At 38.8% G+C, this 233,290-nt stretch overlaps 7 protein-coding genes and 1 long non-coding RNA gene across 15 annotated transcripts; 3 read left to right on the top strand and 5 right to left on the bottom strand.

The window, feature by feature from the left end:
- Positions 1–4,851: 4,851 nt before the first annotated feature.
- On the top strand, positions 4,852–47,431 carry LOC129770974 (uncharacterized). 5 transcript variants are annotated; one of them, XM_055774190.1, is made up of 6 exons: positions 4,852–5,094; positions 5,240–5,301; positions 21,801–22,098; positions 31,655–32,090; positions 32,178–32,505; positions 45,535–47,431. In XM_055774190.1, the coding sequence occupies exons 3-6, from the start codon at positions 21,816–21,818 to the stop codon at positions 46,756–46,758; spliced, it is 2,271 nt and encodes a 756-aa protein (XP_055630165.1). In that variant the 5' UTR covers positions 4,852–5,094; positions 5,240–5,301; positions 21,801–21,815; the 3' UTR covers positions 46,759–47,431. The 5 variants fall into 5 exon arrangements, with proteins under 5 accessions (XP_055630165.1, XP_055630164.1, XP_055630166.1 ...); XM_055774189.1 differs by having other exon boundaries at positions 4,852–5,176; XM_055774191.1 differs by lacking the exon at positions 5,240–5,301.
- LOC129770972 (uncharacterized) lies at positions 46,826–68,543 on the bottom strand. Of its 4 annotated transcripts, none has more exons than XM_055774184.1 (9): positions 68,175–68,543; positions 54,425–54,504; positions 54,150–54,367; positions 53,327–54,088; positions 52,917–53,270; positions 52,464–52,862; positions 48,500–48,626; positions 48,045–48,440; positions 46,826–47,987 (listed from the first exon to the last, which is right to left on the bottom strand). In XM_055774184.1, exons 1-9 carry the CDS (start codon positions 68,382–68,384, stop codon positions 47,507–47,509), a joined length of 3,027 nt encoding a protein of 1,008 aa, XP_055630159.1. In that variant the 5' UTR covers positions 68,385–68,543; the 3' UTR covers positions 46,826–47,506. The 4 variants fall into 4 exon arrangements, with proteins under 4 accessions (XP_055630159.1, XP_055630160.1, XP_055630161.1 ...); XM_055774185.1 differs by having other exon boundaries at positions 52,464–52,847; XM_055774186.1 differs by having other exon boundaries at positions 52,464–52,844.
- A 1,319-nt stretch (positions 68,544–69,862) lies between these two features.
- Positions 69,863–71,604, bottom strand: LOC129770975 (DNA primase small subunit). The gene is made up of 3 exons (XM_055774194.1): positions 71,190–71,604; positions 70,179–71,133; positions 69,863–70,118 (listed from the first exon to the last, which is right to left on the bottom strand). The coding sequence occupies exons 1-3, from the start codon at positions 71,320–71,322 to the stop codon at positions 69,923–69,925; spliced, it is 1,284 nt and encodes a 427-aa protein (XP_055630169.1). The 5' UTR covers positions 71,323–71,604; the 3' UTR covers positions 69,863–69,922.
- Positions 71,605–75,494: 3,890 nt separating this feature from the next.
- Positions 75,495–79,179, bottom strand: LOC129767104 (uncharacterized protein K02A2.6-like). The gene is made up of 3 exons (XM_055767725.1): positions 79,155–79,179; positions 75,628–78,714; positions 75,495–75,556 (listed from the first exon to the last, which is right to left on the bottom strand). Exons 1-3 carry the CDS (start codon positions 79,177–79,179, stop codon positions 75,495–75,497), a joined length of 3,174 nt encoding a protein of 1,057 aa, XP_055623700.1.
- A 1,115-nt stretch (positions 79,180–80,294) lies between these two features.
- LOC129770787 (bladder cancer-associated protein) lies at positions 80,295–82,534 on the top strand. Its single transcript, XM_055773863.1, has 2 exons — positions 80,295–80,889; positions 81,184–82,534. Exon 1 carries the CDS (start codon positions 80,601–80,603, stop codon positions 80,838–80,840), a length of 240 nt encoding a protein of 79 aa, XP_055629838.1. The 5' UTR covers positions 80,295–80,600; the 3' UTR covers positions 80,841–80,889; positions 81,184–82,534.
- A 14,192-nt stretch (positions 82,535–96,726) lies between these two features.
- LOC129767252 (putative uncharacterized protein DDB_G0294196) lies at positions 96,727–164,341 on the bottom strand. The gene is made up of 6 exons (XM_055767950.1): positions 163,904–164,341; positions 124,813–125,004; positions 105,182–105,462; positions 104,961–105,128; positions 97,360–98,222; positions 96,727–97,285 (listed from the first exon to the last, which is right to left on the bottom strand). The coding sequence occupies exons 1-6, from the start codon at positions 163,994–163,996 to the stop codon at positions 97,263–97,265; spliced, it is 1,620 nt and encodes a 539-aa protein (XP_055623925.1). The 5' UTR covers positions 163,997–164,341; the 3' UTR covers positions 96,727–97,262.
- A 46,488-nt stretch (positions 164,342–210,829) lies between these two features.
- Positions 210,830–217,157, bottom strand: LOC129767103 (uncharacterized). Its single transcript, XM_055767724.1, has 2 exons — positions 216,924–217,157; positions 210,830–216,865 (listed from the first exon to the last, which is right to left on the bottom strand). The coding sequence occupies exon 2, from the start codon at positions 216,632–216,634 to the stop codon at positions 210,830–210,832; it is 5,805 nt and encodes a 1,934-aa protein (XP_055623699.1). The 5' UTR covers positions 216,635–216,865; positions 216,924–217,157.
- Positions 217,158–230,924: 13,767 nt separating this feature from the next.
- Positions 230,925–232,520, top strand: LOC129771053 (uncharacterized). Its single transcript, XR_008742268.1, has 3 exons — positions 230,925–231,014; positions 231,100–231,336; positions 231,402–232,520. It is a non-coding gene; the product is annotated as an uncharacterized LOC129771053 (long non-coding RNA).
- The last annotated feature ends 770 nt before the right edge of the window (positions 232,521–233,290 follow it).

The raw sequence follows: 233,290 nt of genomic DNA, 5'->3' as shown, positions 1-233,290 counted from the left end.
AGTGGCAGTCGTGTTGGAAAATGTTTTATCTTTTTTGCTTTTTCAAAAGCTAATGCTATCTTCGTTTTCTGGTCATATCATGTTTTCGGAATTTTATACAACGTTTCTATTTTTGATTTGAACGTGTCATATCAAAATTAAAAAATCGTTTTTTTATTTATTCAAAAATGTTTTTTTAAAAGTCTTTAACTATGTTAATCATCGATCGAGTTTCCATTTGCTGCAATTATGACCTCCACACGCCTGCGGGACGAACGGCAGGTTGCATTTCTCTCCAGGTACGGGTCAATGTTTGTCTGAGACTGTACTCGGATGGCGTAGAACCAGGGTTGCCAACTATAATTTTAAAAAATCAGGAAGGATGGAAATAAAAATCAGAATAAATCAGGATAGCTCATATTGTGTTGTCCGAAAAGTTAATGTTGATTTTTGGGAAAACAAAAACATCATTTTCAATCAAAGCATTATAATTTGATTTTATATCCATAGTTCTGTTTCACAATCTTTCACCATCTTTCACACAGCTTAAATATTCTATCCTCCCAGAACATGTTTGCTTCCTCGTCGAAAACTGCTGCGAGCCATACATGTGAGAAACAGGTTGCTTGGTAGTAGATCATAATGCAGAATCCAATCCAAATCCCACCAGAAACAGAGTATATCTTCCTTCAGGCGAAGACCGGATATGTAAAAGAATTAATAAGCATGGTATAAATCCTCGCATGAGCGGAAATGCTAGTGTTTCACCTGATTTTTGATCGTTTATATTTTTTCCAAAAATCCTATAGCATAAAAGAGAAAACCTAACCTATAGAGAAATCAATATTCAAATTTTCACTGAATTCATAATCCATGCTTTGGAATAAATTTTACTCAACAAATGAGGAAAGCATATCAGCAGTTTGAATATAATGATTTTTTTCTAATTTTTATGATATTTAGTACGGTTATAAATATATTTACCATAGTCCCATCATTGAAGTTTATTCTACTTTGAATTAGACGAACAAATTACATATAAAATCTTTTTATATTGACGGTGGATAGAAAAATTTTCTCTTGAGTAATTTTACACTCTGAAACGTACTCCTACATTAATAACTCTGGGGATACACATACATACACATTATCCTCAATAAGGCAATGTTGTTCCTCAAACTTAATCTCGTTATAATTTCATAAATTCGTCAGACAATGTGGTTTAATGAAATTTTCTAGCACTGTTTTGGGAAGCCACGAAACAATTGAGGGTAGAGATAAAAAAGGTTAAGTACAAAGTTTAACTTAATGTAATATATATACAAGTGCAAACCGGAGAACTATCATTACAGAAAATTTTGGCATGGAAACCAGTATATTTATTACGAATAATGTAAAGAGTACAAAAATCAGGAAAAATCAGGATTATTTCAGAAAAGGATAAATTGAGTGTTCGTCAGGATATCAGGGAGCGTGCTAAAAAGTCTGGGAAATCCTGAAAAATCAGGAAGGTTGGCATCTCTGCGTAGAACAGTCCTCGGATCATTATGTCATCAGCGAATTAAAATCGGAACTCGATGGCGTCCACATAATCTTCGCCCAGAAAGGCAAATGTATTTGCAACTACTTCTGAGTGCGGTTCGAGGTGTGGCACGGAGCCTCACCTTGTTGACATACAACATTTGGCTTCAGGCCGTTCAATTTCTTGATCCACGGAAGAACAAACTTACTTAAAATTCCGATGTAGACCCTCGTGTTTATTTTGTCGCCTTCTAGAACGAACATCGGGTTCATCACCATAACGCTACATGTGTTTATGCTCATCGGCCACGTCTTTTACCGTGAGGGTGATAATATTCTGGAATTTGATACGAGATCGAGGGTAAACATGCTCTCGTCGGTAAACAGGATTACCAGATTTCTTCGCTTAAGGATGTTCAAGATTTTCCGAGCATCCAAATGTCGTTGGTAATCATGTGAGTTTTTTCCGTGCTCTTGACTTCTTCCCGCAATCTTCTTTTACGAGCTTCCGTGCCGTAAAGTCGCTGATCTCATGTTCCTTGGACATTTTCCTCGTTGAACGCACTGGATTCGTCCGAATCTAACTGTTGATGGCAACGAAAACCACGGAATTTGAGTTGAAATCGAACGACCTGTGGCCACATTCGCGGATAGTTGTTCTTTCTTTAATCGATCTAAGATCCTTTTCACGGTCCACCAGTACACTCCCAAGATGTATGAAAAGTATTTTGCGACATTTGCACGCGAGGCAAATTACGAATACGCTGCCACTTCGTCATAGTGCAACTGTCAAATTAAGAAATCGGCTTCTTTTACAGGCAGCCTATTATTAAATGAATTGACGAAATTCATGCCAACTCGACTGGCCGTTGGCAGCATCATCTCAGATAGCAGTGAAACGTTGTGGGTGTAAAGACACGGGTCATTTAAGCAACTTTGCATACTTGAAATCAGAGATCGAAATGCTCGCCGATTTGAGACGAAAAACGTCCGGTTTCACCCACGGGGAAAAACAGCTGAGAATATAGGAGGCGAGAGAATGTTATACGCTCACTTCCATTCTCGCGAGAAATTCAATGCCGTTTTTTAATTTTCGTCGAGTTATGATTGCCGAAAAATGTTTTCATTTTCAGTGACTCCTTGATGCCGATAATGGTTTTTCACTTCTTCAGTACAGCTGAAAACATTGCATGAAAACATGCTGCAATATTGGGTTTCATCGTGAAGTGAACATGAGATGGATTAATATTTGTACAATTCAGACGCTGTCCAAATGTAGATCGTTTGGACGCTGTCCTAACAGACTAACGTTGGTGAAGTTAGCTTTGATTTCCATATTTTCAGTACCAAATGAGAGACGAAAAAGCATTCTCGTTGAACGTCCGAGATAGAGATTTTCCACATCTCTTCCTCTCTGAAAAATAATTTTCGGTGAAAAGAGACGAAAATATCAACAATCCACATTTCATCGAAAACTAGATTGATTGACTGAATATAAATCGCGCAGTCGAGCGTGAATTTCGATCTCTGCTCGAAATATTCGAAAAATAATTAGACTACTTTTTGGAAAAAGCCAAATTTTTTTTCTTATTTTTTACAAATAAATATAAGTTAAAAACTATGTTACCCACAAAATTCATGTCAAAGGATAAAATGTAGGAAATTGTTTACTAAAAAAATATCGCTGAAAAAAAAGTTATTTTAAAAATTAAAATCTATTTTTCTCAAAAACGTATTTCTTTTGGAATTCCCAAAAATATATATATGAATAGCCCTTATAATTTCCAACAAGTCGTCCATACATCAGAAGATGGGCACTTTTACAGGAAAAAAGTTTTTCGAACAACTTTTTCATGTTTTCTTCGAAAAAAATACAACTTATTTTTAATTTTGTTTAAAGTCCAGGTTGCGATATAGTGTATTCGACAAAGTTTTAGATCTTGTTAAAATATAAACTTTTGTCGTAGACATAGACTTTCTATCTTCTATAGTTTTTGGAATATAAGTCATTTTTGTATGAAAACTCCTGAAAAAAGAATGTCTAGCTCGTAACATTTTTGTGTGTAAATTCACACGTTTGACATGTTCTTGACATGTTTTTAAATAGAGAAAAGTTAGAAGAGCTGAATTTTCATAAATTGCGATAATTTATACATAAAAATGTTACAAATGAAACATTAAAATTATGTTTTCAAAGAAAAAAAATTAAAAAGTTGTTGCTCGAAAAACATTTTCCATGTAAATGTGCTCATCGTCCGTATCTATTTTTTTTTCATAATTTTAAAAGCATATATTTTCGAGAAAAATGAATTTTAATCTTCGAAATATATTTTTTTCAATGAAATTTTTTCCAAAAAATTCTTTGATAATTTTTAATGAAAACCTAAGTAATTTCCTACATTTCATTCTCTAACCAACTTTTTGTATGTCTTCGACAAAAGTTTATATTTTAACAAGATCTAAAACATTGTCGAATACACTATATCGCTATCTTGACTTTAAACAAAATTAGGATAAGTTGTATTTTTTTCAAAGAAAACATGAAAAAGTTATATATATATATACATACATATATATATATATAGATATATATATATATATATATACATACACATATATATATATATATATATATATATATATATATATATATATATATATATATATACATATATATATATATATATATATATATATATTTATGTATTTTTTTGTAAAAATGAAGAAAAAAATTTAGCTTTTTCCAAAAAGTAATCTAATCCTTTTTCGAATATTTCAAGTATGCAAAGTCGCTTAAATGATCCATGTCTTCACACCCACAACGTTTCATAACTATCAGAGATGGTGATGCCAACTCCTAAGATGAGTTGGCATGAAATTCATCTATTACAGCTTACGTGCATGCAAAAAAAACCAAAGCATTGTATGCACCGGTGAGTCGGGAACATTATCCGTGCGATGGTGCAAACATTATCATGCATACGGTATGCCGTGACAAATCTTTTGCAAACTTTTTCTCACCATTCTTCTTGTCAGCTGGTTTCGTTTCCTCATAAACAGTAGCTGTGTACACACTATTATTATTATTATTATTATGCTACCCGCCAACAGAATACTCTCGCCGAGCATCTTGATAAATGCTTCGAATGAGTACCCGGACGAGAGCGTAGTCTGGTAGTCTAGGAGTATTTGCGTCGTCTCATCATATTCAACGCCGTCGCTACGCTCGCTCACAACTTACAATTTCAATCGAAGCGGCAAGCTGGGTTCGTGCCAATTCGTGTAACAAAAAAATATATCGCGTGTTTGGCAGCTGTCGGCGGTAAGGAAAACGCCTGTCGGGATTTCACAGCATACAGAACTCCACGCGAGCGAACCGCGATATAGGGTAGCACTGGCTGCAAGCAAGCGAGCAAGCACTGCTCAACCGCTCGAATCGAATCCTGACGCGCTCAGAGTGAGAGTGTCCTTCGTGCGATACGGTTCTGCTGTTCTAGTGCTCGTCTCGCAATTGTCGTGAAAAGCCACCTCCAAGCATAACGTGGACGAAGTGCAGGAAGCAAAATTTTTGCACGCTATCAAGCGAAAAAAAAGGTGAAAAAATGACGCATCGCGAATAGAAGACCAAAATGAACGTGTTCTGTAGTGTGCCTCGAAGTGTCGCTGGCGGGAGAATGTGATTTTCCTCTTAAAATTCAGTGAATTAAGTGAAACGAGCAATTTTTATATTTTTCATCAGATCCAGAAAGGAGAGTATCGGCGATCGATACACGCCGACCTTACGACGCGAGTTGGTTGCCGGTCAGTATTCGATGTTCTGCAGAACAGACCGTCCAAGACTTAACCAGAAGCTAGACAATGAAAATCCCGCATAACGAAATTTCCAATGGTAACTTCCTTGCAAGGGAGAGGTTTGGTTAGAACCGTCCTGCAGTACAGGCCAATTCTTATTCCAAGTTTGTTATAAGTTTTTTATGTTCCACTTGCAGCACAAGTGAAACAGAGTAACTCTGGATTGTAAGTGCAGTGAAAGTTCCAACGTAGTAACTTCCTCACGCCAGAGGAAAACCTTTTTAGGATGATTGAGGACCCGAACGTTTAGATACTTGTTCTCGTTTGATACTTTATTGATACTGATTATTTACAAGGGTTGCTGGTTCTAAAATACTAAGATATTGATTTGTCAGCAATTTTGATGCCCCTTGCTTCCCAGTGTGAAAGGAGTCATAATTTCATTCAATAATATTTTTGCCACCCGGGAAGCAAAGGGCGATCAAATTCGGTATCCCTTTCGAATCGGGAATATGCGTCTATGCTATGCTTTTTATGTATTAAGTTCTCTTCCAGTCGCTGGTTGGGTTGAACCGCGACGAAATCTAATTGCTGATCCTAGCACAACCGACCTATATCTATACTCGCTAACACGATTTCCCGCTAGGTCAGCGACTCATATTGTCGCTTTAAAGCTGGTAGAAGGATAATTGAACGCTAACAGCTGATAGCAGCTAGCGGCGACAGAGAGAATCAGTGCCAAAATAAGAGCTAACTGTGTCTCGGTGCGAAAGGATCATGTAATAAACTAAAAATAGTTGGACAGTGGACTGTAGCGACAATGCGCTACCTCTTAGCATTTCTCGGTTGAATATTCAAGTGGTATTACAGGATCCTTTTTAATATCGAAGTGTTCAGTGAACAATGTCCTGTGTCATGAACATGTAGAAGAGCTGCCTAACGAATTGTGGGGCGCCAGTGCTCCTGAATTGTATCTCCCACGCGTGAAGACGAGAATAGAGAGAAACTGAACCATATTCCAGTGGAAGGTAAGAGCTCCCGCTCTCTCTCGGTTTATAATCATTGAATTGATTACGTTTTTGTTTACAAACGAATCTCTCGCTGAGGTCATACCTCTTCCCCAGCTTCGCTAATTGTTTACAATTGGTTAACATGTATTCGGCAATTTGTCACTATTGTATGCTGCCGACTATCACGGTGACAAGCGTTCAATAGAGCCGTCTGGCGGAGATGCGCTAATGAAATTTATATGCTGTCGACGGCGAAACACGGTTGTGTCATTCGGTTCTGCTAATAGATTTGCGTTCGCGGAAATCATGTTAATTGAAACCAACCGGGTACACTATTTTCAAGAGGCGGTGGAAGAAAAATCATTTGGGTTTTTTTTTGTAACTGATAATGTAGCGTGTGGCGAGTTTGGCTTCCTATATCAAGTTCATTCAATCTATTATCAATATCGATTATTACCATCAGCGACTTGTAGTTTTCAAAAATAACAAGGGTTTTGCGCAAAATGTGGAGAAAAAAAATCGCAAGTCGCTGGTATAATCGATGTAGCTGTTTCGTGATGGATATCGACGCTAATATTAGTTAGAATCCATGTGATCAAAATATTGAATCTAATCAAAATGGATACCGATACGGAGTTCCTTATAATTCGAGAAAGATGTATTACCAAATTCAATCTAATTATTTTTTAAGATTCAAAACCAATCATCAAAATTGATTCAAGTCTCTACGTATGAAATGATCGTCAAAGATTGGAAATTATAATGAATATTTCCTTTTATTAAAACAATATTCAACCAAGTATTACACAATGGATTTTGTTTTCGTAATCATTGATTGTAGTCATTTTTTATTGTTTTCATGGCCTTGGACTAGAGGTCACTATATTTTTAAATATTTTTCCTGGAAAGCTGAGGATTTTTTACACAACATATCTCGATATCAGAGATGCTATTTTTTCGTTTTTGAGATATGATTTTTTAAAGTTAACCGGTGGTTCGAAAACACCCCTCTATCCAAAATTGATTTTTTGATTTAATTGATTTAATAACATTTGAACTACTGAACCGATTTAGATGATCGATATATGAAAATGAATCCAATAAGCAAACCTTCTTTGAAAAAGTATCACACTTGCGGGAAGATTGGATTCTAGTCGCATAAGTCTAGTCTAATCACATAGAAATATTAAACGAAGACTAAAAACATGTTAGATTTGCAAAATAATAACTCAAAAACGAAATAAATAGCATCTCTGACATCGAGATATATTATGTAAAAAACCCTCAGCAAACTAGAAAAAATATTTAAAAAAAGCATTTCGACCTCTATTTTTAACCGAGAAAATTATGAAAAACTAACTCACCCAATAGTTACAGAAACGAAAATTCAATTTTCTCGCAAAAGTATTTTTTTCAGAAAAAAAAACAAACGCCGATCATTTGAATCGGTCCAGTAGTTCAAAAGTTATGATTTTTTGTAGTGGAAAAAATGGGAAAAAATAGTTTTTTCGAACCATCGATCAACTTTGAAAAATCATAACTGAAAAACGAAAAAATAGCATCTCTGATATGTTATGTAAAAAGAGATATGTTATGTAAAAAATCCTCAGCTTTATTAATATAAAAAAATATAGCGCCCTCTAGTCCAAAGCCATGAAAACGATAAAAAAACGACTACAATGAATAATAACAAAAATTAAATTTTATCAATATTTTTTTAATAAAAGGCTAGCTCATCGGCTTCAATTTGATGTGTTGATCATCTCAACAGTGGTTCAGAAGTTATGAATTTTTGAAAAGAGTAATTTTTGGGAAAAAGTGAAAAAAATTATTTTTCGGACCACTCCAAAATGGAAATGGGCACCCTAATGAAAAAATAAAAAATACGGGTCAAATGTTTTGCGATAAAGAACAAAATTTTCACTTTTGACGAAAATCTGAGAACCACTATATCGGTTTGGCATGGAATGGCTGTACAGATAGAGGTAAACGTAGTTCGACAATTTTTATAGCCCCAGTTGTTTAACAAAACTTTTTAGAGGTTTTTTCCTTACTCTTGAAATAACCGATATTGCGCTTTTTTCTATGTTGCGTTAGGGTCACCATGAAAAAATACCGTTTTTTGCTCTAACTTTTATATTTCAAATTTTAAATGCAAACTGTCTTCAGAACACTTTTAGAGCTTACTAAGACAAATATTTTGCGATGCAGAACTCTTCAATATCTCAATTTCACTCAAAGTTATTGATATTTCTTTCCAAAAAATACGCTCTCTTCATTCGCTTGTCATTCTTTCTGGGGCAAACATAAAAAATGTATGTTGACGACATTTGAAAGAACATACTTCATAATGTGGGATTTCCAAAACTATGTTATTTTTTGTGTTTGAGTAAACTAAAATTGAAATCATGAGTTTTTGAGTGAAAACCCATCAATAACTTGGAGTAGGATGAAGATATTGACAAGTTCTGCATCGCAAAATGTTGGTCATAATAAGCTCTAAAAGTCGTCCCAAGACAATTTTTATATAAAGGTTGAAATATAAAAATTACAGCAAAAAACCCGTACTCGCAGAAAATATGTCATAATTTTTAATAAATAAAATAATAATTTTTATTTCGATAGTGCGTTCATTCTACCCGAAAATCCACTACCATTTTTACACAAGCAGGACACGAAGCTCGAAGCCATCAATGTTGAATTGTGTGGCCGTCAATGTCGACTTGATCGAATTTCAGTAAAGCAAAATTGAGATCCGTTCGGGTAATTTTGACTCGATCGGATTCCAGAGTGCGGGGTTAATTCGTTTTCAATAGATCGATAAATTATTCAGATGAGATTGCGACATAGCCGATCCCAAATATTTAGTTTTTTCATAGCTTAAGCTTCGCCCCGAACCGGAAAGGATACAAATTTACGTTTACGTTACGTTACTCTTAGAAAACACTTTCCATGTCTACTTTTAAGATCAAGCTTTATTTTATAATGTGGTGTAATATTCTCACGTATTTGTACAACAGCTCCAGTGTCTATGTGGATAGCGTAGTCGTAGAAAACAGTCTTACGTTTCAGCCGGCTTTGGCTTCGATCCCTGCTTGGCATCGCTTAGACTTCTTTTTCCAAGTAGATGTTCAGTCTGAGAGAAAGAGAGGTCTGCTCTCATACATACAAACATTTTTAAACTCTTTAAAAAGATGCTTTTATTTGTTCTTTTCAACCTTCAGCACACGAAAAAAGCTTTTTTTTTTCTGCCGAAGTTGATATTCTACCAACGCTACCAACGCAACAGGTTAGAAATAGTTTCAGAGACAGCGCTAATGATTGAAATGTTTCTAAGAAATCCCATAACACAATAAAAGCAAGTACTTCATGTTAATTTCAATTGAGAACGTCCTCTACGCGATCACATGTCTTCGAAATCTTGGTATTTCTATCAAATGATCTTGCTCCGAAACGTCGTAGAATGAAGAAAGCTTTCGAGAAAATTGTTACAGCTGTTGACTATCCACCTGAATTTAATTTTTTGATTCAATAGCGGCAAAAAGCATTACGACCACGCACTAAACGAAAACTGCCACTTTTTGACATAGGACTATGTTTAAACTATGATTCCTATATGGGGGAAGGGGGGTCACTCTACGAAAAATATAACGATTCATTAAGAGATTTCAAACGCATTTTACTCAAAATCGTTATTGCGACATATGTTGTGCTATATACCATTAGACAGAAAATTTATCCAGCATTTTTTTTGCGTGAAACACGACCAGAAAATATAGTTAAAAAGTTAAACAATTTGAAATGGGTTTGTTGTTCGATTGCACCAACCACTCGCTTTCCTCTTCAACGCAACTAGCAATCTTTTTGCCTACCATTCGGCGTTAGCTCCCAATGTAAGTTGATGCGTATCACGAGTTATACTCCATTTTTCGGACAAACAGGCATTTTTAGGTTGGCAGAATCATAAAGGGATGATCTTGGAAGATGGTATTGCTCTATTATCCTGAAAGTTCAATCAATTCGAGCACGAATCACGTCTTTTTCGTGTAGGTCTTGCTACTAAAAATTTATGTAATTGTGGTTCAGGATGTCATAATATCGAGCATGTTGTTTGGTTATGTAAAAAATGCAATTAATGAATTTAACTGGCTGCTGATTGAGAAGTAGAAGGGTATACTTACGCATATCACATTATGATAGCTTGAATAGTCGCGATCTTAATATTATGTTACCCATTTATATCTTCCTTTAAAGCCCGTTTCATTTCCTCGAATGCCTTCCCTTTCCTATACATAAGCAGAACTTAGTACCCAATGAGATCAGTTCACTACAGCAGCTACACGGACTTCCCAAGATAACACTCATGGCCATAGGATACTCGATCTACATCACTTATCTCCACTTATTTTTCGTCGGCCTATTTCCGCCATTTCAGTGCCAATCACCGACATCAGGGAGGCGACTCCACCTGTTCCTACCTATCAGACTCAACAACTCATGAGCCGGGCCAACTTCTTTTACTTCCCCTCCGAAGGAAGACGTAACCAGAGATTTTTCGCCTCAGAAAATCCCAACGACGCCAGCTGGGATTGAACCCAGGCCGATCGGATTGTGAGGCTGTTACGCTAGCCACACAACCACTGGCGCCGTCTGTCTACATCACTTGGCTATCCAGTTATTACAACCCCCTACAAACAATCTTTCGGTGAATGTGGCAACGAAGTCATAGATTTATTTGTCTTTGGTTTATATTTATGTAGCTCTTAACTATTTGTTTTAAAAAATGATAAATGATTACTACTTGTCTTCTTCTGCATAATTGAATGAACAGAAGAAAAGGGTAGTAATGGCTTTAATGGTATTTTTGTGTACATTTCTGAACAGTATGTAGTTCCGGATTTGACCACGTTATCTCATCTAACCCGTTTAAAGGATACAAATTCATACAGGAAACGCATCAAAAGACAAAAAAATACCGATTTTGAACGATGAAAAAACTCAATTCAAATGCAATTATTACACACAATCACAGTCCTATGTCAAGATCCCGCTCGTGTTCCTAGGCCCAGACCCATCAACTTTTTGCGCCACTGAAGATAACCAGAAAAAATTGAATATAACAGTAATATTCTTAGATTTGTTGAATTTTTGAAGACTATTTTCGTTATGAAATGTTTTCACCTTGTTAGGATTAATGTTAGGACTTGTGACCAAAACTTGACGAATTGTCTCCCGAAAAAAGGGTTTATCTTCAAAGACTGCTTGATTTGCATCAATTATTTTGAGGTATACGATACAGTTCGTATTATTTACCGCTCATCTTGACCTTCAAGCGTCAAATTACGTGGAGTCCATTTAGCTTTCACGTATCCTTCGGAATTTTTATGACAAATTTATGGGATCGACCAGTTCGAAGATTTCATCATTATGAAGCAATTTTTCCGACAATCCACTGATCGATATTTTATTTATATTCAGGAATTGCCGTTTCTATATCTTCAATGCTTTTTTTATCCCATCTGTTTATTTTATTAGGCTCATCTAGCAATTGAGCTGTAACAGGGTCGAATTTATTCGTGTACATTTTATCTCACGATAATTTCGTCTATACGAATTAGCCATTTAGGCGTAAGAGTATTCCAATCTCATCGATACACGTTTCGCCTTTTTCAGCGTAAGAATATTCCTATTGTTCGAATGTTCACAGTTGGACCATACAATGCGGGACTGTTGATATAAGGCTTCCATTGTTATTTTATTAATAGTACCGATTACCGATGCAGCGAATCGTTATGTGAGCGGTAAGGGACTGGGATTACCACCCGTTTCGATGCTGTCAAAACGGGTGGTAATTTTTGGTAGTTTGAGTTTCAGAAATATAAAAAAGTTACGCACATGTCTCGTCGCCAGTAATTAAGCTTTGGATGGAAGTGGGATCAGCATTTGATCGTTCAAGCATCTCTTGAACGATCAAATGCTGATCCCGCATCTCATTTCAATTTTCGGAACTAGTTTCTCATGCCCAAAACATGAACCTTTTTTTTTATTTAATTTTGTCTGACAAAGCAGACATACTTATACAGTAGAATCCGTTTATTATGAATCCGCTTATATTGACCAACCGTCTATTATGAGGTAATTACACAACAAAGTTTGGTTTTCGTATAAAATTCTTCGTAAAAAAGTCGGATATAATGGCTTTTTTTTTCACAAGACGTTTTGTACGCTTATTATCACGACTCTTCGAGTGTCTATAGATCCATAAGCGACTCAGCCGCATAAGGAAGCTATCTAGTAGAACTTGAAGTATGCCTCCATAAGCATTTCAAGCCCTCACATGTTAGCACCTGTGGTGTGGCGGCGCCATATTCTGGCAACACTTGTGAACTGGGGTTTTTCTGGAAGAATGATGGTTGCTAGCTTTCTGACCGAAAAAACCTTCAAAGCAGTCGAAAGTGCATTCAGATGAAGGAAAATGTTGGATTTTCCGTTGACACCCAAAAGCAGAATCTGACCTGTCTGATTGCAGTCGTATTTATACATTTTTGCAAACGAACGGAGTTTTTAAAGCCTCAAGGCGTTTTGGGCCAGAATCAATATGACAAAACTACTGAAGTTTGATGGTTCAATGCCAAACCGTATTTTTGAAGTAGTCCGAAACGTTGGCAACCATACCGAATTACAGTTATGAATTCTCTTAGAATCAAAACGGCAAAACGAACATCTAAATATTTTTCATAGTTTTCCTTATTTTGTTATCATAATTTCCTTCAATAAAGATTATTTGGCCAATATATACAAAAAACAGATGCATTTAACGGATAGTTTCATCTGGTCTCTGACTGTCGGGTGGCTAGCGGACACCGGAAATTTTCAGAACTTTTGATAGAAGCTTATTATAATCTTTCAAGGCCCGTCGAGTCAGGTATAGACGAATGAAGCCATATAAAATTCCCCGTTAGATACAATCATTTTCATCTAAATAAATATGCTATTTTTGGAAGAGTCCTGACTGTTTGAAAATTGGTATAGTTTTGCAAGTTATTTTTTTCGTCGCTCCTCTGTATATTCAATCCTAAATTATCATGATGAAGAATCCCATTGTAGATATCTTTTAAAATTACGAAGAAACAAAATTTAAATGGTGGACAGTATATCGGGACATTTACTAGAATATGAATGTATGCTTATTTAGTAAGGATAATCACTCTGCTTCGCATAGCATCAAGCAAAAGAAAGGACGATGTATAAAATACCAGTTACCTGCTAATCATGTTTCACAATTCACTCAAACAGCCGACTCGTTTACTTCTGATTGTTTTCAATTTATACTCAACTAATTCACCTTATAGACGAAATACGAGATAAAAAGAATATGAATAGTTTCTTTGTTTCTAAATGAAACATGTTCGATCCAGACCCCATACTAATTTTACATCATTTGAAACGCAATTGGCGTTACAACCAAACACACAAGTGTCTTTCATAATCCGAACAGATTCCTAGAGTGTGTATGCCACATTCGGTAAAATAGTAAACACAAGTGGTTATACACAACGACACATTTTGTATAGAAAGTACAATGAGATCGTTCCATGAAAGTGCTGATGCGATACGCCCACCAATTTTGTCAGACTAGGCCTTTGAAAAGCAATTAAAAATGCGCTGCATAATGAAAATGAGCACCACAGCATAAACAATACAGACGAGCTAGAGTTCTCTTCTCAATGGGCATTTCCGCTGTTTATATCCAGGCGCAAACATCATCTCTTTTTGTTTGAATGTTTTTACGCATTCTTAGCGCAAAAAATGAGCAAATTCATTAGGTGAAGTCGAGATTGACTGTAAGGTTAGACAAGCCATTCTTCGGATTTGAAACAAGCGCCTCGAATAGGATGTTCATATCACGATGTGACCATGACTCGAGGGATTGGGGATTTTTGACAGCGTACCGAGCTTTTCACTGTTCCAATTTATATGGAGATAATGTTTACTGAACCCAACAGGAAATCATTTGAAGGTTACGGGTTTTTGTTCGACTTTACAATACGAATCATGCTGACGTAGAACCAACAAACCTGTTGCATTTTTTCTCACCATCACGAGGCAACAATTGGCTGTATTAGCATCTTCAATATAGGGGCATGATTTGTCGGTGAAACTTACACAATTTTTATTTTTTACGCGATGACTAATTAGAATTAAACAGCTACCAGAGATCGCATGAGAATGTATTGTTCGAAGGCATATGATTATAATCGAGCAAAGCATGATATCTTGATATTTTTCATTCTAATCGCTTTTATAGATTTCATCGAAACTGAAGGTTGTAATTATTATTTAGATATCGTGATTGATAAAGTTGTAGCGCCAATCTCCAGTGAAGAATATATGAATTATGTGTAACAGAGAAAATTATAGACCAACTTGAAGAGAAAAAATACAGAGGAGAGTTTTCTCGTTCGTTTGTCTAGTTAAACACTCTTCGTATTTCATGGAATTGGATTGTAAAACCCTTTCGATTTGGGGCTATATACGAGGGTCGTTCAAAAAATAAGTTTGAGTGCCTCAGGAATCGCGGAAAAATAAAGTTAGGACAAAAAATAAGGTATTTTCGTAATCTACGTTTTATTTTCTATTTTTCTACATAATCGCCGTAACGTTCGAGGCATTTTTCATAGCGTGGCACGAGTTTTTCTATTCCGAGCACGAAGTGCGTAGCGTCCAACTTTTTGAAGTACGATGTAACTGCGTCACGACTTTCTTCAGTGTTATCAAATCGTTGACCGCCGAACGCCTGTTTCATCACCGGGAATAAGTGATAGTCGCTAGGGGCGAGGTCTGGAGAGTAAGGAGGATGCTCGAACATAGTCCATTTGAATTTTTTCAATTGCTCTTGAGTTACGCAAGCAAAATGGGGCCGCGCATTATCGTGGATGAGGAACACTCCTTTCGTCAATCAACCTGGCCTTTTGTTCTTAATCGCGGTTCTTAATCGATCCAAAACTTCACAATAGTACGGTGATGAAACAGGCGTTCGGCGGTCAACGATTCGATTGCACCGTTGAACAATGAACCGTTTCACCGAGACCTACTCGGGAAACAGTTTAGCTTCATAAGACACGCACTTCCTGGGTAGCACTTCATGGGAACAAGCACACTTATATGCAATAAATAAAGTGCTCAACTCATCTTTTTTTTAAATCTTTCATTTGTTTTGTTCCATTTAAAGAAAACACTTTATATCTTTTTTTATATCTTTTTAAGTTTTCAAAAATTACTGAAAAAAGCGCCCCTTTCATTTTTGCTCCGGAAAAGACAAATTTGAGTAAGAGAAAATAATTTTAATAATTATTATTTCCACCCTTGATATTTAGAAACTACGGCACCAGCTTATCTAAATGATGTGAATTCAGCTCCTCCAGGCGCGCTCCAAGGCTTCCAAAATGATATTTTTATTACAAGTTTCATCAAACCTGTCATCGAGTATCGCACATGAATTCCGGGCCTTATGGAGACCATTCTAGCGGTTTGATCCGACAAGACTCTGCTACTCAGCCCCTGTGCTACGAGGCGGCGACTAACGGTTCGACCGGAATCTGGTAGTCGAAAGGTTTTCTGCATCTCGGAGACAGTTATCTTCGGAGACTTGACTTGATTGATGAATATTCCCAATCGCCAACCAAACGAATCCAGCTTTCTGATACTTTTCTACCTACCGATAGCTCAGTGCGATTCACAGTTTTACACATCACAAACTATCGATTTTCCGCATTCACAAGGGAATTGCTTTTGAAATCACTGCGCTCCCCATCTTATTCAACTGAATCAAATGCGATCTCGTGTACGAATATACTAGGTCGAGTTGTTTGCTTCAAAACATGTCACATGTCGAAACATAAACAATTGAGGAGTCTCCGATGGAAACTTATCGAAAACATATCGATTTTTGAGGCAGGTAGTCTTTTGAAACTGTCTTTTTCAATACAAATTGATTTTTTGACATAGGATTATGTCTTTGATTTCTGACATAGACAGACAGCTTAAACCGGACGATCCGTTCTCGATCGGGAACACAAATTGATTTTTATTTATGAAAATTGAATTAAATCGTTCCATATTTTAAGCCATTTTAACGCAACCGCTTCTATATACAATTTTACACCTACACTTGTGCTAAATGTTTCCTAATGCATGATCGGTCATTGATATGGAATTTCTTGAACGTTTGGTTAACGTTCCAAATTTTAATTTTATTTGCTAGAATTAATCGTATCACTCACCTTAATTGCAATATGTAAATGTCCCCAACTTGCATATATTTGCAATGCACCTTGGTTTGGAAATCATATATAGGAACATATGTCGATGGGAATAAAAGCTCCCTCTACTGTCATGTATTTGCAATGCCGATTTGTACAGGCACCTTAGTTTTAAAGTCTGTAGTTTCATAAATATATATATATATAATTGTATTCACTGTAATGAATTGTTATGAAGTGTCCAAAAAGAGGGTTGCAAAACTCTCGTAAATCTATCAGAAAATGACTGAGCAATAATTGTGAGTACATGAGGAAGCTTGTATCTTCCATTTCGACCAATCAGAACGCCGTTTGGTGATTTTTCGACTGTTTGATAGTAAGTTACTTATAATATACTATCTTATTTTTTTTTCTATCCAAAAATATATTTTTATTAAGGCTCATATGGCGTCAACCTGGCGGGGCAGGGGTTCAATATTTCGACAATGTTTGCCTTTACAACTATGTCAATAATATGTAACCGATTACTCGCGGTTGGCTCGAGGTTAGTGTTAAAAGTGTTTTCGTAATTGTGATGTTGCTGTCTCCAATGCTCTGTACGTGTGCCCAACACGGGATACTCCTTATTGGGATGCAGCTGACCATTAATCAGCAACGCCCTCTAGTATGTACCCCATATCTAGCGTGGTGCGTCTTCTTGACTTGAGGAATCCAGGATAGAATGGTCGCTAGCCGGCACAAACATCAGCTCGTGTGGAGTTGTCATGAGCGATACAACCTTTAGCTCTTGTTGAATGATCAGTGAACTGCACAACCTTCGGCCCGTGTATCTGTAAAAAGTGTGTGTGTATGTATTGCCGCGACTAAGTAAAAGTTTATAGATCGGATAGGAGGGATATAAAACGGGGACACAACGAAGGAAACATCATTAAACGTTGACATCGGCGTTTCTGAGGAACAGGTATAGATGAAGCAGAAGATCAGGATCACGGCTACTTAAGATATCCCGGACGGGAATATCCGATTGTCGGCCTTTTGCTCTCAGTGCTCTAGAGAGCTGAGAGCGAGCAACATGGAACCGGATACACGACCAGACAATATGCTCGATGTCGTGGTAGTCATCGCCACAATCACAAAGATTGTTTGCTGCAAGCCCAATGCGATAGAGATGCGCGTTTAGGTTGTAGTGATTGGACATAAGCCGAGATATCACGCTAATGAAATCACGACCTACATTCAATCCCTTAAACCAAGCACTCGTCGAGACCTTAGGGATAATCGTGTGTAACCAACGACCGAACCCATCTTCACTCCACATGCGCTGCCAACTAACGAGTGTGTGCTGACGAAGAATGTGAAATAAATTCGTTATAAGCAATTTGCCTTTCAAAAAGTGTGCCTTCTAAAGCGCCCACCTTAGCTAGCGAGTCCGCTTTCTCATTCCCCGGAATCGAGCAATGAGAGGGAATCCATGCTAAGGTAATCTTGAATAACCAAAACACTCAATGTCAATGTCTTATTCTTGTTAGGAAATAAGATGAGCGTTTATCAACTTTCATTGAGCGGATTGCCTCTGTTGAGCTGAGACTGTCTGAAAAAAAAAAGGTCAATGGGCAATGTTTCAATGATCCCTAGTGCGTAGTATATCGCATCCAGTTCAGCGACATACACGGAACAAGGATCACAATTTTCAAACGTTGCTCAGGTGTTTTAGTCTATTCATGAAGAAATGAAAAATCATATAACTCTTGGGATTTGGGGACAGAGGCTCAATATCGCGGATTCCTATAGACGAATTTCATGCCAACTCGTCTTAGGAGTTGGCAGCATCATCTCAGATAGCAGTGAAACGTTATGGGTGTAAAGACATGGGTCATTTAAGCAACTTTGCATCCTTAAAATATTCGAAAATTCATAAAAATTATGATACCTACAAATTTCTTGTCAAAGGATGAAATGTAGGAAATTGTTTAAATTTTTGCAAAAAATGCCAAAAAATTTTTGGAGAATAATTTCGCTGACAAAAAAGTTATTTAAAAAATTAAAATTAATTTTTCTCAATTTTTTTTAAAATTCCTAAAAATATATACATGAATAGCCCTTATAATTTCCAACAAGTCGTCCATACATCGGAAGATGGGCACAGGAAAATTTTCTTTCGAACAACAACTTTTTCATATTTTCTTTGAAAAAAATATAACTTTTCCTAATTTTGTTTAATTTCAAGATAGCAATATAATGTATTCGACAAAGTTTTAGATCTTGTTAAAATATAAACTTTTGTCGAAGATATCTACTTTCTTTCTTTTATAGTTTTTGGAATATAAGTAATTTTTGTATGAAGACTACTGAAAAAAAATATGTTTTGCTCGCAACATTTTTGTGTGTAAATTCTCACGTTTGATATACATAAAAATGTAACGAATTGAACATTAATAGAGAATTTTTAAAGAAATACCTGAAAAAGTTGTTGTTCGAAAAACTTTTCATGTAAATGTGCCTATCGTCCGATGTATGGAAAACTTGTTGGAAATTTTAAGGGCTAATTATATATATATTTTTTCAGAATTTTAAGAGCTTATATTTTCGAGAAAAATGAATTTTAATTTTCGAAATATTTTTTTTTGAATGAAATTTTTTTTCCAAAAATTTTTCTGGTAATTTCCAATGAAAACCAAAACAATTCCTACACTTCATTCTTTGACTAAAATTTTGTAGGTATGATAGATTTTTTGTAGTTTTTTTTAAATTTTGAGTTCTTTCAACTTTTTTTCGAAAAAATTTAATTTAAAAACTATAAAATCTACAAAAAGTTAATCAGAGAATGAAATGTAGGAAATTTCTTAGGTTTTCATTGAAAATTATCAAAGAATTTTTTGGAAAAAATTTCATTGTAAAAATAAATTCTGAAAATTAAAATTCATTTTTCTCGAAAACATATGCGCTTAAAATTCCGAAAACAATAGATTATTTAGAAACATGTCAAGAACATGTCAAACGTGAGAATTGACACGCAAAAATGCTGCAAGCAAAACAGTATTTTTTCAGGAGTCTTCATACAAAAATGACTTATATTCCAAAAACTATAACAGATGTCGACGTCTTCGACAAAAGTTCATATTTTAAAAAGATCAAAAACTTTGTCGAATACATTATATTGCTATCTTGACTTTAAACAAAATTAGGATTAGTTGTATTTTTCTCAAAGAAAACATGAAAAAGTTGTTTTTCGAAAAACTTTTTCGCTGTAAAAGTGCCCATCTTCCGATGTATGGACGACTTGTTGTAAATTTTAAGGGCTATTTATATATATATATATATATATATATATATATATATATATATATATATATATATATATATATATATATATATATATATATATATTAGGAATTTTTTAAAAATATTTTTAAAATTTTTTAAAAAATTACTTTTTTGTCAGCAAAATTTTTTTCCAAAAAATATTTGGTATTTTTTATAAAAATTCAAACAATTTCGTACATTTCATCCTTTGACATAAATTTTGTAGGTATCAAGTTTTTATGCTATAAAATTTTGTAAAAAATTAAGAAAAAAAAATGGTTTTTTTCCAAAAAGTATTCTAATTTTTTTTCGAATATTTCAAGTACACACCCACAATCTTTCACTGCTATCTGAAATGGTGCTGCCATCGGCCAGTCGAATTGGGATGAAATCCGTCTATAGCCAGATAGCTTCAAATATTTTCTCCCCTCACAAACAGGTGCACTCTCGATTTTTCACCTCCAAAGGACCTTCGCGTATCTGTGGAGTGATTGTCTGCTAAACTTGAAAGCCACTAAAACTCAAGCGATGTGCAATGTCAAATCTTCCAACTTCGGCTAACTAATGACGTCTGACGACTCCTGTTGAGTAAATATTTAAGTGCTGGTAGAGGAACACGCACATGTCTTTTTGTATCTATTCTTACTTCCTTCTGTCCTTTTACTTTTTCCTATCCCTCTTTAATTTATCCTTGTTTACTTGCAGTAACTGTGATATTGGCCTTTCTCCCTTTTTGTCACCGAATTTATTGGACAATTAAATTAAACAAAATTAAACGAAATTCACGCTAATTGGTAGCAAATAATTAAGGCTATCATTTGGTGCAAAAAAAACCATTATTCTCACTTTTATAAGTAGTATTTGGAATAATTTCCCAGTACTGCTCTTCTACCACTTTTTTCAGCTTTTGTGTGGGAAAACAATCGTTTCCATATATTTGTCTAAATGGCAATCTCAGTTGATGATGGCATGTCAACAGGATTGTGAGCCCCGGTGGGCACTGATTACCCCGGGCTTTAACCGCCCGTGAATGGTTGAAGATTGACCAACAATCGATGGTTTAGATCAAATGTCAATTATTCGCAGATTTTTCAGATTCGTTGCCACATTGTTTTCGCTTAAAAGTTTCTTAAAAATGACAAAAGGTTCCTCTGTAGAACCCCGAGTCAATTGTTAAACCAAAAATCATGTAGCCAATGCTAGATACTTTGAAACGAATAAAATTACGATATTCAAAATGAATAATGATTATCAATGCGCACAGTTGCATACGTGAAGAAGTAAATCAGTCGAAATTTACGTATTATACTCATAAGATTGTGATATTGAAATTTCTTCTGTCTCCATCAAGGCCACTTCATCACCCCCTTCACTATTGGTCTTTCTACATACCAACACCACACCTCGATAGAGCCGTAAAATGCACATTCGATATGCATCGCTTATATATGAATGCGCCATCGTCAGGTCTTGTTTGCACGGACTATTATTAATGCAATCGTGAGGCTCTAAATTTAGAACAATTTGCACCTAACAGGAGGGTGCCATGGTGCCTGTTCAACACGTATACACACGCCAAGGAAGCGTATACCCCGAGTGCATCCAGGAGAACGACGCGAACGTGTCTTGTCAGTCTCACCGCGCCGAGCGTCACACAATAGAACTTTGCCAAAGTGAAATGAAGTGAGAAAGCGAGTAATAAAACATCGCGCTCTGCCACACTTCCGGTTCCGCCAACCGGCGCTGGTTCCGTACAAGAGCTGTGACAAAAGTCGTTTACCAGTATGGTTCCCTCTCTCCTCCATCCTGTCAGATGATGATATCAGCTTTAAATTACTTCCACGTCATTACCAGTTTCCTCTTTGCGCTTTCAATATAGTCATTTCGCGTTGCTTCTGAAGATGAAAAACTAAGTCCTGAAATTTCGTTCCAGCAATGTTCCAGCAGCATGCAATCCGCCAACGAATCCGACTGGGAGCCACTGCTCGAAACGGATACGAGAACCACGAAGCGGGTGGCTGGCGGGGCAGCCCCGTGTGCAACCAATAGACGCGAGACAAAGGGTATCATCATCAACCAGGAAAAATGTGGTCGCATCCGTCTCGGCGTGGTCGTGGTGCTGGTGTTTATCTTCTTCTATCTGTCGCTGTCCACTATCAATATGCGCCCACTGGTGCAGCAAATGGTCGTCAACATACCGGACGATGACGAAGACCTTCCTGGACCACGAGGTGAGAATAATTAGAGTCAACGCTGACCACCGTACGATTTTGCACGTTTCCAATCGTTCCTCAACACCATCCTCACGAAACGACGCTTCACACACTAATCTATTTCACATTTCACATTTCACATCGTTCTTATCATATATTATTTATTTTCTGAATTTCATGAAAGTTTCATTATGGCAGATTAAATATCGTATGATTTCTCACTTTACACAGTTTGCTACATTCTGTCTGATCACAGGATAAATACTATTGAATTTAGGTTTGACTCTAAAAGAATCAACTCATTGTTTTTCGGAATCGAACTCAAGGATTATAAATTAGAAAATATTAGGATGAGACACCTTTTTAATAGCACAGATAGTTTGTTTACTAGTAACATTGGACTTAATTGCTCGAATAAAACACAATGATTTTCACACAAGTATTACCGTTAAGTAGCTGGAAAAATAGTCACTTTCCTATTAGTTTATAAATGCTTGCGAATTATTAGTAACTTCTTACGCTCTAAAATTTGAAACAATTGCTTTCAATGCAGTAATTACACGCTGATTCAGAACATTCGAATCATAGAAATCTCATAATTGACATCCATTGCAAACTTGTCATTCCACCGAAACATTTCATTTGTTTTCAATTATTCAACATACAGGCATTACTCAAGAATGTAAAAAGATAGACAAAAGTTTGATAGATTTTGGAGTCTATGAAGTTACGTGAAATATTATTCGATTTGATCACTTTTTGCACTATTCAATTGCAATCGGGTTGCAGAAGTATCCCAGAGAGTGGGATACTTTTACATTTGAAAAAAAAACTCGTGTTCATAATATCTTAGAGGTGAATCAACTACGTTCTCGGTGTTTCACAATAGATGGATCCAACAGTAAAAGCTGGTGGAATTTGACATATCCGAAACGTCATGAACCAAGCTTAGACCTATGGTAGATTAGTGATTTTCGTCCCAAATTTTATACAATTTTAATTCAAAGAAAAAAAAAGTTATGGAGTTATGGAGACTAGTCATGATTTCACGACGAAATATTCACACTGCAAGTGTATTTGATGATACCAGATCATTGTTATTTATTATGAGACTATCACTACCGTGACAAGCACTGTGCAGTACACGGCCACATTACGTTCAGAAGCATGAGCTATTGTACAGCACAACGATGGTCAGATGCATCGGAATTTTCCCTCTTTAGCAAAAAAAAAATTGGTTTGGAAAAAACCGTTGTTTTGTAGAATCAGCTGAAGATGGTTGAGCGATGGTTGATCCTATTACTCACGAGAGTACCACGATGAGCACGAATAAACAAGCATCATAAGCGTTACTTTTCACAACATAACACTCTATCGATCATCCATAGTGATGTTGACCGCTCGCTGGCAGGTGCAAGACTGGTTAATAAAAATTGCAACACTATCCGTTCTAATGTTTTTTTATACATTTAGAGCGATCGATGTATGAGTGATTGATTCGCAGTTACTCCTTATTGACGGTACTAATAGGTAAGCACACAAATGAGCAGAAAAATTAATAGTAAAATGGGAATGCTTCTAATTTTCAACAATTTAAACCATTTACAGACTAGAGGATTGTATTGTATAACATATCAAATAAATCCGTTTACGGCAAAAATAGTTATCAATGTTAACATTATTTCATAAAAACGGTACCTGTGTTCTGATTTGGCATCCTTAGTTAAAGACGTAGTCCTACGCTAGAAAATATTTTCAGGTGGTATTCTGAATTTAAATCTATCTATGACAGACAAGTTGCAAATACTCATCGAAAACCCGAAATGTCTTCAATCAGAGATGTCAACCTTTCTAATTTTTCAGAATTCTCAAGACTTTTTAGCACACTCTCTGATATCCTCACAAACACTCGATTTTGCCTGATTTCACTGAAATTGTCCTCATTTCTCTTAATTTTTGAACTTTTTATTTCATTGAAATAAAAAAAATACAAAATGAACTACATGAAAAAACAATTTGGTTCGCACTTGTACAATGCTTACTTTTTGTTCGATAATTATTATTATCTATCTATTCCGAAACGATTCGCGGTACATTATTGACATTTATGAAAGACATATACTCTATCAAATAGCGTGCCCGGAAGCAGTTTCAAATCGTTATACAAATACAATACAAAGCAATCAGTACAAGGACTTAAAATTACAAATTCACGGTGTATATTTGAAACAATGTATTTTAAACGAAAATAATTACTTGTTGTTTCATGAATGTTTGATATACGTAATCCTGACTCTTACTTAATCATTCGTCTATACATTTCCTGATATTAACACAAAAGCTTTACATTATATTTTAAAAGCATTATCAAAGGCAGTTTTTCGTTCAAAACCCTTCACAATTTTCGAAAAAACGTGTTCCTCTATTACGTAAAATACATAGTCGACACAGAAAAGTATAATTTCATTCATAATTTCTAGGTCAAAAGTGCTATTATTCCACCCGAAGGATTTATTATGATTTTCGGTTCACAATGGCAGAACACAAAGCTCAATGCCCTCAATGCAAATTGCGAATGTAAAATAAACATTGGGGATAGTGTTGCGAGATCTCTTTTTCTCACTTTAAAAAATTACATCAATAATGACAGGTTTACATACTTTTCGCAGATTTTATATGTATGTTACATAAGTATATATGTAAAACCATATGAGAGTATGTAATTCCTGGATTACGACTAACTTTCAGAGTTCTTTGATAACTTTCTTGTCTTCTCGTTGACCTTTGTCTCTTTGACTAAATGACAAATTATTTTGGACTCTGGCAGGAAGGTGCTTTCCCACCAGCTAAACAAACGGATAATGCACCTTCAAATTATCACAGGTTCATGTCCCTACAAAGTTCTCTAAAAAAAAAACTTCGACTTTTTTGGACAACATATAAAAATACCATAAACAGTTGTTGTCGAAAAACCAAACATGCTCTGGGATGTTCAAATTTCTATACTGCGTGAAAGATGACGAATGATTGTGCAACAAAACTGTGTATGTAAAATTGAAAACAAAAACAAAATATTGCTTCTGTTTTCCCAAAAATAAGTACGAACTTTCCGGACAACTCAATATGAACTAGCCGGATTTCTTCCAGTTTTTCATTTTCATTCTTCCTGATTTTTGAGAATTTTAGTTGGCAACCCTGTCTCCAATGCAATGGTAATATTGTAGGGCCAGAAAATTGTATTAACTTGAAAGGTGCAAAAAAAATCAAACCAGATAGTATGAGGTATGGCCAGGTGTTACACGATTATCGTTATCTCACTCTACCTACCGTCATCGCATATCCCACTATCCCTCTACTGTAAAAGTTCATCATCGACATCACGATTTGTCAGATGGCGGTAAATTGGTGATTCGCGATGGTGACGACTTCAAATTAGGGCCATAATTTGTGTCCCAAACTCGTTAGTGTAATCTTTATCAGATTAGAAGACACGAAGCCGATTTATGAATTTTAAAATTTGAATGAATATTTTCACATCATGTTATTTAATTACTTGAAACACGTATTTCTGACTTTCATTCAACCATATGGCTATACAATTCCAAAATTGTTGCTGAATTTTTTCATTATAATAGAAAATTGTCTTCATAAACAATTTTCGCATTTGACTTTTTCACCCCTGCAAACAAAAATGTTTTAAATTCAAATTAGAATACTAATTTGATATGGAAAAGCTAATTTTCATTCATAATTTTAATTTTGAAAACGTTCACTTCGACTGAAATTCAGCTATTCGTTGACGCTCCCCTAAACTAGTAAACGAAGCTCAATGCCGCTAACGCGGATCGCTGTTTTGAAGAAAACAAATACTATTGACGTTTGAGATGTTGGCACCAAAAACATGGCGGGTGACATACAGCTGGGTATGGGAATAAAAATCCAATATTTTACTGATCAAACAATTTCAGATTTATGCTCGATGTGAAATTGCGACTGAAGCGCATCCGATGTTGATAAGTTTTCGATAAAATGAAAACTTAAACACTGAACATGTAGCAAATGATGAAATATTCTGAACACTTATAACTCGACTATTTCTTAGTAGATTGCAAAGATGTATGCACCAATTGATTGGAAATATTTATACGCGTCTAGTGCAATACAGAAAATTATATCTGTTTATAGATAAACAATTGAATAATTGTAATAGAATAAAGGCGCTGAAATCCACGTTTTGATTGGTCCAATTTGTGCTCCTCAAATTGTACCGACCAGTGTTTGCCAAATGATCCACTCATTGAAAAAATCGCTTTCGTTCGTTCAAATATGATCTTTCAGGAAACATTTCCCCCAGCGGTATTCTATTATTGTTATGTGCTGCAAATCACGACACAAAAGAGAACGAGACAACTCTGCATCGGCTCGCACTTCATTGCACACCAGCATGCAAGCAAAGCTATCATATACGCTTTCGGTGCAGAAAGCTTATTTTCTTCTTTGCCTCTAACATATGCATACCGACCTCTCCATGCATCATGAAACAGCAGGATCATACGGACAACGCAAAGCGAAAGATTCATATTCAGCTAATGTAGCAGATCCTGATTTTTAAGTCTCAGAGAGTGCAAACTATATGATTATTTAGCTCGATAGAGGCTAAGGGAAGGGTAGTCAGATTATATTTTCCATTTTTAACGCCGCTATCCCTTGAAATGTGTATATTCATATAGACCGCATAGTTTTACTAGCAACACCGCTCCAGTGAGAAGCAAAAACTCTCGCGTTTTATCTCTTTTCCTATTCGCTGCTCTCCGCAAATGGTGACGTAATGATGACGTAATTTTTCTTGTATCATTTATTGCTTTACACTTGTCCGTGCAGTGGGTTTCGCTATAGTAAAATGAGACGATATATGAGGTTCAAACTTGTATGCAGGCTTCGAAAATAGTGTGCCATGTTTTATACAACTCGAATATGCAAACAACAGTCTTCGTTCCTCTCTTAGTTTAATCACTAAATGTTACAAAAGTGATTGCTGACATTCATACAAGTATCTGAATGATCCTCTCATATTTGGTTATATGTTCGTGAGAGTTTACTTGCATGACACATTGTGTATCATTTGATTTTGATCGAAATCCAAACACTGGTACAACAGAATTCAATTTCAATTCATCAATATGAAAACAATCATACACAGTATTGCCAATCAATAAGGGGACTTTTCATTTATATCATGGAACACGTAAAGGTGGCGTTACGTTGAACGTTGATAACATTAGAAAGGTAAAGGTCTCAGCTTTCAAACGCAGCAAACTTTATGCAAATCGGTTGACGGGTTAAAAAGTTACGCGCTTTTTGATGACAAAATGTTTTGTGCTTGTGTCGTAAAAATACAATGGAACAAAGAAAAAATATTAAATATTGTTTCGTGAGTTTTTGATGAAAAAACAGATTTGTGTCATCGACCACCCTCCGTATTCTCCTGATCTATCATCATGCGACTATTTTCTGTTCCCTGAATTAAAAAAAATCACGAAACAAAATTTCATATTTGCTATTTGTTCCATTCTATTTTTACGACGCAAGCACAAAACATACTGTTATTAAAAAGCGCGTAACTTTTTTAATTTAAATAAAGTTGGCTGCGTTTGAAAACTGAGACATTTAAATTTATAATGTTATCAACGTTCAACAGATGGCGTTTCGTGTTCCATGATTTGAAAAAAAGTCCCCTTATTTATTGAACATACTGTGTAGCTATCCATCGAGCATATCGTGCAAAGGCAATTAAAGAGAAGCGAAACATTGCGTCGCAAACTCCACCCATGTGCATTTCTCAATCTAGTCAATTTGGATAAATTTCGCTATTGCGCTCTGAATCGATCATTTCTTTTTTAACCGGGAAGAAGTTCACATCATAAGAACCGGTAGCAGAGTAGCAGAGAAAGAATGCTGGAGCTTATTTTTTTTCGATACGCACCACCGATTCGGTTCTCCGTTCGTATCGGCAAAATATGTCGTTTAGTATAATTTGTGGGATATTGCTTACTAAAACTCACCTGAATCCAACCAAAATCGAATCCAGCAACACCAGCGACAGCACCAAAACTATGATCCAGCACCACCAACGCCAATGATTCCGGTCTTTCCGGTTATGTCCCCGGCATTACCCACACGACTTATTTTTCATTTGAAGAAAAAGGCGGTCGAAGTACATCATTCTTTGGTGGAAGCTTATGGGGAACATGCTCCTTTAGTAAAATATGGTTTCGTCAATTGAAAAGTGGTGATTTCAATTAAAAGATCATTGTCCATCCTGGTGCAGCGAAAAAGTTTGAAGACGAGAAATTCCAGAAGTTGCTGAAAGTAGACCCAACACAAACACAAACAAATGGCAGAAACACCGAATGTGTCCCGAACATTTGAAAATGGACATCGTTTAAAACCCATGGGATAGATCCAGATGCTCGTAAAATGGGTGTCACACAAATTAAGCGAAAGACAAATGGAACATCGCAAATCATTTTGGGTCTTTTTGTGTCTCCGGTCTTGAATTGAATTGTCACTGGTGATGAAAAATGGATTTATTTCAAATACGAACAGAAAAATTTCACTGAGAAACGTTATTCGTGAAATGTAAACATTATTCTCCAGAATTGACCCGTTGGGTTATCACCTTTTTGCTTCAATGAGACATGCATTTGCAGAACAGCACTTCGACGAATATAAAGATTCCAAAGAATGGGTCGGCGAAAAGTTTTCGCCCGAGAAATATGAGAAATGTGTAGGATCAAACGCGGATCACTTTGAATAAAAATATTTTGAGGTTCTTCTGAAAAATATGTGTTTTCTTCATCGAAAAAATCAATTTCAAGTCACACATCTGGTACAGGTAAATACAGGTGAGAACTTTTTGGTGGTCCTAAAACGAACCGTTGGGTTTGTGTGACTTTGTAAAAGCCACTGAAGATGGTTTATAAATGCTTCATTCTTGATTCTTGTTGTTCTCATGAGAACAACACACGATATTTGTGTCCTTATTGTTAGTGTGTATATTTTCTTTTAAACACTCACTGCCGATTCAATACATGCTCCTATCTTTGACAAGATATAAAATCAACAATACATACGTGCATTTCAATCGTTCACGAACACTCTTCGCCTAACGGTGTAAAACCGACGCTCAACCGTCGAACTATCAAGACTGAATGGATTGTCAAGTTTGTGATATTTGTGATTGTGAATATTACGCTCTCAAAGCAATTTATAAACTATTAGAACAAATGTTTGGGTCAATGATTAACAAATATCATTCGTAGTCCTATCATCTTTCGAATGAAGTTCAGCCAGTGAAGAAGTATTAACGCTCAAAATCTTGTGCATCAAACGTAACGCTCTCATTTTCGAAATGTTGATCCCCAGTATAAAAAAGAAAGAGGAAGCCTCAAGTCAAAAATTTGTGGTGTTATCGCGGAAATCAACAAACATGAACTGTCAAACTGTGATGGTGATGGTCGAACCAACTCGGCGTTGTATATGATGAACAGTTGAAACCATATGAAACCAACTCAAAAGTTCGCTACCGAATGCATCATATGCGCTTGAGTCGAGCATTAAAAGAGAAACAGCCACAAAATGAACATAGACCCGATAAGGTGATTTGGTTGCATTACATTGTTATTGGTCACATACTGCTCAACCTACCTGGGACGATTTCAATGGGTCATCTTGCCTCACCCGCCATATTCTCCAGATATCGCCCCTTTCGATCACCATTTGTTCTGTTCGCTGATCCATGGACTGGATGAGCAGCATCTCTATTCCCATGAAGAGACCAATTGGACTGAAAATTGGATAGATACACGACGCTTCGGAAGACCAACAGTTTTTAAGTTGAATTCGTGTGCTACCAGAAATGGGACAAAAAAATGGCTAGCGAGATGCAATTGAAGATACAAAAAAATTTTGCAATAAAATCTCGAATCTTGACAAAAAGCGGTGAATTTCAATTTACACACCTGATGAATTTCTGGAAGATATAATCGGTAAATGACTTTCTAATTTATTGAGCGAAATGAACATAAAAGTTCCCAAAAAAAGGCTAAATGAAGGTCGGTCAGCAAAGTCTTATTACGAGCTGGAGGGATACATCATATCGATCCAAAATTGTGAAGACTTGACATATAATGTCTTACTTGTGTCTCCAATATAAATGTTATTATTCTTCTTCTTCTTCAATGGCACTAATGTTCCTAGAGGAACTTCGCCGTCTCAACGTAGTATTACTTGCGTCATTTTTATTAGTACTTAGTTGAGATTTCTATACCAAATAACACGCCTTGAATGCATTCTGAGTGGCAAGCTCTAGAATACGCGTGATCACAGTGCAAGTCGGAGGAAATTTCTTTGACGAAAAATTCCCCCGACCAGAACGGGAATCGAACCCGAACACCCAGCATGTTAGTTATGACGCTAACCACTCGACCAAGGGAGCACAAATGTTATTATTAGAAAGTGTTATTTACAGACAGAGAAATTGAAATATAACATTAGATGAGATTAGAGAAATTAATTTAAAAAATCACTATTTTTTAGCGAAATGCTGGCGAGTTTTTTTTTGGAGGTTGGTTTTCTGAAAATAAAAAATGTATCATTAATATGGTAGACACTTTTAAGGGTCTTATTAGGTATTTGAGAAAATCAATTAGCATATAATAATACCTAGTCTAAAAAGAATTTAAAAAGATGATACCTGCCGTCATAGAATACAGTCCGTTACGATCAAATTCAGGTCTTTCCTAATAATATTTCGTTGCTTCCTAGGAACATATATGTATAATGGATAAAGAGATTTTTTTCCGGTAGAAGCCAATGAATAACAATCAAAATACAGAGATCGCCGATAAAATTAAGAAAATGTTGACATTTTGTTTGTCGAACCCTGTCGAATTATTTTGTCATCTTTTGAAGTTTTCCACTTCGTATTGTATTTGTTAGTAATTAATTTCATGCATCGCACAACATCTTCAACGCTATATCCGGACTGGAATTTTTGGAACCAGCGAAGTACAGTGGTTCCTCTGATACTATTCGAACTTCGCACTTTATTAATTTGTTGGCCATGTCTACATCGGGTCTATGAATTTTAATGTGAAAGAAAGATAACATGAACCATAAACAAACAATTGAAACAATGATTATATCGCCATTCAATGAATTTTCATCTGTTTGTCACCTTTTGCATACCCATTTCTTCAACTCATTTTCAAATTGCTACCACACAAAAAAATTACACTAAACACGCAAAACCCATTAGTTTCTATCCGATTGGTTTTAATATATCGATGTATTTTGTTTTGTTTTCACCCTTTTGCCTCCCGTTTTTATCAATGTCGAACGCATAAAAAATAATACCTTTCAACGGCAATCCGAACCTCAATCAACAATCTGTATGTTGCACGCTGGTTTTTTTCTGTGTATATATGGTGTTCCAAATAAACAAAATCCAATAATCACAAAACTGTGCACCGCGCTAATGCTGCAAACCATGCATAACATTGAACCCCTGAAGGCGAAGCCTTGCCGAATCTAGTATATGAATCCACAACCAACCAAGTCATTCCCATTATTCCACACACTTTGACCAACCACGGTACTATACAACCGCACAACCATTCCAACGGCGTCGACTCGCGTCCTGCCACCAACAACCAAACGACTGCAGTGCCAAAAGGGTTCCTAGTTTTTGGGCCGGGATGCAAGATGCTAGATCTGGATCCGCTGGCACATGATGTGATGCGACTGTTCCACAAGGAGCAGTTCATTCCCTGCTCGCCGAAGCGACCGCTTACCTCGATCGAGCAGACCTTCGACAACGATTCGATAGTGCTGCAATTCCATCGGGAATACGTTACCGATCACCTGCCGCACTACATGAAGTACATCGAGTGCTGCTATCACAGCATCGAACGAGCAGGGGTTGGTGAAAAGGCTGATAAGAACTTTAAGTAAGTAGTATTTCCTACTTTGGGGAACTGGTTCACTTTGCACTAATGAAAACCATCCCATTTCACCGGTGTTCTTTTCACGCACAGTTTAGACGAGTGTAAATTTTTCTCCCACGACATACATCTGCCAGCGAGCGTGACCAGCGGGGTGCTGGTGCGTTGCAAGGGCAGCGTTTCGGCCAACAGCAAGACACGCAAGTCTGTCTACACCAACGTGCATGCTTTCATTCGGACCAAAGCATCAGTCCGGGAGCGGTTGGATCGCTTCCGCCAGCAGTCGAATCTACCGCGCCCACTGAGCGTTCTGATGGTGGGGATTGACAGCATTTCGCGGCTGAACCTAATCCGAGCGATGCCACACACTGCCCAGCATCTGTACGATACGGGTTGGTTCGAGCTGAAGGGGTACAATAAGGTGAGTAATGTGCTCCCGCAGCATGGATTTCTTGCCATACATATAATTTACAATTTTCGAATTTAAACGCGTCATTTTGATTCTAACCCGAATCCGTAAGGTGTTTCTTCTATTGGGTTCATTTTTCATCAGATTCAGCAAGATTCAAAATAATATAATATTCTAACCTCTCATTTTGTTTTCAGTACAGTTTTCAGATTTCAGTAATCGGTGCTAGCCGAAATCGATTGCAGGGGTAAAGACTTCTATGGTGTTGCGTTTAATAAGCGACAATCTAGAAACCAACGTTCACAAACGTAGACGTATACTGAATGGCTTCAATGAATTGAGAATAAACTAGAAATCTTATGCAGTATACCTATATTGAATATAAACGTCAACATTGTAGCTCATCATGAATTGTAAATTCATAAGGGTGGGAATGTTACGAACCCAGTTCAGACTACAGTGTCGGTGTTCATAACACAGCAGTTCATATTTAGTTTATGCGTTCATGAAATAAGCTGTCCCTGTCACTTTTCGCCTAAACCATATTAAGCGAGCATATGTTTGAATTAACTTGGGCGATTGATATCGGGTGCCGACTTCTATGGTTGAGATAAGAATACAATCCAATATATTTTTATGAATGGGAGCGCAGTTATTTGATTGAGATTTTTTTTATCTCTGATTTATTTGATAAATAAGCGTGAGCTTGGGCGGCGATTGCCGAAAGTTCAAAGCAAAGTATGATGTGGAGGACGGGAATCTGTCATCTGATTAGGGAAAGATTTTTTTCTATCCTTTATATTTTTACTAACGATAATGTTTTTTTTTATAGTTTTTACTTAATAAATATGTTTTTAATTCAATATCAATAACTTTCCGGTCGAATCAAGAACCACATTTTTTAAATTCAACTTTCGTTACAAACAAATTTTTTTTAAAATATTACATTCATTCCAACGCTTTTCTATGACATAATTAGGTAGGGGAGAGGGAGGCAAGTTGGCGACGTTAAGCTTTGGCGAGTCCTGGATCTTGGAATTATTTTTTTCTAATGTTGATGCTGATTCATATAGCCTGAAGTGTTTTCTATCATATTATCTATTGGATGGGCAAAAAACTAAAAAACTTGTCCACCCAAAAGCTTTGCGCAAAAAGTGTCGAATTCGCCATCTTGCCTCCACGTGGAGGCAAGATGGCGAATGCCTGGAGGCAAGTTGGCGAATATGGTTTGGTCACCTAAAAATCAACAAAATGTAATAACAATTATTTATTTATCCTTGATTGGAACAGTGGAAATGTCATTTTCATCAACACTGTAAATGTCACACGCAGGAAAACAATATTGAGCTCGTATATCTCCCAAAATTCGAAAAAATAAGTCACAAATTTCTTTATTGAACGCCATTAATCGAGCCGCTGAGGTATTTTCTGGCTTTCTCAAAGATAGCTTATGAGCCTTCATAAACATTTCAACCCATGTCCGACCAGCGCATGTTCCTTTGAAAGGGTGCTCTATGCCATTTTTAACCGCAAACGAGTAGGCAATTCCTCGAAGCTGGACCTGAATGTGGTTTTAAAGCAGCCTTTATTGGACGACGTATCCTGAAATTGATACAGATTTAATATTTCTTGCATAAAGAACATGGAAACGCAAATGCTGAATTGAAAATCTAACCTCCAAGTCTGGATATTTTCGTCGATAGCGTCTCAAAGTTGGTTCTGGCACACCGAACTGTTTTGAAGCCCCCAGAACAGACAAACCTTCTTCTATAGCCTTCATAACATTCTCCAAACTGGTGTCCGTCCGAATATTGGTCTCTTTTTCGCTTATATGTTCTAACCATCTGCAATAAAAAACCAAAAATTAACATAATGTTGCAGTTCGCCAACATGCCCCCAAGCGACTTTTTCAATGAAAAAAATTTAGCTAAAAAAAATCATGATTGAAACTCACCGGAAACAAACTGATTATGTACAATAGAGTACCTTTTTTTCATGAATAAAATTATTTTGAAATTTTAACTTTTCTCATAAAGTGGATAATGAAATTTGAAAAAACGGAAAAAATAACAAAATCACGATTTTTCTCAGTTTTATTTTACATTTTTTTTGTGATAACGTTTCCGGCAGAGTTACCGAGTACAAAGTTTGGCCTTGTTATGATGCATCTTCAGTAAAAAGTAGGTGGCGCTACCTTCATTACAACGGGTTAAATTACCGATTCGTCATCTTGCCTCCCTCGCCAACTTGCCTCCCTCTCCCCTATTAAAATAACCAACATCGGGAATTGAAAACTAGTCAACAAAATTATATCTAGACGCGTCGTTAGTGTTGGAACCATCGATGAAAGTTTTGGATTCGGTATAGTAATCTTGTAAAGTATTACATAATATCCATCCCGAATATGGCAAACACTAAAAACAGATTAAAGGGTGTGTCACATCAAATTGCATCACGGAAAAAACGCTGTAGAAATTTAATTTTTAGGAATTATATCTTCAGCTTTCGCTTATAATCAGATAAGAGTGTATAGATCACGTTGGCCATGCTTCACTGTCAATTTTTCGTAAATTTGGAAAAATGTCGTCGAACGAAAAAGAGCGTCGTGAATTAATCCTGTGCACTCATTTCGAGAATCCGGAGTTGTCACATCGGGACATCGGTAAGATGCTGGGAATCGTCCAATCCACGGTCAGCAGAGTACTAAAACGATACTTCGAGAACCTAACCATCGACCGGAAGGTGAAGAACGGCAAAAATGGATGCTCCGTCAGTGAAAAAGATCACAAGCGCGTAGTTAAGCAGTTTAGACGTGATCCGAGAAGTTCGGTCCGGGATGTCGCCAATAAGCTGAATTTGTCAAGTTCATTCGTCCAGCGGACCAAGCAGCGGGAGGGCCTGCGTACATACAAGGTTCAGAAGGCTACTAACCGCGACGAAAGGCAAAACATGGTGGAGAAGACGCGAGCCCGGAAGCTGTACACCGAAATGCTGACGAAGCCGCATTGCCTGGTAATGGACGACGAAACCTACGTCAAAGCGGACTTTCGTCAGCTGCCGGGCCTGTTGTTCTTCTCCGCAGAGGACAAATTCAGCGTTCCGGAGGAGATTCGCAAGCAGAAACTATCCAAGTTTGCCAAAAAGTACATGGTGTGACAAGCGATCTGCTCTTGCGGAAAGCGGAGCGCCCCCTTCGTGATGACCGGCACGGTAAACGGGCAGGTTTACCTTAAGGAGTGCCTACAGAAGCGCTTACTACCACTATTAAAGCAGCACGAGGGCCCGACCATCTTCTGGTTGGATCTCGCTTCGTGCCACTATTCAAAGGACGTGTTGGAGTGGTACGAAGCCAACGGGGTCACCTTCGTGCCAAAGGAAATGAACCCGCCCAACGCGCCGGAGCTTCGCCCAATAGAGAAATATTAGGCGATTATGAAGCAGCCCCTCCGGAAGAACCCAACAGTTGTTAAATCGGAGGCGGACTTCAAGAGAAAATGGATTTCTGTTAAAAAAAAAACTACAACCTGACGTTGTACAGAACCTTATGGACGGGGTAAAGAGGAAGGTGCGAGCATACGGGCTTGGGCTCGAAGTATGAATAAAAAGAAAATGCCAAAAGTTGTTTAATAGTTTTTATTTTACTGTCTAAAATTTTCAAAAGGATCGGTCTACTGGGCGAATTTCTACAGAGTTTTTTCCGTGATGCAATTTGATGTGACACACCCTTTACAAGATTACTTTCAGAGCTGAGTTCATCAAGAGTTCATCACTTCTGTTGATTCCTAAACCGGGACTGCGATAACGTTGATATTAGGCAAATGAAACTCTACTGGAAAAAATGGAAAATACACGGTAGCGGCGTTTTTGGACCTTAAACGAACATTTGTAACGGTAACAAAAACTTCTTCAAGTATTGCTGAAAATATGTTTTTTTTTGTTAGAATTTGCAATAGTTTACCAATTACTTGAACAAAAGAAGTAATGTGACTAGATTTGGCAATTCTACATCGGATCGAATGTCAAATGACTTCGGTGTTCCTCGAAATAGTGTACTGGGCGCCTTGTTGTTCATGTTGTGTGTTAAAAGTATGAATTGTCATACAGGACAGCGTGTGTTGAACTTTTTGTCGATGGCTCCACGATATACTGGATAACTAGCTGATCCGGCAAACTTCGTCCCGCCCAAAATTTGTTTTTTGTTATCACTACATTCAAACATTCACGTTTTCTTACTATGAGCAAGTCCATGGTTCCAATCGCAGAACTGTTTATTGATTGATCTTCTATTCGACCCCGTTGAATTTACCTGTTACTATAAAATTCCCAGTATGTCTAACGAAACTCATCGTTATAATATCAGATTATTTTCAAACACAATTCTCGTTCAAGATTTTTCAACCACTTGCAAATAATATGTTTCTCCGTTACATGGAATAAATGTTTTATTTATTTTTTTCTCTAGTCAAAGTCACTATTCAACACATTTCGGCTGGTTCGTCACTTTTACTTCCATTTTGGAAGAATGTCGGGAGTGAGAATTGAACTCGTGATCTCTGCTTGAGAGGTATGGGTGTTACCACTACGCCAGATCGCCTCCTAAATGTTTTATACAGAAAACATGATGGAATAAAGACAGCCCCAAATCGGATAATTCCTTCATCGAGTTCTGTTTTTATCAACACATCCGGTGATCCTTTTTTTGGTAAAGATAGAAGAAGATATAGGAGTGCGTTTTATCACATTAAAATCCATTTCCAGTTTCGAACAAAGATCAATTTCGCTAGCGCAAACATCAAATGGACTAACAGCACTTGTCACTATGTAATTGTAGAACATATGGGAATTTAATTTTCCGAATTTTCCCTTTTTCCTTCAGAGTTTTCCGAAAATTTCCAATTGTCATGTTTGGTTGGGATATTTTTGGTTGAAATATGTGTAATATTTTTATAGGACCCCTCTCCATTCCAGAGGAGAGAGGGGTGTCATATCATAATAGAAACATTTCTCATACCCAAAAACTCTCACATCCCAAATTGTGCTTGATTAGTTCTAGAGTTATGCAGAAGTTTGTATTTCGTTTGTATGGCAGCCCCCCTTAGAGAGGGGGGAGGAGTGTATTCACCATAGAAACGTGCCGTGCACCATAAAACCTTCACATGCCAAATTTGGCTCCATTTGCATAATTAGTATTCGAGTTATGCAGAAATTTGTCTTTCATTTGTATGAAAGTAGCATAGTAAAATTTATTGCATCCTAAAACCTCCAGATGCCAAATTTGGTTTCGTTCGCTTGATTAATTCTCGAGTAATTCAGAAATTCGTGTTTCATTTGTATGGAAGGCCCCCCTTAAACAGGGGGATGGAGAGTCTAGCCACGATAGAAAAATTTATTGCACCCTAAAACCTTAATATGCCTAATATGGTTTCATTTGTTTGAATAATTCTCGAGTAATGCAGAAATTTGTGTTTAATTTGTATGGCAGCCACAACAAGACCCCCCCCCTAAAGAGGGATATATATATATATATATATATATATATATATATATATATATATATATATATATATATATATATATATATATATATATATATATATATGCATACAGCAATAACGTTTACAAACGAAGACTTGTGCGTAATAACAGAGTATTTAAAAAATAACACGTTGAGTCCCAAATTTTTTTAACTATGCTTTCCATTCAGCCCGCATCAAAAGGAAATAATCAAAAATTCGATCAAAAAGTAGTCATGTGTCATAAAACATCCGAAAACAAGGGATATTTTTATATTTCTTTATTTTATGACTGTCAGTCCCAGAGATCAACGTTTATCTAACTAACATGGGGCTCAATGCGTTGAGAAGCTCTGTCTGAGTGTTTCCGAAACATACTGGATGATAATCGGTCTTCCCTGCTGTCTCCCGTCTAGCTCATAATGAACCCATTTTCCGAGCTTCCCATGACCTTCAATGCTATGGAGATGGCTTCTTGAGTCACATTCAATCGATTCCAAAGTTACGTTTGAGTATTATCGTCGTCCAAAAGTGGTTACAATTTACTGCCCTCGAATGCATTGGGAGGTTTTCCACGCTCTTCGTTCCGCTCTCTGCCAGGATCGCCATTTTTATATTTTTAGAATCACTCAAACTGTGATTTTCAAACAGCAAGTTCACTGTAAGCTTCGACAAGAATTCGATGCGATTCTACAGCAATTTTCTTGAAATAAAGGGTGTGTCACATCAAATTGCATCACGGAAAAAACGCTGTAGAAATTCGCCCAGTAGACCGATCCTTTTGCAAATTTTAGACAGTAAAATAAAAACTATTAAACAACTTTTGGCATTTTCTTTTTATTCATACTTCGAGCCCAAGCCCGTATGCTCGCACCTTCCTCTTTACCCCGTCCATAAGGTTCTGTACAACGTCAGGTTGTAGTTTTTTTGAACAGAAATCCATTTTCTCTTGAAGTCCGCCTCCGATTTGACAACTTTTGGGTTCTTCCGGAGGGCCTGCTTCATAATCGCCCAATATTTCTCTATTGGGCGAAGCTCCGGCGCGTTGGGCGGGTTCATTTCCTTTGGCACGAAGGTGACCCCGTTGGCTTCGTACCACTCCAACACGTCCTTTGAATAGTGGCACGAAGCGAGATCCAACCAGAAGATGGTCGGGCCCTCGTGCTGCTTTAATAGTGGTAGTAAGCGCTTCTGTAGGCACTCCTTAAGGTAAACCTGCCCGTTTACCGTGCCGGTCATCACGAAGGGGGCGCTCCGCTTTCCGCAAGAGCAGATCGCTTGTCACACCATGTACTTTTTGGCAAACTTGGATAGTTTCTGCTTGCGAATCTCCTCCGGAACGCTGAATTTGTCCTCTGCGGGGAAGAACAACAGGCCCGGCAGCTGACGAAAGTCCGCTTTGACGTAGGTTTCGTCGTCCATTACCAGGCAATGCGGCTTCGTCAGCATTTCGGTGTACAGCTTCCGGGCTCGCGTCTTCCCCACCATGTTTTGCCTTTCGTCGCGGTTAGGAGCCTTCTGAACCTTGTATGTACGCAGGCCCTCCCGCTGCTTGGTCCGCTGGACGAATGAACTTGACAAATTCAGCTTATTAGCGACATCCCGGACCGAACTTCTCGGATCACGTCTAAACTGCTTAACTACGCGCTTGTGATCTTTTTCACTGACGGAGCATCCATTTTTGCCGTTCTTCACCTTCCGGTCGATGGTTAGGTTCTCGAAGTATCGTTTTAGTACTCTGCTGACCGTGGATTGGACGATTCCCAGCATCTTACCGATATCCCGATGTGAAAACTCCGGATTCTCGAAATGAGTGCAGGATTAATTCACGACGCTCTTTTTCGTTCGACGACATTTTTCCAGATTTACGAAAAATTGACAGTGAAGCATGGCCAACGTAATCTATACACTCTTATCTGATTATAAGCGAAAGCTGAAGATATAATTCCTAAAAATTAATTTTCTACAGCGTTTTTTCTGTGATGCAATTTGATGTGACACACCCTTTAGTAGCAGAACAGTAGCAAAAGTAGCAGTAGACGTATTTCATGCCAACTCGACTTAGGAGATGGTAGCACCATCTCATATAGCAGTGCAACGTTATGGGTGTAAAGACGTTGGTCAGTTAAGCAACTTTGCATACTTGAAATATTGAAAAAAGAATCAGGCTTTTTTGTGAAAAGGTCCAAATTGAGAAAAAAATTTCTCAATTTTTTACAAAAATTTATAACTCAAACATTATAATACCTGAAATGTACAAAACTGTTAAAATTTAAATTAAAAAAAATACTCTTTTTCAATTACACTAAAAATATTAGTTGAAAAATAAAAATTCATTTTTTCTCAAAAAGGTTTTTTTATTTTGGTTTGTTTTTGCTCAAAAATATTCATTGAGTTGGGGAAAAAGAAATGTCGCATATTGTCAATATATGGCAACACTTAAACATACCTTGTGTTGTACTTATCGCATCGGGTCATACTATACGGCTATTTAAAGACGACAATCTTTGCTACAAGTGTCGTTTTGACAGCGTTGTGATTGTCCTTTTCAGTCTCAACGCGCTTTAGCGCGTCAAAGATGGAGTCCACCAAGCAAGAAATTCGCCATATTTACGTTTTTACTACCTGCGAAGTAAAATTGCAACGAAGGCGGCCGAAAAAAATTCGTGTAGTTTATGGAGCCGATACTGTAACGATTCGCACAGCACAGCGTTGGTTTGATCAATTTCGTTCTGGTGTAGTGGCTGTCGAAGATACACCCCGTACTGGTAGGCCAATCGTCGTGGAAACCGATAAAATCGTTGAAATCATCCAAGTTGACCGGCATGTGAGCACTCGCTCGATTGGCCAGGAACTGAGTGTAGACCATAAAACCGTTTGGAACCATTTGCAGAAGATTGGATTCAAAAAAAGCTGGATGTATGGGTGCCACACGTGTTGACGCAAAAAAATCTTTTAGACCGAATCAACGCCTGCGATGTACTGCTGAAACGGAACGAACTCGACCCATTTTTGAAAAAGATGGTGACTGGTGATGAAAAGTGGATCACATACGACAACCTAAAGCGAAAAAAGTCGTGGTCGAAGCGCGGTGAACCGGCCCAAATCATCGCCAAGCCCGGATTGACGACCAGGAAGGTTTTGCTGTGTGTTTGGTGGGATTGGAAGGGAATCATCCACTATGAGCTGCTCAACTATGGCCAGACCCTCAACTCGGTTCTCTACTGTGAACAGCTTGACCGTTTGAAGCAGGCGATTGATCAGAAGCGGCCAGAAATGATCAATAGGAATGGCGCTCGGCCTCACATCTTTGATGACCTGCCAGAAAATACGGGAGCTCGGATGAGATGTCCTATTGCACCCACCGTGTAGTCCGGACCTGACACCAAATGATTATCATCTCTTCCGGTCCATGCAAAACGCACTTGGTGATATTAAGTTGGTCTCAAAAGAGGCTTGCGAAAACCGGCTGTCTGAGTTTTTTGCAAATAAGGAGGGGGTTTTATAAAGGGGGGATAATGAAGTTACCTTCTAAATGGTAACAAGTTTGCGAACAAAACGGCGCATATTTGACTTTAATTGGATAGTTTTATGTTTGTTAAATAAAGCGTCAAATTTCGATCAGAGATACAACATTTCTTTTTCCCCAACCCTATATATGAGTTTTCCTCACATGTGCCAGTCATACATATATCGGACGACGGGCACATTTACAGGTCAAAATCTTCTCTAACAACAAGTTTAATGTTTTCTTTGAAAATTTGTCAATTATTCATATAATTTTTTGAGAATTTAAAAAAATACATTTTTGAGAAAAACAAAATGTTTTAAAATATTTTTTTCTCTGTGTATGTTTCTTAATTTTTTTATATTTTTTATGAAAATTTATATATTTTTCCACAATTTATACTTGGACCAAAATTTTATAGGTATTATAGTGTAAAATATCAGCTCAATCGGACTTAAGGGAGAGTGGCGCAAAGCGGTCAAAGTTTGAGTTTTTTGAAAATCGAAAAATCACCCAAGGGGAGAGTAAAGAAAATTGGGGTTTTCGAAAAAAAATTTTGATGCCAAATGTCTTAAAATTGCATGAAATGTCGAGATCTAGTGTCATCTCCAAAAATGTTTTTTGTCAAAGATCGGTATTCTGGGACTCAGTTTTTTTTTCGGAGTACGAAACGGAAAGTATGGTTTTGGGTGCCAATAAAAATAGTTATTTCAATTTTTCATTCCGAACTTGCTACGAAATGTTGAAAAAAAAAATGTCATTCGGACTTCATTTACTGCCGTCACAAATGTTGAAATTTGAGTTTTTTTTTATTGAAAAACAAAAAATCACCGAAAAACGAGCTTTCAAAAAAAAATTGATACCAAATGTCTCAAAATTACATTAATCATCGATATTTACAGTTATCTCGAAAATTTTTTTTGTAAAAAAAAATGTTTTTTGGCGCTTGGTCGTTTTTCCGTTTTCCGTATGAAAAATCGATTTTTGACAAATTTTTTTTTTCAGATAACTGTAAATCTTGACGTGTCATGTAATTTTAAGATATTTGTCATCATTCATCCTTTTGTTAAAAACCCCGATTTCCGGCGATTTTTCGGTTCTCAAAAAACTCAAATTTTAACGTTTGTGACACCAGCAAATGAAGTCCGAATGAGCTAATATTTTGCATAGGGTATATTATCGTGCAAAACAACATTTCGTAGCAATTTCCGAATGAAAAATCGAGATAACTATTTATATTGGCACCCAAAGTCATACTTTTCGTTTCGTACTCCGAAAAAAAAACTAAGTCCCAGAATGCCGATTTTTGACAAAAAATTGATTTCGAGATGACACTAGATCTCGACATTTCATGCAAATTTAAGACATTCGACTTCAAAAAAAAAATTATTCAAGCTTTGAAACTTGACTTTGACTTTGCGCCACTCTCCCTTAAGTCCGATTGAGCTGAAATTCGGCATAGGGTGTTATTTCGAGGTGGTGAACATTTTGCATAGGGTAAGTTTTTGAAATTTTAGGGTCGATTTTTTCCCATACATTCATTGTCACCCTAGGGTACGCCTACATCACTACTTATCAAATTCAAAATCATAATCTAATTTGACGACACAACAGTGGAGCTCTATGGACCAGTGCTTTAAGCTTCTGAAACCGTTTGAAGAATTAACAAACATAAAAAAAAGGCTCGGGTTCCTCCTGTTTATCCGAGGTAATTTCGCATGTTGCTGCATAAAAAGTATATGGACAAAAAGGAGACTGCACATAGAACACCGAACTTTCCTCACATGAGAGGATCTCCAAACGCTGGATTGGGTAGTCATTTTCAAATTACCCAATTTTTTTTTGGATCCGAGATTCAAGTCAAACTATATGAAAGTTCTTAAAACGAAGACAGCCCAGCAAAGAATCTTAAAGTAACAACCAGGGCTCGGCAAAGTCCTATTCAACTGAGGATAGTCAGGGGACTATGGAAAATTCGCCTTCGTATTCAATTGGAAATGAATTTTGGGTTCTTCCAGCAGTTTCTTCGTCCACATGACTCAGCAGTCATTCGGGCGTTTAGTTCCTATTGCACTCTACAACTCGACTACAGTAGAACTCCACTTATGCGTGGAATAGTCTGGCTAGCTCACCGCGAATAAAGAAAATCGCGGATAACGCAGTAAAAGACTAAAAATGAGTTTCAAGTACGAAAAAAGGCATTTCAGCGTGAAAACTATGTTTTATCAATACAGAAATCATTCAACTACCCATTCACAGGATCATGTACACCAGTATTCAGATAATGTGAAAGCCATGACCAAAACAAAAGTGCATGAGCCTATCACTAACTGACAAATTCCTATAGCTTTACTATGGAACTTTCAGTCGATGTTGGTGTTCTGCTCGTTGGCAGCTCGCGAAATGCATTACTGAACATTATGACGGGTTGCCGATGTGTACCCTTGTTGGTCATGTTGGATAGCACTTTCGATATATTTCGCTATATCAGAAAAAGGAGTGAATAAGAGATTTACTACAAAATTCTTGATCGCTTGCGGAAGCGTAAATTTTCGCAGTTTCGTTGTTTCGTTTTTGTCAAACGTTTCACCACGTTATGATTACAACTTAACAACTTAAAAATTGTTGCCAACATTGCTTCTTCCCTTCATCATATTTACGCACAACCAGCTTGATGGTAGAATGATACTCGGTGAGAATTCCCTCAACGATTTTGCTAAACCAACTGCAAACGAACCAATCCCAGATTCGCACTTTGAGATTTGGAATTCCAATATGTGGATTAGGGTGGCAGCAAAAATGGTCATGTCAAATTTAAAAAAAAACCACCATTTACATTTTGTTTATTGGCCCAAAACAAAATTACCTTTGCAAAGTTTCAGCTCAATCGGACATGATTTAGGGGTGCCTCAAAGCTAGGCTAACCAAACGTACCGTTTTCAACGGGACAGTACCGTTTTTCCGACCCTTTTTGATTGTCCCGTCTTTTTGTCAACTTGTACCGTATTTTGAGTATAAAGCAAACATATTTCTTTGTCATTATTTTCAATAACACAGTGCTGCGAAAATTCCGTTTTTCTTTTGCCAGGAGATCTACCTATGGTTTTTCATGAGCTTCGACACCAATCTGGATGTCCTTGAGTTTGAGCTCTCTTCATCATAATGAAGAGATTTGATTTCTTTATCTATGGTAGATTTCTTTACCTATGGTAAAAATTTCTTTACCTATGGTAAAAATTTCTTTACCTATGGTAAATCATAATTCTAGGGTTTGGGGATACCTTATCTGATTGCATCCATCTAAAGTTGTAGTCTTGCCTTTCTCATATTCCGATCTGAAGTGTGAGCTGCAGGTCATCCGGAGACCGTACAAGTTATCCTAATGTGGCCAAAACCCTTGAAATGGTCACCAATGAGCTAGTTTTGAAAAACTATGAAATTCGATATGTCGAATGATGAAATTTAGTTCTGGGCATAAAGTAGTCACTTTCCTCGGAAACCTGGTCCGACCTTTTTTTGGGAAAAAATCTAAATTTGGAGTACCTTGAGACACCCTTAAATCATGTCCGATTGAGCTGAAATTTTGCACAGATAATTTTTTTGGGCCAATAAACAAATTGTAGATGATCGGTTTTTTTAAATACGAATATGACATTTTTTCCATACCATTGCCACCCTAATGTGGGTATGCATCGAAACTGTTTGTTAAATTCGCAACGGTTTGTCGCTACCCGTCAAATTCGATCCACAAAATTTCAAAAAAGATTTAATTTTCGAATCAACAAATTCATTTCATCACTTTACACATAAATCACATTATCATTCGAAAACTTTGAACAAATGAAATAAAACAATATTTGTGAATTGACAGCTTCTAGTGTATGTCTTGGTCTCTCCGGTTGTTTTCGATATTACCCACCGGTCTCTTTTACTGTTAATTCGCCAAATGCCTTCATATGCTATACTACAAGAATTAAACCAATTCAAAAATATGATAACACTCCTATTCTCCACCCGCAGATCGACGACAACACGTATCCCAACCTGATGGCGATACTGACCGGATACAACAATACCCTGGCGTACGACGTTTGCAATCCACGAAAGGTTGGTCAGCTGGAAACCTGCCCGTTCCTGTGGAACAACTTTACCCAAAGCGGATACGTTACGGCCTATGCCGAGGATGAAGCGAGTATCAACACGTTCAACTACCACAAGCACGGCTTCGTGCAACAACCAACGGATTACTATCTGAGACCAATTGCTCTGGCGGCGGAAAAATATCTAACGAAGAAGACGAAAAACTCGCTGACATTCTGTTTAGGTTATCAAAACTATGCTGACCTAATCTATCAATACGCACTGGACTTCGCAACGTTCTATAAGGACGAACCGAGTTTTGGTCTATTCTGGACGAACACGTTCAGCCACAACGACATCAGTGATCCTTCGTCGATGGATTTACGAATGAAATACTACATCGAAGAGCTAGATAATCGAGGGATTCTCAACACCAGCATGGTGGTGTTCTTTAGCGATCATGGGCTCCGCTTTGGGGCGGTTCGATCACTGCTGACCGGGTGGCTCGAGGAACGATTACCATTTATTTTCATATGGCTGCCAGAATGGTTCAAGGAGCAGCATCCGCACATCGTACAGGCGCTGAAAGTTAATAGGAATCGTCTGACGAACCCCTACGATCTACACGTGACGCTGAAGCATGTTCTCGAGCTATCCGGACGAAGTGTGGATTCTCCAGCACCGCTCAGTTGTCCCAACTGTCAGAGTCTGTTTCAAGAGATGCCCTGGAACAGATCCTGTGAAGAAACATCGATTGCACCCCATTGGTGTACCTGTTCGGATTTTGAGAAAATCGACAAAGGCTCCAAAATTGTCCAGGAGGCGGTTAGGTTTGTGATCGACGCGATCAATGCGGACCTGGGGGAGAATCAGAAAAACCTAACGAAAAAACTATGTGCCAAGATGCAGCTGAAATCCATTTCGCTAGCTAAGATGGCGAAATACGCGAACGCAGAAGTTCCCCACAACGATTACTTGCTGATATTCGACGGCAAACCAGGCGGTGGTAAGTTCGAATCGACTGTGAGACATTATACCGAACGAAACGCGTTCGAGGTTACCGGATCGATCAGCCGACTGAATGAGTATGCTAGTCAAAGCGAATGTATGCATGTGGACTATCTGAGAAAGTATTGCTATTGCTTGCAACGGAAGGGCAGATAAATCATTTATTACATAAGGAGGTCAATATGACAATAAGGATATCTTCGACTAGATGAAAAGTCTAACATTTCAATGGCGCTAGGTAATTATTTCGTCCTATTGTAATTTACAGTTTCTTTTGTATCCTTGAATTGTTATAGTGAAACGAATGTTTTCTACTTGAGTCAACCGTAGTTAGATATTTAATTACTTAAGAGTAAATACCATTCACTGCAATAAGCATTATAATATTAACAGGAATTCAATATATTCTCGAAATCACATTTCTATACATAAAGTAAATAAACCATCCAATTATGATAGCGATATGATCCAGGAAGATATATATTGGTTTAAGTCTTTCTATAGATAACCTCTTCCCAAAATCTAATCGACCCTTGTAGCCAAAGTTTGTACCTTTCCATTTCTAGGACTAAGATTGATTTCAAAAAAGAATAAAACAAGATAAAAAAACGCTAGTGAATGTATAGTTATAGTTAAATATGTAGTAGAATGGATATTAACAAAAAAAAACAAAACACAAACAACAGTGATTCGCTTATTTTTCAGCAGGAGTTAGCGCATAAGAGAAATATTTTCGTTATTTACTCTGAGATAGAATGAAGGATATAATCATATATTATCGGAAAAAGCAAAGAAAAATCAAATAAATATACATAATGTTTATCTATAATTTCACGCATTTTGCTGGAAACATCCGAATAAATACTTTAATAATTTTGCTAAACTAACTGCAAACGAACTAATCCTAGATTCGCATACTGGGATTTGGAATTCCAATCGGTGGGTTGAGGTATGCCTCAAAACTGTTGGTTAAATGCGCAACGGTTTGTCGCTGTCCGTCAAATTCGATCTGATCGAGGGACCCGGGTCTTGATGACCTAAGACCCGATCGCACCACATTCTTCTGCGAGGGAAACTTCGGGAAACAGTTGCACAATCTAACGGCGGATCCCGGAATGGGCGGCTGACCTTCACCGTTAACGCTCATAATTTTGGGATCTGATGAGCTACCAGGACTTGGACTATCCTGGATTGAAATTTTGCCTCCGCAACTGGAGCACATGTTCATTGGGATTCGGTTTCTTTCCGCGCAGCAAGTGTAGTCTCGGACGATATAATCATTGAATCCAGTTGAGGAATCAAGACATGGTTTTGTTATGGACGTGGATGTTGTTGGCATGCATGATGTTCCGGAATCATAACAATCGCAGAATGCATTACAAGATCTGCAACATTTCCAGCATGTTAATATCACAACGTTATTTAAATAATTGTATAATTACCTCAATTCCTCATTCGAGGTATATCCGGAAGCGAGCAAATGGTCATCCTTTTCTTCAATCTGACGTGAATTGACTGGATCATATGTCCCGGTTGCGCAGATGTTCTGTATGTTAGAAATAGTCGCTGAAGTAGAGCAGGGTGGAGCTACAGCTGTCGGACGGTCATCGTTGTCGAAAGCCAACCAGGGTCGTTGAAAACGCGCATTCTCGTTCCACATATGTCGTAGCCTGTGAGCGGCCTTCGAGCCATTGATGTTACTGTGATTAATATGGAGGGGAGGAGGAGGCAAACGTTCGATCGCCTGTTGAGGCATTTCGTTTGACCCTAGTGTAACGTCAATAACCTCCGAGAGGACATCTGAACTGGAAGCTCTGTTCGATGCGTTCTGGTGGCCGCTGTAAAATAAGGGAAACATTACATTGAGAAACACTTATCCGCAGTCGACTCCGTTCACCTGTTGCCGGCAAACTGCGAGTCATCATAATTCGACGACGAGTTCGTATTTCCGCTGGATGATGCTCTTCCAGGCACCTGGTAGCCATTGTCCTGGCTTTGGTTCGCCGAAGACGTCGTTGGATCTTCTGTAAACGCCATTCTATGTCAGAAACATTTATCACAATCATCCAAATTATAGTGAAGTTATGGGCTGTCCACATACCACTTGTACAAAATAGCACGATTTCGGACACCCCTTCCCCCCTCCCCCTCCGTGGACCTTGTTGTCAACGTGGACATTCCGCCTTTTTTTTGAGAAAATCAGTTGAATAATTGAATTGCGCATGAATTCCATTCTGAATTTGTTTATATTTCCTATTGTATATATTTTATAATTTCCTATTTGTTCTTAATTGTTTGATTTTGTTTTCTCCAACATTGTCCGGGATATCGCTATATCGATATGTGTGCGGCAATATCACCATCAACCCGGGACCAAGTCCATACAATTCTACTTCAATTGACACATCGTCACTCAATAATGAGCCTATCGCCTTTTATTTTGCTGCAAACTCGTGCAGAATGATCATCACTATCACTTCATCATTCATACAGTCTCGTTTCGCATCACGACCATTTCTTTCATTCTTCACACCGAAGCGAAATGATCAAATCGTCAAATGAAAATGAAAGGTTTTAATTTCGAGCGAAAGTATCTTATTTCGAATGAAAATTTCGTTGAAGCTCGAACTGTCTTCGCTGAAACTAATGAAAATGACGATGTGAAAGAATGTACAGTATGCTAGCAGGAGTAATCAGTTGTCGACGCTGGTTGTAAGAAAATCCAGAAAGCTCAAATGGCAATGAATGAATACTTTCAATCGTCAATTGAAAGCGTTTGCTTTCAAATACATAAAAAACGACAACAGAACGAAAACAAAATTGGAGAATCGATGTTTCAGTATGCGTAGTGAATTCACACAATCAAAATTGAAATGGACTGAAGAGAAAGGAAAAAGTGAAAAGATATTTTCATCTTTTAGTTTCGAAATTAATAAGCCCTGTCCGGGACTACGTAAGTATCCGCGATGTCCAGTGCACAATGGTCCAGGAGATGCATTTAAGTGGGAATTACAATTAAGAGCTGGACAGTTATTCTTTGTTAGCTTTGTCGAAGACAGTTTTTGTCTAGAGAATAATTGTCGAGCTCTGAATGCTAATTTCCACTTTAATGCCATTGTGCAATGGTGACATACGAGTTTGGGATCCAAACTATTCTCCATCAGATTAGAAGGCTCAAATGCATTCAAATGCAATTTTAAGTTGGAAAAATTTGAATAAAAAATTACTACTTGGCGTTATTTACTTATTTGAAGCACATAGTCCTAACTTAACCTATTTCTTATATTTTTTTCGATATTCCTTCTAAATCTTATTATTATGATGTGAAACCAAATTCAGACAAAATTTTTGTATAGGATTATTCAACCACCTGTTTTTTTACATGGTATACAAATTTGATTCGGAAAAGGTAATTTTTATTCATAAATTCCACTCGAAAATTCGTTTTCCCTTCTAAAAAACTCATCATCATACTGGCTTCACAAATACTTGCTTCACTCGCTGCTAAAAACATTTCTCCAAAGATACGGCTCGTGTAGTCATGAAAAATATGTTGATCGTCTTCTTTTTTCACAAACGCAATTTATCCAAAAATAGAAACGAGGCGGTTTTTACATCCATAGCAAAAATTAAATCGGAATCCACCCCTAAACAATGGAGTGCATTTATAATATTGCAACAACATTCATGTGCGTTGTTTCTTAAATCCACATTTCAGCGAAGAAGTTTACATAAGAAGTATAATAAGAAAAAATATAATACACTCCCAACCAGCTCAATAAAACGGAGTATGAAGATTGGACATACGGGGTGATTTGGACCACCCTTCTATCTCAAAAAGTACGGCTCACTTGGATTTTTTATCATCACAAATCACCCGACATCAAATTATAATGTCCAAAAATCACCTCTTTTATTTTATTCATACTAGCTGACCCGACGAACTTCGTTCCGCCCAAAATAGATTTTTTGATTTGAACACTTTCAAACATCCACGTTTTCTTACTAAGTGAACGTTAGTGAGTCCAATCACTGAACTCTTCATTGATTGATTACCCTTTGACCCTTTACAATTTTCTTTTAGCATAAATTGTCTAGTATCTTCTTCTTCTTCTTCTTCTTCAATGGCACTAACGTTCCTAGAGGTACTTCGCCGTCTCAACGTAGTATTACTTGCGTCATTTTTATTAGTACTTAGTTGATATTTCTATGCCAAATAACACGCCTTGAATGCATTCTGAGTGGCAAGCTGTAGAATACGCGTGATCACAGTGCAAGTCGGAGGAAATTTCTTTGTCAAAAAATTCCCCCGACCAGAACGGGAATCGAACCCGAACACCCGGCATGTTAGTTATGACGCTAACCACTCGGCCAAGGGAGCACAAAATTGTCTAGTATACCTAAAGTTAATTTTTAGCACATTTTCTGGCATCCCGAGTTGTTACATCGAATGAGCTGAAAGATAACATAAAATGTTCTACTCCTCAATACATGTATATCATTCGTATAATATATATGCTAGAGCCAATATGAAGGAGCGAAACAGGAGACACATTTAAATGAAAGCTTTTCGTATAGTTTGCCAAATACACGGCCCAGACAGAGAAAGATATATTCTCGTTCATGTTCTTCTTTATCGGCTTAGGAAACACTTTCCAACTTCATTTTATGATGAGGTGTAATATTATCACGCTCCTTTATAATAGCGCTGGCAGCTATATGGATAGCGTGGTCGTGTAAAGTAACTTCGCATTCCAGCCGGCTTCGGTTCGATCCCCATTGACGTCGTATGGACTTTTTTTTTGCACAATCCCAAATGAAAAGAGAAAAGAAAACAGAAAGAGATGTCTGCTCGCATACATACAAACCATTTTTAAGCTTCAAAATAGCTCATTATTTGTGCATTTGACTCTCATGACCAGGAAATGGCATCTTTTCTGCACAAGATGGCATGTTTTCTGCCAACGCTAGTTTGGGTGTACTTCTACAAAAAATCGTCCTTATAATATAAAATTATTTTCAGACACAATTCTCGTTTATGATTCTTCAAGCATTTGGAAATAACATGTTCTCCATTGCATGGAATACATGTTTGATACAGAGAATATTACAAAATAAAGACAGCTCAAATCGGGCCATTCCTTCCTCGGGTTAAGGGCACACCAACACATTTGGCCTTCCATTTTTGTTTATATAGATAGAAGATATAGGAATGCGTTATTCCGTCTGAAAATCCTTTTCTACTTACGAACAATGATCAATTTCGATAGCGCAAATATCGAATGGACTAACAACGCTTATTATTATGTAATTTTCGAACATGTGGGAATTCAATTTTCCGAATTTTCCGACTTTGCTTCAGGATTTTCCGAAAAATTTTCTCTCCACTATATCGATCTACAGGAAGAGACGAATACAACAAAATACAGGAGGCTAAATCGGACCATCCCTTTTTCGGGTTTTCCGCTTACCAACAGATTTCGCCTTACATTTTTATTCATATAGATTTGCTAGTTAAAAGCTGGATTGAGTTTGAAGACATGATTAATTGAGAGAAAACAAGTGTAGCTCAGTGTACAATGTGATTTTTTTTTCATTTAGACCATATTGCTAAGATGGTACACATTGCCCCACTTACCCTACTCGCGGTGATTGGAAATTAGAAAATTCCTGAAATTGTAGAGCAGATTTCATTGATATGTGATGTGATGATGACGAACTGAAATGTCATATTTTTTTGTTTATCTATAACTCCCTCCCCCCTCACCATGGACATGCGCGGGCATTTTCGTCCCCCCTATCCTAAAGTTGTCCACGTGGTATGTGACATCCCCTTAGTGGGTTATGGTAAAGATACTCACCGACAATGCGAGTCGAGATGAAAAAATCCGGCTCCGAATGAATCCAGTTCGTTCCATGGGCATCGTCACATTCCTCGTAATAAATCTGTTGATTTTCGTCTCGATTGGTAGGGGGTGGTGTCACACTAGTCGACGGTCCATCGCTCGCCTCCTCCGACGGTAGTCGTACTTCGAGAATTGGATGTTGACTGTTTGAAATTTCGCTTGGCCGGCGGGATCGCCTTGCCCGACTCCGTCGTCCTGAAGCTGATGAAGAATGTCTTTTACGTTTGCGCTTCATATCTTCATCCATTCCCACTTTAATTATTTCATCATAATCAGGCGGAGCTTCATACATTGGGGGATCATCTACTTCCTCGGCGCCGCGTGTGTCGTTGTTCTCTGCTTGAATGACAGTTACTGTAAGCTGTTCAATTTAGCATATCTTACCATGATAAAAAACGGCCAACTTACCCAATAACTCACTGATTGTTTGCAGCTGACTTTGAAGTTCCCGTTGTTGTCTGGCGCGATTTCCACTGCGGGAAAGAAGAACTATGAAAGCAGACACCAGCATGATGAGGCCAAGCGAGGTGGCAATGAAAATGAATGTCGCCGTTCGTAGATCTGGGTAACGATCAATTTTTGGGAAGTAGTAATTCGGAGTGTGCGAATACCACCGCCGATCGATTGGTTCACTTTCCCACTGAGCTTCGCAGGATTCCGGCTCATCGCTTCCATCTCCACAGTGATCGAATCCATCACAATGCAGCTGAATGGGTATACATTTGCGATTTTCGCAGAGGAATTCGGTACCCATGTAACAATCTACAAGAACAGATCAAGTCAGATATATGCAAAGCTATCGAACCAATTGAATTTACCTAAATAGCTGAACGCCGCATACACCAGTGCCATCCTTGACATATACCCAAAGGTTGCTCTAAGATGAACATAAAAGCCCGAAGTCAAAGGCACTACATAACTCTTACCATTGGTTCCTGAGCTTGGCCGAACCACATCCAGAATGGCGTTGTCCGAAATCGTTCCCTGCACCAACGTGAGCATGGAATTCGGTCCCATCTTATCGAACGTATCAATCTTCAGCATCAGGTGAGTCTTAAGATGAGCGTACGTATTCGGAGGTTTCACCAGCCAGATGCAATCATATATTTTCGTGTCTGCCTCGCCGGGAACCATTTTCATCATCGTAATCGCCCCACCAATGTTTTCCACCATTCCACCACAGTTTGTATCCGGTTGCATAACAGGATTCGAGGCGCTTTCGATTGTCAGAAATGAAACCAACGCTCTGTAGCCTAAGGCAGACCCCCCATTTGCATAAAATCGTATAATCATCGAGGGTCCACTACTTTGCACCACAGGTGGACGAAAACTGACCCCCGATGTAGCAACGAGCCTCTGGCCATTCCAATCGTAAAATTCCATCGTAGAGGTTTTCGCTAGATGAAAATCGCTGAAAATAACATTTATCCTACATTCGTCCACGTTACAATTCAACACATATTCCTTGCCGAAGTCCCTGGGATAGTAGGACGGAAAATATGGCGTAGTGATCGATTTGATGTGAGCCCTGGTGAGGTTATGTATACCACCCGGATTAGCTTGCAGTGTTTCACGATTTCCTGTGGAAAACATAACACAACTTGTAATCTACCGTTGCACAACAGACTCAGGGTGTCTTACTTTCTGCAACGTATTCCAAGGTGAACGCGTGGGTATGATTGTTCCAGTAGAGAAAGCGGATCAGCACCGAACGTGTCTGGGTTTGGTAGACAACGTCGCGGCCACAGTTTCGTCGACCGGATTGCTCCACATCGAACGGAGGTTCGGAGAATTCCAGATAATCACAGCGACACGGCAGTGCATTATGATTCGGACATTTGGTAGGAAAGTTAGAATAGCTGTCGGAAAGCAGATGGAATTTTAAATAATGCCAACCATGTGGGGGTATCCGTTACCTTAGAGAGATTTTGAAGTTGCACGATGGGCAGGTTACCAGCTCTAAGCTACAGCTGGAAGGTGTGGTTTGATTCGTATCCTGTGGATATAACATAGCCGTGTAGAGTAAATGATCTTGGTTTGTCCGGTTTGGGGTGTTTTTACGCAACTAGTAAATGCAAATCAATTTTTCTTCATGAAGATCACATATAATCGACACGAGTTTGGGTTTGTTGAAAAGCCCCAAGTTACTAGTTGCTAATACTACCATAAGGCGTTGGAATTATTCAAATTTTTATGTTTTATATCAATTTTCCTCAAAGAGGTATTATAATCATGGTTTGTCCTCCTCTAACCATAGTTTGTCCAAAAAACGATCATGGTTTGTCCAGTTTTAGAAATCACCATTATTGAATAAAAAATTCGAATTTTCAAATAGATGTTGCATTTATCATTGTTTGAGTTTACCATCATCATATTGATTCATTCATAATTTAGGCTTTCTTCATAATATTGCCTTTTCTTGGGCATTTTAAAAGTGTTACCATCAACACACTCAACACAGAGAAATTTTATTTCTGCTATGCGCGAAGGACACAATAAACAAACTGCAGCGCGCCAAGCGGTTGCCATAGGGATCATGTGGACAAAACAACATTATTGAATTGAACAACGCATGATCAGAATTAAGTTCATCAAAATGCGTTAATTTAATGGTTTAGCTATGTAAATCTAATACAAATGGTGTGCAAGAATGATGTTTACAATATTTGTAAGTGTTATAATCCAGAAAAGGTCTGAATACGTGCGAAATAATCATCTGGTGATCGATTAAAAGTTGACTCGAATGAGGGGCGCATTGACACCAATAGATGATGTATTTTATAATCCTTAAAACATGTGATTCCGTAAAAATAACTATAAAATTACTGTAAATCATGACAAAGACAATTTTATTTATATGTTTTGAAACATTCGAATACCTGATTTGACAAAGATGTGCTGAATTAGAGCATTAAAAAAGTGGACAAACCATGATCATATTTTCGACTGGACAAACCAAAATCATTTAGCTTAAATGATTACAACGCATGATGAGTGCAGTGTTGTATCAGAATCACTATATTATATTCTATTAAACATGTTGTTACCACCTTATTCAATACATCAACAGAACGAATCTACAAAATTATAGCCTAAAAATGAACTCTAACAGTGGACAAAAAACTTCAAAATAGACAAATATTCGCTCAAATTGCTTGGAAAAAACAGCGAAGCAATAAACATATTTAAGCTACAGAATAAAACCGTTTAAACAAAATGCGACGTCAATGGCGGTCATAGAAGTAGAAGGCGTAATACAAGTAGAGGCTCAACTTGCGGGAGTTGTCGGACCCAAACGCGCGTGTTATCGACGGTGACAGTTTTCCTTTATTATGACACTCATATCGCAACAGTAGTTCATGAATGGCGTTGTGTAGTGAATGGAAGTCGTGTTCAGTCACGATATCTCGGAACATCCTCGAGTTATCGATCGAGGTCGTTGGTCGTTGACGAGGAGAACAAACAGCATGGGTCTAAGCATACTTCCTTGTGGCACTCCTGGGAATGTTTTGGATATTTACCAAATATCGAAAGTCTCGACATAAAGGTTTAATATGAGGAAATTCACTTAGCTAACCGAAATGAGGGGGAGTTTCTCGACTTTTTGTTTTCGTTTACATAGATTCTACGTCACGAAATTGTGTATGAGTAGATCCTGGACGAACCCATGTTATAACTCCGATATTGAGAGGGGACCCCTGTCTGGAAGATAGAAAAACGTTTAATTTTCGTAATTTTTTTCGAATTTTAGGAATAAAATTAAGTGTTTGGGTAGTTTTTGAAAATTCGAAAAAAAAGCCAAAATGGCGGCCATTTTTGTTAAGATTTAGTTATTTTTCATGAAAAATCGCTGTTTAGAAGCCCAAAAAAAAATCGAAAAAACGGCTATGTAACGCTTTAGATAAATCATTTTTACACGTTGATATAAAAATTTCAAAACAATTTTCGTACAGCAATACTATATCCCTTCTGAGGGCATAACATTCCAGCGATTTTAACTCATTTTTAACTAAAAAGGCCGCCCTTCTTGCAAATTTTCAAATTTTTAAAAAACCCTATGTAACATTTTAAATATTGTCCTCGTGTTTCAAAACATTCATTCGAATTCGTTCTGCGACAACCCGTTGCTTCGGAACCGATAGCACCATCATGGTACCGATTTTCAGACAGCATCCACGCATCCAGCTGTCAACAGTGCAATAATCATTATTCGTGCACTCAAAAAATGTTAAATACATCTTCAAATAAACCTTAAACAATAACCAAAATACCCGTACACTTCACTTTATTCGTAACATTCGAAAAAAAAAAAATACAAAAAATCATTACTTTTTGACTTTCTAGACAGGGGTAATGGATGAAGTGTTGTGGTCGAACTCGATTAGGGGAGGCTCAGTTCAAATGACTCGTGTTCGTATGTAAACTAAAAACAGGAAGCAATGCGGAAGTCAACACCAGATTGCTGAGCAGAATCGAAGAATGATTTCACATTGGAGACGAATTCGAATGAATGCCAACTACTCCTGAACCTCAGGCACGACACGACGATTATAGGCAGTGTCTTCGTCAATAGTAGTACAAACCGATTGGGAGAATGCATTCCCGCTAAGGTCGTGGATGGCAGGTATAAATATCACCAAATCCAGCAACGCCTTGTTGGAACTGGACAAAACGGATAAGCCCTAGAAGCTGAATTTCGTGAAGTTGCGTTCAAAGAAGAGAGACGTGGTCAATTCTTCGTGGTCAAGCAGCTACTCAATCTGCTTGGACTGGACTTAATCGACATGTTTAACCTCGGTTCGGTGCCTATGCATCAGTTCTGCAGTCAAATTAGCAACTATCTAACATCGATCAGCTTTCTCCAAGCAGCTTTTCCAGTGGTATTCAGCGACGATCCGGGGTTGTGCTCGAAGGTGAAGATGAAGTTCACGTTGAAAGAAGGTAAATCCCAAGTATTTCGGCCGAAGAGACCAGTTGCTTATGCCATGTGTGATATCATCGACGCGGAGTTGGATCGACATTAAATGAGCCATCAACATCATCAAACCGGTCGATTTCACGTGGTGGGCAATTTCAATTACAGGCCTCAAGGACGCTCGACAATTACATCAGTACCCATCAGTAGCACCGTGAGATTTTCAGCAGTTCGTAGATACGATGTTAACTGGTTAACGATGTTAACTGCACGTCTGGACGATGTTCCCGTTGGCGGAGTTGGCGTGGCTGATCAGTGCAGCTCGCAGATCAGATTCACCAGTAAAGGTGAATAGTGCCTGTTCGATCAACGTCACATTAATTACCTGGAACATTTAATCGCCTACAAAAGTCGAAGCAATTTGCAACATTCCGTCACCAGAACATGTCGCTGGAGCTTGATCTTGTCTAGTAGCGAGAAACTAAACCGACAAGAAATTCACCTGGTCAGTGGAGTGCGTCAAGGCCTTCTCCACGTTCAAGCAGATTAGATTCGGATCTGATGCATTAGGCATTTGGTCGATGAACGTCGTGCAGCACGCTTCCTGAGCACAAACAGCCGCTGAGCAAACCAACATACAGCCAGGTCCTTAAAGTAGTAAAAAGGTAAAACTTGTAATTATTTTTAAATAGTGCCTTAACCTGTAGTACGGACAGATACTCATGCCTCAATTTATAATACAAACAAGAAATACAAATAGAGCAAGATAGTTTGCAAGTGCCACCAACTTGAATCATCTATATCCTGAATTTAAGACATTGATAAGACACAAGGAGGGACTAAACGTAAATCGAAAAAACCGGAATAAGTTTCATGCAAGCTCATAAAATATAAACTAATCTCTATATATAAAAATCTGGTGTCTCGATGTTCGACTTGATACACAAAAGACTTCATAGACATGAAAAAAGTCGTAAACTATATATGATACTGCTAGAGCGCATATTACCATATTTTAGTGCTATTTAAGGTGGCCATATGCAAAAAAAAAAATTCCGAATAATTAATTTTTGTATTTTTTTTTCTTAAATTTGGCTTCAAAAATACAAATGAGTTTGAATTCACGATCGATTGCTTAGTAAGCTGATGATGATCTTTTATTATGGATAAGTTTTTACGGTTTTTACGGAAATGCAAATAATATTTGTAGAAAAAAAGTTAAGTGAATAACAATGGGTACCGCAATTTTTGGCAGCATCAACATCAAACACACTTCGATTTCGATTTCGAATTTAATCAATTTCATAGATCGTTAAAACATTCAAACACGGTTACAATAAATTAGACATTTTTTGTTTAACAACTCACATATTAACTAGAAACGATTTGTAAGGCAGAACAATGTTTACCGGGTCAGCTAGGGTAACAGTTTTTAGGAAAATAATAATTCCTCGCAGAACATAAATCCTTAGTCTTCGGTTGTTTTATTGCGGTATTATTATTTCTGAACACTCCGATCCGTGGATCTGTTGGCAACACCAAGTTTCACAAGATTTTCATGCTCCACTTCCTCGGATCGGTTCGGAAACGGGATCCCAATCTACACGGCGAGCCGGTTGCAACGTTGGGCACTCCAGCTACTGCTATAGAGTAGTGCGGGACAAAGGTGCGCACGGGGCAAAAGTGCGTATTGGCCTTTTTGAAGCAAACGAGCATAAAAATTCGACAACAATGTATTGATTTGATACATTATTACACCAACAGCTCACACATATAAACAAGATACATTTCATGAAAGTGACAAAAAGTTATGAGGTAAAAAGAGTGTTGCGATGTTTTGATCTATTTTCTTCAGTTTTGGAGATGACGATTTACTTACCTCAAATAACTGGAAAGTTCGAAATTACACTGTCGGTTCCCTTGACATTAGAGGTTTCATTCTACAGTAGACCTTTTTTTAAAAATTCGATTAGTTCAAAAATTGCTTGTGGGGCAAAGGTGCGCAGCGGCTGTGGGGAAAAGTTCGCACTAGCGTTTTGCTGTGAAAAAAATTTATGAAAAGTTTTCAACAACATTTTTAACGGGACCCACAAGAAGAAAACTGATTTGAAGAAATGCACTCCAGAAATGCTCAAATGGCCCGACAGAGGCTTCGGGAGTTCGGGAGTCTCAAAGCGTCGGATTGCGGCAGTCCTCGGAATTTTTGAATCAGCTCTGAGGAAGAGGCTCATATCAGAAAGTTATTTATGATTCGAATCTTTCTTTATTGAGATTTCTACTTCTGCTGGGGTGTGTCAGCGAGCATCTAGGGCGGTTTAGATAGGTATTTACGAGTGAGCAGTCTGAGGATCTGGCGGACCACTGCAAGGCACTGGACAAAGCTTTCTGTGGTATGACGCTCGAAGATTTACGGCGTCTGGCGTTTGATTTTGCGGAAGCCAACAACCTCCAGCACGAATTCAGCCAAGATGCGAAACTGGTAGTAAAAAATTGGAATTCTAGCTTCATCAGCGCAGCGCAACAAAGCAACAGCGCACCAAGGCAAAGCATCGAAATCCTCAGAACCGAAATCCAAGATGAGGAATAAAAATAAACAATTGCATAAAAATAATGCAAAATGAATTTCAAATGAAAAATGTTTTTATTTTCACCATACATTCGCGAGTATAGATTGCGTACATAAAAATAATTTCTGTGGGAACTTGAGTGTTCGAAATGATTTATCTCAATATATCAAATATGGGTGAGACGAAATTCGCCGTGTCAGCTTGTTTGTTAATAAAAACAAATTCTACTTTAAATGTTGGACATTTTCGGATATCTTATATTGTCAGTCTCCTCTCTCCCAAAAAATTCCACGTTGTAAGTTCGACCATAACACCCACTCTTAGCACATAGAACCATAGAACACCCCCCTCCTGCCTACTGAACGGTACCAACACTCTCTAGTAATGATGCTTCTCCCGCTTCTGATGATAAAGCATCTATTTTTGGTATAAATTATCTCAGAAGTTCAATTCAATAAGTGCGCACTTTTGCCCCGCACGGTGCGCACCTTTGCCCCCATTATAATCAATTAACACATCATGCCGGAGAAGGATTATGACGTAAATAACATTGGGAAAGGGATGTAAGATCAACTACTTTAGATACTTTAGATAGAGCAATTTATCACGCAACATTTAGAAAAATTTCTTGGGCAACGCAATAATACCAGCTTCTCGCAAACGAAGATGGAAAATTTGTGAAAGTGGCAAAATCAACTATATCGAACGTAATTAAAGTTTTTCTTTAATCTGTATTATAGCGATTTTCAACTTATTTGGCTGGTTCGTCACTTGTACTTCCATTTTTGGAAGAATGTCGGGAGTGAGAATTGAACTCGTGACCTTCAGCGTGAGAGGCATGGATGTTACCACTACGCCAGATCGCCTCCTCTACGTGATTAAAGTGACTGGGAAACGTATATCGACTACCAGGAAGCCTGCTGCGGAAGTTGTAGCGACGACGAAAAGAGTGGCCTGCATTTTCAAGCGAAACCCCAACCTCTCAACCTGCCCAACCTGTGTCCGAGACATCGGGTACAGGTTGGGCGTTCCCGTACAACAGTGCAGCGAACTAAAAAACGAGTCGTCCTGTGAAAATTCCGAATTGCGATGACAGAGCCCGACGACCAAACAACGATTCCGAGAGTTGTATACGAAGTTGTTCACGAAGATCGTTTGTGTCGTTATGGACGACAAAAGGTACGTGAAATCGAATTTCAAGTACACTGGAGAGAAAGTTTAGTAAACGCAACTACAAAATCTTTAGTAATCAAAACTTTGGTAAAATATACACACTTTTAGTACATATTACCAAAACTTTGTAAAAATGATGTCAAATGCAATGTTCTCCCCTACCAACGATTCGTACATTCTACTTCATAGTGTAAGTAACCTTGTTTACATATCTGGTAAATGTGCAGTGCGTACTTCGCGATCGCTTTGAAACGTTTGTTGAAGCGGAGCGATTCGGAGGTAAATAATAAAAAATATTCTGTTTTGTTTGGATATTGTGATATATTACTCGACCCTGAACCGTAATATGAATATGGGGCTTAAATACCGCGGTTACTATACATCCCGTGGAATCGTATGGCAAGAGGAAAATGAAAAACAGTCGATGGAAGTCAGGGCAAGTAGTGAGACACAAGGTTTTAAGGTTTATACTAAAGATTTTTTTTCAGGTTCTAACGTTGGAAAATAGTGGGCAACTTTATTGAAAAAGCAATTTGTAACTCGGAGGTAAGCATTTAATTTTTATGTCACATTTAAGTATACGTCTATCTAACATATATTTGTTTCATAAATACATATTCATCAGCTATCATTGGTATATTTGTATTTCTATGAGCTGTCCCTGTCCCTAAATGGCGAAAAGCATTGCGGTGCAGTAGGAAAAGGAACATAATTATGACCAAGCCCACAACCCATTGGAAGTTGTAGAATTATTACCATGAAAATTAGTATATAGTTATATACTATTATTGTAGAGTTGTTGCAATTATATATATAATAAGTTATTAGTAATGTATTCTAGATATATAGAATAAATGAAAATGTGAATTAATGATTCAGAAGAATATCTTTACTATCACTGATTGATATTTATCATCAATATTGAACCAATGATGCGAACCATTATTGAACCAACACTGGACCAACTAATCGTAGTTTTGTTGGACATTTACGCTTACCAATTTTTTTTCGTAAGATGTACCAATAATTAGTAGGGTAGAAAATGACTAGTGAATTAGTAATATGTACCAAAGAATTCGTCATATTTACTAAATATTTCTCTCAGTGTAGCTTTAGAACCCCCGCATACTACAGAGTTTCTGTCAACCAACAGTTTGGTCGGGTCGGCCTTCTGGTGCAAAAATCGACCCAACTGAATCGGCGTAATATGCGCACATGCATACCTCTCCGTACTGATTAGGAAGCCGACTCTCTTAAGCTCTTAAGGTGAAGGTGGAAGCTAGCCATTGTAGTAGTATAGGTAAACCCACGTGTAAAAATGGGGTAATAGTGTTTGTGAGAGAAGAGCAAAGCACACTTAAACAGATCAATTCACTTATCAGACTGTGTGGTGCTTCATTGATACGAGTCTTTGAATACATTTGAAAAAAAAAATAACAATTCAATACTGAAGTTAGATGTATGAACAAAATGTTCCGATGAACAATTGCATACATAAATATATATAGAAGGTGCATTTGCATATGAAGTAAAATTCTGATTATACGCGAGCGTAAGATGAGCAAATTCATAAAACATGCGAAATGGGGCTCTTTTGATATTAACTAGTTCTTCCGCATAGTAACTCGATGCTGATAATTCATTAATATTTTCCTTCGTTGGTCGTATTGTTTCCTCATATTCACGTTGGAGAGCCTTAACCCTTCTCTTCGTTGGCCGAGACATTTTGATTGAATGTAATGCTTTTCTGTTTATTGTTTTTGAAAGCATAGGCAGTCGTGGCAGTGTTCCGAGCTCTGCAATACAATTTTCTTACCCAATGTTAAAGTCGCTAAAACTTACATTATAGACCCATTAAACGTAAAAACAATGATTGTATTGATATCAACACAATTTTATTCTATTGATTTTTATGACATGAAACGCTATGACTCACGAATAATATTTTATTGAGTGGTTTTGATAGCTGTTCCGATTATGTTGTCTGGCATCAGTGTCGAAAAAATAACGATGCTTTCACCAATACAAACAAAACCATTGCCGAAGATTGAAAAAATAAAATTTTATATTCAGAGCACTTGCTCGAGTTTTCCGACGTTTTTCTCTATACAGTGCGACAGCAGATGAAAATGTAATATCTTGTGAGTAATCGATTAGAGTTTGGTTGATATTACCTGATGGGAAGTGTGCGAAAACGATCATTTTCTTCACACTGTTTCGCACAATTATTGATTTTCGGGCGAGTGGTGAGGGAGGGAGATGAACGAAATGAGCGCCATTGTGGCAGCCATTTGTGGCTAGCTTCCACCTTCATCTTAAGGACAGAAGTTATATACAGTGATGAAAATGGGAAAGGTGACAGATATCTTTAAGAACATTACGTCATCCAAGGTCCCAAAAAAACTGGCTTGGCAGATAATTTACACATCTTTTAAGAAAAACGATATTTTCACAGCCATCGGGACCAGGACAGACACGTCAAGCTGGATAAATGTCTACTACCTTTCAGCAACAAACACAACAACACTGGTTTTAGTTAGATTTGTAAAGAAGGCGGAGGAATGGTATGCTCAAAATATTATGAGTGCAACGACTGTGCCACCTTACATAGAAACTTTGCTGCTGTAATATGAGGTACTTCGAGATAATGGCAACAGCGCAATTAGCTCAAGTAGAAACGTGTTGTGCGCGCCATTTTTGTGCTCATTCTATTTCGAACTATCGGAGTGTTACAAACGTTGAGTGAATAAAATATTAATTTCTTTTTCTTGTGTGAACTAAACTCGGGCTTTTATTTTCCACTGATAATCTCTGTCCAAGAGGTTATGGGCCCAGGAAATTGCAGAAAGTGTTAAGTTTTGAAGTTCGTTGTCGCGAGAAGAAGTGAATATTGACTTTGAAAATTTTGATAGTGAAAATGGCGGAATCAAATGTTACCATTGAAAAGTTGAGTGATCAGAACTATACGATATGGAAATTTAAAATGCAGCTTTTGCTATCGCGTGAAAAGGTGCTGGCTGTTGTGTCTGAAACGAAACCGGAGGAATCTAGTGCTTTGTGGCTCGCTAATGACGAGAAGGCAAGGGCGTTGATCGGTTTGGCACTGGAAGACAGCCAGTTGATTCATGTTATGCAAACGACTACGTCGAAGGAGATGTGGGATGCTCTGAAAGGCTATCACGAGCGGTCATCTCTTTCTAGCAAAATCCACGTTATGCGGCAGATGTTTGCTACTCGAATGCCGGAGGGTGGTAATATAGGAGAACACCTGAAGCAGCTCACGTCATTACGGCTTCGATTAATTGCACTTGGTGAAGAAATGAAAGATCCCTCATTTGTAGCTTTAATGTTGTCGAGTCTTCCTAAATCGTATGATGGGTTGATCGTAGCATTAGAGAGCCGGCCGGATGCAGATCTTACGGTTGATTTTGTGAAGGGGAAACTGCTGGATGAAGGTCGCCGGGGAGTGCAAGAAATCGGTGAAGAAGAAAAAGTTCTGGTTGTGGAACAAGTGAAAAGTTCAGAAATAACTTTGAAAAGAAAAGTGACAAGAAGAAGGACAAGCAATGTAACTATTGTAAGAAAGTTGGCCATTTCCGGCGAGATTGCCGAAAATGGGCGGCCGATAGAAAAGAGAAGGAAGCTAGTGAAAAAGCTAACGTCGCTGTCGAATCAGAAGTTGGCATGGATCTGTGTTTGTTTTTTGGAAGAGCTGAAGAAGCCGGTTTGTGGTTTGTGACTCCGGTGCTACTTCTCACATGACGAACGATTTATCCATTCTTGAAAAACTAGACAAATCGAAGCAATCAACAATCTCTTTGGCCGACGGTAAATGCATCAAATCAGCTGGTGTTGGAAGTAGTAAACTTGTAGCTTTAAACGGCAATGGTGGTCGCATGAATGTGATGTCGGACAATGTGTGGCATGTGCCTTCTGAAAGACAAAAATGTTGTGCTTGTGGGCCAGCTGACGCTGTGGGTGGTCTGTATAATTTAAAACGTTTTAACGAGCAAGCTATGCTGACGGATTTAAAACACGGCGTTTCCTGTTTGCATTTGTGGCATCGTCGATTTGGTCATCGTGACACGCAAGCTGTAATGAAGATAGTATGTGAAAATTTGGGAGACGACAGCCGTCGGTGATTTGATACATACTGATCTATGTGGGCCAATGGAAGAGTCAACGGCGAGGGGGTTTCGGTTTTTCATGACATTGGGGACGATTACAGCCACTATACCATCGTTTATTTGCTGCAGAGGAAATCTGAGGCAGAGGTGCGCATTCGAGAGTACTGTAGCTTGGTGAAAAACCAGTTTGGGCGCTACCCCACCATCATTAGATCGGATGGAGGTGGTGAGTACTCCAGTGAAAGTTTGCGGAAGTTTTTCGTTGATTGTGGAATAGTGCAGTTGATTGTGGAATAGTGTGAAGCTTTCGTTCATATCCCAAAAGAGAAACGTCAGAAGCTGGATAGAAAGACTCAAAAATTAGTGTTTGTCGGTTACGCTGAGGGGCAGAAAGCCTATCGTTTCGTAAACTTGGAAACGAAAAGAATTACAATCAGCAGGGATGCAAAGTTCGAAGAACATTTTAATGTTGAGAGTATTTTCAAACAGAAGACTGTGACTTCAGAAGTAGTGGTTACATTTCCACTTGCACCTTCTGCAGGGTCGGAAAGTTTGTTAGGCGATGAGGATCTTGATGTAACGCAATACGACAGTGCGTCCGGTGGGGAACCTTCGTTCCACGGTTTTTCACTGGACGAGACCGCGCGCAGATCAAAACGCAACAACAAAGGAATTGCACCAGTTCGGTTGGTTGAGGAGGCCTACGCTACTGTGGAAGCATGTGAACCCAGGAATTTGAGGGAAGCTTTTGACTGTGAAGAAAATGCAGAATGGAAAGAAGCAATGCTGGATGAGTTGGAGTCACACTCGGAAAACGGTACATGGGAGTTAGTCGAGTTACCTGCAGGACGGAAGGTGATTGGTTGTCGCTGGGTTTATAAACTGAAGCGAAACGCAGCTGGAAAAGTCATCAAGCACAAGGCACGTCTGGTAGCTCAGGGCTATTCGCAACGGTTCGGAGAGAATTATGATGAAGTTTTCGCTCCCGTCACGAGTCATACAACTCTTCGTGTATTGCTTGCTCTTGCTTCGAAGAAAAACATGACACTTAAGCATTTCGACGTCAAGACAGTCTACTTGTACGGTGAGCTCGACCAAGAATTATTTATGAGACAGCCACCTGGATACGAAGAAAAAGGCAAAGAGCACTTTGTTTGCAGATTGAGGAAAAGTATATACGGACTCAAACAGTCCGCACGTTGCTGGAACCAAAAGCTACACGATGTACTTCTGAAAAATGATTTCAAACAAAGCAGTGCTGATAAGTGCTCTTACATGAAAGTGGAAAATGAGAAAAGAGTGTTTTTGCTAGTGTATGTGGATGATATAATGGTTAGCTGTGAGGATCAACGAATGATTGAATCAACGTATCAGTCATTGAAGAAACATTTTGAGATCACGGATCTCGGAGATTTGAATTATTTCTTGGGACTAGAGATAAAACGTGAAAATGGTGGTTACAGTGTTAGTCTCGAAGGTTATATACAAAAAGTCATCGATAAATTTGGATTGAGTAATGCGAAAAATGCGAAGACACCAATGGATGAAGGTTTCCTGAAAACAGAAGATGCAAGTCCTACTTTCACTGATGGAACATTGTATAGAAGTCTTGTTGGTGCTCTTCTCTATATTGCGGTATGTGCTAGACCAGATATTGCCGTTAGTGCAGCGATCCTTGGCAGAAAGGTGAGTGCACCTACGGAGGCGTGCTGGATGGCAGCAAAGCGAGTGGTTCGCTATCTGAAAGCGACAAAACTGGTGAGGCTGGCGTACAACAGAAATGGTGATGGTCTGATAGGGTACACTGATGCAGATTGGGCTGGGGACATAAGCTCGAGAAAATCAACAACTGGGTTTGTTTTCTGCTACGCGAATGGAGCTGTTTCATGGACCAGTCGTAAACAGTCTTGTGTTACTTTGTCATCCATGGAATCGGAGTATGTTGCTTTAAGCGAGGCTACTTAGGAATTGGTATGGCTCCGAGGATTGCTGAACGAGATGGGCGAACATGACAATGAACCTACAAAGATGATGGAAGACAATCAAAGCTGTATTAGTTTTGTGAATTCTGAGAGGACCAATCGTCGATCCAAACATATAGAAACCAGAGAGCAATTCGTCAAACAGCTGTGTGAGCAAGGTCTCTTGAAGCTAGAGTACTGTCCCACTGAATATATGGCGGCTGACGTGCTTACTAAGCCTTTAGGGACTACAAAACAGCGAAAATTCTCAAGTATGCTTGGACTATCATCGGATGGTGGCACTATATGTTGAGAAGGAGTATTATGAGTGCAACGACTGTGCCACCTTACATAGAAACTTTGCTGCTGTAATATGAGGTACTTCGAGATAATGGCAACAGCGCAATTAGCTCAAGTAGAAACGTGTTGTGCGCGCCATTTTTGTGCTCATTCTATTTCGAACTATCGGAGTGTTACAAACGTTGAGTGAATAAAATATTAATTTCTTTTTCTTGTGTGAACTAAACTCGGGCTTTTATTTTCTACTGATAATCTCTGTCCAAGACAAAATAACTCGAAAATGATGCCCAAGAATCACAATCCACCGCAAGAGACGAATAAATTCAAAGTGTTTAAAGTCTCTATAATTCAAAACCAAACCAAACCAAACAATCCTTCCAATTGGGACTCGGAAACGTAATTTCTGAAACACCCCATATGAACGTCAGACAATGACGTAGATTTACATTTCACTAGTATTCCTTCACGCATTCTTGCATCGACCAGCAAACAACCGAACAAGGGTTTACTCCTTCCACATCAGCACATAATCTAATTAGAGTCAGACGAAAAATCAAATCGATTCAAACTCACCACCCACATTGTTTTTCGTGACACTAATAGCTAAGTGATGAAAGTCTTACTTTCGATATAGTCACATTGGTGGCCTGCAGCTGCCCACGATCTCCGAGCTCCAGATACACTCGATGACCATTATAAACTCCGCATATATCGTTACTCCGAAAAACCTTCGGTAATCCTTCAGCTTGGCACAGAATTGAAATCAACAAAATCAGCAATCGTACATATTTCCACAGCTTTCCCTGTTCTACACCGTTGAAAATATCCTTCATCCCCGTGCTTTTGGGTGGAAAACTAAGAACTTCAGCAACGAATTAACGATTTATTGTTCCTCACCACGACCGGAAAGTTTTTCGGTAGCGCCCGAGTCTTGCTTTAGCTCATCGCCGTACGACCATCGCAAATATACTGAGCCCAGCAGGAGCATTCGTCCGTGCAAGTTAACTCCTTGGGAATCCCTAGAAGTGCCCCAAAAGCCGCCACCGATTTACGCCACCTTTAGCGGCAGTTGCAAATGTGGTGCACAACAACACCGGAGCTCTCCTAGACGAGAATGCACTAGGACGCAATTGTGAATGAGCGAAGGAAGCGTCAAAACAGCAAACAGCGCCGGACCGAAACGCAATTCCCACAGGAAAAGTAAAGTTCGCAGAGCGATTTGCCTATTATGTCATAGGTGGATAATTTTTCTGTTTGCTTCGAGGCCTTCCCTGGATTCTAGAAAAACACTACGTATCCACATATGGACGAGGACTATTTTATATAATTGAGGATATAACACCTTCCCGTTTCTGTCATGTCAGATTATCCTTCGAGCCTGTGTGGAAAACTCAAAATCGGAACGGAACAAAGAACGACATGGTGTCAACGTTGAAATCAGAAACGACCGAAACAACAGTAGTTCGGAGATATATAGTACGACTAACAGGAAAAGTTATATCTCCGATAGTATATAGTATAAGTATATATGAACATTTTTCCTTAATTCTAATGTTAATAAGGTAGGAAACCGATTACTCGATTGGAGTTTAGAAGGGTGACATATTTTCTTCAGGAAAAAGACATAAGGAGATTGTAACGCGAAGGAAGAAAAAGAGGAAATCTGGATATAAGGACAATCACAAACGAAGTTCGACAGGAAAAATTTAGGAAAACAGATTTGGGACATGTCACCAAAGTCTAACCGGGCCAACACTGCCTTCCTTCCTCGGGCCCGAAGGGAATTTTCTAAATTCGCTCTGGCGACAAGATACACCTCACACGACCATACAACGTGTTCGATGTCGTGGTAACCTTGGCCACAAACATAGAGATTGTTGCCGGCAAGATGAATATGATGGAGCACGCAGATTTTCTACAAGCTGGCGCATTGCCACATAAAAAAAACCCAGCTGTATCAAACGGTTTCCGACATACTGTTCCCCTCAGGCGGTTCTGTGGGAGTTGAAGTCTTCCAAGATCAACCGTGGCTCAGGAAGGAGTAAGCACATGTGAGCAAGCTGCTTGCTGCTAACCATAACTCTCGGAGGCCAATTCAATTCAGAGGTATTTTCATCTGATGTTAGCATGACAAGCAACAACTGCGATCCTTCCTTAAGATGAAAAGTCCATTTGTAAAAAAAAGACTGGCACATATCCCCAATAGCACCCCTCTGTATCTGTCATCACGGTCCAAACGTATAACAGTGAAATTGTTGAGAGATCATCTCGCGAAAAAAGCCAAGTTTCGGACAGAGCAACAGGTGTATTGCAGAACGAACAGAAATTTTATCTTCGATTCTTCTAGGGATATGTAATTGGCCTTTTTTTATTAGAATTCCATTTTCCTATCGCTGGTCACAATTGCTTTCCCTTTGAACGTTTGTTCCAGCCTGCGAAGAAACTCCTCAAAAATCACGGTACCCTTGAACATACTGGTCTTCTTATAATCCTTGATTCGCGATCGTTCTTCCTGGCCGTCCGCGTTGATTTTGTCATCGAAAGCGTTTACCTCATTCAACAAACCACTAAAACAAAATGCTATTAGTCCTCCTCGTTTACACAGTCATCCCTACCAGATTACGCACCTAATAGTTGGCACCTGAGTCGGGTCAAATTTATCGGCAACATTCGGGTTAAACGGAATGCAAACCTTTCCCGTTTTGGGATGTACACAAAACGGAGACTTCAGCAAATGATTGAATCCTTTACTGACGTTTATATCAATCCTTGGGTAAGTGAAGGCTAGCCGAGTCTCTTCGATGATGTACTTGAGCTTTCTATTCTTTCCCTGTCCGGACACTCGCAGTGCTTCAAAAAATGCTTCATATGCTTTCCAAATTGCCTTCGAGTCACCTTCGTACGGTTTTAATTTTTTGTCCAACTCAAGACGTATGCCTTCATCCTGCACCATGCCCAACAGTTTCCTCAGTCCATCTGGAGTAGAAAATACGTTCTGATCAACTAAACACACCTCTTCGAAGTAGGGTTCAATTATTCGATGTGCCCTTTTGATGGCATGATGCATTCTATCGCCCAAACTGACCCTCGTGACCGATCCTTCCCCACCGCTTATTAAAATATGCAAATATTCCGCCACCGATGATCGTCCCTTTGTGTCCAAATGACGTGCGGTTTTATCGCAAACCCAACAATGGATACCTCGACGCCCACTGAACACCCACAGCATGTGCTCAAAACCGAAATCTTCACGAAGGGCAGTATCGATAACTTTACACGCTATGGTCATGAACTTCCAGCACTTGGGACAAACATTGGCCTCATTGCAGCAGGTTCGAATTTCATCATAATCTGTCATGTCGATATCGAATACCAGCTCTCGCTGGACTGGCTTGATCATGGAGCTCGCACGATGGTCCTTCGGGCGCACGTTATACACCGCACCGATGTCGATTTTGAAGGGACACTTGAGGCAAATTTCTTTCTCCAACTCCGACTGGTTATCGAACGATTGATACCGAATGTAGATATCATCTTGAAGCGTGAAAGAAAACTCACGGTTTGTGAAGACAGAAGCTTCAGCTATAAGGGAAATTGTTGCATTACCATTATTTTAAAGCACAATAATATTTACTCACAAAGGCCATAGGACATCCATCGGTAAAACTGCAAATGCGGAAAGAGTCGTTTGTAGTAGATGGGAAGCAAATCCTGCAACGAATCTGGGTTGAATTTGTCTTCTACTTTGCGACATTCGGCTGATTCCGGCATTATAAATAGTAATCAAATAATCTTTTCAAATGGAAGTTCGCGTATTCAATAATATACTTGCGCAACTAATCGAATAATTACAAATTATACGAATATTTTGGCGCCAAACAACATAAACAACCATAAACGATATTTCAGCGAACTTGTTCTGACCAAGACGGGTCTATGGTACTAGGTGAGGCCGTTTCGTCACTAAGTTGGTTAGGGGAGCGGTATATGAAAACAGTACGGAAGAAAGCAGAAGGGGAATTATTTGCTTGTAGCGTGAAAGAGACAGACTAACCACGAGCGAGCTTTTGCACTAGCGTATTGTGTATTGTGTATTGTGTATTGTGTTTACAAACAAAACACAGTAGACTTCCAAGATGGATGAAGAGTGGTTTTAGCAAGTTGGCCCACCTTGGGATATACTTCTAAGCGCCTTGGTTCTGACAGCATGCACAGCAGTGATAACAGATTCACGTAAAATGAGTTTCATTGAGCATGTTACACGAAAATTTCATATTGCACAAACTTTTTGATCTTTTTCCACCAAAGGAAATAATTGGTAAAAATCTGGGTCATGTGGAGTCAATGAAATATTAGTTTAAGTGCATTTTACTTGAAAAAAAATTATCTTGCAACCTTTTTTCCTCTCACACTATCTTTCAAATGTTTCTCCGATCAAAGAAACAAACGTTTTCGTGACTCGGACTTAGTTTACTTACGTTTGTGTCCTAAGCAGAATTTTACTCGAGAAGGTGGTCAGTGCAATTTAAAATGCATGGTTCAGTGGAAGACTGTTCGATTATGGGTGAAAATACTCGCGTAAGTTTCCTTCGTTCTCTTCGGACGCGTTCTTATTTGTATTTCTATTTCTTATTTGTTTAGTTAGTCAACAGGTAGCATTGCACCCCAATGACGATGGAAGGTTAAATAAAATAACATAAATTTACACAGAATACTTCTAAAACTACACTACACGCGTCATATTAAAATAAAAAACGTGGTAACACCTCTTGAAGAGAAGAGACAGAATCCGCATCGGTTCATGCAAACCATAATTCGTTCTAGCAGAAGGACTACTATGGAACGAGTGGGTACGAAGGCTGCGACGACGTATATTAATGCCAAATTGGTTGCGCGTCCGTTTATCGATCGTGAGTTCAAAACTCATTGACCTTCTATGTGTTGTTACAGAATAACTACGTCCACGCAACAATCATCAGCGATGGGGATCGATTCAGTGTCGGAATCCTAGCCTCTCTCTAACCAAACGCAAGCTTTGCTAGCAACAAGAAAAACATTGGGCTGTTGTGCTATAAATAACACAATAATGATCATATCAACTGTCTCCGCTGTCCGGTGGTCGAACTGAATGATGGATGAGCAGAAACAATACTCTTACGCCTAAATGGCAACTGGGTAATGTGCTATTTATAGATATGGTAAACATGTGACATGTACACGACTAAAATTCGGCTCTGTCGCAGCTAAAAAAATGCTAATGAGCCTAAAATAAACACATAGGATGGAAAAAAGTTTCCTTCTACTTTTATTTTTTTACCATTTTAATAAAATTACGTTGTTCCAGTTCAACCGAAAAGGGGACCTGGTGAATCTTCGAAACCCCTTTCCAACAATTAGGCCTATTGTCGAGCCGTCCATCGCCAACACTGCGCAGATTATTTTGCCGCTATATTCATAACTACACGGATTTCATCCGAGAAGATCCTTATCCATGGAGTGACGACAACATCGCAGAATCTGAGTGTGAAATTTCGAAAAATTTTAAAAGCCTTGCGAAACTCTACCTATCGCTTCGAGGAGAAGTCAAAACACCAAAATGTTATGCCAAATATCAAAGGTAGTTTTTCTGTTTGTATGATAGAATCCTGATTGATACATTTAGAATATTCCAATTATAGATTGCACGAAATGTGGCAACAGAAAGCTCAGTATTGGAAATCGAACTTAAATCAGCTGAGCAATCAGTTCGAAGTTCCACAACGCCTCAGTAAAGAGTTCAATGAAGACCAGATTCAGGAGGTACGATAGCCGAAGTATGTTTATTTAGGTATTATTTATTGATTCTGATTTTTTTTGCCTTTTGTATTAACTCGAATGAAATAAATGTTGTAATTTGTGTACTTCGTATTTTTGTATTGATTAGAGAAAAATGTTTTTTAATACGACCAAAAACACATAATAAAAATGAATTTCAGCAGGAAATTGAATCATACTTTGTTTAAATTATCTTAATAATACTCAAATTTCAGTTCCTATCAAAATATCAGCAAGATCTTTCTGATTCAGAACGCTAGCATTAATTGATGCAAAAACGTAGTTCGTTCATTTTTATTAATTTTGTTTTATTTTGCTTTTGATAACAATACTTTATCTGTATAATGGATCATTATAAGAACAGTTACTTTTTTTCCCCCTCCTGATTAGTGGATCTCTTTTGACATTTCTTTTGGATTCTTTTTGACAACCAAATTGCGTTAACTGGGCTGCAGCTCATCTACTTATCAATAATAGGTGTCATATCCAATATGAAGTTTTGCTTTTGCTGTTATTCAGTCCAGTTAGCGAGTGGAATTCGATAGTTGGGTTGAATTTCTAGTTACCGCACCATATTTTCAGAATGCATGGGTCTGTAGCAAACGTGGGTTAGAGCCCCCGCAGACAGCAGACTGATTTGTCGACCGACAGTTTGGTCGGCTTCTTAATCAGTACGGAGAGGTATGCATGTGCGCACATTACGCCGATTCAGTTGGATCGGTTCGACTATATAACCGGACCCAGTTGTAAACAACAGTAATTGACAGAACCAAAATGTCAGTGAACCGCAGTAATATTGGGTAAAGAAAATAGCTCGTGTAACTTTTGAAAAGATCCTATGTAACATTTACGTTAACTCGAGAAAACGAAGCTGAGGATCGGAGCATTACTTTGCGAATTGCTTTAAGGGCCCCGCACACTGCAGACTTTTTTCAGCCGATAGTTTGGTCGGATTGGTTTGCTAGTACGCACACTAGCCAACTGTCGGTCGAATATTCTCGAAAGACTGTATTTAATTTGTGTTTGACAACGGAGAAGAGGACGGCGAATAGACGGCCGATAGCTGGCCGATAGAATAGTTCAAATGCAATCGGGAAGCCTATCTGTTGCGACTGAAAAGAACACGTGTTAAGTAAAAGCGTCTATCTTTATTTCGTGCTCAGCTCAAACTAACTGAAGTAAACAATCACGTTGCTAATGGTAACCATCCTAGTTCATGCCTACTATAGTAAAAGCAACTAGGGATGCTAATATCTCCCCCCTAAGAAAGAACATAGTCTTGAAAACGTTGTGGAGGGTTGATGTTTCGTTTTGGCTTTGATCGTGCCAGCGTAGAACCATGTACTGCAGAAAATGGTCCAGGTTGAATAGGCTCCGGTTCATCGTCCGGCAGTTCAGGATCGTCTGGAAGTTCCGGATCGTCCGGAAGGTCAGGAAATTCTTGTGCTGAAACAAAAGAAGAATTTTCGTCGGGAAACTCCGCATTTGTTGTCATTCTGAAATCGCCCAAAAGAATGCTCAGCGGTAGTTCAATTTCTGTTTTTTTTTGTTTTCCAGTGTCGTTGGTTCGAAGTTGATCGATGTGAGAACGAATTAGCCGCTTCCGTCCGGATGGTGCATCAAGAAGTACATTGTAATGTACATTCCCAATCGCCTCAATGATGACTCCAGATTGCCACTTCTAGGTGGTGTTGTTTTTGTGCACCTTCGCGAATACCAGTGATCCGGCTGCAAGTTTCCGTGCTTGGCAAGGCTTGGCTGCTACCGGTGGTTGTGGAAGTATGTTCGAAGGCTTCAGCAAATCCAATGTTGTCCGCATTTTTCTGCCGTTCAGCACTTCCGAAGGGGATTTGCCCTCGAGCAGATTGGACGGAGTTGCTCGATACACCTGCAGAAAGGTTTGTAGTGCTGCAGATGCTCGTAATCCTTCCCCCTCTTGGATTTTGCGCAGTGACCTCTTAAGCGTGTCGACGAATCTTTCCGCTTGGCCATTCGATTGGGGGTGGAACGGTGCGGTGCGGAAATGGATGATGCCCAGCTTTTCGCAGAAGGAACGAAATTCGAATCCAGTGAACTGGGTTCCATTATCAGAAACAATTACCTTCGGTACGCCAAATCTGGCAAAGCTCTCAGTGAGGAACCCGATCGTCGAAGAAGCTGTCGTTGATTTCGTCTGGAACATCTCTGGCCACTTGGAAAAGGAATCGACGATGACCAGATAGCTGAACCCGTCGATCGGTCCGGCATAGTCCAAATGAATACGTTCCCATGGACCTTCTGCGGTCTGCCACGGATGTGGCTCTTCTTGTGGTGGAGATTTTTTCGCATTCGCACAGCTGGTACAGCTTCGAATGTACTCAGTGATGTCGTCATCGATCTTCGGCCAGTAGATGATGCTCCGAGCGATGGCTTTGACTCGTTCGATTCCGGGATGACCTCGATGTAGCTGCTTCAATAGTTTCTTCCGGAAACACTCCGGAATCACCAACCGTTCCATCATCATCACGCAACCTTGTACAACGTATAATGATTCACGCCGATGGAAAAACGTCTGAAATGCTACATTCTGAATCGATTTTCCGTTCTTGGGCCAGCCGGAGTTGATGTACTGGATGAGTCGCTGCAACATTGGGTCTGCTGACGTAGCTTTCTGCACCATATCGAATGTGACTGGTAGGTGTTCGATGGTGCTGTCCAGAATGCACTGCTGATCGGGCTCGATGTTGACACTTGCCACCACAAATTCTTCCTCTGGTCGCTCGTGGCTGCTGATGAGCCTCGATAGTACATCCGCATAGCCGAAATTGTTGGTAGATACGAACTCGATATCGAAATCGTACCCAAGCAGTGTAAGTGCCCAACGCTTCAACCGATTTGCCGTGTGGATGGGAACTCCTTTCTTCGATCCAAAGGCTTTCACCAGTGGCTGGTGGTCAGTCTGTAGCTTGAACCTTCGTCCCAACAGCATGCGGTGGAACTTGGTGACAGCAAAGACCAGAGCGAGCGCCTCCTTTTCGATTTGTCCGTAGTTTTGTTCAGCCGACGACAGAGTCTTGGACGCATGAGCGACTGCCTTGATACGACCGTCCGGGAAACGATGCATGATGACCGCTCCAATGCCGGTGTTGGATGCATCACCCGCCACGATGATCTCCAACGCTGGGTCATAGTGGGTAAGTAATAGGTCCGACTGAAGAACTTGCTTGATGTCGGTGAAGGCTTGTTGGCATTCGGCACTCCAAACGAATTTTGCATCTTTTTTCAGAAGTTGATCCAGCGGTCTTCGGAGTTGATGCATTTCACGGATGAATTTTCCGTAAAAATTCACTGCGCCCAAGAACGATCGCAGTGTGGAAATATCGGTTGGACGTGGCATCGTGGAAATTGCTGCTGTTTTCTCCGGATCCGGCCGTAGGCCATTTGCGTCGACGATGTGCCCCAGATATTTGATTTCCCGCTGATAGAAATGACACTTTTCCAGCTTCAGATGGAACCCATATTCTTGGAGGCAACTGAACAGGGTGCACAACGTCTGATAGTGTTGCTCCTCGTTTTTGCTGAAGATGATGAAGTCATCCAGGAACACCTCAACACCGGAAATCCCAGCAATCATGGTGTGCATAAGCTGTTGGAAAGCACCGGGTGCTGACTTTACACCAGGAGCCAGCCTGTTGAAGTTGAATAGGCCCCGGTGGGTGTTGATGGTGAGGAGTCGCTTCGATGCATCGTCGACTTCAACCTGTAGGTAAGCGTCCAACAGATCGATTATGCTAAACGCTTTGCTTCCTGTCAACTTCGAGAAGATGTCGTCCGGTGTGGGAAGCGGAAAATTGTGCGCCTCCAGCATCGAGTTCAGCCCAGTTGAGTAGTCGGCACAAATTCGAACCTTGCCACCCGGCTTCCGAACTGCCACGATAGGAGCTGCCCAGTCGGAGTAATCTACTGGTGAGATAATGCCCAACTGCTGCAGACGATTGAGCTCGGTTTCGACCAAGGGAATGGCGTTGTATGGAACCGGGCGTTTGGGTCGAAAAATCGGTCTGGCATCTGGCTTCAGGTGAAGACTGATTTGAGCTTTCTGGCAATGCTCAAGAGTGTCCTGAAAAACTTCGGGAAACCGCATGAGGAAATGCTTTCCAGAAAAGGAATTTGAATTGGATTGATTCACTTGATTAATGAACGATGACAATGGTTTCGTCCACATCTCGAAGAGGTCCATCCATTCCGAGCCGAACAGGTTGAGTCCCTTGACTGACGTTACTCGGCATAGTCCAGGCTTGATGACGTCGTTGACTCCTACGAGACAGGTGAATTCCCCCAGCAGCGGCAGAGGATCTTTGGTTGCAGAAAGTGCTTCACAGGACGATGGCTTGAGTGCAAGTGATCCAACCTTCCTCCAAGTCTCTTCACTGATGATGGTGATTGGTGATCCACTGTCGAGTTGCAGTGTGGCTTGACGTCCGTTCATCATTGTCGTGACGAAACGGGTGAGATTACCGGTGTGGTTTACAGTGTGAACGATGTTGGCATGGTACTTGGTCTTCTTCTTCTGGTTCTTCTTACCCTTTTGGTTGGAATTATCCCCAGCAGGCGCGTTTGAAGTCTTGGTGAAGCATCCGCAGTACCCTTCCTTGTGTCCCACACGGTTGCAAGATTTGCACAGATGGCTGCTGTATGTGCAATCCTTCACGAAGTGCATCTGGCCGCATTGCCAGCACGGCGTCTTTGGAGATTTGGCTTCCGGTTTAAACGAGGGCTTGGGAACTTCTGATGGTCTCTTCTTCTCACAGATGGCGTGTACTGCTGCTTTCGAGCTGGCTGGATGCTCAATCAAGCTGGTGTCTGCTTTCAGATTAACGAGCTGCTGGAACTCGTCGATGAGAGTTTGAAGAGTCACTGGTGCATCCGGTCTCTCGTTTTCCATCCGGGTGAGCAATCTCGTCCGAATATCAGCGTGCTTGGATGCCTTCAGTCCGGTCACGAAAACCAGACATTTGAACTGGTCGATTGTTAGGTTCACAAAATCGAAATCTTCACACGCTCGGTTTACCTTTCCGCCGTAGGTTATGATGTCGTCTCCTTCGCTTTTCGCCAGTTGGAGACACTGGAACCGGCGTCGGAAAAGTGAGGTTTGTTCTCCGAAAATTTTGATTAACGTTTCCACGGTGTCCTTGAACGTAACATCCTTAGGGAGCCTTGGAAGGATGTAATTCAAATACCGACTGTGGGAAGCGGTGTCCAATTTTCGCAGCAACAGCCGGACCTTGGCTGCATCATCCAAATGCTGCGCGTCGCTCTCGAAAAGGTCGGTATAGCGTGCGAACCATTTCTTGAATGTGACGCCATTTTCTGGGTTGAAAGAAAACTCGCTGATGTTGCCATTTGTTTTTTTTTCTATGTCTGCAATAAATCGTATATGAGTATGGCAAAAGTCGTATTTGGTGCTTTGACAATTCATGAACATATTAATATTAGATCGCAATTCAATTTCAACATAATCGCTATTATAGCCGGTCAAAGTTTCATATTCATCCAAACAAATTCGGTGAGCATTTGCCATGTATGTATATGGCCTCCACTTTTGCATGCATATGCCAGTTAGGCGCATTATATGCCAACCAAATTTTAGGGCATATGATGTTATATATACGCTCGTTATGCGATTTATTGTTTGCTGGGGTGTGCGCATATGCATATCGCTCCATACTGATTAAGTCGTCCGACCTATCTATCGGCCAACAAAAGTCTGCAGTGTGCGGGAGCTCGAAAATCGAATTGATGGTACTTACGTATTAGCGTCACCGGAGCCGACATTCAATAGATATCAATTTTATTGTTCGCACAGGTACTCCGTTATCTTTTGTATTGTTGTTACCTTGTTGCTTGCATTGTTTTATTATTTTTTAGTGCTTCGAAAATGCGTATTCCGGATTTACGGTATTTACGTATGAACGCCACCGGAGTTCATTATCATTATGAGTTTATTTTTTCGTAACGAAATTTAATTTAGGATCAATTTAATGGTGACGAAGTCTCCATCCAACGAGGATAAGGATAAGGCACCTTCAAGCCGCCGAGGTGACGCAATCCGAGTCAGTCGCCGACCCGCCGTCGGAAGCGGCTAACCTGTGTTTCAATTTTAATATGATCTATCTATAATGATCGATTCTCTTCATTGACTTTCTCTTTCGATAACCACGGCTTTGCAAAACTATTTTGCGCCATATTTTTGCCGTATGGTTTAATAAACGAAGTTTCCCTCTAAATTAATGATTGGCGAACACATCAGGAAATGCTTTTATCTCTGAATTATTAAGTTAGAGAATGTTAATGAAAAAATCGATTGAGTGTAAATAAGCTAATGTCTTCTAGAGACAATATGTTTTCAGACCACTTGAAGTTCTCCAGAGAAAAAGTTTAAAGACTTTAAAGAAAAAGTCGTTTTGTTGTTAAATTCATTCTATATATTTGTGAATTTTTTGCTAGTAAAAGTTTGAAAAAAGCAAGTGAATGACCCCGAGACAAAAGTCTCTGTTGATTACTAACAATAAAAGTAAACAAATGATACCGATAAAAAGCAAACGAATGACACAGAGACAAAGGTCCTACTTCTTTTGACGATATTTTCGGCCAATAGTTTGAATTTTATGGAAATTATATTTCTCAAAAATTCACATACGCTATCATACTGAAATGTCTTCACATATTTCATAATGTCTTCAAAATGTCTTCACAGAATCAAATGTCTTCACAGTTAGTCAAATGTTTTCAAAATGAAGACATACCTTCAAACCTGGCATATCTGGCCCCGAGTATAACAAAGTTTTTCATTTTTCATAGAAAGTACTTTGACTACCCCCCTAACACAATCAGCTGTTGAATAACATCGTCGATATTTTTGACATTTCACTGTGGGTAATTTTCCAATTGGACAACAGTCATCTGTCATCGAGAAAACAGCTTGTGCCCTCAAATAGAACATATCGCGAGAAGTCAATACATCATCACTAATACCATATTCCACAAAATTTACAAATTGGGAATAAATGGACAAAAACATACTCATCGAATCGCACACCGGAATACGATACGGTTATCAGTGACACAAGGTTGTTTTCCTCGCTGTCGCGGGTGTGAATCAGTTGCCATAAACGAAACTGCAGTATACGTGCAAAACAAACACTGCGAGATTAGCAAATCTTAGCTCGGATCTGTGGAAAACAGCGCAGGAGAATATGTACTGCTTACAATGTTTGATACCGGTGTTGCTGATTCCGAAACCGACAAATCCGGCTCTCATGCAGACACACGTCATGTTCATTGTCCTCTATCTGATAGGATTCTTCCTGGAACGGAAACCGTGCACTATCTGCAGTCTAGTCTTTCTCGCAGCGGTCTTTCTCATATGCAACAGCGGAGTCGGAAACTGTCTATTCTGGGGAAATTGTGAGGGCCATGCATGTGACAATGGCTGAGAGAGGAGCACTCCTGATATTCGCAACGATATGGCGCTCGTTGAGAAAGGTAGGTGTAATCATTTGCTTCCACTAATTGTGTGAATCTGCAATGTCTCTTGATTATGCGTGGCATATGTTTATGTGGCATTAACTTCGACTGAACGTAATCGAAGACGACTTCTGTTCCTCGAAATTAAATTCGGTTCTTCAACCGATTGGAATAGAAGAATTTTTATTCATGAATTTTATCCATTACAAAAGAAATTATAAATTTCATATAACACTCCTTTGAGAGAAGGTCGATATGACCGGAAGTTGACGTTTCCATATAAATAAAACTTTATGTATTCTTTCTTTCCAGGTGCCAAAACAATACCTACTCTCCATAATTAATTTCCTCAAAACGCAAATGTGTTTTTATGTAAAGATAAACAAAAACAAGCTAACAACAACAATTCAACCAAAGTTTGTATTCTAGTTTCGTTTAAATGCAACACAAGCGAAATAAAATAAAACAACGAGAAACAAAAATAAATTGCAACTAATCCTGGTCAGTTTAGGTCTAAATTTTTTAACCTTTTAGAGCAGCAGATATTTGGAACGTAGAACCCCAGGAAGAGTCGATGAATTTCTTGCAGGAAGTGATATCATAAATCTCGTACACTTAGACGAAATGTGGCATGTTTAATTCGTGATTTTAATTTTATACGAATTCTAGATAAGGTCGTAATTTTTTTAAAAGAATGTAAACGAAAATGTGTTTCGTAATTCGTAACTAAACACTAACTAACGCATGAGCGAGGGAACGCAATGAATCAAAAGACCGTGTTAGCCTATTTTCACTAAACATTTTTCCGAAGCGTTGTACATAGTGTATTGAACATATTTTTGTAATATTTATTTTTGTATTAACTTTGCAACATAGGTTAGCGTGTTGAATATTACAAAGAATTAATAGAAACTAGATATCGAAGTGGAACCATCAATAAACACTGTGTACAGAGGTTAGCGAACTAATTCGGAAGAAAGAAACCACCCTAAGCTTTATATGACAACCACAGATAACTGTCCAGTTGAATTTTACATCTTTCTTATAGGTGAAGTGAAGTTATTAGTTTCAAAGAAGACTGCACAGTATATCTTATCACAACAAACGCAGACGAATTGTCGATGACCAATTGCCGTTATTTTTATCTTATCATTTTATCTTCGAATTGACCGCTAATGGATGAATTGCAAAAGCAATACTCCAAGCTGGTAGCAAAATACATTTCAAACGCAATTTTTATATGAGCATGATATGTCTTGTACGAGAATTTGAACAGAATCTAATCTAAGGAATCTAAGCAAGCTTACTTTATAAATTTTAAAGTACAAAAAGCAGAATATTATTTGGTTGTTTGTGAAGCGGATTATTTTTAAATAACACATTCTTGTTTCGCCATCCAAATTGGAAAGAAATATCTTTTTTCCTCATCAGTTAAAGTTCCATCATTCAACCAGTTAAAGTTCAATTGCATTCAACCGAAAATGTGCTTCATCGCTAAAGCCCTAAATCGAGTCGATAAAAATCGACAATCACTATCATATCGAGCAAAATTTCGTATTTTGTAAACCGAGATAATACTATCGATTCTGCTACCCAAATATGCATGGTTGACGCACGTGCCAAATGTGTTAAATCAAGGAAAGAAAGAAAGGAAACGTCTGATTCGAGCTGTCTTTATTTTATTATATTTTCTGTATCAAACATGTATGCTATGTAACGGAGAAATTTGTCATTTGCAAGTGATTAAAGAATTTTGAATATATTATATTACCACACGAAGAAAACAAAGAAACAAACCATTCTCATTGATTACTTATTTGATACAGAGAAGAGTTAATTTTCATTCGAATTTTCTATTTGGAAGTTATTCATTCTGCCTGAAAACCCATTATTGGGTCCTATTATAGAAATCGAGGCGATAAGAATTTTGTTCGTTAGCTCTATTTTACTATTATAGAAATCGAGCAATTCGATAGCACCGAGCGAGTGATAGCTACCCACTCTACATTGTTGTGCCAAATCGGTCCCAACAAGTGATGTCGACAACGGTGCCGATATCGTGCCATTTTGCAATAATTTTGTCGACCTACCCTTCATATTCGACAACCAATTACGTGCCAAACCTGTGCCAATCTGGCACCGCGTCGACCGATTGGAAAACTGCTCGAACCTAATTATGGCGGTATTTGTTTTGAAGAAAGTTTAAAGTTTTCAAGGAATAAAAAAACATAAAATTGCGTTGTTTACAAACATTTATTTTTCATAAAATGCTTTCAAACTTAATACAATGCCACTAAAATTCAAAGCAAACATTTGCAACGTTCATGTTGTCAGCAGCAAATCCCCGACAGGTGCAAATTTTCTTCGGAATATCATCCACTCTCAGCTCAATTGTTTTCGTCGCATCTTGTGCTCTACAGCGACAGCAGGAGAATTCATCATCGACAATTGGGATTTCAGTGGATGGCTGGTTGCAGTTACTGCATAATGTTTCCTCATTGACACAGATCATGTTTTTGTCTCCTTCGAAATCACCTTCGTCCTCACATCACTTCTACACGATGATGTCTGCCGTTTGAAAAATTTGATGAAAACTGCAAATAAAGTTTCCTTCGAGCGTCCGTATCGATTGCAACGGAGTATTGCTGTGCCATTGAGCGTTTAAGTGTTTCTGAAAAATATGAGATAGAGGTAAAATGTTCTGTAGATCGAAAGCAATGAAACAAAGTATTTCTGTTACCTGTCCATACTTCGATTGGAAGTTTTCTCTATGTTGTTTTACTGCTCCGAGAAGTATTCCTTTTGAGAATAGAATCCCTAAAACCAACTGATATTGGCGACTGTTTCTTTAACACTTTCATGTTTCGTGTTTTGACAGTTCAACGAGAAAGAGAAAAGCTATCGCTGCAGTGATGCCTTCTCGCTCAGTATAAATAATCGTATACAATTTGCGTTGACGGCGGAATGGTGTCGACATCTGGATACGACATTAGTTTGTATGAGGCCAACTATTCTCTATCAGATGAGTCGGCACTAAGGCAATTTTAAATTACTAAAATTTGTATGAATTTTTTTTCTTGGTACCAGAAGTACGTTGTCCTGACCCTAATTCGAACTATTTTTTATGAATTTTAAGATATTCTCACGAAAACTTGCCATTATAGTATAAAATTATCTTAAGAAACGTTTTTGTATGATATTTTTTCACTACTTGCAAGCGAAAGTGATTTTCATTTACATAGAGTACTAATTTGATTTGGGACAAACAATTTTCATAATTTTTATTTTAAAAGCGTGTCAATTTCTTCTGCAAATTCATATTGTCATGCCCACTACCCCATTTCGTAATATGAACTCAATGCCGTCAACGCGGATTATAATTGAAAGTGTAGACAGTGCTGCCTGTGGGGAGGCAAGGCGGGGTACGGTTCCAGCACTTTTGTAGCACTTTCCGTCGCTCGGTCCACTTTGTACCTATAACCGCTCGAAAATATAGGAAACTGGGGGGTATCGTTGCAAGTGTCAGAACTTTTCGAGTTGTTTGGCTCACTTGTTGCATATCTTCAGAAAATTATTTTGTTTTGGTTTGCGTCCCTGATATTTTCCTTTAGGAAACATTTCAGAAACGCTTGAATATATGCAATTTTCAACACATGTTCGTTTGTTTTGATCAGTATTTGTTTTACGGTGCTGCCAGAATAGTCTATACAAGGTAAGTGTTCAATCCAACATTATTCATATTAATTATGTTATAATTTACAATGCAGAACTTACTTCCAGCACATATTTCAGTGGCTGAAAACGAGTGGACAGACAAATCACCACCTGTTTGAACGACTCGTTGAACCAATGGAAGCGAATGTAAACATTGCTCGAGGTATTTGTGGAGGAAGTTCAAATAAAATCCCGCTTAAGGAAACGTGGGAGGAATTCAGTGAGGAGCTTAATGCGCTGAGACCATCAATGCGTCTTGGTTCAGAATGCCAGAAAGTAAGTGTTTCTTCTACGATACTTCGATACGATACTTCATAAGTAAATTTTATCATATTATTTGAATTACTATCAAACGAATTTCCTACCTAAAAATGTCTTATTCCTGCTAGCGTATGTTAGTACGTGTTACTTTTGTCAGCAATTTTCTTTTTTATTGTTATACTATACCAAACTAAAGCTAAAGCTGAAATGTCTTGCAAAACAATAATGATTTTTTTAAATTACAGATTTGGATTGACATGAGGTGAACGAAAACACTAGCACACAACAAGCGAGAATTCAGGGTCACAGGTTGTGGCCCAATACATTGAAGCTATTGACGCCGCTGCAACAAGAAATCGACGCTAAAAGAGAATTAAGGCTGATTTAGACGATGCCAGTCAGCGCTCTAGTTGAAGTATCCAGTGAATAGAGAACAGACACTCTGTTCAAGTTAGAGGCCAATTACTTGTTCGATACTGGTACAAGTAACTTTAACAGAGTGTCTGTTCTCTGTTCACTGGATACTTCAACTAGAGCGCTGACTGGCATCGTCTAAATCAGCCTTTGAATGCATTACATGAAATTGTTTTGCTAAAACAAATGGAGTTCATGTGTGACTCCTTACGGAATTCCATAGATTGCAGTTGTGAATATACAAATTTCAAGTGCGGTTTTCAAACCGCACCGCGGATCATCCGCTCGCGGATAAACGGGGTTCTACTGTATACTAAAAACAGACGAGTAGTTCGTCTGACTCGACCGTTCAGCCGCGGTCGCCGATGAATCAATCGAGCCCGTCATCTAATTTGTGTTTGTTTGTCTCGTCGATTGAAAGTTAGAAAGTTGGACCACCCCTTTATCTCAAAAAGAACGGCTCAACTTGGAATTTTCATAATGTCAACTTCTTTTATTGTTGAACCGCATATACCTAACGTAAAAAACTGGTAAAATTCGACAGGTGGAAGGAAACGGTAGCATAAACACAACAAGCACATTGATTGCCAAAAAATCGAGGGGTTGTATCCGAGACACGACCGCTTAGCACGTAGGACTACGCAATCTTTTTGACGTAGGACTACGTCTAACCGGAAGATATAGGGGGTGAAATGGAAATCTAGGCACTGAACAAGTAGGAAAAAATGCAAGATTTGGAACGCTTATAACTCGAGCATTTCTCAATAGATCGCAAAGGTTTTTGCATCAATTGATAGGAAATATATCTACGCATCTATCATAACGAATAACATTTCATTTTTCTTGAGATAAATAATTGAATAATTGTGAAATATCAAGCATTGTCCAAATACACTATGTGCCCATTTTTGATTGGTCCATTTTGTGCTCCTCAAATCGTACCGACCAAAACGGGCAACCAGAGCAGCAGCGAAATAGAATGAAGCACGATTGGAAAGGAAAAAGAAAAAAATGAGGGAAACATTGGTCGCAGTCTCACACATGCGTAATTCTCGAGCCAGCCAGTCAGCTTAAAAATCCCCTCTCCGCTGCCGTAACGATCATTCTCATCCGAACCGTACACCACATCGTTTCGCATCACCTCACATCAACAAACCAACACAAGCAGCCATGGTTGGATATGGCAAAGGAGGAAAAGTGAAGGGAAAGGCAAAATCCCGCTCGAACCTTGATCTGGAGTTCCCGCTCGTGTTGATCTGGAGTTCCCCGCAAGGGTAGCTAGGTAGCTAGGTGCACCAGTCCACCTAGCCGGCGTTATATAGCTTCGGCCGCCGAAGTGATCGAGTTAGCTGGCAAAGCTGCTCGCGACGATAAGAAAACCTGCATTCGGAACAGAACACATTCGGTTCGGCGGACATCAAGACAACAGGCAGTTGCAGCGAGTGGCGAGTGGCAAACGCAATCGCAAAACGGCATCAGGTAGCAGAAGAAAAAAGTTTGTTCTTTATACAAACTGCTTTGGCGGCAAATCCAGAACAAGGCGGCATCGAGGGCGTTCGAAATGGTTTTTTTCAAAACCACGAGTACTAAGTTTTCTAAATTGGAACCATTCCATAAAACAAGGCGCTTTTCAGGGCCATTAAACCTTCCAAAAAAGAGTTTAGGAAATAAAGTTCAATGCTTTCTAAAACATTATCCAAAATAATAATAAAACACAAATTGATGTTTTCATAATTTGTTTGCCAGGATTTGATGAGTATGTGAATTTGGCAGTTGTTCTGAGCTTATTGATAGTTAGGGACTTTCCTGATTATTCAATTTTCACCAATTCTTAAATTGTTTCCAGATTTAAAGTACAGTAATCTATAATTAGTTCGACATTTAGCTAACTGGACGGACATGTAATGCGACTTATTTAGTTGGACATTTTTGTAAACATAGAGATCCAAATTATGACCCCACATTGAAAGTCGACACTGTACCACTGTCATCGCAAATGTTCAATTACAGGTTAAAATTACCTCCAATCCGGCACTGAGTGGTGGTAATGCGACGTGCCATTGAATGTAATTTACTGTAAAATATGTCACAAGCTGGATGGGAAAAAATTTTCCAACTGTGAAAGCTGTGGCGAGTGACAACAAATCGCTAAACAGGAAGGTTTAGCCGAACAAGATTGGGATATCGAGTGATAACAAAACAATAAACTCTTTAGACTTTTTGTGATCCTGAAAAGGACCCTTTTTAGTCTGTATGTTAATCCAACGAGCGAACAAATTGTAATGAATGTATTTTTTTGCCATCGCTCCCTTTTAACGCTCATTCGTTCGTCTCGTTGGACCCGCCCCTTTGGCTGAGTCTGCCGATTTGTCTCTATCCTGTGAGTGTGTACCGCTAGAGTATAAAACACGCGGAACCCAAAAAAATATCTTATTTTCTTTCAAACCGTAAACCCGTGTGGTTGTACGGCATCGGCATCGTGTACTCATCAAAGGAGGAAAAGAGAAGGGAAAGGCAAAATCCCGCTCGAACCGTGGTGGTCTGCAATTTCCCGTAGGTGTATCCGCCAATTGCACCGGAAAAGGTTGCTAGGTCGAGCGCGTTAGTACCTGTGTACCAGTCCACCTAGCCGGCGTTATATAGTTTCGGCCGCCGGAGTGATCGAGTTACCTGGCTTAGGTGCTCGCGACGATAAGAAAACCTGCATTCGGAACAGAACACATTCGGTTCGGCGGACATCAAGACAATAGGCAGTTGCAGCGAATGGCGAGTGGCAAACGCAATCGCAAAACGGCATCAGGTAGCAGAAGAAAAAAGTTTGTTCTTTATACAAACTGCTTTGGCGGCAAATCCAGAACAAGGCGGCATCGAGGGCGTTCGAAATGGTTTTTTTCAAAACCACGAGTACTAAGTTTTCTAAATTGGAACCATTCCATAAAACAAGGCGCTTTTCAGGGCCATTAAACCTTCCAAAAAAGAGTTTAGGAAATAAAGTTCAATGCTTTCTAAAACATTATCCAAAATAATAATAAAACACAAATTGATGTTTTCATAATTTGTTTGCCAGGATTTGATGAGTATGTGAATTTGGCAGTTGTTCTGAGCTTATTGATAGTTAGGGACTTTCCTGATTATTCAATTTTCACCAATTCCTAAATTGTTTCCAGATTTAAAGTACAGTAATCTATAATTAGTTCGACATTTAGCTAATTGGACGGACATGTAATGCGACTTATTTAGTTGGACATTTTTGTAAACATAGAGATCCAAATTATGACCCCACATTGAAAGTCGACACTGTACCACTGTCATCGCAAATGTTCAATTACAGGTTAAAATTACCTCCAATCCGGCACTGAGTGGTGGTAATGCGACGTGCCATTGAATGTAATTTACTGTAAAATATGTCACAAGCTGGATGGGAAGAAATTTTCCAACTGTGAAAGCTGTGGCGAGTGACAACAAATCGCTAAACAGGAAGTTTTAGCCGAACAAGATGGGGATATCGAGTGATAACAAAACAATAAACTCTTTAGACTTTTTGTGATCCTGAAAAGGACCCTTTTTAGTCTGTATGTGAATCCAACGAGCGAACAAATCGTAATGAATGTATTTTTTTGCCATCGCTCCCTTTTAACGCTCATTCGTTCGTCTCGTTGGACCCGCCCCTTTGGCTGAGTCTGCCGATTTGTCTCTATCCTGTGAGTGTGTACCGCTAGAGTATGAAAGCTGTCCCCTTTGTATAGTCCTACGTCACTCCGGTTATGTCCCCGACATTACCCACCCGTCTTTTTTTCAACAAGGTTTATCATTTTTGATGTTATTTGCGAATAAATCGAAATTCCATAAATAACTCTTTAGTAGAAAGTTCCGGGGACCCTGAAAAGTTTTAATGGCTTGCGGGGCTCTCATGTGAAATATTCGCTAGCGTTCACAGCTCGAAGGAAAACATAAAACATAAAACGAGCAGAATAAGCGACCTTTGTTGTTTCGGGCGCAGAAAGATTCTGATAATTTTTCTCAGAGGAGATGCAATACTTATACGCCAGTTTGGAGTTTACTTCCCAAATACTCTCTTTTCGCTATCGCTATTGTGAAAACTGCTCCGATGTTCGAACTTTGGTCGTCTGGATTATCATCCACCAATTTAATTTCACAGCGGTTAAAACTTTCGAGTTCATCAGCATTTCATTGACATTTCAATATGATGTAATATGTTCTTTATTAGAATCTAATATGATTTAATGTTTCATGATTTTCTTCAGCATGCAACAAGATTTACTACAGTACTGAATCGATTTAAATTATACGCTTATAGGACACACAAACTGCATCAGCGTAATATACGCATATGATGCGGATTAAATATATTTTACGACAATGTACATCATAAAATTGATGTTTATTATACCGAATTGAGACTTAATTTGATAATGGTATTTAAAATCGAGTTTTTACATTTTATGCGATTTCAAATATACACGATACATACTTTGATTGATATTATATGCGATTATGATTTATTCGGATTTCTTGTAAGACTTGGCACGTGCAAAATTATTCGATTTAATGTTTGCTGGGAAGTTACCCGCTCTGTTCGGGAAAGCACACGAATGGACAGAACAAATGTATGGGGAAATGGGAATACTTCCAATTTTCATCAATTTAAACCATATACAGACTATGGGATTGTAATGTATAGCATATCAAACAAATCTTAGAAAATTTCCGATTCGATTGGTATGCAAATCGTTCAAATCCGTTTGCAACAAAAATAGTTATTAACGTTAACTTTATTTCATAAAAACGTGACCTGTTTTCTGATTTGGCACCCTTAATGTAAGACGTAGTCCTACGCCAAAAAAAGTGAGTTTTACGATCGTGGTTTTAAGGTTTTCCCCACTGATTAAACAAACTTTTCGTGTATTGTGCAGTAAAGTTCTGTTCGTCTACAGAAGAGGAACAATTTGATGCAGCGAAACAGTAAGTTGGATAACAATAAACGAAATTAATTGAATTTTAATTTTTGCATGTTGTGTGGGGTGAATTGGTCCTACAGGTTTGAGGCTTTTCTTTGGTCTAATTGATTCCAGATGCCGCTGAATTACAAAAAGAGGATGCATAGACAACGTTGGAAGCAGGAGAAGCTTCAAAGAGCAACGCAGCCCATCAATAACGGATTTTCTTTGACCAAGCATCGCAGGTGTTTGAAAATACTCGAACAACAGTGAAAAGATTCATACAGAATTCGAGATCCAATTTTTCTGGTCTGGAATCTGGCCAAGACACCTGGTATCGATTCCAGAACACTGTTACTAATTGTAATATTATCCCAAAATATTTTACATAAACATAAGTATGTTTTTTTTCCCATGAAACACGCACTTCATCCTAAAATCATCTCTTTTATTTTATGATATATTTGGTAATTTGAAGCTTGATATAATGATCAAACATTATTGGCTGATAGAAAACAAGTGTATCTCATTATACAATGTGACATTTTTTATTTAGACCGTATTGGTTTGGAAATATTAGGCGATTTGCTTAGGTGGTCAAATTCCCCCCTTTTCCCCTACGATTGATTTTAGAGGAGTTTCCTCGTTTACCTTCATAGGTTTCCCAAATGTAACTCCATAGTCGCGATTGAAGTTCGAAAAAAAATAAGCGCGATCATTGATAAAGTATATAGCCGGTCCAATTATTTTGCAGGGTGCGTGTTCGACGTAGTATTTATCTCAATAATTACACGTAACAACAACCGGAACAAAAATCGAAACTTTGCTCGATCAAGGTAAAATGCAATCTGCAATCATCGGAATTTACGGAAATTACGGAAAACCGCCTACTTGATCGGTCAAAGCATATTGACGAAGCTCAGTAACAGTGCAAAGCTTGATGAATCCGAAGAAACAGTGCGACTCTGCCGGGTATGCCACAAATCTCTCTTCACCAAAAAAAAAGAGTAGAATAAAAAAGACGAAAAGATCTTTCTTGCATGTGGATTTTGTTTCAGTGTATTTTCCTTCACAGAAAATATTTGAAGCACTTTTGAGATGTATGAGCTAATTGACGACGTTTTACTAACAAAACATCCAGTCAGATTCTGTTCTCTCTACGGTCGTCCCGAGCCCGTATCTGTTTGTGCGGTGGTCTCTATTGACGCTTATCCACTTTTATTCTACAGTTTCATCGTACGGTCGTCCCGATCCGTAGTTATTATGAATGATTTATCTATATTTACCTAGCTATATTTAAAAAAAAAGTGGACCAAGGTTAATAATTTTTCGTTTTCTTTGTGCATCTTTAGAGTAACGCTCATTATTAATATATGCCATGTAGGGCCTGAGCACGAACATCACTGTCACAAACGCGTTCACGTCACTTACAATTCACCTAATCTTTTTGTGTCTATCATCATTGTCACGAACATTTGCGTGTAAAAATGAACTCTGTGAAGTGAAAGAGTTCATTCCCGTTTATAAGAGACATGCCAGTTGCATAATTTCGGGCATTTGAACGTTATGTCGGTTGTATAATTTCGGACGTTTGAACGTTCTGTAGGTAAAATTAATAAGTGTATGAGATAATATTCCATTTAATTGAACGTATGTTCTAGAATGACAAGTTTGCGATTATACCTCGATGATTCGATATTTCAATGCCAACTATTCGGACTCATTCCATGAATCATTTGCTTGGTGCGTTAATTTGCTGAATCAAACACTGGTTCAAAGATGAGGAGGAATACTTGGTTACTCTTGAATGATGTAGTTGTTGAATATATGGGAATGTAATTTTTTTTCCTCTTTCTAGAAATTACTCTAGAGATAAAGCATGACTATCATGAGTTTAATAATCGATGTCTCGCATACTTTTGCACTCAGCTCTGTCTTACTTGTTTGAATAGTGAGAAGTATGCAGTATAGGTCAACGTTAAAATCATTTTTTAAGAACCGTTTCTACAATTTTGATGAATAATAATATCTTCTATCTCTCAGAATAAACCCGAATTTATCCATCTCATGATCAGTATAACCTAAGCTACTCCCATATGGGATTCTAAAGTTTAATCATCTTATCCTTCCCATTCTCGTGTAATTTAATATACAGGACATGAGGTTTGATATAATCGGTCAGAGGCATAATTTTCATTTGAAACACCTGATGAGTTTCAAGGAATTTACCAGAAGCAGAAAATGATTCAGATTTTCTTCAGACGGATTTCAAAATTATGGAAAAAGAACTAGAGAATAATTTTAAAATTATTAATTTAAAAGCTTTGCAATGATAAATTCATTTTTTTCCTTTTTTGAAACTTAAATATTCTTTCATTCAAAGTATGTCTTCAAAACAATATCGTTCAAAATATCTATTACGTAAAAACTAAAGATCAATGGCCTCATTCGATGTACCTATCGTCCTAATTTGGGTCTTGTCCACCAATTGCGAATGTTGGAATAACAAAAACCAGCTCTGCTATGTTGGAAAAACATTACAGTTATTATTTTATATTCAAAATATCAACAAATCAATATTATACATAATCAATCATAATGATCGTTTTGGGCCAGTTGCCACCATTGCCATTTTATGGGGTTGCAACTCTCTAATCCTTAAAATAGAAACAAAAAAAATCTATTCTACGGGAGCTACATTTTTAGTCCTCAATTACATTCCATAGTGCATTTATCGAATCCAAATAAACAAATTTACGTCCACTGGATACGTCAGGATTTCGTTCTAAAAATGCCACCAAGCGGGTAAATTGCTGTTTTTATCTTTTCTTTCTTAAAAAGCAAGACAAGATTCAAAATGTTAGCAAAAAAGCTCAATAAATCCGATATTAAACTTACTCTATTCCGCGTGACTAGCTTTCACCATCTAAAACACAAGTGACAAATATGCCTGTTTTTCTCCGTGACGTGACAGTATCGTGATATTCATAATAACACCGAGTTCATCAAAGTTGTCACGACGGACGAACTCTTCCGGATTCTACGCACACGGTGGCAGCCGTAATAACGTGAAGTGACGTTCGTGATGAAGCCCGTAATCTTGAGTTTTAATGAGTTACTGCGAAGTAATATGTATTAATGCAATGTATTTGTAAGACAGATGTGCTACTGCCCTTTTGCACACATATAAACCTAAATGAAAAAAAAAAACAAATCGATTTTTCTAATTTCTGCTTGGAATATTTCACACACGGTGGAAATCACAAGTTATTGACTATTTAAAGCCCTAATCACCGAAACTTGCACAATGAGAATGGTCATTCAGTGTGTTCCTTGTGAAATTTCGCTGGTATAGTTCAATCAAGGAGAGCAACTAAGAAGTGTACAGTCTACCTAAGCTTTAGCTCAAGCTGAACTAAAATTATATAAACAATGTATGTTTTTAACTGCAACCATCGAATTCAATTCAGTGATTGGAAAATTTTACAGATTTTCAAATGGACATTTCCCAAACAACACAATCAAATGTAAACATTGAACTTCATTTCCAGGGATGCCAGATTATTGTTTCAACTATATTAACACGACACGCAAAGTGTCTTCACAATCATATTGAACAAAAAATAATTCATAAATAAATTTCTTAGCATTTTTTTTTTTGATAAAACGATGTTTTTCCTTCTGATTTATATTTTTATATAATGCGTTTTAATCACCGCATCTACCTAGATGTTTCGAAGTTTATTGCTACGCATGTGTTGGAGAAATCGTTGATTAGGTCAATAAACATGGACCCTGCATGCTGGAAGAATAAATATCAATAAAACAAAAAGATATATGAAACTTATTCCTTTTTGTTATGATTTTAGGATTTTGACACCGAGAAAAGAGTCTCGATCAGTGTCTTAGAATATCAACAAACATTCACGAGTAACGAATATGATTTCATTTCAGTGTAAATGACTTTTTTCAGCTTGAAACACACTGCCCTCATTACATTGATGACAATAACAAACGAGTTCATTTTGTTCATATCGCCGATGCATTAACAAATTTGTTATAATGAATGAATGCGGCATTGAGTGGGGTTCATATCTTCGTTGTTATTTATACTTTAAATATCAAAAGCAACAAATTGATATTCATCACATCCGAAACTATATTCGTTCTGGCATTGATTTTGAGTCAAAATTTTAAAATAAAAAAATTATCAAGCTGGACCATTTAGAGACAATAACGCCCGAGTTCGATGAAACGAATTTTGCAAGGAATCGCGCCGGATTTTGTTTGGCGAGACGTTAACATCGGCATAAATAAAAACCAACCGCACACAGCTGCCTCTGGTTAAAAGTAAATAACAGCTGATATTCATTTGGCTAAAATGAAATTCAGTTTTGGCATCTTGAATAATCAAGATGAAAATGACACTGGCTGGAAAAATGAACTTCAAAACATATTGAAGAACAAAAGTTCATTTGCTCATATTCACTGGTTGTCTGGATCTGTCATTTTGATTTTCGTTTGGAATATATAGGTTTTCAATGCAACCTAGCCCGAAAATCTATGCATTTGAGCTTAGCGAAGATGATTTTTTCTCGATTGATCAACTTTAGAAATATTTGTTGTTTTTCTCAAAATAAAAACCTTTATTCACTATGATATAGTCTATCTTATGAAACATTTCAATGAAACTCGTGTACTGGAATAGGATATTTTGCCCGACTCGTCAGTGACGGAAGCCGAGACGAGACGAGTCGAAACTGTTCGGCTAAGCATTTAACATAAATATTGCCGCCATTTGCTTTTTTTTTTCTTTGTTTGTAATCTATATAAATAAAAATGTAAGGCAACATCTGTTGGTAAGCGGAAAACCCGAAGAAGGGATGGTCCGATTTTAGCCTTCTTTATTTTGTTGTATTCGTCTCTTCTCGTAGATCAATATAGTGGAGAGAAAAATCGGAAAATCCTGAAGGAAGGTCGGAAAATTGAATTCCCACATGTTCGAAAATTACATCATAATAAGCGTTGTTAGTCCATTCGATATTTGCGCTACCAAAATTGATCTTTGTTCGTAAGTGGAAATGGATTTTCAGGCGAAACAAAGGCATTTCCATATCTTATATCTATAAATGAAAATGGAAGGCCAAATGTGTTGGTAAGTGCAAAACCCGAGAAAGGAATGGTTCAATTTGAATCATCTATATTTCGATGTATTCGTCTCTTCTCGTAGATCAATATAGCGGAGAGAAAAATCGGAAAATTGAATTCCCATATGTTTTGTAGAAGTACTAGACAATTTATAGTAAAAGGAAATTGTAAAGGGTCAAAGGGTAATCAATCAATGAAGAGTTCAGTGATTGGACTCACTAACGTTCACTTAGTAAGAAAATGTGGATGTTTGAAAGTATTCAAATCAAAAAATCTATTTTGGGTGGGACGAAGTTCGTCGGGTCAGCTAATAAATCATATATTTGTATGACAATTGTCGTATTAGGATTGTATATCACTTCCAGTTTTTCATGTATAGACCGGTTAGGCGCATCATATACCTCCCAAAATATTGTATATATGATGATGTATATATGTTAGTTTTACTTGTGTGTTTGTAATTGCAGAAAATGTGCAGCTTTGGCAAATATTACATTTTTTAAACAGTATTTTCCCGGAAAATGAAAAATAGGGATAAAATCGTTCTTGAACATTGGAGTTTCTTTAGAGCCAACAATCAAAATTATACAATTGGCTTTCGACCAGAAATATTTTCTCAAGATCGTTTGTTCAGTATGTGCTTCAGACGTCGCTGGAAATAAATCCCCAGAGACTCCTAGAAAATTTAATAAATCACAGCTTACGAAACGTCACCATAGAAGAATCCACGGAAAACTCATGTCATCCATAATAATGTCGAGCCTCCGTTGAAAAAAGCCGTTCATGTCTGCTTAAAAATGAGGAAAAGCCCCAAAAATACGTGCGCCTACAGAAAGTTCATCGAGATTCATGTGATATTCAATGTTTTTGAGTTTGACGAACTAAGTTATAGTCTGCTGGGAATCATTCATTTGCCAATTAACATTGAATTGGATCCAAAAATGTGTGACCGGCAGTAAAGCATGGTAATATGACACGATCTTCGGGAGTGCATTCGGTGCGAACGATTGTCAAATTTTGACGTTAATTGATTTTCCATGAAATTGAGGCATGAATACAATTTTCATTTCCTCAAAACAAATATTCGCACATTTTTCAAAATTGATCGAGAAATGGATGCTCCAAAACGCCAAATCAAAGCTCCCGCATCCATTCCAATCACCGAATTGGTTCAATCCTGTAACGTTGAGCGGAAAATCGGAATAACTTTCTATTGATTGTAATTGAATTTGTAAACATCGTTTTTGAAAGTGTATTCCGATTTATTTCAGCATAAAGGTGAACTGAGTCAACCTTAATTATTATTATTCTTATACAATTGAAATTTCAACAAACAAGTAGTGTAATTAAAACAAAACAGTATTGTAATAAGTAAAACCTCTTTATTTGATTTTTTTTTCTCAAAATCATAAAATTTAGCTGGATTGACATTAACCCAATTGTACGTTGATTTTAAATTAGCTTTAAAAACTTTATAAACAATTTTGCTTGTTGCTTTAAACTACTACTACTACTTAGGAAACCCTTCAATGTATACCAGCGAGAAAACCTTCCGTCGCTGCTGATGCTGATGCTACTGCTGCTATCGCCGGCCATTTTCCCAAACGTGGTGATGTTCCTTGATTTTTTTTTTGGGAGTTTATTATTTACACATGGTGCCTTCGACAGAAATATTCTGAATGAAATATGATTGTTTCCTCTTGTTTGCTGCTTGCCGCCGTATAATACTTATCGAATTGCTTGAAAGTGTGACGCTTTCTTGTATAATTTTTTAATTTTTCATCAGATCTTTTGTGGTTTCTTTTTTTTTTGCTTCACAACATTTACAATCACATGAACAAACGCGCCTTGTGCTTGAGACCACGGGCGCGTTTTGGTTTGTGTGTCTCTACACGCTTAGACTGACCGGGGCTGGACGTCTGGAAATGATAATTTTAGGTCGAAAATTAGAAAAAAAAATTGTTGAATATCGTAATAAGGTCAGAATACTTACAGTGTGGACGTTCCGCTTCTTCATCGGAAACGGAGGATTCGACTACCTTTCCGGGAAGGTTGATTGGGTTTACCAGCGAACGGGCATACTGGGCACGGCTCATCGGCAGAATCTGTGGTCCAGCGGGGATTTGCTGCTGGATTTGGTGTTCCTGGGGTTCCTGCTGTGGACGCGGTGGCTGTTGCTCCTGGAGTTCCCGTTCCTCGGAGTGCTGCGAAGCGGGTTCCTGTGCAGGGGTGGTACGATACGAATCGGTTTCTTCGTCACTTTCCTCCGAATCAGCCATCTCGCCGATCAATTGCTTCAGTTGTTCGGTAAACTTCTGGGCGGCGATTTCGTGGATATCTTTCAGTTCATCAGCCGACAATCCAACCTTCTGGAGAGCCATCTCGAGGGGCACTTCGCGTACATGAACCTCCTGCTGCTCTGGTCCGTTACGCATAACCTGGGGTGGCAGGAAGGGTCGAATCATTTCCGGGATTGGGATACGCTGGAACTGAATTCGCACTTCGGCACGTGGTGGTTGCATCTGCTGAGGGAATGTAGGCTGTGGTGGCTGTGGCTGAGGCTGGGGCTGTTGGGGACGTGGTGGCTGGATCATAATGTGTGTCTGTGGTGGAGCCTGGAAGTTGTGACGGATAATTGGTGCTTCGGCATGTGGGGCTTGCATCATCTGGGCAGGAACTGGCGGAACCTGTTGCGTGTGATGGTGGTTCATGATTGGGATTGGGAAAATTTGACGAGGCATCTGACGAATGATTTGCTGTGGGGCCATCTGCTGGGGTAGGTGAGTGATCGGGCCGAAAGTGCGGACTGGAGGAATTGGGATCAACATCTGGCGGACTGGTTCGGCGTCTTCGTTCCTGTATTGAGTGTAAAGAGACAAATTGTGGTAATGCACTATTGGAAATAAAAAAGTAAACGACTGGCTACCAGTAACAATTAAACGAATATTAACAATAAAGTAGGTGATTTGATCATCCCTACATAATCTAGTCAGGATACCTCGATGCAATAAATACAATTACACTGCTTATTCACGCATATTTACGCGATAGCAAATTTCGTTCGAAACTCTGTCGATTTGCTGTTGGAAAATACACCCGAACTAGCGTTGGCAGAAGACATTTCATCTTTGGCAGAAATGATGCCATTTCGTGTGCTGGAGAGTCAAATGCGCAAATAATCAGGGGTTAGACATCAATTGAATATATGCTACCCAAAATAAAAATCAATATGGCGTCATTTGTTTACCAACATATTATTTGCGAGGATTGAAATCGTTGAAATCACGGATATAGTATGCTTTATTTCTAACTGCATGAGCGATTTTCATATTTCGGTTTCACATGGAGGTGTTCACATTTAACATGAAGTTTAAAGTTAGTCACTATTCAACTATATAACCGGACCGAGTTGTAAACAACAGTAATTGACAGAACCAAAATGTCAGTGAACCGTAGCAATATTGGGTACACTGGCAATATGAGGAATTTGACGTTTTAGTCATACCCCTGCAAATAATGAGCTGTTTTATGGCGGGTTTACATTAGGGAGATCTATAGCTATAGATGGATTTATTCACGTGAAAATAGGTGTAAACGGATGAGAATAAATATGATACACTTATTCGAGGTATATATAACTTTAATAAGTTCAGCATATGCAAACGCTTGAATTTCTCACTGGTGAGAAATCACTAAAGTTAGATGCAGTTCTACTTCAGGTGAATAAATTCACCGAAGATATGAATATATTCATTATAGAAGTTCACGCTAGTGTAAACGGTTGATGCGATTTCTATAAATCTCATCATATTTCTTCACATGAATATATCCCTAGTCTAAACCCACCCTTAAAAGCTTAAAAATGGTTTGTATGTATGCGAGCAAGACATTCTCTTTCTTTTCTCATTTCATTGTGCCAAAAAAAGTCAATACGACGTCTATGGAGATCGAACCAAGACCGGCTAGAATGCAAAGCTATTTCACACGACCACGCTATGCATATAGCTGCCAGCGCTGTTATATTGAAGCGTGTTAATATTACACCTCATCGAAGTTGGAAAGTGTTTTCTAAGAGGATAAAGAAGAACATGAACGAGCATATATCTTTCTCTGTCTAGGCCGTGTATTTGGCAAACTATACGAAAAGCTTTCATATGCTTTCATTCAAATGTGTCTCCTGTTTCGCTCGCTCATATTGGCTCTAGCATATATTATACTAAAGTGACCAGATGGTCAGATGTCTAACGCGGGACACAAAAAACAAAACGTTATGTGAACATAAACCATAGTTTAGCGAGTCTAAACTGATCAGTATCATTTCTTTCTGAGTATCGGCACTCAGTTGTGATTTTTCGGTGGTTTAGATTTTGTTTACGCCCGAAAATCACGAAAAACTTTCCGGCGAAAGAAGTTAAAAACTTCTTTTTGTACTCATAATGAAAGACGAGACATACTTGATGCTAGAATTCAACGAATGGCAGGGGACCGGGTACTTTACGTTTCCCAGATAAGCGATGACGTCGTATATATCATTCACATCAAGTCCTTCTCTGACAGACGTGAAGGGAATGTCCAAGCCGCACTTCTCTCGAGTCATATGGTGAACGGGGAGATATATAGTACGAAGTGCTTGCCGTAGTTGGGAAGGTGATGTGGTCTTTATGCCGAACCTGGGATCAGCCCATTATGCCAAAAGATCACTGGAGGATGGATCGGCTGGAGATAAACATTGTCGCGAAGACCACCAACATTCCCCAGCTTCGCCCGATAGAAAACTTTTGGGCGAATGGCCAAAATAGAGAGACAGACGACCACCAAAGCCACGAAAAGGTAAAATAACACGCCGATATACGTCTTTTCATCGGCCATGGTTCAGGTTCCGACCAACTTCCGTAAGACCGCCCAGCGCTTCATTTACGGTATTTCATCAAACAACCCTGCCTCTTCCTGTCCAGCATACACTAGTTCTTCCGGCTTATTTAAAATGTTGAGCCCTGACCGAGCTAGGGGACCAAACATGAACTTTTCGTCTGTCTCACGTTGGTTCCTGCGGATCAATAGGGGACTTTTATAAAAATCATTTTCCAATTTTGTTGCTGTCGCTTCTAGTTGACACTCTCTAAACAAAAAGCACAATGTCGGTGCAATGAAACCAGCTCAACGTATTAATCTTTGGATGCATTAGAAGCGCTCTTGAACAGTCTGCCAAATAAACGTTTTTTTAGGTTCATCCATTTAAGAAAATCAACATGATCAAATTGTGATATTGAAATATATTGATATCGCGGGACATTTTCGTTTCTTTTGCCAAATGCGGAACGTTTCGCGGGACGGAATATTACGCGGGACATTTTGTTGAAATGCGGGACTGCCCCGCGTAACGCGGGACGTCTGGTCAGTTTATATTATACAAATGATATACATGTATTGGGGAGTAGAACATTTTTTTATTATTTTTCAGTTCATTTGATGTAATAAATCAAGATGCCATAACATGTGGTAAAAATTAACTTTGGGTGTAAGAAGTAAACTAGGCTGGTCCACTCGATCTTGTCGAAATATTTGCCAAACATTGTGTTGTTTGTTTGTCAAACTTTGTTTTCGGTATCGTAAAAAAGGTAGAAAAATAAGATATTTCCGAGCTATGTAAATATTAGATAATATTAAGCATATTTATTTGATACGATGGGCCGGAAGTCGGTGGAAATTCTGAAACAGATCATTCGTTGCATGAAGTCTGAGCGTTTGCTATCCAGATTAACTCAAGCAACAGTTAAACACGGAAGAGAATCACTCCTTGTGTCGGGCTGTTTTTTTTCCTGAAATGGGGTGGGCAATCTTGTCAAGATCGATGGAAAGATGACTGATGAATCCTACGTCAAAGTGTTGGTGGAAAACTTTAAACCGTCATTCAGGAAAATGAATATGAAAGGCTATATTTACCAACAGGACAATGACCCCAAGCACACCCCGAAGGTTGCGAAGCGCTATTTCCAAAAACAGGAAGTGGGTTATACCTGTGGTATAATCGCAAGGTTAACGTAGGACTTGAAGTTGCATCTGGATAAATTCTCAATGAATGGATTAATGAATATTTGCCCTCGAAATAATTTGGAGTTATTTAAAAAACGAAAGCGTTGGAGGTACAAGGTTTTTAATCTCTATACCTTTTTTGTCGACTGAACAAAGTGACATGATTATCACTTCATTCGAAAGATAAGAAAGTGGAGAAGAAATTTCAAAGCAAATAATACGTAGACATTTTATGATTGCCCTATACATGATACAAAATACATTGCTCGTCACTAATTCTCAAACTCAGATATAATTTGTATAATATTTCCAATAGACAAAATATTGGTCGCATCCAAACAGTCTACATAAATGTTGCGTTCACTCATCCATCCTCACAACACCCACCTCCCATTTCAGAAATTGTTGAGTAAACATCATTTACCGGTGAACGTAGAATGGGAATGGTCTTTCTTAAGATTCATTGTACACCCAGTAAATTACCGAAAGACGTGATCTTACGTTGATCGCACTTGCTTGAAAAACTTACAATTTTGATCACAGTAATAAATATATTACTGTGATCAAAATTGTAATTAGAAAACAGAATAAACAGAATAATTAGAAAACAGAATAAACTTTTCGCTTCAAAGCAATTCATAGTTCTAAGAAGATTCGTTGAAAACATAATCCCTCGTGCTGTGCTCAGAATCGCTCTGTTCCTTTCTGTGGCATCGGTGATTTCGGTTTCTGTTCAACGGTTTTCGGTGGTTTAGATGGGTTTTTCCATAGCTACAGCCGTATCGACAGTAGCAGGAGCTTTCCTCTTGTTACCCACCTACTTCACAGTCGTAGTTTTAAGTTTTTCGGCAGCGGTAGCTGTTTTCTTCTCCCGGGTAGCAGCGGCAGATAACTTGTCAGCAACGCTGACATCTTTTCGGTTCCTTCTTTTCGACGCTTGACGCCCACCAGCAATCAATGCTGACTCGATGACCACCAAACGAAAAGAGTTGCGCCCTTGTGTGTGTGTGTGGCGGCTGTCTTCAATGCCTCATGCCTTTTCGATGCTGGTGTGAAGTTAGCTTCTCCACAACAGCGATGCCATGCTTCAATCGCAGTGTACAATTATAACAGAGTGGATTTCCGTGTGAATTTTCCCCAGGGTCATTGGTTTGTGTTAGGGATCCAGTGATCGTACATCAACCGCTGCGCATTCATAACTGAGTGGATTTCCGAGTGGGCATCCGCTTATATATAAATTTGTGAGATCTCAATAGCCTGTTTTGAAAGCAATTTTAAAGCTATTGAAACAAGTTTTTGGATCAATAAGTAACAAACATACAACGGGTAGACATTTTATCTTGCGAATGAAGTGTTTATCGTACCATTTCCTCCAGTTGTTTAGGAGGCATAAACGCTCAAAATCTTGTTTCTCGGGTGTAATGCTCTCGTTGTAGAAACTTTGAATTTACACCTCAGTATAGAAATGAAAGACGTAATCCTACGTTAAAAGATTGAAATGCTTATGTGGCCATTCCGGTCCCTAGACCTCAACTCGTTGAGCATCTATGGACAATACAGGATGAAAAAAATCCTTTGGATTCATGGAGAAATCTTAACGATTTTTGGTCGGGTATGCAAACAGCGTGGGATGCGAATAATTTGTTGTATAATTTGGTGGAAAATAAAACCCAAACGACTCATGGCAGTAATGGAGAACCATTTAGGACATACTAAATATAAGGATATACATGTCGGACTCGATTATCCGGAGTATTGATATTTTTTTCACTCCGGATAATCGAATCTTCCGGATAATCGAGTCAAAAAAAACCAAATTTCTCTCGGAAAACATAATATAATTATGATTTGTACTTATTTATTAAACGGTTTTATCTAGGTTGACCCGTTTGTATGTTTGAGACTTTGTAACTTTGTCAGTAGCGCTGTACCATATTAATAGAAATTTAACCCCCTTCCTGTTGACCGATTGATCTGAAATTGGGAACACATCTCTATCTCTGGTGTCATTATATGACTGCGTATTCCATGATCTGGAAAATCCAAGATGGCGGCCGCTACAAAATGGCAGATTATGTACATATTTTCTCAAAATCCCATCAATATGGGTTTTCCCAAAACTCCATCAATATGGGTATCAAATGAAAGGGCTTGACTAGTAGAACACCATTATTTATGGAAAATGTAAATCAAAGATGGCGACCACTACACAATGGCGGATTATAAATTATCTCAGGACCCCATCAATATGTATATCAAATGAAAGCGATTGACTAGTAGAATACAGTTATTTATGAAAAATGTAAATCAAAGATGGCGGCCGTCGTTAAAAAAAACTTCTCTACATTAAAACCATTCAAAAAATAGTTTTTTTAAATTTTGATTTCTTAACTAACTTTCTTCGGAATATTTTGATTATGTACTGTATTCTATTAGTCAAATCATTTCATTTGATACCAATATTGAGGGGATTGCAAAAAACACATAGTCGACCATTTTTTGGCGGCGACCTTTTTGAATTTATGTTGTTCATAGTGTAGTGTATTCTCTAAATGAAGCCATTAGGCCATTAGGCCAAATTGAATTTTTCAAGATCATGGTATATGCAGTTTTATAATGACAGTAGAATTGAATGTATGTTCCAAATTTCAGATCAATCATTCAACAGGAACGGGGTCAATTTTCTATTAATGTGGGATAACCCCACAAACATTCAAACATACATAGAAACAGGTCAAGCTGAATTAAACCATTTAAAAAGTAATTATTCATTATCTGCTATGTTCTAGTAGTTGAGAACATTATTTTGATACCCATATTGATGAGGTTTTGAAAAAAAAAAATGGCGCTATCTTGTGGTGGCGGCTATTTTGGATTTTCATTTTTTCATAAATAACTGTGTTCTACTGGTCAAGCCTTATCATTTGATACCCATATTGATGGGGTTCTGAGAAAATATGTAATCCGCCATTTTGTAGTGGCCGCCATCTTGGATTTGCATTTTTCATAAATAATTGCATTCTACTAGTCAAGCCCTTTCATTTGATATCCATATTGATGGGGATGTGAAAAAAATATATATGGCGCCATCTTGTGGTGGCGGCCATTTTGGATTTGCATTTTTCACAAATAACTGTGTTCTACTAGTCAGGCCCTTTCATTTGATATCCATATTGATGGGGTTCTGAGAAAATATGTAATCCGCCATTTTGTAATGGCCACCATCTTGGATTTACATTTTTCATAAATAACTGCATTCTACCAGTCAAGCCCTTTCATTTGATACCCATATTAGCTATTCAATATGAAATTATTATACAAATTGTTCAGAATTTCCGAAAATCAAAAATAAAATACTCCGGATAATCGAGTTTAAAATTCCGAGTAATCGAATCCCGGATAATCGAGTTGGAAATGAGTACAAATACTGGCTTGTTTACATCCTTTCTATTGTACGAAATACGAATTTTCCAAAAAAACATGAAAAAGTATTTTGCGTAATGCTATTTACTTTTTTCTTTCCAACACTGTATATCGAACTGATTGGGGATGCGGACTTACTTTGGTTCATTTCCGGTCTCGCAGAAGATGGCGATACGTTCTCCAGTGACCTTATGCTGCTTGGGATCGGTGTTGATCTCCATTCCGAACGGAAGACGCATGGTTTTGGCTGGTGAATCGACTAGTTCCTCCGAACGACGACGTTCAACAACGCAATTCATCTTGGACCTGAAAAAGTGCTTGCTTTCATAACTGTTACCAGATGTTTTGAGCTGTTATACTTCTGGTTCTCTTTAAGCATCGCATGCGCCAACTCGCTCAAGTTGAGATCCAACGGGAGCTTGATTTGTACCCCGTTGCCATTCATGTCAGCGCTCTCGTCTGTCTCGCTATCGTTGGTTGATTCTGCTTCATTCTCAGAATCGGTGTTCTCGGCGGATTCTTTTTTCTCCTTTTCCGGTTGCTTGCTTTCGTCGTGCTTCTCTTCCCGGTCGATGGTCTGGAGGGAGGCTTCATCCGCCGACAGGTGTTCTTGCATCAAGGCTTGTGGTTTTGGGAGTTCCTGGCGATTGAAAGTGAAACGAAAACAAAAACAAAATTAGAAATGCCGTTTATTGAGAGAACTGGTTTGTGCCGTTATGCAACGGCATGCACAGAATTACGCTCCCAAAACAAGTGACCCATGGACATCATGGACTGTATCGAATCGTACGCACACCAAACCCTTGCACGCCGCTCCTCACCAAAACCTTGCCCGGATTGTCGTAAAACCACTTTCACTTTTTATGAACACGTTTACTTTCTTTGTCTGGGTGCTTAATGGGAGCGCTGTCGCCGAGCAGTCGGGCCCAGTTCCGAAGCAAGCTGCTCAGTTGATTCGCTAAGGGGGAGGGAATACGGGAAATGAGCGCTTGGACAGAGGTCAGACTCTGATAAAGTACACCATTTATCGTTTATGATTATTTTTGGAATTGCTCTTCGTTCATGGGGCAACAGAGAAGAGGTCACTTCCCCATTGGGGTTTCATAACCCAATCCCAGCATCTTACGCCAAATGACAATCGGATTGATTGTCATAATGGCGATTGGTGCCCGGGATAATGCAGCCGAAGCTATCATTTGGCTTGACCTGAAAATAGCGAGTGTTACGGCAATTCCGGAGCTTTTAGAGTTTACTTTTCCTTCTTTCTCCGATTGATTGGCAAGAAATGGCATATGCGTTTTCGGTTTTGTTTTCGTCGCCATCTCAACAACAGCAGCAGCCGGAAGATTCATAAACGCTTTCCGCCTGTAATGTGAGCCTTTGTTTGGTCGATCAACGCGATATGAGTTCATTGTTTGTTTTGGCCAGCTTCGGCGCTTCCGTGTGGTTGCCGTTGCAAAGGCAAATTCACACTTTTCAAGCCGAGCCATGGTCATTACGGCGTGCGCCGGTTGAGGCGGTAATTATGAGCACTATAGGGTGCGTTAGGTAACGTTCGATTGAATGTTACTGTGTCAAATTATGCAACGGTCGGGTGAACAACAACAGCTTTGCTTTCGGGCTGTTGAATAACATAAATAAGTTAATTAAGTTGAACCTATATTTTTCCATTGATATTGGAACCCTGAATGAGATAAGGGTAAGTCGCTTTATTAATTGAGAAAATTATTACTTTAGATAAAAGTGGTAGAAAAAATAGTATACATTGCTAGCAACCAGTTTTTCCATCTTCCTGATAGCATTCGATTTCCACGCCAGGATAATGATACGCCATTTAAGCCTCATGAGAATGGAAGCAATCTAGAGCATATGACAGGTAATTTTTTTTTATTGAAACCATTTCAAATGGTTATCTTTCAGCTTTACAATATGTGACCGAACGTTGCCTTGTTGTAAAATCATGTTCTCATCTTTTCTCTTCTATTGTTTCAGTTATTGATCCAGGTGTGCATGTTTTAATAAGAATTTATTATGCACATACTTTTATAGTGTCAATTATTGAAAAATAGCGAGAGTTTCTTCGAGGTCTCAATAAGTTATGATACATTCTACTGCAGTGGGAAAGAACTCTAGATAATGACTGGTTCACTCAGTAATGGAACAAACGTTGTTTTTAGCTCCTATGTTTTAGTCACATCTGTTATTGACAACAATATTTTTTGTCATTCCGTAGATCGAACATGTTTTGGAAACATCTTACTAAAGTTTTGAGTTTACTTAGAAATATCGAGTGGCGGGTGCCTAAAAATTATAAAGAAACATTCAAGAAACCTCAAACCAAACGTCGGAATTGAACTGTGAAACTGAAACTACGTAGGAATATCAAAACTGCCATCAATAGCAAGCCAAACGTTTGGGGTCGTGATTTGGCTAAAAATGTTGGTACTACCTGTAGTACAGTGCAAAGAATTCGTTTCCGGGAAAGTTTTAACTTCTACCGAGTCAGCAAACAATCAAACCGATCCCTCAAATGTGGCCAGACTTCAGCCGAGTTCCAAAAAACATGGAAAGTTCCTTAGAAACCGTGAAAAATCTTTCCTTTTTGTATTTTTCCCGAAAACATATAGAAACACAATCGATTACGGGTTTTCTTTTGTCGTTCTGCGAAAGGTGCTGCATGATATAACTTGTGGATTTTTTCTTTGGGGATGACGTTTTGGGAGCGTTGGAGATGTGAGAGATACAGTAAACCCACTAGGATATTCGATAAGTAATTTGAATTGACAGCCCTTGCTGTAGTCGTACGTGTCTCCTATTATGTCGCCGACATTGCCCTCGTACGTATTTGTTCCCATTTGAAGAAGAAAGCGCTCGAAGCGTTTGCTTGTAGAAGCTCATGGTGAATATTCAAGCAGTGAAAACATGCGAGAGATGGTTTCGACAAATCAAAATGGTGTTTTCGATTTGAAGAACAATGACCATGAAAAAAGCACTTCGCCAAAAACAAATATGTCGAAAAATACGATGCCGATGAACGATTTTCGTCAAAACAACAAAAAAAAGTTTTATTGGAAAGGAATTCACAATTTGCCTGGCAGATGAGCTGATTTATTGCTGATGATTAATTCTAATAAAAACATTTAGAGGTTCTCCTGAAAATAAGGTGTTTTTTATCGAAAAAAAGGGCAATTTCAACTCTCGCACCTGATACCTCGTTCAGATACATGAACATATTTCCCACGAAGAGTATAATTTTATGTCTGGCTGGATTTACGAAAACGCACTTCATGCTCAAAAGAAAAGCGTACCAGTTAACACTTCCAACGTTGTCCTTCATCAATATGGTGGGAAAAAGAGGACGTCTATCTTAATCGATGGAAAAAAGGAATTGTTTTGTATGAACCAAATTCTAGAGGTCTAACTAAAAAGTTTCAAAAAAGCGAAAAGCGTGGATATCGACGAAAGCTCGCCAATGGCTTATCAATGGAGATCGCTTCGAGTACGTTTTGGAGAATACACCCAAACTAGCGTTGACAGAAAAAATACCATCTTCAACGGTTTTCGAAAATGTTTGTATGTTGTAACCAAACGTTGGGTTACAATGCAAAATTTGGTGGGAAGGCCAACCGTCTGTTTGGACCTCAGCAACATTGTAAATACATTTTGTAAAATATTTGTTTGTGCTGTCTTGTCATTTGAGAAATTTACAGTTCATGTCCACATCTTGTGTTTGACTTAATGTTATTTCTCATATGACAATAAAAAAAAGTAGTATTGGGAGTCTGTGATTAACTGTCGTAGAAAAGATGACGTATGAGTCCAATTATTGCAATAAACCAAATAAACAGTTAATCGCAGACCCCCAGGTTGGTGTTTCACAATAGATTATTTTTTTGTTAGTTAGTTTTTTTGTATTTATTTATTTAGTAGTAGGGAAGAAATATATTTATTTATTTATTTACTTATTTATATATTTATTTACTTATTTATTTATTTATACATTCAAAGTTTATTTACAATAGCGTGTTTGATTTATTCAGTTCATTGTTTATTTATTTATTTATATGCGGAAAGCAAGTGCTAGGTTTAATTGTCCAGGTATAGCATGCTACCTTGAATGTTTAGAAGATAGTCGTGACACCAACCGAAACCAATTTATTTAAGTAGTGTGTGTTTGTCGGAGTAACCATCGTGGGCCTCGTCATCGCAGCGGAAGAGGGACAGGGCGCCTGCATTGGAAACAGGACCTAATGGAAAATTACCAGGGTACCTGAATAGGGTCAAGAGCTTCGATTGTTTAAAGGAATAAAAAAAAAGAGGAGAAAAAAGAAGACAGAAAGGATTGAGATGAGTCAAAGCGAAAAGAATGGGGAAGTCTTCGCGAAGATCTGGGAGTGCACGGTCGCAAGTGAGATCACTGCGAATTATTTTAAAAAGTAAAATCCCGCAACCTAAAAGGGATAATTATCCGTGCATGTGAGCTAGCGACGCAAATTTGCTAGGCTCTTGAGAAGTGATTTTGGAACCGGAAAAAAGTGGATTTTCCCGAGTTATTCGGTGCGAACCAATCCTCAGCCGATTCGACCCTCTGATCGATCAGTGTCGCCGGCCACAGCGATATACGGCCGTGCCACGTGAGAAGTTTGTTCCCGTCGTGTGATTGTTATTCTGTCCAGCCGCCTCGTTCCCGCCATCGCCTGTTCCAGCCCTCGATGGTAACCCGAAAGTGCACCAACGCAGCGATCGGCCGCAACGTAACCGGTGAGCTCGAGCCATAAAACCAAAAATTTATAATAAAAAAATACATGTACAGAGAAAGAGATTTATTTATTAAGTGTTCATTGTGTGGCCATCCAAACTGCGGTTTTCTTCGTTTTTCTGTTAGATTTTGTAGTGTAAATCTTGTCTTCCGCCATCCGATAAAAGTGACTCTGTAACGTGCTTTTCCACCAAATAGTCCGTCATTTTGTGTCCACCATTGTTCTGTGTCCGCGTCGCGAGTACTGTTGTGTGAAGTTCCCCCAGAGATTCCGCAGCAAACGACTCAAGCTGCGTCGAAAGAACCAGCTAATTCAAGTACAAAACTATCAATGTATTTGGAAGCCGATCTCTCTTTCTCTAAGACTGAACGTCAGCCTGGAAAAAAAGCCCAAACGATGCGAAGCAGCGGATTGAACCAAGGCCGACTGATATGCAAGTCTATTTTAAACGACTACGTTATCCAAATAGGTACTGGTGTTGTTGCACAGATATGTTGGAATATTACACCACATTATAGACTGAAATTGTTGTTGTAGTAAGGTATGCATGCAAAGTGTTTTCTAAGAACAAAAAGGAAAGCATCAACATTAATTTGAATGTGAAAACTGGATTCTGTAAAACCGTTTTATTTTAGGTAGATCGGGTTTCATTTATCTAAAATGATTTTCCCATTCCAATCCTAAAGAATTTCTTTCCGAGCTTCGTGTAGTATTTATATAAATATGTAATTCATAAAACGCCGAAATAAATAATTGACCTCTTGAACGACAATTTATTTTCAGTCAATACTGCTCTGGTAGACGATTTAATTTTCTTAGTTTTAAGAGTAGGGATGATCATGACTAATTAATGGCGAACATGGTAGCTTGTGTACAAATTGTATTGTATTGTATACAATTGTGCTCAACATTGTATTGTGCTCAACAGTCAATTTAATTGACGATTTGCCGGATAAGTACACTGCCGAAGCAGTTGTAGTCGAAGCGACGCTACAGGGACCCTGATCACTGAGCCGTAGTATGTGGGAACACACAACTGCTCGGCGATAAAAATAACGCGGCGAAACGATTTAAAAGTTAGCTTGTATAGACTTCCTGATTTAGCTTAAGGTGAAGTTGGAAGCTAGCCATTGTAGTAGTATAGGTAAACCCACGTGTAAAAATGGGGTAATAGTGTTTGTGAGAGAAGAGCAAAGCACACGTAAATAGATCAATCCACTTATCAGACTGTATGGCGCATCATTGACACGAGTCTTGACTACATTTGATGAAAAAATAACAATTCAATACTAAAGTAGAATGTATGAACGATATGTTCCGATGAACAATTGCAAACATAAATATATATAGAAGGTGCATTTGCATATGAAGTAAAATTCTGATTATACGGGAGCGTAACATGAGCAAATTTATAACACATACGAATTGGGGCTCTTTTGGTATTGTTTTCACATATTCACTTTGGAGAGCCATGACCCCTCTCTTCGTTGGCCGTGGCATTTTGATTGAATGTAATACTTTTCCGTTTACTGCTTTTGAAAGCATAGGCAGCCGTGGCAGTGTTCCGAGCTCTGCAATACACTTTTCTTACCCAATGTTAAAGTTTCTAAAACTTACATTATGGACCCGTTTCTATAGCAGTTTCGCTGATGTTGTCTGGCATCAGTGTCGAAAAAATAACGATGCTTTCACCAACACAAACAAAACCATTGCCGAAGATTGAAAGATGAAAATTTAACTTTCAGAGCACTTGCTCGAGTTTTCCGACGTTTTTCACTATACAGTGCGACAGCAGATGAAAATTTAATATCTTGTGAGTAATCGATTAGAGTTTGGTTGATATTATTTGATAGGAAGTGTGCGAAAATGATCATTTTCTTCATACTGTTTCGCAAAATTATTGATTTTCTGGCGATGGGTGAGGGAGGGAGATGAAAGAAATGAGCGCCATTGTGGCAGCCATTTGTGGCTAGCTTCCACCTTCACCTTAAGCGAAAACGCGTCTGCTTGGCTCGAAAGATGAGCGCGTTGGTCGAATTTTTCGATTCGCGATGCGGCGAAGAGGGTGGATGTTTACATTGGGTCTGTCCAAAACCATGATCGTGTCAGCCTTTACATCTACAAGATTCGAAAGATGGCCTGAACCCGCACCAGGAAACTGTACCGAGAGTGATTGACGAAACCGAGATGCGTTGAGATGTACGACAAGACTTGTATCAAGGCAGACAGACTCAAAACAGTGGCCGAGGCAAGAATTTTACGTTGTCACATTACGATTGACAGTTCCTGAGGAGGTATGATGAACAAGGAGTACAAGTTCACCAAAACGTTCTGTGCAGTAAACTCGTTCCAGTTGCAACATCAAGGATCCATTAGTGATTGATAACTACTCTAGCTATCTTATTGGACGAGTTTCATATTGGTATACTATTAGTACACTACTCAAGAAGTGCACCCTTCACGGTAATGGCTTTTTTTAAACTCAGAGATCCTTATTCCGTGTATATCGCGAACCGGGATGCGATACATTATGATCTGATGAACGTTTCAATGCCCGTCTATAACTTTTAGATGAATTTGCTTTGTCAACAATTAACTTATTTATCCAATGTACCTGGAAATCATGTTTGAAAGTCTGCTGATCTTTCAGTCTGAAAATATCCTTTATTTCAGCATATCCAACTGCCATCTTAGATGGAACCGACCATCGATTGAGCATATGTGTGCAGGAACTTTGATATCCTCATGAGATTAGTATTCCAGAACAAACAGTACTGAACCTACGTGTGAGCAATGCTTCACCCAATCTAACTATGCAATATAAATGTGGAGTTCAGATTCTTTCTATTGGATCCGCCGATACCCAGCAAGAAATGGGGTTGAGATTCAATTTCTAGGAATCTTTCACCTGCGGTGACAAAGAGGTTATTGATGTATTTTACAAACGAAAGAAATGGGTAAATATTGCCCGAGCGAACACGATAGAGACTCCAGATACAAAGCTCTTGCAGCCTAGAAAAGCAATCCAACCAGCCTTGAAATAAGATAGAATCCAAACATTTGAATCTAAACACAATTGTGCGGCTATGATGTGGTTCCAAAGTTTGGAATGTGAAACAATGAAATCTCGGCCCAGGAGGGCTTACGCTAAAGGAGCCCATTAAATATTGTTCTTGAATAAAACAAAACATACTCCAAATTGATGCATTATTCAAAACAGCTGTTTTTACTTCTCAAATTCTGAACCACACACTGCTGTTTTGAACACAACTTAATATATTCAATCTTCCATAGCAAATTTTTGAGCTGGTGAAACCATAACAATGTCGCGAGCGACAAAAACATGGTACAAGCTGGACAGAAGATTGAGAATTCTTCCTTCAGAATAAACCAATCCAAAGTAACTTTTACTTTCCGGACCGGTTTTTTGCTGTTTTCGGTTCCATCAACAATGAAAAATTGAATGCTATAATTATCACAGATATAAATTTCTGTCACAGCGCCAGTATAATTCAAAAGCCATCAAGAACACATTAGCTCAATAAGCCGGGGTGAATGGTTTCCTGTTTCCCAATATGGGAACCTGATGATACGTTTCTGCATAATTTGAACAGAGCGATACTGAGGATTCCTCCTGCCATCTCAAGAAAACAAAAATATCAGCAAAAGGTGAGTGAGACTAAAACAATTTCTATAATTAGGTAAGTTTACTTAATGTATCCTGGATGACTTGGAGATGTCAAAAAAACGAAAATATCAAATAAAACATTTAGCAGAAACCTGTTTTAAAATAGATTTTTTTTTTCAAAATAGCCTCTTGATCGGTGATTATGTATGTAGGGAAGAGCACCCACCCTATTTTTGATTCGAATGAAAGTTTGTATTCCGTTTGGGTTGGAGGAAATATGAGTTTTCTACAGCAACTGGGTTTTTTTTACACTAAGAAAAAAAATAGTACTCTTGTTTTAATTACAAAAAAAAACTTTAATTTGCAATATCTAAAATACATATTTTTTAATTTTTTTAATTTTTTTTTCATATGAAATAAAAGTCATGTTAAAAATTTAAAAAATGAGTCCAAGATGGTAAAACTATTTTTGACGAACTTTGTGGAACATCGAATTTTTATTGATTTTCGAAACTTCGAATTTTTGCATGGTAACAATCATTTTTAGCCATAAATTATGAATCCTGATGTGATTTGAAATAAAAAAGGTCTTTATGAATCTTTTCAATGCAGACATTTTCGAGATATTTAAAAAAATATTTCTAATTTATTGTCTTTTTTATAGTAAATAGGCTCTTTTAATACTGTTGTCGTGTCATGTTCATAACATTTAATGAACTCGCTTATAATTTCCAACAACTTTTCCAAATGCATCATTATTATAAAAATATATGTTTAGGAGTTACGTTGAAAAACATTTGAAGACATGTGGGTTTTAATAAAATGTTTTTCAATGTTACTCCAATACATATATTTTTACCATTATGATGTATTTGGAAAAGTTGTTGAAAATTATAAGCAAATTCATAAAATTTCATGAACATGACGGTATAACTTGACGAAAATATTAAAAGAGCCTATTTACTATAAAAAAGACAAAAAATTAGAATTTTTTTCAAATATCTCGAGAATGGCTGCATTTAAAAGAAGATTGATAAAGAGCATTTTTATTTTAAATCACATCAGAATTCATAATTTGTGGCTAAAAATTATTGTTACTATACAAAAAATCGAAGTTTCGATAATTCAAAAAAATATGATGTTCCACAAAGTTCGTCAAAAATAGTTTTACCATCCTGGACTCATTTTTTAAATTCTCTACATGACTTCTATTTTATATGAAATAAATAAAAAAAAAAATATAAACATACATTTCCAAAAAATTAAAATTAAAAAAGACAATAAATTTGAATTTTTTCAAATATCTCGAGAATGGCTGCATTTAGAAGGTGGTTGATAAAGAGTTTTTTTTTATTTTAAATCACATCAGGATTCATAATTTATGGCTTAAAATAATTGTTAACATGCAAAAATTCGAAGTTTCGAAAATTCCATAAAATTCGATGCTTCACAAAGTACGTCAAAAAAAGTTTTACCATCCTGGACTAATTTTTAAAAAAATATGTACTTTAGATATTTCAAATTAAAGTTTTTTTTTGTAAATAGAAAAAGAGTACTATTTTTTTTCTAAGTGTATATCTTTTCACATTTTAGAATCAATACTCTATAACTCTTTTTAAGACACCATTTCGATATAACTCATAAGCTACACTCAAAAAAAATCTTAATTGCTTTCATTCGAATAAAAAATACTCATGTTTAATCATTTGTCGATTTCGTTTAGAATTGCTGTATAACATCACTGCCAATAATTTTCGATGAAATTCATATAAAATATTCGAATTGGCGGGGAATGAATAAAAACGGTATAAGATGCCTTTGGTACATTCTGCCCCAATTCTTGTTTTGACAAATTTTGGAAAAAAATATGTAAAAATGAGAGAAGGTTCCTATCTCCAAAGGAAATGTTCTGGAAGTAATACGAAAAGACAGATAAAAAACACTGTAATATTCTTTTGAATTGAATTGTTTTAAAAAAATAACTTCTTGTAGCACTAAATAATGTATAAGAACATTGACTCAAAACTATGGAAGATAGTGAGGGTGATTCTAAAGGAGATGGATTAAGTGTATACGACCTGTTTGAGAAATGGACTGGGAGAACCGATAATATTCACGCGATCCTCTGCAAAACAACGCCTACACAATTCATATGATATGAAGTCAAAAAAATAAACTGAAAATGTTTTGAAATGATCGGTTGCATCTCGACACAATACGTATCCTTCCACTCGATTATTATACATGAGAAACTGATTTCTATTTTATTACCCAAATTTACGCCTCACGCGGTCCGCCTGACGTCAGCTCACGTGCAGGAAAGCGTGAGCGTTCGAGCCTACCGACACGGACAGGGGGGCGTATTGTGTGTGTATGCATCTCAGTGAAAGATATTGATATTCAAATATCCCTCCAGCGCTTAGCAAAACAATGAGCAATTGATTTCTATTTCTATGCATATCCATAACGATGAGTACGCAAACGATCGCCGCCCTCCATATGTGAGAGGGTGGGTGGGGCAGTCAGTCAGTCTGGTCCGACCCTAGTAGGTGTTGATTGCCGCTCTATTGTGCTAATGCGCAACTTTTAAGCTCCTCACGCAGATCAGCGCCACACATGAAGCTATCATTTGAGCTGTCTGTCCGTCCGACAACGTGATGTAATAAAAGGTTTTCCCAGGTTGATCATCATTCTCGGGGTGGAGTCAGAGGCTGGAATAATTTACTTTTGAATGCGTTAACGTAATTACGTTTGACATGGATTGATTTGAGTGTCTTTTTCGCAATTTCGTTGATTTCGCTTTTCGGATTATTTGTCCTTTCGACTGAATGATTCGGAAATTGCTCAACGCCAAACATACCACACAGCAAAACAAGAATGTCACTCCTCGAGAGATTCTTTCAACCTGCCTTATCTGGCGGTCCCACGTCGATGGACCAGCACACGGCAATCACCATTCCTCGTCGATGCCATAAACATCTAAATCTTTCGTAAGAGTTAATAGTTTTCAGCGGTTAGGCAGGGTAACGTAAACCAGTTCGTCAACCGCGCAACATCCTAAACTAATCAACATCCAATTAAGTACACACGCATCGACGTGATTTCCATGTTGGTAACAGACCCCCGTAAAAACTGCGTTACTGTTGGTCCTACCAACCAACCAGTGCGTCTTGATGTATTCGCTCAATTGCGAGCAAACTTTTCCTTTCATTATATTGGAAGCGAACCGATTACAACATCTGTCCATTTTTCTATTATGGATGATAAATTATCGAATAGCTATGCGCGCCATGTTGATACGGTAGTTGGCCATTGGTTCGTCCCTTTCAGAGCCTAATATGATATTGTACATTCGTCTTGTATGATTTATTTTTTTGCAGGAAACCATGGTCGGAAACATGTTGTACAAGTTACTTCATACTTTGTTTTCAAATTATGAAGATAGGTACGTCCTTTCTGCGAATGAACAAGAAATACAACAAAACTATAATCGGCGGCGTGTACGGAATCATGTAAAACTAGCTGTTTTACAATGCTTTATCGAGTGAAAACCTGTGAAAACAAAGTAACAGCAAACACTAATATGATTAACAATAGACTAAACACAAAAACTATCGTAAGAACTGTTCGTCGTCCCTTTAGGCTATTTCGATAATCATGGTTTTCGAAGGTTACATTTCGGACAACACTAATCAGATTGTTTCAAAGGCGTGCGCATCTGAAAGATGACATTATAGAAATTCACTTTTCGAGCCTATTTTTACAACAGAAAAGGCAAGAAGTTGCAAGATAGGTATCCAAGCTGTCAGGAGATGCAATGCACTAATAATCAACCATTGTACAGTTTGGAATTATTAAAAATAGACTGGCTACGCAAATAAACTCGATCTCTGTAGAGCTCTTTTGATGGAAAAATAGATGGATGGCGTCCAATATTTGGTAGCACTGCAGTAGCATAGCCAATTTTAAGAATCTCTTGTTCCAAAAAATATACACGATAATCTACCGTGTGTAAAATATTTTGCCCGTTTGGTAACTGAAAAATAAACATGATTCCTCCATGGCAAGTAAAATGCAAATGATTGAGAAAACATCATTCAGTTTTCTCATATAAAAAATACTTACTGCTTCGCATTCAGAGCCGTAATTCGGACATCAATCGTTTCGTGTAAATCCAGTATCAACTTTGGGCAAATTATTTTACTTTTATTCCGTTTTATGATGGTAGGCGCTACGCTGCTCAGGCCTCTTATTTTTGGATGAATACTTTGATATAAGGGGTTCCTATTCTTCGAAGGTTAACGTGATCCAACGACATGAAAATCGACTTGGTGGTTCCAACAGAGAAAACTGCACTGATGTTTTGCAATATCTTCCATTCTATCTATTCTTTTATCGAGCTGTGTTATATTAGCATGAGGAATGAAAGTTGTCTGTTCGCTAGCTTGATTGAGACTGTGATTTCAAATCACGCATGGCTTATTAACACCAAACAAGTTGGATACAGGCAGAAACAAATGCATTAATTGTTCATTATTGATGGTACGGGCAAGTAAGCACATAAATTGGCAGTACAAGTGTATGGGAGAATGGGAACGCTTCCAATTTCATTAACTTAAAGTATGAAGATTAAGGGAGCGTTTGAATCACAGTATTTCATTCGATTGCGACTCGTTTGTTAACGATAACTTTATTTCAGAAAAACGTTCTCTGATTCGGGACCTTTACTGAAAGATATGCTCTCATGGCCGAGTGGTTAGCCTCACTCATTATCATGCCGGAGGTTCGGGTTCGATTACTGTTCAGACCGGAGGTTTTTTCTCCAAAAAAATCCATAATATTACAATTTGCCGAGAGTAAACAGTGCATTCAAAAGGTTCCGGGACTATTTTTTAAAAGAAAGACCAAACGAGGTACTCAAAAGATTAGATATTAGTTTTCTACATATAGGCCTTCTCCTTCCACACAAATTGACATTCAACAAAAAAGACATTCAACGAAATGTGACGCGTATTATAAACGCGCCTTCCGACACATCTACGAACGTTCAGAAGGCGCGTTTATAATACGCGTCACATTTCGTTGAATGTCTGGAGCATCGTCAAAACGGTACCCTTTCATAGCGTTCTTTAGCTTGGGAAACAAGGAAAAGTCTGCCGGGGCGAGGTCTGGAGAATAGGAGGGATGGGTGATGACAGTCACCTTTCGTTTGGCTAGAAACTGCGTTACCAAAAACACGGTGTGCGCGGGAGCATTGTCATGAAGCAAAAACCATTCTCCAGATCGGTATTGGTCGGGCAGCAGGACACTTTTGTAGACGACCGCATTCACTGTTTGCCCTGGAGGCACAAAATTTGACGGCGGCTCTCTGCGAAAAACGTCGCGACAAAAAATCACTGCATTACTCTTGTCAGCCAAAACTAGCTACTGAATCGAGATAGCGGTTCACGGTTGAAACGGTAGCTGGCCAGAAGTTGGCGGAAAGTAGCTCGCGCGTTGGAGCAGAGATAGCGTCACTTCTCGATTTTAGCGCGCGGTAGTCCGGGAACTTTTGCACTGTGTATGCTCACAGGAAGTTTCCACCAACATTCTATGCGGATCGAATGCGGATTTTTACGTAGGGTTACGTCTTCCGGAAACATATTGCCGTTAGACAGCGAGCAGTGCAATGAGGTACATATAGAGGTGGAGCAGTAGGCGAAGTATATCTGTATTCGCAAGCAAAATATCGTGTCGTAATTATTTGCATTCAATATGGAATGTATATGAAAGAAACAAAACAATGTTGAGAGTACTCACGGTTGCATGATAATTTGAGCCAAAATTCTCATGAAATCATTCAACTGGTTGTTTTTTAACAGATGACAATTATATCGTGGCTTATTTCGATTATTCATGTGGTAAAAAGGTCCAGAGAGCAGTCGTATGCTTAGATCTCGAAAACAATGACATTTTCGGTTAAATTTCGATGAATTGGCGATTATTCTCTCACAACATACACACCGACACTGGGAGCCTTCGAACAATTAACTTCATAACGGTGAAATAATGAAACTTCTTTTGTTTCTATGAACGTGGGGGAGTGAAAATGCCGCATGGAGTTATCACTTTTATCCGTCTTTTTCTGCGTGTTTTCACTAATATTCACTCCACGCTATCACATTAGTCTCATAGTCAGCGGAAGCTCTACAAAAATGAACGTTTTTAATTGATAATTTACTTCCTGAAAATATCATTTTCACATTGATGCGGTGGGCAATCAAAGATAAACACAATGACTGACGTCACTATTTGCGAAATAGTTATGGCAGCGCATGCTATGTCGCTCGAAACTCGACCATCTTCATTACCTTTTTTCCAGGACATTGCGAGCAGTGCATGTTAATACTGAGTGTTAGTTTGACAAGTTACGTAGAGCAGCTAGGTTGTCATGGGAACGAATATTAATTGAAATTACGACGACAATACACTCTGTTCTATTTCTATAAGGCCCGGTGATGATCTTGCTGCTCTCTGTCATTGTAAACAAACAATGATTCAATTTATATTCTAGAGTATTGGTATTGGTGATTACCATATGATTTTCATATATGTGTGTGCAAGCGCTGAGCGTAAACAAACGTTTTTGTATTTTTCAAGTGTTAAGTTTCTATAAGACCAGTTACATTTTCCGTTGTTTTAGTTGTTTTGATCAGTAAATCTTGAAAATTCCGGAGTGAAAAGTGGTCACGGAGAGAGAAGAAAGACAAATCGATGTATTTCACCAAGAAAATGTTGATATCAGAGAAATTGCTCATCGGATTGCATGATGAAGTAGTGCTCAATTATTTGGCAATCATCGAGGATGAGGAAAAAAGGAGAGAGCTCCACGTAAATCGAAGCTCTTTGGCCGGGATAAGCGGAAAATAGTTAGAACAGCTTCGAGTATCTCAAAATCCCTTATTCAAATAAAGCAATCTTCGAATTTAAATGTTTCTCGGGAGACAATCCGTCAAGTTTTGGTAAAAAGTCCTCACATTAAGAGGGCATAAAACGTTAAAGCTCCTAATCTTACACCATCTCACATCGGAAGTCGTCTGAGTTTTGTCAAAATTCACATGAATTGCATGGATATTGGGACATGGTATGTTATGAAAAAGAATTTTTTCAAAAGAATACATTTTGCTATATAACATAACGAAAAGTTCTTCAATGTATAGGTTAACTTCAGTGACGAAAAAAGTTCAATTTGGATGGTCCTGATGGTTTCAACGAGTATTTATTTTAATTCTGGTGTGATTTACGGAAGGAGGAACAGCATTATTCAACCAGGAATTTTCATGGAAACTCGTGCATGATTTGGGCGGGATTCTGTGCAAGCGGAAAGCTCAAGATAGCTTTCACATCATTCAAAATGAATAGCAAGGATTACATACATGTTCTGGAATCCTCTCTCCTACCGATTTTGCGAGATATCGCAAAAAAATCACATTCCAGTAAAACAATACTACTATTCATACCAGCAAGGAAACTAAACAATGGATTAAGGACATTGACAATATTCATGAAACACGCTAAAGACACGTCGCTGGCATGATGCAGTGTGAGTGAATTAAAATATCGTGGCGGGTGGTAAATACGCCCCGCTCAAGCCATGTCGACGCCCCGCTGCAGTGAGAACGAATCCTTAGTCGCCCGTAATTATAAATAATAATAAATAATAAAAAATAAATATTATAATAAAAAATACAAACACAAATTCGTCGTTCGAAGGGCAGTGCATGAGAAAAAAAATTGCAACGTAACGGCCAGTTTGTGTTATGCTCACGCACAGGCGAGAATGAATCATGAATTAAACATTAGCTGCTTCTGAAAAATCACGCAAGTGTGAGGTGTACCTGGCGCGCGCTCGTCACAACCATACTCGAATTAGGATTGGGCGATCTCGAATCGATTCTTAAAAGATCTATCTTTTCCATTCCGATTTCCGATTTTTTGGATCGACCTTTCGTACTCGAGAAAATCGAGAAAATCGATTTTTTTGCTTTCGATCTTTTCGATCTTTTTGTAGATTTGTTTTTCAGTACACATCGATGTTTTATCTCACCGAAGGCCACCTAACATTTTTTTAAACATAATGTCAACATTTGGATCACTTCTTCTACGATTTACTTCTGTAAAAATGCTAATAGTGACAGAACTAGCGGCAGCTACTGAGGGGATGAACTGTAACCGGTTGCGGATAGGATCACTGAACCTGATGTTGACATCAATTACAGGCGAAATGTTGTTTTCTAGAACTGGCGCCAAAAACAAGAATCGGCTTCGACTAAGTGACAGATGTATGCTAACACAAATGTATGTAACACAAATTTCTGCATAACTCGAAAGCTAATCAAGCACAATTTAGGATATGAGGGTTTTTGGGTGTGAGAAATGTTTCTATAATGGTATGACACCCCTCCCTCCTCTGGAATGGAGAGGGGGTCCCATAAAAATATTACACATATTTCAACCAAAAATATTCCAGCCAAACATGACCATCGAAAATTTTCGGAAAACTCTGAAGGAAAAAGGGAAAATTCGGACAATAAAATTCCCATATGTTCTACAATTACATAGTGACAAGTGCTGTTAGTCCGTTTGATGTTTGCGCTAGCGAAATTGATCTTTGATCGAAACTGGAAATGGATTTTAATGTGATGAAACGCAATCCTATATTTTCTTCTATCTATACAAAAAAGGATCGCCAGATGTGTTGATAAGAGCAGAACTCGAGGAAGGAATTATCTGATTTAGGGCTGTCTTTATTCTATCATATTTTCTGTATGAAACATTTATTCCATGTAACGGAGAAACATGTTATTTGCAAGTGGTTGAAAAATCTTGAACGAGAATTGTGTCTGAAAATAATCTAGGTCAGCTAGTTTATTAAATAAAACGACTACCTGACGGCACAAGGTGAATTCCCTGTGGCTGTGGTCTTCATGCAGAGAAACAAAACAAAATGCTTTTGATGTTTGAATAGAAAAATGAATTTTGTATTCCCTGTTTAAAGAAAAGACTGCATCCATATAGAATAAACAGATAAATCGAAAAAAAGTTTTTAATTTTTCAAAAATCGATTCGGCAAAGATCCATTCTTTGGTACCGATTTAATCAGTGGATCGATCCAAACGCCGTTTGGAAAATCGATTCGATAAGATCGATCTTTTCTAAAGATCACCTAATCCTAACTCGAATACCCTCCCGCTGAATTCCTTTTCTTCTCTTTCTCTTCCCAACGAAGTGACGATAGGCAGTGCCAAATCGCGTAACTTCAAGAAAATCACGTAAAAAAGTCGCGTAATTTGCAGAGAATTGCGTAGAAAAAAACCTGTAAAATAAAACCACGGAAAAAATCGCGTAAAAAAAGAATCCAGTGAATATATAATATACGACATATTGGATCATGCATTACAAAACGTTTAGTATAGTTGTAAGTGTAATTCTATCTGATAGTAGTTTTGCTGGAAGTAGCTTCAAAGCTGACACAAATTATTTAAATCTTCATTATAGACATTGTCGATATAGGACCTCGTGATGATTTTGTTCAATGTACAGAAAAGGTAATATGCAATTTTTTGAGAAACATTCAAAAACCAAAACATTGGGAGACATTTCCAAATCTTCGGATGGAAAGCTTTGCCGAATACATTCGATTATTCTGCTGTTTATGTTGATCTCGTAGAAAAAAATATGTTCTCATCCGAGAAAAGCATTTTATAACCCGCATGCCGCTGAAGAAGGCTACGATAACATTGAACACTTGCTACCTTCTGCTTGTAAGTGAGACTGTGAACGCGTTGTTTCCTGTAGTTCTTCTTTAAAATACGTTACATTGATGACTGAGATATTCCTAGCTGCCTGCTCATCTTACGCATCTTATCCGCTGTTTAACTATTTTAACCGTTTGTGGCTCTCTGACGGTCAGTTCAGTTGTTGTTGAATGGAATCGGGGTTTCCAAAAAGAGAACTACCAGCTTGAGATCGGATAATAAATAGACGAATCGTCAAAAATTCACATAAGCGCAAGGTTCGGTCAGATCTAGCTCTGTTTACTGTCAAATAAAGCCGATCGGTAGCTAGTAGATAGTCATGCTCAAAAATGGAAAATTATCATCCGTCGTTCGATCCCAGGCGCATTCGCTTCACGTGGCACCCTCAAATGAAAAGCTATAATTTACGAACATGGTATCGAGCAGTATCATCTTCTATTGAATGATAATTGAAACTACGGCGCTGTTTGCAAACGTTGGGAACTACCGTTGGAAACAATAACTGTGTGTAGAGTCTAGAGCCTTCATCGATCACAATTCGTGTTCGCGTAATGGAAACATGCTGACGTAAGAGTATAATATTAATTCTTCTACACTTTAATCAAGGAAGACGCTACTATCCGATTTATGACTATAGATTGATTATACGATTGTTTATTTAGATGGTTCAACCTGTAGCACTTATCAAGTAATGATTTCTATCATCATAGTAAATCAGCACTGTAAAACATGTTATTGGATTAAATCCAGTTTACATTTATTTATTCTTGATCGTAGGCTCTCGCCGGAAATATACCGTTTCTGTGGGAGCTTCACAATCTTTGACATTATTCCTCCGCAAATGCTAATTGTTCGTCATTCTGTAAGTCACATCCGGATCACACCCGAGACCCCGCATAAAGTAAGATTTTCTGTCACCACAAAAGTCAGTCAGATGGGGCGTTGTGCTACAACACAATCCAGATGTAGTTTTATTGTGCTTTTTTGTTTGGATTCACATGATCACCTTGAACAACGAATGGAATTTTCCAAGCTGATAAGTTTGTTGTTCTGTATTGTTTAGACCCAGGAGGTCCATGATCTGAATCTGAATCTGCCGAAGGCAGGGAAATAAACAAAGTGGAATGAAAATGGTAATCAATTCAACGATTTTGGATATTTTAAACCGGATCCCAATCGAGCAACGTTCTATATGCTTCATTCGTTTAAATTTAGGAGCGCCTTTCCAAAACATTTCATGGTCTTGAGGTTTGACTAAATTTAGCACAAATGCGGGAATTAAATTATCGACCAATTTTTCGAGATGATTCATCGATTTTTACGTGATCAAATTATTACTTTTAACCCAAGACAATTACTTAACATATTTTTTTCAGAAGATTTCGTGATACAAGACTTAGCAAATCACTTCACCGCAAAATGACATTTAAGAGAAGGTGAAACTAGGGCACTCTGGGCTTCCATCGAGTCAAGCGTTGTGGCTGCGAAACCACATGCTATTTTCGACCGCTCGTAAACACTTCATCAAGCTGATTTATGACAAATTGGCTGGAAACGAAAACCACTTTACTCGCTTTCTGCTTAGAAACGGCTGAGATGAAGATGTGTTTTTTTTTCTGCTTTCAACCAAACAAAACTTTCACACTTCGCTGATTGTTGTCATGCCCTGACACACCGCTAACACCCCAATAGTACCTAGTAGCAAAAAAGGTGATGAGGCGAGTAAACGCTTCGCGTTGCGCTCTGGCGGCGGCGTCTCAGTTGAGGTCACAGTCACTATTCAGCGGGTATCACCACTAACTTACCTGTTGCATTGCCTCCAGCATCAGCTCCTTGTTGAGGACAGCGTCTAGGGTTTGCATCTGGTCGCAGGATTGCTTCGCCTGCAGGTAGGTTGAGGCGAGCAAGAACGAACCCAGAATGAACGATGCCAGAATCACCGTCACCGACACAATCTTGGCGATCTTCACCGAGTTGGCCTGGCGGATTTTGTATGCCTGTTTTCAGAGGGAGGGGCGGAGAATAGAAAATGAAGACATATGTTATTAGCTCATCATAGATAAAATGCGAAAGATGCATTATGGTGTTGTTTCTCTTTCTCGTGCTGATTTGGTGTAACAATTTGACGAGTACAGCCGATACCTTCATTTTGCTTAATTCGATTAGTTAGTTGCGCACTGCAACTTATCTTCACTAGATTAGAAGAGATCAGTAGGGACCACTTAAAAATTAATTAGAGGAAAACTGTAGGCAACCATTAACGAGTGCATAAATGGTTTGCAATTATAGCATATGTTTCTCCAACTAGAGTTTGTTTTATTTCACTTGCATCTGAAAAAAAACACATTTAACGCTCTTGACATTATTGTTTTTCAAGCGACACTGAACGGCTTCTCCGTTGACGATCATCAGATGAAATACTGCACACTGCAGTGCGATTTTACGGCAAACGCTCTAACGATTATGGTAATGGGTCTAATTCCATCATTTTTCCGTTTTTAGATGGCTGCAATGAGAGACTCGTTGCGGTGATGCAATTAAAAAACACGCTAACGAACAGTTGCGTTTTCCATTTGCTCGTTTGTCGTCTAGATTGTTTCTAACATAAGGGTTGTTGTAAATTAAAATTATTTCGTGTATCATATGTAGTCAAAGCCATCCCAGTAATTAAAATTTGGAAGAATTCTTTTCATCGTAATGTTGGCACAACTATCTTCTACACAGACGCGAGGTTCGAGAAAGGTCTGTCATTCAGTTTGTTCCTCCTATTGCTCGATTTCGAAAGATTATGCTAGACATGTTTTGTGATTTCTACAGCGATAAGCATAAAAAAGCCCACTTTGCATTTCGGACTATTTTATCAAAAACCAATACCGTAATTTCAAAGAACTGTATATTAACTATAACTCTTTCTAACTATATTAACTATATCAACTATATAGTAGTAACTATATATAATATATATATATATATATATATATATATATATATATATATAACTAAATTAACTATAACTCATTCATATAATTAACAAGTTTTACCTTTTTTGTTAGATTTTGTTTACATCTTTACTTGTCTAATTTAAAGTGTGCAAATATGCGACGACAAAGATAGAAGCCCATTCCCAAAAAAATAATTTTAAAATCTTTCAAAACCTTTGAGTAACCCCTCGTTTCCTGTGCGATATTATTTACTTTCAGTGGTTCAGCTGACGCGATATAAACAAAGTATTGTTTACGTTGGCACACAAAAGTCGATTGTTGTTGTCTACATGTCTATACAAAGAGTTTTCAACAACATCAAAATGGATGAAGAGAAAATCAGCATCAGCATTCAAGTCCGAAATCTTATTTTTCAGGATCATTTTACAGCGAAAGATTGCAGAGAAGTTCGGAATAAGCCGGGGATCATTCCGTGAAAATGTGCACAAGAACAAAGCTCACGGTTCGCTTGCTGACAGATCCGGAAAAGGCCGTCGTTGGGAGGCCGATAGCCGGACGGGTCCACGAATCATCCGGGATGTGAAGAAATCTCCAAAAGAATCAGTCAAAGTCATTCAGAAAAACTTCTCGTTGGCGGTATCGGCCAGAACCGTACGCCGCAGACTAGCTGAACATGGACTCAAGAGCAGATAAACAAAAAACGTTCCTTTTGTTTTTATCCAAAATATATATTTTTATTAAGGCCGGGAGTTCAATATTTCGATAATGTTTGCCTTACAACTATGTTAGTAATATGTAACTGATTACTTGCGGTTGGCTCGAGGTTTGTATTACAAATCCGTCTATCATAACGTCCGTTTATCAGCAAGAAAAATGATATGCAACGGTTGGAATTTGCCCGGAAATATGTTAACAAACCCAAAGACTTTCAGAAAAAAAATACTTTGGACTGACGAATCGAAATTTGAGCTTTTGAACAAGAAGCGACGCAAAAGAGTGTGGCGGAAGGATAATGAAGGATTGCAGGAACGTCATTTGCAGGCTACAGTCAAGTGCCTCCTCCGTGCTTCGTGAATGTAATGTTGTGGGAATGCTTTTCCTGGGCTGGTGTTGGAAATCTGGTGCGAATTCACGGAAATGTGACAACAGATGTCTACATTGACATCCCTAAGGACAACCTGAAGGAATCGCTAAGAACAACCTGAAAACTCGCCTACGAAACAGCTTCGTTTTCCAACAGAACAACTACCCGAAGCATACAGCTACCCGAAGAAGACCAAAGTCTATTTCCGTTCACTCAAAACAAAACCCCATGAATGGCCACCACAAAGTCCTGATCTCAACCCAACTGAAAACATGTGGGCCATTATCGACAATGTCACTATCAAGGACACTTATTTCACGGCTCTCCAGATGGATGCTTCTTTTACTTGACAAAATTGTTTTTTATTCAAACAAAATTGAGAAAATCGTCATCTAATGCAATTTTTAATACAATGAAAAACACTTTGTTTATATCGCTTCAATATCGATTGCCAACAATGCCGCATAGCTCGTAATTTCATAACATGAAGAAACGAGGGGTTACTCAAGGGTTTTGTGTGATTTTAATATTATTTTTTGGGGCGGGCGTTTATTTTTGTGAAAGGATATTTGCACACATTAAAGAAGTCATGTAAGGTGGTAAACAAAATCTAATAAAATGGCAAAATTTGTTAATTATTTGAAAGAGTAATAGTTGTAGTAAATTAGGGTAGTAGTTTTAGATAAAATAGTCCAGAAATTATGAAATGTTTCTAAACTTCCACGGTGGGCTTTTTTATGCCTATTACACTTCACATTTGAAACAAACAAAATTTTGGTTTTTTTTTAAATTTTGAAAAAATAAATTTGCACTCTACCAAACCAAACACTCTTGACTAATTTTGACAGATCCAGTGTAGCCGAAATGATGTATATATAATCGATGCCCAACAATCAAGCTACAAATAGCGGTTTAAAAACGGTGTTTAAGCCATATTCTCAATCCAAATTATCACTCTTTAAAAATAATGGTAAAATGGTTCAAGAAATGGCGTAGCATCCTATGGTCAGACGAGACGAAAGCGAACTTGATCGAATCCGACGAGAATGTTGAGTTCACTGCCTTGTTGGTCAATGCCACTGCTTGCAGGCCACAGAATACAACCAAAATATACGAACATGGAAGAGGGATGTTTTTTTTGGTACGGAGTTGATTCTGGATCAAGAGGATAATGAATCGGTACATTTATGATGTACTCACATTATGAGAAAAAAACTATATGCTGAGTGAACCAGGCTCTATGATCAGTTCAGTTGTCTCAACATTCAATCTACGTCAGGTTGTAAGTTCCGCAGAGAAAACTCACAAAACGTGAGATTCTCTGATGACATGCAATTCATTTTTCGACATTTTACCCGTATGATCTTTTCGCGTTTGTGGCTTTTCTCCGCTTATTTTTGTCATTCGTCGGGTTCCACTTTGTTTCGTGTCCCTATCGTGAGAGTACTCATTAGATCGAGTACACCGGAACCTTCCATTTCGTTTCGCATGTTTGTTGCTAATGTCGTGATCGTGTCGAAGTGGAAAAAAATATAGGAAGCCACTGTGTAGTTGCATGTGGTTCCGCAAATGATTACGCGATGCTGACGCTAACGATCATTACTGACGATAATGATTGGCTATGGAATTGTCGATTGAGTTTTCCGCTTTCGAGGCAACTCACTGAGGTGCGGTGTGAAGATGGATGATCAGAAATTAAATGAAGCACTTTCACGATGGAAATACAAACAGGGTAAACTTACTCGACCTGACCTTTTGATAGAAGTTGGATAAAATGAAACGATTACATGCGAAAACAAAATTGAACCGAAGCGAAGTCTTTGTCCAATTTCCTCGTACGAAATCCCCAAAGTGCAGGATCCAGATAAGATGATCTCACTCCAAGAATACAGAAGCCATTGAATATGATCCCAGCGGCTCAGAACAGAGAACTCACTAGGAGAACACGAACACTTGACGTAAGCTGCAATTTGTGCGAACGAACCGTTTAGCTGAAATGATGCAGTAGAAATTTCGAGTGATCTGTGAACACATCTTTTTTGACGGCAGTTAAGTAGACAGCACGTAATAGCCACGATGCAACGATCCTCTGTGTGGATTCCCTGCAAAATTGGGGAGTAGTTTTTCGGTAATTGTTATCCTGAAATTGCTTCCAGCAGATTTTTTTTTTCGCTCGATTACACAATTCGACTCTATCGGATCCAAATGAATACCGTTTCTCTGAACGTACTTCGTACCGATCGTAAGACGTATTATTTAACGAATTACGTCAAGATCATGATTATGCAGCGTTTGCGCAGAAATACGAACGGTGTGGAGTATCATGTGGTCTGCCCGTCGGTGGGATCGTGAGATCTAAATTTTATAGTTTCCCTCTGCCACTTTGGTGGTGATGGATGGAATAATGTGTTCGTAAATCATTCAAACATTAGAAGCTGACTTGTTTCGATTGAACTCATCACTGTTCTCGCGCGCTGATCGGAGAAATAATACAGGCAGCCCAAGATAAGCAAGTTTATTCATTGTTGTTGAATGATTTGTTGCCCGTTTGGAGGTATACTCGGTTTCATCTCCGCAGATACGGAAATGGTAGATGAGAAACGCCATTGGGAATGACCTTTGTTCTTCACGAGTTCGCTCTCGGGAAACATAGGGTGATTTTCTGTTCGCCGTTTATTATCGCCTATGGTAGGAGGACGTAAAATGAAATACTACCTAACCACTCCTCAAAAGTGCTACCGGTGAGGAATAATCAACCATAATCATCGCCATTTCGAAGAGCCGTTCTGTTTTTCGATACGCTATGGATGGATGATGGATGAGTTATCGAGATGTTGACCTTCCAAGGTGTGCCAATTACGTTATTTCGTTTTGTGTTTAAGATGGCGATTAGGGTCACGTCTTCGCAGTTTACGGGGAAAGAAAAATAAATCGATTATGTTTCAGTGTATAAAATTTCACACGCAAACTTCATACCCTTATTTTAACAATCAATTAACTTCTGAAACTCAATATTTAAACTTCAATATATCACTGCAAGAAAAATCGCACCTCAAACCGATGTGTGTGTAAGATCGTTCAGTTTCTGTCATTTCATTTGTATTCTGAATGGTGAAAATTTGAGGAAAAAGGAAACGAAAAAGTAAACATATCAAAACTCCATAAATGAAAATTCGTGCCATGAAATTTTGAGTTCCTCACCATTTTCGAACCATGATATGATGAGTTAGACAGTTCCACCTCATTTGGTCCAAATTTGGTAACCCCTAAGTCATAATGGGTTGATGTGTCGGATATATATCACTATTCCTTTTCCATTTTTCTTCTAACATTATGACATCGAGTTAATCCTGATCATTCAGTTTTTTAGCACGCGGTCTTGGCTCGGATACGTTTATGATTGTTTAGTTTCTCGATGAGCTACTCAAAGGAAATGTTACCTACCATCTCGTTATGTTTAATGGAAAGATAGGAGTGCCATACACAAGAAAACGTTGATTGTCTATCTCAGAAAACTGAGGTTATTGCACGTTGGGGTTTTAAATAGAATGATAATGGTATTATAATTGTTTAATAAACGACACGCACAGCGTTTGGTGCAGTTGAAACAGGAAATGAACAGTGGAGCTAAACACGTCCATGGTGCCTATTCCTGTGAATGTCTATCAGTTGGAATTATCATTGAAAGAAGACATGATATGTGCTAGTATTAAACAGTACAAGGTTCGGAATATTCCTCATATTTCAAAGATTTATTGAAAAGATTATTTCAACCGTCTACTACAGCTCTTTCAGTTGAATTTTAATGCCTCTGAATCATGGGTTCTCAAGTTTTTCACCTTTTTTTACTTAATTGGAATAAAAATCAGGAATGAATTTCGCTGATGCAAAAATTACCATTGGAATGGATCTGGTTTTCCATTTTATTTAACAATTTCATGTTATATATCATGACAATCTCATATCGTCTTCAACGTCTAATTTGTTCGTTGCCTTGGTATTGAATTGAAAAGTTGCCGAGTCAAAAGTCTGCAGATATGTAGAAGCAAACGGAATAAAGATCTTCGAGCCGAGTAATCATTTCATAGCAACATTGCTAAAATTGATCGTTAGCTACCATCTTTGCCTCTCCACTTGCTCTGGAGATTCAAATTTAGTGAAAATCAAATTAATTCAAAAATATCTGCTGGATAAACTAGCCGCGTATATCAATCTTCTCATAACATCAGCAAGAGAATCGTTTTTCTTGATATCCCACATTTTAATTCTATCGTTAAAAATATAATGAATTAAAAAAGCCACATGGCAGTGCGGAAAAGAGCCACATGAGCCGACATCCGTATGTTCAACGTGTTGGATCACGAGTTTACTCGTCAAATTGGCGAAGCAGTTCCTCATTAGACGAATCGTCAAGTGTTGGTCAGATGAATGAAATGAATTGGCGAGTGTTAAAAGCGAGGATGACTGATGAACTATTCTAGCAAATGATCATTCTAACTGACGTGAATAATGAATACAAATTGGCCTTTTCATTCAACCTGACTTCAATCCACACTACTTCTTTTCCTGATACGAATCTCGTTACCCGCGTACACAATTTTGAAAACTTGATTTCTGATGCAGAAAAGTAGTTACACCATCAATGGACGACTTAATTGTTTATCCACCGTGAACTCAAACCAACGAACTTAGACTGTTATCAGGTATGCTACGAAAGTCCTCGCGATAGTATTAGTAAGTAGCGTGTAGTTTAGGAGGAATTCTAAACAAAATTTTAGTTCACTTTGTCTCCGAGTATATATAAAAAAAAAATCACAAATTTGTCAGTGTTTCTGATCACAACACTGCACGCTAATTTATATGTGTGAGTAGTTTTCGTGTGCGATACAAAAAAAAATCTAGCCCACCTGTAGTATATGTCAAACTACGTTGAACCCAAACATCGATACATGCATACGGGGTACATGAGAGAGAGAAACGAATTTATTTTGGCGGGAGTCACTTCAATATGCAATGAATTCCAATTGACGAGGAAGAATGAAATAAGATAGTCGATTCGTATAGTAAGATAGCAACTAAACGCCCGAATGACTGTTGAGTTATGTTGACGGAGAGACTGCTGGAAGAAGACAAAACTCATTTCCAATTGAATACGAAGGTGATTTTCTTCATAGTCCCCTGTCTATCTTCAGTTGAATATTACTTTACCGAGCCCTGGTCAAAACCGTTTAGTTTCGCAAAATGGCACGAATTGAGCAGGATACTAAAATTGTGATTATTCAAAAGTACTATTCTGTAGAAATATTGCAAAACTTGTGAAAAAATCTAAGTCTGCTATGTATAAACTGACCAGACGTCCCGCAATTCAACAAAATGTCCCGCGTAAGATTCCGTCCCGCAAAACGTCCCGCATTTGGCAAAAGAAACGAAAATGTCCCGCGATATCAATATATTTCAATATCACAATTTGTTCATGTTGATTTTCATAAATGGATTAACCTCAAAAAAACTTTTATTTGGCAAACTGTTCAAGAGCGCTTCTAATGCATCCAATGATTAATACGTAGAGCTGGTTTCATCGCACCGACATTTGGCTTTTTGTTTAGAGAGTGTCAACTGGTAGCGACAGCAACAAAATTGGAAAATGATTTGTATAAAGATCCGCAGTTACCAACGTGAGTCAGACGAAAAGTTCATCTTTGGTTCCCTCGGTCAGCTCGGTCATGGCTTAACGTTTTAAGTAAGCCGGAAGAACTAGTGTATACTCGACAGGAAGAGGCAGAGTTGTTTGATGAAGTATCGCAAATGTAGCGCTAGGCGGTCTTACGGAAGTTGGCCGGGACCTCGGCGTGTTATTTTACCTTTTCATGGCTTTGGTGGTCGTCTATCTCTCTATTTTGGCCATTCGCCCAAAAGTTTTCTATCGGGTGCAGCTGGGGAATGTTGGGAAGGTTGGTGGTCTTCGCCATGTTTATCTCCAGCCGATCCATCCTCCAGTGATCTTTTAGCATAATGGGCTGATCCCAGGTTCGGCATAAAGACCACACCACCTTCCCTACTCCGGCAAGCACGTGTCATATATCTCCCCGTTCACCATAAGACTCGAAAGAAGAGCGGCTTGGACATTCCCTTCACGTCTGTCAGAGAAGGACCTTCTTCGATAACTTGATGTGAATGATATATTCGACGTCATTGCTTACCTGGGGAACGTAAAGTACCCGGTCCCCTGTCATTCGTTGAATTCTAGCATCAAGTACGTCTCGTCTTTCATTATGAGTACGAAAAGAAGTTTTTCACCAGCCCTTCAAGGTGCTCCTTCCTGGTGATTTCCTGCTGCTCAGATATGGCCGGTCTCGTCTGACGCTTCCGCATAAAAATGTCCATTTTGGCCAGATTCTTCTCCACCGATTGGCCGGTTGCTTCGATCTCCCGGCTTAAGGAGCGGCAAAGAGATGATATTGTAAATACCAGATCTGGCGGACACAAAGTGCCTCAGGATGTTCAACTCTTTCGCAATGGGGTGGAGCTTGCAGTATGGAAAAATCATCAAGTTGTTTGACAGTGCTGCTGCAGCGAATCAACAGCCTTGGATCATTTTTGTTGTAGACTTAATAAACGTAAGATTTAAAGAAAATTTGTTCCTATAAATTATCTTTCATCGCCATCCGAAATTAGTTCATTTTTTTGTATGCATACGTTAACATTAAAATCGATGAAAAATGAATTGGAATTTTAGAGCGGTAATTTGAAGAAAATTGTAGAATTTGAATCATGTTTGCCAGACGTAAATGCTCTGATTGAGCGAGTGATTTTCGGGCGTAAACAAAATCTAAACCACCGAAAAATCACAACTGAGTACCGATACTCAGAAAGAAATAAAACTGATCAGTTTAGACTCGATAAACTATTGTTTATGTTCATATAACGTATATACATAACGTTTTGTTTTTTATGTCCCGCGTTAGATTTCTGACCATCTGGTCACTTCAGCTATGTACCAGATTGTCAGGAAATTTGAAGAGCACCAAGATCCAGAAACTGAAGAAGTGCTTCCAATCCACAAATCGGGAAGAAATTTGTGAAGCTTTTGTTGTCTGATAAATCTGGCTATGTACTATGTACGGAAGCTAGAAGTAACAGAAGACACCGAAACGGACCGCGGAACAACATGAACTGGTAAACAAGAGATGTCGGAGGTTGGTTATGATCCTGGAAAGACGAAAAAACTGTTGCATTTTGATGGATGATGAAACTTATTGCAAACCGGCTATTACTTGGAAGCAATGCTATTACTAGGAAGCAAGGAAATACTAGATGCAAAATGGTTGATTATAATGGACAAGTTTGGCAAGAAAGAGCTTGTATTACAAGCTATTTGTTCTTGTTTTTCATATTGTACTTTTTGAAGAGTAAAATACCTTCATTCTGCAAAAAAAAAACGAGTACAAATTGGTTGAACAATAATAAAGATATCACTAAAACAATGTGTTCGTTTTATTAAATGAACAGTCCTTTTGAGAACTATTGCGTTAGCCGAGAATGAAGTTAATTGATCTATAACTATGACAAAGAAAATACACTCTGTCCAACTAATGGGGTGATGATCTTGCTGCTTTGTGTCATTGTAAACAAACCAAGCTTCAATTTATATTCTAGTGTATTGGTCTTAAGGCCCATTTATACGTTGCTAGTAGCTGGCTTCACAATGAGCAGCTACTGACCCGGTGAACTCGCTTGACAAATGGTTGACTCGCCTTGTCCGTTCACACAATGTGAGCTGCTGGCAAGAAACTAGATACTACGGCACAGGTTTTCCAGAGATGCCAGGCGGTTTTTCAAATGTCCATCAAATCGTCAGAAACAGCAATCAGATCCGAATTTGTCAGATGATTGATCCGAAATCGACTTCTTTATTGGCAGTTTTCGTCTTAGATTTTCAGTTGAATTTATCATTACACAATTTTATCGCTAAACACACACTGGCCGTGTTTAAAAATACTTTGTGCTGAATTTCTTTGAACTGAAGGTACTATCCGGAAAAAGCAGAAAGAAAAAAGGATTCGGTCCAGGAATTGGATGCAAAAAAAAGGAGCAACAAATACAATATTGAAGTAACTCTACGATGATGATCCCCGAGAGTACAGAGCAGTGTTGAGAATAACACCTGAAAAAGTGAAAAAACTGTTGGATTTAATTGCTCCACAAATACAACGCAAGATACACTCATGAGGGATGCTATACCTACATAAGTGAAACTAGAAATGTTGTACCTTTCTTCTGGAATATCGTTCAGATTATTGTCGATATTTTTTTAGAATCTCGAAAGCATCCATAGCTAAAATAATTCCGAAAGTATGTAGTGCTACAAATGGCAGTCTAAAAGATTTTTCAAATTTTGAATTATTTCGCCTTGACAGCAGCTTCGTGTACCAATTTGTGAAATGAAAATGATAGTAGATTTGCAGGAGGAATAAATACGCCTCAAAAACTAAAATAATGAATGAAAATCTACTTTTTTAAATGGAATATGTATTCTGTTTTTTAGAACAATACTTTTTTTGGAAGTTGTGAGTGAATTTCGAATGAAAATTGTGCCCGATAATGATTTTATATTTAGAATCCCAAGAAAACTATCTCAAAAAGAAAACGTGCCCCACCAGCGTGCAAAACAAAATAAAATGAGTAAAAAAACTTTTTAAGTTAAACGGTTTATTTGTGATTAAACATAATAATGTACTAAAAGCTAGAGAAAATAATTAGGCAAGTTGCAGTTAGTAGTTATCACACCTCTCCTTCATTAGTCTAGGGCATTGATAAGACTAAAATAAAATAGTGGGACATATGATGAAATCACTAATTGTGGATAATGAAAATGAATGGATTTTATAATTTAAAAAGTTTTTGTTTACTCATTTTATTTTCTAGTTTTTAGTACATTATCTGTTTCATTAGAATATTTCTCTACAATAAAGGCATTGTACTGTATTCTATCAGTCAAAAAATTTCATTTGATACCGATATTGAGTAGATTGCAGAAAATACATAGTGTGTTCTCCAAGTCAAGTTCGTTGGTTTGATACACATATCTCAATCAACCTTTTTTTTGAGATGATATGGAATCAGCGATTTTGAGCGGAGGCCAAATTGGATTTTTCAAGATAAGCAGTTTTAAAATGACAGCAGTTCCTATCCGGTCAGTTCCTATTGGTCAAATTTCTATTACTGTGGGACAATCCTACAGACATACATACATACATACGAACAGTTCAAGCTAAATAAAACCGTTTAATAAAGTATATTGCTATTTTGTGATTGCGGCCATCTTGGATTTTAATTTTTCATGATCTACTGTGATCTACTATTCAAGCCCTTTCATTTGATACCCATATTAATGGTGTTTTGACATAATATGTAGTCCGCCATTTGGTAGAATTTTGATGGATTTGCATTTTTCACAAATAACCGTGTTCTGCTAGTCAATCCCTTTCATTTGATACCCATTGTTACGGGGGTTTCGGAGGTTCTATTCAGCACGCGTTTTTATCAATGTATAGCGAGCTCAAAGCTGTATTTATTAAGAGAAACAATAATTAAACAAGAACTTTACATTATTAGGTTTTACCTACATTTGATCTCCTCGTTTTAAATTCAAAGCACGACAGGATGATTCAATTATTTAACAATTTGGGAATTCAACTTTATTTTGGGTTCTATCTCTACTCCTTTTTTTGTGATTAGCAAAGAATGTGTGGTACGAGAGAAGTTTTCAGAATGACAGTGATGACAGCTAGCTGTCAATGATTGTCTGGGTGCGTCATGGAGTGGCACCGTCCGGATGCGCAGGTTCAGATCAAGTCATCAGTGGCGTAGTTTGCTTCCCCCCAACACCCATATTAATGAAGTTTTGGGAAACTATGTAGTCCGCCATTTAGTAGTGGCAGCCATCTTGGATTTGCATTTTTCTTAAATAACTGTATTCTGCTAGTCAAGCCCTTTCATTTGATACCCATATTGATGGGGTTTTGGAAAACCCACATTGATGAGGTTTTGAGGAAGAAAGGGATCCGCCATTTTGTAGCGGCCTCTATCTTGGATTTACAAGATAATGAAATACGCAGTTTTGTAATGACTACAGAGATAAAGGTGTGTTCCAAATTTCAGATCAATCGGTCAACAAGAAGGGGGTCAAATTTCTACTAATGTGGGACATGTTACAAACATACAAACAGATTACAGGGCAAGCTAAATAAAACCGTTTAATAACAACGATTCCGCTTAGAAACTATGAGGGTTTTATTTGTTTTTTCAATAATTTTCAAGTCTATAATAATCTTCGCATATTTTCAAATATCTTAAAAATAGAGACATGTAAAGACAATGTAAAGATTTGGCATCCCTGATTCGAGCGCTAAATTCTGTTTTTGACGTTTTGAGGGATGCGAGTGCGAGTAAATTCAAAAAAATTTGAAGTAGCTCGCACGCCGAATCACACATGACACTAACTGGCATGATGTGTTCACACGGTGTGAGTAGCTGTACTGCAGTAACTGACTAGACCGACTCGTATGCTTACTCGCACCGTCTGAACCCGGCTTTAGTCACTACTATACATTGCATTATTCTTATATGCGTGTGTGCAAGCGCTGAACGTAAACAAATGTTGTTGTACTTTTCAAGTGTCAAGTTTGTATAAGACCAGTTACATTTTGCATTATTTTAGTTGTTTTGATCAATAAATCTGGAAAATGCCAGAGGGAAAAGTGCTCACAAAGAGAGAAAAGGACAAATCGATGCATTTCAATAAGAAAATGTTGGTATCAGAACAATTGTTCGTCGGATTAGACGATCCATCAAGTAGTGCTTATTTTTATGCGAATCCTCAATGTAAGAAGAAGAGAACTCCACGTAAGTCTTAGCTTTCTGACCGGGAGAAGTACGAAAGAGTTAGAACAGGGCTAAAGAGAGGGTAGACCTTAATCCTGTTGAAAATCTCTGGGGGATCCTAGTACGCAGAATCTATACTGAGGGAAAGCAGTACAGCACGTTTGATAAATTCGAGGCCGCAATCCGTTCCGCAGAATTTGGTGAATAGTATACTAACAAGAGTTTTCCAGGTTATTAACCTAAATGGCAAAGTTACCAATGATTGAAATGTTAATCTGCCGATTTTTTAAATTTTTCATTGATAATACTTATGAATTTTGAAATGATCTTATAAAAACTGGACAGCTGCAATTATCATATTTAAGCTTAATAAATAAACAAAAGACTCTTTTGAACGAAATTGACGTTAAATATACTTTATTCTAAGCATTCAACACTGTATGAAAATATCTTTGTTATATTTTGAAGGTGGTCCTATAGAAGAGTGTAGGCCCCAAATGACTACCATGCGGAACCCCGTAATAGACACCAAAGAACCAAAATGCATTGTTGTGCACTTTTACATATTGTAAGCTTACTGAACTTCTATGTGTTTGATGATCAAGCAGAATGTTAACCATTTGCTTTGATACCGCCGATTGTTCCAACCGTATGAGTTTGAAGGGTATGTCAAAATTAAGCCTTAGTGCCTTAAGCTCATTAAATTCAACCAACCAAATTGGTGGTTCGGGGAATGCGCACATTTGATAGATGCCTCAATCTGTGAGCAAAAAGTGAAAAAGTATGGGCCGATTGAAAATTTTTTTCGTTGGTATACGTCGAATATATGACTGATTAGGAACATGTTTAACGTTAGCTCATCTCAAACCATAAGTTAGTTTTTATATATTTTAATAAAAAAAATTGTACCACAGGTTGATTGATGCCATATGCGAATTGTAATATTTAAATGAGACGTACATTCGATACGGATCATCGTCGGCACTGCTGTCACCATAAATCGCTCTACCATCAATGAATACCACCCATTATAAATTATAATTAAAAGAATCATCCATTCAGTAAATGACATTTTTGCTCAATCCGATGCCGACGTTACGCATCACGTCCACTGTTTGATGATGGCCGCACCAGGCGTTACGTTATTTGTTTTGTTTTCTCTATTCTCATGCGGTCAGCGTGTTTTTAGAGCACGCGCGATCGTGGTGCGTCGTGAATGTTTTGAAAATGATGATACTCCTTTTCATTCTGTTTGTTTTGACGTGTCGGTGTTGTGCTGACTTTCTGAAGCACGATCGCGCTCGCTGCTTTTGGCATTTGCATACTTCGTGTCGACGTGTTCTTGTGACAGCGACCGACGTTGCGTAATTGTTGTGGTTTTTCAGTGGTTGGTTTTTAACCGCAACTCATTATTTTCATAATGAGTGTTTTCAAACCGTAATTGGCTGTAATTCCCCCGAAATTTAGCCCGAATGTCTTTGTAATCGTTGTTTTGGGATTCTAGCGCTCTGTTATTTGTTTGCTAATGGAAGTAATACGTTCATCCAGCGGAAGATGGTGCTTCGATTGCGACTTTATGGTTGTTCTTTGGACAATCAAAACTTTGGGCGCTGCACAACTCTTGTTTGATGTTAAACATTTTCACTTAATATTTGTCAACATTGCATGTGCTATCCATAAGACAAACATCAGAGGCTGTCTTGTATCCAGTTTACGATCTCATAATGATGTTTTGCAGCAAATGGTAGGAAATGTCCACTGACATCAGCCATTACCGCTCCTATGCTAATGAGACAAGTATCCATCTGAGGTAATCTCTGCAAATAAAGTCAAACTATGATGCTTCGATGTTTTTTTTTCTCGCCAAAAAAAAAATGTTTTGATGATTACCAGGTCGGAATTGTGTTTGTTAAATCATTCATGAGACGAAGAAGTCGTGAAATCATTTCGGTCACATCCATACGACCGTTTCTGTAAGAATCCGTTTTTGTCCATTCGCAGATTATCTAGCCTCCACTCATCCATTCATCATGAACATCGGAGGCATACATAAGTCCCAGCTGCAGTTACAAATCGTGTCCATTTTTCAAACGGAGGAGAATGGCGACACGGTGCATCTGACACACGATGTTTCTCCGTTGCTGCAACTCGTTGCAGGCATGCAACAGAGCGAGCAAGTACAATTTCCCTTTGAGCTAGCACATAGATAGTACTGCATTACCGCTGGTGTTCCGAGCCATGGGCCCCACGGTGTCTAGTATGACCCAGATTCCACTGCGACTGGAGGGAGCTAATGAAGCGCTCCGTCAAGCTTTCATATTACGATCGCATTCGAATAGAACGAATGTATTTAATTTCGCTCTTTCTATCTAACTCTTTTTCTGTTTCAATGATTGTCGTGAAGATCGCCGCGGTAAGAATCAACATTCAGAACCATCGGTTTTATGGGAAGATCTAGACTATGCACGAAGCCGCTACTAATGAGACAACCCATCGAAGATGGATGGGTATATCCATAGTGGAGCGAGGCGACGGCGAATGGGTTCTCAGATCGAACGCACCAGTGTTTCGGACTTGTGACACAACCGTAAATGGCTGGCTGGAACGACCGTCGTGTTACGCAAGACGATCCGATGCTTTGAAGAAATACGGTTCGAATCGTTTTACGGTCGACTGCCGAAGGGACCTTGAGAGGCTTCGATCACAAATTTTATCCATTCTTGAATATAATTTAGAATGATTGGAAGCGGAGCATTCGACAAGTGGATCGAGCGTTTATTTTATCGATGTTTATTTCTATCGTTGAGTAATTTAGCAATTACTAGACTTGGTCGTAGTTAATCTTAATGGGACTGTTTATACACGCTTTTGTAATCACTTATTGTAGATCATCTATTGATATGGTCATTATTCTTTATATATTCTGTTCGGAGATACATGTTGGTTGTTATGTCGTTGCGAGTGGCGTTTTCGTGATGTTACACAATTTTACGAATGATCAGAATCTGATTGTTCAAGCATGTCTTTAGCTACTTGATTGCAATGAAGTTTTTGGAACTTTTTTTGGCCCTAGTCGAGTTGCGACTTCTCTCATGTCTAAAACATCAACCAAAATATAACGAACGGTTAGCCCTCTCAAACTTAAATGACGATTTCCGAGCACCATTTCTTTTATTTTGTTGTTGTTTTCATTAGTTGAAGAGATGGATGGTCATCCTTGACGTGGCAAATCGTTCGTCTCTTCTAGACCGTCTTTGGATACCTTATAACATTCATACACCCGAGTTTTCAGCACAGTTGAAACACCAAATGTATTCTGCAACATTTTCAACGTTTCGGTTGAAGAAATTTTGTTGAAATTTTGTGTTTCAAACTTTCACACATATCTGTGACCAATGAAATTATCACTAGCAAAAAAAAAAATTACCTTGTTTTTAATGATGCTGAAATCAAACTAAATGACAGACCGCGCTCAAAATTGACATTAAGGGGGTATTCTAGTCTAGAAATCTGAAAAAATCGAAATTTTTTTTACCATATTTCTGTAGTTTAGGCATTCAAGAATATACTCTAGAAAGGACTTATCGAAAATCCTATTATTTACCTAGTTAGAGCCATCTTAGTGATGTGGTATCTAACCTGTTACGGCCATCACAATGAACTTCAAACGCGTTTCTCTCGGAACTAGTTTTTTTCTAACTGGCGTACACGATATCTCAAGTTCTACTGAACCGATTTATGTCAAATTTATATGAAAATAATCTGCATACATCTCTCTATCGCATGAACCAATAAAAAATTATAACTTTTTAATTTTACTATTTTTAAAAAATCGGTAAACGCAAAAAAAACGTTTTAAACAGCATTTTTGTTTTCAAACGGCCGCCATTTTGTTAAAACCCATGTTTTTGACTTGTCCGAGGTTCATGCCATAGCGACATCTTTACTGATTCAGAATCTGTTCGATTTTTTTGTTTCAGATAACCAGAAGGACTGGAATCGTGTACGCCATGGCACAACTTTTTTTTGAACACCCTCACTTCACCAGCATGTAACTATTCTAATTATGAATATTTTTTTTCCGTCCTATTTTTGTTTTATTGTTGAAAGATAGATAAACGAATAATGATATAATGGATAGTAAAAATATTCTTTGTTTTATTTTTACGGAGTTCGAAAAAACGTCCGAAATTCGTGTCTCTACACTAGAATACCCCCTTAAGACCACTGACAGTAGTACCAACTTGCAAATTGAAAAATTTTCAGCGGGAAGCGGGAAATTATAAATTTCCGGTATATATTTGAAAGAGTGTATATATTATATCTTCGCTACGCCAAATCTCTATTTGCAACTGCTCCCGTGCGCATCGGCCTTGTAGTAATGCAACAATCTCCTAACTTTGTTGATGCTTTTAACAGAGAATTCGAGGAACGAGAATTTATAAGCGGCCTTTTCGTGATGTTTAATTTTATGCATCAGTGTATGGCTCTGTGTGCGAGCTATTTAGGATGCTTGTTTGGTGGAGCAACTTATGCAACCGTGATAATACAAGGGAGGGAGATAACGAGAAAAAGGGAGGAATGGGCTTCGGGTTAAAATCAGGGCCCTGATAACGCTTATTTCTTCCTAAGGGCTCCGATGATGCCAAAAACTGTACAAGTGGCTACATCTTATCTGACGCAGCTGTCAGTAGAGTTCAAAATGGGCTCGAAACCAATCAAACCGCCTACAACTCAGCTGTTTTGTGCTTGAGAAGTTTGCATCACACACGTGGTAGCCCATGAAAGGGCTAGTTGAAGTCCCTTGTAAAGCTACAATGAAACAGAATGAGAAGGAAAAAATTACGTTGGAGTATAAATAGTTTATCTAAGCTGAGGCAAATGTTCAGTCTTTTTCTACACTCAAAGCAGCAAACGTCGCTTGTATCGTGTCATCATAAGGATTTTATTTCTCCTCGAGTTGTGGACGCGACCAAATTTGTCATTCGCTGATGTTTCTGGTGTTGCAATCATTGCATCGAACTGACGACATGACAAAGCAAGCAGGTTATGGTTCCGCTCCACACATTTATGTGGGGATTCATCGAGCTAGGCAATCGTCGGCTCGTCGGTATGTGATTTGATTTCACTTCCCATTAGTAAAACTTCTCCACTAAGGATAACAGATATGATAATCTCGAGCATGAGAAAATAATACAACACTTTTCGAGGCTAATAATATTAACTGAAATATTTTTCTTTTGTGAATTTTTTTTTTTATCTGTATTATAGTGACTTTCAACTCATTTGGCTGGTTCGTCACTTTTACTTCCATTTTTGGAAGAATGTCGGGAGTGAGTATTGAACTCGTGACCTTTAGCGTGAGAGGCATGGATGTTACCACTACGCCAGATCGCCTCCACACTTCTTTTGTGAATAGCGCAAAATAGTGAGAAGTGTTTATATATTTAGTCACTTAAAGCCACCAGTATATGGTTCTGTCTGCATGCTATGTTGAACGCTTGTTTGGTGCTGGTTGGTTTGCATTGTACGAACGATGTCTAGAGGCGCGATTCCACTGAGGAAATACCAAATAACACGTAGCACGATATTTGAAACTTGCAAGCCTTGTCACTGTTGTTGTGTCTATGTGGTGCCAAAGATAGATTGATGTAGTTATGAGATGTGGAGAAATGGTGGTGGTGCAACAAGTATATAATCGTCTGTAACGGGTGTATATCAGATTCGAAAAAGGCCACCGTAATAGCGAAATACGTTGTCAATGCATTAACATTAAACAACATATTGCGACACATGATAAGCTTGTGTATTGTTCTTGTAAGGCTAAAATGAATCATCAATCAATTATCGTCAACTAAGTCTACAGAAGATCAAACCATTCTACTAAACAGTTATTTGAAATTTTTGATTTGATAATAATTGAGCTATGATATTCGCATTTGTTTAGGCATGCCATTCACCAAATCCAAAGAAGTTGAGTTGTATTACGATTTCTCACACACAAAAATAGGAGTATGAGCTCCTTATTTCATGATATATTTGGAGGGAGGAAGTTTTAACCAATAATCACAGTACAGATAAAAATTTAGAACCAAAAATTCTTCTCATAAACCAACATAAGGGCAAATATATGATGCAAATAAACATCAACACATCGATGATTAGATTAAACCCTATAGCCTACAATATCGAACCACACTCGTGATGAATTGATTGAAACTATAACATCGAATCTGACCCGTATTGTATTTGAACCAGGGTTTGTGATTTACGAATCTAAGAAACAGTAGCGTGCGTAGCGTGACCAGGTGACACCCGGGGCGGATGTCTTGGGTGTCACTTCTCCTATCAAATCCTTTACCGAACCGAGTATTTTTATTATAATACTAGCTGACCCGACGAACTTCGTCCCGCCCAAAATAGATTTTTTGATGTGAATATTTTCAAACATCCACGTTTTCTTACTAAGTGAACGTTAGTGAGTCCAATCACTGAACTCTTCATTGATTGATTACCCTTTGACCCTTTACAATTTCCTTTTACTATAAATTGTCTAGTATTTCTACAAAAATTCGTCCTTATAATATAACATTATTTTCAGACACAATTCTCGTTCAAGATTCTTTAAGCATTTGGAAATAACATGTTTCTCCGTTGCATGGAATACATGTTTGAAACAGAGAATGTTACAAAATTAAGACAGCACAAATCGGACCATTCCTTCCTCGGGTTTAGGGCACACCAACACATTTGGCCTTCCATTTTTCTTTATATATATATAGATGATATAGGAATGCGTTATAACGTCAGAAAATCCTTCCTACTTTTGAACAAAAATCAATTTCGTTAGCGCCAACATCAAATGGACTAACAACGCTTAGCTAATTGTAGAACATATGAGAATTAAATTTTCCGAATTTTCCGATTTTTCTCTCCGCTATATTGATCTACGGGAAGAGACGAATACGACGAAATAGAGATGACTCAAATTGAACCATTCCTTCCTCGGATTTTGCGCTTACCAACACATTTGGCCTTCCATTTTATAGATATGAGATATAGAAATGCGTTATTTCGCTTGAAAATCCATTTCCACTTACGAACAAAGATCAATTTCGATAGTGCAAATATCGAATGGACTAAAAACGCTTATTACGATGTAATTTTCGATCATGTGGGAATTCAATTTTCCGAATATTCCGATCTTTCTTCAGGATTTTTCGAAAATTTTCCAATTTTTCTCTCCACTATATTGATCTACGGGAAGAGACGAATACAACAAAATACAGGAGGCTAAAATCGGACCATCCCTTTTTCGGGTTTTTCCGCTTACCGACCGATTTTGCCTCACATTTTTATTTATATAGATTAGACAAAACAAACATTATCAATGTCAATAGAGTTAGTACATTTACTTTCAATTGACAACATGCTAATCCATTTAAGAATGCCTGAACTCATACTTGGCTTTTTAAAATTAGTTTCAAGTTTGATAAATTTATTTCACAAGATATCACAGTTTGTGTTTAACTGTTAGTAAAAGCTTCAAACTCACTGTTAGATTTGGAAGCGTTTCTTGGAAGTCCCACTTCACGATGAACTGTGACCCATCGAATGTAGTCTAATGAATGACATTTTTTTGTAGTCTTTTTTTTTGTAGTCTTTTTTTTTGTAGTCTAATGAGTGACATGACAATTTAGCGGTCATAAAACGTAATCTTGGCATCTTCAACAAATTCTCGCCTTCAGAAACATCGTCGTAGAAATATGTCAGTTTAGGAACGTTTCCAGTTCGCAGTCAGATGACAACAAGCTGGAGTTGTTGCACAAAATTCGGCTACTTCTTTACCTCTTTAGAAGATTTTGACTACTCTTGTCTTTCCCGATGAAAACGATCAATTCACCCCAATATTCCTACTCTATTTTCCATCATCAGTATTAGCCCGGATCCAGAAGGCCTTTCGCATAGCCTATTTAACTTATGACTTATTCTTCTGCCAGTAGCAAATTCGTAAAAGTTGAAAGCCTATTGAGACTTTTGGAGTAGACTGTGCCTTTCAGCAACAAGAAAAATTACCAGCGCATTGAGTCTGGTCTAAACGTTACCCAGTAATACTCTTTTGATTTGCTGCTTGAGTACCATGGGGTGCTCCGCTTACTCTTCGGTTATGTGCCAGATCTACTTCAGATAGAACATCCTACCAGAAGTACAAATAACGCAGAATATGTAATCACAAAATGCTGCTAGAAGTGATCGTGCACTTGATCTAGTATTCGAGTTCTGTGCAGGATCGCACAAAACTTCAATAGCTGCGATCAGCCCATCGTAGTTCGCATAAATTGATTTCACAATATTATAATGAGCACTCCATCGAGGTTTCAACAAGCTCTTCTTAGTGACTAACTGAAACTGCGATAAAGGAGTAAACAGATTCGACAGTTCTAAAATATGACACAAACTGTTGATTCTCAGCAAGCGCATGTTGCCCTCAAATGATCAAAAAGTTGTCTACAAACTCTATGAATACGGCTTCTATGTATTGTTTCCTCAATAAAATCTGAGCTCCTCCATTTGATCCTGACGTTGTTGAAGCGTTGTCGAAAAATTGTGAACTTCACTACACGAAATCTAAACCGTCAGTCCCCATTTTATGAAGGATGTCGTTACTCAAATCAGCAACATTTTTACCATCTCAAACGAAAAACTGGCGGATGACGTTCACTCAAAATCATGAATGAGTTTTTCATTCAAGATAATAGGCGGACCGCCCCCTCCGCCCTCCCGTGTACTACGCCGCTGCTTCTGCCAGAATCGTTTTCGATAGGTTTATTTGGGTCTATCGGGGTAAAGTGATATCGATTTATTATCTAGGTATACTGGAACATCATTACCATCGTCAATGATTTTCATTTCGAATGCGAAAAGAGACTCGCAGATATTCAGTTCACAGTTTCATCCATTTCATTCATCCTTTTCATTTGTGTGACTTTGTGAGGTTCTAACTTGGGTATCATACGGTGCTCGGGATCTCAACAGAGAAACAGATCGATGCGTGACCGACTGAAGCGTTTGAGTTTGGCTCCTGATTTGTGTTATTGCACTGGACTCATGTTAATGGTATTGACAACGATATGAATGTTATTCGTAACTGCAAAGTTTTTAGGGCAAAAAAAAGATAAAACTTCACAGCAATATAGATAAATGAAGTATTTACTGAAATTGTAAAACCAGCATTGAAAGCATTTTCACACAACCCTGATCTAGACGGTCAAACAATTAACCTATGTATGATAGTTTGAAAATAATTCTCCTTTTACGCCCTGATATGTTCGGAGCCTAGTTTACAAAGCATGTACCTTTGTGGCCCGGAATAGTTACACTTTGTGTTGCTCTCGCCACACGTTTATGCATTTTACATTGTCTTTTATCAAAATACCACATTAGTTAGTTCACTGCCACTTATCCACGCGGTGGTAAGTGATTTCCGGTCACATAGTCCATACGTGAGGAATGACAACATAATACGATGGAAAAATGTCAGGGTCAATGCAGCGCCGCGATATCGCCAGGGTGCATGATGATAGCCCAAACAAACCTGATTCGAACCCCACTAATTGGCTATTGATAGCGCGTAGTGAAGATAATAGTCGAAAATGTTCGACGTGGTTGATCATTCGATCCGGTTTGTCATGAGTCAGTCAGTTGCCTGCCTGCCCCAGATGCTAACCCCTTCATCGGCAGCAATAAAGAAAAGCGCAAACAAACCCATTTCAGTAGAAAGTTGGCAATTTGGCCATAACTTACCGCACCAGCTCGTGCGGAATCATCGTCACCACAAGCGTGGGACGTGGGGATTTACGATAAACAGAAGTAAAAGTCGGCTGAATTTGCAAAACTCCCACACTTACGTCAGAGCCCAAGCCGCCAGCACCGGGAAGTGGTGACCGGTTTTCTATACAGCTTAGCTGCTGCGCTCGGGTGGCCTTTTGGAAGCCCTCGTGCTCGTCGTGGATACAATCGAGAGCGAAAGTACACACTTTATACCTGTCAGTGGGAAAAAGGAAAATCATTCATCGGAGCCCAATTGGGCATGCGGATGGATATTATCATTTTACAGCCCGAATGGTCCGAACCGGATGTGGATAAATGGTATTATTCATTTTAACATTTTGGGGACCAGAAATCGGAGTCGTTAAAATTACTTCTACTTATGGAATGATTCCTCGGATTTGAAGTGCCCTTCAGAATCACTTCTCGTTTTAATTTAAATCCTTCAAAAGACATCAACCGTCAACAAGTGACGAACATTATCTTCTGACAACGTTCGGAAAGACGTGAAAAAAAGAACAAATTATATTGGAATACCCTTCACTGAGTGTCATCAAACTAATGTGGGATTTTATGGCCCAGCTGAATGTCGAGATGCAAAATGATTCTCGACCAGCAAAGTGTCAGCATAATGTTTAACGAGCGATCCTCATCTCGTTGCTAATTTTCACTACTGCTCGGCGGATAGATTGGAGATTTTCGCAACCGCTCATACACATACTCGTTGTCGCTGTTTGCTCGTCAAAACCTTCCAAGTATGGTGTGCCGAAACAAACAACAATGGCCATTATCTAGCTGGCGGTCCAAGGAAAAACTATTAACAAACGAGTTTTCACCTTTTGGGAAACAATGTGCAAAAGTTATGACAAAGTGGCACGAAAAGCTTTGCTGACGCTGGGTAGTATAAACACACCAAGCCCCATGGAATCTGCCACCGCTACGTGCAATTATATTGTTATATTCACATAGCAGAATAATCTACGATGGATTGGGCCAAGGTGTAAGTGCGTGGAGATAGCAGAACCATTGCAACAGATCGTGTGTTTGCCAACACGACCTTAAAACCGCTTAAAGATAAATAATTTATTCAAAACAATAAAATGAGCAAACGCGCATGAAAGGTTTTTGTTGTAAACCCGGCGAAGAACTGTATCCATTCCTTAGCGAAACGTTTACGAGATACAACTCAGGCTCCAATCGGTGTCCCCCTGAATAAAAATCCAAGCCAACGTTGCAATCCAACTGATTGTTTTTCGCTTTTCGCAGAAATCGTGACCCACCGTCAGCTTTACGTACCTCACGAGAGGGTCGTTTAAAAAAAGAAGCGAGGCATCTTCGCGTGCGCAATTTGCGCTAGCCTAGCGTATGTCTCTCGAAAAGTGGGTTGTTGCACCAGGGCCGGGGGAAAACAAAAGCAAACAGCACAATACTCTTTTGCGCCGAGTGCCGCATCACATCATCATCATCATCCTCAACATCGTAGCATCATTATTTAGCAAAGACCTGTGTGCAGTTTGGATTACGATTCGAGTGTTTCGTGCTTGATTAATTAGGTAACAGACTAGGTTTTTTCGCCGTGAGCAAAAGGTGGAAGAATACTTCTCAGCGAAATAGCAAAGCCTCCCTCCGAATTGGTGTGTTCATGGCGCCGAGCTTAGCCAACGTTACGAAACCGAAAGCTGTGAAGCTGTGCACTCTATATTGGTCGACTTTCGAGCCGCGCTCGCTTTCGTTGTCATTGTACGCAGATTAGTGAAAGGTTGTTTTTTTTGTGGTTTTTGTCGAAGATCGGGACCAATTTCGTGGTTCAACGCTGGCAAGATATGAACTAATTAGGATGGCGGATGAAGTGGGGTTTCATGAGATACTTAAAACTTATTCCATAATAATCTCGCCGTATCTCGAGGGAAGTATCTCTATGAATTTGGTTCCATTGACCTGTTGATGAAATGAACTTGAGTAAAGTTCGCTCACACCATGAGTAACTTCGTTTGCTTCGCCAACTATCACTCGAATTCTGGTTGATGACTTAGGATGGAGGAAAAAATAATATTAACGCAAGGACTGTTCATGATGTAGATCAATCAATTTATGTGAATTTTGTACAGTTTATCATCACGTTGACATGTGATAATCTAGGTAACAATTTGCTCACAGTGTCAACAAGGATTGATATTGATGGAGTACTATTCAGTATGCTAGGCCAACTTCACGCCAGTATTTTTCAGTATTGAGCAATTTTAAGCCAAACTGGTTGAAAAACAGCCGATTTTTACTCGACCATCTCCGTTTTTTAACTTTGTAATGCCATTAATTATGTAATTATGTAATTATGGTTACTTACCATAATTACAATTTTCACTATCATGTGACAAATAAAACTGAATTTTTCATACGGATGTATCCATATTCAAACAGGGTTATATTTATAACTCGAAATTCAGCTGAGTGAATAAAATATTATGTTCGACAAAGTTGTTGGAAAATCAATTAATTTTCTAGGAAAATTAATATATGAAATACTCTATTAGAAGTTTTGCACAAAATTTTAATATTATATTAGAAAGATATTCAATTCTGCTTCCATTCATTGAAGGAAATTTAGTTTTTCATTTACAAACTGTTTGAATAATGCGAACTACATCCCGCTCACAATTGATATTTTGATTTGAATAGTTTCGAACACTCACGTTACTCCAGAATTTTTTTTTTCTGTGCGCGATCTATATTCGCGGTATATAATTTCTTTTTTTGCATATAAATCTAGCGCAGACTAAGATGCAGCAAACAGGATACTGACTGTTCAAATCCGTTGCTCTGCACTTGCACTTACTTTTCACAATTTCTTAACTATTTCATTAAAAACTACTACCGTAATTTCATAGAATTCTATATTAATTATTATTTTTTTCTAGTAATTATCAAGTTTTTCCATTTTTGTAAGATTTTGTTTACTCCCTTACCTGACTTCTTTAAAGTGTGCAAATATACGATGACAAAAATAAAGGTACACCCTCAAAAACAATATTAAAATCATTCCAAACCTTTGAGTGACCCCTTTTTTACACATGTGACAGCAAGGGCTGTGCAATATTATTTCGGTGATTCGGGTGACGCGATATAAACAAAGTGTTGTTTACATTGGCACATTAAAGTCGATTGTTGTTGTCTACACAAAGAGTTTTCAACAAAATCAAAATGGGAGGAAAGAAAATCAGCATGCAAGTACGAAACCTTGTTGTTCAGGATCATTTGCAGTAGATTTCATAGCGGAAGATTGCAGAGAAGTTCGGAATAAGCCTGGGAGCAGTTCGTGAAATTATGCACAAGCACAATGCTTACGGTTCGCTGGCTGACAGATCCGGGAGAAGCTGCCGTCAGAAGACCGATAGCTGGACGGATCAATGAATCATCCGGATAGTGAAGAAATCTCTAAAAGTCATCCAGGAAAACCGTACGCCATACGGAAACATGTTAAAAAATAAAACCTCTTGAATGACCACCACAAAGTCCTGATCTCAAACCAACTGTGAACCTATGGGCCATTCTCGACAACAAAGTGGTGAATGATGGTGTTACTAATGAGTACACTTGTTATGGAGTTCCGAAAGTTCTTTCCAGCAGGCGTGTACATTTTTGTATAGCAAGCTAAAAGCTGTATTTGTTAAGAGAAACGTCAATTAAACTAGAATTTTACATTATTAGGTTTTATCTACCATTGATATCCTCGTTTTTGAGTTCCAGAGCACGGCAGGGTGTTTGAATTATTTCACAATTTAGAATTACAACATTGTTTTGGACTCTATCTCTACTCCTTTTTTTGTGATTAGCAAAAAATTGTGTGGTACAAGAGAAAACTTCAGAGAGACGATGATGACAGCTAGCTGTCAACGATTGTTAGGGTGCATCATGAAGTGGCACTGTCACGGTTCTCCAGGAGGCGTGGAACGCAATCTACCCTCAGCACCTCCAGAATTAAGTCGATAGTGTGCCCAAACATCTTCAATAGGTCATTGAAGCTTCAGGAGGCCGCACTGAATATTGATCTTTAAACTGTTTTGCTTTTATTATTATTATTTTTTTTATCCAAAATATATATTTTATTAAGGCTCATATGGCGTCAGCCTAACGGGGCCGGGAGTTCAATATTTTGACAATGTTTGCTTAGACTATGTTAGTAATATGTAACCGATTACTCGCGGTTGACTCGAGGTTAGTATTACAATGTTCTCATAATTGGTATGTTGCAGTCTTCGATGCTCTGTACGTGTGCCCGACACGGGATACTTCCTATTGGGATGCAGCTGACCATTAATCAGCAACGCCCCCCTAGTCTGTACCCCGTATCTAGCGTGGTGCGTCTTTCTCGACTCGAGGAATCCAGGATAGAATGGTCACTAGCCGGCGCAATCATCAGCTCGTGTAGAGTTGTCATGAGCGGTACAACCTTTGGCTCTTGTTGAATGATCAGTGGACTGCACAACCTTCGGCTCGTGCATCTGTAAAGAGTGTGTGTATGTATTGCCGCGACTAAGTAAAAGTTTATCGATCGGATAGGAGGGATATGAAACGGGGACACAACGAAGGAAACATCATTAAACGTTGACATCGGCGTTTCTGAGGAACAGGTATAGATGAAGCAGAAGATCAGGATCCCGGCTACCTAAGATATCCCGGACGGGGATATCCGATTGTCTGCCTTGTGCTCTCAGTGCTCTAGAGAGCTGAGAGCGAGCAGCATGGAACCGGATACACGACCAGACAACATGCTCGATGTCGTGGTAGCCATCGCCACAATCACAAAGATTGTTTGCTGCGAGCCCAATGCGATAGGGATGCGTGTTTAGGTTGTAGTGATTGGACATAAGCCGAGATATCACGCGAATGAAATCACGACCTACATTCAATCCCTTAAACCAAGCTTTCGTCGAAACCTTAGGGATAATCGTGTGTAACCAACGACCGAACTCATCTTCCCTCCACATGCGCTGCCAACTAACGAGTGTGTCCTGACGAGGAATGTGAAAAAATTCATTATAGGCAATTTGCCTTTCAAAAAGTGTGCCTTCTGAAGCGCCCACCTTAGCTAGCGAGTCCGCTTTCTCATTCCCCGGAATCGAGCAATGAGAGGGAACCCATGCTAAGGTAATCTTGAATAATTTTTCGACCAAAACACTCAATAGTTGTCTTATTCTTGTTAGGAAATAAGATGAGCGTTTATCAACTTTCATTGAGCGGATTGCCTCTATTGAGCTGAGACTGTCTGAAAAAATAAAATGGTGGTCGATGGGCAATGTTTCAATGATCCCTAATGCGTAATATATCGCACCCAGTTCAGCGACATACACGGAACAAGGATCTTTGAGTTTGAAAGAGGCACTGGAATTTTCATTGAAGATGCCGAAGCCAGTGGACCCGTTTATGAATGAACCGTCAGTAAAGAACATTTTATCAGATCCAACTTTCCCATATTTTTCCGAAAATATCGACGGAATAACATTGGAGCGTAGGTGATCTGGTATTCCATGGATTTTTTGTCGCATGGACAGATCGAAAATGACAGAGGAATTGCAGAAGTATCGGAAGCAAACTTGGTTGGAGATGCCTAATGAAGGGTGCACGTCGTGGGTAAGGTACTCATGGTATAAAGACATAAAACTTGACTGAGGAGTCAGTTGGAGTAGATTTTCGATGTTATCAATTACCAATGGATTCATGATCTTGCAACGGATGAGAAATCTGTAGGATAATTCTGTGAACCGAAGAGTAAGCGGGGGTACTCCTGCCAAAACTTCGAGACTCATCGTATGTGTCGAATGCAAACACCCAATGGCTATACGCAAGCAACGATATTGTATTCTCTCCAGCTTGAGAATATGAATCCTGGCAGCTGATCGGAAGCAAAAACTGCCATATTCTAACACTGATAATATCGTTGTTTTGTTGTTGTGTCGAGTTGTGATCGCAAGCCGGCTTGTTGGGTTTCCGTATGGCTATCACTCTCACTTGTCTCCAGTCATGCGGGACAATATTCAGCTCCAGAAACTTGTTGAACAAGTTCAGCAAACGCTGTTTTGCCAAGTCGGGAAGATTCTTCAACAAGTTGAATTTAATCTTGTCCGACCCCGGAGCTGAATTGTTACATGAGAGAAGGGCAATTGAGAATTCCACCATCGAAAAATTCTCATAATCGCTTTGAAGTGGAATGTCGCGTACGACGTTTTGTGCAGGAACGGTGTCTGGGCAAACCTTCATTGCAAAGTTAAAAATCCAACGGTCAGAGTATTCCTCACTTTCGTTTGTATGGTTCCAGCCACGCATTTTCCTAGCCGTATTCCAAAGAGTGCTCATAGCGGTCTCCCTTGACAAACCATTGACGAACTTCCGCCAATATCCACACTTTTTTGCTTTAATCAAACCTTTTAGTTTGGCTTCTAGAGCTTGGTACTTTAGAAACCATTCCACTAATCCAGTTTTCCTGAATTTTTTGAAAGCGGATGATTTTTCAAGGTAGACCTTTGAACACTCCTTGTCCCACCAAAGTGATGGAGGACGACGTCGGAAAGGGGTAGCCGGTACACGTTTCTTTTGAGCTTGAAGTGCGCTTTCGTAAATCAAACTCGATATAAAGTTATACTCTTCGAGTGGAGGAAGTTCATGCATTGAAACAATTGCTTCAGATATTATTTCCGCAAATGTTCTCCAGTCAATATTCTTCGTGAGGTCATACGAAATATTGACTGACTCACGAGAGCTTGATTCATTAGCGATCGATAAAATTATTGGTAGGTGATCACTACCGTGGGGATCTTGGATTACCTTCCACATGCAATCCAGGGATAACGAAGAAGAGCATAGAGATATGTCTAGCATGCTTGCCCGTGCAGGAGGGTTGGCTATTCTGGTTGCTTCCCCAGTATTCAAAACTGTCAATTTGAAGTTGTCGCACAGATCATAAATCAAAGTGGCACGGTTGTCATCGTAGAGTGATCCGCATGCTGTTCCATGGGAGTTAAAATCACCTAAGATTACCCGCGGCTCCGGCATTGCCTCGATAGTATCAAAGAACTGATGGCGGCCTTCCGTAGTTCTGGGAGGGATATATATCGAAGCAATGCATAGGTCTTTGCCAATGATCTGTGTCTGGCAAGCAACAACTTCAATGCCTGTCATCGATGGGAGAGTGACTCTATAGAAGGAGTGACATTTTTTAATCCCCAATAGTACGCCACCAAACGAGTCATTTTGATCGAGGCGAATAATGTTGAAATCGTGGAAATTCAGCTCATCGGCTGAAGAAAGCCATGTTTCACAGAGAGAAAATACATCACAGTTAGAGCTGTGAACTAAAAATTTTAACTGATCTAGTTTAGGAATAATGCTTCTGCAATTCCACTGTATTACAGTGAATATCTTTTATTATTTGATTTGTTTTTACTCGAACTTGGGGTTTTATACTTGTTTTTTTTGCGTGCCATTGAAATTAAATGTTTGGTTCAAGTTTTATAAATTGAATTCATTAAATATGATGGAAATGCAAGGAATTAGTTTTCATAATAAAGACTTGGAAATAGCTATTTTTACTTAACAAAATTGTATTATATTCAAACAAAATTGGAAAAATAGTTCTAATTTTGTTTTTAATACAATGTAAACAACACTTTGTTTATATTGCTTCAATATCGATTGCTAACAATACCGCACAGCTCTAACTGTCATAACATAAAGAAAAGAAGGGTTACTCAAAGGTTTTGAGTGATATTCATATTATTTTCTGGGGCTGGGCTTTTATTTTTGTCAACGCATATTTGCGCACATTAAATAGGTCTTGTAAGGTTAAAAAAATCTAACAAATATGCCAAAACTTGTTAATTACTTGAAAGAGTAATAGTTAACAAACAATTTTATGAAATAATGGTAGATGTTTTTGATAGAATAGGTCGATAAATAAAATATAGATAATAAAAAATGAGAAAAGTTTTCAAACATCCAAGGCGAGTTTTTAATGCCTATCACTGCATAGAGGTCAAAATGTAATTTCTTTTTATGTGGTATGATGGGGAAAAACTTACTGATTCCGTTGAAAAAAAAAGAACGGCGAAGTAGAAGTAGATTATTTTGCACAATTTTGGCCATGGATTGACGAATGGATTGTCAACGAAAATGTCATCTGTTTGCATATCCCATTTAGGAAAAAGACTAGCGACCTCAATTGTATGATTTCAGCGACAAACTGACACCACCAAATATCAAATTTACGCGATTCGGAAACTTTTCGTGCAATAAAACGAAAGGAAGCGAAACATGACTATAGCAGAATCACGACTTTTTATATTTTCCTTACGTCTCCGCGTCATCACTGTCCGTGGTGACTCCAAATATGGATAGCAAGTTCTTCTTCAACGGCTCAATCATTTCTGGATTTCACAGTCTCAATGTAGTACATATTACTTGCGTCATTTTTATTAATACGCGGTCAAATGCCATGCATTGATTATTGTTTATCGGCGAAACAATCTCGAGAACCGAAAGCTACCGACATCAGAGCCACTTGAGCCGCTTCTATAAAGCATTTTTTTCGTTTTAATATGAAAACAAATGAATATATTGAATGCACCATTAAGGCATAACAACTCAAAACAAAAAAGTTATTCGATCTCTCCGAATATCAAAATACATATTTGATGGAATCTTTTTTTTTACATACATACTAAATGAAGTATATTCGAAGGCTAACCTGAAAAGAACGAGTCTAATGACGAAATAGAAAAAAATGTATCGTGTATGTATTGTTTTTGCTATAATCGTATAACTTTTTCTATGGAATTGCTGTATTCATAAATTATTGTGAAAATAAATCTTTTATCATATTTTTACTATATTTTTTTAACAAATAGACAAAGACGATCGATTTCACAACGTCAGCTATATTGCAAATGTTATGTTTGATTCCTTTTTTTCTATCCTCAAAAATGGTGCGAAATTATTGGTGAAATGGCTACGAAAACATAATTTTTTCAGCTTTTAACTTCTAAAGTATTATTTTTCTCTGATTAAAATTGCCGTTCTATGCATAGTTGTCCTGTGTCACTTTTTGACAATTTTCACTTTCCTTCATAAAACGATGTTTTTATGCCTAATCTTCCGGGAAAACACAAAAAAGTTATTGTTTGTTCCCAGCTTTCAAAAAAACAACATCAAGCTAAGTTATCCTATTTTGATATTCTAGGCATAACTGTCCCACCATGCATTTTTGAGGATCCATAATAAATGCATCGGTTCAAGTACAAGAATTTTATGTCACGATTTCAGCAGGGCTAATGCACTCATTTTTGGTTTGGGAGAACGAACTCATTCTCAAACAAATAAAACATTAAGTCTAGCAGAATACGTGTACATCTTGTTGGCGAATGTTTAATAACATTGAGATTTATATTCGGCAAAGGTGTTGCAGATTACTCACTTCATCATAAAACTATGCTTTTATGCATAATCTTTCGGAAAAATACAATGAAACTTATTGTTTGTTTCCGGTATTTCAGAAAACAACGTCATGTTCAATCGTTCCATGTTGATATTCTGTCCCGTTCTGAATTTTTAAACCGTAATCAAGCTTGATTGATTCAAGTGAGAGATACTTTTCACATGTATTCACATTCATTAGTGAATGGTTTACTGCTTATATAAAAACTCGGTGTTTTGCTAAATTGAAATGCCTATAGCTTCTGATAGACAAATATGGTAGGAAACTTCGATTGCGGTTTTCTCAGTTGTTAGTTTTCGAACATGGGACAACAATGCGTGGAACGCCAGTAAAGGTTAAAGAACTATTTCTGGTAACTGATTTTTACATCTCTTTAAGGAAAGGAATGGTTCTAAGTAGCGTACTTTTTTATGCCAGTTTAGCCTACCATGAAAAAAAGATTAATGACTCTGTCATTTGATCTTTTGACCATTCTGGGTCAGGTACCATACACCCTATCCCGATACGATAGAAACTTGATCATTCAGATATTTCCACAGAAGCATAAAAGACGCCTCTGTGTATTTTCCTTGTACTTTGTCCGTGTAGGGTCGGATAAAGTGGGTTTCAGTGTGAATTTGATCGATTATTTTTATTCAATGCAGCGCACTGCAGTCGACAAATTAATGACAGCGTTTTGATCCGTTTGTTTATTCATTAGTGAAAATTTCATAGAAATTTAAGGGCACATTCAAAAGTTATCGACGATTGAAAATCGAAAGACGGGGAAAAAATCTGCACACACTCACGTTAAGAACCCGACGTGGTCAGGAGGAAGGATCGCAAAATTCCCTAAATTTCAAAAATCGACTTTACAGTCGATATCGTACTCAAACGATACCGGGAAACCCTTACGTAGGATCGGGTGAAACCAATCAGGCGTAGAGGTGGGACATATGACCGGAATCTACGAGCAAAGATGATTCGAGCAGTCCACAACAACCCTGTATGCAAAGAGGCTTGCGGTCGTATCATACCACAAAACACCCCAACAGGATACTGATACAATACCTGGTTGCTAAAACCCGTGCAAGGAAGCTGTACGATCAATAAGTACAAAGGATACATTTTGATGGACGATGAAATATACAGGGTGGGCCATTTAAAGTGGAAGGATTTGTTTTTGCAATAGCAAAGTAAAGAAGTGGAATATTAATTTTTTTTTTTGAAATTCATTTATTTTGGTCCAAGGAGATTTGTTCTAACTACTTTTTGATTATGGTATCTCGTAAATGACCGCCTCTGGCCTTGACCGCAAAATGTGCCCTTTTTTCGGCATTTTCCATCACTTTGCCCAATGTTTCGGCCGATATGGCAGCAATTTCTTGTCGGATATTGTCTTTCAGCGCAGCCAGGGTCCTTGGTTTACCAGTGTATACCTTGGATTTTAAATATCCCCATAAAAAAAAGTCATTCTCGGTGGCCAGACATAGTTGCCGTTTTTCGATATTAATATTCCGGGGAACATTTCGCGCAATAATTTGGTCGTGGCAGCCGCTGTATGGCATGTAGCGCCGTCCTGTTGGAACCAGTAATTGTCCAATTCATTTTCACGAACAAATGGCAATAAAAAATCGGTTATCATTGTCCGATAACGCTCCCCATTCACGGTTACCGTTGCTCCATTTTCGTTTTCAAAGAAGTACGGGTATTCTCGTCGAAACGTCTTGGTCGTTGTCTGGACAGATGACTGGCATTTTTTTTTTTTTTTTTCTTTATTATAGTGACTTTCAACACATTTCGGCTGGTTCGTCACTTTTACTTCCATTTTTGGAAGAATGTCGGGAGTGAGAATTGAACTCGTGATCTCTGCGTGAGAGGTATGGATGTTACCACTACGCCAGATTGCCTCCCAGTATGACTGGCATTACCAACACTACCAGACGATATAAATTTGGCATATAATCGACGTATAGTGTTGTCTCCAGGCGATGTTTTAACTTTATTTTTATTTTTCCACGCACGTTTAGTTAACACAATTGAGAAGTTATTTTGAATGTACAGCTGAACAATTTCAGCGCGTTGTTTAGGTGTGTATTGTTCCATGGTTAAAATTGTACTGAACTGACGCTTCCAACGCGGTATGACATTTGTTAATCTGACATCTCTGTCAAAAGTTATGGGGTTGCCAGATGCTTCCACTTTAAATGGCCCACCCTGTACGTAAAAAAGGATTTAGGCCAAATAGCCGGTCACAGATTTTACCTTGTCAAGCGTAAAGGGGGTGTTACGAATAGGTTCAAATTTGTTTACGCATATGAATGTGTCCGTAAGTTGATGATTTGGCGAGTTGTGGAGAGAAGACAAAGGTTTTTTATCACTGGGGCAGCAATAAATGGAAAAGTTTACAAGGAGGAGTGTCTTCAGAACAGAATTTTGCCATTCATTTGATCACACAAAGGTCCAATGTTCTGGCCTGACTTGAAAACCTGCCATTTTATTGAAAAAACTATCGATCCACCAAATTGTCCGGATTTTCGTCCCATCGAAAGATATTGATCAATTATCAAAGGCAAACTGAAGAAATATGGCAGAACCATAAAAAAATCTTTTCAAACGGAAAAGTGGTGGAACAAGATAGCAAATACAGTTACCAGCAGTACTGTGCAGAAAATTATGGAAACGAAAATATGGTAGGAAAAATATCACACGAAAAGTTTGAAAATTCATCCGAACAGCTGACGAATAATTTTCATGTATTTTCCCCTAAAAGTTCATTAAAAAAACCCACAAATTGACATCCTTCCCTTTTTTGGGCCTTATTTCTATGCTGGAAATGTCCTACTTCATGCGACCACATTATAACTGAAACATGAATTACCTACCTAACAGACGTAAATAGAATGATGTATGGGAAGATTCATGATTCCTATTGAGAAGTGATTATGTTGGAGTGAGCGCGAAGTGAGCGTGCTCTGAGACCAAATATAAATCAGGCAACGAAATAGATTTCGAAATGTTCGAAAAGCTTTGAAATGGATATACCACTCTTGTAGGAAATTATTGTAATAAATAGAGACGGATTTTGTCTGAACATCTTACGTATTGAGTCATGTAAGAAGCGTGTCGGAACACTACTCGTTCGATGATTTGCTGGAACAGAGGAAGCCAACAGACCAAGACCTGGACCGGAAGTTAATTGGAAGCTGACTTGATGGAAAAAGACGTTGTGCGGAATCGTGCAATGAATTAATGAGTTGCCGTAAGACATACAAGAAACAAACAATAATATTAAGACAAAGTGCTGAGCCAAAATGTGTAAAGATTACCGCAGGGCATAAACCTGATGGATGTCACAATCAAATCGGAGATCAGAGCATGTTCCCCATATTTTTTTTCTATTTTTTATTCAAAAACTGTTAGAAGAAGATTTCTAAAACATTCCCGAAATGATTCCTAATTTGAATTGCCAATAAAAATTAGATTTTATGAAATGATATGTGTTACTTACTTTCGATACACTCCACATTATAATGCAACAAAACATGAGTTAAACCTTTCAGGAGGCAATCGTGTCGCAATACTACTATGATTTCTCATTTCCTAAACTATTTCAAGAAAACATTATTCTATGCGCAAAAGCTTAAAAACCCCATGGGGACCTTGTACAAGTGGTGCTTATTTTACGAGTTAGTGCAACGGTCTTCGAACTTTCCAAGTCTGACCATTAGCATTTCTATACCCGCTGAAAATCAAGCAGGCTTGCCGCTGGTATTGTAATCTTTTATTGGCAAAATGTGAAATTGCGGGGAATTGTTTTAACACAACCGAAGAAGGTCGATGCAACAGATACGGGGGACACTACTAGTGACAGTGGATGCCAGAATAAACCGAAACAAATTTTGAGCATTGTCAAGCTCTCTAATTAACATGACACTGCAAATGCAATCGGATATTGCTTTTGTTTCGGCTAGTTTCACTAACTTTTGGGGTTTTTTTTCTTACAATCCAAGAAAAGATTTCCATTAACAGTTATAGTCATCGGCAGAACACACATCAGTGCTATAAATTTATGTGTAAAATCATGGAAATCTCTAACGATATTTTCAATTTCTTTGGGTATTTTCAAAAATTTGATGATTCGAGATGTAGAAAATGGCGAATCGCAATTGGATGTCGCGTGAAAGTAACTTATTAGTAAAGTAGCCGTAAAGTTGAGTTGCTTGATGTACAGGACGCCAGTAGTGGATCGCCCCGGTAGAGGCAGGAAATGCAAAACGGATGTAGTATGGATACCAAAACCTTGTTCGCCGTCAGGGAAATACAGGAAACCGCCAGGTGGCTAGTTTTTGATCGAGTTATTCACCGGAGAACTTGGCAGCACATGGTTCGAAAAGCAAAAGTGGTTTCATTGATTGAAACCAGCTTTGAAGACCATTTTATGTTTCAGAAAGACAAAGATGTGTGAGGACATACAGCAAATAAAATCAAGCCGTTCTTCCGTTCGTGCCGTATCAAACTCATGTAATTTGTGGGCTCTTCTCGATTGTTCCTCGAGGGAAAAATTATAGGAGTGGGCACTTTTTCGTCAATGCATTTTAATCGAACAAATTAAATTATTATTATTTGAACCTGAATCTTTGTTCTACGGATGGAACTCAAAAAATATAATAAACAAAGTTTCAAACGATCTGAGGAAGTTATTATCTACCAAAAGACCCGGCGAACTTCATCCCGCTCAAAATTGACTCTTTGGATTAAATAATTCCGAACATTCATGTTTCCTCCCGAAATTGTTTTTTTTTCTGAAAGTACATTCGCGATCGTCAATGAATGATACCAATCGAATTTTAGAAACTTCGAATTGGATTCAATTGTTTTTATTTACTTCAAACCTGAGAATAATTGTTCAGGTTTATCGATCCGTTTTCGAGTTAAAACGTGACATACGGGTACAACATTGTTTTTACTAATATAGAGGCACAAACACAATACATATAACGGTTGCCGATGACTTTAACTTCAGGAAGCAATAAACCATGAGTATTATAAATGTGAATCAATAATCAATAAATCATTAGAATATATGGTCCACGTGAAATTTGAACAAAACCAGTAGTTCGTGAGAAAATGATTCTGATACATGTATGCGGTTGAAATTGGAACCAGAACTCTATCCATGGCTCAGTTTGTATGAACAGTAATATCGGAAAATTGAGTGAAATATTCAATGTACTATAATTGGAAATTCGAACTTTGTAGCATATTTGGATTGGCTCCCCACGAAATATTCGAAATTACATTTAGAAATAATTACCCAAATAACCTAAATAATCGGGTTTCGCTGTTTGTTCAGAAAAAAATCAGAGCTTGTTATTATTTTTGTTCGGTTACATCAGGCAAAATTAGTAGTTGTTGATTGTTCTTCCCCGGAAAGTTTTCGTTAAGTAGTTATGAAAAAATATATTCGAATTATGGCATAAAAATGAGATATGAGAGACACTGTACTGTGGAAGTCATGTAAGATCAATTGTGTTACGTCATTTTATCCGTCGATATTGATCTTTACAGACCACGACAGCATTCCAAATGTTCCACAAATCCATTAGCTTTGATTATTGGACGGGAATCGTTTCGTAACACACCTGAATTAGATGACTTGCTTGAAAAAATATTGCTTAGGTCCGTCGCATGGGTTGAATTTTGTTCGTTCAAACGATAATACGGTTTATCCAGCGAAGGCTTGATAAATCTATTGGAATGAGGTGATTCAAGTTCCCAGCCATTGCGTCTCGAACATTTAATTCAGGAATATGACTGGCATTGTAAATTTAGTATATTATCATAATTATTATGTATTAGATGATCTATTTCTAGAGTGACGGCAGGTTAATAACATCCCAGCTGAATTGGATTCAATTCAATACACGTCTTTGGTATTTTCTAGAGAAGAATATGTAGGATTCATGAGGAGAAGCCTCTTGCCCATATAATTGGAGAAAATGGACTAACGAGGAAATAAGCAAGGGTAAAAACCCATCATGATCGCTCCGAATTTCCATATAATAATTTTTTTTTTAATCTGTTCATTTCGATTCAATCATCGAATTTGAATTAACAGACATTCTGCGGTCAGCGAAACAGAACAACAAAATCATCTGTTCATGAGACATGGTCATGTGATGTTGAGAAGAGTCGAAGAGTCGAAAAAAAAAACAAAACAACTTCCCATCTTTACGAAACCTGTACCATATCCGATCATTCACGCGCTCTCGGTCTGATGTCTTCTAGATTCTACCATTAACACACAAACCACCAACAAGCGAAACAGTATGCTTCCTGCGACTGACGTAGTGAAGCTGTGAAGTTTGGGGGGTAAATTTTCAAGGTAATCAACATTAGCCAGCCTCATTAGCATCGACAGTAACAGCAGCCGCAGCCACAGCAGCAGCAGCATCACCATCGCCAATCCGCTCGATGTTTGACCTTAATTCTATCGGAAAACAATACAATTAAAAGTCAGCGGTTCGGAGCGCATCGCGGTCATACTGTAGGCACTTTGCATCTCGACTTGTGGCGGTTTTATGCACTCGTCACAAATGTTTCATTTTTTCAACGTTTTCACCTGACTTTCAGTCCGTGTCACGAGAAAGAGAGTTTCCAGTAATAACAATCGTTGTACGACAAACACTTACGGGTGGAGCCTCGCTCGTAGTGCTGTACACTTCACTGGCGGCGTAATCCTGCTTCAGGTTCACCGCCATCGATTCCGCGTCCTTCTCCATCATAGTGGCTAGTTTTTGGTCGCACAATATGTTCTTGTCACAATATCCGGCACTGCTCGTTTCCTCGAGCAACACTTTTTCTTCTCGAATCGGTACCCGGATCTTTTCGCAACAGGAAATTACGCTTGATCGTTCGACAAATCACTTCCGTACCAAGAAACACCGAACCACTGTCACACGGTGTGCTGTTGTGAATCAAGAACCTTAGTACAAACAGCTCTGAGAACGGCACAGTCTTCGGGGGAACTACCAAGTGTTTGAACAAGTAGTCTTCTGGGAGCTTTACTGGACGTCCGTGCTGGTGAACAGTCGCGAAACGTTTGAATTATTTTGAAATAGCTCGTGAACAATATAATAAGCGGCTGGCGGCTGTTTTTCTTTCCATCTTTTTTTCTCCACGCGATCGCGCAGACTACAGACAAACAAACGGCGCGCGCAACACACTCTACTCTCTCGCATACAGCGAACCGTCCGTCAGGGGGAAGGCTCATGTGAGCGGCTTTGCGCCTCTATCCATTCCATGCAGCTCTCGATACGAAGGAACGACCCCCGGGGTTTGGAGCCTCCGATGCTGCCTCCAGTGTCGATCGTGATCGTGATGATGTTCGAATCTACACGGCGTGGTGAGATACAGTCCGCTTTGCGTACTGTAGGATAGCGTAGGGTAGGAAAAGGTAGAAGTGTAGACACAAATCAATAACAATACATGTTGTGTTCAATTTATGTTCCTTATTCTAAATTTGAACCATTAATTTCTATAGGTCCTGATATATGTAACGGTTACAAGTAATATTTTCGTTGAACCATTCATAACACAGAAAAACATACATATGGAAAATTGTGGGAAGGAAAATTGCATTTAATCAAAATTTGCGAAATGTACCGAATGAAGCAGTAGTTGCAGTTGTTCAATTGCTGTTCTTATCTACCCAAGATGACACTAAACAAACTTGGTGGAGATCGGATACCCACTTTCAAGCCACGCTAAAGAAGCTAAGGTCAGAAGGCATAATATTTTTGTAAATCACATCAAGGGCAGACTTCGTCTAGAACCGCTATACCCAACCATTGGCCCACGGGCCGCATGTGGTCTGGTGCTCTCTTCGGGTTGGCTCATCTGGTGTTGTTTTATTTGAAAATATTTCGTATATGTAGGTAACTTAAACAAAAACCTAAGAAATCATTACCTATTTTTGTAACGTAGGACTACTTATTTCAGTTTTGGTACCAAATCAGAAAATAGGACACGTTGTCCACAGCCCCTAAGAGGGTAAGACAATGTCCACGCTTGTCCACGGAGAGTAGGGAGGGGTATAGAATTTTTTTTTCATTACAACCAGTGTTCTGATAAAAATATATGTGGAATTAGGTAGCTGATTCGGAATATTTCAGGAGGTGATAGAGGATCATATTTGATGAAAAAATTCTACGCATTTGGTCTATTCTCAACTAGAGTTGTTGAACTTTTCTTGAGTTGAATTTTATGTCTTGAACTGACTCTAATTTAGAAAGTACGCTACTTAAAATAATTATGCTACTCATTTGAAAGATAAGAAAATTTTACGTAGAGTGCAGTTGTAAAACATTTTAATTAATGGAACCAAGCAGCTTTCAGAGATAAAGATGAAACTTAATTTTTTGTGCTTTTATAGGTTTTTATAAATTTTCCAAAAATGCATGATAAACTGGATTATTTCTATCAACCAAATTGAAGCTGTTCAACCATTCTACAATCCTTTCCTTGAGCTACACTGTTATCCTCCTTTTTATCTTGCAAAAATTTTAATGATTCACAACATAATTTATGTACAATTTTCTCAAATGAAAGCAACTGAATCGTGCTAAGCAGCGCAATTTTTGAATTCAAGTCAGTTTAAGGCAAACAAAACGGTCTCAAGGAAAAGTTTAATAATTGTTTCGTAGATGAGATTTGACCATAAGCGTGGAAGATCTTTTTCATCAAATACGATCCTCTATTACCTGGAATATTACGGATCAACTACCTAACAACTTGTATATAACAATATTTCAAACAGATATAATAGTTTTCGATATTCTATTGATTTATGAGAAAGTTTTCTCAACAGTTTAACCCATTAGCGACCAAGTTGTAAAAATTATTTTTTTAACGAACTCAATTGGTGTAATTTTGATTATTGGCGTTCTTCCGTTTTCCGGAAAATAACAAAAAACCGAAAAATCGCCAAACAAAAACATTGGCTAAAACCTACATTTATGATCCTGTAGGAGGTTCAATCCAATGGTTTTTTTTTCTACATCACAATGTTTGTTCTTTTATCAAAGTAGTACTGTAAGAAAATTTACATATTTTTATTAGGTTATGTGAGGTTATGTACTTTTCGCACATAGTTGCTTTAATCCGAATTTATTGTCCAATAAAAAATGAAATGCGACATCGAAAGTTTTTAATGATTTTTGAAACGCTAACAATAATAAAATAACGCTTGTTATAAAATAATGCATTTGTCAAAGCAACAACTGGACCTTGTATAGAATATTTTCAAGTTTGCAGTGGGCAGATTTGACCATAGATTTGCGGTGCGTTCATTATTTCAAGAAATATTCATGATTCAAAATTAAAGGATAAATGGATCACTCGATAGAGAATACCTCTGTAGAAAATAGTTCTACTGAAACTTTCTATGAATCAAATGAATGCAAAATAATCAGGTTGATTGGATTGTTAATGTGAATAAATTTTTAAAATTTATAGACACTTTGAAAGCAAACGAATCTTTTCTTGCAATGTCTTTTGTCTATAACGCATATACACGTTAAACTAAAATATGTACGTACGATATCCATAAACCAGAAATTTGTAGTTTGAAAATGCTGAATTTTCTGTCTTCATGTCATGATTTATATCGAAAGTACAGGCGTTGCAACGTCGCTTAGAAATTTCGACCCTTTACTCCTCAATCCTTTATCAAATGTAGATCTTTAGATATCAGTGCATGGGTTCTATTCCATCTTTTCTTTTCTTGAAATTCTTTTTAATTGATAAAAAAAATGGTTCTGTTTGTTTTTGTGCGCTTCTTAAACTCGAGAAGTTCGCCACTGATGGAGCTCATATTAAATATAAAAACAATATTGTTGTTGCTACTACCAACCCCTCAGGAAGCTTTAAGATTTTCAGATGGAATAAGCACACTTCTGATGTAAAGCTGTGAGCCTAAATCAACTTTCTAGTATTGAATACGTATTCTATGTGGTAGCAACACATTTTTCTGCATGTGTTTAAAATTGTATCCGATAATGATTTTGAATCCATTTAATTTTATTCGATTGGCATTGCTCAAGATCAATCTTTGGAACTGTGTGATGTAGATTCGGGTGCGGATTATTCAACTGTATATTGCGCGTTTCCGTATTGGAATACTAGATAGCCAAAGCGTGGCAGGGTACAGCTAGCAAAATTAGAAAAAGAAAAGAAAAAAAAACTTAAATGGAATTAAAATTTAATGTAAGCGCATTCCAGTTGTTTCCTCAATTATACTAATAAAATAAGCAAAAATGTCCACGTGAACAACAGGGTGAGGGGTATGAAAATGTCCACGCTTGTCCACCAAGGGGGAAGGGGGGGAATGTAAAATCGTGTTTTTTCTGTCCACGTGGTATGTGGATAGAGGAAATACGACAACTTAAGCTCGGCCCGTTTTCAATTTATCGAGTATAAACAAACTATTCGTGAATTGACAGCATTTACGATTCATTTGTCGTCCATCCAGCGCCCGGATGACAGTGAGGTTTTCCAAATGGCCGTTCTCAAGGCCGAGAGTTCAGTTTAGTTTTCCAAATTTACCTTTTTCTAGGTTAGAGACGGGTTAATGGAAAAATTGTTCAAGTCATGGTTTCGCTCCAGCTAGCAAACAGCAGTGAGACATATCTTTTTTGCTCGATACAAATGGAAAACGGAAGATAAATATCGTACACAGTGATGCAATTTTGTTCGGTGGAGGCACCGTGTCGATTTTCATGCTGTCTGGTGGAGAGTGCTTCTGTATTTTTGCACCACTCCATTTCTGCATCTGTACTGGAGTGTAAATTTAAAATTCCGAAAACGAGAGAGTTGCAGTTGGAGTGCAAAGATTTAAGTGTTAATACTTCTCTTTCGGCTGAGAGAAGTGGTATGACAATCACTTCCGAAAGATATAAGATGTATGAGCGATGTTTGATGTTATTGTCCATACTTTTCCATTACCCAAAAACTGCTTTGAAAGCAAACTATTGAAATCACAAAAATCTATAAATAATAGTAAAATAATAAAAAAATATAAATATGCTTGAAAACCCATCTAAATTAAGATTGGTCAGCGGTTGATACATATCTTCGAACGGTACGGAAAGCGCTATAAATATTGTGCTCGCCTTAGCTAATCTCAGAAAAGAAATATTAAATGGGATGTACAGCGTTGGTTTTCATATCGTTGAGTGGAGCTTGGTTATGTATGACTTAAATACACGAAAATGACGAATTGTTGATTGCATGCGTTATTAAATAGACAATGGTGTAAGGGGAACAAACATGTAATCGCCTCGAGTCGTGTCTAGCTGTGTCTAGCACCAAAAGAATATTAGCGATACATACTGAGTGCACTACATGCTAAGAACACAAGTCTTGTATATTGTTCTCGCGAGAACAATAATGAATCATGATTCAACCATCTTCATCTGCTTCTAAAAAACCACGCAAACCCATCGGTGCCTTTTAGGTTACCAAAACTTTCAACTTCAGAGTTATTTCAAAAGTTTCGATGCATTCTAAAATAATATCCGAAGTTATCAAATGCGAAATTATTTTTATAATTTTTGCTGGTAGCGAGCTTCTGTGAATTTAGCATTTAGGATCGTGCTCGGTATTATCGGTGTAATGATGGTAATATTTTGAATCATATATGCTTTTTCAGACTCTCAGACTTTCTCAGTTTATTTGCCTCTAGCCTTGAGAAAGGCCAATTTGGAAAACTAAACTAAACATTCAGCCTCGAGAGAAGAGTCATTTGCAAATTCTCGCAACCGTTGCTACCTGTTCGTTAGAAGGATGACTGATAAATCGTGAACGAATTTTCGACGACTTTTTCCGATCGATCAAATAATTTTTGTGAATTCGAGCATTGTTACCGGGTTAAAAGTAGCATCAAAGTGCAGCGTATTTCAAGCCGGATGTGAAAACGGTATTCTTCAGCGATGAAAGCTTCGTTCTACGGTGGAAAACTGAAGGTGAAAATGCTGAGTGCTCTTTGTGAGCGTTGGAAATGTAATTTAGCTGAAAGGTACTAAACAATTACTTGGATACACCAGTAAGATCGGTATTTCAGAGTCGATTGCTACGCGAAACGTTCATGCCCCTAACTGATCGAAAATATATATCGATAGGCCCTTGCCAGTGCTACCGTATGTATGTGTCAAAGAGTTTCATTCTCGTGTTTTGTTAATGTTTATTTTTTACCGTTTATTATTTCGCTTTATTTCGTAACAATGCGGTCGTGCCTTAGATACTACCCTTTTTTATTTTTTTTTTGCGTTTTTTCGACCATTTTTTTATTGTCCCGTCTTTTTATCAATCTGTACCGTATTTTGGATACAGAGAACAACTTATTCTTTTGTCATTATTTTCAATAATTTTCATCAAATGAACTTCTGATTGGAACTTGGATTTAAATTTTGATCAGTGTAATCACAGAGAAAAAGTTTTTCTGACAAGTATTCGTTCATGGAGAATGATTTAGGTGATATACAAAAGGCTAACTTTATTAAAACTGAGGAAAATTTATGAGATCTTGCGTTGGAGGACATTGAAAACCGGAAGTCTGGTATAGGAGAAACACAATAGAACAAATGGCTTATATTGAAGTCAATTCCTGAATGGTCGGAAATTCAAAGTACTATTAGTAAAAAAAAACTTAATTTTCAAATAGATGAAAATATTTGGTTTGATGAGTGACAGTGATCGAAGAAATTATAATGAAATAGATAAAAAAGGAGAAATAAAGAATCCGTGCCAGTTGCAAATCATAAGGTGCAAATATTTTCATAAATGGATAACAAATTTTTAGGGTATCATGAATTCATGGAGAAGTTTATTGATTATAATTTATGTCTGCCTAATGGTACCGCACCAGTTGAAAGGTTTTTTTTCCTACGATGATAACGATGATGATCTACGATTTATACGATGTGGATAACGGAAAAGTCACGACTCAATGCCGAAACCATTAAAGCTATGATAATTGTTCAACAAAATTTTGATCTAGAATGTGACAAATTTTATGATGAAACAAAAAATCGAAAAAACACCCTATGCAAAATATCAGCTCAATCGAACTTAAGGAAGAGTGGCGCAAAGCGGTCAAAGTTTGGGTTTTTTGAAAATCGAAAAATCACCCAAGGTGGAAGTAAAGAAAATCGGGGTTTTCGAAAAAAAATTGAGATCTCGAAATTTTTTTTTGTCAAAAATTGGCATTCTGGGATTTATTTTTTTTCGGAATACGAAACAAAAAGTATGGTTTTGGGTACCAATAAAAATAGTTATCTCGATTTTCATTCGGAACTTGCTACGAAATGTTGATTTGCACGATAATATACCCTATGCAAATCATTAGCTCATTCGGACTTCATTTAATGGTGTTTTTTTTTTTTTTTTTTATTTAAATCGTTTATTTTTACAGGCTCAGTTACATAGGTTTAAAGGAGCCGAACTCCTTACTGTATTGTTACTAGTATATATACATTTTTCCTTAATTCTAATGTTAATAATATAGGAAACCGATTACTCGCGGTCAACTCGAGTTTAGAAGGGTGACATATTTTCTTCAGGAAAAGGAGGGGATATGAGGATATGTTGACATTGATCACACTCACACTCTCAATCACACTCTCAATCACACTCATCACACTCAATTCTTAAACCTATCTTATATCTAATATGTATTTACATTTCATCTTATTCTTAAGAAGGGATCCGATCTCTCACAAAGGAAAAGGAAAAGGAAAAACTAAGGGTATAAGGACAATCACACACGAAGATCGATAGCTTTAAGGAATACATATATTTGGGACATGTAATCAAGGTCTAACCGAGCCAACACGTCTCTCACCGGCACATTGGGCTGCCTTCCTCGGGCCCGAAGGGTGACTACTAAATTCGATCTGGCGACAAGATACAGCTCGCACGACCAAACAACGTGCTCGATGTCGTGGTAACCTTGGCCACAAACACAAAGATTGTTGTCGGCAAGATTAATACGAAAGAGTAGCGCATCTAACGAACAGTGATTGGACATGAGTCGGGAGAAGGTGCGAATAAAGTCCCGGCTCAAGTCCAGACTTTTGAACCATGGTTTGAGGCTAACCTTAGGGATAATCGAGTGGAGCCACCGGCCCAATTCATCTTCGTTCCATTTGCGTTGCCAGTTAACTATGGTATTTTTGCGGACTAAAGAATAAAATTCATTGAAGGCGATTTGACGCTGATAAATATCGCCTTCAATCGCACCTACCTTTGCTAATGAGTCAGCCCTCTCATTACCCAGAATTGAGCAATGTGAAGGGACCCAGACAAAGGTAATGACATAACAGCGTCTGGATAAAGCACTCAAAATTTCTCGTATTCTCTCAAGGAAGTACGGCGAGTGCTTTTCCGGCCTCACTGAACGGATAGCTTCGACAGAGCTAAGACTATCCGTTACAATGTAATAGTGTTCAACAGGTCGTGAGGCGACGCTGTCCAGCGCCCAGTGTATCGCTGCCAATTCAGCAATATACACTGAGCAAGGATTCTGAAGACTGTGTGAGGTGCTAAAAAATTCGTTGAACACTCCAAATCCTGTGGACTCATTCATAGAGGACCCATCAGTAAAGTACATATTATCACAATTGATATCCCCATACTTTGCATCGAAGATCGTTGGAACGATCCTCGATCGAAGATAATCTGATGTTCCATGGATATCCTGCTTCATGGACAGATCAAAATGCACAGAGGAATTGATGTAGTCAGGAAAACAAACACGGTTGGGAATATACGAAGAAGGATCAACCTGCATGGAGACGAATTCATGATATGAGCTCATGAATCCAGAATGAAAATTTAGCTCGATCAGCTGCTTAAAATTTCCGATCACCAATGGGTTCATAACCTTACACCGGATGCGGAACCGAAGAGATAATAAATTGAAGCGATCTTTTAGTGGGAGTAGGCCTGCCAAAACCTCGAGACTCATGGTATGCGTTGAGGGCATACATCCCAACGCGATACGGAGACAAAGATACTGAATTCGCTCGAGTTTAATGAGGTGTGTTTTGGCAGCTGATTGAAAACAGAAACTGCCATACTCCATCACTGAGAGAATAGTTGTTCGATACAACATTATAAGATCTTCGGGATGGGCTCCCCACCAGGTGCCGGTAATTGTACGGAGAAAGTTTATTCTTTGTTGACATTTTTTACTCAGATACCTAATATGGGCCCCCCAAGTACATTTAGAGTCGAACCAGACCCCAAGATACTTGAATGACATAGCATGAGTGATCGGTTTACCCAAAAGTTGAAGCTTTGGTTTTGCTGGTTTATGCTTCCTAGAAAAAACCACCATCTCTGTTTTCTCCGTGGAGAATTCGATCCCTAGCCCAATGGCCCAGGTTGAAAAATTGTTCAAAGTATCTTGTAAGGATTCTTGCAGGTCGGATTCGTTTGATCCTACGACAGACACCACTCCATCATCTGCAAGTTGTCTTAGGCTGCAATTTTGTGTAAGGCAATTGTCAATGTCGCTTACGTAGAAGTTGTACAAAAGGGGGCTTAAACATGAGCCCTGGGGGAGGCCCATGTAAGAGAACCGACTTACTGCCGAATCTCCGTGAGAAAAGTTCAAATGTTTCTCACAAAGCAAGTTATATAACATATTATTCAATAGAGGCGGCAGACCCCGAGATTGTAATTTGTCTGACAAAACCTCTATTGAAACAGAATCAAAGGCCCCCTTTATGTCCAAGAATACTGAAGCCATTTGTTTTTTTTCGGCGTAAGCCAGTTGAATTTCTGAAGAAAGCAACGCAAGACAATCATTCGTCCCCTTGCCCCTGCGGAACCCATATTGTGTATCTGAGAGTAGGCCATTCGTTTCAACCCATCGATCAAGGCGAAACAAGATAATTTTCTCCAACAATTTCCGTATACAAGACAGCATTGCTATTGGGCGGTACGAATTGAAGTCGGACGCGGGTTTTCCGGGTTTTTGAATAGCTATAACTCGTACTTGTCTCCAATCATCTGGAACAATATTATGCTCCAGAAACCGATTGAATAAATTCAACAAGCGATGTTTCGCCACATCAGGGAGATTTTTCAGCAAGTTGAACTTAATTCTATCCGATCCCGGAGCAGAATTGTTACATGAAAGGAGAGCAAGAGAGAATTCTACCATCGAAAACTCGGAATCAAGATCGCACCTATCTTGTGGTATATCTCGAATAATTCTTTGCACTGGAGCGGAATCGGGACAAACCTTTCGTGCAAAATTAAAAATCCATCGATGTGAATATTCCTCGCTTTCATTGGATGAAGAGCGATTTCTCATGTTTCGAGCCACTTTCCATAATTTTTTCATTGACGTTTCTCGTGACAAACCTCCCACGAAATTTCGCCAATAAGCACGTTTTTTCCCTTTGATCAAGTTTTTAAATTGATTTTCAAGGTCCAAATACTTCTGAAAATTTTCAGGGGTTCCACGTTTCCGAAAAGCTTTAAATGCATTCGATTTATCTCCATAAAGCTTGGAACACTGGCCATCCCACCATGGATTGGGAGGCCTTCGACGAATAGTGGAACCTGGGATGGGTTTCGTTTGAGCGCGAACCGCGCTGTCATAGATCAAACGAGAAATGAAGTTATACTCCTCCAATGGAGGCAAACCATCTCTGGAATTGATGGCTAGAGCAATCGCGTCCGCATATTTTTTCCAGTCAATGTGTCTTGTGAGGTCGTATGCCATGTTTATTGATTCAGAAGAATTCAACCCATTGGTGATAGAAATTTTGATTGGCAAGTGGTCACTACCGTTGGGATCCTGGATTACATTCCACTTGCAATCTAACGATAGTGAATTCGAGCAAAGCGAGAGGTCAAGAGCACTTGGTTTAGCAGGAGGTTTAGGTACACGTGTTGTTTCCCCAGTGTTCAAAACGGTCATATTGAAGCTGTTACAAAGGTCATATATCAACGATGAACGATTGTCGTCGTACTGTTCCCCCCAGGCAGTTCCGTGAGAGTTGAAGTCTCCCAAGATTAATCGTGGCTCAGGAAGGAGTGAGCACATGTCAACAAGTTGCTTGCGGCTAACCGCAGCTCTCGGAGGCCAATACAAGCTGACTATACAGAGGTCTTTGCCTCTGATGTTTGCATGACAAGCAACAGCTTCGATCCCTCCAGTAGGTGGAAGGTCAATTCTAAAAAATGAGTGACACTTATTGATCCCCAATAGTACCCCTCCGTATCTGTCATCACGGTCCAAGCGTATTATATTAAAATCGTGGAAAGAGAGATCATTTTGAGAAGAGAGCCAGGTTTCGGATAGAGCAAAAACATCACAATTGAGTTTATGAATTAGAAATTTGAATGTATCCAATTTAGGGATAAGACTACGACAATTCCACTGTAAAACAGTGATATCTCCGACCTCTCTATTTAAATTAGACATCAAGAGAGATAATCATTGCAAGGAGGGGCCATGTTTGCATCAATTGCTGCAAAATTGTCTTTAGTACTGGAAGCATTGCGGTGACAATGGTTCTGATGGAGTCGGAAACATTAAAACACGTGAAGATTTGATCCACAAGGTCAGACAACTTTATAAATCCCGATTGGGAAGTTGAACTTGACGGAAAAACAGGGACAGTTGGGGTTTTTGATGTCCCCTCGAGTGCTGGGTCGTTCGAAGGTGAACTATTACCACGGAGGCCAGGAGGGACCTGATTTTGCTTATCCGCTGCACTCGATTTTTTGGGCAAGCTAACAGGGGGTATCACCGGAGGGACTTGTCCTTGAACTTTGGGAGTGGTCACATTTTTGCGCCGGGGATTCCCTTGAGAAATAAACGGCGTGCCCCCGTTAGCTGTATCCGCTTCCATTTCGTCAACTGGCAAAGTAGCGAAGACATTGTGTGTATTGATTGGTTGTTGTTCTTGAGCCAGTGGAGAAGCGCCCTTCAAAATTTCTGCGAAAGTGCGTTTAGAGCGTTCCCTCAAAGAGCGCTTCTGTTTCTCCCAGCGAGCCTTGTATGTTTCACAAGCTGAGAGCACGTGTGGGGATCCCCCGCAATATGGACACTTATGCTCAGTCGCACTGCAGGATTTCCCCTCATGTTGTTCTCCGCAAGTGGCACATCGTTCTTTATTGGCACAATAAGCAGCCGTGTGACCAACTGACTTGCACTTTAGACAAGTCATTGGCTTTGGAATAAAAAGTCGCACGGCTAACCTCAATTTATCTACCATCACGTAGTCAGGGAGAGCTGAACCAGCGAAGGTGACTCGAAACGAGTTGGACGGCGTAAATTTCTGTTCTTCTCCTTCATGGGAGACTGTTCCGAGCTGGCGGCAACCCAAGATCTTAACAGTCGTCGAGGGCAGTTTTTTAAAACGGCCGGTACCTTCACTCGTAATGTATTCGCACGTCAAGCCCGTTTCGGTTATCACACCCTCAATTTCGACTATGTGAGAGGGTATGTAGACCCGATACTCAATTTTAAAATGCTGATCGACAACAATCTTGTTTGCGTCTTTTCGATCATTCACGACAACTCGCAATTTGTTTGGTCTAACCTTCGAAATTTCCGAAACGGAGGTATACCTTGCCAGATCTTTCGCGATCTGCATGACTCTCAACGCCTTTCCATTTGGCTTAGGCCTGAAGAAAACAACCCAGGGACCAGTTCCGGGCGCATCTTCTGGATAGACCTTTACACGGGGAGTGGGAATAACAGGGGGGGAAGGCGAGGACGGGGATTGAGAGTGGGAAGGCGAAGGTTGAGAAGGAGCGGGAAGAACAGAGGGAGAAGACGAGGTTGAAGGTAGAGTGGGATCGTTAAGGGCAGATGGGAGATTTGCTAGTTTTTTGGAGGGAGGCTTGGTAGGGTTAGCTGACTCGTCCCCAGAAGAAGTATCTTCCGTATTTGGAACACGTTTGAGTGACTTTTTTTTATCCGTTAGGAGGGAACTAGAGTCAGAGACCTCCATATCCGAAGGTCCCCCACTCTCTGCCATTTTAAATTTTCACTTATATTCTAAGTATTTTTTTAAACAATATTTCACAATAAAATAATTCACAAAAACAAAAAAAAAAAAAACTTATAATTATTAAATATTTTCTCTCAGTATATTCAATCTTATTCACCTATGAACGCACTCCAGTGCAGATGAACGGGAGCGTGCTGAAAGCTCGTTGGTGGTGGGAATGTGCCTACGACACCACTACACACAGTCGTCGGTGAAAGCTTACCCGCACTGTCACTGTTGGCACGATGACTCGGCGAAATCTCCAATGTCGGCGAAGCAGCGACAAAACAAAAACCAATGCTTGGCTTTCCGAGGATGAAAGCCTCTATCCACTTGCAGGCAGGGCACTTCACTCACTATCCAGATAGTGAAATGAACTCTTCAGCGGCAAAAAAACAACAATCACGCGGTAACCGATAACGGAACTTGGACGCGACTTTCCTTCGTCTGGTTACTTCGGGCAATCGGCGAAGAATGACGTTAATGGTGTTATAAACTTTAAAATTAGATTTTTTTTTGAAAAACTAAAAATCACCGAAAATCGAGGTTTTCAAAAAAAATTGATGCCAAATGTCTTAAAATTGCATTACTTGTCGAGATTTATAGTTATCTCGATTTTTTTTTGTCAAAAAAAAGTTTCTTTTGCACTTGGTCGTTTTTCCGCCTGAAAAATCGATTTTTGACAAACAAACGAATGCATCGATTGAATTCAAAATCTAGACAAAATGGATGCAACCAATTACAGCCAGGAAATTTTAGTACACTGTGATGATAATGATGCAAAATTCGATTACACCAGGAATTCTCAAACTATTTGGCCAAAAGACCCCCTTTTCAAAATGACCATCGAATTACTTTATACATTTTATCTTTATCTTATTCATACGAAATACTTACCAAATTCAAAACTACATTATGTCACCTGGCAAAACTAATTTCTCCTACCCTAATTTATCGCGTGCAGATAATTTAAGGCCCATTTATACGTTGCTAGTAGCTGACTTGACAATGAGCAGCTACTGACCCGGTGGACTCGCTTGACAATTGGTTGACTCGCCTTGTCCGTTCACATAGTGTGAGCTGCTGGCGAGAAACTAGATACTACGGCACGGGTTTACCTGGGATGCCAGGCGATTTTTCAAATGTCCATCAAATAGTCAGAAACAGCAATCAGGTCCGAATTTGTCAAATGATTGGTCCGAAATCGACTTCTTTATTGGTAGTTTTCATCTTAGGTTTTCAGTTGAATGTATCATTACACAATTTTATAGAGATTACAGAGCAGTGTTGAGAATAACACCTGAACAAGTGGAAAAACTGTTGAATTTAATTGCTCCACAAATACAACGCCAAGATACACTCATGAAGGATGCTGTACCTGCAAGAGTGATAATATAAATGACATTGATATGCCTTTCTTCTGGAATATTGTTCAGATTGTTGTCGATATTTTTTAGAATCTCGAAAGCATCCATAGCTAAGATAATTCCGGAAGTATGTGATGCTTTAAATGATAGTCTAGAAGACTTTTTAAAATTTTATTCACACGCGTCAAAAATTAAAATAATGAATGAAAATGTACTTTTTTAAATCGAATATGTATTCTGTTTCTTAGAACCTTACTTTTTTTCGCAAGTTGTGAGTGAATTTTGAATGAAAATTGTGCCTGATAATGATTCTATATTAGACATTCTCCAGAAAACTATCTCAAAAAGAAAGCGTGCCCCGCCAGCGTGCAAAACAGAATAACAATGATTTCGTTAAGAAACTATGAGGGTTTTATTTGTTTTTCCAATAATTTTCAAGTCTATAAATATCTTCGCATATTTTTAAATATCTTAAAAATAGAGACATTTCTTTACATTTGGCATCCCTGATTCGAACGCTAAATTCTGTTTTTGACGTTTTGAAGCATGCGAGTGCGAGTAAATTCAAAAAACTTTGAAGTAGCTCGCACGCCGGATCACACATGACAATAACTGGCATGATGTGTTCACACGGTGTGAGTAGCTGCACTGCAGTAACTGACTAGACCGACTCGTATGCTTGCTCGCACCGTCTGAACCCGGCTTTATGCAGTGACTCCGAAACATCAAAACAGGCAGCAATAAAACTGCGAGACAATACACACGTGTCAACGGTGAGTATACGTGTGAAAGTAATGTAAACAATACACGCTCACCGCGTTTTTGTGTAGATATCCATCGTGGCTCAATGTATACAAACACATTTCCCTTTTGGGTTGACTTGAGGTCTGCGGACTAACTTCACTCCAAACAACAACGGTGGGAGGGAAGTTCCCAAACCATTTTGTGTTTTTGTTTTGTTTACTGGAACCACTCGGTCTGAGTCGTTTGACGAAGAGACCGCAGAACACACAGCCCGAGATAAGTTTAGCTGGCAATCCGTTCCCTTTCATGTTTCGTGGCCTCTTCCAGTGCCACCATTTGGAAGATCGGTTATGAAAAAGGGAAACTGATGGTGAATGGAGTTGAGCAGACAAACAAATGGCGATGCACTTTTGAGTGTTGTTTGTCTGTTCTTTTTTTTCGCTTGCAAATAGTGCATTAAGATGATCGCAAATAGGAAAGTGGTTCTGTGGGTTTCATCACGAGGTTTGTATTCACCATTCAATTCCGGCTACCGACGGAATTTTCATAATAGTTGTTGAAAGTTCTATCCCGTTTGTATTATTAATGAATCCTTTTTTTTATTTTTGCGATATCCACGCAAATGGAAGCTTGGCTAAATATGTCTTTATTACTTTACAGCGAATTGGTTTTGGAAACGCTTATTACTACGGAACTGTATATTAATAAAGATACAATGGCAACGAATATTTTGCTACCTAACAGATCTCTTCAAACATTGTTAGGAGTCGTCGTTGGAAGACAAGTTTGATCAGTTCCTTTAAAAAAAGTTCAACGGAAACGTTAAATTAAGTAAATGATGCACGTTGTCCGAAAAATCTATTAAACTGTTAACGGTAGAACGTGAATGCTTTTATACACAGTAGATTATTAGCTTACAATTTAGGCACGTCGCACCGTTTTTGATGGAACCAAAATTCGCCAAGGAAAAAGCGTCTAATTTAAACCTCTAGATAAAAACAGCTGTCTATAAATTTGCGATAAATTTTCATATAAACGTTTATCTTTTCTTGATAAATCATAGAACAAAGTTCATTTGTATTTATGTTTTGAAACGGAACTGGAAATACAATAATAACATTCAAGAGTCGTAAATCGCAAAAAGTCAGGTGTTGTAACGTCACAAAAGAACAAGCGAATCGAACTATAAAATATTCACCAACCGATTATTCTTGTGAGGCATTTTCCCAATTACACTGTGACATTGTAAATTTTTCGGGAATTATCTGATGCATACAGGAAAACGCAAAACGACGTGTTCTTAGTGAGTCAAAACGTTTTCACGTCACGGTGGAATGGGTCTTGTTCAGCTATTTTATGGAAACATGAACATAACATGTTGGGTGTGGTGCACTAATTACGTGACACAGTTCTTTCCTATCTCTAACGCACAATAAGTAATGTCAACTCGACCCCCTTCTCTCTCTCTCTCTCTCTCTCTCTCTCCCTGTTTCGTGTTACGTAATTTGTGCACGACGCCTTGTTAGAAAAACTTTTTTCCTGTAGAAGTGCCCTTCTCCTATAATTTTTAAAATAATTTTTAAAATAATTTTCTTTCAGTGTATTTTTTTTATTTGTTTGGTATTTTCAAAAATAAATTCAAATAATTTTCTACACTTGACTAAATTTTTTGTATTTTTGAGTTATTTTTTTTGTAAAAAACATAGAAAAACGCTTACTATTACCAAAAATGTCAAAATCATAAACTATAGGATATAAAACATTTTGATCAGTAAACGAAATGCAAAATCTATTTAAATTTTCACTGAAAAATACAAAAAAAAACAGATTTCAAAAACTGCACTGAAAAAATATTCAAAAAATTAAAATTCAGTTTTCTCAAAACATTTTTTTTTCAAATACTGAAACAAGTCATCCATACATCAGAAGATAGGAACCTTTTTCATGATTTTTTTGAATCTGATCCTGAGTTTTGTTTAAGGTCAGGATAGCAATATAGTGTATTCGGCAAAGTTTTAGATATAATAATAAATTGTGGACTTTTGTTAGAGACGTCGACCTTTATCGTTTATATCAAAAAACGTTCTCGCATCCGCTTAGTGTACTATCAATTCAAACAACCTATTTGGCGTCCTTTCGACCAATCTACGTGAAAACGCTTCTCGTTGAAGCTCCCTCAAACTCTCATACTGCCTGTTAGCTGCACCTATTCTTCGTACGGCCACTTCCCAGAAGTTCTCGATTGGGTTTTGAACTTTTTTTTTTTTTTTTTTATCTGTATTATAGTGATTTTCAACTCAATTTGGCTGGTTCGTCACTTTTTACTTCCATTTTTGGAAGAATGTCGGGAGTGAGAATTGAACTCGTGACCTTTAGCGTGAGAGGCATGGATGTTACCACTACGTCAGATCGCCTCCAGGGGTTTTGAACTGGTTAATAAGCTGTGTAGTCCGGAATCTGAAATCCCAATTTAATAAACCATGTGGAGGTTTTCCGACTTTTATGAACTGATGTGTTATCCTGTTGGAACACCCAATCATCACGACGTTTCGGTTTTCATGAAATCTTGACATGTTTTCTGATTTGGCACCTTTGTTTATTTTTTGGGCTCATTAACATTTTAGTTGTAAGAGGGTTGGGTTTTAATCGTGTACATGTTACATGTTTATGGTTTCTATAATTGAATCGTTTGTTTGAGAAACTCCATAAATGCCATTTTTATCAAAATTTGGCAGATAATGAGTCCTTGAGGGCATATCGACAATTTCAGAAAAGGTTAGTTCTACGAACCCCCTTGAATTTGGGTTGCAAATATTCGTTTATTTGAGAAACCCCATAAGTCCATGTTTCTAAATGTCACCATGGCCAACGCTGCGATAGATATACAATTGCATTCATTATTTACATTTGGGGGTCTCCGTAGCCACATTGGTTGCGCGTTCGCTTAGTAAGCGATCGATCGTGAGTTCAAAACTCAGGGCCCTCATTGACCATCTTTGTGTTGTTATAGAATAACTACGTCCACGCAACAATCATCAGCGATGGAGATCGATCCACGGTCGAAATAAGATACATTCAACCATACAACTGCTCTGCTCTGCAAGACACATCGGGCTGCTGTTCTATGAATAACTCAACAATGATCAATGGACTATCTCCGCTGTCCCGTGGTCTAACTGGATAATGAAAGATCAGAAGGAATACTATTACACCTAAATGGCTACCGTGTATATGTCTTCTTCTTCAATTGCACTAACGTTCCTAGAGGAACTTCGCCGTCTCAACGTAGTATTACTTACGTCATTTTTATAAGTACTTAGTTGAGATTTCTATGCCAAATAACACGCCTTGAATGCATTCTGAGTGGCAAGCTCTAGAATACGCGTGATCACAGTGCAAGTCGGAGGAAATTTCTTTGACGAAAAATTCCCCCGACCAGAACGGGAATCGAACCCGAACACCCGGCATGTTAGTTATGACGCTAACCACTCGGCCAAGGGAGCACCAACCGTGTATATGTACCATATGCAATGGTATAGAAGGAAATACTCTTACGCCGAAAAATGGCAACTGTATAATGTGCTAATTATAGATATGATAAACATGTGACATGTACACGATGAAAATTCGGCTCTGTTACAGCTAAAATGCTAATGAGCCTAAAATAAATAAATAGGACAAAAAAAATATTTACGTTCGATTTCCTAAGATGCATGCATAGATCAACATAATCGGATTGTCTTCTGATTTGGATTGTTACCCAGACATGACCGCGAAATGTAAGCGTGGTGTTCGGCAGACAACAAATTACAAAGCGGAAGTCATAAAAGGGGCAAGAATCAATGGAAAGGCATACAAAAATAGAGGCAAATCATCTCTCGGAAACCCCAAGCTGAAAACTGTAATTGATCTTGTAAGTCAACACGTTTTGTCGACTCCCGTAGAAGTATCCCACTAAACCATCGTCGAGAAAACTACGAGAAACTACGAGAGAAAACAACTATTTCGTTTTAGCAGTGGCCGGAAAACCCCTAGTGACCAAAAAATCCACTTCAAGTTATCGCAGTTCATCCAGGTAGCTTTCAAGAAACACAAATTTCTGCATAACCCGAGAACTAATGAAGCAAATGGAACCAAAATTGGCATGCGGGGGTTTTAGGGGGCAAGAGATTTTTCAATGGTGGTTCGACACTCTTCCTCCTCTCTAAGGCCTAACTCGAGGAAGGAATCTTACGATTTGAGCTGTTTTTATTATGTTTTCTGTTCCAAACGTGTATTCCATGTAACGGAGAAACATGTTAAGTGATTGAAGAATCGTGAACATAAATTGTGTCTGAAAATAATTTTATATTATAATGACGAGTTTTGGTAGAAGTACTAGGAAATTCATAGTAAAATGAAATTTTAAAGGGTCTAGAGGTAATCAATCAATGAAGAGTACTGCGATTGGCTCCACAAATGATCGCTTGGTATGAAAATGTGATTGTTTGAAAGTATTTATAACAAAATATCAATTTTGGGCGAGACGAAGTTCACCGGGTCAGCTAGTAACTTAACAGCCCCATTCTTACTTGGTATGAACATTATGATACATAATAGTGCATTGAGTCTCGTCAAAACAGCTAAATACACCACTGATTTCTCGTTTTTTTGAGGAACCCCCGAAGTCCACCAACTTCGAAGCGCTTTATTTTGAGCTTAACTTGTTATATTGAAGAAGTTGGGGTTCCAAATAATATGTTTTGGGTCTAATAATCGAACCTCATATCAATAAATTTGAGGTCCAGGTCAAAATTTTGAGAAAAACAGTGTTTTGTCATTTTCTCGCAAGTGCGTCAAGTCGACTGTGGGTTTCTCAATCAAACGATTCAATTATAAATTACACAGTAGCCATTTTTAGGCGTATAAATATTCCTTCTGTTCCATTACATAAGATCAATTACACAATAGTAGCCATTCAGTTGTAAGAGTATTCCTTCTGTTTTGACGTAGGACTACGTCTTACATTAAGGGTGACAGATCAGAAAATAGGTCACGTTTTTATGAAATAAAGTTAACGTTTTTAACGGATTTTAACAATTTGCATACCAATCGAATCGGAAATTTCCTAATATTTGTTTGAAATTCTAAACATTACAATCTCATAGTCTGTATATGGTTTAAATTGATCAAAATTGGAAGCAATCCCATTTCCCCATACATTTGTGTACTTTCCCGAACAGAGCTGTTAATAGCGGGCAACTTATCAAGCCGCTAGAATAGAAACAACGAAGGGGGATAACGAAAAGAGAATATTTGCGAAGTAAACTCCACCATTGCACAGTATCTAAGCTGTCGCTAGCGTATAAGTATTGCATTTCCTCTGAGAAAAATTCTCAGAATCTGTCTATGCTCGAAACAACAAAGGTCGCTTATTCTGTTTTATGTTTCCCCTCGAGCTGTGAAACTGTACATGTGTACATGTGTGCATCGGCTCTGTTCTGATGCAACAAGCTCTAAGCTACGTTGACGGTTTTGACCGAGTTTCATAAACGGTCATTCTCGCGATGTTTTATTTTTATCGCTGTAACTGTGTGCATCTGTTAGACGCGTGTTCGATGCTTGTTGAATGGCGATGCACCGAAGATGCCTCTCGTTAAATTCAATGCGTGCATTGATAAAAAGAAACAAATTTCGAAATAATACCAATTAGTGTATTGTTCTCGCAAAGGCAAGAAGGAATCGTTGCTTCTCGAAATGATTCTACACAACCACACAAGCCATTAATCCTTTTCAGGGTCCCCGGAACTTTTTATTAAATAGTTATTTATGAAATTTCGACGTATTCGCAAATAATATCCGAAATGATAAACCAATAAATTAAAAAAAAAAATAAAAATGCGTGGTCTTACGTCCTAAGCGGTGGTGTTTCGGATACAACCCCTCAATTTTTTTCCATCTTTCAGCAGACCGGACAGCGGAGACAGATGATATGATCATTGTTGTGTTGTTATCAATAGCACAATAATCCGTTGTTATTTTCTTTTTGCAACCAGAGCATTTCCAATAGCAGAGCTTTCATGATGATTATTGCATGGACATAATTATTCTATAACAACACAAAGATGGCCAATTGAGGGCCCTGATTTTTGAACTCACGATCGATCGCTTAGAAAGCGAGCACGCAACCAATGTGGCTATGAAGACCACCTTCAATATAATCGTTATGTAGACCATCTAATAATGATCATCATAAAAATTGCACATTGGTTCTGTATTCTGAACATCTATCCTAAATGTACTTAACGGGTGTACCGTTTGAAATCCGCACTCACAAAATTCATTATCAAAATTCGAGTTTTTATCCGATTATCACTGAATATTCAAGGAGTAAAAAGAAACAATTGAAGGTAGTTTTGGCATCATTCATTTAGTTTATATTTTATATTTTATCGCCATTATATCCGAATGCCCGAACCTTGGCCATCATGTTTCGCACGACCTCAGAATCGACAGTTTTTTCTTGAATATTATTAATCCATGCTTTTTGAATTTTTTCTGTAATCATGATGATGGTCCCACCTCTTTTCCCTGCAAAGGTTTGAGCGGGGCGAGTTATCTTGTTGATAATAATTATTTTACGGTATTTATATTTTTTTCATCAACTAACCAGTAGGCAAACTAAGTTGAAAAGAAAACATACTGGGCCTGATTCTCAAATACACTTCACGGTGGAAACGAAATGAAATGTATCCGCGATGACAATATAATAATTATAATGTCAAATTATCCTCAGATGAAATTTTTGTATGAGATTATTATACCACATGAAGAAAACAAAGTTTTCCATTCACATTGAATACCAGTTTGATACGAAGAAGTTAATTTTCATTAATGATTTTTATTTAAAAAGTGCTAATTCTGCCTGAGAACTCATTATTATCTTGGACACTTCACTAACTCGTAAAACGTAGTTCAATTGACGAATTTACGCAAAGCTGAATCAGCTCATGCGACACCTACATTAGAGCTCAGAACTACAAATGTGAGGGTGTTTGTTTATTTTACGCACTGAAAAGCGCGTAATTCGTAATTATTAATTTTATTTTTATTTAGATTCATTTCAGCCACTAAATGTCGTCAGTATATGGTTAGAAAATTATTGTTTTGTATATTGCCGATGGTTTCAACAAGCGATTTTACCAAAGTCATAGACAATCTTCGGAAATTTTAGGTTACATGATGCATACCGGTTATTGATACTATGGATAATTGCGATGAAATCGATATCATATCAAATTGGCTAATATCATTGATTATGTAGGGGCCGATACAAGAAGGATTTGCAGTATTTTTAGCGCAAAACACCCTATTCGTCGTTCACTTAGTTGAAAAAAATTATAATTACAATACTTATAACAAGCCATTCCTCGTAATATACGTAGCACATTGTAAAATGATGATTTTCTAACCTTTTCAGCGTGGAAAGTATACATGAAACCGGAAAATTTGAAGATAAATTCTAATTTTTCTAAAAAATTAGAACGAAGTTCATACCAAAAAACAAAACATCCTCATTTTACTCGCTGCGCCATCTGGTTGTAAATCCAACGTAAATTTGTCAATAGCGTGCCGTTTATTTCGTTCCCACCGTTAAGTGTATTCGAGGCCCACTGGTTATCTCGCAGACATAGATTACTAATCGAAAGAACAATTTAAGCCGTTATATAATCGTATTTATTCCATGGCATGTCGATGGAATTTCCAACCCGGGAAGACCCTAGACCGATCGGGAATGAACCCAATACCTATGTCAGTATTAGCCTTGAATTTACAAAGGAATTCCCGCTTTACTAGATACCCGACAACATTCTGCAAATGCGATCGAGACCGGACAGCTGAGCAAACCTAAGTCTAATTCCAGCCAATACTTCAGGCCCATCATTCTTTACCACTTTAGGTCGTTTTAGAAGGTGCTCCTCCACAATGGTCCAGTATTTTTTCCGATTTCATCCGATTTCGGCACGAAATTGACATCATTCGCCTTATACCACATGATGGCATGATGCCAAATCCGGCCAGAAGATCGTCGGACCGTCCAGAGCCTTCAAGGGAGGGATGATTCGCTTTTGGAGACATGGTAACGAAAGGCGTACATTGCTTTCCGCAAGTACAAATCGCTTCCCAAAGTAAGAACTTTTGGGCGAACTTCGACATCTTTTGTTTCCGAAGTTTCTCGGGGACATCCAACTTATCACTGGCAGTTACATACAGGTTTCCTTGAATCTGGTTGAAGTCCGCCTTTACATATGTCTCGTCATCCATTACGCAGCTGTGTGGTTTCTTTAACTTCTAATCGAGGAACTTCCGGGCACGCCTTTTTGTGACCGTATTCTGTTTCTCGTCACGGTTTGGGGACTTTTGAACCTTAAACGTACGAAGTTCAGCTCGACTTTTGGTATTCTGCACGAAAGTCTGGCTCACATGCAACTTTTTAGCCACACCCGAACTAAGGCGTTCGGTTTACGTTTAAAGGCCCCAACCACGAGTTTGTAATCATGGAGAACTGATTTAACGGTTTTTTTTCCGGATCATTCCTTCCGATCAACAGTCAGACGTTCTTCGAACTGTTTTGTGATACCGTAGAATTCGCGATTCCCAACTCTTTTTCCGACTGTACGATGCGACAGAGCCTCATTCTCGAAGTACTCGGGCAAAACCATTTTCGCGCACGCACTCTTCTTTCGTCGTTATTTTGAATACTTTTACTCACCTGATAAAATCTACTCACAAAATGTGAACAATAGACATTAAACTGTGTCTACGCTGAATTTCAATTAATTTTACCTATCGGATGAAAAATTAGAACAATTTGAGTTTGTGCGGATTTCAAACGGTATACCCAGGGTTGCCAACTATAATTTTAAAAAATCAGGGAGAATGAAAATAAAAAATCAGGATAGCTCATATTGGGTTGTCCGATCATCATCCATGCTTTGGAATGAATCTTGACTAGACAAATGAGGAAAGCATATCAGCAGTGGAAGACTTGTTGAATTTTTCCTAATTTTTATGATATTTAGTACTGTTATAGATATATTTACCATAGTCGCATCATTAAAGTTGATTCTACTTTGAATCAAACTAACAAAACATATATACAATCTTTTTATATTGACAGTGGATTCAAAGTTTTTCTCTTGAGTAATTGTGGAAAACCACGAAACAAATCACGAGAACAAAAATCAGGAAAAAACAGGATCATTTCAGAAAAATCAGGATAAATTGAGTGTTCGTCAGGATATCAGGGAGCGTGCTAAAAAGTCTGGGAAATCCTGAAAAATCAGGAAGGTTGGAATCTCTGGGTATACCCTTTAAATCTTCAATCACAATAGAACGGCTTGCTTCATTGATCTCAATAAAAATTATTAAATTTATGTAGGGACCCGAAAGTTCCATGCATCTTCAATGAGACATAAAGAACTCTTCCATTCTGTAATACACTAGATATTTTAAATTTACAATGGGTTGTTTCTAACAACATAGTGTATCGAACAAAAATATGCTTACCGATTTAGAAGATATCTACAAACCACTTGAATTTAACTGAGCAAATTATTATATAGCGTATCAAGGAGATTATTTCGAATGAAATTTGCTTTTCAATTTTCATCGTATGTCATCATCCGAACTGATATGTCTTTTTCCTCATCTCTCCTCATTTCCATCATCTCAAGGAGATTCAACAGGAAAGAATATATTGAACATTTTACTTGTAGTTAATATCTCCCTACTGTTGGATATACAATTTACCCTATAACGCCTACACAACAGCATCTGTACTGCGAAATGAGGAAAGTAAATGATTTTCACGGTGAACGATCACAGCGCCATTGCATTGGGCTGCAACCGTACGGATGAAACCCGGCACGATTTACAACCATTCAACGCGCACCAATTTACCAATAAATTGATCCCTGCGTGAATCGAAACCCCACCAAATTAATCAACGTCTGATCGGAGAAACCAGTTTCCAGCTTGGATCATCGTGAAACCCTTGGCTGCATCGACGTTGAAAATCACATCAATTTTGTCCCACCGCATTGAAGCCGGTGCAATGCAGCGAAGCAGTTGGGATAATCTGTTGAAAATACGCCGCTATTGGAATCGCTTGGGGATCAAGACCTCCACACTAGCAGTGTGTTTCGATGCGACGAAGTGAAAGGAGTTGGTCTTTCATTGGAGCGAGATTACTGGCCGCTTGAAGTACGCATCGTATACAGCCCGGTAGCGATGTCCGAGCAACTTCTGTCAGCCGCTGCAGCATATTGGAAATTAAATTAGTTGCAATACTGTAATTATGGATTTCCTTTTCATTTCGCTCCCGACGTTCGCAGCTATGATGGAGTAGGTTTTATGAACACATGTGTTCCGTACTGTTCAACAACGAAAAACCGATCCGATGAGTCGTGGCTTATGGTCGGAGTTGATGCACAGGCAAGAGACTCGAATGTGCAGTATGTCTGTGGTTCTTTTCACCTGGCTCATTTATGCAGCCTGGCCCAGACTCGGTTGCATGTATCGATTGGAATTATGCTGCACGACGACAACGGAAGGCATTCGAACTGCATTATATGACGACTGTAACGCACGATGCATGAGTGCTAGCGAAACATATGTTTACATACATATTTGCTATGTTATGCAGCTGTTCATGCAGCGGGGCTTGTAATTGCACATACGGAATGGATAGTCTTTCAAGTAACAACGTACCATTCTAGATAAGATTATTAGCCCAGCGAGTTGTAGACTAATGCTATGACAATCACGAATGCATTCCGAATAAATTTTCTATGTTTTATGAACTTTGTTATCGAATTTAGAACAAAACAGCTCGTGTGAACTGAACATATTACCTTTCCTGTGTTGTGATTGAGTTATAAGCAAATATAAACATTTATAAATCGATCAATCTGTTGAAGCTTCTTCTTTGTTTGAACATAAAACAATTTCTGAAATGGTGAGATTGAACCGAGACATATTCATACAATGATCGAATTAAAACAGAACTCGAAATATTCCCAATTCAACCTTGATTGATGCACTAAATATGCTAAATCGATCCTAATTTAGTAAATGACAAACAAACACTACCAACCATTCGATTTCCATCAAGAAAGTTTTGTTGTCTTTTACGGTTATTAACCTTGAAAATCGTATTCAACACCGCTCTTGCTTTGGAAAGCAGACCTGTCGAACCGGTTCATATTTAAGCAGGAGGAGAGAAAATAATTTTGAATGTTTTTAATAAAAATAAGCTCATGCTAATAATCCACAGTCGACAACTCCAAATTGATGTCGTACTTTGCATCCTTTAGCTAAATATATCTTGTGTGTCCCCAATGTAATCGGGGAAAACATTTAAACATTTTCACATCGAGATAAGAAAAAAAACAGGAAGTTGGCGCCACAGTCTTGATCCACGAGCTTTGAATATAACAAAAACACAAAAACTAATTCCATCCAAACCCGGATTGCCGGCTGAATCTTTTTGACTTAATTTCTCGTTTTCTCACAACAGAAACGGCATCGCGAAATGCTGTTGCTGCTGCTACCTTGCTTGGAAATTAAACAACACAATGATATTCACGAGATATCTTGAGTCATTTGCAAATTGCGCCGATTTTCTCGGTGCGGTTGAGATGTTTTCACATCGGCGCTTTTGTTTTCGCGTGTAAACCGGTGACGGTGGAGGGAATCAAAGATGATAGGCTAAAGGTGAACCCGATGGGTTGATGATGGTGAGATGAGCTTAGGTACAATGCAAGGATGCCATCTTGGCTGAGAGTTGTGGGTCAAAATGGTGCTTACTATGCCGCTGATTCGACTCAAATTCGGTCCCATTCCGCACTCATTTATTCTAGCGCATAAAGTAGTCAAATTAAAGCGATGTATGAGGAACTTTGTTGTGCCTCTTGTCTTCCAACCGTTGCTTGAAATGATTTATTCAGAGGTTCTTCTTTCTAAAATTAAAACATTAAATTTTGGCTAATGTTTATTATCATACAAATGAGCCATTCATTACATTTATCTTTCGAAGATTAAAGTTTTGTCGTTTTGAGAATGGGATATCCTCTTTTGGCGATTGTGGCATGTGTCGTTGTTGGATTTGGAATCCTCTTAAAAGTGTTCTGTTCACTATGAAAAGTGCTGTTTTCAAAATACGGGTGAAAAATGGATTTTTTATGAAACAATACCAACATGTTATCAAGATTTTCAGCATGCTAAAAAAAGAAATGTTCCTTGGCTCTTATTGGAAACTCGCCTGCAAAATCATTAAATTGTGCCAGTTGTCGTATATCATCTATCGGTATGTTTATCGTTTTTCGTGCTGTCTTAAAAACATCGAAATCATCTAACCTAGGGTTTTTGGAAAAAAATATTACCCCAAATTGAATGCAAAATGCAAATGCAAATTGAATATCATCAGTTTCCGCAGAGAGTAAATGGACAAATTCAGAATTCCAGTGTAATATAAAACAACATTCAATCTATTCACCGTGGAGTTTCGATGAATATAGTTTCGTAATTAACAAAGTTATTGGAAGATTTTCTTGGAAAAATAACATTTTAATTACACTTCTTAAAATTGAATTTTTATTGCTATATCACCTCCCTTTAAAACATTTCTCTTATATTTTTATTGAAATACTGTTTCACCGAGTTGTAGGGGAAAGTCGGGAAAGACGGACACCCCTGTATAATTGATAAATTACATTTTGATTTCAAATTTTAATTATGTACAAACTTGCAATACAGTGTATCAATACCTTTGACCAGTATTGGAAAAAATCATCTTCGCTAAGATCAAATGCATAGATTTTCGGGCTAGGTTGCATCGAAAACCTATATATTCCAAACGAAAATTGAAATGACAGATCCAGGCAACCATTGAATATGAGCAAATGAACTTTTGTCCTTCAATATGTTTTGATGCTTATTTTTTCCACCCAGTGTCATTTTCATCTTGATTATCGGAAACGTCAGAACTGAATTTCATTTCAGCCAAATGAATATCAGCTGTTGTTAACTTCTAACCTGAGGCTGCTGTGTGCGGTTGGGTTTTGCAGTTGCCGGATTCTGTAATCGGAAATACCTTATGAAATTCCAGTTATCGCAAATGACTTGATGGTAGCTAAATCCACTCGTTGTATCCATTCTGCATATGCCGTTGCTACCGTCTCGCCAAATAAAATTTATTTTGAACTTAAATTCACTGCCAGAACGAATATCGTTTCGGATGTGATGAATATCAATTTGTTGCTTTTGATATCAAAAGTATAAATAACAGCGAAGTTATGAACCCTACTCAATGTCGCATTCATTCATTATAGCAAAATTGCTCATGCAACAGCGATGTGAACAAAATGAACTCGTTTGTTATTGTCATCAATATAATGAGGGCAGTGTGTTTCAAGCTGAAAAAAAGTCATTTACACTGGAACAAAATCATATTCGTTTCTCCTGAATATTTGTTGATATTCTAAGACACTGCCTTTGACACTTACTGTGTACTCCTAGCTGACTTTCTGTTAAAATTGAAAATAAAAACAAAAAAGTAATCCATTAAGAGCAGCTTGATGTAAATTTTCGTCTACAGAAAATTAGGTTCTCATTGTTATCGAGTTATTTTTTGGGGTATTTTTCGTTACGTGAGTGTTTTACCATCGCTTCTCTTCCAGTTTATGGAATCAGTGGTGAAGTTTTCTCATTTTTGCTCCAGAAATATTGATAAACATAAAATATCAATCAAGTCAGGTAAGAGGGACACTCCACCGACTAAAAACAAACATTTTGTTTTTAAAACAATTTGATTATCTGCTCCTTCTTTTTTAACAGATGCCCACTGTGCAACCAGATATCATGGACGAATCAGCAGAGCGGTTTTTGAAACGTAATCCGCATTTGTCATTCCGAATGCCGGATGCTATTTTAGACATGAAAAAATAAGAAAAATTACAAGTCTTTCTAGGTGATTTTAGTCTAGCTTTTTTGTTAGATTATTTTTAAGGCATAGGTCATAAGAGGCATAGGAGGTCTTCAACCTCCAAAACTTATCGAGTACATAAACTTGATTTTTCAGTGAGTGTCCATCTTTCCCATTCCAAGTGTCCGTCTTTCCCTACTTAATAAATTTTTTAAAAAAATGCCGTACACATTCATTTTTCAAAATTTCTGCCTCATAGACAAATTTTATTATAAAAAGAGACCTAGACTATAAATTTATGGTGAGACAGCTATATATTTTTTTGTGAAATTCACGAAAAAACAACTTTTATTTAGGGTGTCCGTCTTTACCACCTTTCCCCTATATTTTATCTTTAGGTGTTCATTCATTGCCAAATTAAAAATGGCTGAATCACTTCTTGAGACAAGTTCAACAACACAAAAATGTCCCGATGCATATAGTTCGCACATTGAAGTACCTCTCGGCTAGAATGACTAAATCTGCTCAAAACTCCATAGGTCCTTCAGTTCTCCCGGTCACCCCGATTGGATTACGTTTAAAAAATATGTTTGATAAACCATAGAACAAATAGCCGGTCCAATTAATTTTACAGGTTTTCCTTCTCATGTTTCCTGAATCATATTTCGGACACTTTGTTCTAATATCTTGAAATGCTTAATGCACTGATGATATAACTATCAAATTGATATCACAATTGCTTCTTTAGAGTAATTCCTTGGTTTCACTATCATTTCATATAAGAACTACACTTGAATTATAACACAATCGGCAGAAATCTTACAACACTACTCATTATCGTTTGTGTTTGACGTTTGCTTAGCGTGAGCACGTAGAATTTACCCGTTCATAAATATTTAAATTTCTTCCGTGTTTCATCAGTTCTCATCATCGTTAACAGTTTACTGTGAGTGCTTGGTAAGTGTTTCGCTGTTGACTATAAAATATAATCGAGTGTAATGTCCAAAAAATACAAAATAAAGTGTCCGAAATTTGAATTCGATCTTTCCGAAATTTGGTTTAGTGTCCGAAGTTTGATTCTTATTCGCTTCATTTGAAAAGCATTTTATTCGATGATTCCGATGATCAAATAGGTACCAAAGTAAAAAGCTTAAAAGCATATTGAACTAATTTATTAAAAATATCAACCAAATAATACCTCTGCATAAAGTTTAGATCTGTTTTCTGCATCATATACCTTAAGCGCCGAGATATGATTCAGAACGGTATAAGAATTTCGGAAATTTGTTTTGTTGAGTGGTCAATACTTTGCGTTTACATTATCACGTCAGTGAATCCTGATTCTTACCTCTTTCTTCCATGGTAATCGCTGGGGATTCACGCTTCACTAGAGAGCAACTACGAAGTGTTCAGTCTATCCAAATCTAATATTGACCAGGTCCTTCATATGCTTTAATGTATGGTACAATGCGCTTTTAAGGCACTTCCGCGTGTACATAAAGGGTGTGTCGTTAAAAATCCACACACACAAAATTAGAATTTTTATCCGATTATCACCAAATTTTCAGGGAGTAAAAAGGAACAATTGAAGTTAGTTTTGGCTTCATTCATTCAATTCATTCCGCCTTCATATCCGTATGCGCGAACATTGGCCTTAACCCCACCCATAAGGTTTTGCACGACCCCATAATCGCCAGTTTTTCGCATATCAACCCATGCTCTCTTCATTTGGTCGGTGTTGAGTCAGAGGGGACCAAGTCGCAAAATTAAAAATATCGAGTTATTGATTGCATTAGGTTAAATATTTTGTATGCTACAGGTTTGGGAAATCACGCGTCAATGAAAACCCGTTATACCAAACTTCAAGCTCGTTTTTCTCGAAATCATAAAAATGTCACATAGTCCGGCATGACTCAACACCGACCATTTCATTTGCATTATTCAACTCTTCAGGTTGTTTTAGAAGGTGCCTCTTCATAATGACCCAAAATATTTCTATTAGGCGCAGTTCCGGAGTGTTTGGAGGGTTCAGATCTTTCGGCACGAAATCGACATCATTAGCCTCAAACCACACTAGCACGTCGTTCGTGTAGTGGCATGATGCTAAATCCGGCCAGAAGATCGTCGGACCGTCGTGAGCCTGTAGGTAAGGAAGAAGCCGCTCTTCCAAATACACCTGTCCATTCATGGTGCTTGCGGTAACGAAAGGTGTACTCCGCTTTCCGCAAGTACAAATCGTTTGCGAAGTTAAGAACTTCTGGGTGAATTTGGACTTCTTCTGTGTCCGGAGTTTCTCGGAAACATCCAACTTGGTAGTCACATACAGGTTCCCTGGAATCCGGTTGAAGTACGCTTTCACATATGTCTCGTCATCCATTACGCAGCAGTGTGGTTTCATTATTTTCTTGTCGTACAACTTCCGGGCACGCCATTTTGCGACCGTATTCTGTTTCTTGTCGCGGTTTGAATACTTCTGAACCTTAAACGTACGTAGTCCAGCTCGAGTTTTGGTATTCTGCGTGAAAGTCTTGCTAACCCCAACACGCGTTTGTAATGATTCTTGTTGATCTGACGGCTTTATTCCGAATCTTCGCTTCCGATCAACAGTCAAACGTTTTTCGAAACGTTTTATGATACCATATACCGTGTAATTTGCGATTCCCAACATTTTTTTTTCCAATGGCACGATGCGACAGACCCTTATTCTCGAAGTACTCGGGCAAAACTCTTTCGTGAATTTAAATTAAACTTACCCAACAGATCATAAGTTAGAGCAACTCGAGTGTGTGCGTATTTTAAACGATACACCCTGCTTTCGAGTCCATAGTTCTGTTTTCGGAGGATTTTCCGTTTTTCATTCGTTAGATTAGGAATTTCCTAGTATTTTTTTAAGTTAAAAACGAACCTCAACTGTTTGGGAAATCTCCACAAGCTGTTGCCTTATAGTACATTTGGTCTGGAAACTGCCCAAAATTCATATTCACGTATGGTTTGTCGTTCATGAGTAAGCTTTCTCGGTACCTCATTAAAAATTTGTTTTTAAAGACGGTTTCTCTAGAAAATAATTTCGCTGGAGTTGTGTTCATTGGAGACATCAGCATCCGAGAGACCTGGGTTCGCTCAGATTATTCTCAACACCTTCGAAGGCGGCTATCGTTGTTAAGTTCTGTGTAATGTTCAGTGCGCAAGTTTCGGCTAGTCGAACATTCAGTAGTCAATAAATATGCCACTGGTTTGAATGTAATGTTAGTGTAATACAAGTCTCAGATATGGTATGTTCTATCGCGAAAGGGATAACTATTGGTAGAGAGGAGTAAACTAAAGGCTACAATGCAATAAAGTGAGGCAATTAATGTGATCGAATAAACTCGGTTTCTTGACAGCCCGACGGGACTACTTAGTAGTCATAGTTGGATCCTGGAAAGGAAAAAATAGTATAGTTACACTACACTATAATGTGCAATAATCATGTGAAGGTGGACGAGACGCACCAACTTAGCTGATTTCTAGTTTGTACAGTTTGACCTATTTGACCTAAATGATGACCTAACATCACATGTCTTTCTTGGAAATGCCAACACTCGCCACTAGATGCACCTCGTATGAGCAATTATGTTGAGAAAATGTCCGTAAATGGATATCCGCACCTCTAGGGTGAATGACCAGTCCGATAGGTAAGCAACCCAAAATATAGAGTTGAAGGTGACTTGAGAAGAAATCTTTGTACCAGATGATCGATCTTTGAGATCAAAAGCGTTGAAAAGCATGTATAAATAAGGTAACATGTACACTATTCAATTTCAGCCTTTTAAGGCTTAACATTCCAATTACCTTGAAATCAAATAAACGAAAGGGATGAATATACCAGTATACTGTAGTAGAAAAACGATCAGGATGAGAAATATATCCTCGACATTACAGCGCTAAACCACAAAATTGTCGCTGCAAATAAGCAATTTTTCTCATTCAGCTAGGTAAAAAGGTTTCTATAACATTCTACTGTTATTGTTTGGCCGATTTGAGTTTTAAAAAACTGCTTCTATAATCTCCTTGTACGAGTTCGACTTTTTAGCTTGCTCCAGTGCAGAACTACAGGATTTTAGCTAGAACTCGAAGTTCAGGATCTATTTGGCAAATCCAAGTATCCGTCATTACGAGTCAACGCAGAAAATCAGTATTATTCATCTAAAACGAGCCAAATGAAAGTGGAAAAAAGACAGATGGACGCATAACAATTGATATTATAAAAACAGAACCGGAAGGAGCTGGCGCAATTATTCAAACGAGATCAAAAATTGCTTCGATGAAAGGGCACTGTCATATCGAAAGCGTCCCACACTAATCGCAGGTGATTAGCTTAATTAATTTTTACATTCACGTACCCGTTTTGGGCATCTCTCCAGTACTTTTACTGGCATCAATGCCCAGATGATCACCGGATCGGAGAAAAACTGAGAAAGAAGATGATGATGCGTTCAGATAGTAGTTGTAGTAGAGTAGTTGTAGGAAACTGCGCGCACAAGCCGTTTAGCTCATCTTACGTAAGCAGCTCGCAAATCGTGTACTGGAAAAAAAAACCTTTGAAAGAATATTATAAGTACCTGCACATCGATGATCAAAGTGTAATGATGATGATGATGATAATGATGGTGATGATTCAGCAGTTGATGCTGTTGAATAATGTACAGAAAGGGTATATGTGGAAGTGCCTTATTGCATGGAAATTGAACTCTCTTTTTACCCCTGGAGAAAAAAAGATGTTGCATAATATTCCACAGGGCAACTGATTGAATGGACAATGATGCACAACTGCAACAAACTATCACCGTGGGAATGGCCAAACTGTTGTTGATGAAATTTAGCAAAATAGTTGATAAAATAGTTGATATTATTGCCAATATTAAGAAGTAAGCCTGTTGATACCAAACGTTGTAAGCAATCCGACGCTTGTCATGAACGTCTAGTGATATTTATGGTGGTTCGTCACGATCAATTAGCGAGTTGTTTACTATTATTGTTTCTTGTGGCGTTCAATTATCACTCTTTTTTTTGCAAGCAATTACCACTTTGCGTATTTGGGCTATATCAAATGTCATCAGCGCATCGGCCTCTGTAAGTTTCTCTGTTGTATTCACGTATGCTCTAAAATATTGTATTTTACATAACGTCGCACCGTAAGCAATGAGACGAAAAAAGAGGCATTTCCTGCAAACCATCTTCTTTTATGGGCGATGTGAAGGGGCAGAGAAAACGACCAACACGATTTCTGCTCTTTTTTATTTTCAACGCGCGAACGACCTTTGGGAGGGAGGGGACCAGGTTTTCAGTTCGTTGGAAACCATCCATTCGTACCACGTTTCATCTGGTCTTATTTGCGCAAAGCCATCGACTTATTATACGGAGTGACACAAACGGGTGATGGCGAAGAAAGCTTGGAAGAAATTGCAATATCTTATAATGAAATCGCTTTTGTTTCGAGGCGCAAATAAACTAAAGCGCAAATCTTGAGCTATATCGTGCGGGGTATGTTTTTAGAAAGGTAATGGTTAATTTAATAGGCAAAAAAACAACTGCCAACACCTTTGCAATTGGAGTAAAATTGAAGTAAAATGCAATCATTCATTGGGAGTGTGACGACAGACAGTTGACTGACTGTTTCAATTGACAGTTCCTAGCAGTTTTTTCGAGCGACAAAGGCGAATGCTCCAATAAATATTGAGAATCTGATGGAGAATAGATGCAGAGCGTCTCCTTCTCCACAAATCCCGCACTGCAGCACTGCCTAGCCTTTGCCGTTGTCTACACTGCTAAGTAGGAAAATATTCTCTAACAAGTTCTCTTCTTATATAGGGTAAATGATCTTGGTTTGTTTGATTTATGGTGTTTTTACGCAACTAGTAAATACAAATGAGGGGCGCGAGACACCAATAGAAGGTGTATTTTATAATCCTTTAAAACATTTGAATCAGTAAGAATATACTATAAAATGACTTTTGTGATGTGATGTGATGTGATGTTTTGAAATATTCGAATACCAGATTTGACAAAGGTGTGCTCAATTAGAGCATTCAAAAAAGTGAGCAAACCATGAATAATTTTCGACTGGACAAACCAAAATCATTTACCTTAGTGTATACCATTCTCATCGATCCATTTAGAATGGTAGAAGTCAGGTTTCTTGATGTTATGTTGTCTGATTGTGAAACTTAAATCACGTAAGTTACTTCCCTTGGGCGGTTGCATTGTGCAAGTTTGGGTTATCGTGACTTCTTATAGTCACATCATCTTTATTAATTGCATTAATTTCATTAGATACAAATGACTTAGCTGTGTTTGTTTAAATACAATTGAAACTCATTTGAATTACAATATCGAATAACGCAAAATAGAGAGGAGATGCACCAATTCTGCAAATCAGGCTTTCTTTGTTGACATTCTGTACCAGTACCACTTTACGTCCCCCGAAATGGTTCCGGGGTAGATAGGCAGTTAAACGGGTTGAAGTGGATTTTACAGTAGTACACGGGTTCCCAATTTATTATTGATGCTATGATGATGCTGCCCTCCGTCATAACCACTAGGCGCACCAGTTCAAGTTCAACTAGAATGTGGCTTTTACTTCCACAAAGGGTGATAGACTCGTAGCACTGCATTGTCTTGATGTCGGGAGGATAACTGATGAACTCGCGACACCCAGGAAATGTAGAAAATATAGTAGACACTTCACCCTGCTATACAAAGTGTTCAGAACACTAGAATCTCGGCACAATTTTGACGTGGGACTACGTCTAACCGGAATATATGGGGGGTAAAATGAAAACCTAAACACAGAACATGCAATGAAAGATTCCGAATGCTTATAACTCAAACATTTCTTACTGGCTCGGAAAGATGTTTGCATCAATTGGTAGTGAATATTTCTACACATCTATCGCAATTAACAATATGTTAATTTTTATTAGATAAACAATTTAATGACTGTAAAATGTTAGGCGTTTTCTAAACGCCCTAACTGCCTCGCTTTGATTGGCCCGATGAACGATTTCCCCAACACAGCCATCTAAACCAAGCAGCCTTGGGGGAATCGGCATTGCAAATACATGAAAGTAGGGGGACTTTTGTTCTCATCGAAATGCGTTCCCTAACACAGACTTCAAAACCAAGGTGCCTGGAGGAAATCGTTATTGAAAATACATGTAAGTCGAGGGTATTTTTGTTCCGACTAAAATGTGTTTCCCTAACACAGACTTCAAATCCATAGAGCATGGAGATATTCACATTGCAAATACATGCAAGTCGGGGGTATTTTTGTTCCGACAGAAATGTGTTTACCTAACACAGACTGCATGTTTCCCTAACATGGATTACAAAAGCGGGTACGAATACAACGCTTTGATTCGGTTATTCAAGATTGTATTGAAGGATATGCTTCATAACTTCTGCTCACTGAATTTCTACGCATACCATTTGATGGTTAGGCAAAATGTTGATAACCATTTGCTGCGTCATGAAACTAACTATCGACCAATTGAAAAATCTCAACTGTTATCCAAACGGAAATGCCTCGTTCTGAAGCTTCCTCTTGTACTCACAATTATTGCTCAGTCATTTTCTGATAGATTTACGAGCGTTTTGCGGCGTTTTGCATCAATCGATTTGGGCACTCCATAACAATTTATTACAGTGAAAATGAATAGAATTATATATTTCGTGGAAACAGACTTCAAAATCAAGATAGCAGAGGGAGCTTTTGTTCCCACCAAAATGTGATTCTTTAAAGAAGATTTCGAAACCAAGATGCTCGGGAGAAATCAGTATTGTAAATATATGCGAGTCGCAAATATTGTAAATATATGCAAATGGATTGAATAAACACACAGAAAGTAAAAATTATAAAAGAAAATTACCTTTTTCATTTCAAATATGTTTTCTCTATAATGAAGTAACATGTTTTTTCTTGTGAGAAAAATTGATAATTGTGTTCGATAATGATAATTATCTTATAGTACATTGGTGAGTTTTTTTTTCTTTATTTCATCCACACAGGAGCTATCTCGTCCAGGACCACAAAGGGCGGCTTTCATCATATCTCAGTCCACTTCGCCATCTTCTATCGTGATACGCACCATCAAACGACTCATCACCATCCTCATCATCACTAGGTTGTAAACACTGGGGGAGTGATCAAACAATACCCAACAACCAAACGAAACGTCTCTTTTCAGGGTCACCTTTATCGATATCAAAGAGTTTTACGATAAAATTATTCAAATACATCCTAAATCAGCATGCAACAGATAGTTTAACGGAATCCTACGTCAACTATGCGGTCGTGTATCGGACACAACCCTCCTGTGACTTTTTCATTATATCCAAAAAAATTTCCATTCCATTCTCAACATAGGGGAGCCGCGGGTAAGACGGACAGTGGGGGTATGATGGACAGGTGGTTGATTTGTATAGTTGCATTATGAATTTCAAATTTCTGTTGATGGGCATGCTTTTCTCTAATATTTAAACCATCCTATGACAATGAATACTGATCAAAAGTGGAATAGAGAAACAAAAACCGAAAATCGAGCATGATTCCGCGCGTGGATGTAACTTTTGCGGCTTCGATATTAAGCATTTTGAGTGGTTTAATATGACAGATATGAATGACAGTAATCACTTGTGTTACATTAAATGATTAAACCAAGAGAGGAACGAAGACTGTTGTTTGCATATTCGAGCTGTATCAAACATCGCAAACCATTTTCGAAGCCTGCATGCAAGTTTGAACCGCATATATCGCCCCGCTCTGTAGCGAAACCCACTGCACAGACAAGTGCAAAGAAATAAATGATACAAGAAAAATTACGTCATCATTCGGACACCATTTGCGGAGAGCAACGAATGGGAAAAGAGAGCGGTGTTGCTAGTAAAACTATGCGGTCTATATAAATATACATATTTCAAGGGATAGCGGCGTTAAAAATGGAAAATATGATCTTTCTACCTCTCATCCTCTATCGAGCTAAATAATCATATAGTTTGCACTCTCTGAGACTTAAAAATCAGGATCTGCTATATTAGCTGAATATGAATCATCCGCTTTGCGTAGTCCGTACGATCCTGCTGTTTCATGATGCATGGAGAGGTCGATATGCATATGTTAGAGGCAAAAAAGAAAATAAACTTTCTGCGCCGAAAGCGTATATGATGGTTCTGCTTGCGTGTCGGTGTATCATGAAGTGCGAACCGATGCAGAGATGTCTCGTTCTCTTTTGTGTCGTGATTTGCAGCACGTAACAACAAAAGAATGCCGCTGGGGGAAATGATTTGTGTATGATCATATTTGATCGAACGAAAGCGATTTTTTCAGTGAATGGATCATTTGGCAAACACTGCATCCAATGCATGATGGAAAGTCAAAGGAAGAATATTGAACTCTTTTTCATATTGCTTTCTCTTTTTGAACAGTAAGAAACTGCTTTTAAATTTTTGAATCATGAGTTTCCAATGATACAATTGAAGTTTTCCTTAACATGTTCGTCTTACCCCCATCTCCCCTACTCCACGCCTAACACTGGCTGCAGGAGGTTGTTTACCACCACACCCAACCTCCAATATTGCATCAATTAGTCTCTTCCGTAGAGCTCCAAGTCATTCCAAGGGGTTTAATGTGGAAACCTGAGGTAAGCTAGGGATAGCTCAATCGGAATACTTGTAAATTCATCTTCTCAACAGATAATTATATCAAGATTTTTCTGTGTTGTGGCGAATCTCATCGCAGATTCAGGTTGACACGTTTATACCCCAGGTTGAATGTAGGGCCTGAAGTATCGGCTGGAATTAGGCTTAGGTTTGCTCAGCTGTCTGGTCTCGAAAACGATTAACAGACCGTTGTCGGGTATCCAGTGAAGCGGGAATTCCTTTGTAAATTCTAGGCTAATGCTGACATAGGTATTGGGTTCAATTCCTGATCGGTCAAGAATTTTTTCGGGTTGGAAATTTTCTTGACATGCCTTGGGATATGTGAAGTGATGGGTCTGAAGTGTCGGCTAGAATAAGGCTTGGGTTTGCTCAGCTACTAGAACTCGGAAACGATCGCAATTGCAGGCCGTGGCCGGGGATCTGATAAAGCGGGATTTCCCTTGAAAATTCATGGCTAATACTGACATAGGCATTGGGTTCAATTCCCGATCGGTCTAGGGTCTTCCCGGGTTGGAAATTCTCTCGACATGCCATGGAATGAATACTTTAGACAAAGGCTTAAATTGTTCTATCGATTAGTAATCTATGTCTGCGGGATAACCAGTCCGTTTTCTTTTCAATTTAATGTGCTTACTGGTTAGTATGATGTAATAAACTCAGTAACTCAATTATTATCAATAAGATAACTCGTCCCGCTCAAGCCTTTGTAGGGGAAAGAGGTGGGACCATCATCATCATTAAAAAAAAAAAGAGCTATCATGCGGATCTTCCTCCTTCGTCTCATTTAACACCGCAGCACGGTTCGACAAAAAGTTTTGAAGCTGAAAGCCTGGATTCAGGTACATAAAACTAGTTTCGTAAGACACGCGCATCGCCACTTTTTCGTTTTTGAAGCTGTCGAGGGAGTCATGAACATAGTGATTCGTCATGATTGCTCCGACAGCTCGAGCAAGACAGTGTACGAACTCCATGGCGTTCTTGTTTTTCACAAACTGCGCCGAGGCCAGTGATTTGATGGACCCAACGTCCTGATACACTGCTCAATGAAAATAGAATGCCTCATTGGCCCGAATCGACTGCTATGGAGCAGGATACCCATCCACAACACACGGACCATCATCCTTCGATCCAGCTGTTTCCCCCAAGGGATTGCTAAGATGGCCGCCTTTTTGTAGCCAGCATAGAAAATCATGAGCATAAAATTCATAACCTGAAATTAAAATTGAAATGCTCCGCATAATCAGGGGTTAGACATCAATTGAATATAGGCTACCCAAAATCAAAATCAATATGGCGTCATTTGTTTACCAACATATCATTTGCGAGGATTGAAATCGTTGAAATCACGGAGATAGTATGCTTTATTCCTAACTGCATGAGCGATTTTCATATTTCGGTTTCACATGGAGCTGTTTACATTTAACATGGAGTTTCAAGTTAGCCACTATTCGACTATATAACCGGACCGTGTTGTAAACAACAGTAATTGATGGAACCAAAATGTCAGTCAACCGCAGCAATATTGGGTACACTGGCAATATAAGGGATTTGACGTTTTAGTCATACCCCTGCGCATAATGCTTCAGCAGTTATTTTAATTGCAAATCGCCAAGAAAGCTTCCGGATGGGTATCCGAACATCGCTTGCCAAAGGAAACTATCCAACTTAATCAAATATTAACATATATGACTCCAAACATAAAATACGTGAGCCCCCTAAGCGCAAGCCCTGTTTTATGCTGCCTACGCTCAATTTGCATTGGATGGGATAGGGTAGCCAGAGCCCCGGTTTCCCCACTTGTTTGACATCTCATCGCTTGCAGTTCAATTATACTTCTTCCTTTTACCGTTCACAGTCAATCCCTATTCCTCAAGAAGCCGTAGAGCGTCGGAGTTTTGTGTGAATTGCACTCCTTGGAAACGATAACATGTCGATTGGCAGTTTTCGTCAGGTTTTCGGCAGATCGTTTGAAGACATCACATACCATTTGTTTCGGATATTCAACAGTTCAGCCAGCTCTTAAACGGATAAAGCGGAATTTTCATTGCTTGCATGCATTGCATGTAAGCAAATCAATAAATGTCCACTAGAATTCTGTGCATTTTTAACATTCGCCATCAAATCTAGCTCGATGTACCGTGAGTGTGTGGGTGTGCAACTTAATTCGTTCTATTTCAACAAGATTGTTCATGGTGCTATAAAAGGTCAACGGCGACAGCTGATTTTAGCTGAATCGTAAAGTATCGACATCTGTGAACCAAATGTTGTTCCTTTGAGTAGCCTGTGAGTTTTGCACAACAAGTTCCATTCTTATTGCGTTGAAAATGTCGAGTTTCGTTGCACCATTTGCGGGAAGTTTTTGATTTTATGTTTCTATTGAATTAAAAGTGCAGCTGAAGCTCATCGAATGCTCGTGGAAGTATATGGTGACTCTGCGCCATCCGATAGGTTTCGTAGAAAATGGTTTGGGCGATTTCAACGTGGTGATTTTAGTGTTAATGGCAGAAAACGTCCGGACCAACCAAAAAAGTTTGAAGATGAAGAATTGGAGACATTACTCGATCGATATTTGTGTCAAACGCAAACAGAGTTTTCGAAACTAGTGAGAGTAAAGGCCGTTTTATATTATCCAGCATGTAGCGGCACGGCACGTACCGACACCGGCAGACAAATACATGATGTATTCATATCATCAGGCATAGCAACTTCTCTGTAGGGACCGGCAGCGCAGACGGAGCGAAGAAATGCTACTGATGATTGAACCGATGTCGTACCGAAGAGCGACGATTGCACCCATACCACTTCGACGTTTGATTTGTATGTATGGTGCTACTCGAAACACACGCAATAATATTTGACTTGCATGAAACGTGCCGTGCCGGTTACGCTACGTGCCTGATAATATAATATTACCTTAACACGACAAGCTAATTCTGAACGACTCAAAACCGCAAGATATCAAAAGCAAAGAAAATATGTCCCATGTGAATTAAAGGCGATCGGATATTGTGCGGCGATTTTGCATGTTCGAAGTGTTGCTTGAAGGGCACAAAGGGAAGTCTTTTTGGCATCGAATCTTTGTCTTGCGACGAAAAAAGAATTCATTACGACAATTCAAAACGCAAAGGTCGTGTGATATACACTTTGCCAACCTAATGCTCTGCATTTGATGGTTCAAAAAGGTGTGATCTACTATGAGCTTAAAGTGTTTAAAGTGTGCTGTGACCAAAAGACGTCCAAATTATGCGACCATACACGAGCCGGTAATATTCATTCTTAACCACGCTCGTCTTCATGTTGCTGTTCGAGTTAAAAACTATTTGAAAAAAAAACAGATTGGAATTTCGAAACATGGTATCAAAAATAGGTTGTATTCATTCTTGGCTCCTTTTTTTTTCATGACGGAATCCGTAAATTACCAGAAATATGGGACAAAGTGGTGATTATGTTTGTTTACAATCATAAGCAGTTGGTCAAACTTGACAGATAGTTGGTGCGAAAAAGCCACATAACGCCTAAATAATATTTCTTGATAACTAACTGTTATTCTGGGATGAATTTATGATTCAAAACACTGTTGTAATTCGTTAAAATCGTGAGCCTTTTCGGTTTGTTTTCTTGGTCATTTGCCGTACGCCATTCTGACTGAAGAGCAAATGTCAAAATCAAAATAAACGGATAATTTATAAATGCACTTTTAAAAGAAACGCGTCAAGATTAAGTCTACAGAATGTTGGTCGTAACCATAGATGCCAATCTTCCTGATTTTTCTGGATTTCCCAGACTTTTTGGCATGTTCCATGATAACCTGACAAACACTAAATTTTGCCTGATTCTACTGAAATGATCCTGATTTTTAATAATTTTTGGATTTTTACTTCATTAATATAAATATTATTTGTAATAAATATACTGGGATTCCTACCAAAGTTTTCCTTGTTGGGAAAGGGAACTAAAAGCCAACATAAAAAAGGTTATCTGATCCGCGCTTGTATAATGCTTACTCTTTCTTTCGTTTATTATCTATCTGTTGCGAAGCGATTCACTTTATTGGAGGTAACGGATATTTCAATAGGGACTCTACAAAATAAACCGATAGGGACAGCAAACAACGCACATATTTTTCCCCCCTCTCTTGACTTTTTTCTGCAGTAAGGTTTGCCATTTCATAATGGAAAGATATACGAGCCAACAATGAGTCGAGATTATTGAAATTTACTACCGAAATTCAAACTCAATGGCCTCAACTTTAAGAGCACTATGTCCAATTTATGGACGTCATAATCATCCTGCCAGATCAACAATTGAGCGTCTAGTGAAAATTTTGAATCCACAGGCACAGCACAAAATGTTCCCGTGCCAGTGAGACGAAGGAGTGCCCGTAATATCGAGAATATTGCTGCCGCTGGCGCATCAATTGAGGAAGACCTGAATCAGTCTCTCACACGTCGTTCTCAAGCGTTGAGCATCTCTGTGACGTCGTTGTGGTCAATTTTGCGAAAAGATCTTGGCCTACATCCTTACAAGATCAAATAGACACAAAAACTGAAGCCGCTTGACCACCAGAAGCGTCGTATGTTCGTGAATTGGGCTGAGCAACAACTTGAAAATGATCCGGATCGAAAAATCTTCAGCGATGAGGCTCATTTCTGGCTGAATGGCTTCGTCAATAAGCAAAATATGCGTTATTGGTCAGGGAGAAATCCACACGTACTCCATGAGTCACCATTGCATCCCGAAAAAAATACTGTTTGTGCGGTTTATTGTCCGGCGGCGTCATTGGGCCGTACTTCTTCCGTGATGATCAAAACCGGCACGTTACTGTGTTACCGCTCAAAGATAACCAAATATTTTTGGCCTGAATTGGATGACATGGACTTGGACAATATGTGGTTTCAACAGGACGGCGCCACAAGCAACCCATCGAATTTAACAAACGATTTATTGAAAACCAAGTTTGATGAGCGTGTTATCTCACGAAATGGCCCAGTCAATTGGCCGCCTCGGTCGTGCGATTTGGCGCCCTTAGACTATTTCCTGTGGGGCTGCCAACAAGCCTGCGACGATTGATGAACTTCGTACGAATATCGAACGTGAAATTGCAGCAGTATCGGCCGATTTATGGTTGAAAACCGTCGGAAATTGGGTTCAGCGTCTGGACTTCTGCGAGCGTGCCCTTGGTGCCCATGCAAAAGAAATCGCGTTCCATACATAATGATATTTTTTTTTTATATTTAAAACCGTTTTTGTTTTATTTAAAAAAAAAACTTTTGTGGAGCTCTCATTTAAAAACCCGTTACGTTTATACTTTTGCTCAGATATCAATGGGGTAACTGACAAGTATTTTTTTGAATTATAACAGAGATGTCATTCTGTGTACTTACAAAAAGAGGGGTGCTCAGGTTTTCTTAAATGCATGATTGAATGGACTGCGTTAGGTTAAAGTCAATAGAATTTTAATCGCAACACCCTTTATAATGATTTTTTGAACTGTTTGTTACCCACTCCCGAAAGCTGGAAACCATAAAATTGATCCTATACCACCGCAACGAACATTAGAGTAGTGCGGGGCAAAAGTGCGCATTGGCCATTTCGAAGCAAACGAGCATAAAATTTCGATAACAGTGTAGTCGTTTGATACATTATTACACCAGCAGCTCACACATATAAACAGCACGAATTCAGCCAAGTTGCAAAACTGGTAGGAAAAGATTGGGATTCTAGCTTCATGAGGAACCATAGTCTGTCTCTTCGAACCCCACAACAGCGCAACGAAGCAACAACGCTCCAAGGTAAAGCGTTGGAATCCTCAGAACTGAAATCCAAGATGAGGAAGACAAAAAAATTCAATAAAGGTTATGTTTCGTTTATGTTTATGTTTTCACAATGAACTTCAAATAAATATTGTATTATTCAAAAATGATTTTCAAATAAATCAAGTGAAGGTAACTATGTATTTATAAACTTGATATATATATATATATATATATATATATATATATATATATATATATATATATATATATATATATATATATATATATAAAATAAATATATAAATAAAAATGATTTGGTGTCCGTTCCTCACGATTTAACTCAAGAACGGAGCAACGGATTTAAACAGTCTGTATCAGGATTGATGCGGCTTAGTCTGCATCAGGTTTATATGTCAAAAAAGAAATAATATACCGCGAGTATAGATTTTTACATACAAATAAATTCTGTGGGAAATTGATTGTCCGAAATGATTTTCATCAATATATCAATTATGAGTGGGACGAAGTTTTCCGAGTCAGCTAGTTTGTTAATAAAAACGAATTCTGTTTAAAATGTTTGACTTTTTCAGATATCTTATATTGTCAGTCTCCTCCCATCCAAAAATTTCCACGTAGTATGTTCGACCATAACACCCACTCGTCTCCGCCCATAAAACATCATACAGCACCCCCCCCTCCACCCCACTGGATGATGCTTACACACTCTGGTAATGAAGCTTTTCTCGCTGGTAATGATAAACCATTTATTTTTGTTACAAGTTACCCCAGAAGTACAATTTAATAAGTCCTCTATGGGGCAAAAGTGCGCATTTGGCATTTTGTATTAAAATGGGTTTTTTCTAATTACGAACAAAACTCGAGAAATTCTTGTACTACGTTTCGAAGGTAATATATAGTTTTACAATTTGGTAAGCAAGCTGAATTCTATTTGCTTTTATTTCAAGAGTTTTTGGACGACAACAGTTAGATGCGCACCTTTGCCACGCACTACTCTACACTTAGTAGTGGCCCTGGGTTGACCTGACATTGTTGCACTTGGCTGATCATCAACAGTCGCTGAGCTGTGATGCAAATCCGATCGATAAAGCTTGAACACAAAAGTGCATAAATACAAGGGTGAATGAAATTTGTTCATTCGGAGACAATGATTAATAGAAATTCGTGGCCTGTTCGAGTCCCTCGAGGTTGAAAGCATGCTTATATCGATTTTGGCTTGGACTGAACTTGTTAAGCCATTTTATGCCAAGCGTTCGCAAAATCAAAAAGCAACTTTGATCATTTTTCATGTCTTTGAAAAGCAGCCACATGGTAAGTTTTTAGCATCGAATGATAGTTTAGTCTATAAGCTACCGCTTACTATTAATTTCGTTCAATTTTGTCATTTTGAGCAATAAATTCGGTTTAAAGTAACTATGTGCGGAAAGTACATAACCTAACAAAAAATTAAACCATTTCTACAGTATTACTTTGATAAAAGATAACACATTATGATGTAAGAAAAAAACATTGGATTGAACCTCCTACAGGAACAAAAATGTAAGTTTTACAATTAAATGAAAATCGATCCGGTGTCTGTTGTTAATTATATATCACCAATTCATCGAGTTGCCGATGAATTAAAACTTAACAGTCTCTGATGGCCTAAATAAATGTCATATGACATAGAAAAATCCACATCATGCCAAACGTGTGATAACTCGTAACTGTTCATGTTTTAAGCATCAGACCTTCGACGAATGTTCGTTTCTATGAAGTCTCACTCTCATCCGATGTAACGTCAACGGGACGAAATGAATTGTCAATTCAATTTCATTTTTTTCCTTTTTGTTCCACGTTACGCTGAATGAGACTTTTAACTGTTCATGATAAAATATGGGACTTTACGTTCCGTTGGCATGCTTATTATTTTTCTTTGGTTTAGGTTTTTTCCCAATTGTCATTGCCAATAAGTGCAACGTGAATTAAACCGTTGTTAATATATGTTAAATGATTCTAACACGACAGAATGGAATACTTCAAAGTTGCGCGAATTACAAATTTGAGTTCTCGAGTCGACATTTATATTCACATTTTCTGAGTCACACTTATCTTTTTCGCAGAAAAATGTTCATTTCAGATCATTCAAAGATGTCACGAGATAAACGAAGGCGTTATACACCCCTAATCGTTTTGCACTTGCCCAACTCTGGTCATTCATTTTTTTTCGACTGCAAGAAGAATCACGCAAACCGCGCATCGATTATGGTGGTCGTAAAATGAGGACGCATTTGTTTATGTATTATTTAATTTTGACACCTGTTCGGGATTTCAAAGAATTACACCACTGTTTTTGTAGCAGCTTCAAGGCAGCTCAAACTGCAATTTAATAGTTCCGGTAAATAGTGCAATTACATTAAATGATATACAACTTACAATTAATAGTTTTCTTCCACCTCGTACAACGTGTGTCGTGGAATTTTGCAGATATTTCTCGTCCACAAATGATCTGTATGAAATCAAATCGAGTTCTAAAAACACTTCAAATCGTAATGTGTTGTACTTACTATCTATCTAGTAGTACTAGTACTAGTTTAGAAATTTTTGCCGTTTAAAGGACCACTGATTTCTTTTTCGCAAACCTAATTTGATGTTTTGAAATAATAAACAGTATTAAAATAGAGAAAAATGACTCAACTAAATTCATTTAGTCTACCGTATATCGTAATGATTCTCTAGTTCCTAAATAAACTTTTTCTTCAATATATTTTTCGTGCTAACTATTTTATGCCAAACTTATTTTTTTTCTTTTAAATCAACTTTCCTCAACCTCTAATTTGTTCTTTTGTTTTGATTCTCATTCCTATTGGGCATAAACATTCAACGACGGTACTACCACTGTAGACCGGCGTCGCATGTCTCATTATTTGCGTAACTAATTTCATGGCAGGCCGGTTGCGAGCACCGTTAATGCACAGTGTTGCCAACACCCCCCGCCCGTAACTCCGGTAACACTTCATCGTTGTCCGGATTTACCACCAATTTCTAGCACTGCAAGGTTGGCTACTCCGCGCCGGAATAAACCATTACTTGTTCGCACATCTGCCTGTCGAACTCTACCATCAGACCCTATGATTGTTTCCTCGACTATTCCTCTGATCCAGCTTTTTCGGTGCTGACCATCTACCACAAACACCAGATCTCCTTTCTTTAACGATCTTCTTTCAGAGAACCATTTGGTGCGTTTATTGATTGTAGGTAGATACTCCTTGTACCAGCGTTGCCACATCTGGTCCGCCAAATACTGCGAACGTTTGTACGTATCGCGCAATGCTTCTGCGAAGTCCACCGATCCGTCTACATGACGATCCACTGATTTGGTCGTCCCTCTAAGGAAATGATTCGGAGTAATCGTTTCAGAAGCTGATTCCTGCGATACATATGTAAGTGGTCGACTATTCACCATATCTTCTGCTTCTGCAAGAGTGGTCAACAAAATTTCGTCCGTTAACCGTCTACCATCGTCGAGTGCCTTCATCGCCTCCTTCACTGATCGAACCATTCTCTCCCAGATACCTCCCATATGCGGTGTACCAGGAGGATTGAAATTCCATTTTATTGAACTATTAACTACCGAATCTGCACATTCGTAATTCACCCTCTTCATCCATAAAATCAACTCTTTGCTGGCTCCTTTAAAATTTGTCCCATTATCGGAGAAGATTTCATCGGGAACACCTCGTTTGCAAATGAATCTTCGAATTGCCATTAAACAAGCTTGTGTCGTAAGTGTGTGTACCACGTCCAGGTGCACTGCTCGTACGGCAAGGCACGTGAACAATGCAATCCACCGTTTTTCTCTTCTGCGACCAACCGTAACTTCAACAGGTCCCAGATAGTCTACACCCACTGCACTAAACGGTCTTGTAGGTTGGGTAATTCGTTGAATCGGAAGTGGTGCCATCATAGGAACCTCAGCATAACACCGATTTACTTTACACCAGATACAATCTTTCATAACTCGTTGAATTTCCATTCGCATCTTCGGAATATGGAATTTTTGACGAAGCTCATTCAACACCGTTTCCCGATTCGCATGTCCAAACTTTTCGTGGTAATATTGGATTAATCGTTTCGTCACTGCGTGTCCCTTTGGAAGAATAATCGGAAACTTCATGTCAAATGGAATTTCCTTGGATTTAGCCATCCGACCGTTCATTCTAATCACACCGAACTCGTCTAATATCGGAGTGAGTTTATACAATGGACTTCTCTTCCCGATCTGCGCTGGCTTCTGGTCCCCTTTTATTGTTTCATTTCCCAGCAGTATCACTACTTCATTTGGAAATACCTCTAATTGCGCCTGTTTCCACAAAATTACTTCCGCTTTCATAAACTCGTCCTGTTGCAATGGTTGTTGTACTGTGTTGAGGTTCACATGTAGTTTGCGTTGCTGATGCTTGTTTGACATTAGCGTACGTATCGGAAGTCCCTTTACCTTCCGACGAATATTAGTGATAAATCTGATTACGCAAGCTATGATTCGCAATAACTTAATCCAGCGCCACGTAACTTCCACGTTGATAATGGGTTCTGGAAACTCCTTTGTTTCATGGTGAAGAAAGTGCATTTTCATTTCTTCCTCAATATTAGCTACTGGTAGTCGCTCGTTTGGCCACGACTCTTCAGGTTCATACAGAAATCTTGCACCCTTGAACCATTCTCCGTCTGAACTCAACGGTGGACCTTGTCCCCATTTCGTCAGCGCATCAGCGAGGTTCAACCGGGATGGAATCCAACGCCAGTCGGATGATCCGGTCGTCTCCAAAATCTCCCCGACTCTGAATGCAACGAATTGTTTATATTTTCGCTGATCAGACCGCAGCCAACTCATGACTGTTTGCGAATCAGTCCAAAGAAAACAACGATTGATTGGCAGTGAATGGTGGGCTTTAATAGTTTGCCACATTCTCGCCCCGAGGACAGCTCCCATGAGTTCTAGCCGAGGAATAGATTGCATCTTCAGAGGAGCCACTTTCGATCTAGACATCGCCAATGAACATTTCACTTCATCGCCGATAGATGCACGAAAATACGCTACACACCCATACGCGTGAATACTGGCGTCGGTGAAAATATGTAGCTCGAGTTTGTCGATTTCTGATGATCTAGTTCGACCAAAATATGATCGTGGAATTCGAATCTGTTCCACTAATGGCAGTAACTCGATCCATTGCTGCCATTTGACCAAACATTCATCATCAATTTCTTGATCCCATTCGCAGCCATTTCGCCACAAGTCCTGTACCAGGATTTTTCCATGCACGGTAAAACATGATAATAATCCCAGTGGGTCGAAAAATCCCATAACGCAACTCAACACGATACGCTTCGTCGGTTTCTTGCTGCCCCGCAAATACTCTTGCAAATCTTCGCGATGTTCGGTCGAAAAAGAGAACACGTCTTGAACTGTATTCCAAATTATACCAAGAACTCGCTCATTTCCAGTCTCTTTGTCTTGGTTGAAGTGAATAGTTTGAACTTCTTTTGATTCCCCGAGAGAACTGAGAACTTTTTCCGAATTGGATACCCAATTGCGTATTTCGAAACCCCCCTTTGCATGGATAAGTCTCACCTGCTTCGCACGCTGTATCGCCTCTTCGATGGTATCCACGCTGTCGAAGTAGTCGTCAACGTAATGTTTCTCGACGATTGCTGCTACGGCTTCAGGATTTTCCACTACAAACTCCATTGCGTTCATGTTCTTCACGAACTGGGCTGAGCATGGAGAGCATTTTGCCCCAAAGGTAGCCACGTCCATAACATAAATACAGGGTTCGTCCCTAGGATCATGTCGAAAAATAAACCGCTGTACTCTTTTGTCAGCGCGTCGAATCAGCATCTGATGGTACATTTCGCGAATGTCACCACCGAAAGCAATTGGCCTTTCACGAAATTTACAAAATACCGTCAAAATTGATACCAGTAGATCGGGTCCCGTGAGAAGCAAGGAGTTGAGGGATGTACCATTCACACTTGCTGCCGCATCCCAGACGAGCCGTACTTTGCCCGGCTTTCTAGGGTTGACCACGACGTTAAGGGGCAGATACCAAACTTTCCCCGGTTCGGTTTCGGCCAATTCTTCAGCGGTTGCTGGATGCGCGTATCCTTTCTGCTGGTACTGCTCGATCTGACTACATACGTTCTCGAATAGCGCTGGTTGTTTCAGTAGACGTTGTTCCAGACACTTCATTCTCCTCACGGCCATCGGATAACTGTTCGGAAGCTCTGCATCTTCTTTGTCCCACAACAGTCCTGTTTCGAAACGATTTCCTACTCTTCTAGTGGTCTTTTCCAGAATTAGGCGCGCTCTTCTATCCTCATCCGATTCCGGCAGCTTTACAATCACAGAGTCCTCTAACGCATACTGAACTTTTAGTAAATCGTGAAGATCTTGATTGCTGACTGCGTCGTGGTGCCCAAGATACACTTCCGAATCCGACGGCTGCATCTGATTTGGCCCGTAAACTGCCCATCCCAGCTTGGAACGTACCGCTATCATATCGCCCAGCTCACCGATTTTTGCTTCCATCGGTGCAATCACATGCAAGTTATTCAAGCCTATTAGCAAACCAGGGCGTTGATTTTCGTAGGACGCTATTGGTAGTCCACGAAGATGCTTCATCCGGCGGCTGATTCCTGTTGCGTCTATAGTTTGTTTCGGCAGAAGCAGCTCATCTACCGTCCTGACCGAACTGAGCTGATACTTCTCTGAACTTCCACTTCCAGAAATCAGTAAGTTTACCCTGCGTGATTCCTTCTCTACACGCGTTATATCGGCCGTCCATTTGATGGTCAGCTTCTCCTTGGGTCCTTCGGCCCCCATTACTTCGGCTAACGACTTTTCAATTAGAGTTACAGACGCACCCTCGTCCAAGAAAGCCAATGTGTTTACAGATCGCTTTCCACAGTGTAACGTAACTGGCAGCATGCGGAATAGGATTGTGCTGGTACATCGGAAGTGTGCATTGATTGCTACTGTGACGGGATGGAGAAGAGGGTTGTGTCGTTCTCGACAGTCATCGATGTTGCATCGTATTTTGAATTTGCACGGAGCGTTACCGTGATCATTAAGGCATATGACGCATAGTTTCCCTTGTTCTACCAGTTTCAGGCGGTCCGCCAAAGCCAGTGCTCTAAAGTCCTGACAGAATCGAAGACGATGATCAGTACGCTTGCACACTCTGCACGGTTTCGGATAAATCTCATCGGCTCCGACGGAAGACCTTTCCACAGCACTGTGGTTGTATACATGAACGCCTTTTTCCTTTATTTTGCCCTTTCCCGCATACTCATGCGCTGCTGGCTGCTGGAAATCCATCTTTACATTGGCCTCGCAAGCTTCTGCAACGATTGTTGACACAAAGTCGGTAAAAGTACGGAGATTAACTCTCTTTTGCTGGTTCTTGAACCGAACCCACTCACGCTTGTCATGAGCAGGAAGCTTGTCGACCAAATCCTGGATTAAAAGAGGATTTGTGAGATGTTGCTTCAATTTAGCCGCTTCCAAATGTTCACATAGCTGCTCTACAGTATTCCCAAAAGGAACATATGTTGCCAATTTATCTGGCTTCGGAGCTTCCAGTCGCCGCACCTTTTCGAGATGACATTGCAGTAGTTGTTCCGGACGTCCATACAGCTGACGAAGTTTGCTGATGACTCTCGGTACGGATTTTGGGAAAAGCAACTGTCCTCGAACGCTTTCTAATGCTGGACCCTTCAAGCTCTCCTGTAGTCGAACAAGGTTTTCAACGTCATTGAATCCACAAGCATCTGTGGAAGCTTGATAAGTTCCAATGAATAATGGCCATTCTTCCGGCTTCCCGGTAAAGACTGGAAGTTTCTTACTAATCCCACTCCGGGCAGCTAGTTGTACTTTAGACGGAGCCTGCCTCTGCTCGGGGTTTTTTCGTTTCTTTTTTGATTGTTTCTCTTCCTTTACTTCTTCATGACCAGATTCACTCGAAATAGTATCATCATTGGATCCGTCTGAACTGCCATCGCTCTCGTCTTCGCTACTTGCTTCCTCGGATTCATCTCGTTCATCCTCTGGCTTATGCTTATTGCGGTTATCTGATTCCTTTTGATTGTGTACATGCGCATTTTCCAGCGGAATTCCAGTATTCGGTGTCTTTACATTCTTCGAGGTTCCTTCTCCCGATGATGCGGTTTGTAAACCACTAGATTTCAATTTCGATAGATCCTGCTCGATTTGATTCATTTTGTCATGATACGACTCTCTCAATTTCTTCATTCGGTCTAAATGTGTTTGCTTTTCGAGCAACGCTTTCTGCAACAACTGTTCTTCCTGCTGTAGTTCTTTGGCCCGGAGCTCATTTTCCATCTTAATCCGCTGCTCTTGTAGGATTCGGTTCATTTCCATCCGCTTTTCCCACAGAACCCGTTCGTTACTCATCTCCAATTCTTTCTTTTTTCGCTCCTTTTCTAGAGCTCTTAGCTCCCGCTCCAATGACGAACCGGACTTTCCGTCCGATCTCAAACTAGATTTATCCGATATATCCTCGGCTGTCTTCTTCTTGGTACCCGTCTTAGAAGTCTCTTCGTCCAGTTTTTTCTGGTTCTGACAATCTTCCTCAGGGCAATACCATTTCTCCTGACTTTCGACTGCTGCTGTGACACCTACGCAACGGTAATGGTACCAAACATCGCAATTGTCACAGCATACCATGCGCTCATTCACCTCGGACACCAATCCGCAGGCTCCGCAGGAAGTCGTTGTCATATCCGCAATTCCATCCATCGTTTTGAGGTTGGATCCCTATCTCTTATTAATTTTTGAGAATGTTCGGGATTTCAAAGAATTACACCACTGTTTTTGTAGCAGCTTCAAGGCAGCTCAAACTGCAATTTAATAGTTCCGGTAAATAGTGCAATTACATTAAATGATATACAACTTACAATTAATAGTTTTCTTCCACCTCGTACAACGTGTGTCGTGGAATTTTGCAGATATTTCTCGTCCACAAATGATCTGTATGAAATCAAATCGAGTTCTAAAAACACTTCAAATCGTAATGTGTTGTACTTACTATCTATCTAGTAGTACTAGTACTAGTTTAGAAATTTTTGCCGTTTAAAGGACCACTGATTTCTTTTTCGCAAACCTAATTTGATGTTTTGAAATAATAAACAGTATTAAAATAGAGAAAAATGACTCAACTAAATTCATTTAGTCTACCGTATATCGTAATGATTCTCTAGTTCCTAAATAAACTTTTTCTTCAATATATTTTTCGTGCTAACTATTTTATGCCAAACTTATTTTTTTTCTTTTAAATCAACTTTCCTCAACCTCTAATTTGTTCTTTTGTTTTGATTCTCATTCCTATTGGGCATAAACATTCAACGACGGTACTACCACTGTAGACCGGCGTCGCATGTCTCATTATTTGCGTAACTAATTTCATGGCAGGCCGGTTGCGAGCACCGTTAATGCACAGTGTTGCCAACACGTCGGGATTTACAATTTCGCACAGATCCATTGAACCATCGCCGAATGGTGTGCAGCGGCGCTTTTTGTGCATTAGCGCGATACACTCAATTTGTTTCAATTTTTCTTAATTGATATTGTATAATTAATCGATGCTTCGAATCCGAACTCGATTCGGAACAAATTCGCAAGATGTGTACGAGAAAATTCTCATCTGTGTGCGACCCGATTCGAACTGTACATTAGTCAAGATATGATTGCAACAGTCATGAGCGCAAACTGTCGAACAATTCACAGCATTCGTCGCGGCTATCGAATCGGTCGTTTTTCTTGCGGCAACTAGTTACAGCATGTCTCCTAATTTGGATAACGACCGCGGAGAAACCTACTAAATCTCTCCGGCAAAAGAAAAGTGCAATAAACACGCGGTCCACACGGGTAATCAGCTGCACATTGGACCGTACTCATTATTCAGTACAGTCGCCCGTGCAGAAATCGCGTTGCCAAGGTTTGCTGTCCTTACCTCTCAACGGTTAAATGATTTTCTGTATTATGTAATTAGCAATTTTCCACTTAAGTCATTCACATTTTTTTTGTGTGTTTTACTATTTATCGTGAACCATTTTTCCTCGCCTGTTTTGCTTATCTTAATCTATCACTTTCCGCATCAATTCAGATGAATTACTAATGGGCGCCCGGTGTGCTCAGCCACCGAGAAGCCGAGGAGGCTTGTTGCTTTGTTTTCGATCGAATGCAAATGGTTTAGAAAACGGACTGATCTCATGCAATAAGTTGAATAATGAAATTCACCAATCCAATTGTAGGGTTTTGTGGGCGTATGATACGTCATAAACGAGGTCTGATTTTTTTTTTTTTGAATAGATTTGTTCGTCTAGAAAAATCGTACGGTGGTTTATATAAGTTTTTTGAGTAATCCCATCCACATTTGTTCGAGTTGCACAGTACAGCTATTGACTTCAGAAGACGTTACATTAGGTTTTACTTGTTTGCTCTCCGTTTTATGACGAAAAACATTAAAGCATATCTACGCTGAATAATTGATCTTGAGCTGGGGAAAGTCGCATTCCGTGAGGTTAAGTATATATATTATGTACCACCCATTCAAATATCAAATAAAGTTTTAGGAGAAAATGCAAAACACTATCTGAACTATAGTGGGAACATGAAAGTTCACAATCCTTGCAATATTTTGACTGAAATATCTATTTTTTGGACAATTTATGCGAGTGTTTTACCAAATTATAACGTCTTTTCAAGAATCGAAAAGCAGTCAAAAGAATTGGATTTGATTTGAAATATATGGTTATTAAATACAGGTTATTGATTCTGATAATTACCATAGGGAAATTTTGAGAACACGCCATAGCTTGTGTAGCGATCACGTTTTTAGACGAGATTTGATTTCTGTTTTCTGGCAACCCGGCAGCCGATAATGATCATGAGATTCAGTACCGAGTCAGCTAAGCCGACTCAGTTCCATTTCGTATGCAGAGCAGACCAGTAGTAAAAATTTGAGTGTATAGTTATAGTTGAATAGAAATAGAAAATAAAATTGTGTTTCATGTGAAGAGATTTATGAAGAGAAATAAAAAGTGACTTACCTGTTTCTACTTACCTGGACTTCACTGGAATCGCCGTTAGTACGCTGCTGCTTGCTTCCCTTGCTGTTCTCCGTCGCTGCTGCTGCTGAAGGACCTGAAACGGAAAAACCTGGAACTTACCTGTGTCGTCTGCTGCTACGAAGTAAGCTGTAAAAGAAAAAACACAACGTAGGACTAATTGGGTAAGCGCCAACATAAAACTGGTGCCGTGACCAGGATCGTCGATACCGTCAGGGATCCTGCATCCATAGAAACACGTGGGACGATCCATCGGGCGCTGCCATCTTGTTCCCGCCATACCGGCGTTCGACTATTGTTCATTCGGACATTCCTATTGTCTACTGTTCGCCATTGTATTTCGGCCATCCATCGTTCAACAAGTGTCAACAGATCGACATGGTTCTGGGTGCCAAGCATTTTCACTCGTTCTTCCCTAGCACCGCTCGCCTTCAGCCGGCAGAAAATCTTCCGATTCTGGTGGATAGCGTGTTCGGTTGGGTCGTCACGGGATCCGTTTGCACGATTAATCCCGCCCAACAGCAAGCTACTCGCGTTGTTGCAGTTTCGACGATGACCCTCGAAGAGAGCCTGGAGCGGTTTTGGAAAACCGAGGAACTGACCATCGGTGACAATTACTCCATTGAAGAGCGCCACTGTGAAAATTTCTACCAAGCTACAACGTCTAGGGATGAAACGGGTCGCTATATCGTCCGATTACCTCGAAAACCTGACTTCAGCACGATGCTAGGGGAGTCCAAAAACAGTGCTCTTCGACGATATGAGCAGCTTGAGCGACGATTGAACCGAGAGCCGATATTGAAGGAAGAGTACAACAAGTTCATGAAAGAGTACCTCTCCCTCGACCACATGCGGCTGGTCGAGACGGACGACGGAACAAGCTCTCAAACCTACTACATTCCACACCACCCTGTGATAAAGGAAGAAAGTACGACCACCAAAGTTAGGGTGGTATTCGACGGATCGGCTCGTACTTCTTCCGGGTTTTCTCTAAACGAAGCCCTATGTGTTGGCCCGGTGGTACAGGAGGACCTTCTTTCAATTATCCTAAGATTTCTCACCTATCCGGTGGCTCTCGTCGGAGACATCACAAAAATGTTTCGGCAAGTGCTTCAACATCCAGACGACTATCCTCTCCTGCGTATTCTGTTCCGTTTCGTCAAGACTACTCCCGTTCTAACATATGAACTGCGGACCGTAACTTATGGGCTAGCGCCGTCTTCTTTTCTAGCCACCCGTACGCTCCAACAGCTCGCAATTGACGAAGGTCACGCATATCCATTGGCAGGTTCGTCGCTACGAAAAAAACTTTTACGTTGATGATTTCATTGGAGGAGCTAACACCGTCGAGGAAGCTACCCAACTTCGGAAGGAGCTTTCCGAACTGCTCAGCAGAGGAGGTTTTGAGCTGAGGAAGTGGACCTCGAACCGTCTGGAGGTACTTCAAGGCTTAAGAGACGAGCAAATTGGAACGAAATCAAGTTTGCAGTTCAACCCCAATGAAACGATCAAAACTCTTGGGATCCGTTGGGAGCCAGAAACGGATCAACTTCGCTTCGACTCGCAAATACTACCACGTGAAGATCCCTCCACGAAACGATCGATCTTGTCCGACATCGCTAGGTTGTTCGATCCTCTCGGTTTGGTTGCCCCAGTTGTTGTTCGAGCAAAGATTCTCATGCAGGATTTGTGGTCGCTTGCCTGCGGCTGGGATGATCCGGTTCCAAACGCTATTCTGGTGAAATGGCAGCAGTTTCGACACGAGCTACCAAAAATCGCAGTCTACAGAGTTGACCTTTACGCATTTCTCCCAGAGGCCACCGTGGAATTGCACACCTTCGTTGACACATCTACATCTGCGTATGGAGCATGTCTTTACGTTCGTTGCTCGAACGCCCTAGGAACTGTTAAAATACGTCTACTGGCTTCTAAGAGCAGAGTTGCACCCCTGAAACGGTTATCTATCGCGCAATGTTCTTGCGTGTTAGCGGCACATCTACACCATCGTGTGAAGGAGTCCATCGGCGTAAACGTGTCGGCATCGTATTTCTGGTCGGACTCAGCGGTATGTCTGCACTGGCTTCGAGCGCCACCCAGCACATGGAAGACCTTCGTCGCTAATCGTGTCTCGGAAGTGCAACACTACACACATGAAGGAAGATGGAACCACATATCCGGAACAGAGAATCCCGCCGATCTTGTCTCTCGTGGAATGTCGATCGATGATTTCATATGTAGCGATGTTTGGAAGCATGGCCCAGCCTGGTTGGCACACCCGCAGAAAGCTTGGCCGATCTCGAACACATACACCGTACCTGAAGAAGGATTAGAGGAGAAAATCGTCGTCGTTTCTTTTTTTTTTTTTTTATCTGTATTATAGTGACTTTCAACTCATTTGGCTGGTTCGTCACTTTTACTTCCATTTTTGGAAGAATGTCGGGAGTGAGAATTGAACTCGTGACCTTTAGCGTGAGAGGTATAGATGCTACCACTACGCCAGATCGCCTCCACGTCGTCGTTTCTGTCCAAACTACACCCAGCGTCAATTCATGGTTCCTTCGATGGTCGTCGTACACCCGTTTGCTTCACGTCGTTGGTTACTGCCTCCGTTTTATTGCCAAAATTCGTGCTAAAACCCAACCACTTGCAACAACCCACGAGAATAACATCAACCCAGAAATACTTACTGTAGCAGAGCTTGCCTCTGCCAATCGGCCTTATTCTGCGTGGCGTGTGAGGTGAGATGACAATTGTCACTTATGTCACGCGATTCCACCAGGCGTATGCCGTGAGAAATCTCACTTGAATGAACTCTCACTTTATTCCCGCTCTCAAATATACGTGACGATTGTCACATGAACTGGGATTTCTAGGTGACAATCGTCGACATGTCTTGAGGTGTCGACAGTGCATGAAAACAAATGAAAAAAGGAAGAGGAATAATAAGTGTTTTTTTGGGTCGTATAGAATCGATAGTAATGGTATTATATGTATCAATAAATTCAATTTATCTTCAATTTTCACAGTACGAAAGACAAATTGCAAGTAGTTTTTTTTGTGAAAGCGGTAGTGAGTCTGTTATTCCTCAATTGGACGAATAAGCACACCGAAATTATTTTCATTTCATGAAATCTATTTATTTTCTCTAAAATATATCTATCATATGGGTCTTGTGTTTCATCTATCTATCCGCGAGTCATCGTCACCGAACTGCATATCCATTTCAGAAGCCGTGGTATATGCCCGAGCCGGAGCCAGAGCAACAATTTAACACTGAGAGTGCAGAGAGCAGCAGCAACTACGACCAAAACAAACAAAAATGCTAAACTTTACAGGATGCAATCAACTGTTTCACCAAATCTAAATCAAATACCTGCAAATTCGGCAGAATGTCCTGATACACTAACAACAGGCCAGGTTAAATCAGATCTATAGATACGGTACTGACTGCAGCAAAACAAATATCTGACCTCTCTGAGCGAAACAAATAAAATTCTGGGATGCCAGATGTTTTTTCTCAAATATATGCGATAAAAATCTGAAATATTTGTAAATATGTGCTAATGTCTGACATACTGACCAGCTTCGTTTATCATATGGAATCAATAATGTTTTGTCACTATTTTAAATAGCCTACAGCAGGAATAAAAGGTTGTGATAAAAGTTAAATGTCTGCAAATTCGTGAACATATGTGCGAATGTGGCATCTCTGATCAGATTTGGCAACCAGCAGAATGAACGCCTTGTCACTTGCTGTTCATCCTCTCACATACATCAAATGAACCTCTCACGGCATCCGAAACGACTGTAGGAATAGAGTGAGGAGAGTTGCGTGATGGTGATGTGACAATTGTCATCTCACCTCACACGCCGCGTAGAATCAGGCCGAATGCGCTTCTGATCCGCTCTGCTCAACAAGATGCGTTCAAGAAAGAAATCAGAGAACTACAACGAGAAAATTCGGTTTCGAAGCATTCATCCACTTGGCGCCTTCGCCCTTTTCTGGACCCAGTGGGCATTATGCGAGTTGGAGGTCGGCTCAATCTCTCTCAGCTACCCTACCAATCGAAACATCCTGCCCTCCTCCCCAAAAATCATCCATTTTCACGGCTGATTAGCGAATATTATCACCGGAAACTTCTCCACGGCGGCGGGCGTCTTTTGCTGTCCGCAATGCGCGAAGATTACTGGCCACTCGATGGCAGAAACCTGGTCAAAAGTATAGTTAGGAACTGCTTTCGCTGCTCCCGCCATCGTCCTATCCTTTTGCAGCAGCAAATAGGCCAATTGCCAGCTTCGAGGGTCCTCCAAAGTCGTCCATTCTCGGTCACAGGAGTCGACTATGCCGGTCCACTGCATCTGAAATCGATTCATAAGCGCGCCTCCCCCGCAAAAGCTTACATGGCAGTCTTTGTATGTTTCGCCACCAAAGCTGTCCACTTAGAATTGGTGGGAGATTTGTCGACTCCAGGATTTCTAGCCGCCCTGCGCAGATTCATATCAAGACGGGGAATCCCAGCCCACATCCATTCGGATAATGGCAAAAATTTTGAGGGAGCGAAAGGAGATCTGATAGAATTATTTGCCAGATTTCGCAGTCAAAAGGAACAGGGAGAAAAAGCCTCCACATGCGCCCAGAGTGGTATAACGTGGCACTTGACACCCCCAAAGGCACCACACTTCTGTGGCCTTTGGGAAGCGGCCGTCAAAATTGCCAAAAAACATTTATTTCGCCAATTAGGAAACACTCGCCTTTCCTTTGAAGGCTATTACACTGTATTGAGCCAAATTGAAAGCGCAATGAACTCTCGTCCTCTGCTGCCCATATCCGACGACCCAAACGACCTAGCAGCGCTGACATCGGCACATTTCCTCATCGGAACATCGTTCACCGCCCTGCCCGACCCAGACTACCAGCATCATCCAATCAGCGCTCTCGGGATGTATCAAAATTGGCAGCTGCTTGTCCAACGATTCTGGAGCCACTGGAGAAAGAAGTACCTGCAGGAGATGATTAGAGACACGAAATATGCCGCCCGAAATAATGAAATCCAACCCGGTCGCATGGTGATTCTCGCTGATGAGTCACTGCCAACAATCCGTTGGCCACTTGGTCGTATCGTCACCGTTCATACTGGAAAGGACAATTTAATACGCGTTGTTAGCCTACGAACCGCGAAGGGAATCATCACGCGGCCAATCAACAAAATATGCCTCTTGCCGCAGCCTGACGAAGATCGAAGACACGAAGACTTACCTGGCCTGGTACCGCAATCCACGACAGTTTTTTGAAGAAGATCGACGAGATGAGTAAACTGCAACGGGTCATGGTTCCTGAAAAGAAATCACCTGAAAATAAGAAGAAAAAACTAGAAAATTAAGATAAATACCTACCTGTACAATGTGTTATAAAGAATAAGTTTATTGTTTACGTTCTGTTGATAGTTCATCAAGGCGGCGGGTATGTTGATTCTGATAATTACCATAGGGAAATCACGCGATCACGTTTTTAGACGAGATTTGATTTCTGTTTTCTGGCAACCCGGCAGCCAATATAATCATGAGATTCAGTACCGAGTCAGCTAAGCCGACTCAGTTCCATTTCGTATGCAGAGCAGACCAGTAGTAAAAATTCGAGTGTATAGTTATAGTTGAATAGAAATAGAAAATAAAATTGTGTTTCATGTGAGGAGATTTATGAAGAGGAATAAAAAGTGACTTACCTGTTTCTACTTACCTGGACTTCGCTGGAATCGCCGTTAGTACGCTGCTGCTTGCTTCCCTTGCTGTTCGCCGTCGCTGCTGCTGCTGAAGGACCTGAAAAGGAAAAACCTGGAACTTACCTGTGTCGTCTGCTGCTACGGAGTAAGCTGTAAAAGAAAAAAACACAACGTAGGACTAATTGGGTAAGCGCCAACACAGGTAAACAGTACAGGACTTTCCTGGTTTATTGAAAAAACTCAAGTTCAAACATATTTTTCGTCAGATTTTTCTTACTAATGATTGAGTTCAATCTAACTTTCTTTCTTTCTTTCTTTGTTTTTAAGAGGCTTTAAACTTTGCAGTTCATTCGCCTCTAACATAACTTCAAATTTTGGTTGCGATCGCTCCACAAACAAGCAGAATCGTTTCTAAATTAGTTTTACGTAACGGAAAACACATATAAATTGCTTACATGCCATGGAAAGATAGAAAGGGTCCTCCATTAGCGACTTGACAATTTTGTGTATTCGTGTGCACGAATCCTTAAAACATTTTAATGATCTGCCAAAGTCAAAACGTTAGTCAAAATTAACTTTTTGACGTGGGACTACGTCTAACCGGAATATATAGAGGGTAAAATGAAAACCTAACCACAGAACAGGAAAAAATGAAAGATTTCGAATGCTTATAGCTCGAACATTTCGTACTGGATAGGAGAGATGTTTGCATCACTTGATAGGGAATATTTCTACGCATCTATCGCAACTAACAAAATTTTGTTTTTCATTAGATAAACAATTGAATAACTGTAAAATATTAGGCGTTATCTAAACGCCCTAACTGCATCGTTTTGATTGGCCCGATTTACGGTTTCCCTAACACAGCCATCAAAACCAAGCAGCCTTGGGGAAATCGGCATTGCAAATACATGAAAGTAGGGGGACTTTTGTTCTCATCGAAAAATGTTCCCTAACACAGACTTTAAAAACCAAGCAGCGAAATCGGCATTGCAAACACACGAAAGAGCCTAGAGGCGAATGAACTGAAAAGTTTAAACCCTCTTAAAGCCAAAAAGAAGAAGAACACACGAAAGTAGGGGGAGCTTTTGTTCCCACCGAAATGTGTTCCCTAATAGAGATTTCTAAACCAAGGTGCCTGGAGAAATCGGTATTTCAAATTCATGCAAGTCGGGGGTATTTTTGTTCCGACTGGAATGTGTTTCCCTAACACAGACTTCAAATCCATGGAGCGTGGGGAAATCGGCATTGCGAATTCATACAAATCGGGGGTATTTTTGTCCCGATTGAAATGTGTTCCCTAACACAGATTTCATAACCGAGGTTTCTGGGGAAATCGGCTCTGCAAATAAATGCAAACTGCGAGTACTTTTGTCCTCGCTTGCCTTTGTGCAGAGTGGAATATGTCTGTCCTAACATGATCTTCTAAACTTAGGAACCTGGGAAAATCGTGCAGACACTAGAAGCGAATGAATTTCCCAGTTTCAAGCAAATTCGAGATTCGAGAAGTATGCACACCTTTGGGATGTAAACTTCAAAGGAAATGTAAAATAAAATAATCGTTTGATATTTTTTTTTTGTCTTTATTGGAAAGATTTTCAGCCTTAGGCTGGTTCATCAAACGTTTGATAATTCTTCCGTACATATATTTTGTTCTAGTCATCATACCAAACGTAAAAGGTCCGTCATTAAATTTACTTGTAACGAAGAACAATCAATCACAATAAATTAATTGACTTTACATATTGAACTCAATTGAATTTGGAAACTGTTTCATTCAATCAAGAATTTAATCAATACAAACGAATGATTGCTAAGCTAAGGTAGTTCCACGTCAACCTTGCGGTTATATCATAGATATAACCCACTCATTTTTCATCATAGTGCAGTACATGACCGAGCAACGCTTAATAATTACTGAGAATTACTACAGAAATTCGGAGTCGGTTCGGGTAAATGTCACATTCGGGTGTAACACATTTCGGGTAAATGTGATTCGGGTAAACGTGTTTCGGGTGAATGAGACACAACCCTGTTAATCGTCGTACTACAGCTAACCTTCAATATTAAAATATTCGATTCTTCAGCATTCTCCAACAATAAGCTGAGCTTTCAAGGAAGGCGTGAATGAATTATAAAAATTATCAGGAAGAAGTATCCCTCAGACAAACCATTATGGGCCAATCTATTCCATCCTCAATCTAGGATTTGGCAAATGGATTCAGGTGAAACTCGCTGAAGGACAATTCTCGAGATGAATACCGTCCTCTCATTTGACTTCCCGTTTCTCAAAAATCGGAGTCCTTTTGTTCACATCTTCTTCTTATTTAAATTTGTTTTTAGATCTGCCTAATGGCTTACCATTCATATCAGAGACCTTGTAGCAACTAGTACCCTTTCTGGCTTTCTAGGCTAGACCCTTGCCGTGTGGATTGGTTCCTCCCTCGGTTAGTAATGAAATTCGCAAAAAACTTCGTTCACTTCAAAAATGCCTAACTACACGTTGTTTTTATTTTTACAATACAACTACAATTCATACTTTATACAATATATTACATTGGTTTTTGGTATTTCGTATAAAAAAGGGTTTTGGATTCTATAATAGGTTTGTCCTCCTATCCTTCCGAAATTGTAATGATGGGCTCTTTCTTTCGGGTAACGGGTGACTGCTATAAAACCTTTTTCTTCTGTTTTCTTTTGAAGTTCTATCCTCTATAGTCACAATACTTCCTTTTTGTTTATTGTTTTCTCTTCACTATCCCTTTTCTTTTCTAGCTTCGATTCATTTCTTTGGTTTTGGTGAGTGAAGTTTGAAACCAAAAATGCAGCAAAATTTGTTGTGCCAGGAGGGTTCACCGATTTAAAGCTCGATGTTGTATCCACCACTGACGATAATGATGCAGGGTGTATGAATAGATTCTAGCACCAATACGCATACGCACAGTCTTCTACATGTACTCACCATTTGTTTCATCCATGGAGCTTGCTGATTGGTTGTTCGCGTTCTTTGTCCTCACGCGTCCATCTGAGAACTGGAAGTCCTTTCTTTTCTGGATCTATTCCTCGTGCAACATCACGTAGCAACTCTTTTTGCTGAATTCTACACGGCCTCCTCGAGCCTTCCTCGGCGGCGCCGAGAACGGGGATCAAAACTGCACTACGTTAACTGTTCGAGAACGCGCCACTCTTTTACGACGCTACGACTTCGTATTAGTTGCGCCACTTCAGCCGCTTCCGTATTTTTGGCCCGTTCCAGTACCGTGTACAAAGAAGATCACCGCACTAGCAAACCAATTTAGCCCGAAACACATGTTCGCTTTTTCTTTCCTTCTCACAACAGAGAATCAAACGCGCGGTCCACAACACTAGACCACGCTTCTAACTTGCTTTCGTGAAGCCACTTCCGCACCTTAATGGCGGTGAATTGCCCACTACCACTACCACTGACCACTACCAGATATTCTTCGATCCGCACAAAGAACTTTTAACGATATACCCTACCGCACTTTTCCGTGTTTAATTATTCGCGTCTTTGCAAATTTTTCCACGAAAAAACGCACCGTGAACTAATGGCCGCCAATCACTTCCTTCAAAATCTCCAACAGCAACGAATCGAAATTTAGCAAAAAGCAGCAACCGAACTGAATTAAATCTCCAACGGTCGAAACCAATTCCACAGCAGTAATCCAAAAGCCGTCTTGTCTCAATAGTGGTTACTCGATCAATGCCCCCGGCTCCTTCTAACTCGAAGCATATATGGAAAATTTCCAATTGTGTTGTAGTATTGGTTTTGGCATAGCCATCTTATACCAACACTTCCATGCGAACATGTCGTTGTGCTCGCGTTAGGTAGATTATCGCGCCACCATGGTGAGGATGTGGCATGAGAGAGCGCTTGTAGTGTTACGTCTTGGAATATGTGTGGTTGCCAGCGTTAAGCGCTGCAACAATGTGACTACTAATGTTACACTTTTTTAATGATTCCTTCAAGTTTTTCGATTCTCTGTTCTACTGAATGATTTTCTTCTTTTTCTCGTATGGTTCCAAACCTTCCTTCTCCGCTGCATGATAGTTCATCATGCTGAACTTGCGTGAGGACTACCGCAAGAGCGTTGTCACTCGCGTCAGTCTGTACACAAAATGGTAATCTGAAATCGGGATTGACCATCACTGGAGCGGAAATCAAACGTTCTTTAATCTCGTTGAACGCCTGCTCTGCTGCGCTGTTCCACTGCACCTTTTTTGGCTTATTATTTAATAAGTTTGTCAAAGGTACAATGAGTTCACTGAAATTTTCGATTAACCTGCGGTAATAGTTTACCATACCGAGGAATCGCCTTAAGGATCTCATGGAACCTCATACCCCAAGATCGCTTGGACTCGATCTGGGTTAGGTCGAAGACCGTGTCGAGATCAGGGCTTCTGCAGGCAAGGAATCCGTAAACATGTTATGAAAAACAAATTTGGTGGGTGTAAGAGTCTGCGGGGGCTCTAATAGTGAGTCCTAAAATGAATGGTGGCAATGGTGTTGTTGACATAGCCATTCAGCCACATCCGAAATCGGAAGAAAAGAGAATCGGGATCAGTTTTTATCTTTTCAAAGCCAAATCAGCGAATTCTAGATGCAATTGAATATATCCAAAATTAATGACAAGTTTGTCTGAAGTCAATTAACTTCTAATGTAAGATGATAATAGTCCTTGTGGTTAAAAAAGTGGTTAAAAAAGAACGGAAATGGGATCAAATACTTGGAAATACAATTTAGTTTCATAACCAACCGTTGGCTTATACCAAAAAAAAATCGCAGCTTCAATAATAAATTGATTCGGGATTTCTAATTACATTTGCCATATTGGCTATTAAAGAGTGTGTCACATAAATTGCATCACGGAAAAAACGCTGTAGAAATTCGCCCAGTAGACCGATCCTTTTGAAAATTTTAGACAGTAAAATAAAAACTATTAAACAACTTTTGGCATTTTCTTTTTATTCATACTTCGAGCCCAAGCCCGTATGCTCGCACCTTCCCCTTTACCCCGTCCCTAAGGTTCTGTACAACGTCAGGTTGTAGTTTTTTTGAACAGAAATCCATTTTCTCTTGAAGTCCGCCTCCGATTTGACAACTTTTGGGTTCTTCCGGAGGGCCTGCTTCATAATCGCCCAATATTTCTCTATTGGGCGAAGCTCCGGCGCGTTGGGCAGGTTCATTTCCTTTGGCACGATGGTGACCCCGTTGGCTTCGTACCACTCCAACACGTCCTTTGAATAGTGGCACGAAGCGAGATCCGGCCAGAAGATGGTCGGGCCCTCGTTCTGCTTCAATAGTGGTAGTAAGCGCTTCTGTAGGCACTCCTTAAGGTAAACCTGCCCGTTTACCGTGCCGGTCATCACAAAGGGGGCGCTCCGCTTCCCGCAAGAGCAGATCGCTTGCCACACCATGTACTTTTTGGCAAACTTGGATAGTTTCTGCTTGCGAATCTCCTCCGGAACGCTGAATTTGTCCTCTGCGGAGAAGAACAACAGGCCTGGCAGCTGACGAAAGTCCGCTTTGACGTAGGTTTCGTCGTCCATTACCAGGCAATGCGGCTTCGTCAGCATTTCGGTGTACAGCTTCCGGGCTCGCGTCTTCCCCACCATGTTTTGCCTTCCGTCGCGGTTAGGAGCCTTCTGAACCTTGTATGTACGCAGGCCCTCCCGCTGCTTGGTCCGCTGGACGAATGAACTTGACAAATTCAGCTTATTGGCGACATCCCGGACCGAACTTCTCGGATCACGTCTAAACTGCTTAACTACGCGCTTGTGATCTTTTTCACTGACGGAGCATCCATTTTTGCCGTTCATCACCTTCCGGTCGATGGTTAGGTTCTCGAAGTATCGTTTTAGTACTCTGCTGACCGTGGATTGGACGATTCCCAGCATCTTACCGATGTCCCGATGTGACAACTCCGGATTCTCGAAATGAGTGCGCAGGATTAATTCACGACGCTCTTTTTCGTTCGACGACATTTTTCCAAATTTACGAAAAATTGACAGTGAAGCATGGCCAACGTGATCTATACACTCTTATCTGATTATAAGCGAAAGCTGAAGATATAATTCCTAAAAATTAAATTTCTACAGCGTTTTTTCCGTGATGCAATTTGATGTGACACACCCTTTATTGAACAAATAGTCTATAATAAATTTGAAACTTATGTTTTTCTACAGGAAAAGTGATGGTTTTATCGTCACGGGGATGGCCAAAAACATGGAAAACAGATGTAGCGTCAAGTAACTTAAATCATTCACTTCAAATTATCGCGTGTTTTCCATTTAAAAACTTCACGTTCCGTAAGTACACACATAATACATTTGATTGACGTCTAGTGACACCTCGATTTACTGCCAATCTTCAATCGTCGCTGTGAACATATAGAGTATAAACCACAAAAATCATATGGTACATAATTATATCGCACGTTTCAATGCACATCAAAAATGTCGTGGCTGGAACTTCCTCGAGAAATCAGCAGCAAAACGTGGGCAATGGTTTATTTTTTGTTAGCTTCCCTTCATGTGCGATTTTCATGCCTCAGCACCAACAAGTCGAGCATATGTAACATTAGATCGAGTACCGCAGCACTGGAGGAGGAAGCTCGTTTTTGTTTCGCTGGTAGGTTTTTAATTTGAATGTTATGCTTTCATTTTTTCTACAATAAGTTCTTTGTTTTTCCTCAGCTTCTGGCAACATCAAAACACAGGGGATAATTTGAACGTATGCCGAGAAATTGTTTTAATTGACAAACAGAAGCTGAGTCGATGTGCTCTCCGGCTAATTTCCTCTCCATGCGAACGCTTTCTTCCTCGGCCTGTAATCGGAAAAGTCGGTGGTAACCTGTTACGAGTACATGGAGAGCTATCGCCTGTCCTTCCGTGCGGAGCAGGAAATCGCCCGCCTAAGATGGCTACATATACCCTCGTTTCGAGCGATCGATTCGATTATCACACACTCGGCCGGTAGAAGAGAAGGCGAGATACGATCGAACTTTTCCGCAAAACAGTCTTGTCCGCGGGCAAGCAATTTGAAGAAAGCAGCCTCCCACTCGTAGGGCCTCGACCACTATTGTAATGAATTATCCAACTCCATTTCCAATTTTATATCATGAGGTGTTATGGAAGTGATGTCGAACGATGGATCGCATTTCGCAAAAAGCGCTTGAAGCGAGCGCGATAGAGGGGCTAATTTGATTGTCGTGATTTGTTGTTATTTGAAAGTGTTTACAACCGTGACATGAAGAAAACACAAAGCCGCTTAAATTTGCCGATAATCGTTTGGAGCAAAATACCAATAGGCGTCGAGATATTTTGATATTGCAATATACTATGTTACTATCGCCAGCTCTCATGATCTCAACATTTTAATGATGATGTACTGCGTGAATATACAACATCTACAGACCCGGTGAATTTTGGGACTACGAATGAAAGAAGGCTAACGGATAATTGGATGGATATTACAATTATTAAAAATAATTATATTATTAAAAGAAACGTCTGTTCCATGCAATAAAAAATACAATGTCCAGAGAATCCGTCTGCGAACAGCTTTTTTTTCTCCAAATCGGAGCAAATTGGACGATGAAGCAAAATTTAGTGGTCAAACTGAAGAAATCAATTGTTATCAATCATGAAAGACGAAAAGCCCATAAAAAGGATTCTTGACACATTCCAGGGCAAAATTTAAACCGCCATCGAAGGAGTGGCGATTGTCCGCAAAATAAGTAAAAATTAATTTTTGTTGATATTTTTTTGGACGAACTTCTGCTCTAATACTTTCGTAGCCCTAACGGAGATCACCAAGGCCAAGAATGAGCTGGAAAACATGTCGACAACCATCTTTTCATGGCTCAATCTATTGTCGTAAGGCTGCCCGGCAGGGCGTCGAAGCATTTTTGTTGGAGGCCTATTGAACGAACAATTGAAGGAAATATTCTTGTGTAGAAACACATATTTCGGACGATTTCTCGAGTTCTAAACAAATAAAATAAATAAAATTTATACTATCCATTTTCTTCATTTATTGATTTACTAGAAATTAAAATATAACTAAACGTAAAAATATATATTTAAAAGTAAAAAGGTCAAAAGCGTGTGAAGTGAGGATGGACCGAAAAAAGTACCCTGGTGTACACAATTTCAACTCTTCTGGTTATTCGAAACAAAAAAAAAATCCTATAGATTCTGCTCGCGCGCAACTGTTCTGATTTTTCGGATACTTCACATACAAAATAGATTTGAATTTGAAACATAGAACATAACGCAAACAGATATATTTTATCGCCGAACATTTACCAAGAGTCTATTTCTGAGTCTTAGGCTACGGTGATACTGCCCGCAGCTTCTTACGAAAATAAGGCTGCACGAAACGCATACAATCGTGGGAAGTAAACAACTACATAGAATTAAATTGGTGTGGTTAGATTGCTTCCCACTTGCTTCGTTCGAATTCACCAGCTTCTATCGAACAAAATTATTTGTTTCTCTTCGTCAATTATCGCACAATCAAGTTTTCGTGCGTACCCCTATACAGTGTCACCTATCTACAATATGTTCTACAATCAGCTGTA

Source organism: Toxorhynchites rutilus, chromosome 2 (assembly GCF_029784135.1).
Source record: "Toxorhynchites rutilus septentrionalis strain SRP chromosome 2, ASM2978413v1, whole genome shotgun sequence".
In the NCBI taxonomy this organism is placed as follows: Eukaryota; Metazoa; Arthropoda; class Insecta; order Diptera; family Culicidae; genus Toxorhynchites; species Toxorhynchites rutilus.
The sequence above is the reverse complement of the archived record's forward strand: the minus strand, read 5'-3'. Positions and strand labels throughout refer to the sequence as shown.

Coding starts and splice junctions, on each gene's coding strand:
- LOC129770787 (XM_055773863.1), top strand. CDS start 80,601: ATGTACTGCTTACAATGTTTGATACCGGTGTTGCTGATTCCGAAACCG.
- LOC129770975 (XM_055774194.1), bottom strand. CDS start 71,322: ATGCCGGAATCAGCCGAATGTCGCAAAGTAGAAGACAAATTCAACCCA. Junction 71,134..71,189: donor ATGGATGTCCTATGGCCTTT/GTGAGTAAATAT, acceptor TTTCCCTTATAG/CTGAAGCTTCTGTCTTCACA. Junction 70,119..70,178: donor ACTCAGGTGCCAACTATTAG/GTGCGTAATCTG, acceptor ATTTTGTTTTAG/TGGTTTGTTGAATGAGGTAA.
- LOC129767103 (XM_055767724.1), bottom strand. CDS start 216,634: ATGGATGGAATTGCGGATATGACAACGACTTCCTGCGGAGCCTGCGGA.
- LOC129767252 (XM_055767950.1), bottom strand. CDS start 163,996: ATGATGGAGAAGGACGCGGAATCGATGGCGGTGAACCTGAAGCAGGAT. Junction 125,005..163,903: donor CTACGAGCGAGGCTCCACCC/GTAAGTGTTTGT, acceptor CTCTGAAAACAG/GCATACAAAATCCGCCAGGC. Junction 105,129..105,181: donor ATGCTTAAAGAGAACCAGAA/GTATAACAGCTC, acceptor GCACTTTTTCAG/GTCCAAGATGAATTGCGTTG.
- LOC129767104 (XM_055767725.1), bottom strand. CDS start 79,179: ATGTCGGCTCCGGTGACGCTAATAC. Junction 78,715..79,154: donor GGCTCCGGTGACGCTAATAC/GTAAGTACCATC, acceptor CTTTCAACCCAG/AAAATGGCGTCACATTCAAG. Junction 75,557..75,627: donor CGCAGAAGGTCCATGGGAAC/GTATTCATTTGG, acceptor TCCTTTTCCAAG/TGGCCAGAGATGTTCCAGAC.
- LOC129770974 (XM_055774191.1), top strand. CDS start 21,816: ATGCAATCCGCCAACGAATCCGACTGGGAGCCACTGCTCGAAACGGAT. Junction 22,099..31,654: donor AGACCTTCCTGGACCACGAG/GTGAGAATAATT, acceptor GAACCCCTGAAG/GCGAAGCCTTGCCGAATCTA. Junction 32,091..32,177: donor AAGGCTGATAAGAACTTTAA/GTAAGTAGTATT, acceptor TTTCACGCACAG/TTTAGACGAGTGTAAATTTT.
- LOC129770972 (XM_055774184.1), bottom strand. CDS start 68,384: ATGAAGGATATTTTCAACGGTGTAGAACAGGGAAAGCTGTGGAAATAT. Junction 54,505..68,174: donor CCAATGTGACTATATCGAAA/GTAAGACTTTCA, acceptor TTATATCCACAG/GATACGAATCAAACCACACC. Junction 54,089..54,149: donor CTTGGAATACGTTGCAGAAA/GTAAGACACCCT, acceptor TGTTTTCCACAG/GAAATCGTGAAACACTGCAA.